Source organism: Aotus nancymaae, unplaced genomic scaffold (assembly GCF_030222135.1).
Source record: "Aotus nancymaae isolate 86718 unplaced genomic scaffold, 86718_ANA_hifiasm-v0.15.2.pri h1tg000076l, whole genome shotgun sequence".
Taxonomy (NCBI): Eukaryota; Metazoa; Chordata; class Mammalia; order Primates; family Aotidae; genus Aotus; species Aotus nancymaae.
In genome coordinates, this window is record NW_026988491.1 from 23987762 (window position 1) to 24213340 (window position 225579).

General features: G+C 53.6%; 6 protein-coding genes and 2 pseudogenes across 9 annotated transcripts; 4 read left to right on the top strand and 4 right to left on the bottom strand.

The window, feature by feature from the left end:
* Nucleotides 1-31629: 31629 nt before the first annotated feature.
* On the top strand, nt 31630-34809 carry PIM3 (Pim-3 proto-oncogene, serine/threonine kinase). Its single transcript, XM_021668705.2, has 6 exons — nt 31630-31729; nt 31822-31931; nt 32024-32074; nt 32159-32528; nt 33437-33613; nt 33689-34809. Exons 1-6 carry the CDS (start codon nt 31645-31647, stop codon nt 33874-33876), a joined length of 981 nt encoding a protein of 326 aa, XP_021524380.1. The 5' UTR covers nt 31630-31644; the 3' UTR covers nt 33877-34809.
* A 31968-nt stretch (nt 34810-66777) lies between these two features.
* Nucleotides 66778-86305, bottom strand: IL17REL (interleukin 17 receptor E like). The gene is made up of 11 exons (XM_064368249.1): nt 86121-86305; nt 81986-82013; nt 72292-72431; nt 71896-71967; nt 71756-71810; nt 70951-71123; nt 70839-70883; nt 70537-70594; nt 70164-70327; nt 69850-69930; nt 66778-69518 (listed from the first exon to the last, which is right to left on the bottom strand). The coding sequence occupies exons 1-11, from the start codon at nt 86220-86222 to the stop codon at nt 69324-69326; spliced, it is 1113 nt and encodes a 370-aa protein (XP_064224319.1). The 5' UTR covers nt 86223-86305; the 3' UTR covers nt 66778-69323.
* On the top strand, nt 75575-75826 carry LOC135271351 (U4 spliceosomal RNA; annotated as a pseudogene).
* Nucleotides 86306-92023: 5718 nt separating the features above from the next.
* TTLL8 (tubulin tyrosine ligase like 8) lies at nt 92024-122242 on the bottom strand. Its single transcript, XM_064367848.1, has 14 exons — nt 122116-122242; nt 120339-120440; nt 118101-118192; nt 116961-117099; nt 116117-116190; nt 113452-113580; nt 112448-112562; nt 111583-111708; nt 108534-108720; nt 103238-103386; nt 99066-99306; nt 96994-97417; nt 95723-96218; nt 92024-92238 (listed from the first exon to the last, which is right to left on the bottom strand). Exons 2-14 carry the CDS (start codon nt 120400-120402, stop codon nt 92231-92233), a joined length of 2244 nt encoding a protein of 747 aa, XP_064223918.1. The 5' UTR covers nt 120403-120440; nt 122116-122242; the 3' UTR covers nt 92024-92230.
* Nucleotides 122243-123387: 1145 nt separating this feature from the next.
* Nucleotides 123388-148816, bottom strand: MLC1 (modulator of VRAC current 1). Of its 4 annotated transcripts, none has more exons than XM_012434365.3 (12): nt 148665-148816; nt 147743-147978; nt 146158-146247; nt 143459-143512; nt 143051-143152; nt 141693-141794; nt 141068-141139; nt 137280-137396; nt 134002-134058; nt 132755-132877; nt 127479-127643; nt 123388-125383 (listed from the first exon to the last, which is right to left on the bottom strand). In XM_012434365.3, exons 2-12 carry the CDS (start codon nt 147917-147919, stop codon nt 125306-125308), a joined length of 1137 nt encoding a protein of 378 aa, XP_012289788.1. In that variant the 5' UTR covers nt 147920-147978; nt 148665-148816; the 3' UTR covers nt 123388-125305. The 4 variants fall into 4 exon arrangements, with proteins under 4 accessions (XP_012289788.1, XP_012289786.1, XP_064223919.1 ...); XM_012434363.3 differs by lacking the exon at nt 148665-148816 and adding an exon at nt 148338-148427; XM_064367849.1 differs by lacking the exon at nt 148665-148816 and adding an exon at nt 148216-148348 and having other exon boundaries at nt 123388-125380.
* A 4369-nt stretch (nt 148817-153185) lies between these two features.
* Nucleotides 153186-153573, top strand: LOC105704858 (small ribosomal subunit protein eS12-like; annotated as a pseudogene).
* Nucleotides 153574-153961: 388 nt separating this feature from the next.
* MOV10L1 (Mov10 like RNA helicase 1) lies at nt 153962-223085 on the top strand. Its single transcript, XM_012434405.3, has 27 exons — nt 153962-154058; nt 155812-155996; nt 163766-163925; nt 170644-170756; nt 171162-171349; nt 174520-174660; nt 174936-175177; nt 175713-175845; nt 177243-177437; nt 180314-180428; nt 187145-187322; nt 187631-187701; nt 189777-189868; nt 195295-195353; nt 195813-195913; nt 202646-202748; nt 203606-203784; nt 204624-204770; nt 208125-208246; nt 211320-211419; nt 212359-212523; nt 214776-214949; nt 219431-219580; nt 220702-220809; nt 221371-221508; nt 222342-222433; nt 222746-223085. The coding sequence occupies exons 1-27, from the start codon at nt 153962-153964 to the stop codon at nt 222825-222827; spliced, it is 3630 nt and encodes a 1209-aa protein (XP_012289828.3). The 3' UTR covers nt 222828-223085.
* Nucleotides 184283-184863, bottom strand: LOC105704889 (protein BEX5). The gene has a single exon (XM_012434406.3). It carries the CDS (start codon nt 184636-184638, stop codon nt 184303-184305), a length of 336 nt encoding a protein of 111 aa, XP_012289829.1. The 5' UTR covers nt 184639-184863; the 3' UTR covers nt 184283-184302.
* Nucleotides 223086-225579: the final 2494 nt, after the last annotated feature.

Sequence of the window (225579 nt, forward strand, 5' to 3'; positions counted from 1 at the left end):
CCTCTGGGAGCTCAGAAAGTGGGGCAGAGCATGGTGGTGAGGCCAAGGGGATGGCCCTGGAAAGAAGTAGGGGGACACCAGCTGAGTCCCTGGCGGGGCTGAGCACCTGAGTCTCCAGTGGGAGGGTGGAACTCCCAAGGGTGGGTGGGAACTAGGCGACCCCAGCAGGAAGCCCCAACAGACAGGCCCTGTCCCTGGGGGGTGCCTTGGGGAGGTGGTGAGCCTGGGTGAGGAGGAGAGGGCGCAGCCAGTGAGGAGGACACCCCAGGGGAGAGGAGGAGCCCAACAGGGCCACTTTGTGCTCTCCCACAAGGGCGGACAGAGTCGGTACAGGCGCCTCCCACATCGGGCATGTCCCTGCGCGGCTCAGCCCTGTGGAGCAGCCATCTCAGGTAGGACTTGGCAGGGTCTGGGACCCCCGTCCCCCCCTCCAGCAGGAACCCCTAGGTGCCTAGTCCTCCCAGCTGCAAGGATGCCCCTCCCTGGGGCGTAGAGGGCGGGCCCACGGTTCTGCACGTTGGGATCAGGACCCCAGTCTGAGCCTTCGCCCTGACGCTGAACGGCAGCGATCCCCCGGGCGCGCAGCAAGGGCGACCCCAGCCTCCACTTTGTCGCCAGCGAACACGAGGGAGTCCCTAGCTGGGGATCAGGGCCAGGCCAGGCGGGGTACCCGTGGGACATGGAGGGCGGGGGCTGGCGGGGGCGGTTGGGCGGGAATGAGGGACGATCCCGCGGGCAGGGACGGGACGAGGGCGCAGGCAGAGTCCTTGGGACCGCGGAGCCGGGGTCCACCCGCCTGGGTGCTCGAGGGGCGCCGGCGGGGGTGGGGCTGGGACCAGACAGCCGCCTCCTGGAGGAACCCTGGCCTGCCTCTCCCCATGCGGCGCCGCCAGCTCCCGCCCGACTCAGCGGACCCCGCCTCGGACGGCGTCTCCTGCCTGGGCCCAGCAGGTGGCCGGATGGCGGGGCCGCGCGAGCTCCCGCCCCTCGGGGCCTCTGGGCCTGGGCCGGGGACCCGGGCGCGCGCGGCCGGCAGGTGGCGCTGTGGGACCGCCCTGCCCGACCCGGCTCCCGGGACACGGCCGGGCCCCTGCCCGCTGCACCTGCCCCGTCACACCTGGGCGCTGCCGGGGCCTCTTTCTAAGGGAACTTGGAAGAGGGAGGTTGGGGTGAACTGTGGACCTCTGCTGTCCTTCTGGGCCCCTGCTGTCCTTCTGGGCCCAGGCAGAGACTCTGCCATAGCCCTGGGGGAGCCCCACTCTCTGGTCTGCAGGGCTGTGAGGGCCCCCACCTTGGTTCCCAGACTCCAGCAGCTTGGTTTGGGGATACAGCGCATACGCGGGTTCTGGAGGTGGCTTCCATTCCCACAGGGCACATCAGGCTAGAAGCTTCTAGAAATGCCCCCTGATCAAGCCCACCCCTGCCCTGGCTTTGCTGTAAACCCGCCCCTTGGTCGAATGCAACAGACCCTGGACGGGACCCTGCAGGATGAGACGTTCTGCGAGCTAGCGGTTCTCAACAGGCAGCCATCGTGTCCCCTGGGGGACATGGGACCACCTCTGGAGGCGCTGTGCGTTGTCATGACTTGGTGAGGAGGGCTCTGCCAGGGCACAGGACACCCTGCCACAGAGGACGGCCCCCACCAGAGGACGAGCCAGCTCCCGCTGTCACCAAGGTGGACAGATGCTCCTGGCAGCCCCGGACAGCGGCCTGGACCTCAACCGAGTGTGTTAGACAGGGAGGCGGCTGTGGTGTGAACGTGGGTCTGCTCTGGGAACACGAATCATGGGGTGGGGTCCACGCAGGCCGGGACCCCCTGTGCCTGCTGTGTCCTGCTGTCCTGGATGTACCTCATCCCCCTGAAGATGGCAGTTGCCTGCTTAGCCTCACGATGGGGCTGGTCTGAGAGCCAAATCCCAGCAGGCAGGTTGGAGACACAGCCACTGGGCATCCATGGCCAGGCCATGCATCTCCGCAGGTACCCAGAACCATGCCAGGAGTCCTCTATGCAGGCACATGACACCCACTGCGGTTGGCATGGCCCTCTCTGAACCTGTGTGTGTGGAGGGTCTTCCATGGGCACTTGACCTTAACCCCCCCTTTACCGCCCGCACCTGCAGTCCGTGGGGTCAGGTCGTATGGAGCAGCCAGGACGCTGGAGCTGGGCTTGGGCACACGGTGGAGCTGTTCCTGCTGTGCCCGTTCACAGCCATCCTTTCATGTCCCCCAGGATTGGGTGGGAGCAGAGTCCCCAGATGTGGAACATGCTGTTCCAGCTCCCAGAAGCCTTCCTGGTGCTGTGTGTCCTTGCGGGGGCTGCAAGGGGCAGTCGCTCATCCGTCCTGTGCTTTGGAGGGGATTCTCTCACTCAGGAGGGTCCAGTGTGCTCACCACGTCTTGCTCATTGGTCTCATTAGCACAGGGCCATCGGTAGAGGGGGCCAGTGTGACAGTCTGGGGACATTCAGCTGGTGTGGGTCTCTGGATTATTGTGAGAGAGCAGGAGGTTACCACAGCCCTGGGCAGGAACTGGGTATGTTTCCTGTTTGCATTCCAAGGGAGTGTGTCGGATCTTCCTTCCAGACAGGGGATGGAGGAGAATGCTTGCCCAGCAGTGGCCTCGCCGCACACCTGGGGCTGGGCAGCCCTCTCTAGCAAAGGCACCATATCTACCTGGGTTCTTTGCAACAGTCCACTCTCCTCCGGGACCCACCCACTTGCCTTTGGCAATGGTCAGATTGGTGGATTCAGAGGCGATCCTTGGCATGCTACTGTAATCCCAGCACTTTGGGAGGCCAAGGTAGGTGGGTCACCTGAGGTCAGTTCAAGACCAGGAAGATGGCAAAACCCGTCTCTACTAAAATATGATTAGCCAGGCTTGGTGGCAGGTGCCTGTAATCCCAGCTACTCAGGAGGCTGAGGCAGGAGAATCGCTCACTGGGACCTGAGAGGCACAGGCTGCAGTGAGCCGAGATTCCTCCACTGAGCTCCAGACTGGGCAACAGAGTGAGACTCCATCTCACAAGAAAAGGAGTTCCTTGCACCCTTTAGGTCTTTAGATGTGTCCCTAATGTCCCCCAGTTTTGATTTACTGTTTTGGGTGGGGACGGCTGCAGAGATTTGCACTGGACTTACCCACTATGATGGCCAAGGAAACGGTGTCTACCATCAGGAATGCCTGCTCTGTCTGTCCTGCGACAGGGGAAATGACCCCTGGGCGAATGCAGACTCCAGGCTGGTGGATCAGACCTCGCCAGAATTCCACTGCTTACCTGGCTCCTTCCTGTCAGCCCCTCGCCCTCATGGGAGCCATGAGGATGCTTCAGGCTTTCAAATGCCAGCATCGCCCAAACCGTGTCCAGCATTTCTCAAGATGTGTGCATATTTCCCCTGCTCCGTGTCCAGTTACCGAGGTCAGTGGCAGAATCATCATGGTGTGGATTTGCCGTGGTGCTGCACATGTTCCTCTTGTGGACTCGGCCTTCACTTTAGTGAGTGTTCTTTGGGTCCGGAACCCAGTCAGTGCTAGAAACTGGGCGGAGCCATGACTTATTTATTTATGTATTTATTTTTGAGACAGAGTCTCTCTGTGTCACCCAGGCTAAAGTGCAGTGGTGAAATCTTGTCTCATTGCAACCACTGCCCCTCGGGTTCAAGCGATTCTCCTGCCTCAGCCTCCGGAGTAGCTGGGATTACAGGCACATGCCACCACACCTGGCTAATTTTCTGTGTTTTTGGTAGAGATGGGGTTTCACCGTATTAGCCAGGATGGTCTCAATCTCCTGATCCGCCTGACTTGTCCTCCCAAAGTGCTGAGATTACAGACTCGAGCCACCGCACCCAGCTAATTTTTGTATTTTTAGTAAAAATGGGGTTCACTATGTTGAGCAGGCTGGTCTTGAACTCCTGACCTCATAGTGATTCACCTGCCTCACCTCGCAATGTGCTGAGATTACAGGCTCGAGCCTCTGAGCCCGGCCATGACTTTTTATTGGAGCAAGTGCCCTTGGCCTCCCCATCACGCAGCCCTGATTTCTTCTGCTCCTACAAGCTGAGCAGCCTCCGTGGGCTGCCTGTCCCTCTCCCAGGAACTCGGTGTTCTATCAGCTACCTCCACACCCCATGCAGTTCTGGCCCTTGGCCCCACTCCAGCCTGTAACTCATTAGAGAGCTGCCTCCACTGTTGGACAAGTGCTGCTGCCTGCCATCACCCCCGTCCCTGTCAGCCAGTCCAGTGCTGTGACCGTCCTCTGATGTCTGTTCCAAAGGACCGCCAGCGTCCGTGGTGTCACAGGACTTTTGGTCCCCGTCTGCCGTGGTTGTTCCGACATTCACCCCTCCTCACGGTGTCCTCGCTCCAGGAGCCTCTGGGCGGTGAAGCAGCACAGCACACGACGCCGTCTCCCGGGGTCCTAGTCCTCAGAAAAGGACCCACGGCCCTCGAGCTCTCCACCGTCCACCCCACGCCGTTTATCCAGCCTGCCACGGCTGTGGGACCCGGGCTCCTTCAGGCTGTGGCCCCTGTCAGCCAGTGACCCAGCACGTCCCCATCAGGATACACTGCAACTTATCCCAGGAGGGTCTCAGCAGGTCCTGGGGAGCCGGGGGCAGAGGCCGGCCCCTCTCACAGAGGAGGCACAGTTTGGAGAGGTCCTGTTGTGCCCGTGTCTTCCCAGCAGACGTGGGAGCTGGCCTCTCTGACCACCGCATCTGCGCATGTCTTCCTGGACTCTCCGTGCAGCCTTCCACTTTTCCGGAGCTTCATGGGTGGAACCAGCAGCCCCCCAGGACACCATTCTCAAGGTTGTGACCCCCAGACTCACCCACCCCAAGAGTGCGGCCCTCCCCCTTGCCGTCTGCTACCAGTGGCAGCCATGATGGTGGCACCCACTGGACAGAGTGAGTGCCTGGCCTGCACACCTCCCTGGCGCTGCCTGTCTGTGGCTGGCTCTGGAGCGGCAGACGGTGCCTCAGCCATGTCCTGGGCTGGCCCTGGAGCTGTGTGAGCCGAAGCACCCTGAGCCTTCTCCCTCATGCTAAGCTGGGGGAAGGGGGCTGGGCCTTTGGCCCCCACAGGGCTACTCACTGGGAAGGGCGTGAGCTTGGGCGGGGGCCCTCCTCAGCCTGCCCCCACTGCTCCCTCGGCACCCATCCCTGCTGCTCCCTCAGCCCCCCGATCCTCAGAGCCTGGGCCCTGTCCCTTTTCAGGTTCCCAGGCCCCCGAAGGCCTGGGGTCGGAACCCTCCCTGCCATCTGGGACAGGTGGTCGTCAGTGAGGCAAGCTGGGTGGGGGGGCCCTGCCGTCCTCCCCATATGCCCAAGGCCAGCACCTGGATGTGGACTGAGCCTGTGCCAGGTGAGCCCCAGGGGTTGGGAGCAGAAGGGCCCGGGTCCTGTGGGGAAGTCGGGGATGGTGTCAGGGCCCAGAAAGGCTTACTGTGGTGTGGCGGGTAGGGGGCCACACACTCCCCTCCCCCAGCGCCCCGCCCCAGTTCCCTGGGGCTGGGGTCTTCCCAAACCCCAAGCTGGCTGCTCTGCACCCATGAGGGGCAAGGGGCCGGGCCTGAGGGGGCCGCAGGGCACCCCCCTCTACAGAGACACCCTCCACCCACTCCTGGTGGGATCTTCTGCAGACACTTTTCCTAACCGGGGAGCAGGGTCCGCTGTCCCCCAAGCCTGGCCTCCGGGACGACCCCCCCACCCCACCCCCGAGCCGGGAAGGGGTACCTGGCCCCTCAGCCCTCCAACAGCAGCCCAGGGCCAGCGTCCTGCGCCCACCCACCCGCCTGCCACCACCGGGGTCTCCGGGCCACAGGGCGGCCACCACTCGAGGGTTGCCCGCGGGCCTCAGCGTCGCAGGTCGGGACGGCTGGTGGCCGGTGGTCCCGGCCAACGGGGGGTGGGGGGCGGCGCCCCCTCCAGCCTCTGCCCGGCGCCGCGTCCTCCTCCGCCCGCTGCAGAGGAAGGGGCCGCTCCGCCGCCCCAGCCCGAACCCCGCCCAGTGCAGATCGGGTTCGGAGGAACCCGGCGGGCGGCGGGACACGGGGCGGTGAGGCTCCGCGGGCGGGAAGCGCGGGGCGCGGCCTTGCCGGGAACGGGGCGGCGCCGGAAGCGTCGGCCGGGCTTTCCCCGGCGGGATGGGGCGGGGAGGAGATGGGGTGCGATGGGGAGGTGGTGGGGGTGCGGTGAAGAGCGAGGCTGGGGCCCAGGCGGGCGGGGGGACTGGAACTGGGGGACGAGGGTCCGGGAAGGACCAGGCGTTGGGGGCAGAGGGGAGGGTGGGGGCACGGGAGGAGCAGCGGTGGGGGCGAGGTGTGGGAAGTGGGGGGAGTGGGGCCTGGGGAGAGCAGGGTCGGGGGTGAGGGCCTGGGGTGAGCAGGGGTGGGGGTTGTGGGGCCTGGGATGAGCATGGGTGGGGGGTGGGGTCCTGGGGTGAGCAGGGGCGGGGGGTGGGGGCCTGGGGTGAGCAGGGGCGGAGGGGTGCGGCCTGGGGTGAGCAGGGAGGTAGGGGGGTGCGGCCTGGGGTGAGCAGGGAGGTAGGGGGGTGAGGCCTGGGGTGAGCAGGGGTGGGGGGTGGGGGGGGTGAGGCCTGGGGTGAGCAGGGGTGGGGGCCTGCAATCCGTGCCCAGCCCCCGGGACCCACCCGCGCTCCTCCCTGCCACTTGGGCCCCCGCGCTCCTGGGCGCTGGGAACCCCCCCACGGGAGCAGTGACGATGCGCGGGACGAAGGCCATGGGGACACAGCCCGGGCTCTCTTTGGGGCGTGGGCCGGAGCGCGGTTGACCGTGACCTTCTTGGAAAGCCCTTGGCGGCAGGTGACTCGGCTTCGTCACGGCGGGCGCCGGGGGCGGGGGACTCCCCGGAGGAAAGGGCCCCCGCGGGAGGAGGCGCTGAATGAGACGCACGAGGCCACCGCCGCCGCCGCCGCACGTCCGCGGGGTGGAAGCCAGACCTGCGCACGCGCTCCCCCAGCCCCGCAGGCCCGCAGTGGGCCCTGGCCACAGCCCGCCCGCCCACAGGGCGCCTGGTGGGGCCTCCGGAGCTTTCCTGTTTTCTCTGCAGCCTGGCGGGGCGTACGGAGAGATGGGGGGCGTGCCCCTTGATGCCGGGGAAGTGGGTGACGCGGGACTGGGTGCAGCCAAGGCCTGGAGGGTGCTCCCCTCTCCCCTACCCGGGCCTTGCTTTGCCTTTGCCCTTCCTGGGGTGAGATCTGGTCTTAGGAACTGAGCACCACTTTTTTTTTTTTTTTTTTTTTTTTTTTTTCCGAAAATGATCAGAGGGAATGAGCCTCAGCCAGGACAGGGGACTATGAGGCTGCCTGTCACCAGGCCCACCCACCAGCCTGGACTCAAACAGAGACCTCCCCCTGCACCTGCACCCCTGCACCCGCACCCCTCCACCCGCACCCCTCCAGTGGCTCCAAGGGTCATCTGCCTTGGCCTCAGTTCACTTGTTTACTTCGGGGACACCTGGTTATGCCACCAGCAGCAGGTTGGGGGGTCTGCAGGGCCGGCCTCTCAAATCCGCTTCGGGCTAGAGGTCCCCTTGTGGTCCCCACAACACTTCCTTACCCCTTTCCCCACACTGGGATCTGAGAACCAGGTAAGGGGGTCCTGGTCTCAGCATACCCCTCTATCCAGGGTGCCCTGCCTTGGCCAGTTCATGCACCCCACCATCCGGTCCTCCTCAGGTAGGTGCGGCTGCAGAGCAGCCTCCAGGGAGAGCGGGGTGGGGGCTCCAGCCTGGTGCACCCCAGCCTGCTGTCCCAGGTGAGTGCAGACCCCTGGCTCAGCTGCTGACCAGATAACAGTGGCCCTTGTTCCGCAGCCTGGGTGGGGGCTGGGGTACCAGCCCGGGGTGTCTCCAGCACAGAATGGCACCCACCCCCACCCCACCCGCAGGCAGCGGCCAGCAGGAGGCATTGTCCGTCCCCTCAACCCTGTCTATTAATAGCTCCTCCGGGCTAGGAGCGGCTGTAAATAGCCCTAGCCCCTCACACAGCCCCATTCAGGCGCCTGCTGCAGGGAGAGCACAGCAGCCACACTTGCTCTCTCTCAGAGCCGGGCACGCGGGAACTGTGCCACTCCAGCCCCCTCCACCCCATCTGCACTGCACAGACCCGGGTTGTCCCTGCAGCCCTCACAGGGCCTCCTGTGGCGGGGCAGGGGAGGGCCCTGAGCAGCTCTGGAGGCTTTTTCCTGGCCCACTCCTGCCACTGCCCAGGGTCCTGCTCCGCAGCTTCTAGCTACCTCCACGGTCCCACCCTGGGGCTTCTGGAAGTCAGACACAGTTGCCCATACTGAGCCTTACTTTTGTGAAGGAGGCAGCACCTTGAGCCCCTGGCTGAGCCCCCAGCTGAGCTCTCGAGCCTTCCCAGACAGCCTGGGGGGAGGTCCACCTGAAGGGAGGCCCAGCCCTGCAGAGACCCCAGTCTGGCCTCTGCCCTAGCCACTGCCGCCTCGCCATGAGGCTCACAGGGTCCCGCCAGCCTGAGGCTGGTCCAGCCTCCCACCTGCCCTGTGGGACAGATGCCACTGAATTCCTCCTTGCCCTGGAGGCCTCGTTGCCATCAACAAGGCTGTGACCCCCACCGTGGCTCCACTCCCAGGGTGGTAGAATGGGCACCTGGTCCAGGAGAGCCTGGGCCCGTCCACACTGCCCAGGCCCCGTGGCTGGCAGTGTCAGGAGACAGGCTGGGGGGCATGGGGGCTACTGTTATTGTGTCCAGAGGAGAAAAAGAAAACAATCCTGTTTACGGAAAAGGAATGTCCGTCCACTGCTGCCGCCAGTGGCCTTCCTGGGGGGACAGAGGCCCTTTGTTGGGAAAACAGGAAGCGAGGATTTCCAGGACCCGCCAGGCCGCCCGCCGGCCACCCGCCCTGCTTCCGCCAATTCTCGGTAGCCTGCGCTGGCCACCAGCTGCGGGTCTGTCCATCCACGTTTCTGTCTGTCCGTCTGACCGTGGGGTCCAGATGTACAGCCTCAGCACATCCTGCTCTGTGGTGTCCCCGTCACAGTCACAGAGGGACAAACACCCACAGGGCACCCTTGCAGGGCCCAGGGGCTGAAACCCAAAGAGTGAGGATCTGTGCCCCACACAGGAGGGGCAGTGCCAGATGTGAAGGAGGTGGATGGGGCAGGGGCCACTGGGCAGGAACCAGGGAGGTAGGAACAGCCAGAGGGGAGCTGTGCCAGCCCCTCCCCTCCTCGCTCGGGAGCCAGATACGGTTATGGGATTGGAGTCACTGTGTCCCTGCTACCCAGACCCACATCCAGTCCACGGCCCAGGCGATGCTTGGGAGTAGCTGCCCACCTGCATAACAAAAGATTGTGCGCCACACAGTGCAGCTGGCACGCCTGGTCCCATCCGGTTTCTCATGCCCTGTCGATCGGTCACCGCCTCTCCACTAGTGCTCTCTCTCTCTCTCTCTGTCTCTTAACACAGAGAATCACTTGGTCACCCAGACTGGAGTGCAATGGTGTGATCTTGGCTCACTGCAACCTCCGCCTCCTGGGTTCAAGCAGTTCTCCTGCCTCAGCCTCCTGAGTAGCTGGGACTACAGGCGTGCGCCACCACGCCAGGTGGCTGATTTTGCATTTTTAGCAGAGATGGGTTTCCTCCATGTTGGTCAGGCTGGTCTGGAACTTCCAACCTCAGGTGATCCGCCTGCCTCAGCCTCCCAGAGTGCCGGGATGACAGGCTTGAGCCGCCGCACCTGGCCTAGTCTCTCTTTTGCTAATTAAATGTCTGCTTTAACCAAACTCTTCCTGTGTCCTCGTCCTTGATCTCCTTAGCTGTGAGACCAGGAACCTTGGGTGCCACCCCAGAAACGAGGCCACTTCAGTAGGTCTGTCTTCGGACCAGGAGACGCCTGCCCTGGTGGAGGTGAGGGAGGCCCAGTGGATCTAGAATGCCAGGTGGGGAGGGCGGGGGACAGGTGCGAGGGGACAGCCGGAGCAAGACCCTGGTGGGGCGTGCTTCAGTTCAGAGGCCCAGACAGCACAAGCAGAGGAAGGAGAGGGCGCTGGGAGGAGCCGTGGCGGGGCCAATCCAGGGCCTGTGGGCCCAGAGAGGGCTCGGTTAACTCCCATTGGGTGGGACTGCACCACGAGGCTGTGGCTGAGGCCTGGGGGGTCTCTGCTGCTGAGCACAGGTGGGGTCTGGGAGCAGCAGGCTGTGAAGGTCCCGGCCTGTTAGGTGGGTGAGCAGTGGCCCGGCTGGATTCCAGGTCTGTTTGAATGTGGTGTTGGTGGGACTTGCGGAGGCTGGGGTGAATGGTGAGCTGCAGACATGGCTGGGGGCCAGGGCCTCAGTTCAACACCACGAACTGCCTTTGCACAGAGCGGCTCCCAGGAAATCACCCTCTTTGTGTGGCAGGCACAAAGGTCAGGGTGAGGGGGCAGGCGGACTGGGAGATGGAGGCAGGGGAGGGCCGGGCCCTATGCTCAGAGGGGGACCCTTCCCCGGCATCTGCTGCTGCCACATGCCCTAGAACCACAAATGTGTCTGGGTCCCACATCCGTGTGCAGGCCCCACATCCATGCCTAGGTCCCATGTCCAGGTCCTGGCCCTGTGTCTCTGGTCCAGGCCTGACATCCTGGTCCCTGTGTCCAACCCTGTGTCACTCAGTACAGTGAATGACTGGGTGAGGGAGTGACTGGCTGAGGGAGTGAGTAAGTGAATGACTGAGTGAGTGAGTGAATGACTGAGTGAGTGAATGACTGAATGAGTGAGTGAGTGAGTGAGTGAGTGACTGAGTGACTGAGTGACTGAGTGAATAACTGAGTGATTGGGTGAGTGAATGAGTGAGTGAGTAAGCAAATGAGTGAGTCAATGACTGAGTGAGGGAGTGAGTGAATGAGTGAGGGAGGGATTGAATGACTGAGTGAGTGAATGACTGAGTGACTGAGTGAATGACTGAGTGAGTGATTGGGTGAGTGAATGAGTGAGTGAATGACTGAATGAGGAAGTGAGTGACTGAGTGAGTGAGGAAGTGAGGGAGGGAGGGAGGGTGTGAACTGGCCTCCCAGCCCCCCAGCTGCTCTCTGCTGACCCCAGATCTGAAGGTGCCCAGCTCCCGTCAAGCCCTCCCAGGCCAGCGTGGCCACCTGTGGGAAGGAGGAGTGGTCTGAACGCTCATGCTGTGACTTCTGAAGCCACAGGCAGCGCCAGGGTGTCTGGGGAGGCGCAGCCACCGGGGCTCCTGCTCATGAGGACACAAAGCCGCGCTGTTCCCTGCGCAGGGGCTGGGCCTGGCTGGAGGTGAGCAGGGGCCAGGCGGGCTGGGGCCCGGGAGAAGGAGGGCCGGCCTTGCAGACACAGCACCGTGGTGGGCGCCAGAGCCTCCAGACCTGGGTTGGCCTCATCCATGTCCAGGCAGCTGATGCAGACCCCCATCCGTCTCAGGTGGGGTGGGTGGCCCTGGGTGGGGGAGTTCCTGCTCCGCACCCAGCTGCAGGCGGAGGAGAGGCCCAGGGAGACTGGAACACCAGTCCCTCATGGAATGACCTTGGTGGCTCTGAATGCTTTGCCTGAAAATCACTCTTTCCTAAAAATCACTCTAAGGAACTTGCTCCCCAAGCCTCCAAACCCAGAGCAGAGCCCCTGAAGCTGTTTGAGGGGCTGGTGAGTGGGCGGAGCCATGGGGTAAAGTCCTTCTCCTCTGAACAGCCCCTGCAGGAGGCCCTGGGTCTGCCTGGCCGCTGGTTACTGAGGAGTACCCAGCTCTCCAGGCCTCTGCAGGTGCCCCCAGTGCCCACAACAGCCCCCCAGGGTGGGCCTGGCCATTGCTCCAGTTCTACCCACGCCAGCTCTGGGTGCCACAAGCCCATCATAGCTGTGAGTGGAACTCGGGGCCCTGAAGGCCCCCCATGCCCAGGCCTTTTGGGAAGGACCCACCCACCAGGTATGAGGGGAAGGCAGGGTTTCCTCCATGGATAAAGTTCCCCACCTTTGAGGTCATCGGAGGTCATGCCACCCAGAAGGGAGAAGGTGAACACAGGTTGTAGGGCTTCCTGGAGGAGGGGACCCCTGGGGAGCAACACCCCAGCCAGCCGGATGCATGGGGGTGGCATGTGTGCACATGTGTGTGAGTGCTGCACCCATTTAGCACCAGAGGAGGGAGGCCCAAACTCACAGCCTTGCCGAGCCAGACACCCAAGCTAGACGCTCCTAGCCGTGGCCCGCCACAGAAGCAGCAGCCCCCAAGCCAGACACCCTTAGCCCTGTAGCCCTGGCCCCCAACAGGGACAGCAGCCTCCAGTGGGTGGGCCCCCTGCAGTTTGAGGATTCAGGCCTGACTGGTAGGATGGACATTTCCACTTCAAGACTCACCAGGATTCCCCACCTGCAGTCACCCAGGCCACGGCTGGCCACCAGCCACCCTGCTGGAACTGCGTGTCCTGAGTGTGGGCCCCAGCCTATCCTCAGTTGCACTCCCGCCCCCCACTGTCCCTCTGGGAAGCCCCTGGTCTAACATCCCGTCCAGCCCAGTACTTGCCAAGCATAGGCCCAGGCCTGGTCACCCTCAGCAGGGCCACCTTACTCTAGCCATGAAGGTGGCTGTGACACAGGATGGCCGGGCCTCAGCCACCCAGAGCTGCCTCCCCCAACCCTGTCCTGGCCTGGAAGACTGGCTCTCACCCTGCTGGGCCTGGGGACCAGGCCTGTGGGCAGAAGGGTCCCTCCAATGCCCAAGGCAGGCCTGGGGTTGTCCAGGCTTCCCAGGTCCCACTTCCTCCTGGACCTGGCCTTGGCCCAAGCACCTGTTCTCTCCACGTGGGCACCTGGGCCGCCGAAATCCCTGCTGGTGGACGAGGTATGGGCGGCCGGGCTGTCAGCACACCAGGTGGCAGCCTCTCCTCCAACCTCAGGCTGCAACATCAGGCACCCAGAGCCCCAGCAGCCTGCTGCAGCCACAGTGGCAACAGGCCGTGCGTCTCGGGGTGCACCTGTGCCAGCACAGAGCTCCTGACCCCATGCTGCTCTGGGGGGTTGGGACCTGAGAAAAAGTGTCACTGCTCACCGGGTCCCCCAGGAAACTCCATGCCCCTTTTCGGGCCAGATAAGCTGTGAGAAGCTGCCTTTCATTGTGTAAAACTGTTTTATGCCGAATTGAAGATGCACACGTGACCTTCCAGATGACGCCACAGCCTGAGGGAGCCCCTTGATCTTAGCCTTGCAGGAGACCATGGGGCAGAGGGAAACTGCTAAACCTGACCTGGATTCCAGACCCACTGGAAAGTCATAAATGTGTGTGTTTTAAGCCACTAAAACTTTGGGTCATTCGTGTGACAGCAACAGATCAACACGACGTTGAGGGTGGAGCTAGCTGGGCTTGCTGGCTGACTCTGGGGTGTTGGAGGACCGGAGCGTTGACCTGAGCCCCTGGCAGGTGCAGCTGGTGGCACTGGGACAGGGACAATGATGGCTGCAAGTCAAGAACTCCGCGTTGGGGCTGGGCGCGGTGGCTCACGCCTGTAATCCCCGCACTTTGGGAGGCCGAGGCAGGTGGATCACGAGGTCAGGAGGTGGAGACCATCCTGGCCAACATGGTGAAACCCCGTCTCTACTAAAATACAAAAATTAGCCAGGTGTGGTGGTGCACACCTATAGTCCCAGCTACTCTGGAGGCTGAGGCAGGAGAATTACTTGAACCCGGGAGGCAGAGGTTACAGTGAGCCAAGATTGCGCCACTGCACTCCAGCCTGGGCAACAGAGTGAGACTCCATCTCAAAAAAAACCAGAAGAACTCTGCTTTGGCTGTGTTACCTTGAGCCACTGTCTGGTCTCCAGTGGGGCGTGATACCAGGCAGGGAAGGTGCTGGACACCCTCAGACCCGACGGAACGCTGAGGGGGCGTCCTCAGGAGGACAGACGGAGGAGCATGGCTGCACACCCTCAAACCTGAACCAGCCACATTTGTTAGTGAGGACAAGAGGAAAATCCCTCTGAGGAGATGCGGAAGGAGCTGAGTGAGGAGTCCAGAGCCTAAGATCCTGGACGCCGTGAGGGAGGTGGGCTGGGGAGAAGGGGCCTGGGAGCTGCGGATGGCTGCAGCCCTGTGTGCCTGTGAGAGGGTAGGGACGGAGGGAGGTGAAGGCCCAGGGAGTCTTGTTAGGAGGAGAGACGATGCTACAGGTGTGTTTGTCAGACACCGTGGAGGGGAAACTGAGGCTGGAGCAGGGGCCTGTGAGGGGCCCACTGAGGGGGTGGGGGCAGACAGGGAGGGAACAGGGTGATGGTGACGAGGATGGAGCAGGAGGAGCCCGCAGCTGGGCCAGGGTGGGGCAGGTTCAGTGGTGGCCGTGGAATCTGAGCTGGGTGAGAAGAGCAGGAAGGAGGTGTCCGGCAAAGAAGCTGGGGAGATGTACATCGAAACCACAGTGAGATACCACCTCACCCCCACCAGGATGGCTAGCATCCACAGCCAGAAAGCAGCAAGTGTTGGCAAGGATGTGGAGAAATGGGAACACTCACGCGTTGCTGCTGGAAATGCAAACAGTACAGCTACTGTGGGGACAGTTTCCCAAAACGCTCAACACGGAGTCCCCCATCTTAGTCCATTTTGTGCTACTGTAACAGAATACCTAAGACTGGGTAACTTTTAATGAACAGAAATGTATTGGCTCATGGTTCTCGAGGCGAGGACGTCCACGTTCAAGGGGCTGGCATCTGGTAAGGGCCTTCTTGCTGCATCCCCCATGGCAGAAAGTGGAAGAGCAAGAGAGGGAGGGGAGGGAGGGCAGGCAAGTGAGAGTGTGCATGTGCAAGGGGAGGCCAAACTTGTCTTTTATGATTATTGTTTTGAGATGGAGCCTCCCTCCGTCACTCAGGTTGGAATGCAGTGGTGCGATCTTGGCTCACCGCAACCTCTGCCTCCTGGGTTCAGCTGATTCGCCTGCCTCAGCCTCCTGAGTGGCTGGGATTACAGGCACCTGCCATCATGCCTGGCTAATTTTTTTTTGTATTTTTGTAGAGATGGAGTCTCATTAAGTTGGCCAGGCTGGTCTGAACTCCCGACCTCAGGTGATCCGCCCTCCTCAGCCTCGCAAAGTGCTGGGATTACAGGCGTGAGCCACCATGCCCAGCCCTGAGCTTGTCTTTTTATAACAAACCCACTGCTGAGACAACACCATTCATCTGTTCAGGACCCCATGACCCAAACACCTTCCATCTGGCCCCACTTCCCAACACCATCGAATTCGGGATCAAGTTTCCAACACATGAACTTTGGGAGACACAGTCAAGCCATAGCCCTAGGTGATCCAGCAGGTCCACTTCTGGGTAAATACCGCGGAAGAGCCGAAATCAGGGCCTGGGAGAGATAGTTCTACACCTGTGTTCATGGCAGCAGTGTTCACAATGGCCAGGTTAAAGTCACCCTGGTGCCCTTCAACAGAGGAGTGGATAAGCAAAATGTGGAATATTACGCAGCCTTAAAGAGGAAGGGAGTTCTGACGTGGCTATAGCACGGACAAACCTTGAAGACATTCAGCTCAGTGGGACGAGCCCGACACGGAGGGGCAAATCCCGAGTGTGAGGTCCCGAGACTCACTGAATCCGTAGACACAGAGAGCAGAGTGGTGTCTGCCAGGGGCTGGGTGGCAGGGGTCAGTGTTTAATGGGAATGAAGCTTCTGTTTGGGGTCATGAAGAAGTTCTGGAAATAGAGAGTACTGACAGTCACACGACTTGTGAATGTGCTTAGTGCCACGGAATTGGACACTTAAAAATGACACAGCAGCAGCTTTTCTGTTACTTCTATTTTATCACAATGAAAATGAAAAGCAGTCGAGTTAGTTTGGTGCAGCATTTCCACTGTTCTGGTTAAAACAAAACACATGTGCCCATCTGAGCAACAGACAATGAGCTGTGTGATTTTACTGGGGCCACATGGGAGTCCCGCGGTCTGACGTCCGCGTTAAACCTCACCTTGCACAAAATGAAGATACATGGTGAAATCAGGGCCGGGCGCGGTGGCTCAGGCCTGTAATCCCAGCACTTTGGGAGGCCGAGGTGGGTGGATCACCTGAGGTCAGGAGTTCAAGACCAGCCTGGTCAACATGGTGAAACCCCATCTCTACTAAAAATACAATAATTAGCCAGGCTTGGTGGTGGGCACCTGTAATCCCAGCTATTGAGGATGCTGAGGCAGAAGAATCACTTGAATCTGGGAAGTGGAGATTGCAGTGAGCCGAGATGGTGCCACTGCACTCCAGCCTGGGCGACAGAGCAAGACTCCATCTCAAAAAAAAAAAAAAAAAAAAGACTGGATAAATGTGTGTTATCCAACGATTTTGGATAACAGAAAACACCATGACAAGTTGAGAAATGGATTACAGAACAAGAAACAAGCTTCATCCGTCGGTACCTATAATGTCACCTTTTCCTGTATTTTGAACAATGAGCCCTGAGTTCTCACCGTGTGCTGGGCTCTGCAAACCATGTGGCTGCTCCCAGCATCAGGAAGGACAGTGGGACTCAGGGAGGAAGCAGGGTGAGCCCAGACCTGGGCTGCCTGTCCCTGCCACCGACCAGGACAGTGTTCCAGCCTCCCTGTCTGCTCAGAATGACCCTCCCCACCTGCCCCACACCCCCGCAGTCCACAGGGGAGGGCAGAAATGGAGGGGACCGGCACATAGGGACCTGGGGGTGTTGGCTCTGAGGTCTCTGGGCCTAGGGTGCTGACCTTCCCTGAGCCCTGAGCTGGGTCAGGATGAGGTGCTTCCATCAGATCTGCAGCCGGCTGGGCGGCTGCCCCGTCTCACAGATGAAAACATATTCTGAGGCCCAAAGCGGGCCCAGGCCCTGACTTTGTGGCCCAGAACCAGGCTCTCCCGGTAACCAACAGTCTTCTTTACCCACATGCCGCTGTCCACCCAAGCCCCGCAGGCAGGGACCCCTGGTTTTGGGTGGCCCTGAGTTTGGGATTTGCAGCTGGCTGTGTGGCCCCTCAGAGCCGGCCCTGCACACCCACAGACACACACACCGGCACCAGTTTCCCAGGAATCCATTTGTCATGCAAATGCCCCTCCTGGGGCCCAGGTGCCTCCCCAGAGCTGTGTCTGTCCAGGGCGGGGCCCAGGCCCATAGGGTCCTAAAGTTCCCTGGCCACAGCTCTTGGCAGCTGTGGGTGCCTCTCGAAAGAGGGCCAGCTCCACGTGCAGGCTGGCCTGGATGACCCCTGCCTAGCGTGGGGGCTGCAGCCTCAAGGCCCAGTCTGGCCACCGCCAAGCCCACTAGGAGCCCAGTGTGGCTTCGTTCCCTCATGGCTTCTGGAGCAGCAGTGGAGTGGGGGGCAGGCCTCTTTCCCTCCTTGGCTACCTCCAGGGCAAGAGGGAGGGACTCTCAGCCCATGCCCACCGACAGACCCAGCCTCCCTTCCCGCTAAAGCCCCTCTGTGGCCCCCCAGCCCTTGGAGCTGAGCCTGTGAGAACCGTCTGCATGGGGTGGGCTCCAGAGGCAGGGCTTTGAGTCTGCTCCCTGCCCACCCAGAGCCCAGCTGGGGCAGACCCAGGCATCCAGGCCAGCAGGGTGAGCCTGTGCCCGGCTTGGACAGGACCCCTGTGCTGGGGGTGGCCAGGCTCTGAGATGCTGGCTGAAGGACAGAGGCTCCCTCCTGTCCTCTGGGGCCAGTGGACTGTGGTGCAGCCCCCATGCCTGCTGTCCTGTCCCCACACAGGCACACATGGGGGTCACGGGGGCAGGTGGTCCAGACACTTCTCAAGGTAAAGCTGATAACACCACCCCATCCCCCAGAACCACCCTGGCAAGGGGTACAGGAGCCCTCCGTGGCCACCTCACAGGACCAGGCACTCCACAAGGTGGTCCACTGAGCCACAGCAGCCCTGCTGATGGAAGCCCTCCCAGGGCACTGCTGCGGAGCTGCCCCAGGGCCTGGCTACCCAGAGCTTCCCCAACAGGCTGTGCTGTGCCTGGAGCCCCCCAGTGACCATCCTGTGCTCTGGTGGTTCTCGTGGTCCTCTGGAGGGTGGGCTCAGCGGCATCAGCTGCCAAAGAGGCTGACCAGGCCACGTGGCTCTTGACGGTACGTCCAAGATGTTGCCTGGTGTGGTGGGGGGCATTGCTGGCCAAGAACTTTCTTGCTACCATCTTTCTTGGTGTCTGTCTCCCCGGGTTCTCTAGCCCCTTTCGAGCCCCTATGCTGAGGGTACGCTGTCACCAGGTGGTGAGGTGTCTCAGGCACTCCTTCAGGGTGAGCAGTATGAGGGTACGCTGTCACCAGGTGGCGAGGTGTCTCAGGCACTCTTTCAGGGTGAGCAGTCAGCTCCTGCTGCTTCCAGGGAAGAGATGCAGAGAGGAGGGAGCAGCCACTGGTGCCTGAACCACAGCAAACTCCCAGGGCCTCGTGTGCCTCTCCCCAGTGCTCAGCTGCCCCCTAGCTCTCCTCCCTGCCCCTGACACACCCCCCACAGCCTGGTGGAGCATCCCACCACTCCAGGAAGAGGGGTCCTCTCCTCTCCACCCCTGCACAGGTCCCTGGGGGAGGGCCCATCCCTGTCCCAGCTGTCCCCTAGCCCTGGCCAGGGCTGTCCTCAGCACAGGTTGGGAAGGCGGGCTCCTGCCACCCTCTCAGGGCCACAGGCCTGGTGCAGGCCAGAGGGCTGAGTGGGGACCCCGGCAGGGCCCACCTGCAGCTCCCACTGGCGCTCCAGAGAGACTCCGCACCTAGGAAGGGGCCTCGGCAGGGACCAGAGCCAAGCCCTGCCTGCCTGGCTTCTGCCCCAATGCAGACGTCCTGAGAAAGCCCTGGGCTGAGGCCCATCCAGGGCTATGGCTGCGGGTGGGCAGGGGAGGGCAGATGCAGGATGGGTACACAGGTGGCTTGAGTGGGAGCCCGGAGTCCTGTAGGCTGAGCTGGGCCTGGGGCTGGGCTTGGCAGGAGAGGCATCTCCAGCAGGGCCAGGCAGAGTGAGCCGCTCTCCCCCACGGGATCCCTGGGTGAACCTGGTGGGGTGGCCAAGGGGGTGGCCAGGGCATGAGTGCCACACCCAGGCCACCACAGGGACGGCTCCACGTGGAGGACCACGGGCAGCAGAACCCTCGGGCGGGTGCCCTGGCCTTGCAGCCACCCTCCCGCTGGCCCCCAGCCACGGCGGCGTCCCAGGACACGGTGTGCAGCCGGGAACAGGGCGTGTATTTGCTCAGGGCGCCCAGGAGCTGCAGCCTGCAGGACAAGGGCCCATTGTGTACCCAGCTGCCCCGCCCAGGTCCTGTCCATGCCCCTCGAACCCTGTCCACATGGCCCCCCATACACAACACTATCTGCCAACCCTTCTATCCGACCCTCTTGGCCTGTGCCCCCACCTTGCCTCTCCACTATCACCCCTGTCTGCACCCCCCCAGCCCGTCGCCCCATATTTCCTTGGCCCCCCACCCTGACACCCTTCCACCCACCAGGACTCAGGTTCTTAGAGCAGAGGATGGGATTTCCGGCATTGGTGCCTGGGCTCCAGGCACCCGGCCTTGCTCACTGGACTCTGCACTTAGTGGTCAGATCAGCGCCCATGAGCAGAGTCCCCTTGGCCACTGGGGCACAGGCTTCCCAGGGGAGGGGCCCTGGGGAGAGTTGAGTCCTTGGCTGGAGAGGGGGTGGGCTGTCAGAAACCCTCCAGGTGGGTCCAGTATGCTGGGGGCAGTGCAGGCCCAGGGCTGGGGCCCTCTGCAGGTCAGAAGTGAGGCCTCAGCTGTGGCAGCACTGGCCGTGAGAGCCACACCTGCCCTCGGGCCCCAGCTGTCAGACTTTCCACTCTAGAGGGGCTCGGGGAGGCCCTGACACCAAGGCAGCTAGGCAGCCTGCACCCTCCTGGGGAAGCAGACCCTCCATCTGCCAGAGAAGCCTGGCACAGCCATGCAGGGCCTCACAACGCACACGCCCCTCCAGCCCCCAAGCAGCTCAGGGGGACTGGCATTGCCATCCACCACAAGGAAGCACAGCGGGGTTGGGGGATGTGCAGGATGGGGCGGGGAATAGCGGTGGTCGGGTGTGGGGCCTGGGCTGGACTGTGTTGTTGGGGCCGGGGGCTGGGGGGAGGAAGGCCATGGGCCAGGCTGTATTTGGGGGTGCTGAAGGGTGGGGCCTAGGCCAGGCTGTGTTGTGTGAGGTGTGGGGAGTGCAGGGCCTGCGCTGCGCTGTGCTGTGCGGGGCACCCTGGCTGATGAGGTAATTCTCTACCCAGTTAAGTGAGTAACAAGGATAACCTGGCCCAGCTGCCTGCTGGGAGCTGCCGGGAGTCCCGGGGGCCACCCTGCCAGGCCTGCTCCACAGCGACATGGAGGGTCTGCAGCGTGTTCTCCCAGGACACCAGGGCAGCGCAGGACTGGCACAGCTGGGGGGCCTCACTGCCAGAAGGGCCCCTGCGAGGCAGGGCAGAGGATGGCTGCCTTTCCACAGCCCATCCACCCACTCGGCGACGTTTGGGGGTCTCCACCGACCAGGCTCTGACCTCCTCCCGATCCCTGCCCCACCCCAGCTGTGACGTCCTCTCCTGCCAGTCTCACAGGGGCCTCAGGCCAGACAGCAGTGTTTGGCTCACAAATGAGGAACTGAGGCTGGAAGTTACTGGGACCGGGGCAGGGAGGCTGGGGAGGTAGCTGAGAAAGGGGGCAGGGGCTGGGAGCAGGGAGCAAGGAGGGCTGAGGATGGGGGCAGGGAGGCTGGGGGTGCTGAGGCTGGGGGCAGGGAGCTGGGGGGCTGAGGATGGGGGCAGGGAGGCTGGGGGGGCTGAGGATGGGGGCAGGGAGGCTGGGGGGCTGAGGACGGGGGCAGGGAGGCTGGGGGCTGAGGCCAGAGGCAGGGAGGTTGGGGGGCTGAGGACAGCCTCCTGGCAGGCCTGGCTGTGTGGGCCCCTCCTCGGGCCAAAGGCCGGCCAGGTAGAACCAGTCTGACTGGGTGCTGTGTGTGAGTCTGCATCTGTCTGCACACTCGTCACGTGTGCTGTGGACCTCGGCCAGGAGCAGCTGCGTCACGGCAGTGCCCTGCGGCAGGAGGTTGGGCGGGGCCCACCTGCCCGAGGCCCACCTGCCAGGCCAGTGGTGGGGGGCGGTGGGAGCAGGCACCAGCAGCCAAGCCTTCAGGGGAGGGCCAGCAGCCGGGGGAGCCAGCGGGGTCCCAGGCAGAGCCCCTCCACCTGTCTTCACGGCCAAGACGCAGAGAGGGGTGCCCGGGAACCAAGTGGAGTGGAGAGAGGCGGGGAGGTCACCAGGCCCCATCAAGAGACCAAATTTGGCCTGGGGCCTGGCCTTGGGTGGGTTAAGTCCCAATTCTATATTTCCCACCCTCTGGCTATGCCCACCCACCTCAGCCAAGGGCCAGTGTCCTCCAGAGTCCCAAAACCCCAGGGGGCAGGGCCACTGGAAGGGCCACCCGCTCCCGCACACCCCTGGCTGGCCCCTGCCCAGGTCTCACTGAAGGGATCCAGGTCCAGGGAGGCTGCTGAGTCACCTCTGCTGGGAGCTCAGGACCCAGGTGGGAGCTGGGTGGGATTTCAGGACTGCAGGTCCTCAATAGAGACCCAAGTGCCCCTGCCTGGCCCAGCCCACCTCCCTCCCACCCACATCCTTCCAAGACTCGGCTCTTCCCGGTGCCCGGGCCTGGCCGGTGGCCTCTTCTGCTGCAGCCTTCCCTCCCCACGAGAGATGCCCAACCACCCCTGTCCTGACGGTGCCAGATGCCAGGGACATACCAGGGACAGGCACTGGCGGGGCCTCGTAACTCCCACACGGCCTCCCAGCCCTGAACCTAACCTGATGTGGCTTTGAGCTCAAGGCCGCCCTCTGTGGCTCCTTTGCAGACGGTGGGGGTCTGGTCTGCCACCCTGCTTTGCCAAGCCTCAGTTTCCCCACCTGTAACTGAGGATCAAGAGGAGAGAGGAGGCCATGGGGGCTGGGGCGGGGCAGGTCCTGAGTGTGGGGTGTGGCCGTCTCCCTCCTGACCCCGCCCTCCAGCCCAGGCACTAACGGGACCTCTTCCCCAGGACTGAGCCAGCTCATGCCCCCTCCATTGTCTGCCCAGCCAGCCCTGACCCAGCTGAGGGCTTGGGGCCCTTGGAGGAGGCAACACCCAGGCTGAGGCCCTAGAGGTGGGCAGGGATAGGGAGGCGGGCAGGGACGGCCACGTGGGCAGGGATGGCCAGGTGGACACACACTGCGAGGTGGGTGGGGACTGCCTGTGTCAGGCCCTGGGAGAAAGGCACTTGGCAGAGAAGTTCCCAGTGTGGGAAGGGGCACAGAGTTGGGAGCATCATGCCTGGCCTCAGGGGCCTGCCGGCTGCTCAGCTCCCTCGGCTCACACCTTCCCCCAGGCCCTGTGGGGGTGGGCGGTGCCCCTGGAAGACCCCTTTGAAGCACACAACCGAGGCCCAGTGGTCTGCCTTCCCTCCACGGGTGGTTCTCAGGAGCCGTCGAAGGGCTTGAGCAGGGGTCCGACGTGTTCAGAACCAAGCTCCAGAGGCTGTGGCGCAAGGACAAGAAGCCGTGGCAGGGCTGGGGGCCAGGGGCTGGGGGAAGCCTGGGGGTGGCGGGTTGGCTCAGGGTCTGAGCTGCAGGATGGGGCCTCGAATGAGTTTGGTTCTCCTGCTGCTCCTGAGGAGTGAACTAAGCCCAAGGGTCTCAGCAGACCTGACGGGTTTACCTGGCAGGGATTCCAGGGCCTGGTGAAACCCCAAAATTGTGCGGTGTGTCCAGAAACCAGGAGTCAGCACTCCTCTCTCAGATGAGAGCATGGCAGAGACGAGGTTCCCTGAAAGCAGAGGCAGGTGGCAGGTGTGGGGGAGCCACACTCTCTGTACACAGCATCGGGGGTTGGAAGACTGCGGTGTCACGGGTGGGACCTCGGGCTCCCAGAGGAAGTCGGGTCTGGTCCCAGGGACCACCTGCTTTTGGGGAGGGGTCTCTCCACTGGGTACCAGCAGGGACAGAGAACTGGTCCTTCTCCCTGGACAGTCTGCGCCGTCACCGAGAGGGTGAGTGCCTGTTTCCAGGCGCCCTCACCCAGGGAGATGGGGACAGGGTGTCAGCAGCCCTGGCCAGCTTGGCTGGCCCAGGGGTGGCTCCACTGGCCCCTCATCGGTTCTCCCTTCTCCTCCCTCCTCGTGGTCCTGTCCAGGCCTGTCCTCGCTGATGGAGCCCTGGCTCTCTCTGGCTCTCTCAGTGGGGCAGGAACACAGGGTCCCTGTGGCCAGCTTTGTACTGGCTCCCACGGCCCTGGCCCCGCACAGAGCCCCGCTTGCCGCCACCCATTCCATAGCAGAGAGGCGGATTTCAGGCTGGGCCGGGGCCTCTGGCCTTTCCCCAGCGGGGAGGCCTCAGCTTCCGAGGCGGGGCGGGGGGGCAGGGTACAGCATCGGGTGCTCAGGGGAAGGGGTGAGGAGCAGGGGCAGGGCTGGGAGGTAGGAGGAAGCAGGCCCTGAAGCTGTGGAAGATCTGGCCTGGCCTGGCCTGGGATGGGGGCACCTGCAGGCCACCCCATCTGCTGTACCAGAGGCCCCACCGGCAATGCCAGGGTGTGACCACAAGCTCTGTTTCACAGATAGGAAGGTGGGCTCAGGGTGGAGGCCCCGCCGGCCACAGCGTCCGTTGAGGCGCCTCTGATCTCCAGACTGAGTCAGTGAACACAAAAGAAAGGCTGCCCGACTGAGGTGTAAGGGGTGCCTGGCCCAGAAGCTTGGCAACCGCAGCCCTCACTCCCACCATCTGGGGGCCCAGCCCGGCAGAGCTGACACAGAAGGGTGGGCTGTGGACTGAGCTGCTCCTCCGGGGCCCAAGCCGGGCCTGGCACCCACAGCCCTGAGAAGTGGGTTCTGCTGGGACCCCAACCACCCCCACACGTGATCAGGGCAGGGCAGCAGGGACAGGAGGGCACTCTGGGCCCCAGAAGGGGCCAGGGCACTGAATGGGGAATTTCTTGGAGGTAGAGGAGCCCAGCCAGAGAGTAAAACTGCAGAATTCTTTCCATTCTTTGCATTTCTCTGAGATGACTCAGTGGAGTGTGTTGCTTGGAGGACCCACGTGGTATGTGTGTGTGTGCACTCTCAATGTGTGTGCATCTGTGTGTGTGCATCTGTGTGGTGTGTGTGGTGTGTATGTGGTGTGTGTGCATGTGTGTGGTGTGTGATGCATATGTGGTGTGTGTATATGTGTGTGCACGTGTGTGGTGTGTGCATGCACATGTGTGGTATGTGTGTGCACATGTGTGTGGTGTGTGTGGTGTGTATGTGGTGTGTGTGCATGTGTGTGGTGTGTGATGCATATGTGGTGTGTGTATATGTGTGTGCACGTGTGTGGTGTGTGCGTGCACGTGTGGTATGTGCGTGCACATCTGTGTGGTGTGTGTGGTGTGTATGTGGTGTGTCCACATGTGTGGTGTGTGCGTGCACATGTGTGTGGTTGTGTGGTGTGTGTGCACGTGTGGTTGTGTGTGCTGTGTGTGCGTGGTTGTGTGTGTGGTGTGCATGGTTGTGTGTGCACATGTGTGAGGTTGTGTGTGCTGTGTGCGTGGTTGTGGTGTGTGTGGTTGTGGTGTGTGTGGTTGTGTGTGTGCACGTGTGTGCTGTGTGTGTGCACGTGTGGTTGTGTTGTGTGCGCATGTGTGTGGTTGTGGTGTGTGTGGTTATGTGTGGTGTGTGTGTGCACGTGTGTGTGGTTGTGTGGTGTGTGTGTGTGCAGCCCCGCCCCCAGAGCCCCATTCCCCCTTTCCTCCTGTGCATGTTCTTGTGTGTCCTTGAGGCCCCGAAGGTCAGCACTGGTGAACCCTCGAGGACCTGCATGGAGCCAGGGGGAGGCGAGGAGGACCTGGAAGAGGCCCAGATGCCGGCTGGGGAGAGCTCTATACGAGGCGTCCGTGAGGCCCTGCCCCAGCCCGATGAGATTCAGGTGCCCATCGCAGGGTGTGGGGATAGGCAGGTGACACTCCTGGGTCTCAGGCTCCCCATCAGGACCACAGAGACGTGTGGGAAACACCCTGAGGCCCTGTCCCTTGGCCGCCCCAGGCAGGGCTGCTCATGCTCTCCTCCTGAGGGCTGGGAGGCCGAAGCGCCCAGTGGGAGGAGGGGGCGGGGCACCATGGATCCGGCTCTAGAGCCAAGGGAAAGAGGTCGGGGAGCTGCAGCCCCAGAGAGGGGGCGGTGTGAACGTGCCCTTGAGGGTGCTGGCACGGCACAGCGTGTGTGGCTGGCTGCATGTGCACACCCCCACACTCACCTGGGAACAGGTGTGCACACAAGCGCTTGCTCCCTGGGCCCTGACCTAGATTGACCCACCGCTGGGACTGTGAGATGCCCTCCAGGCCAGGCTGAGTCCTCCTCAGCTCTCGGCCCTGGGCCACCCACAGCACTGCCGTCGGCTTGGGGACAGCCAAGAGCAGACGTGGTGTTCAGGGATGAGCCGGGCAGGCGCTGGGGCCTCCCATGTCAGAGGCCACTTGGCTTCTGGGCACCTGCCCTTCCCTCCCCCTTTCTCTCCTCAACCCCACTGTCACTTCCCAGGAATAGGGAAGTGGCCTGGAGGTTGGAAAACAACTTGGCCACTTCTCCCAAATGTCACGTTCTGCCCAGGACACGTCATGGCCCCAGGTCAGAGTGGGCTTCGGGGGCCCTGCGGACAGACGTGGGGACAGGGCAGGATCCCCGCCTGCCAGGCCTCAGCGGTCCCTCTGGACTTTCCCAGCGGAGACCCAGGGGAGGGCTGGCAGGCCGGGTCACCACTCAGGGTGGCCAGACCCCAGCCCCGGCCGCTGCAGGCCCTGGATGTTGACACGAACAAACCCGCGGGTGCCCCTTCCTGGGTCTGGGAGCTCCATCCTCTGCTCCTGCTGCACCCTGGGGTCAAAATGCCCGTGGGGCCTCTTAGTCCCCACCCAGGCTGGCCCTGAGGACACTCCTAGGAACAGACCCAGGTCCTTCCGCAGGAGCAGAATGTGGAAGGTCCCACAGCACCACACAGGCACAGCTTGGGGGCATCACTTCCTGGGGCCCATCCTGCTGACCCGTCCCCAGCCCTGGCCCAGTGTCACGTCCAGGCTGTGGCTGCCAGGATCCGGCCCCTGCACACAGCCAGGGGGCCACTCCCAGCAGCCTGGAGAGGAAGAGGCAGGCTTGCGAGGGTGCTGCCTGTGCTTTCTCCATGAGCAGAACCTTGGGCCATATAGCCCGTTTCTCAGAACCACTGACTGCCCCCACCAAACCCAGCTGTGGGTGACTCTCCTTCCCCCAGGCCCATTTCTCAGTCATTCAAAGAGGATACCACAAGGGCCTGGGGTGCCCACTTGAGCTGTGTGGCTGCTGCCTGGGGCTGCCAGGGAGGGGTAGATGGAGCCTGGCCTGATGCCATCACCTGTCCTGCCCTGCTTGGTCCAAGCCTGAGCTGTCTGTGGGCAGAGATCAAGCTCTGGCAGCAACATTCCAGTCTGAGTGCCCAGCCGGGCCCCTAGGCCCCCATGCTCCAGGATCCCTGCTCCTGTCAGAGAGGCAGCCGCCTTCCCAGGCATGGGGGCCTGGGGGCAGGTCAGGCCTGCCCCATCCAGGCCACTGAGGGAGGCAGCCCCTATCCAGCCGGTCTCCGTGTCTGCTCCACTAAGGAGGTGCTTTAGGCCAGGACGCTTCTGCAGCAGCATCTACATTTGTGCAAAACTCTCTGTGGAGTCCAAGCGACTGATGGCAGGCGGCCATGCCCACTGGGGGCTCAGGCCTGGGTGGCTTGTGGGATAGAAATGTTTGGTGCTGGCATCGGATGGGGGTACCTGGTGGGAACAGCAGCCCTTCAAACACAGGCCAGGCCTCGGCTGAGGGGTAAAACCGGGGTCCTCCAGGCAGGGACAGAGGCTGGAAGAGGCAGCTGCAGCAGCTGGGCCGGAGTTCACGCAGGCTGCCCACCCCCAGCTCCCACTGATTGGAAGCCCCACTCCACCCCAGGCCCAACCCTGGGATGCCTTTGGTGAAATGTTGCAAAATCCTGGCACAGCTCTGCTGGCTCCCATTCCCAGCAGGTGAGAGGCCAGAGGGAAAGGGCCTCTCCCAAGACAGGCATCGCCCACCCCCGGCCCCTGCTGTCTTGGCCACTGCAGCCTGTGTGAGCCGGAAGATGGGGTGTAGATGGGGTGCCATCCCAAGCTGGGTACAGCTGGGGCAGTCTGGTCTGCGGGGAGATGACGGACACAGAGCTCAGCCCGGGGCCCGGGGTGGCCGTGCAGGGGCGCTGGCTCTGGGTGGTAGCAGGTGCTGGTGGGGGCCAGGCCCATGAGCTGGGGATGGGGGCCTGTGCCCTGGTGGCCCAGGGGAGCCACAGAGGGTCCAAGGCAGGACCGTGAGGGGCTCACCGTGGGAAGAAGACCAGGGTGGCCAAGTGGGCTCAGACTGGGGCCTGGGTGAGGGTGGGAGTGGGGTGGTTGGACCAGCGTGAGGGAGGTTTAGGAATGGGATAGGCCTCGGAAAGGGCTTGGAGGTGGGTGAGGGGACGCCCCCTCCTCAGGCCTGGCAGGGCATCAGATACAGGCAGGACAAGGCTGGGCAACCCTGTGGGATAGGCAGGGGCAGCTGGAAACAGGCTGACTAAGGAGGCCTTTGTCATTGGCTTGGAGACTCGGGGTGGACAGGATCCCCGGGGAAGGAGGGAAGGGGGCCAGGAGGGGACCTTGGAAGCCGGGGCAGTGTGGACACAGCCTGGGAGTAGGAATGGGGATGCCTGTGGAGCACAGACCCCAAGCACACGCCCCTCTGCAATGCCCCAGCTCCTAGGGGGTGTCTATAAGTGTGTGATGGTGTGTGTGCATGTTTGTGAGTCGGTGTGTGAGCAGTGTCAGTGTGCATGTGTGTGGGAGACTTCAAGTGGCCCCGGTCACCCTCCATCCCACCTCCTCGTTCTCCTGACTCCAGGCAGGCAACCATGGCAAGAGCGTGACCCTCCTGCCAGCAGGCCGGGGAACCTGGGAGACTCTCCACGTTCACTGCAGAGCAGGGTCGGCTGTTTCCAGGTCAAGCAGTTGGCCTGGGCTGGCACAGGGGCTGGCTGGGCTGTGCAGAGCCTCTGGCAGGCTCTGCTCCACTCCCCCGTCCCTTCCTTGGGAAACACCTGCTCCGGGACAGGCAGAGGCCCCAGCCTGGGGCAAGTCTGCCCCTCTGAGCAGGATGGCCCAAGGGAGGGAGGCACCCATGCCATGCTGGCCTGAGCTTCAAGTGGGGCATGGGGCAGGAGGATGCAGGAAGGGGCTGGGCCCGACCCTCTGCAGTGGGTACCTAGGCTGAGTGCCCCCACACCCTGACCCTGCCCAACCCTCCTCCCGGCTCACTTCCTGTCTCAGGAGTGGCCCCAGCTCTGCCCTATGCGCTGGGCTTGCCTGTGGGGTCCACCGGATGGGCCATCCAGGAACCAGGAAAAAACAGGCAGAGGCTGGTGTCCTGTGCTGCTGGTGACTTGGCTGGGGGTGGGGTGCTGATGAGACCTGCGGGAAAGGGGTGGCCCCGGGCAGAGGGTGAGAGGCCCTGAGGCCTCTGAGATTTTTCTTGCCCTGTATTCAAAGATCGCGGATGCTCCATGGCTGATCTGACCCACATCTGTTTGCCAAGCTGAGGAACAGGCTGGGCTACGCCCAATGGCAGGGGAGGGCCAGGGGCAAGGTGGGCAGGTTATCTGGGGTTCCTGGGGACCCCAGCATGCCAGCCAATCAGATGTGGTGGTCTGGGCCAGACAGAGTCTAAAAGAGGCCCCAGCATCAAACAGTCCAGAGGAGAGTGAAGACCACAGACCCCCCCAGGGAACTCATCATCAGTGCAAGGGTCCTCGCTGCACACACACAGGAGCGTATAACAGCAAATCCACGACGGTGTCTGGAGAGATGCGGGTTGCAATGATGTCACACTTGAGGGAAAGGGCTGCCTTCTGCCCTGTCCTCCACTCTAAGGCCAGACTCCTGGACCCCAAGCAGGAGCCCTCCAGAGGCCTTCACAGAGGCCTGTGTGGCAGGAACCCCACCTGGGAGGCCTTCGGGGGCCTCCAGCGCCCCTGGAGTGATCAGGAGGATGGTCCTGGAGAGTGGGCACACCATGCTTTCTGAAGGAGCGAGTACTCCTAGCTCTTTGTTAAGGGAGACTTGAGGGGTTCAGAGCAAGATCCAGGACCTAGGGAGAGCCAGGGTGGGGTGCCCGCCTTTCAGAGCCTGGTCCTCGAAGGCCAGGATGACTCAAGAAAGACTGGCCTGGGGGTTCGGCTGGGCGCGGTGGCTCAAGCCTGTAATCCCAGCACTTTGGGAGGCCGAGGCGGGTGGATCACGAGGTCAAGAGATCGAGACCATCCTGGTCAACATGGTGAAACCCCGTCGCTACTAATACAAAAAATTAGCTGGGCATGGTGGCGCGTGCCTGTAATCCCAGCTACTCAGGAGGCTGAGGCAGGAGAATTGCCTGAACCCAGGAGGCGGAGGTTGCAGTGAGCCGAGATCGCGCCATTGCACTCCAGCCTGGGTAACAAGAGCGAAACTCCGTCTCAAAAAAAAAAAAAGGAAGACTGGTCTGGGGGTTCACATGCCAGGCTGAGGACCCCAGCCCCTCCAAGCTGACATGCATCCATCTGAGGTGGTCACCCCAGACCTGCCATGCTCTCCAGCATCCCCGACCACCTCCACCACGGGTCCAGCACAGAAGAGGGCAGCCCCACTGAATCCTCGCACAGGTCCCTGGGCGGGCCACGTGGGCAGGAGACCCTCCTCCCTTGCAGGTGCTGTATGGATGCAGCTGGAGGGGTAGGCTCGGGGTGTCATCCTACCTGGGATCTGATCACGGAGGAGCCCTGCGCTGGGTGGGCGGTGGGTCGGGGAAAGGCTAACCCGCCAGGCCCAGCCTCGCCCTCACAAGGCAGGTACTGCAGGAGAGAACCTGACAGAACTCCAGGAAACATGAGCTGGAGGGGCTGCAGGACAGACGGAGAATGTCAGGTTTGGCTTTGATCCTGAGGTGACAAGACCCAGGGGCAGGAAGAGATGAGCCGGGCAGGAGAGGAGCAGAGGCGTAGGCCCAGGCAGCGGGGGACAAAGAGAGCCCCAGAGGGGCTGGCAGGTGCCTAGACACCAGGTGGGCCTGGGCCTGTCCCTGGAGCCGCAGACTCAGAAGGGCTGAGCAGGGGAGTAGTGTGTGAGTGGTCAGTGCAGGGACAGCGATGGTGACCATATAGGAGTGAGATCAAACTTGGGGGAGGCTGGAGGCGCAGAGGGAAGCTCCAAGGCAGGTGTGTGTGCACGCTGACGGTCACACCAGACCGCCCAGGGATGTCTGTCAATATACGCAGACCGGCTGGGCCCTCAGGAGTCACTGGGAACACCTGGCAGTGCCAGGAGGACAAGACCCTGGGCCCTCTGGCCCCCCATCTCTCAACCCACTGGCTCTGGGGGTGGCAGGTGGCCACTCACGTCCTGGAGCCCTGAGCTAGTCTCAGGCCAGTGACCTTGGAACAATGCTGGCAATCTGTGGGTTTGCACCAAACCACACAGATGAGTCTGACTTCTGTACAGAGAGCAGAGAAGGGGCACGACAAGATAGTCCAGACCAGAGCAATGTGTACCCCAGCTGTTCAGGCCTTGAGTGCAGCCGAGGCAGCAATCAAGGTGGGATCCCTGCTGGAGGTGGAAAGCAGCTGCTAGAGAGCCTGGAGGGCAGCCAGGACCGTGTCAGACGGCAGGAGGGCTGCGGGGCCACTCCAGGCACCGGCCGGTAGGGCAGTGGTTACAGGGAGGGCCCTCGGGCTGCGGGCGTGAGGTCAGAGGAAGAAGTGTCTCCAGCCAGGTGCGCTCCTGGCCCCGCCGGGACTGCGAGGCTGGGGGCGCTGCGGCTGGGAGGGGTCCCAGAGGATCCGGCGCTACCACCCCGCGCCCGGCCAGGTGCGCAAGATGGTGCGCGGGGAGCTGGGGACGCAGATTCGCGTCGTGTGGCACCTCGAGGCCGAGGGACTAGCGTAGATCGCCTCGCAGACTTCCGCACCGCCGGGAACCCAGCTCCGGGCCGGCGGGTGACCTTCCTCCTCGTTGCTGGGGGCGGGGCCGGGGAGCGACCCGCCCAGCCCTCGCCCCGCCATTGGCTAGGGCGCCTGAGTCATTTAAAAACCCCGGTTTCCATTGGCTCTTGCGGCCCCTCCTCGCGTTTCCCGAGGAGCCACGGCCGCCTCCCGCGCGGGAGCTGCGCGTGCGCGGACTGTGAGCGCGAGCGCGGAAAGCGGGGCGACGCAGCACGCCGTGCGCCTCCGCAGCTGCGCTACGACAACAAGTCCCGGAGCGGCCCCGCGCCCGCACGCCCGGCCCTCGCCCGCCCAGGGACAGGCGCGCTGCTGCCCCGCCGTCGCCCCGCGAGCGCCCGGCAGCCGACGCCGCGCGGGCCCCAGGCGGAAGGGGGCGGGGTCCCGGCTCGCCCCGCCCCCGCGGAGGGATACGCGGCGCCGCGACCCAAAACCCCCGGGCGAGGCGGCCGGGAGGGTGAGTGGGTCGGCCTGCTGCGCGTTAACGCGGTCCCCGCGGGCCTTCCGGGCCCACTGCGCCTCGCGGACCGCCTCGGGCTCGGACGGCCGGTGTCCCCGGCGCGCCGCCCGCCAGGACCGGCCGCGGCTTCTGCGCCTGGGGCTCGGGGCTCCGGGGAGGCCGCCGCCAGCGATGCTGCTCTCCAAGTTCGGCTCCCTGGCGCACCTCTGCGGGCCCGGCGGCGTGGACCACCTCCCGGTGAAGATCCTGCAGCCAGGTACGCGCGGGGCTGGCGGGGCCGGGGCCGGGGCCGGGGCGGGGGCCGGGGGCACCCCGGGCCGCACCAACCCCACCCGCGCCTCCCCGCAGCCAAGGCGGACAAGGAGAGCTTCGAGAAGGCGTACCAGGTGGGCGCCGTGCTGGGCAGCGGCGGCTTCGGCACAGTCTACGCGGGCAGCCGCATCTCCGACGGGCTCCCGGTGAGTAGGGCCGCCGGGGTGGGTCCGGGGTTTTCGCGCGCCTCGCGCCTCGCGCCTCGCTCGGCCAGGCCTGACCCTCCGCGTCCCCGCAGGTGGCCGTGAAGCACGTGGTGAAGGAGCGGGTGACCGAGTGGGGCAGCCTGGTAAGTCGGGGCGCGGGTGGCGGCGGCGGTGGTGGCGGCGGCGAGCGGGCGCGGGGCTCGAGTGCTGACCGTCGTGTTCCCCAGGGCGGCGCGACCGTGCCCCTGGAGGTGGTGCTGCTGCGCAAGGTGGGCGCGGCGGGCGGCGCGCGCGGCGTCATCCGCCTGCTGGACTGGTTCGAGCGGCCCGACGGCTTCCTGCTGGTGCTGGAGCGGCCCGAGCCGGCGCAGGACCTCTTCGACTTCATCACGGAGCGCGGCGCCCTGGACGAGCCACTGGCGCGCCGCTTCTTCGCGCAGGTGCTGGCCGCCGTGCGCCACTGCCACAGCTGCGGGGTCGTGCACCGCGACATCAAGGACGAAAACCTGCTGGTGGACCTGCGCTCCGGCGAGCTCAAGCTCATCGACTTCGGCTCGGGCGCTCTGCTCAAGGATACCGTCTACACTGACTTCGACGGTGAGTGCGGGCGCGGTGCAGGTAACGTTCCGGGGGCCGCACCGGCGGGTTAACGCCTGCATGTAGGGGCGGCGCAAGGGGTAGGGGCTAGTGACTGTTGGGAGGCTGCGGGCGGCCGCGTGCTCTGGGTCTGCTCTCTGGGGGCAGTGACCCACGCGCTGTCCTGGGGAGGGCTGAGCGATGGATCAGGAGCCGGATCGTGCAGGGTGGGAGCGAGGGGCGCGCTCAAGATTGGGGGGTACGGGGCCTCCTGTCCCGGTGGGGGATGCGCCTGAGCTCCTTCGAGGCGGTAGCGGAGGAGTCCCTGCAGGACTCTCGCGTGACGCAGGGTGCAGCCGGCCGGGTTTGCGCCGGGAGCCTGGAGGCCCCCCCCCGACCCATCCTTCGGCGCTGTTGAAGTGTTGGAGTGGCGGGGCCTCCCCTGCGTGGGGAGGGAGCTGCGTGCGTGCGGAGCGTGGGGGCGCCGCGGCAGAAATCCCCGCATTGCGGAGCTCGGGGAAGCCGGGGCTCCCTGCCCGCCCCTCCCTCCCTCCCTCTCTCTCTCTCTCTCTCCCTCCCTCCCTCCCTCTCTCCCCGCCCCCCGCCCCCTTTCCCGCAGGCTGGCGCTGGGCTGTGCGGGACCCGCGCTGCTGCCCCCTGGTAGCCTCTTAGCATCTGTTTGTTGTGAAAGCCGAGCCTTTGCTCATGTGACCTGCTCCTCCCCTGTGGCCAGCGGAGCGGAAGGGCCGGCCCCTCCCCCAGCGCCCCGCCCCCCTCCCCCCTCTGGGGTTTTTCCAGGGTGATGACGAGCCGGATTTTGAGGTCTGGCTCTGCCTCCTGTGACTCAGGCCAAGGAGTTAACCAGCAGGGACCTCGCCGTCTGTTGCGCGCTGCCTTGGGTGGGAGTGCTAAGACCCGTGTCCCCTCAGGCACCCGCGTATACAGCCCCCCGGAGTGGATCCGCTACCACCGCTACCACGGGCGCTCGGCCACCGTGTGGTCCCTGGGCGTACTGCTCTATGACATGGTGTGCGGGGACATCCCCTTCGAGCAGGACGAGGAGATCCTCCGTGGCCGCCTGCTCTTCCGGAGGAGGGTCTCCCCAGGTGCGTTGGGGGCTGGAGGCGGGCGTGGGAGCCTCGCCCTGCCTGGGCCCTCCCTGACCCCTTTGCTCTTCGCAGAGTGCCAGCAGCTGATCCGGTGGTGCCTGTCCCTGCGGCCCTCAGAGCGGCCGACGCTGGACCAGATTGCAGCCCATCCCTGGATGCTGGGGGCAGACGGGGGCGCCCCCGAGAGCTGTGACCTGCGGCTCTGCACCCTCGACCCTGACGACGCGGCCAGCACCACGTCCAGCAGTGAGAGCTTGTGAGGAGCTGCACCTGACTGTGGGAGCTAGGGGACCAGACCCGGATCCCCCCAGACCCTGACTTTCTCCTGCCTGGGCTGTCTCCTCCTGCGGAAGCAGTGACCTCTGTCCCCTGGTGACCTTTGCTTTGAGTGCCTTTTGAACGCTGGTCCCGCGGGACTTGGTTTTCTCAAGCTCTGTCTGTCCAAAGACGTTCCGGTCGAGGTCCCGCCTGCCCTGGGTGGATACTTGAACCCCAGACGCCCCTCTGTGCTGCTGTGTCCGGAGGCAGCCTTCCCATCTGCCTGTCGCCCTGGAGCTCTCTCCAACGGCGCAGGGTCCCGAGCCCACCTCCCGCCTCAGTCCTGCGGTGTGCGTCGGGGTGCGTCCTGCATACACAATGCAAGTCCGGGCCTCCGCGCCCGCCACCCACGCGAGCCTTGCCCGCCACCCACGTCTGTTATTTATGGTGTGACCCCCTGGAGGCGCCCTCGGCCCACTGGGGCTATTTATTGTTTAATTTATTCGTTGAGGTTACTTCCTCTGAGCTGCCTGCCTCCCCCAGACCCCAGGGGACAGTGGGGAGTGTGGGGGAGGGGATGGCCATGGTCCGGGGATCCCAGGCCCTGATTCCTGTGCCTGGTGTCTGTCCTGGCCCCGCCTGTCAGAAGATGAACTTGTACAGTGGCTAATTTAAGGGGAGTGGGTGACCCCGACATTTCCAGGCACTGTACCTGGGGTGTGGGTTTTAAATTATTGACTTTGTACAGTCTGCTTGTTGGCTCTGAAGGCTGGGGTGGGGCCAGAGCCCGAGCGTTTAATTTATTCAGCACCTGTGTTTCTGTGAATGCGGTGTGTGTGGGCATCGCGGATGGGGGTTCTTTCAGTTCAAAAGTGAGATGTCTGGAGATCATATTTTTTTATACAGGTATTTCAATTAAAATTTTTTTGTACATAGTGGATAATCCTGGGTTCATTGGGCTGGGTAGCCCTGGGGAAGAGAGGGGTTCTGAGAAAGGGGCTTCTGGCTGCTGGGTGAATGCTGATGGGTTTCCTGTGAGGCCGGTAGTTTTGCCCACGGCGGGGGGAACGGGAGAGCCCCAGCTGGGTGCCAACTTCCCCAGTGCCAGAGGCTCCCATGTGTGGCTTGTGGCCTACCCCCCCACCCCATGCTGTACCCGGGGAGAGGAGCAGCTGGTTCCTGGGGTGCCTCTGGGAGGTGGAGGCAGGGAGCCAGGCCCTGAGGGCACAGCGGCCTCCACCAATCAGGAGGCTAACCCTGGGGTGGTCCCAGGAGGATCTGTGTAGCCCCTGCCCAGGGAGGCCTTGCGAGTGGAAATGGCTGCACTTGTACCCTGGCTTGGGCCACACAGAGATGTACAGAGGTTGGGGAGGGAGTCCATGCTGCCTCAGAGGGTGGCTAGGGGTTTTGAAGGATGAGGAAGGGTTTGCCAGGCACATGGGGTGGGAGTGTGTTCTGGGCAGTGCCAAGGATATGTGTGAGGACAGGAAGGTGGGGTCTGGTGGAGGGCGTGGGAGTGTTTGGTCAATGATAGGCCCTGGCCTGGCAGGTGTACCTGGAGAGAGGGGGGTATATGCCAGGTCTGGGTATCGCAGTGGACCTGGCCACAATGTTCCTAGTGGGTAGAGTAGGCCTGGGTGGAGGGTCCCAGTGAGGCTGCTCCCCCACCCCCACCCCCACCCCCACTCCTGCCCCAGGGGCCTTCTGCTCAGCTGCCCACCCTGCACTGGACTGTGGGGGGCCCATGTGTCCCCAAGCCTGGGTGCCCCACGCTGGCAGTGGACCTGCAGCTGGGACATCACCCAGTCTGCCAAGCATACCTACTTGGCTTTCTGGCTCCTGGAGCCCTGTCTGCCCCTCGCTTCCCATCTCCTCCCTTTCAAATAAGAGCCCCTGCTAAGGAGCCCCTAGCAGGGAACACTGCATTGGACAGAGCCCAAGGTCAGAGGCTGTGGCAGAGACAGGAAGTTGAAACAAAAATCTCCCTTCCTCTGGAGAGCAGGCAGAGGATGCGAGCTCCCAGCTCAGGCTCTGATCATTCAGGGCAGCAGTGGGTGTCTGTGGCTTTGGCCGTGGTGGTCCAGGAGCACTGGAGGGCACCTGCTCAGTTAGGCAGGTCCCTAGGGCCCTCATCCCACCCTACAGCTTCATCCCAGCAGGGGAGGTGAGGCGGTGCCGGGAAGGACAAACCACGGGTACCCACAGACCTGGCCGGGCCAGCATGCCCTGAGCCCCACCTGGCCCAGTAAGGCTCTTCCCATTACCCCACCACCCACCGCCAAAACGGGCACCTTGGGCAGCAGCAGTCCCGCCACACAGCTGGAACTCGGTGGGAAGCACACAGGAGGGGTTCCTGGAGCAGGTGCCTTGGGTTGACAGCATCTTCCCCAGCGACCAGCCTGCTGCCCCCACCCTGGTGACAGTGACCCCGATCATAACACTGGCCACTGTGCTCCTGGCTTGCCCATTTGCTGAGGGTTCTGGGCTCTGTGTGGACTCGCCCATTTATCCACCCCCCAAGACAGGGCAGAGGTGGAGGGGAGCAGCCAGGCTCCCCCACTTTCTCCATGCCCACCTCACTTGCAGTCCCCTGCCCCTTCTGGCCCCACGGTCAGGGGTCTGGGTACCCCGTGAGCACCCCTCCCTGAGCCCACCAGCCAGTGCCAGCCCAGCCTGGGCCCCTTGGGCATTGCCGTCTACCTGCTGCTGGGCCAGCTGCCGTGGACATTCCCCAGCCCCAAGCTCCATCCAGGCAAGGCTTCTCCATGCAGGTTGCCCTTGGGAAACTGAGGCCCAGAGAGGCAGGAACCTTGGGCAGATATCAGAATAGGACTCTGGTCCCTCCCTCTGCTGCACCCCACACACAACTGCTGAAGGCTGGCTGGGGACCCCTGTAAGGTGGCCAAGGCCTACAGGGCGGAAGCATCAGCCAGGGCCCTGGGAATGGGTGCAGGGTACTGGGCTGAGGCTCCCAGCAATACAGCTCTGGCCTTCTAGCACAGGGGATGGCATGCTTGGGGTGGCTTTTGGACACAGCCCTCCACCTCCCCATCCAGGAGGAGAGAGGGCCCAGCCAGCCTTGGGTCCTTCATGCTCTCGGCCACAGGTCGTCTGCCTGGCTGGGCACCACGGGCCAGGGCTGACAGGAGTGGGTGGAGGATGCCTGTGGGCCTTTTTGGCTCCTGGGACATCCCACAGTGAGCTTTCAGAAATGTCTCTGAGGGTGCCATCCTCGTCCAGAGACACATTCCGGTGCCGGGGGCACCAGGAATCAGCTCTCCCACGAGCCCCGCCCCACCACCGCTGCTTTGGCTCTGCTGGGCCACTTGACTTTGGATGCAGGATGAGGGGGAAGAATTCAGGGCCCCCCCACCCTTCCCTGTGCCCCTCCAGCCCCCCAGCTGTCTGGGCACCCCCACACCCTGCCCCTAGACACCCCCTGGAGCTCTGGCAGGATCCGGGTGACCGCAGGCCTGCTTCCTTCCCAGCCCCAACCTTAGACCCTGAGGTCCAGCCCCTCTGTGGGGGAAGAAGCCCAGCAGAATCCAGTGTTCCCTCGGGACCTCTGCGGGCTCCTAGGTGGGACCTGGCTGGGGGTGCTCAGTACAGACTGGGCCCCTCCCACCCTGCCTGGGTGGCCTCCAGCGCTGCAGCACCCCTTGGCCACTCGGGGTCAAGGGATGATGTGTATCCTCATACCTGCAAGGTGTACACCAGGTGACCAGTCTGGACCTGGTGCCTGCAGGATCTGGGCCAGCGTCCAGGTCAGAATCAGCCCACCACCCTGAGCCTCTCTCGAGGGGAAGACGGGGCACCCAAGCATGTCCACCCCAGGGTACCTTCCTCCTGGCTTGCACACCTGGGCCTGCTTGGCTGCTTATGACTTTGGGTGCGTGCCTGGCCTCTGAGCCTCAGTTTCCCCCGCCTGGGTCATTCAGAGCTGGGTCCACGTGACCCATCCCCAAGGGAGATCCTTGCTTGTTCATGGGGGAGCAAACCCCCACCCCACCCACATGTGAGGCACAGCACCCCTGGGAGAGGAGGAGGGCAGTGGCCAGGCTGGAGGGGCAGGCCCTGCCCCCACCCTGCCTGGCCAGGCCTCATTGCCAGGAACCCTGGGGGCAGAGGCTGGTCAGTTGTGAAATGAAGCCTGGGGTTTCGCCAGGGCTGCTGGGGAAGCAGTGGACCTGCAGGCCACGTGCGGGAGCGTCCAGCAGCACCATCGGGCTTCTCTGCAGAAAGAGCAGCCCATTGGGAAATTCCGGCACCGGAATCTGGCTTGGGCCCTGCACTCTCTCAGCCCCGGCAGGGGTCAGGGACAGACGGGGATCCAGGGAGCTCCTGCCTCCCCTGTACTCTGTGGGCAGACTCCAAGCCTGGCTGCCACCCTTCCCTAACGCCTGCCTGGGACCCTAGGCCCAGCCACACCTGGACACTGCCACACAGATCCCAGCGGCCTCTGTCTGGCCTTGCTGTCCTGGCTGCTTCCTCTGAAGGGCTCTGGGTGCCTCGGACCTGGTGTGGCTTAGCACCCCTTCCGTTTCCGTTTCCCTTGCTCTCCCCAACTCCCCGGGGCGTCACATCACACCAGCATCTCACGATGATGGGCTCAGGCCTGGGGGTCAAGCGGGTGAGTGGTCAGCCCTCCAGCCCTGCCTGTCCAGGCAGCCACCCCTGCCCAGGGAGCTGCCCAGCCTCTTCTCACAGGACTGCCCCACTCAGCTGTGTAGTTGGCTTCATACGATTTCCTCTTGTGCTGTTTTCACTACAGTGCAGGGGCTCCCAAGCCAGTTCAGGCCTGGGTGGCCAGCAGGGGGTGCGGGAAGGTTCACAGGGGCTGCAGGGATCACTTCCCTTTGCTGTACAGCTTTGGCACCAAAGCCATGCCAAGGTTTCGTTTCTGGAGCTGCTTCAGAAGAAAGAAACTTAACCAGGGCCTGACAGCTACAGTAGGTCTGTGTCCTAGCCTCTCTTTCTGTGCCCTGGCTCTGTGCCTCCTAGTCCACCCAGGAAGAATGGGTGAAGAAGAATGGCCTGTGGTGGGTGCCAGGCAGGCTGCGGGGGCACGGTCAGCCTTGGTGACTCCCCTGACCTGTTTACCGACCCGGCTACCCTCAGGGGCCTAGCTGTGAACAAACCCATCAGTTCCAAGGCTGCCGAGTGGGCCAGGACAGCATCTGCGTGACCTAGCATGCGTGGACAGCTGGAATGATGCACTCACCACAGTAGACAGTGGTCATGTGACACTGAGGGCTGCAGCCTGTTCGGGACTCCCCCTGGGGTGGACGTTGTCCAGAACTTGACAGAATGTTTCCAAAGGACACCTTTAGATATCAAATCAGCAAAGGACCAGAGCAGCAGAGAAGAATCAGACCAGGTGTGGGAAGAGGCCAGTGTGTGGACATGGGTGGAGTAGGAGGAGCCAGGCACAGTCTCCTGGGAGTTGGGGGCGAGGGGCAGAGGGTGGAGGAAGAGACCCAGGAAGCGTCAGCCTGGAGGAGGGCAGGTTGGCGTTTCGGGGGTCACGTCTCCTAGACAGTCCTTCCTAGGGCACCCTGTGTCCCTCTCCTCCAGCCCCAAAGCCATCCGCATGGCCCAAGGAGTCCCAGGGCACTGTGCCCAGATGTTGGACAGGATGGGTGGGGTGGGTGTTCACTCCCCCATGAACAAGCAAGGGGTCTCCCCTGGGGATGGGTCACCTAGACCCAGCTCTGAATGATCCAGGTGGGGCCTAGCACCCACCCGAAGTCATAAGTGGCCAAGCAGGCCCAGATCTGCAAGCCAGGAGCAGGCTGCCCTGGGGTGGGCGTGCTTGGGAGCCCGGTCTTCCCCTGGAAGGCTAGGGCATGGCTGGCTCTGACCTGGCCCCTGACCCTGCCGTCTGCCCTCCTACAGGGCCCTGGGCTGCTCTCTGCTGCTCCATCGACACGTGTGGGGGCCAGCTGAGGAGGTGGAGGCCTCCCAGGCCCAGCACCAGGTGCAGCCCCACACTGCTCTTCTGGCCTGAGACCCTGTGGCCAGTGCTAAGGCTGGCCCTGCTGGCTTCCTCCAGACTCTGGGGCTTGGCCTGTGTAGGGCAGGTGCCCCGATGTCCTGGAGCAGCCTTTGGGCAGCGTCCCTTCGGCTCCTCACCAGAACTGCTGGCCACTCCAGCAGGTTGGGGAGGGCATGGAGAAGGGACGAGCTGGTGCTCCCATTCTCACACCGGACCCAGTCCAGAGGTGGTCTGAGCATTCCCTGAGACCTTTGAACATCCTGTCATGGTCCGGGCTGTGGGACCACCCTGGACCGCACCTGGGAAGACGCTCCCGTCAGGCAGTCGGGCCTGCTCTGGTTTCCAGGTGCCCTGGGTCCTGGGGCCCAGTGACTGGCTCCACCCCTGGGCCCAGGCCAGGCAGAGCTGTTTGCTTGCAGCCCAGCACCAGGGATCCTGGGCCACTGGATGCTGCCACAGATACGATGTGGTCCTGAGAGCAGCAGAACCTTTTCTGGGCCTCTGTGTCTAGAAAGGACATGAGAAATGGACCCCATACCCCATGGAGGAGTGGGTCAGTGTGTAGAGGACCAGGGACCTGGAAACGCCAGGATTCTCAGGCCACATGCACAACCCGCTGGCCAGGTCCCCACAGAGGCAGCCCCATCCTACAGAGCACCCCAGAGGGGTCACCCCAAGACTCCCGATCCCCCACTTGCCCCTGTCTGGTTTCTGCTCACCAGATCCTCCCACTTTTCACTCAGGAGGGAACCAGACATTCCCAAGACTGGGGGCTCACCCCTGCCCGGGAAGCGTGACTAAGACCTACGCTGGAGGGTAATTCCACATGTGCAGAGGCATGGCGGGGGCTCTTCGGGGCCACCATTGCCCTCAGCCTTTGCGCAGGGTGGGCTCCCCAGTGGGGCCTGGGAGACAGCACAGGCAGCTCTGTGGAGATCTGGGGAGGGGACTGGGCAGTGGGAGCAGCAGGTGCAAAGGCCCTGAGGCCGGTGGGAGGGGTGGGTGCCAGGACCACAGTCTCATCCAACACCCGCCCTGGGCCCTGCTCCTGGTCTGCCCACGTCCAGGGTCCCTGTTCTGTGTGGGGTGAGCTGAGGGGAGGAGGTGGGGCCTCAGAGGCGCAAGGGCCCTGAGCAGAGCCCTGGGGCTGCAAGCCTCAGCTCCTGCCAGCCTCAGCTCCTGTCAGCTTCAGCTCCTGCTGCAAGGCAGGACTGGACAGGGGTCGGCAGGCAAGTATCCGGTGGCCCATGCCAGCTGTGGAGCAGGTTAGGGGCTGCTCTGGTGCCCACAGGACTGCCCATTCGCCAGCACGGGACCTGGCCCTGGAGGGTCCCAGAGTCCCAGCTCTACCCTGAAGCGGCCACCCAGTCTTCTCTCTAGAAAGGACCAGCAGGGTCCATAGGGCCACCTAGGAATGCAGGCAACTCTGTGGTGTGTGGGCGCCTGTGTGTCCACATCTGAGTGTACATGTGGAAAAGTGGTGGGTGTGTAGATCTACAAGCTCCAAGTGTGTGTGTGGCCGGGTTTTTGTGCCTGTGCATCTGTGTGTGTGCAGGTGTGATCTTGTGTGTGCACATCTGCCATGCATGTGTGTGATCCTGTGTGCACATGCGCATGTGTGTGCACGTGTGTGTGTGCCTGCATATGTCTGCACCCGGGCAGGACCTAGCCTGGGCAGAGCCTGGTGCCAACACTAGCAGCTCTCCCCTCCCCCGCCCCCATATGACGTGGCTGCTGCCACCGCGTGACTCACCCTCCCTTTACTCAAAGGGCACAGCAGCACGTGGGGGTGCCTCCTGTGACTCAGCACCTCCCGGAGGCGGGGAAGGGGGACGCTGATGACAGGAGAGGAGCCTGGAGCTGAGAGGAGATCGGAGAGTGAGCCGAGTGCAGGCACGAGGCCCTGCCCAGCTGGCTCTCCTGTCCAAGGATGCGGGGCGGGGGGCCCCCGTTGGGAGCATACGCATATCCCTCGTGTGTGACGCGGCCCGGACCATCTGGGGCCCCGGAAGGGGTTTCAGAACATTCCTGGGCCCTGTATCCAGGGCCCCATCTGCCCCCACAGTCAGGGGAGCCGCTGCAACGCAAACGGGGGAACGCGAGGCCGGGGTGGGTTCCCGGGCGCTGAGGACGCAGGAGGAGGCGAATCTGGGGGCCAGGTGGCGGCGCGGAGAGGGTGCGCGCGTGGGCAGCCGGAATGCGCTTCTGGGAGCGGCGCGCAGGCGGGGCTGGCCAGGTCTCCAAGGCGGGGGAGGATGGTGAGGACTGGGAGGTAAAAGGTCGGCCTGACCCAGGACGGGAGGAGGCTGGACTGGCCGGAAGGACCCCGCCCACGGACGCACCCGCGCCAGGCCCCTCCCTCCTGTGCTAGCGCCGAGGACGCGCTTGTCCCGAGCGTGCGTAGCCAAGGTCCGGGGTGAGACCGAGGACCTGGAGCTGTGCTCCGCTGACCTCCCTAGCCTCACACCCTGGCCCAGCCTCGGTACCTTCTGTCCCGTCCCCATCACACGTGGTCTCCAGCGCCAGGCACCTGACTCCCAGCCCCTGCTGCGGCCGCCATGCCCCGACGGCCAGATGAGCTGGGGGCTGACTGGGCCTGGCCCTGGGACAGGAAGAGGAGGGGGAACCTGGGGCAGGAGGAGGGGAGGGACCTGGGGCAGGAGGAGGGAGAGGATCCTGGGGCAGGAGGAGGGAGAGGATCCTGGGGCAGGAGGAGGGAGGGGATCCTGGGGCAGGAGGAGGGAGGGACCTGGGGCAGGAGGAGGGAGGGGGAACCTGGGGCAGGAGGAGGGAGGGGATCCTGGGGCAGGAGGAGGGAGGGGATCCTGGGGCAGGAGGAGGGAGGGGGAACCTGGGGCAGGAGGAGGGAGGGGGAACCTGGGGCAGTAGGAGAGAGGGGATCCTGGGGCAGGAGGAGGGGAGGGACCTGGGGCAGGAGGAGGGAGGGGATCCTGGGGCAGGAGGAGGGAGGGATCTGGGACAGGAGGAGGGAGGGACCTGGGGCAGGAGGAAGGAGGAGGACCTGCAGGAGGAGGGAGGGGGTCTTGGGGCAGGAGGAGGGAGGGGGACCTGGGGCAGGAGGAGGGAGGGGGAACCTGGGGCAGGAGGAGGGGAGGGACCTGGGGCAGGAGGAGGGAGGGGATCCTGGGGCAGGAGGAGGGAGGGACCTGGGGCAGGAGGAGGGAGGGGATCTTGGGGCAGGAGGAGGGAGGGGATCCTGGGGCAGGAGGAGGGAGGGACCTGGGGCAGGAGGAGGGAGGGGATCCTGGGGCAGGAGGAGGGAAGGATCTGGGGCAGGAGGAGGGAGGGACCTGGGGCAGGAGGAAGGAGGAGGACCTGGGGCAGGAGGAGGGAGGGGGACCTGGGGCGGGAGGAGGGAGGGGGAACCTGGGGCAGGAGGAGGGGAGGGACCTGGGGCAGGAGGAGGGAGGGACCTGGGGCAGGAGGAGGGAGGGACCTGGGGCAGGAGGAGGGAGGGGTGCCCTGAGGCAGGAGGAGGGAGGGTACAGGGCCACGGCCTCAGGCCTTTGCCAAGATTCCACCGCCCCGAGCACCTGCTGCTGCACCATCTCGAGAACTCAGGTGCAAGCACCGGCGGGGCCCCAGGCCCGCCCTCCACGAGAGTCCAGACCCGGGTGGGCTGCGGGGCAGGTGTGGGGCCGGCCAGTGTCTGGCTGTGGGGCGCCCGGCCGGGTTCTGCGCCTTGAGTCTCCATTCCCTCCCTGGATCCCTCCTGGGGAAAAAGGCGCCGGAGCCCGCCTGCTGTGGGGTCGGTAGGGTCTGCCTAGGTCGCAGAAGGCAGGCAGGTGCTCCCTGGCCGGTGGGTGGGGGATGGGTGCCTCCTTCATCCCGTCCACAGCTCAGGGTCTCCTGAGGACAAGGGGCGCTGCGTGGAGGAACCCTGGCCTGCGGGGAGGAGTCTGCCGCGGGGAGGAGTCTGCCGCAGGAATGGGCAGCAAGGCTGGGGGCGCCGTCGGGGCGTCCCGGCCACCTCGGCGCCACATCGGGTTTTGCGGGGGCTTCTCATGTGGGCCCTTAGGTGGGTGTCCCCACCCCATGAGCCTTCCCCACGCCTCAGGCCCCTAGAGCAGCCCTCACCCCGCCCGGTCCGGACGCCGGGGCCGTTCTCAGCGCGGGACCCGGTCCAATGCCCCGACCTCCTCTTCCAGACCCTCTTACTTGGGCTGTGCGACCACCCGAGGGCGCCCTCCTCTCCTAGCCCCGCCGGGACCCTCTTCCTAGCTTCGGGCTTCCCCAGACCCCGGCCCCCTGTCCCCAGCCTCCTGTGTCCCACAGGTCCCTCTGGCGCTGCGCCTGCACCCCCCAGACCCACCCTGTGTCCCCCGGGGAGATGCTGTGTCCCTTCCCACCCCCGCCTCCTCCCTGTTCCCACTGCGGGGGCAGGCAGGGCTGGGCCGCCTTGTCTGCACCTCAGGAAATGCCTTCTGGGCCTGGGGTCCCCACAGCTGGCCGGGTCCCACCCACAGCCCCTCCAACCCCGAAGGCCGGTCACCAACCTCCGGAAAGTCCCAGCAGGTGGGGTGTGGGTATGGGTGTGGGTGTGGGTGGTGTAACGTGGATGTGATGTTTATAGTGTGTGTGGTGTATATAGTGTGTATGTGGCATGTGGGGGTGTGTGGGGTATGTGTATTGTGTGTAGTGTTTGTGTAAGATGTGTGGTTGTGTGTGGTGTTTGTGTATGGTGTGTGGTGTGTGCATATCATGTGTGTTGTATATGGTGTGTATGTATCGTGGTGTTAGGTATAGAGTGCGTGTGATGTGTGGTTGTGTGTGGTGTATCGTGTGTCGTGTGCGTAGTGTGTATGTCATGTGTTGTGTGTGTCATGTGGCATGTGGTGTGTGTGGTGTTGTGTATGGTGTGTGTTATGTATGGCGTATGTGGTAAGGTGGGTATGGTGTGTTTGTAGCAAGTGGTGTTTGTGGCGTGTAGTGTTTGTGGTATGTATGTATTGTGTGGTGTGTGTGGTGTGTGTGATATGGTGGGTATGGTGTGTTTGTGGTATGTGATGTTTGGTGTGTTGTTTTGTGTGTGGTGTTTGGTGTGTATCATGTGTGTGTGGGTGTGTCATGTGTTTTATGGTATGTTGTATATGGTGTGTCATGTGTTTTGTGTGTGTTGTCATGTGGCGTGTATGGTGTGTAATGTGTTTGGTGTGTCGTGTGTGTATGGTATGTGTGTCGTATTTGGTGTGTGTTTGTGGTGTGTGTATCGTGTGGTGTGTTTTGTGTGTGTGGTGTCATGTGTTGTGATATGTTTATAGTGTGTCATGTGTTTTGTGTGTGATGTTTTGTGGTGTGTTGTATGGTATGTGTCATGTTTTGTGTTTGTGGTGTGTATGTATCGTGTTGTGTATGGTGTGTCATGTGTTTTGTGGTGTGTGTTGTGCGTCTATAGTATGTGTGTGTCATGTGTTTTGTGTGGTGTGTGTGGTGGGAGAGCCCAGCTGGGAGGCAGGGAGGGTTGGTGGAAGTTCCTTTGAGGAAAGGCTTCCTTCCCTAAGGAGGCCAGAGGGATCGGGAGCGGGGCAGGTGCAGGGTGGGCGTGGAGTGGCCATTCAGGGAGGCCATGAGGACAGGGCTGGTGCCGGGCTGGGGGACAGGGCTCTTCATCCCACTGGGGGCAGCTCCAGGACAGGCTCATTTCTTTCCACTGGTTAAGTTAAAAGAAAAAAAAATTTCTCGAAATGAATTGAGTCACTTTATACATTTCTCAGATATAAATGGAAATCTAATAAAATCTGTGAAAGGTATTTTTAAAACAGCTTTATTGAGGTGTGATTTACATACCATAAAATCCACCCACTTTCAGCAATTTCAGTGATCCACCCACGACTCAGTGATTTTAGTAAACTTGCTGAGCTTGTGGCCGCCCCGCCCTCCTGTTTTAGAGCATCTACCTCGCCTCGAAGTCCCCTCGCAGCGTGAGCAGCCAGTCACTTCCTCTCCCACCCCCGGCCAAACACTAACCTGCTGCCTGCCTTTTTAGAGTCGCCTTTTTCGGAAATTCCATATAAATAGAATCATACAGCTTGTGTCTTTGGTGTCTGGCGGCTTTCACGGCGTGTCGCCCTTCGAGGCTGGTCCAAGCGGTCACGTGCAGGGGCAGTTAGCTCCTCTGATACTCGTCCCTTGTGTGGCAAAGCCACATTCTGTCCAGCCATTCGCCAGCTGATGGGCATTTGAGCTGGCTCCACATTTCGGCAGTTATGAATAAAGCTGCTATGAACATTCAGGTAGAATTCTTTACTGTTGTTTTTGAGACAGGGTCTAGCTCTGTTGCCCAGGCTGGAGTCATGGCTCACTGCAGCCTCCACCTCCCGGGTTCAAGCGATCCTCAGGCATCAGCCACCTCCTGAGGAGCTGGGACCACAGGCAAGCGCGATCACACTGGGCTAATTGTTTTTTAGTAGAGACAAGGTCTCCCTGTGTTGTTCGGCCTAAGGTACAATTCCCTGCGTGGACATATGTTGTCATTTCTCTCAAGTGGATACATAGGAATGGAATTGCTAGGCCATGCGATAAATTTATATTTCACCTTTGAAGAAATTGGCTATACATTTCTTTGAGTTTCACTATGTCACCGAGGCTGGAGTGCAGTGGCGCGATCTCAACTCTGCAACCTCTGTCTCCTGGGTTAAAGCAATTCTCCTGCCTCAGCCTCCTGAGTAGCTGAAATGACAGCTGTCTGCCACAATCCCCAGCTTTTTTTTTTTTTTTTTTTGGAGACAGAGTCTCCCTCTGTCACCTGGGCTGGAGTCCAATGGCACTATCTTGGCTCACTGCAACCTCTGCCTCCCGGGTTCAAGCGATTCTCCTGCCTCAGTTTCCCTAGTAGCTGGGATTACAGGCGCGGGCCACGACGCCCAGCTAATTTTTGTATTTTTAGTAGACACAGGGTTTCATCATGTTTATTGGTCAGGCTGGTTTCAAACTCCTGACCTTAGGTGATCCGCCTGCCTCAGTGTCCCAAACTGTTGAGACTACAGGTGTGAGACACCACGCCCGGCCAAAACTTACCATTTAACCACTTTTATGTTGAGAAATGCTGAGTGATAAAATTTCTTGTTTGTTGAGAACGATGGCAGGGAAAACCTCGCCACAGCACCCCCCCGCCCCCCACCAAGTGGAAAACTGCTTGGGGCATTCTGAAGTAGCCAGACAGTAGATGTATATCATACACCGGTGAAGACAATTCTTTCAGCACGGAACACGTGACCAGCCCCGTGGCTCCCTCGTGGAGAATCCTTCTAGTTTCTGTTTGATCGGTGGTAAGCGGGCACCAGCTGCCTACCTGGTTTATCTTGGGTCTGTGAGAAAACACAGAACACCTGTTTGTTAATAAGAATCACCTCTTCAGAGACAATAACTACGCAGGTCAGTGTCTGCTGAAGGCCCTCAGTCCGGAACGCATCAGCCCCTGAGGCTCTTGGCTCGGTAAGGCTGTGGGCCCTGATGGTACCACTTTGCTGTTTTATCTAGGTGACTGCTTCTTAACGCCTTCAGCGCTGCCTGGGTGGGGGGTCTTTGTGGCCAAGCTGGTTCTTGGTACTTTTAAGTGTATGTTTGTCTTATATTTTCAGGTTGCAGGTGTTCTTTATAAATTCTAAATACAAGCCCTTGATTATATAGTTTGCAAATACTTTCTCCCAAGTTTCATTTTTTTTTTTCCAGTTTTTTATTGTATCTTTTGAAACAGTCTCATGCTGTCATCCAGGCTGGAGTACAGTGGCATGATCCTGGCTCACTGCAACCTCTGCCTTTTGGGTTCAAGTGATTGTCCTGCCTCAGTCTCCCGAGTAGCTGGGATAACACTACATGAGCCACAAAGCCCGGCTAATTTTTATATTTTTAGTAGAGACGAACACGGTTTTGCCATGTGGGCCGGGCTAGTCTCCAACTCCTAGCTTCAAGTGGTCCACCCACCTTGGCCTCCCAAAGTGCTGGGATCACAGGTGTGATTTTTTCACATTTCTATTTTTGTTTTTACAGAAACAGGGTCTCACTATGTTGCCCAGGCTGGTCTCAAATTCCTGGGCTCATGATACTCCTGCCTCGACCTCCTCAGGTATTGGGATTACAGGCCTGAGCCACTGCGTCCAGCTACTTTTTATTTTCTTAGGGATTTTGTTTGAATCACACCGTTTTCAATTTTGATCAAATCCATTTATCTCTTGTCCTTCATGACCCTGCCTCTGGTCTTGCATCTGAGAACACTTTACCTCATTCAAGGTCAGTCGCAAAGATTTCCCCTCACGTGTTCTTCTAACCATTTCGTGGCTTTAGCGCTTTCATTTAAGTCTATGGTTCATTTCAAGTTAATTTTTGTGTATGGAGTGAAGTAGGGGCCTGCCCTCACCTAGTTACATGTATATACCTGACTGCATTGCACCTTTGTGAAAAAGACAGTTCCTTCCCCAACTGAAAGCCTCGGTACCTTTGTCAATCATCCAATGACCGTAAACATTTTGGTTTATTTCTGGATGCCCCACCGATGTGTATCTTGATTCTCACACCAGCACACACTTTGTTACTGTAGTTTCATAGTAAGTTTTAGTGGAAAGTGCATCTTCCAAGTTTGTGCCCTTTCAAAATGGTTTTGGCTATTCTGGGTCCTTTGCATTTCCATATAAATTTTATGATCAGATTGATAATTTCTGAAAACAAAACAAAGCCTGTTCACATTTCAATAAGGATTGCATTCAACCTATAAAGCAGTTTGGAGAGTATTGCCATCTTAATATTGAGTCTTATAATCCACGAACATTGGTATCCATTCATTTAGATCTTCAATATGTCTTTGAATTGCTATATAGTTTTAAGCATACCAGTCTTGCACTATTTTCATTAAACTTATTCCTAGGTATTTTATTATTATTATTTTGAGACAGGGTCTCCCTCTGTCTCCCAGGCTGGAGTGCAATGGTGCAATCTCAGCTCACTGCAGCCTCAGCCTCCCATATTCAAGCGAGTCTCATGCCTCAGCCTCCCTAGTAGCTGGGATTATAGTCACATGCCACCAGGCCCTGCTAATTTTTGTATTTTTAGTAGAGAAAAGGTTATGCCATGTTGGCCAGGCTGGTCTTGAACGCCTGACTTCAGGTGATCACCCACCTTGGCCTCCCAAAGTGCCGGGATTACACGTGTGAGCCACCACGCCAACTTGTATTTTATTATTTTTATGCTGTTGTGAATAAAATGCCTAAAACTCCTGAGTTCACCCCAAATCTGAATGTGTGTAAATCTTCTAATTAGCATATTACATACTTGGAAACTTGATCTAACAGGCCGAACTCCACTGAGGTCTCAGGATGACCACTAGGTGGCGCTCAGGAACGCTGGTCCTGAACAGAACAGCCAAGGCTTTGAGAAGGAACAGATACCGGAACCATATCATGCAAGAGACTAAAGTAAGAATGACAGAAAAGGCCCAGAGAATCATAGCGCTTAATATTTCCACGATGGAAACGAAAATCACTTGGTATATGAAGAAAGCGACAATCTCAACTCATGAATGGAAAAACACCAGACACCCGTGATACTGCGGCTCACATGAAGTATCCGACGAGCACTTTAAAACAGCTGCGTAAAAATGCTCAATCCAGCAACTGCAAACAGTTTTGACACAAATACTAAAATAGAAGAACTCAGAAAAGAAATAGAAGATATAAAAAAGAACCAAAGCAAAATTTCACAACTGAAAAATGTGACTGAAGAAAAATCTCACTGGGTGGATTCAACAGCAGAATGAGGTAACAGGAGTCACTGCACTCAAAGGTATGTTCACAGAAATTAATCTGAGCAGGAGACAGAAAAAAGAATTTTTGAAAATGGCGACAGCAAGATTCCATCTCAAAAAAAAAAAAGAGAGAGAGAGACTCTAGGACCTGTGGGACAGTAACAGGGCTAATATTTGTGTCACTGGAGTCCTAGAAGGAGAGAGACTGTGAGGCTGAAAGGATATTCGAGGAAATAATCACTGAAGAATTGATCAAGTTTAGTAAGAGACCCAACAGATTCAAGAAGCAGAGAAAATTCCATCCAGGATAAACAAATCCGTACCAAGACACTTCAAAGATTAAATTGCTGAAAACTACAGGCAAAAAAATCTTAAGGCCGGGCACAGTGGCTCACCTTGTAATCCCAGCACTTTGGGAGGCTGAGATGGGCAGATCACTTGAGGCCAGGAGTTCAAGACCAGCTTGGCCAACATGGCAAAACCCCATCCCTACTAAAATTATAAAACTTTGGGAGGCCAAGGCAGGCAGATCACAAGGTCAAGAAATCGAGACCATCCTGGCCAACATGGTGAAACTCCATCTCTACTAAAAATACAAAAATTAGCTGGCCGTGGTGTCATGCCCCTGTAGTCCCAGCTACTCTGGAGGCTGAGGCAGAAAAATTGCTTGAACACGGGAGGTGGAGGTTGCAGCGAGCCGAGATTGTGCCACTGCAGTCCACGCTGGTGACAGAGCGAGACTCCGTCTCTCTCTCACACACACACACACACACACACATACACACACACATTAGCTGGGCACGGTGGTGGGTGCCTGCAGTCCCAGCTACTCGGGAGGCTGACGCACAAGAATTGCTTGAAACTGGGAGGCAGAGGCTGCAGTGAGATTGTACCACTGCACTCCAGTCTTGACAGGGTAGGACTCAAATTTTTTTTTTTTTTTTTTTTTTTTTTAGATGGAGTCTCACTCTGTCACCCAGGCTGGAGTGCAGTGGCACAATCTCGGCTCACTGCAACCTCCACCTTTCCAGATTCAAGCAATTCTCCTGCTGCAGCCTCCTGAGTAGCTGGGATTACAGGTGCACACCACCATGCCCAGCTAATTTTTGTATTTTTAGTAGAGATGGGGTTTCACCATGTTGGTCAGGCTGGTCTTGATCTCCTGACCTCATGATCTGCCCACAGCCTCCCAAAGTGCTGGGATTATAGACGTGAGCCACTGTGCCAGGCCTAAAAATAAAAATCTTAAAAGCAGCCAGAGAAAAACGACATATTATCTGCAGTTGTACGATCTATAAAAGAAAAAGGATTTGAATTAGTGGATTTCTCATCAGAACCCACAGAGGTTACAAAGAAGGCACAACATTTTTCAGATTTCGACATCCAGCAAATTTCCTCAGCCTGAAAAAAGACATCAACAATATCCTACAGCTAACCGCACGTACTTCGTGGGGAGGGCCTAGATGCCTTCCACCTGGTCCTAAGACCAGGGTCAAGGTAAGGATTTCTGCCCTCACCCTTTATCAACACCGTGCTGGAAGTTCTGGCTAGTGCAAAAGGTCGAGACCAGAAATGAAAGGCATACCAGCTGGAAACAAGAAACAAAAGTGTCCTGATTTGCAGACAAACATGATTATGTAGAAAATCCCAGGGACCATATTAAAAACAAGAACGAGGTGGGTGCAGTGGCTCATGCCTGTAATGCCAGCACTTTGGGGGGCTGAGGCAGGCAGATCACTTGAAGTCAGGAGGTCGAGACCAGCCTGGCCAACATGGAGAAATCCTGACTCTATTAAAAATACAAAAATTGCTGGGCGTGGTGGGGGGCGCTTGTAGTCCCAGCACTTTGGGAGGCTGAAGCAGGAGAATCACTTGAACCTGGGAGGTGGAGGTTGCAGTGAGCAGAGATTGCAGGACAGCACAGCACTCTGGCCTGGGCGACAGAATGAGTGAGACTCTGTTTCAAAACAAACAAGAACAAACAACCTCCTAGAACCAATGAATCAGTTTAGCCAGGTTGTGGGTTACAAAGTCATCATGTGAAAATCAGTCGTGGCCGGGCACGGCGGTTCACGCCTGTAATCCCAGCACTTTGGGAGGCTGAGGTGGATGGATCACCTGAGGTCAGGAGTTCAAGACCAGCCTGGCCAACATGGTGAAACTCCAACACTACTAAAAATACAAAATTAGCTAGGCATGGTGGCATGTGCCTATAATCCCAGCTAATTAGGAGGCTAAGACAGGAGAATTGCTTGAACTCCGGAGGTGGAGGTTGCACTGAGCCGACGTCACGCCACTGCACTCAGCCTGACTCACAGTGACAGAGCGAGACTCCATCTCAAAAAAAAAAAAAACCACCAAAATCAGCTGTATTCCCATATGCAAACAACAGACAATAAGAAGCCAAAAATATTAAGGTTATCATTTACAATAGCTCCAAAACATGTCTCGATGTAAATACAACACAACGTATGAAGTCTGTGCACAAGAAACTACAAAATGCTCTTGAAACTAATCAGAGAACCTAAATAATTGGAAAGGCTTACTGGGTTGGTGGATTTGAAGATTCAGCATAGTAAAGAGGTCCATTCTCCCCAAGTGATCTACAGATTTAACACAAAATCAGTCAAAGTTCCAGCAGGATTTTTTTTTTTTTTTTTTTGGTAGATGTAGACTGATTTTAAACTTTATGTGAAAGGGTAATGAATTACAATAACTAAAATTCAAAAACAAGAAAAAGGTTGTACGATTCAGACTATCTGATTTTCTTTGTTTCAGAGACGGAGTCTGGCTCTGTCGCCTGGGCTGGAGTGCAATGGCACAATCTCTGCTCACTGCAACCTCTGCCTCCCAGATTCAAGCGATTTTCCTGCCTCAGCCTCCCAGGTAGCTGGGATTACAGGCGCGTGCTACCACGCCCAGCTAATTTTTGTATTTTTAGTAGAGATGGGGTTTCACCACGTTGGCCAGGCTGATCTCAAACTGCTGACCTCAAGTGATCCGCCTGCCTCAGCCTCACAAAGTGCTGGGATTATAGGCCTGAGTCACAGCACCCAGCAACTATGTGATTTTTAACACTTACTATAGAGCCTGAGCAGTTGTGACCATTTGGAATTGGCAAAGTGATAGACGCATATATCTATCGAACTGAACGGATAGTCCAGAAACACCCACAGAAACTCAGCCATTTCATCTTTGCAAAGGGGTCATTCAGTGTAGAAAGGAGAGTTTTCTCAGCAAATGGCGCTAGAACAACTGGTCACTGGTTTTCAGGTGAACCCTTTTGGGTGTTCCTGGGAAGACCTAGGGGAGCTGGGGATGGGGTATTTCCAAAAGAGCAAGCCAGCACCTCCGTGCTCCAAGATGAAGGGAGCTGCCTGAGGCACTGCCCCATGGGAGCCCGACCCACTGGGCAAGCCTGCCCTCTTCCTCATTCACAGAGAAAAAGGCACAGGTCAGAGATGGGGAAGCTCTCCCCCATCATCCAGGAAGTGAGGGTCTCCCTGGGCCTGCGTCCACCTCCCTGGGGCAGGGGGGCAGCGCAGTGGAACCACCAGCTTCACAGGACCCAGACGCTGGCGGCTCAGATGGCCTGTGGTGTCCCTCATGGAGTGAAAGGAGGGTCTCTCCTTGAGTGCTGTGTCTGCGTGGTTGAGCTGCACGACGAACACGTGTCCTGGGAAACCGATGCTCGGGCAGAAGCTTGTCCTCAAAGACATCTCCCCAATAAAAGCTCAAGCGAAGGGGCTGGGAGATGGGAGGCCTTGAGGCCTCGCTCCCCGGTTCCTGCAGGTGGAGGGGGCCTCACGCCCCGGCCCGGCCCCGCCCTCCAGGGCCTGTGAGCCAAGCCCGAGCCTGGTCTCTGGACCCTCCTCCACGCCCCCCGCAGCTGCTCGCTCTCGCCTCCCGGGAACCGCGACCCCCTAGCCTCCCCTCGGGGCCTCGGGCGGAAACCAGACCCAGAAACCCGGGCGGGAGGTCGGGGCGGCATCTGCGCGGTCCTCCGGCCCCAGCCCAGCCTGCGCCGCCGCGGAGGTGCCGGGGCGGGTCGGAGCCACGAGGACTCCCCGCAGGATGCCCAGCGACGCAGGCTTCGCCGAGAGGCAGGTGGGCGCCCCGCTCCCCAACTCGCGGCCGCTTCGTCCCCACGTGGCTGGAGGTGGCGCCGGGCTCGGTCCCCCGCGGGCTCAGGGCCGGGATCTCCCGCCGCACGCCCCGAACGACCCCCGCAGCCCCTCCTCGCCCAGCTCCCACCCGCGCTGCCCCCGTGCTCGTCCCGCCGCCCGCGTCTGCACCCCGAGGTCTCCCACCGGGCCGCGTCCCTACAGAACCCCGGGGCCGAGACGCCCCCAACGGAGCGTTTCAGAAAAAAACCCCAGCCTCACTCTGGAAGGAACAAGCAACATCATCAAGCTCGGGTGGGAACACGATCCCGGGAGGTGGGGCTGGTCCGGCTGCGGGAGCCGCTTTCGCGCGTGGCGGGGGCGCTGCCGCCTGCCGGCCCAGCGGAGGCTCTGGTCCGCGCCCTGGGGAGCAACCCCCGCCCGCGGCCGCCCCCGCAGACCTGGAGGCCTCTGGGGTCCCGGGTCTCCGAGGCCCCGCATTCCTGTCCCTTCGCTGAAAACCCAGGAAGAATCTGTGCGCCCCGCGTCCCCACCCCGCGCCTGGCTCCTGCAAGCTTCTCCCCGCTCAGGGGCCATCTCCGTCCTCCCCAAGCTGCGCCCGCGACACAGTCCAGCCCCACCCGCGTCACAGTTCACCCCCACCCGCGACTCACTCCGGCCTCCCGCTCTCTCCAGCCCGCGGCGCCCTCCGGGTCCCGGTCCTCCTGCCCCGCGACCTGCCCCGGGCTGGGCTGCAGGCTCCTCCTGCCCTTGGGAGACCCCTGGGTGCCCACGCCGCGGCCGCCGCCCCCGCATTGCCCGCGACCTCAAGCGCGCTTCTCGGACCCAAGCGCCGCTCCAGGGGCGGACACCGAAGGCTGGGAGTCCTCCGGGCTCCTCCCTCCAGCTCCGGGCCCGCCGCGCCTCGCGCTCCCGGGTCCCGAGGCTCCTCCCGCCGCCCCCCACTTCCCTGGGGCAGGGCCGGCGTCTCTGCGGGGGTTTAGGGGCCTCTCGCCGCCTCCCGTCCGCGTCCCCCGCTCCCGCCTGCTGATGGGACCCCGCCCTGGGGCCTCGGCCCTGAACACTCCTCCTTCCGGGCTGCTGAGCACAAATACACGCCGAAAACGCAATCTTCCCTGGTGCTGAAACGGACAGACTCCCCGCTCTCCCTTCGCAGCGTTTCCTTTAGAAAACCCTCAATTCTGTCCCTTGAGATGCTTGTCAGCCCTTTTAAGCAGGCCTCATCCCGTTTCGCAGTACTGGATGTTTTCCGGGGTTCTCTGCAAAGAGGGAGACAGCGCCCCTCTCTCCCTGTCTTGGGATTTTTTATTAAAGGTCTGGGCCCGCAACTACCTGCTTGTCACAGATGTGAGAAGCTTTACAAACGGCCACCCCCGGGTTAATTTAGGATGAACCAGGAGGGACACGCGGTGCTGTTAAGCATACAGCATTGTGGTAAAACATACATCAACTTTAGTACTTTAACTGTTTTAAGTGTGCCATTCAGTGGCATTAAGTGCGTCCACCACAGTTAGCATGAGCCAGAACTTTAAAGTCACCCCAAACAGAAACTGGGCCCATAAAACAGTCCCTCCCCACTGTCCCGTCCCCTCAGCTCACAGTCGCCTCTAATTACAGCTCTATTAACTTGCCTATTCTAGACAGTTCATGCAAGTGGAATAACGCAATACATGGCCTTTGTGCCTGGCTTATTTTGCTTACTTTTTTTTGTTTTTGTTTTTCTGTTTTGAGACAGAGTCCCGCTCTGTCACAGGCTGCAGTGCAGTGGCGCAATCTCAGCTTCCGCCTCCCAGTTCAAACCATTCTTCTGCTTCAGCCTCCCGAGTAGCTGGGATTACAGGTGTGTTCCACCATGCCCCCCTAATTTTTTTGAATTTTTAATAGAGACAGAGTTTCACCATGTTGGCGGGCTGGTCTCGAACTCCTGACCTCCAGTGATCCACCCACCTCAGCCTCCCAAAGTGCAGGGATTACAGGCTTGAGCCACTGCGCCCCGCCTCACTTAACATTTTCAAGGTTTGTCTGTGTTGTAGCGTGGATCAGAGCTTGCTTTTTAAGGCTGATAACGTTCAACTGTTGATGGACGTGTGGGTGGTTTCCACCTTTTAGCTACTGGAAATAATGCTGCTGTGAAACGTGAGTGTACATCGTATCTTTCGATTCCTTGTTTTCGATTCTTTGAGGTGTAGACTTAGGAGTGGAGTTGCTGGGTCATGCGGTAATTCATATTTTTTACTTTTTGAAGACCCACCAAACTGTTTCCACAGTGACTGCACCATTTCACATTCCCGCTAGCATTATATGAGGGTTCTAGTTCCTCTATATCCTTTCTAACACATTAGTATTATTATTTTGAGACAGAGTCTTCCTCTGTCACCAGGTGCCAGGCTGGAGTGCAGTGGTGTGATCTCGGCTCACTGCAACCTCTGCCTCCCAGGTTCAAGCAATTCTCCTGCCTCAGCCTCCTGAGTAGCTGGGACTACAGGCATGCACCACCACATCCAGCTAATTTTTGTATTTTTTAGTAGAGACTGGATTTCACCATGTTGGCCAGGATGATCTCCATCTCTTGACCTCGTGATCTGCCAGCCTTGGCCTCCCAAATTATTATTATTATTTGAGAGGGAGTCTTGCTCTTGTTGCTCAGGCTGGAGTCCAGTGGCATGATCTTGGCTTACTACAACCTTCTCCCGGCTTCAAGTGATTCTCCTGCCACCTCACCCTCCCAAGTAGCTGGGAATACAGGCGCCCGCCACCACACTCAGCTAATTTTTGTATGTTTAGTAGAGATGGGGTTTCACCATGTTGGTCAGGCTGGTCTCGAACTCCTGACCTTAAGTGATCCGCCCACCTCGGCCTCCAAAAGTGCTGGGATAACAGGCGTGCGCCACCCCTCCCAGGCCCACATTATTACTTTAGTAATAGCCATCCTAATGGATGTGAAGTGGAATCTTGCTGTGGTTTTGATTTGGGGTCTCCTGATGACTAATGATGTCGAGAGTTCTCTCATGTGTTTCTTGCTATTTGCATATCTTCCCCAGAGAAATGTCTGTTCAAGTCCAGTTTTTAGTTGGGTTGTCTTTTTGTTGAGCTGTCGAAATTCTTTATATATTTCAAATACTAGATGCTTATCGGAGATCTGATCTGCAAATATTTTCTCCCACTCAGTGGGTTGACTTTTTAGTCATCTGATAGTGTTCTTTCATGAACAAAAGTTGTTAATTTTCATGAAATCCAATTTATTTTTTTTCTTGTTGCTTATGGTTTCAGTGTCATATTTAAGAAAACGTTGCTGACTGGGCATGGTGGCGCATGCCTGTCATCCCAGGACTTTGAGAGGCCGAGGTTGGTGGATCACCTGAGGTCAGGAGTTCAAGACCTGCCTGGCCAACATGGCGAAACCCCGTCTCTACTAAAAAAAATACAAAATTAATGCAGGCTTGATGTCATGTGCCTGTAGTCCCAGCTACTGGGGAGTTTGAGGCAGGAGAATCACTTGGACCTGGGAGGCGGAGACTGCCGTGAGCCGAGATCACACCACTGCACTCTAGCCTGAGCAACAGAGCTAAACTCTGCCGAAAGAGAGGAGATAGAGAGAGAATGTTGCCAATTTTCTCCTATCTTCCAAAAGTTTTGTAGTTTTAGCTCTTGAGTTTAATCTTTAATCCATTTGGAGTTACTTTTTGACTATGGTGTCAGGTCAGGGTCCAGGTTCATGTTTTGCATGTGGATAACATTTTCTCAGCACCGTCTGTTGAAGACACTGCTTTCCCCCATTGAATGGCTTTTTCCACTGTTGGAAATCAGTTGACCATTTGTGAGAGTTTAACTCTCAATTCCATTCCATTGTGCTACATGTCTGTCCTTATGCCAATACTATACAATTTTGATTACTGTAGCTTTGTAGTAAGTTTTGAAATCAGGAAGTATGAATCCAACTTGGCCGTTTTTTAAAATTACTTTGGCCATTCAGATCCCTTGAGATGCCATATGAATTTTAGGATAGGGCTTTCTATTTCTGCAAAAATCCCAAAAAACACCATTGGGATTTTGATATGGATTACACCAAGTCTGTAGCCCACTGTGGGCGGTATTGCCAATCCGTGAACACGGATATATTTCCGTTTATTTAGGTCTTATTTAATTTCCTTCAGCAATATACAGCTTTTTTTTTTTTTTTTTTTTTTTTTTTTTTTTTTTTTTTGAGATGGAGTTTCGCTCTCGTTGCCCAGGCTGGAGTGTAATGGCGCGATCTCGGCTCACCGCAACCTCCGCCTCCTGGGTTCAAGCAATTCTCCTGCCTCAGCCTCCTGAGTAGCTGGGACTACAGGCACGCGCCACCATGCCCAGCTAATTTTTGTATTTTTAGTAGAGACGGGGTTTCACCATGTTGACCAGGATGGTCTCAATCTCTTGACCTCGTGATCCACCCGCCTCGGCCTCCCAAAGTGCTGGGATTACAGGCAGGAGCCACCGTACCCAGCAGTATACAGCTTTTTTTTAGTGTACAAGGCTTCTTTTTGGTTAATTCTTGAGTATTTTACCTTTTTGATGCTATTGTAAATGGAATTGTTTTCTCAGTTTCCATTTGGGATTGTTCATTGGTAGTGTATACAGATGCAACTAGTTTTTGTGTGCCTTGCAACTTTGCCCAGTTTGTTTGCTCTAAAAGTGTTTTTCTTTATGGATTCTTTAAGATTTTCTGCATATAAGATCATATCACCTAAAAGCGATAATTTTAATTCTTCTTTTCTAACTTAAATGCGTTTTTGTTTGTTTAATTGCTCTGGCTAAAATGTTCAGTACTATGTTAGATAGAAGTGTTGAAAGTGCTTGTCTTGTTCCTGATCTTAGGGGGAAAGTTTTCAGCCCTTCAGCATTGAATATAACATTAGCTGTGGGCTTTTTGCATATATGGGCCTTATCATGTTGAGAAAGTTCCCTTCTATTCCTAGTTTAGTGAGCATTTATATCATCAAAGAGTGTTGGATTTTGTGAAATGCTTTTCTGCATCGTTGAGGAAATCATGTTTTTTTTTCTCTTCATTCTATAAATGTGTTGAATCACATTGATTTCTGCATGTTCAACCATCCTTGCATTACTGGAATAAATCCCACTGGTCATGCTGTATGACCCATTTAATACAGGGCTGAATTCACTTTGCGAGTATTTTGTTGAGAATTTTTGCATCTATGTTCATAGAGCTATTGGTCTGTAATTTTCTTTCTCACAGTGCCATTCTGGCTTCGATATCAGAGTAATGCTGGCCTCACAAAATGAGTTAGGAAGTGTTTTTTCCTCCTCAATTTTTTTGGAATACTTTGAGAATTCTACTTTAATTCTACTTTAAATGTTTGGCATAGTTCAGCAGTGAAGCTCTCAGGTCCCGAACTTTGCTTTGTTAGAAGGTTTTTGATTGTTGATTCAATCTGTTTGTTATAAGTCTATTTGGATTTTGTATTGCTTCCTAAGTCAGTTTTGGTAGTATGTATGCACTTAAGAATTCGATCATTTCATCTAGGCTATCCAATTTGTTGCTTATAGCATTCTCTTACAACCCTTTTTATTTCTGTAAAATCAGTAGTAATGTTTCCAGTTCATTTGTGATGTTAGTAATTTTAGTCTTTTTTTCCCCTTGTCAATCTGTCTAAGAGTTTGACAATTTTGTTGATATTTTCAATGTACTAATTTTGTTTTTGTTGAAATGCTCTATTTTTTATTCTCTGTATTATTATATGTCATTAGTCTCCACGCTATATATATACACATATATGTGTGTGTGTATATGTGTGTGTGTGTGTGTGTATGAGACAGGGTCTTGCTCTGGCATCCAGGCTGGAGTGCAATGGCATGATCATAGCTCACTACAACTTCAATCTTCTGAGCTCAAGCAATCCTTCTGCCTAGCCTCCTGAATAGCTGAATAACCAGGACTACAGGCACATGACGCCATGCCTGGCTAATTTTTTAGTTCTATTTTTCTATTTTTTTTTGTAGAAACAATATCTTGCTATGCTGCTCAGGCTGTTCTCAAGCTCCTGGCCTCAAGTGATCCCCCACCTCAGCCTCCCAAAGTGCTGGGATTACGGCAGGAGCCACCACGCTCAGCCCACACTGATCTTCATTATTCTCTTCTTCCTGGTAGATTTGAGTCATTTGAGTTCTCTCTTCTTTTAGTTTCTTAATGTGGCCTGTATCGAAAGATGTAAAGAGATATACTTCTTTTTGACATTTAAGAAAATCTCTATTAGATCGCTGGTTGACTGCAGAGGTAATAAAATAAACTTTAATGACTCCTCATAAAAAGGGTTACAGACTTTGTAAACATAGTTTGGAAAGGTCACTAAACATATTGCCGGGTGCAGTGGCTCACACCTGTCATCCCAGCACTTTGGGAGGCTGAGGCAGGCATATCACCTGAGGTCCAGAGTTTGAGAGCAGCCTGGCCAAAATGGTGAAACCCCGTCTCTACTAAAAAATACAAAAATATTAGCCTGGTGTGGTAGTGGGAGCCTGTAGTTCAGCCAGTCAGGAGGCTGAGGCAGGAGAAACGCAAATTGCTTGAACCCAGGAGGCGGAGGTTGCAGTGAGCTGAGATTGCACCACTGCACTCCAGCCTGGGTGACAGAGTGAGACTCTGTCTCAAAAAAAAAAAAAAAAAGATAATTGGCCAGGTGTGGTGGCTCACACCTATAATCCTAGCACTTTGGGAGGACAAGGAGGTGGATCACATGAGGTCAGGAGTTTGAAGCCAGCCTGACCAACATGATGAAATGCTGTCTCTACTAAAAATACAAAAATATTAGCTGGGTGTGGTGGGGGGAGCCTGTAATCCCAGCTACTTGGGAGGCTGAGGCAGGAGAATCGCTTGAACCCGGGAGGTGGAAGCTGCAGTGAGCTGAGGTCGGGCCACTGCACTCCAGCCTGGGTGACAGAGTGAGACTCCATCTCAAAGAATTAAAATAATAATTGTAGCCCCCAACAGCAATTTTTGAGGAAGGAGAAACTGATTTTCAGAGTAAACCACATTTATACAGCTTGGATATTTGTCCTCCAAATCTCATGAGGAAATTCATCCCCATGCTGGAGGCGGGGCCTGGTGGGAGGTGTTCAGTCGTGGGGGTGAACTCTGAATGGCTTGGCGCTGTCCTCGGGTAGAGTTCGTTCTCCCTCTGTTAGCTCCTCTGAGATCTGCTTGTTAAAAGACCCTGGCACCTCCCTCCTCGTTTTTGCATCTCACCATGTGATGTGCCAGCTCCCCTTCACCTTCCGCCATGAGTAAAAGCTGCCTGCGCCTCTTGCCAGAAGCAGATGCTGGGCCATGTTTCAGGTACAGCCTGCAGATCCAGGAGTGAAGCAATCCTGTCTACTGTGTATGTCGCCCAGCCTGAGGTGCTCCTTTGGAAACACAAGTGGACTAATGAACCAGGAGCAGCGGGAACAAACCCCTTGAACACCAAACTGAGGAAGGAAGTGGCTTTTTATTAGGCCAGGAGCTGCGGGGCACTACAGCCTCATCCACCCGAGCTCCCCGAGCTGCAGCTTCTCTCCCCCTTCATAGGCTTACAGCGCTAAAGGGGAAACTGAGGCAGAACTATGTCATCGTCCATTTGCTGGACGTCCGACCTTTCGATCTTTTGGCTTCATTGATTTGCTAATTCATATGCAGCGTGAGCAGGGACCAGCAGGGGAGGGGGCTTACAGAGCCAAGACAGAAGCAACAGGCTGTTGGCAGAGGTGTTTCCAGGAGGGAGCCTGACCCCTGGAGACGTGGGGGTGTGACCCAGTGCTGGGCTCCAGCGGGCAGAGATAGCATTTGTTTGCAGCTCTTTCAAGGTTAACAGATAGCAGAGATGCTGGGAACTAAAGAGGGAGTCATTTCCCAGCTCTTCGGTATCTTATTTTTTTCATTTTTTTTTTCCTTCTTCACCCTCCTTCCCATCTGGAAGGCGGGGAGGGAGGAGGTGAAATTGAAGGTGAGGGGGTCTCCCCTCTCACTAAGACACACATTATAATACTTGAAATGTCCAGTTCCAACACAAAATTACAAAGCATACAAAAAAACAGGAAAGTATGACCCATTCACAGGAAAAAAAGGTAATTTTATAGAAGCCATCTCTGAAGATATCCAGACATTGGAAGTACTAGACAAAAATGTTAAATCAGCTATCTTAAAAATATTCAATAAGCAGGCTGGGTGTGGTGGCTCATGCCTATAATCCTGGCACTTTGGGAGGCGGAGGAGGGCAGATCACCTGTGGTCAGGAGTTCAAGACCAGCCTGGCCAACATAGCGAAACCCTGTCTCTACTAAAAATACAAAAATTAGCCAGATGTGGTGGCGTGTGCCTGTAATTTCAGGTTCTCAGGAATCCAGGAGGAGCAGGTTGCAGTGACCTGAGACAGCACTACTGCCCTCCAGCCTGGGTGAGACTCCGTCTCAAAAAAAGAATACATATATTCAATAAGCTAAAGGGAAATATGGACACGGAGCTAAAGAAAAGGAGGAGAACAAGGTGTGAACCAAGAGGCAATGTCAATAAGATACATAAGTTATAAAAGGGAACCAAGTGGAAAATATGGAGCTGAAAAGCAAAGTAACAGAAATGAAGAATTCAGCTGGGCATGATGGCCCATGCCTGTAATGCCATCACTTTGGGACGCTGAGCCCAGGAGTTCGAGACCAGCCCGGGCAATATGGTGAGACCTTGTCTTTACAAAAAAAATTTTTTTTAATTAGCCAGGCATGGTGGTGCATGCCTATAGTCACAGCTGCTTGGGAAGCTGAAGTAGGAAGATTGCTTGAGCCCAGGAAGCCAAGGCGGTGGAGAGCCGCATTCATGCCACTGCACTGCAGCCTGGGCAACATAGCGAGACTTTCTCAAAAAAGAAAAGAAAAAAAGTGTTCACTAGAGGGGTTCAGTGCAAGATTTGTGCACATAAAGGATCAGGGAGCCTGAAGACAAGGCAATTGGAATTATCCACTCTGAAGACCAGAAATAAAAAAAATGCAGAAAAATTGAATAACCTGAGGGATCTGGGACACCATCAAGTATACCAACACACATCATGGGATTTCCAAAAGGAAAAGAGAAATAGAAAAGGGAAGAACATTACTTGAAGGAGTAATATCCCCAAACTCTCCAAATTTGATGAAATAAATGAATCTGCATATCCCAGAATCTCAACAAACCAAGCCAGAAAAATTCATAGATCCACAGTGAGAAACACTATTGTCAAACTGTCAGAAAAATAAGGACAAAGAAAGCAGCAAGACAGAAACAACTGGTCTCGTGCAAAGGAGCCCCAATAATGTTTTTAGCAGATTTCTCATCAGAAGGCTTGGAGACCAGAAGCCAGTGGTATAATATATTTAAAGTCCTGAAAGAAAGAAAAAAAAGCTGTCAACCAAGAATTCTAAGTCCAATAAAACTAGCCTTCAAAAATGAAGGAAAAACTAAAATGTAAGTGCTCAGGAGTTCATTACTCGCAGACCTGCGCTGCTAGAAATGCTAAAGGGCACCTGTCAGGTTGAAATGGAAGGGCCTGAAGCAGGAACGTGCAGCTGTGTGAGGAAAGAAAGCACTGGCAAAGGCAATGACACAGGAAAACATAAAATAAAGGGGTATGATAGTTTTGGTTTGTAACTCCTGCTTTTTCTGCATGATTTAAAAGACCAATTCATAAAACAATAATTATAAATCTATGTTAATGGACATACAATATACAAAGATTTATATGTGGACCCCAAATATCTGAGACAAGCCTCGGTCAATTCAGGAGGTTTATTTTGCCGAGGCTGAGGACGCATGCCCGTGGCACGGCCTCAGGGTCCTGACAACGTGTGCCCAAGGTGGTCGGGGCACAGCTTGGTTTTATACATTTTAGGGAGACATGAGACATCAGTCAGCGCATGTAAGATGGACATTGATTCTGCCTAGAAAGGTGGGCCAACTCAAAGCAGGGAGGGAGCTTCTGGGTCATAGATAGGTAAGAGACAAGCAGTTGCATTCTTTTGAGTTTCTGATTAGCCTTTCAAAAGGAAGCAATCAGATATGCACTTTGAGTTCTGTCTTTTGAACACAAAAAATCTTGTCCACAATTTCCACAAATTTGTCCACAAGGAGCTAAGGCCAAAACACTGGTCTCTTTTATGCACACCCACGTGCCAGGACACCCTGATGGCCTCAGCTTCTGCAGTTCTCCCCACCTGCCTGCCCTCCACAAGCTGCCTCTCGCTGCTCTTCTGTGAGGCAGTCAGGGATCCTGTTAGAGCCTGGCCACTCGAAGGCCCTGCCTCTGCAGTCCCTCTTCACACTTTACCTTGTCTGAGCCTTCCAGGGACCACCCTATTTTTGAAATTTTATATTTTATTTATTGAAACAGGGTCTCGCTCTGTCACCCAGGCTGGAATGCAGTGGTGCAATCATGGCTCCCTGCAGCCTCCATCTCCCAGGCTCAAACGATCCTCCTGCCTCAGCCTCCAAAAGTGCTGGGATTCCAGGTGTGCAACACTGTGCCTGGCCCCACCCTATTTTATTTTATTTTAATTTTTAGTTATTATTTTTGAGATGGAGTCTCATTCAGCCACCTAGGCTAGAGTGCGGTGGCGCGATCTTGGCTCACTGCAACCTCTGCCTTCTGGGTTCAAGCAGTTCTCCTGCCTCACCTTCCGAGTAGCTGGGATTACAGGTGTCCACCGCAATGCCCAGGTAACTTTTGTATTTTTCATAGAGATAGGGCTTCACCATGTTGGTCAGGCTGGTCTTGAACTCCTGACCTCAAGTGATCCACCTGCCTCGGCCTCCCAAAGTGCTGAGATTATAGGCGGAAGCCACCGAGCCGGGCCCCACCCTATTTTAGATTGCCCCTCCACACACTCCCAGTTGCCCTCCCAGCCTCATTCTTCACCCCACACTGGCACCGCAGCCCCCACACTTACTATGTCACCTGGCTGTGGTTGTGTCCCCCATGCAAAGGTCGGCTCCATGATCCCAGATTGCCTGGACCGTCCTGGTTTTAGCGCTGATGTCCTGCCCCAAGACACTCCTTAGTGCCAGGCAGCCCCAGACTTGGTCCCCAGCTACAAGCCTGGGGATCTTTGCCAGTGTTTGTTCCTGGCACTAGGTCAGTGCTCAGGGCCCAGGGCCCAGGGCCCACTCAGCTGTGTGTGATGACTGAATGAGGCCGGCGGGCATCTAAGGCTCACCCGCATTATGCTGTGGCCCAGACGTGAGCAGGACTGCGCACTGGTGCAGGTGCCCTTGCCCGCCCCTACTGCACCCCCCTTTCTGGGGTCCGAGATCCTCAGCACTTTTCTGCTGGCAGGTGTGGGGGCGGGTTTCTGGCGGGGGTGGTGGAGGGAGGGCAGCGTCCCTGGCCGAGGTGGTGGGTGTGCCGGGCTGTGGGCGCCCCCTGTCGGCTGCTGGAGCAGCTGATCCAGCTCAGCACTGGCCCTGAGCGCCACCGCCGCTTGCTGGCAGCACGTGTGTGTCCTCCAGCAGGTGCCTCCCCTGTCTGGGAGGAACGGTGGGACAGCTGAGATCTGAACACAGCCTCTCAAGAGTCCCAAAAGACTCAGTTTCCCCCATCTGTTGGAGGTCCAGGGCTACAGTGAAGGCTTGAGGGAGACCACACCTGGTCAGGCAGGAGCTCAGCCCCATGGCCCTGTGCTGGCAAATCCTCCCCAGCCCCACCTCCAGGCCAGCCAGGATTCCCAGAATAGCCCTGGGTCAGAGCAGGGGTCTTCATGCATCACAGGGAGCACCCCTGGCTGGTCCAGGAGTTGGGTGCAGGAATCTGGAGCAGGGGCTGCCCTGCTAGGACAGGTCACTTGTCTTCTGGCTAGGGGTGGACAGGGGTCTCTAGAGGAGACATGGAGAGTGCAGAGTGGCAGCCTGTGCTGCCCACCTCCCACCACCCAGTGCCCCTGACCTCCAGGTTAGGGAGGGCAGCTGGGTGAGTGGCAGCCCATGCTGCTCCCCCCACCCCACACCCCTGAAATCCAGGTTAGGGAGGGCAGCTGGGTGAGTGGCAGCCTGCATCCCCCAGTGCCCCTGACCTCCAGGTTAGGGAGGGCAGCTGGGGCACCCTCTCCGTGCCCCCCACTGGCCTCCCTGCCCCTGGTGTCCAAACCCAGGTTCTCAAGACCCTCACCTGGCCTGGCCTCTACATCCCCAGGGCATCCCCACTACTGCTCCTTTATGGGGACACTTGGATGGGAATGTCTGGTCACACCATGTGATGCTGACCTTAGCTGACCCCAAATCCACTCCTGGAGACCCTGCCCCTCTCCTAGCTGAGTCCCAAGGTGCTCCCTACCCCCCACATGCCCATGGGGGCAGGCACTGGGCCGGTGTTTACTGAGGGGAGGGGACTTACTGGCCCTCCAGTCCCTTCTCCAGTCTGTGGGGCATAGCAGCCTCCATTGCAGGAGGGAAAAGAAGGCCCAGTGACTGGTGGCTGGGTGGAAGAGGGCAGCCTGGACTGGACAGCAGTGGGAGTGTGTCTGTCCGGCCGGGCACATGGCCCTGCACAGCACTGACGTGAGACAATGTCCAGGCTCCAGAGGGCGGCTTAGCGGGGGAGCCCGGTGGCGACATGACCCACATGGGAGTTCTTCAAGGGCTGACCCCATGGCCCACTGCACAGACCACTGCTGGGGACCCCTGGCTGGGGCCTGGATGTGCCACTTGAAACGTCCGAGAATCGTACATCCCAGCAGAGGGCCCCCAGGCAGGCAGCCTCTGAGGCCACAGGAGGTGGCAGAATCTTGCTGCATAAGTGGGGCTGGGATCTGAGGAAGCTGAGACCTTCTGGAGGGGTCTGGGCAGGGCGGATGCTGCAGTGTTCAGCACTCAGAGGTGCACAGACAGGAGAGGTGACTCCGGCCAGTTGGGGGTGCTCTGGGCAAAAGCTGGGGTGATCCTTGACCTGTAGGGTTATTGGCCCCACAGGGTCTTGGGGTGTCCCTTATCCTGTGCTGAGGTGCAGGAGCCAAGAAAGGACAGGACACTGAAGGACTGGAAAAGAGCATCTGGACTCGGGGGCCACGCCACTTATGAGTGGAGGCAGGCGAGGCCCTGAATGTCCAGAAGCGTCTGTATGTATTAGGTACAAGCAGGGGGAAGGGTCGTGAGGTCATCTATAGGCTTAGCGATAGGGCATACATAATCACGTGACTCACAGGTAAGGGGCAGAGGTGGGCCGTGCGCAGTAGGGGTCCATGTACAGAAAAGGGGTCCACCCCCATTAGGTCAGCGAGACAAGGAGGTGGGCTGTGTGCAACAGGTGTCGTGCGCAACACTTCTTATCTGTGGGCTGGAGACTTCAAAGGATTTCTAATAGAAGGATACTGTAAGCCAATGCACTGGGAGCTGACAGACGTGTGCTCTTCTCTTAGGATATTTATGGGAGGATGATTTGGGCTAGCACAGAAGAGAGAAAAGACTGACAGGGTGTACAGCCGCCATGACTGGCCACACCAGAGGGGTTGTTCTCCCTCAGTCACTTCCAGGATCTCAGGGCTGAGGCCTACTTTCCACAGGAACTGGATGCAAGGTGCTACAACTCCTTTTTCAGGAGGAGAGGCTCCTGCTCCAAGCCTGCCATACAGCGTGTGCCCTTTCAGGCAGGGACACCACTGCCTGGGTCTTTGGCTCTCGTCCTGGTCTGGCTGTTTTCCCATGTACTGCTTCGGTTCTGTGACTGCTCTAGGCATTCCTCCTGCTATAAACTACTATATGGTTATATAGAAGGAATATATAAGTCAGCAGTAAGTGTGTCGGTACAGCTCCAACTACAATACCTATATGATTATATAGAAAGACTATATGGAACTAAGCATGCTAGATACAAGTACTAAGTATGATTGTATAAGATAGATACATGTAAGCAGTAAGTTATACTTCAGGCACTAATTCTGTAAACGAATATATGATTATATATAAAGGATTCTATAAAGGAAATAGCTGAGTAATAACACTATAAGATATTCTTGAGGCACTAATTGTGCCTGGGGTTTTCACAGCTCTCCTTCCTTGGTGCCCGTGTTGGGGGTTACCCACGCTGACCACCTTGGGCCTGGTCAGCTACAGGAAGGGTGGGTTGCATCCTGCACCCTGGAGCACTGGGGAGGCTCTGGGCAGCTGCCAGGCCTCCAGGACCTTGATTTCAGGGCTAGGGACCGTGGCCATGACCATGAGTTTTCTGAGAGGGAGCCTGGGGTCCAGCATGGCAGGGCCAGCACCTTGGCCATCTGGGGAAGGGGCAGCCCACCCAGGTCCTGCTGTTCCCATGGGACTCAGGAAAGGGCTGAAGGTCTTCTATGTGACCCGGAGCCCCTGTGAGCTGCAGCCCCAGGAAAGCCAGAAGGTGCCTGGGCCCCACGGTCAGGTGAGACCACCTGCACTCTGACGGGGCCTGGCTCAGCTGTCTGGGGCTGCGCCTTGGCCTCCTGCCTCCCAGCAGTGTGACGCTGGCACCTACTTGTTCATGAGAAGATTCCTGGCCTCAGGCTGTGGTCCCAGGGGGGCGGGTGCAGCTGGAGAGAGATGTGGGGCACCCCCCAGCCCTGCCCACACTGTGGGAGGCTGAGCCAATGTGGGGGAAGGGGAGGGGCTGTGGACATCAGCCTCCTGGCTGTAGGGACCCTCAGCAGACAAGTGAAGGAGGGACCCACCCTGACCCTGAGAGCAGCATGTGTGCCCCCAGGTCTGCCAAGATTCCCCCACTTGAGCCAGGCCCAGCCCTTCTGCTGCCTCAAGGGCTGGTCTCTGGGGCCGTGGACTTCCCAGCATAGCACGGGCACTGCACAGTGGCTGGTCCAGCCCCAGGGACACTTGACCAGCAAGGGGCCATCACCTCTTTGGTCTGTGATCTGCTGGAGGTGATCTTTGCTGGGGAGGGGGACCCAGGCTTGGCCAAAAAGTCCTGCTGGGAGAAGGGGGAGATAAAGGCGTGCGGGTCCTGCCGTGGCCCTGGGCACGTCCTGGGGGCAGCAGGCTGCAGGCTGCCCTGAAACAGCTGTGGCTTGGCTGAGCTGAGGGGACATTCCAGAGACCCCTGCCTGGCCCGCTGGTGCTCCCCGGAAAGGGTCTCCAGGGGCCCTGGGCGCCCAGCTGTCCTATCCACCCCCGCCCACCCCTCCCACCTCTGCAGCTCTTGCAGTTCACCCCACCTGAAGCTAGGGGAGCTCTTGAGCTCACAGGGAGGGAGGGCAGGTGGGAGTGCCAGCTCTGACCCTTCCTGGACTCCAAGGCAGAGCCTCGCTCCTGACCGCACCCAGGACACATGTGCTTAGTTCTGTCCAGTGGGCAGAGTCCTGTCCTGATGTGCCCTGGGTCCTGGGAGCCTGGGCCTCGGTGGCTGGTGGGCTGAGGGACATCCCAAGTCTCTCGCCATTAGAATCAGAGTTCTGATCAGGGGAGGTGGACCCCCAGGGAGGAGGAGGCCAGGCCAGTGATGGAGTGAGGCCAGGGAGGGCGTTCGGGAGGCCAGCGGTGTGTGGTAGAGGGAACTTCGAGGCTGGAGGGCAGCGGTGGGCGCAGGCCTTGGCTTGGTGCAGAAGCCTGACTCAGGGCCGCGTGGTCTCCCCATCTCCCCCACCCAGTCTCCTGTTCAGCGCACGCCATGCCCAGCCCGCCGAGGGAGGCCGGGAGTGCCTGAGTTCAGTCTTCGACCCCCTGCGGCCCCTGAAAGCTGGGCACCCCCTGGCGTGGAGGTTGCAGAGCTGCTGTGGGACGGAGAAGTGCACATCGGTCCTCCAGCCCTGCAGGCATAAGGCAGCTCTTCAACACGGCCTCCTACTTCCCCAAGGTATGGGGGATGGGAAATGGGGGTGTGTGTGAACTGAGGTCCTGCAGGCATAAGGCAGCTCAGTCAACTTGGCCTCCTGCTTCCCCGACCTATGGGGGATGGAACGTTGGCGGGCTGGGGGTGGGGGTTGGTAAACGGAGGTCCTGCAGGCATGAGGCAGCTCCCGTAAACACGACCTCCTGCTCCTGCTTCCCCGAGGTATGGGGGATGGGAAGTGGGGGGTGTGAACTGAGGTCCTGCAGTGCAGGAGATGGTTAGGGGCTGGGCACAGCAGCGACACCCACCTGGATGCAGATGCCTGGGGCACAGGCCTCCTCCCTGGGAAGGTCCAGGAAGGCAATGGCAGGGGCAGCTTCAAGGTCAGCCTGGGTGGGGAGGACAGGTCACAGGCAATGGGGGGAAGGGCAGACCAGGAGCCTGTCCTTATCCCATATCCTCTCAGCACCCACAAAGCAGTCCCCTCCACCCCTCCCTGCCAGGTAGGCTAGACCCCTAGTGGGCTCAGGGCCTAGGTAGGGCAGAGGCCCCCCAGGGAAGCAATGGGGTCCTGACACCCACCCCCACCTCCCCAGGATAGAGCCCCACCCACCCGGCTCACTGAGGCTGGAGGAAGTGGGCTGGCCTGGAGTGCGGGTCGGCAGGCTGGGAGCTGTGACCTCCTCCTGTGACACAGGTGCACCTGGAAGTAGGCGGGGCTGGACGAGAAGAAGGTGGCCCGGAGGTGGCCCTGCCTGGGTGAAGGCTGGATGGTCATCTTCCAGGCTGCGGGGGGTGAAGGGTGAGACCCCATCTGGCCCAGCACCCACCGCCTCCCTTCCTTCCCCGGTGGGCCCGGCACCCACCCACTGTACCTCCCCATCCCACTGGGCCCCACACTGGCCCTGAACCCTGTTGTCCCTCCTCCCCATCCAACACAGAGTGAAGGGTGTTCACACCACGTCCACACTGCACAGGCCCCAAGGAGAACTTACTTGGGAAGTGACGCTGTTTGAAAGGGCACCGCACCCAGGACCCCCAGCTGGTGGAGAACTGCAAAGCGGGATGAGGAGTGTGGGTGGGTGGAGAGTGTGCAGGGCAGAGACAGGCTGGGTCAACTTCAGGGTGCTCTGGGCCCAGTTCTCCTTCTTGGGCCCTTAGCTCACCCACTGTCAGACCAGGAGGGGGCTCTGAGGGACTGCCTAGAGGCTGGGCAAGGGCCCCTGCCCCACTCCCTGCCCTGATGCCCCCGGCCCATCCCCAAGCAGGGCACTGACAGGCTGAAGCAACCCCTCACCTTCAGGCAGAGCTGGGGCTGGGTGTCCACCAGCAGGTACTGCACCTGAGGAGGGCTCAGGTCAGGCTGTGGCATCCACACCCACCCCCATCCCTGCCGTGTGGGCACTCACTCTGCGATGCGCCAGCTGGCTGGAGTGCTGCAGCCTATGGCAGCTGTCCCCGGGCCCCGGGCACCAGCACAGGCTCACTTGGCCACTCACAGGGCAGGCAGGCTCCCAGCTCAGGGTCTGGCTCCCAGGGTGGTAGTGGACTGTGTCCCACAGCGTCTCCAGGGCCTGAGTGTCTGCAGGAACCCTCCCCCAAACACAGGTCAGTGGGGCCCTACTCTGGCTGCCAGTGGGCCCATGGGGTCTAGCACCCACTGCAGTGACCATGGGCCAGGGTCCAGAGCAGTCCTCCTATGGTCTGTGAGCTCTGACCCAACTCTGTGCACATGTGTGCATGGATGCGTATGCATGTGTATGTGTGTGCCTGTGCATGGATTTGCCTGCCTATGCAGTGTTTGGGTGTGCCTGTGCATGAGTGCATGTGTGTATGCATGGGTGCATGTCCATGGGAATGGGCGTGCATGTGCACATGTATGGGTGTGCATGTGTGTGTGTGTGTGTGTACAGCGTCACTGAGCAGAACCAAGAGCAGGGCAGCCCTCAGACAGCCCCTCTTGACAAACTTTGTTTTCCCAGGTGAGCTGGTCCACGTGTGCACACATGTACATTGCATGCTCGTGCACACACACACTTGTGCATATCCACATCTGTGCTCAGATTCCCTTAGTGACAGGCCCTTCCAAGCAGGCTCAGGGGTTTAGGCCGGGCCTGCCCCTTGTCTCATCCCCCCTACTTATGCCTCATGGTGGGGTCAGACTGGCCGCAGTCATTCCCACCCTTCCGCCCCTTGGTATCGCACGACACTTGCCGTTTTCAAAGGGGCAGATCTGGGTCCGCACGGCGTCAAGGGTCGCAGACCAGCCCTGCGGGAGGGACTGGGGTCAGGACAGCCCGCTCATCCCTTTGTTCCTCCACGCACCCCGAAGTCCAGGCCACACCTCCACCGACCTCCAGGCACAGGCATGGCAGCTCCTGGCTGTAGGGCAGAGAGACGGCCCGGGAGACGCTACTCGCATTCACCTGCAGCGCAGAAGGACTGCTGAGCTACTGCGCGGGCGGGCGGGGCTGTCCGGGATAGGCGGGGCCTGGGCCAAACGGGGCGGGGCATGGGAGGTGGGCGGGACCTGGGCCAAACGGGGCGGGGCGTGGGGTGGTGGGCGGGGCTCCGCGGGGAGGTGGGCGGGCGGTCCGGGGTAGGCGGGGCCTGGGCCAAACGGGACGGGACGGGACGGGAAGGGACGGGACGGGACGGGATGGGACGGGGCGGGGCGGGGTGGGGAGGTGGGCGGGGTACGACCGGGGTTCAGCGGGGCCAGGGCCTAGACATGCGTGGGGGGCGCGCACTAGCACGGGGGCGCCGGCGTCCTTGCAGGTGAACAGCTTGAGGCAGAGCCGCACGAAGTATTCGGGGCTTCCTGAGGCCCGGGGCACCTGCACCAGAATCGCCTTGCGCCTCCGGTCCACCCAGTAGCGGAGCTTCCCGGCTGCAGGAGGGCGGCAGGTCGGGGTCGTGCTCGGACCAGCGGTCACCGACGCGAGGCTCTGTCTGTCCCGAGAGCCCCGACGTGACGGCTCCTGCTTGGTTTGGGCGTTTGGGAGGCGCTCACTTGAGGACCCTTTAGGATTTCCCAAGTGGGCAGAAGACCCCACCTGAGACACACTCTGAAATGTCAGTGGTACTCCGGGGTGGGCCCAGGTCAGGGGAGCAGACTGCACGCCTGTCTGCATCAGAGCGGCGAAAGCTGCGGCCCCACCTGGCCAGCAAGGGGGCATGGGGCCTACCCCGCCTTGCTGGCAAGCTCTGCTCAGAGACGAACAGCAGAAAAGGCCAACACAGCTTTGCTGGGACACCTGGGCATGACTCCAAGGTTGCTGCAGCCCAGGCCTCCATCCCAGGGAGGTAGCTGCATCGTCACAGGCAGGACTTGCCCCCAGGGCCTTTGGCTTTGAGACCAAACACCATTGCCGGCAGTCTCACCAGACCTGGGCAAGGTGGAACTGGGGTATCATTTTGGGCACTGGGGGCTGAGCAATTTTGCTGCCTTTACTCAGCCAGGTTTGCAGGTAGGACTCAGAGCAGAACTTCACGTGAGCCACGGAGGCTGGCAACCCCGCCATTCCACAGGAGGACTGCCACCTCCTTTACAGAAGGCATGGCCACGGAGGCATGGGACCCACATGCTGTGGGTGAGACAGTGCAGCTGCTGCTCAGTGGAGTCCACACTGAACGCAGCACGCTGCTGAGGCAGGAGAGTAAGGAACGAGGGTAACCAGGGACTAAGGGAGAAGCAGAAGCGCAGCAGGTGCAGCCAGTCCCAGCCTCCCTCCTGTGATAATGAGACACTCCACTTCAGCCTCTGGTGGGTTGCAGGCCAGTTCTCCATAGGGTGTAACCCACTGGAGGGTTCTAACCACAAGCAACGGTTTCAAGACAGTGGACGTGAGGAAGTGAAACACGGTGAGTCCTGGGAGACGGGGAACATCCGGGGAGCTCTGCGAATGCCCCACTATCTCGGGGGTGTTCCCAGGCAGTGGTGGGGGTGGCGTCCCATGTGGAGCTTGGCACAGTCCCTGAGCTAAGGAGCTGGATGGAGCACCCTGGCAGCGGGGGCTTCCTGACTGAGTATGAGAGGGGAGAGGATAATGCAGAGAGAGAACTCTGGAGAATATCCACTTTGCGGATACTCGGTGTATTCATGAACACATGCGTGTGAGGGAACCACCAGAAGCAGAGAAAGAACCACCCAGAAAAATTTGAGGGAGTGGGCCAGGCGCAGTGACTCAGGCCTATAATCTCAGCACTTTCGGAGGCTGAGGCGGGAAGATCAACTGAGATCAGGAGTTCAAGACCAGCCTGGGCAACACGGTGAAATCCCGTCTCTACTAAAAATACAAAAATTAGCTGGCGTGGTGGTGGGTGCCTGTAATCCCAGCTACTCAGGAGGCTGAGGCAGGAGAATCACTTGAACCCAGGAGGCAGAGGCTGCAGTGAGCCGAGATCACACCACTGCACTCCAGCCTGGTGACAGGGTGTGACTCCATCTCAAAAAAAATTTAAAGAATTTGAAGGAGTGCATCTTGGACTCACACAGGCTTGGGACTAGCCCCTGTTCACAGCCAGACTAAGAACCTCATGACTCAAAGGGCACTGGGTACAGCACATGGAAGAGTCTGCCTCACTAGAAGGGGAGAATTAATCTTAGACTGAGCATTGCTCTGGTCCTTTCTAACAAATCGAAAAAGCAAGACCAATAAGACTAAGTTGTCTCCAAGAAACTTAACTGTATGCCAGGAAAAGGCTCAAGAATATTTGTGGGAATAAAGAAAATGTTGTTTTTTCTCCCAGCACACAACAGGGTAAAAGTCACAATGTCTGACATCCAGTAAAAAATTACAAGCCATGCAAAGAATCAGGGAAAAAACAACCCTAATTTGGAGAAAAATCAATTAAAACTAACACAAGTTTGTTTTTTTTGAGACAGGGTCTCACTTTTGTCACTCAGGCTAGAGTGTGCGATCTCAGCTCACTGCAACCTTTGCCTCCTAAGCTCAAGTCAGTCTCCCTCCACAGGTGTGCACCACCACACCCAGCTAATATTAGTATTTTTTGTAGAGACTAAGATATCACCATGTTGCCCAGGCTGCTCTGGAATGCCTGGGCTCAAGGGATCTACCACCTCGACCTCCCAAAGTGCTGGGATTGCAGGTATGAGCTATTGCATCTGGCCAAAGGCATCTACCCACCTCGACCTCCCAAAGTGCTGGGATTACAGGTGTGAGCTATTGCATCTGGCCAAAGGCATCTACCCACCTCGACCTCCCAAAGTGCTGGGATTACAGGTGTGAGCTATTGCATCTGGCCAAAGGCATCTACCCACCTCGACCTCCCAAAGTGCCGGGATTAGAGGTGTGAGCTATTGCATCTGGCCAAAACTAACACAATATTGATACACAGAATTAGTAGACAAGAGACCGGGCATGGTGGCTCATGCCTGTAATCCCAGTAGTTTAGAAGGCCAAAGCAGGCAGATCACTTGAGGTCAGGAGTTTGAGACCAGCCTGGCCAACATGGTGAAACCCCATTTTTACCGAAAATATAAAAATTAGCTGGGCATGGTAGTGCATGCCTGTAATCCCAGCTACTCAGGAGGCTGAGGCAGGAGAATTGCTTGAACCCAGGAGGCGGAGGTTGCAGTGAGCCGAAATCATGCCACTGCACTCCAGCCTGGGTGACAGAAGGAGACTCTGGCTCAAAAAAAAAAAAGTAGACAAGAACATTAATACAATTATTACTGTATTCCATACATTCAAAAGTTAATTATAGACATAGGATACATATTAAAAAAAAAACCCAAATCCAACTTCTAGAACTGAAAACCACAATGTCTGACTGAAAAATACATCAGATAGTATTAACAAGCAGATTAGACACTGCAGAAGTGGGGGTGGGGGGAGAGGGAGAGGTGCTGGGGTACACAGCAATAGAAGCTATCCAAAAAGAAGCAGGGAAATGATGGTCATGATGACAATGAGGAACAAAACATCAGTGGCCTGTGGGACAACCACAGGTGACCTCATATATGTATAATTGGAGTCCCTTAAGGAAAGGAAGAAAATTTAAAAACTCAGCTTTGCACAGTGGCAGTATTGTAGCCAGTGAGGTTTATCCAAGGCGCGATTATTGCTAATTGAAAACTTTTCCCTGCAGCAAATCACACTGCCACGTATGCACCTATGCAACAGCCTTGCATGTTTTTCACATGTACCCCAAAACCTAAAATGCAATTAAAAAAAAAAGAAAGAAAACTTTTCCCAATACCCCACCACGATGACTTGAAATATAGTTGGCATTGGCAATTTTTGACAGTCTCTATGGAGACTGAATAAAAAAAAAATTTAAACTCAAAAAAAAGATAGAAATTTTCCAAACTTGATGAAACTACGGAAGTCACAGATCCAAGAAAATCAATGAGTGCTAAATATAAGAAACACGAAGCAAATGACACCAAGGCATATTATAATCAATTTGCTTAAAAACCAGTGATAAAGAGAAAATTCTATACCATGTAAGAAACACCTTTCCAAATTAAGGGTAAAGGTTTCTTTTGCAGACGAAAACTGGAAGAATTTTCACCAGAAGACCCACATATCAAAGGATGTTAAAGAAAGTCCTTATTGCAGGAAGGAAAATAGTAACAGATGAAAAGGGCACCAAAGGAATAAAGATCTCATAAATAGTAACTGTGGTAATTATGTGAGATATTTTCGCTGGGCTCAATGGACGCCTGTAATTCCAGCACTTCAGGAGGCCGAGGTGGGCGGATCACGAGGTTGGGAGTTCGAGACCAGCCTAGCCAACAAGGTGAAACCCAGTCTCTACTAAAAATACAAAAAGTAGCTGGGCATGGTGGCAGGCACCTGTAATCCCAGCTACTGGGGAGGTGAGGCAGGAGAATCGCTTGAACCTGGAGGCGGAGGTTGCTGTGAGCCAAGATCAAGCCACTGCACTCCAGCCTGGGTGACAGAACGAGGCTGTAAATACAGTAAACAAAACAAAAACATGGAGTCGTTCCTTCAGCCACATATATGCGAATCTGTAAGAAAGGTGATACGGTAGACATGAATGGAACTGTTCGTAAAGGAAGCCCACAGGTGTTCCCATGGCAAAGCTGGAAGAGTTGACTGTGTTCCCCAGCGTGCTGCTGGCATTGTTGAAAATGGACAAGTTAAGGGCAAGATTCCTGCCAGGACAATCAATGTGCATACCGAGCATGTTAAGCACTCTAAGAGCCGAGACTGCTTCCTGAAACACATGAAGGAAAATGATGAGAAAAGGAAGCCAAAGAGAAAGGTTCCGGTTCAGCTGAAGCGCCAGCCCCAGCCTGCTCCACCCGGAGAAGCGCATTGTGTGAGAACCAGTGGGAAGGAGCCTGAGCTGCTGGAACCTGCTCCTTATGAATTCACGGCATAGTAGATGCTAAAAAAATGAGACCTCTGGACTACAAAGAAAGAAAAAGACAGCATATAAAAACCTCTTAGATGCTTCTAAAGCAGCATTTTGGGGAAAATTCGCAGCACTCGACTCCTAACCTAGAAAAGAAGAAAGATCTCAAATCAGTGACCTTAGCTTCCACCTAAGGAACTAGAGAAAGAAGAAATGACACCCAAAGTAAAAAGAAGAAAAATAAAATCAGAGTGGAAACCTAGGCAGTGGAAAGCAGAAAAGCAGTAAAGAAAATAATGAAACTAAATACTTAAGTAAGAAAGAATGCCGGTTCTACTGACGCTTCCAGAAAGCTGACGATGAAGGGATCCTTCAGAACTAACTCTCGGGCACCAAAAGCTGACACAGACATTACAAGAAGAGGAAACTGCAGGGCAATAAAGACTAAACAAAATGTTAGGAGGTGACTCCACGGGCAGAGGGAAAGATGATGGCTGCGGCAGTTTGTCCCACACCAAGGCTGGCTTAACATGAGAAAATCAACCACACTAACTCACCATGTCCACAATTTTTTTTTTTTTTTTTTTTTTTTTAAGACAGAGTTTTACTTGTCGCCCAGGCTGGAGTGCAATGGTGTGATGTTGGTGTATCGAGACCCCTCTGCCTCCCTGGTTCAAGAGATTCTCCTGCCTTAGCCTCCTGAGTAGCTGGGATTACAGGTTCGAGCCACTACACCTGGCTAGTTTTGTACTTTTAGTAGAGATGGGGTTTCACCATGTTGGCCAGGCTGGTCTGGAACTCCTAACCTCAGGTGATCTGCCCACCTTGGCCTCCCAAAGTGCTGGGATTACAGGCATGAGCCACCAGGCCCAGCTGATAAAATTTTTAAAAACCACTTATGATCATCTCAATAGTCACAGAAACATTTTTGACAAAATTCGTCATCCATTCTTGATTTAAAAAAAGAAATCTAAGCAAACAGGGAATGAAATTTCCGCCAATTGTTAACGATGATCAATGTGTGATGTAGGTGAAAAACCTATACCTAACATCACATTTCACAGTGAAAGAATAGATTATTTCCCCCACATCAAAAACAAAAGAATCCCTGCTCTTCTCAATTCCACTCAACACCGCAGTGGGGGACCCTACTCCACGCAATGAGGCAGGAAAAGAAATAGGCTTCCGCTTGGAAAGGAAGAAGTGAAGTGTGTTCCTTTGCCGATGACATGATTGTCTCTGTAGAAAACGTTAGCGTCTACAAAAAAGGCACTAAAACTAATAAGTTTAGCAAAATTGCAGGATACAAGATCAACATATAAAAAATCCGGGCCGGGCGCGGTGGCTCACGCCTGTAATCCTAGCGCTTTGGGAGGCTGAAGCAGGCAGATCACAAGGTCAAGAGATCAAGACTATCCTGGCCAACTCAGTGAAACCCCGTCTCCACTGAAAATACAAAAAAATTAGCTGGGTGTGGTGGCGCGCACCTGTAGTCCCAGCTACTCGGGAGGCTGAGGCAGGAGAATCGCTTCAACCCGGTGGGCAGAGGTTGCAGTGAGCTGAGATTGTGCCACTGCACTCCAGCCTGGCGACAGAGCAAGACTCTGCTTCCAAAAAAAAATTCGCTGTATTTCTTTTTTGTTGGTTGGTTTGTTTTGCTTTTGGTGTGTTTTTTTTTTTTTTCTTTTAGATGGAGTCTCGCTGTCGCCCAGGCTGGAGTGCAGTGGTGCGATCTCGGCTCACTGTAACCTCTACTTCCTAGGTTCAAGCGATTCTCTTGTCTCAGCCTCCAGAGTAGCTGGGATTACAGCACCTGCCACCATGCCCATCTAATTTTTTTTTATTTGTAGTGGAGATGGGGTTTCGCCATGTTGGCCAGCCTGGTCTTGAACTCCTGACCTCAAGTGATCCACCCACCTCAGCCTCCCAAACCCTATATTTCTATATACTAGCAAAGAATAACTACAGATTGAAAATTTAAAAATAAAATGAAGCCTGATGGTTTGGGGATAAGAAGCTGGGTCATGCTGGGGAGCGGGGAGCTGTGGCCCCAAGGCTGGTGTTTCCTTCCCTTGGAGAATCGTCCCCGGGGCTTGGTGTGCAGCAATCTTCAGAGAAATGACTGTGCCTTAGAATTCAGTGTCTGTGTTGTCATCCATATGTGTGAGGCCAAGAAGACGAAAACCTCTCCTTTAATCCCAGCACTTTGAGAGGCTGAGGCGGATGGATCACTAGAGGTCAAGGGTTTGAGACCAGCCTGGCCAACATGGAGAAACCCTGTCTCTACTAAAAATACAAAAATTAGCGGGGTATGGTGGCGCACACCTGTAGTCCCAGATACTCAGGAGACTGAGGTAGGAAAATCACTTGAACCCAGGAGGTGGAGGTTGCAGTGAACAGAGATCAAACCACTGCACTCCAGCCTGGGTGACAGAATAAGACTCCCTCTCAAAAAAAAAAAGACAAGCTCCTTTATGCAAGAAATGAGAAACCTGTATCTTTTGACCCTTTCTAGAGAAAAGACAAAGGTCTATTCCAGCTAACCAAGAAAGGAATCAAAACCAGAAAGTAAAAAAAAAAAAAAAAAAACTAGTGAAGCCACGGAGGAGAAGGACTCACGTTGAGCATGAAAAATGAGGACATATACAGAGTTAGTGAAAGGGGTGCAGAAGAAGCTGCTCATTGTAAAATAAAATAAGAGCGGGCTCTTGTCCCAGCTATGCTGACGAAATGAAGAGGAGGGTGTGTAGAGGGAAGGGCGGGTGAAGCAGAAACACACAAATGATGTATGACACTGAACAGAATTCATTGTTACTGCGTGGAAATAACTGTGAAACTAAAATTCATCATAAACACTTAGAAATAAATATGTTTTGCCTTACCCAAAATAAGGCACACAGATAACACCCACAGAGTCTTCCTGAAAGAGCGCCTAACAGATGTGCTCACTTCAGGAGGGAGAAGGGGGCTCAACAGGAACAAATGGATTACTAAAGCAGCCACAAGCACGGGGACTGGGAAAATGTGGTGCGGAATTGGGAATTCAAACTGGCGTTGACAGAGGAGGAGGCTGAGGACCGCTCTGTGTTTAAAAACACTTCTGGGGCTGGGCAGGGTGGCTCACACCTGTGATCCCAGCACTTTGGGAGGCCGAGGGTGGGTGGATCACCTGAGGTCAGGAGTTTGAGACCAGCCTGGCAAACATGGTAAAACCCCGTCTCTACTAAAAATACAAAGATTAACTGGGCGTGGAGGCAGGCGCCTGTAATCCCAGCTATTTGGGAGGCTGAGGCAGAAGAATCGCTTGAACCCAGGAGGCGGAGGTTGCAGTGAGCCAAAATCGTGGCACTGCACTCCAGCCTGGGCAACAAGAGTGAGACTCCATCTCAAAAAAAAAAAAGTAGAAAACTTCTAATTTTCATAGATGTAGAAATGTTTCATACAATTCAACACCTATTCATGATAAAATAATGTTTAGCAAATAGGAAAAGACACGTGTTTGTGTAGATCAGGCCATCTAGTGCAAACATCTAATAAACGAATACTAAACAGTAAACCTTCGGAACCATTACCATTAGTATCGGGGCTTGGACAGGAATTCCCTCATTCAGCACTGCCCTGGAGAGCTGAGTCAATTCCACAGAATCCACCCCTCTGCCCAGCGTACAGGTTTACAGGATGTCATTAGCTGCAGAATGCGTGATCATCTATTTAAAAAAACTTGAGACTAGATAGGAAATCTATTAGAAATACTAAAGAGGATTTTTTGTTTTGTTTTTAATTTTTTTTGAGGCAGAATCTCACTCCATCGCCCAGGCTGGAGTGCAGTGGCACAGTCTCGGCTCACTGCAACCTCTGCCTCCCAGGTTCAAGTGATTCTCTTGCCTCAGGCTCCCAAATAGCTGGGATTACAGGCACCCGCCACCACACCTGGCTAATTTTTTTCTTTTCTTTTTTTTTTTTTTTTTGTATTCTTAGTAGAGACAGGGTTTCACCATGTTGCCCAGGTTGGTCTCGAACTCCTGAGCTCAGGTGATGTGCCCACCTCAGCCTCCCAAAGTGCTGGGATTACAGGTGTGAGCCACCACACCTGGCCTTGCTTTGTATTTATTGTTGTTTGTTAATATGAACCGCTTTGTAAATTTGCGTGTCATCCTCGCACAGGGCCAGGCTGATCTAATCTCCTAAGCTTAGAGGTCTTTGAGGCGAAGAAACATTTAATTAAAGTTTACCCATCTCTTTATTTTTCTGTTAAATTCAAGTAAAAATACATAAAATACTTTAAATGACATAAGGTAATTTTATTTCTATAAAATAATTTTTATCTGTTTATTCTGCAAACATCTATATATTTGCATATACAAAAGTCTAGAACAGGCTGGGCGGGGTGGCTCATGCCCATAATCCCAGCACTTTGGGAGGCTGAGGCAGGGGGAACGCTTGAGCCTGGGAGTTTGAGAACCACCTGGGTTTGGATGACCAACCAGGCATAGGGAGACCTCGTCTCTCTTCTTATAAAAAGCAAAAATAATAAGCAAAAACTCCAAATCTCTAGAGCAATGTTTGCCAACGTGAATACTGTTTATGTCTACAGGAGGCTTTCTAGTGAGTGGTAACTTTCTTCCTTATACCGTCTGCATCACTCAGCGTCCTTTTGTAAATAATGCGCTTTTACAAAGACAACCAAGGTATTTGTGCAAAGCCCAGGAGGGATCACTTTCCAGAGGGAAAAGTTTTGCTGGACGACAGGGGGATTTCCACCTGCTGCTGGTGGGATGTCAGCTGGGCCGGGGTTTGGAACGCTTCGAGGTATTGTGAGTTAAATGGAGGCGCGGGACTCTATCTGCAGCTGACCCACTCTGGGCAGGAGCCAGGGCGACTTTGCCTGGGTGTGTCCAGGACCCCACACCCATCGGTGAGTGATGGCAGCTCGCCCTGCTCGGAAGGGGAACCCTGACTGCTGGGGACAGTGCAGGGCAGACCTGCCTCCCACGGTGGACAAAGCGGCCCTGTGGGCCTGGGTGGACCTGGGTCTACTGAGAGGGGCACGGGGTAGTTCAGGCCTTGAGCGTCCCCGGGCTGAGATGTACTCACGGTTCCTGTGGCTCCTGCAGGCGAAGCCCTGGAGACAGAACAGTGAGAGGGTGAGTGGCCGCAGGCACCCCCTCCCCAGCCCGTCCTGCTCCTGCCCTGGCCCTCACTCCCGGGGTCCTGGGCTGCCCTCAGTGTCAGGGGTCTAGCCCGGGGCTGCCACGCGGCGGTCACTCAGTAAACAATGTGGTCTGAACCCCTGTGGACCCTCAGGCCCCGGCTCCCCCACCCACTTTCGTGTTTGTTAAGTGGACACTGGCGGAGCACCCACCACGTGGCAGGCTTGCTTAGGTGCTGGGATTCGTGAACAGAGGAAAACAGTGAACCCTCCCTGCCTCTAGAGGAGCTCACATTCCAAGAAGGGGAGACAGAACGATCTGAAACCCGGGAAATCAGCAACTTACACTTTATGTAACTAACGAGAGAGGTGGGAAAACAACAGAGGGGTCTGGAGAGTCTGGGGGGTGCAGGCTAGAAATCTCAGAGGTGCTTGGGGGCTCATAGAGGTCAATTTCATGGGCCTGGAAGGAACTGAGGCTGAGCTGGTTGGGGGGGACCGTGCGGCTGGGTGAACAGGCTGTGGACAGTCCTGGTGAAAGCTGCAGTCCTGATTTATTATCACTCTCAGCCCAACGTGACCAAGGGCGCCCAAAGAGGAGCATGAGGAGGACTTGTGGCTCCCACGGGTTAGAAGGGTCTGTGGGACAGGCTGCGCCCCAGTGGCCTGTGAGGCAGGAGGCGCCCGGCACCCCTGCAACAATGGCATGGGAGCTGAGGTTGGAGAGCACAGGGTGGCACCGGCACCCTCACAGCAGGGCAGGACCCCGGAGTCCAGGCCCCCAGCACCCTCAGAGCAGGGCAGGACCCCGGAGTTCAGGCCCCCAGCACCCTCAGAGCAGGGCAGGACCCCGGAGTCCAGGCCCCCAGCACCCTCAAAGCAGGGCAGGACCCCGGAGTCCAGGCTCCCAGCACCCTCAAAGCAGGGTGGGACCCCGGAGTCCAGGCCACTGTGCTGGGGTGCTGGACTGTGCAGCCCCTGGTCAACACGGCACTCCATTCTTGAAAGGAGCTGACCCTCTATGGACTGGACGAGCCCAGACTGTTGGGGTGGGGGTGGGAGTGGGGGGAGCTCCAGATGGAGAGCTGGACTTCTGATCCTGGCCCAGGTGGGAACATGAAAAAGCAAAAGTCGGGCCCACTTCTGTTCCTTGAATTGTGAAGCCGTTATGGCCACTGGCTACATCTCCCGCCTCTAAATACTTTTTATTTTGGAATGCGTTTAGATGACCAGAGTTTACCCAGTTTCTCCAAATCTCAACAGCTTCTGGGGCATTTGCAAAACCTGGGGAGCCACACGTGGGTGGCAGTGACCCTCAGCCTTTGTGTGGAATGGTGGATCCTGGTGAAATATGTTTTCTGTTCCAGGGTGCAGCCCTGGACCCCCCCAAGATGGCCTCGGGGTCTTCATTCTCCCCACCGTCTCCACCCATTTGCAGACCACCCCGATAACTCCCCAGAGAGAGACCGCCATGTGGGACCCTCCTCCGCCTGCAATGGCCACGAAACTGGTTGCCTGAGGGTGGAGAGCAGGCTGGATGGGGCAGCCGGATGGAAGGCCAGCTTCGGCCCCTGGTGAGGAGCAGGGCCTCAAACGAGGGGCTGGAGGAGCTGAATGCAGGCAGCCAAGGGCCCTGCCAGGCAAAAGGGGCTGGGCTCGCCTGGGCAGCCTCTGGGGATTGATCCGAGCAGGCTCAGGAGCAGGGTGTGGCGGGGATGGGAGGTGGGCAGGTGGGGGCAGGGTGGGGCGGGGATGGGAGGTGGGCAGGTGGGGGCAGGGTGGGGCGGGGATGGGAGGTGGGCAGGTGGGGCAGGGTGGGGTGGGGATGGGAGGTGGGCAGGTGGGGGCAGCCTAGACCAGCTTGGGCACAGGAGGAGCCGCGGAGGCGGTGTGGGAGGCCAAGTGAGGCCCCTGTGTGGAACTATGGGGGGCAGTGGCAGGTCCCCACCCTCCCTCCCACCAGATGCCCTGAAGCCCCACTGGGCACCCGCTGTGGCATGGACTCCCTGTCTCCAAATCAGGGAGAGAAAGAACCCCTGCTGGGGGCTTGGAGGCCTGGGCGGGCTGGAGATGGGAAGGGGGTCAGCTCTTTCTCCTGACTTCCTGGACTCTGCGCCCAGTGCCGGTGCTGAAACCCACCCAGGGCTGGCCTCATGGCCCCGTGTGTCTGGGGCTGCAGGAGAGGCCGCTGTCTAGGGCGAAGGACGTCCGTGAGGTTCTGTCCGTCCCACCTGGGGCACAGGAAGCGGGACCTGGGTGCACTGTGGGGAATTGATGGGGAGCTGGGGCTGAGCCTGGGCTCTGGGCACGCTCTGGGGGATGTGGGGGGAGCTGAGGCTGAGACTGGGCTCTGGGCGCGCTGTGGGGGATGTGGGGGGAGCTAGGACTGAGCCTGGGCTCTGGGCGCGCTGTGGGCGCGCCTCCCGGCTACGGGGTTTTCCGCCGTGCTTCTCGGGGCTTCCCAGCTGCCAAGCGTCGGGGGTGTCTGTAGGGAACCCCCAGGGCGGCTTCTCGTGGTCCCCGCCCCCCCAGGTCCCCAGCATTGGGCCCAGCCTCCCGCCCCGACCCGAGCAGGTTCCCCCAGGCCGGCTTTAGCCCCGGCCGCCTCTCCCAGGCTTCCCACCGCGGACAGGGGCTCCCATGCCCCCTCGCATCCACCGCCTGGCCTAAGGCTGCCCCGGGCAACGCCCCTACACCCACCTCTGGATTCCCACTCCTCTCACCCCTCGACCCCTCCTGGTCAGCCCTCCCCACCCCATCTTCCATGAGAACCTCCCTCAGCCCCGCAAACCCCTCCTCTCCCCTCCCCTCCCCTGAAGCTCTTCCCCTCCTTCCTCACCTCTTCTGCCTGCTTCAGCCCCTGCCCCTGCCCCTGCCCCTGCCCCTTTCCTTGCAGTAGGGAGGGCTCAGTCCTGGTCCCCACCCACTCCCCAGGGTCACCCTGCCTGTAGCAGTGTGGGACAGCCCTATCACTCCCCTGGCACCGGGAGGCACACCCCGCAGCCGCCTCGGCAAGGTTCTCCAGCTCACGTTTCAAGGCTGCCTCCCCCAGGTCTCCCAACTCAGGAACCATTTCCTCCATCCACCGACAGGCAAAAGTCACCTCTGAGTCTCAACTCACTTCTCCTCCCTCCCCCCAGCCAGGACCCCCAGTCCTGTCCCTCCCTGTTTTCCATCTCCCCTTCGGGAGGGAATCCAGCTACCACCTCTCCCACCTGAATCGCCCGTCTCGCCGGCTCCCACTGGCCCCCATGCATCCCAGCCTGCCTGTGGCACCCACACCCACTGCTCCCTTCCCTCCCTGAGCCCGCTGCTGGACCCATCTCAGGCCCTGTGGAGCTGCTAGGTGTCCTGAAAGTGTCCCGTGAGGTGATCAGACCACCGCCCTAAAGGCACATCTTGCTGTCTGCTGTCCCCATGCCAGGAACAGTGCACCCAGCAGGTCCTCAGTGAGTTCCCCCTTCCCGGGACCCCCTCCGGGCTCTTTCCATGCCTGTGTCCCCACTATGCCTTGGCCAGCCATGGGCACCGGCGCCCCTTCCTGGGACAGCTGGCACACTTCTTACTGCAGGGGATGAAACGCCCTCTCTTGTAAGGCTGAGTCAGCCGGCTCTGCAGCGGGAGCACCCCCCACCCTACCCCCCAGGCACCTCCACTGCCAACATGTCACTCTTGGGACGTTCCCCGTTCCCCAAGTGTCTCCTTGGCAGGTGTCTACACAAGCCTGTGTGCCGCCACTGGCTCTGGATGGCTCAGAGCAGCCTAGGGGGGTGGGGTGAGGAGCCCGGGATGGGCTTGCGCATTGCCCTAGATTCTAATAGCCTCCTCGGAGGTCATAGATGGGTCGGAGGTGGGCTCACCCTGCCTTGAGCTTCCAGCAAACACTTCCCACAGCAGTTCAGCAGGGTCAGGCCAGGTCTCCCAGCCTCCTTTCACCAGCTCCGCCAGGGGCCCCCAGGCCCCTGCAACCCCTCACCTGTCCCTGTCCATGTGCTGAGAGCATCAGGCCACACCCACCTGAGGAGAAGCCAGGGCCTCATCTGCCACAGTGTAGGGGCCTAGGAGGAAGCAGGAGCTTACCTGAGAACAGGAGAGGCCACATTCCGCAATCCTGGGGATGGCCAGGCTCTGGAAGGTGCCCCAGGTCAGGCCAAGGAACACAAGTACTTGCCCAGCCAGCATCTGGCTGTGCAGTGACAGCTTCCACTGGAGACTGTGGACGTGAGTGGGGCAAGTTTGCAGGGTGCCCTGTGGCAGCAGCTCCTGGCCGACCCTGCAGCTCCAGCCCCAAAGACAAACAGAGGAGAGAAGGCGGCTCCTCACAGCAGGAGCAAGGGGACACGCCCCCTCCTGGCAAAACCGCTCCCTTTGCAGACAGCAGCCGGGAGACTTTCCACCGCCTGGGGCCGTGAGACTGTGGCCAGACACGTGTGGAGTTTCTAGGTTTCCAAAGGAAGCATGTGGAAACCTTGAGGTCTTTGGAGTCCCAAAACACCCTAATGAGGTTCCCCACGGGGCGGCCACTGGAGCAGAGAGAGCTCCAGGCCAGCGGGATCAAGGCATCGCCTGTGTGCACCCCCTTCAGGCGTGCATGAGGCCAGGACAGTAGACAAGGACTCTGGAAAGCCGGCTGGGCTGGCAAAGTGGGGGCAGAATCTGTCTTGGGCACTGGTACCCCAGAGCCCCTGGCTTCAGCCCTGGCCTCTAAGGGAGAGCCCTCTCCTGGGACCTGAGACTCCACCCCAAATCCTCAGTCCTCACCTCCCCGCTCGGTCCTCACTGTGAGGTCCCCTACTCCAGAGGGCAGCCCCCGAGGCTGGGAACTCTGGGGCTCGGCTTCTGCTCAGGCAGCTGTTCTGAGTCTTCTTCTTATCTGGAGCGTCCAATGCATAGGAAAGTTTTTGGGCAGAAGCTCACTGCTTGCCATTTGCCTCCAGCCAGGGCAGGGGGTTGGAGAGAAGCAGGGTGTGGTTCTGGGTGACCTGGCTCTTCTCTTCCTGGGACACAGACCCAGAGTCCCTGTGTCCAGCCCAATCTCTATGTCTCAGCAGCACAGAACCTCCTGCCTCTGTTCCTGGGAGGGCACTGCCCCACATGTGTGTGTGTGTGTTCGTGTGTGTGCGGCGGGGGATGGAGGGAGTGTAGAGCTGGGGTGTTCTGCCTGGAATACTCACAGGACCCCCAAGTGTGGAGAGCGGCACCACCTGGGCCTCACACTGTGGGCTCTGGGAGCGTCGGGAGGGAGCTTGGCAAGCAAGCTCTGGGGCTGGGTCCCAGGGGAGGGAAGGCGGCAGGGGCCTGCCATGGCTATGAACTTCTCCCTCCTTTCTGCCACCACCCACTGCCCACCTCCCTGCCTCCTGGGCCAGCACCTCGGCCCTGCCCCCACCTCCATGGGCTGGAACTTAGGCAGTCACTGCTGGGCAGAGTCCATGGGGCTGAGCACCCCCCACCCACAGTGTGCCTGTGGCCATGGTGCCTTGAGAGTACCCGGTGCTGGCCTCCATGCCACAGCGTGGTCAGCAGGCAAGTACGTTTGGGGGTGGCCCAGGACGGTCTCTGTCACCCACTGTCCCATGCCAGCTGGGCTGTAAGATCCTGTAGCTGGGCCTTGCCCATCAGCCTGGCATCCAGCCCTCCTTATACCGGGGGGCTGCTGAGCCATGGCAGGTGTCCCAGGTGACGTCCATGGGCACGGCCAGCAGGATCCTTGAGAAAGGACAAATGTCCCTCCCACCCCGGGCCCCTCACACCCGAACCTCTCTGTCTCCAGGCCTCACTGGGACAGGCCCCCACCATGATACCCAGTCGCCTGAAGGCATCCTCCCAGCACCATGACACAGGCAGGGGCTGCAGGCAGCCAGTAGCCAGTGACCTCGTGTGGGGACGGCCCATGGGGTGTGGCTGGTGCTGGTCCCAAGGCCCAGGAAGGATGATGAAGCCAGGCCCTTGCCCTGGCCCGGCCACCTTCTCCAACCTGAGGATGGGGGCTCTGGCGCTGGCTCTGAGGGCTGCGGGATTGGCCCCGCTCAGTATCCATGAAGAGCCAGGCCACCGGCTCACAGGCAGGCCCCAGCCACCTCCTGGACGAGGCCTGGGGTGGCAGGGGGAGTCTTTCCATGTCTGGGTCTCCAGGTCAGCATGGCCACACGGCCCACTGACCTCGACCTCCCGTGCGCCAAGAAGCCCAACTGCAAAGGGATCGCACGGTCCAACCCTGGGGTCTCCCTCCGCCCGCGCTGGGCACCAGATGGGAGGAAACGCGGGGCAGGAGAGCCTGGGCGGCGCCAAGACTTGGACAAACGCGGGACGAACGAACCAGGGTCCGCTGGGACCCCCGGGCTGGTGCTTTCCGAGGGTGGCTTGGAGGGGCCGGGGCGGACGCGGGGCACTCAGGAAAACCGGCGAGGACGCAGCTTTCCACGGACACGCTCCTGGCTCCGGGTCGTCGTCCTGGTCCCCGCACGGGTCCCGGGTCACGGGGTCCGCGGGCTGCAGCTCTACCCGCCCAGCGGCACGAAGGACGCGCCCTGCAGGACCGCGGCGCGGAACGGGCGGTGGGGCGGCTGTGGCCCGCGGCCCTCGGGGATCCCTCTGCAGCCCTGGGGATAGAGGGGGGCTGAGACCGCGGGCGTCGGCCCCGCATCCAGCCGAGCCTCCCTCCGCCCGACCGCCCACCCGACAGCGCCTTCCTCCACCTGCAGTCGCGCCCCGAGCCCCGCCCAACCACCCACCACGGCTGGTCCAGCCCCATGACGTCCTACACCCCCGGGACCTCTGGACAGCGTCCAAGACGCTGCGCCCACGCCCGGTGACCCTCAGGCCAGGCCACAGACCCCTGAATCCTCGCCCACGTCCTCTCCCGCCCCAGCCCACCCCCGACCGTTCCCCCGGCCTCATCCCCGCGCCCGTGGGTCCCTCAGTCCACACCCACCAACAGGCGACGCCCCCAGGCAGGCCCCTCAGGGGCATCTCCCCACCTGCCAGAGCAGCCCAGTGAAAGTCCATCCCCAGGTGGCTCCCAGCTCGCTCCTGCATGGAGCCCACCTGCTTCCCCCAGCTTTCAGAAAAACAAGACCTCTACTTAAACGCCGGCGGGGCAGGCGCGCTGGCTCACGCCTGTAATCCCAGCACTTTGGGAGGCTGAGGCAGGCGGATTACCAGGTCACAAGTTCGAGACCAGCCTGGCCAGCATGGTGAAACCCCATCTCTACTAAATATGCCAAAAAGTAGCCGGGTGTAGTGGTAGGTGCTTGTAGTCCCAGTTACTCAGGAGGCTGAGGCAGGAGAATCGCTTGAACTCCAGAGGCAGAGGTGTCAGTGAGCCGAGATCACACCATTGCACTCCAGCCTGGGCAATAAGAGCAAAACTACTCAAACAAATAAAAATGTGGGCAGGGGGTCAGGGGTGGGGCATCGTGCCTCTGGGGTGAAGGCTCTGTGGATGGGGAGGTCCCCTTCCTCACCCTGCCTAACACCTCTCCATCTGGCCCCTTACCCCAGAGGGGGAGTCCAGCTCTGCCTCTCTCAGTCCTCGAGGTGAGTCCTGCCTAGAAGGACCCAACCAGCCGGGGGATTCAGAGAAGAGCAGCCCCCACCCCAACTCCTCCTGCGTTGCTGTGCTTGGGCTCAGTTTCAGATACCTGGTGCTGAGCTGGGCCAGAACCAAGTGGGTGGTGGGCACAGGGCAATGCCTGCAGATGAAGGCCAGCAGGGGCAGCCCCCCAGAGTCCCAGGGCAGGTCAGCAGCTGTACAGGGCAGTAGGGAGGTGGGAGTGTCAAGGCTGAGGGTGTTCCTGTCCCAATGAGAGGCTGCAGCTGGTGCAGGCCATCTGGGCACACTGGCACCTTAGAGCCGGGCCTGGGCTGGGGTTCCTGGTGTAGCTAGAAGACCTGCTGCCCACAACCTGTGGTCAGACCTCACCAGGCCCCATGGGCTGTTCTGATGCCAGGAGCTGCTGGAAGGAGCAGGCCCCATGCCTGGCATCCCACGTGGTGCCCGTGGTCTGAGAGGCAGCTGCAGCCCGTGCCCTTTCCTGCGTGGGCTCAGAGGTAGCAGCCGTGATGGGCAAGAGCAGGTAGGTGCTGTCCACTGTGGGACCACTCCTCGAGGCCACCGCTGCATGGGAGCTGCTGCTTTTCAAGGACTTTCACACTGTTCCTTGGAGCGTCCCAGGACAGGTAAGGGCGGCAGGTGTGGCCACCATGCGTCTTTTTCACAGAGGGGCCCTCTCAACCCGAGATGCTGGGGCCTTGGCCTGGCTCTCACTGGCCTCCAGTCACTGGCCTTGCCCTGAGGCTGTCTCGGGTCTTTGGCCAGCCCTCCTCAGTGGTGAGCCTGTGCCAAGCCCCATCCCCCATGTACTGGGGCCAGGAGTCAACCTCAGGTTGCCCAGGCCAGGAAGGGTGAGGGGAAGCCCAGCCTGTACACTTGCTGCAGCTATACCTGGTGGGGGAGGGACAGTTTTCCCAGCCTCTGGGGCTAAAGGTCCCCAAGCAGCCACAGCCTAGCCCAGAAGTGCTGGCCACCCACTACCAACAGCAAACTCCGAGCCCCAGGCTGAGTCACTCTTCCTCAGGGGCTGGGTGGGGAGAGCCCCCAATGCCTATGCGAAGCAGCCCTTGGCTTCCAGGAACCTCAGGTGGAAGCTGAGCAGCACCTGGGAACTGGGTCTCCTGGAAGGGCTGGGCCAGCCTGGCACACGAGACAGGCCAGGGACTGCGTGGCACAAGCAGGGCGTGAGCGGCAGGAAGAACCAGGTGGGAGCAGCTCCCACTCCTCAGGGCTCTCATCCCAGAGGGGAGATGCAGGGAGGCTGGGCCAAGGACTGGGAGGTCAAATCTGCAAGGGTGCTTCGGCACAGTAGGCCAGGCAGTGCTGTTGGGCAGGGCTCTGTCCCCACACACCCAGGGCCTGCTGAGACCCACCAGGGTGCCCAGAAAGTGTGTGTCCAGTGAGTCAGGGCGGAGGCTGGGCCTGCCCTAAGCCAAGGAGAGGGGACTCGGTGTCTGTGGCCCTCTGCGTGTCTGTGCCTGATGAATGGAACATGCATGGGCTGGCTGAGCAGCTGGTGTGGGGCCTGGGCCCTGCTGAGGGAGGGGAGGTCCAGGGCCCAGGCCCCAACCCTCTACGGAGGCTGGGGCTGGAGTGAGTCACAGTGGGGTGCCAGCAGGCTCCAGGGAGCCCATAGGGTGCACTCAGTAATGGGGACTCTGGGACCCAGACCAGTCCTTCCAGGGAAAACCACCAGACAGGGGCATAGGTAGGAAACGCATCATAAAAATGGGCAAAAGCAGCAGCCAGATGGTAAGAGAAGACAGGGCAGGCCAGGGAAGGGAAGCCCGAGGAGAGGGTGCCCTGAAAGGTACCAGGCCCCAAAGTTCCTTCCTCTGACGCTTTGCCACCAGGGCCACCTGGAGCTCTGGGTCCCAAGGCCCTGGAGTGTGGGGACAGAAGACACCTCACACCCCCCACAAAATGGGAGCCCCAAACCACTGGGTGCAGGGTGAATCAAAAACAGCCGGGCGTGGTGCATGCCTGTGGTCCCAGCTACTCGGGAGGCTGAAGAGGGAGGATCGCTTGAGCCCGAGAGTTGGCGGCTGCAGTGGAGGCTGTCACTGCACCACTGCCCTCCAGCCTGGGCGACAGAGTGAGATCTTGTCTCAGAGAAAAGAAAAAAGATCAAATAATTTTATTAAAGAGAACTTCTAAAAATGAAAACTATGAGAAATTAAAACTTCAATGGGTTGGTAGCATCCTGAAATGAACGGGAAGACGGAGGAGACGTTTTTAGAATGCAGCATAGGCAGCCAAATAAATCAAAGAAGTGAGAGATTGGGAGATACAGGGAAAGTCAGAAGGCTTGGCAAGCGTTTAGTCTGCGTTCCAAAGGGAAGGGGACAGAATGGGGCGGAGGCAACATTTAAAGACATAATGTCTGAGAGATTCCCATAACTGAATAATGACCATGGCACATACCAAAGACATTCAAATTCCAGGTTGAATATTCAGATATCATATTAAAGCAGTCTTAAAAGCTGGCAGATAGAACAGACGGCTCCCTTGGAGTGATGGCAGGCTCTGCCGATTTTCCGAGAGCCATGATAAAGACAAGACAGTGGAAGGACGAACTCAATGTTTGGAGGGAGAGCGGCTGCAACCTGGGCTCCTGCCACAGAGCATGTGGCTGTCACGAACCTGTGTGAAAAAGAGATTTATAGACCGAAAGTTCATCTGAGCGTCCCACCTCTGGTGCCTCCCTAAAGAACCCTGTCTTGAGTGGAATGAAAGTGGTTCAGAATGAATGTGATTGGAAGCCTGAGACTCGGGAAGAGTGAAGGGCAAAGAGGAATGTATGTGGGTGAATCTAAAAACCCTGGCTGTGCAGGCAATGGTGATAATCACACCCAGTCGACTGTTAAAAACATTATTAAACACGCTGACAGCAATAGTGAAGTCAGAGGCAGCAGGGGACGTCCCATTGTCCAGGCTTCAGAGTTGATGTACTCTCAGGTGGGTGTAAGTGCGATTTCCTTCACTTTAGATTTTGGAAAGTTAAACGTGCAAGGAGTGATTTGTAGGCAGTCGCTAAAAGACTAGAAAGAGGGTACGTAACCTCTAAACCAGGAGAAGGAAAAAACAAAATGAGAGAAGGGGCGTCAATGAAAACTGTGACAAGAACAGAGAGAAAACAGGAACATAGAATGGACATGATCCACAAAAGCGGAATGAAATCAGACGGTGGGCACTGCGGTCCTCGGGCTTCAAGGCGGGATGCTCGCCCCCAGGCCCTCATGCATGTGTGCTCCCCTCCTGCCTGGATCAGGATTGGGGTGCGTGGCCAGTAGAATATGGCAGCAGCAGGGGTATGTGATGTCTTGGGTAAAGTCATAAAGAGACCTCACGACTCTAGTGGTCTCTCTTGAAGCACTCACTGGAGGAAGCCAGCTGCCATGTTGTGAGGACACTCAAGCAGCCCCGTGGAAGGTCCACGTGGGAGGGACTGATGGGGGGTGCACCATCAGGGAGGTGGGTCCCCAGCCCCAGGCAGACCTTCAGATGAGGCTGCCTCAGTTGACACCAGGACTGAGCCTCAGGGGCATTCCTGAAGCGGCGCCATGCCGATGATCCCTTCCCAGAGTCCCAAGCCACAGAAAACGTGGATGGTAAATGTGCTCTTTGTCAGCAGCTCTGCTTTGCAGTGATTTCTTATGCAGAATCAATCTCCACAGAATCCATGTACATGATTACATTAAATGTAAATGATAGGTGTGCTGACTAAAAGATTAAACATTGGCAGTCTGGAATGTTATGCAGAGAAACATGTAAAACATAAGCTTATATATAATGAAAGAAAAAATCTACCAGGAAAATCCTCACCAAAATAAAATTAGTAACAATCTGAAATCTCTAAAGCAAGAACTGGCCGAATTCCATGCACCCCCAAGATTCTTATCATCCTTTGCTTAGTAACTGATAAAGCAAGCAGACAAAAAAAAACAAAAAAACAAAAAAACAAAAAACCCTCAGGAAATGAAATATGTCAAAATCTGGCCCAATTCATGATACTGAATAATTTCAGAATTGCACATTATTTGCACTGAGAAACATTTATAAAAATTGACCACCTAAAGCAACTGACGACCAGTTTCTAAGATAACGGTCTCTAACCAAAATACAGTTAAGCTTACATGGAAAAGAAACAGCTAACTAGGCCAGGTGTGGTGGCTTACACACACCTGTAATCCCAACACGCTGGGAGGCCGAGGCAGGTGGATTGTTTGAGCTTAGGAGTTTGAGACCAGCCTGGGTTTTGCCTGGAACATGACAAAACCCCATCTCCACCAGAAAAAAAAAAAAAAAAAAAAAAAAGCCAGATGTGGTGGTGAATGCCTGGGTCTCAGCTACTGGAAATGCTGAGGCAGGAGGATGGTTCGAGCCTGAGAGATGCTGGCTGCACTGAGCCAAGACTGTGCCACTGAACTCCAGCTTGGGTGACAGAGCCAGATCCTGTCTCAAAAAAAAAAAAAAGTAAGTATAAAATCTGATGCTACTGCATTTCTAGGAAACTGATTTCTAAGTAACTGAGGGATTAAATAATTGTAATGAAAATTAGAAAATACTGAACTGAATAATAACAAAACTGCAACATTTCAAAAAATTTTAGATTCCATTAAAACAGAAAATAAAGGGTCTCTGGTAACACTGATCAAGGTGGGAGAGGGAGAGGAAGACACAGGTAATATTAGGAATAAAAATGAAGGCATCATCTAGTCCTGCAAAAACCAAAAAGATAACAAAGGACCCCAGCACGGTGGCTCACGCCTGTAATCCTAGCACTTTGGGAGGCTGAGGAGGGAGGATCACTTGAGGCCAAAAGTTTGAGACCAGCCTGGGCAACATAATGAGACCCGGTTCCTTAAAAATAAAAAATGAAAATGAAGGAATGCAAGGTTAATTTCACATTTAAATCAATGTCATTCACCACATTAACCGAATAAAGGAAAACTGCCCAGTGAACTTGGGGGATGGGGCAGGAGGGTCCTGCAGGAGAACCCTGGCAGCACGGCTGGCATGTGGGGGTAAGGGGCGGAGGAGACCTTTCCTCTCCACATGAGAATCTGGCACTGGGCTGTCTCCAGCTGCCTCCACAGATGACCTGGTAAAGGTAAACATCAACTCCTGTAGTCCGCAGCACTGCTTACGGCAAATCTGCCCTGTGGTAGTCAGGCTACGTGGGGTCTGGAGACTCATCTGTGCCTGGTGGGGCCGACGTCGCTGGCCTTCCTGAGTGACCCCCACACCGGCGCGTGTGCCCTGCGGGCCTGAGCCATGGGGCTGCTGCAGGAGGGACTTAGCCTCCTGTGGGACAGGCGGCATCTCGGTGAGTGGAATCCCAGCCCCTGAACCTCAGTGGGAATCGGGAGGCAGCAACACCTGCATGCTGTCCTAGAGACCCCTCGTAAAGACCCCATCACGCCCTCCTAAAGAGCCCATCACGCCCTCCTAGAGACCCTACCACGCCCTCGTAAAGACCCCATCACGCCCTCATAAAGACCCCATCACGCCCTCCTAAAGAGCCCATCACGCCCTCATAAAGACCCCCGAGCGGGAGGAACAGGTGAAGCTGCCTGTTGGCCAGCCGTGTCCCAGCCTCACATCCTTCTCAGCTACTCTGAGGCCAAGAGCAGCCAGCAACAGCCCCTTGATTCTGACGGTTTAGCCAAAGCTCAGAAAAGCCTGATAGGAGCCAGGCGTGGTGGCTCCACCTGTAACCTCAGCCCCTCAGAACCTTCAGGAAGCCAGACACAAAAGCTCAGCGGTCATTTTCGCCACCTCGCTCAGCCAGGGAGTTTGTGCTGTTCATGGCGCGGTTCAAAGCCCGAACTCAAATCCTCCTGACCTGCACCACACCCCAGAGGCATTGAGAAAGGCATCACCCTCCAGGTTCTACAGAGGGGACCCCACTGTCCACCTGGCCAGCACTCCCACTCCCCATGCGGGGCTGGGACAGGTGACACATGCCCCAAACCCCCTCCCAAGCTCACGCCCGCACCTCCGTCAGGGCACACCCAGGCCAGAGCATCAAAGCCTGCTCTGTGCCCTGTCCTGGAGGGCGCAGTGGCTGCTGGCGAGGGAGGGTTGGGGATGGAGCAGGCGGCCCCCACGGCCCCCACGTTACCTGGGGCTCCGGCCGGCGGACGCAGGGCGCCCTCCTCTGTCTTCAGGCCCTGCAGCACAGGCGCCAGGGGGTGCACATTAAACAGGTTTGGATCTGAGTATCTGGCAGGCTGGGCTTCGGGGTCACTGGTGTTGAGGTCCTGACTGTCCACGTGGCGGCAGAGGCAGGCAGGGAGCTCCGCCTTCCCGGCAGCCTTGGTACGGGTGGGCTGTGCAGCTCTGCTGCTCTCAGCTGGGCTTTTTAGGGGTGCCAGCAAGGCCAGGGGAAGCCCCTTCTCATCCTTCAGTCCCAGGTCTCGCTGGAGAGCCGGTCGTGTGGGTTCCTGGGTGGGGTCCGGCATGGCAAGGGGGCGCTGTGCCTTCAGTGGCTGTGCATCCCACAGCAAGGCTGAGGCCTTGAGGTTGCAGACAGGCAGCACCTGCCTCCTTGCCCTGCTCACGCCGATGCCCACCACGCAGAGGTCAGACCCGCTGAATGGGGGCAGCTCGACCACAGGCTGAGGGGAAGGCACAGGTTGGGGGTGCTGGGATGTGGCCAGGATGGTGGAATCCCTGCAGGAGGGGTCTGTGCAGGAGGGGTTGGTCGGGGCACAGACCCCCGCCCAACTCAGGAGTGAACACCTGGGGTCCCATGCAGACCCTCAGGAGGCTCCCAGGCTCTGTAGAGCCTGCGGGGAGCCAAGGCTTCCTGAGGCTTGAGGAGTGGCCTAGGGGGGCCCACACCCAAGGACTGGGCTGCCCTTTTCTCCAGTTTAGCCACAAAGACACCTCAAGAGAGAGGCATCGGCCACACTTCCCGATGGCTCCAGTACATCTCCAGGCACAGGCCTCACCCCCCAGGAAGGTCCCAAGGGGAGGAGGAGGCCCCCAAAAGACCTTCGGAAGGAGCAGCACGGTGGGCCTGGAGGCTGCCGGCATGGAGCCCCCACCTCCAACATCAGTCAAGGCCGGGTGGGGCCAGGAACGAGGGAGGAAAGCTGGACAGAGCTCTGAGCTGAGCGAGCAGGGCTGCCCCGCCCACCTGGATGCCTGTAGCAGCCCCTTCCTCAGTGCCAATGAGGCACCAAGTCCCACGGGAGGGCAGGGCAGGCCTGGATCATGGAGCGGGAGTCATGGAGCAGGATCAGCATCCTCCATGGACCTTCTGGGGCTGGCGGCCTGTGGCTCCACCCTCGCTGAGTAACCAGGTGGCAAAGCGTCCACACGGGGGGCTGCCACCAAACCCCCCAGAGGATGGCACCCACCACCCGGGCAGGGGTGGGCAAGGCTCACCTGCCTCCACAGGAGCTCAAAGTTGCCGGTGTCACAGCTGTGGTCCACGGCCACCTTGATGGTGTCCTCCTGCACCTTCGCGCACAGCTGGGCCGTGACGGGTGTGGACGGGTGCATGGTGGGGCTGGAGTTGATCTCGATCAGCCAGGGCCTGAAGTCCCTCCCGAGCACGAAGTCGGCCCCATAGAGCTCAAAGCTGTTCTTACGAGGCTCCACATGATCCTGCGCCACCTTCATGACGTGGGCGATGACCTTCTTCATGGACGGGTAGATGACGCTGCCCCACGTGGCGCCGCGGCCCCGGCGCTGCAGGTACTGCTGGAACCTGGTGCTGGTCCACATGTTGTGTGCTGGCAGCAGAGGGCTGCGGCCCGCGTCGTTCTTCAGGTGCTTCTGGACGGCGTTGTTGCACAAGTGGATGGCACTGTGTGGGGTGGGGGGGCGGGGGTCGAGGGGAAGGTGCTCAGCCTCCATCAGCCCAGGAAGGCGCCCAAGGCCGGTCCTCCCAGCCGTGCTGTGCCCACTCAGCTGGCTCTAGAGAACCTCGTCCCCAAGGACTCCCATGCCCTGCCAGAGGAGCCCAGGCCGGCTCGAGGGACTCTCCTGGCTCCCCAGCTGACACAGCCCAGGACAACCCTCAGTCCAGCGGGCAGACACTATGGAATGCACTTGGGGGCAGGGCAGAAGCCCACCAGCCCAGGGCCCCCAACTAGGCGCTGCTGACAACAGCCTCCCTGCACCTCAGTTTCCCCATCTGCATGTAGCCAGAGGGACGTTGGTGACACAGGGCGACAAACAGTCACCTACCTAAAATTGTCAGTAATTTAGTTATACTCTTGCCGTATTTCTAAACAGGATTTAAAACTACTAACATGGTTTAGGACATAGCACTACGCTGTGTGTACGTCAAAAGCATTTTCACTTCCATTGTAGGCCTGTTGGGTCAGGAATTTTCCACCTTGTTCGTGTGTGGGGGGATGAGACCACCCATGACTGTATGTAAGTTATATTTCCTCTGGGAAGTGGATGAAAAGAAAAAAGATACAGGCACGTAGAAGAGTGTTTTGGCAAAAATAGCTCATCAGGGTTCAGACCTACGTGCTAACATTTAACCCTTTTCTTTAATTTTTGTCAGTACATGTCTGACCTGATGTCAGGGACTCTCCCATCACTGGGATGCGTGTCTATGTCCCAGACAGAGAGGCCCCGAGATTGGCCAGGCACACGGCACACGGGTCTCGGCTGGAGGCCCGGGGACAGGGGCTGGAAGGGGCCCTGGCTTCCCACTGCGCAGGAGCTGCTTTTGTGCAGGTGAGTTCCTGGACACCCCCTCCAGGCCCACTTGACCAGAGGCAGCAGGCGGGTGAGAGTCAAGGCCCCAGGCTGGCTCCTCCCAGGTCCTCTTCGGGGTGTGACTTCCAGCACAGCCCCCAGCCTGGGCCAGAGTTGAACCCCCTGCTCTGTTAAGTGATGCTCGGGCCTCCCTGGGTTCTCACTCCCTTGTAAAGCAGCCCCCACTCCTGTGCAGCTGTCAGGTCCCCTAGCCCCTCACACCAAGCCAGGGTCACACAACAGTCAAAGGAAGACTTGGCGCAGACAGAGGCTGGCAGACATCGCCGTGTGGACAGCATGCTCCCGAGGACACCACGGGCTCTTGCCATCCTGCCCGTGAGGGGACTGGGTGAGGCAGGGGTCTCTCTACTCTGGGCTCATGGATGTCTGAGCCTCCACCAGGCACCCCACACATCACTTCCCCTGCACTGGTGTCCAGGTGCTGCCCACACCATTCCAATATCCGCGGGCACAGGCAAAATGGTGCCTTTTAAGATTTTCCAGAGAAGAGGCACAGAGCATGGGGTGTAGGGTGCTGTCTTTGAAGGCTGGTGGGCCTGAGCCTGTCCTGGGGGAGGTCATCAGCCTCCCAAGCCTCAGTTTCCCCACCTGTGCCTCTCACGGTGGCAGGTGGCAGTGAGGGGGCCCTGCTGGGGCCACTCCTCACTGCGGCCGCTCCAGGGGTGAGGGCAGCAGCCCATTTCCTGGCCCGAGGTGTCCAGCTCGTCCTCCGCACTGACCTGTCCAGCTTGTCCAGGGAGAAGCGCTGTGTTGAGAACCGCAGGTAACTCTCCTTGTAGAACCAGATGGTCAGGGGATTCCAGTCCGTGACGAGGAACCACTGCCTGATGTCAAACTTGGTGCCGTAGATGAGCATTGGTGTCTCGATGTACTTCTGGACCACCCACTTGTCCCTGGAAGGAGGGTGCTCTGGAGCCACCAGCTTGAGGATCTCCTCCACACGGTCCATGCACGCTATGTCTGCAAGAGGCCACTGCTCAGCCCAGTGTGCGCGGCCACTGTGCAGCTCCTGAGCCCAGGGGCAGGGCCGCAGCCTGACCCTGAGACCTGCACTAGCTTTGTCCAGGGCCAGCAGGCAGCACGGCTGGGGGAGCGGGGAAGGCCTAGAGCTCAGGGATGAGGCAGAAGCCAGTGCCAGTCTTCCCCAAGCTCTCCCCCAGCAGAACCAGCCCCCAGGACTCCGAGGGGACACAGATCACTTAAGGGGCAGGGACAGAGTCATTTTTAAAAGGGAGCCAGCAGGATGGGTGTGGTGGCGCACACCTGTAATCCCAGCACTCTGGAAGGCCAAGGTGGGTGGATCATTTGAGGTTGGGAGTTTGAGACCAGCCTGGCCAATGGGTAAAACCCCATCACTACTAAAAATACAAAAATTATTCTCCTGCCTCAGCCTCCCGAGTAGCTGGGATTACAGTGTCCACTACCTGATTTTGCCAAAACACGCCCAAAATTAGCTGGGCATGGTGGTGCACGTCTGCATTCCCAGCTACTCGGGAGGCTGACGCAGGAAAATTGCTTAAACCCAGGAGGTGGAGGTTGCAGTGAGCTAAGATTGCACCACTGCACTCCAGCCTTGGACTCCATCTCGGTAAGTAAATAAATAAAAGGGAGTCAGTACGCCCTAGGCCACACTGGGGTTTGGTGTGAACAGGGAGCAGGGCATTCTGAGGACTTGAGAGCAGCTGCCAGGCTGGGCGGTGGGGTGGGGGGGGGTCTCCTGAGGGCTGTGAGGGCGGCACTCGGGGTCTTGGAGTCCTGTGAGAGTAACACTAGGAAGGGCAGGGTGAGGCCACTGGTCCTCTTGTGCAGGTGGGTTCTCCAGTTTCCCACCTTCACCCCCAAGTTAGGCCACACAACTTGCGGAGCCAGCGGTATCTGTGCAGACGGCCGCAGCACTTCCTGCTGGCTGCTCTTTCTCTGCTGCAATAGCCTGAAGCCTCAAGGGAACTGGGGTCACAAGATGGGGGCTTTGATGGGAGGAGCATCCCTGCCGCCCTCCCACGCCAGCCCACGACAGACAACAGGCACGCATGAAAGGGGAGCTGCTTTTTGCAAGAGCCCCGGATATATCTGCTACTGCTCGTTACGTGGCACCATCGGGGCTATTCTGACTGATATGGAGTGCAGGGTGGCGCCATCTGCAGAGGCACAAAGCAGAACAAGACAGGCAAGATTTCCCTGCAAAAATACCAGCCTTTGCTGCTTCAGTTTTGGGAAGCTGAGACCTCGCCATCCTCAGATGAAGCTTGGGACACAGCCACAAACCAGTGACGTCACTCTGGGCCTGCACATGTGGGCCCAACGGGACCAGGAGAGGGCACAGCTAGTGACGGGGCAGCACAAGGTGCATTTGGTTTGGAGCAGGTGGGTTTGGGGTGTCCACTAAGCGTCCCTGGGGATGCAGGTGTCTACAGTGGGCGGAAAGTCTAGCCTGATGGACAGCGGCAGACAGGGAAGGTTTGTACACAGCCTGGGGAGAGCACCCCACACGTGGCCAGGCAGGGTGGGCACTCGTGGGAAGCCAGATGAAGGCCTGCAGGATGCCAGGGGAGTGCAGGCCACACACGCCCAGAAAAGGGCATGTGGCAGGACAAAAGAGGCTTTAGATTGAATGTAAGAAAATCACAACTTAATAAAGACTTTTTTTGAGACAGAGTTCCACTCTTGTTTCCCAAGCTAGACTGCAATGGCGCAATCTCGGCTCACGGCAACCCTCCACCTCCAGGGTTCAAGCGATTCTCTGGCCTCAGCCACCCACCACCATGCCCAGCTAATTTTGTATTTTTAGTAGAGACGGAGTTTCTCCATGTTGGTCAGGCTGGTCTCGAACTCCTGACCTCAGGTGATCCACCCTCCTCGGCCTCCCAAGTGCTGGGATTACAGGCGTGAGCCACTGCACCGGGCCAAGGCTTTTAAAAAATCACACAAAACAGCCTGGGCAACATAGCAAAACCACATCTCTACAAAAAAAATTAACCGGGTATGGTGGTACACACCTATCATCCCAGTTACTCAGGAGGCTGAGGTGAGAGGATCACTTGAGCCTGGCGAGGTTGAGGCTGCAGTGAGCTGTCATCGCACCACTGCACTCCAGCCTGGGCTACAGAGTAAGGCCCTGTCTCAAAAAAGTTTAAAAATTGCCAGGTGCAGTGGCTCACGCCTGTAATCCCAGCACTTTGGGAGGCTGAGGCGGGTGGATCACGAGGTCAAGAGATCGAGACCATACTGGTCAACATGGTGAAACCCCGTCTCTACTAAAAATACAAAAATTAGCTGGGCATGGTGGCAGATGCCTGTAATCCTAGCTACTCAGGAGGCTGAGGCAGGAGAATTTCCTGAACCCGGGAGGTGGAGGTTGCGGTGAGCCGAGATCGCGCCATTGCACTCCAGCCTGGGTAACAAGAGTGAAACTCCATCTCAAAAAAAAAAAAAAAAAAAGTTTAAAAATTAATAATAGTAAAAAATCACATAAAAATGAACCACTTGTGAATAAAAGAAAACTCTTCAAAATAACTCAAGGCAGACAAAACCAAGCTAAAAGTAACGTCTATTTAGATACGAAGGAAAATGAGAACATTATGTAACATAAACAAGATGATGCAGCTTAAGCCACATTCAGAGGAAATTTCATAGCCTTAAAGCTTTTATTATTGCATAAGAAATGAAAATAAATGAACTTAGCAACTAAGCTAGAGATAAGGGGGAAAAATCTCTCAGGAAAATTGAAAAATGCAACCAGATGTTGGTTCTTTGGAAACAGGAATAAGAATAGACCACCAGGAAGTCCTGTTTTTTTTTAATAGGACACACGGTACTCGCCAGTGGGAAGAGAAAAGAGAACATAGTCACAGCTACATTGAAGAAGATGTAGAAAACCACAAAGTGTAAAAGGTATTAAGTATCTACCTCCTAGAGTCTGGTAATTACAGGTGAGTTTTATAATAAATTCAAGGACTGGGAATTCCACTGTTAATTGGGATGAAAGTCCTTCATCCATTTTAGAGGCTAGCATACTCATGATACCAAGAGGGCAATCATGGCAATATTAAAACCAAAACCAAAGGCTGGGTGTAGGGGCTCACACCTGTCATCCCAGCACTTTGAGAGGCCGAGACAGGTGAATCACTTGAGGTCAGGAGTTCGAGACCAGACTGGCCAACATGGTGAACCTTCATGTCTACTAAAAATACAAAAAATTAGCTGGGTGTGGTGAGCGCCTGTAGTCCCAGCTACTCGGGAGGCTGAGGCAGGAGAATTGTTTGAACCTGAGAGGTGGAGGTTGCAGTGAGGCAAGATTGCGCCACTGCACTCCAGCCTGGGCAACAAAAGCAAAACTCCATCTTGAATTAAAAAAAAGAAAACTTGGGAGGCCGAGGCGGGTGGATCACGAGGTCAAGAGATTGAGACCATCCTGGTCAACAAGGTGAAACCCCGTCTTTACTAAAAATACAAAAATTAGCTGGGCATGGTGGTGCGCGCCTGTAGTCCCAGCTACTGGGGAGGCTGAGGTAGGAGAATTGCTTGAACTCAGGAGGTGGAGGTTGCGGTGAGCCAAGATCGCACCATTGCACTCCAGCCTGGGTAACGAGCGAAACTCCATCTCAAAAAAAAACCACAGAGCAGTTTGTGAATACAAAGGAGGGAATCCTAATTAGTCACCCAGAACCCAGCCTTGTGAATTCAACACAAGCTGTGAAGACGCTTCTTCGTCCAAGACTGCTCCAGTGCCAGTGAGACTGAGCCCCGTGCTGCCTCGGCATTCTGCCCCCACACTTCCTTCCCTGTGGTGCCGTGGGCCTGAGACTGTCCCTCGCTCATGGCAGCGGGCATCGAGTGCGGCCATCAGTAGCTGTGAATGCGGTCCAGGTGGCACCCACACCAGCAAACTCACCTCGGCCCCGGGACTTGGCCGCTGGCTTTATAATCCAGATGTTCCGCAGCCCATCGATGTCCGTCTGAGGGTTGACGGACGTGATTTTATTCAGCAGAGCCTGGCACTGCGGAAAGTAATTTCTTGAATTGGAGATGAAAGCGTCACCACTACAAAGCAAGATCCAGAAAGTGCATGAGACTCCGAGGCTGGGGCCCGCCTCGCCCACCAAGCAGGCTCACTCTGGGTTGGTCCGGGGCTGACCCGGCGGGAAAGGGCTGGGGGTTGTCCAGGACGTCTGCCAAAGGACAGACACCTGGAAACTCAACCCTGCGAGGCCACACCAGGCAAGGGCCTTGTGAAGGGCCATGTGGGGACCCCAGTGTGTGGGTCTGAACTGGCCATGGGCCCCAAGCATCACCCTGCTTGAGTGGAAATGGTGGGAAGCAGGTTGGGGGAGATGCAGCCATGCCCAGGTTCCACCTGTGGTTGGTGGTGCCTGGGCCCATCCCCTGGTAGGAAAGGGGCCAGCCCATGCAGGCCTCCTGTGTCCCTGCCAGCTGCCAGCACCACGTCCTGCGAACTCAACGTCAGTCTGACTCGAGACCCTGTTGGTGGCTTTGCAGCCATGGGCTAGGCTCCAGACGTCATAAATACAGAGAAAAAGGAGGGGGTAAGGAGAGCTATTTGATCGGGTTTAGAGCTCGAGTGTGCACTCCTGCTGCCCGGATGGTGGAGGGGAAGCCATGCGGTGCCAGCAGCCACCCCAGGGCCCGTTGGACCCGTCCTGCGTGGGCAGACTCAGGGCTGCAAAGAAGAAGGACCAGCGTGGAGCCCCCTGACATCCTGACAAGGCGGCTGGGGCACAGGAGCGGGGCCAGCAGGGCTCCAAGGACACCAGCCGTGACTCTCCTGGCCAGCCTGAGCTGGGGTGGGGCTCCATTCACACCTGCTGGGGCAGCTTGAAGGGAGAAGTGAGGCTGGGGTGTCCCTGACAACATGGGAAGGGCCCTGCACTGTGGAGCTGTGTGACAGGCCCCTCCCAGGAAGGACTGAAGGTAACCTCAGGTGGGCAGCACCTCTGGCTCTCACCAGCCGACACGCCTCCTCCCTGGTGAGCGACGTGCACTCCTGGCCCCAGGATGGGAACAGGACCCTCCACTGTGGTGAGGACGTGAAGCAAACCGGGTGCAGCCAGTCCCCCGACCCCGCGCCCCTGAAACAGCCCTGTCCCTGCTGCATGGGCCGGCCCAAAACGATCGAGTGTAAATAGGGCAGGTCACCGTGGATGTTCACCATGCTGGTCACAGCCAACGCCGCCCAGGGGACCAGCAAGCTTCAAGTGACCCGGGGCTGCAGTGACTTGCTCAGGAGGAAGACAAGCTGTGGTCATCCCATGGGAAGGAATCCCTCACAGCGTCCCCAGGACAGCCCAGCCCCCAGCCAGGGATGCCCTCACAACTGGGAGGCGGGATTTGAGCAGGACCACCCTCCCCACAGGTGCACGCACTGCTGTGTTGCCCCTGCTTTGCAGGGAGAAAGTTGAGAGCAGTGAGGGTTACAGCTGCTCACGAGTCCAGCAGAGCGCCATGCAGGAGCCGGCAACACCAAGGAACCATGAAATGTGTGTCCCAGACTCGACAGAGAACAAGCTGGGCCTCCAGATGCTGGCAGTGAGCAGGGCACAGCCACAGCTGAGTCCTGACCCTGGGCACACCTGCCTGGGATCCCCTGAGCCCAGTAGGTGAGGACTGACGGGCCTGAGGCACCAGGGGCTCCCAGAGAGAGCCTCTCCAGCAGCAGCTGGGAAGCTCCCGTGGACACCACACACCCTCGTGATGTGGTTTGGGATGAGTCGGCCACAGGAACACGCGGGGGTCCGATGCTGCCACCTGGTGGTCACCCCTGGGACTTCCTTTTAATTCGGGTCTAAGAAAATGCAGGTGCATCCTGCCATACTCAAAAAATTCAAGTCGCGGGCCGGGCGCGGTGGCTCACGCCTGTAATCCCAGCACTTTGGGAGGCCGAGGTGGGTGGATCACGAGGTCAAGAGATCGAGACCATCCTGGTCAACATAGTGAAACCCCACCTCTACTAAAAATACAAAAAATTAGCTGGGCATGGTGGCACGTGCCTGTGATCCCAGCTACTCAAGAGGCTGAGGCAGGAGAATTTCCTGAACCCGGGAGGCGGAGGTTGCGGTGAGCCGAGATCGCGCCATTGCACTCCAGCCTGGGTAACATGAGCGAAACTCCGTCTCAAAAAAAAAAAAAAAAAAATTCAAGTCGCACAATGTGTACATCCGTGTACGCGCGTGCACCTGCCCCCGGACCGAGACAGGAGCGCCTCCGCTCCTCAACAGGCAGCGGAGACCAGTGGCCATGCTGCCCATCACTGTGGACAGGGCTAGCCTGTTCTTGAACTTCCTATCAGTGAAACCACACACCTTGTGCTCCTTTGTGCCTGGCCTCTTTTTCTTTTTCTTTTTTCTTTTTTGAGACAAAGTCTCACTCTGTCTCCCAGGCGGGAGTGCAGTGGTGTGATCTTGTCTCACTACAACCTTCACCTCCCAGTTCAAGCAATTCTCCTGCCTCAGCCTTCCGGGTAGCTAGGATTACAAGTGCCCACCACCACACCTGGCTAATTTTTGTATTTTTAGTAGAGACAGTGTTTCACCATGTTGGTCAGGATGGTCTCAATCTCCTGACCTCATGATCCACCCACTCAGCCTCCCAAAGTGCTGGGATTACAGGTGTGAGCCACAGCGCCCAGCCTAGATCCTATCCCAATATCACATTTTAACTATCATAAATCTAGAGTAAGTCTTGAAATTTGGAGCACAAGTCCTATAATTTTTTCTTTATCAAGTCTGTTTTAGCTTTTCTTAAATTATTCATATTTCTATATAAATCAGTTCATTAGTTCCTCCTGCCCTACCCCACCCCTACAAAAAAAAAATACCTCTCAGGATTCTGGTGGGATTACACTGACTCTAACAATCAGTCTGAGAAAAGCATCTCTACACTATTGAGTCTTCTGATTTATTAACATGGTATACACATGCACACACACACGTTAGGTATTTACTGTCTCTTTAATTTTATAACTTTCAATTTAGGGTCTCGAATGTATTTTGTTAGATTTTTTTCTAGAGGTTTGCTATTTGATGTAAGTGTATTGTGTTTTTAGAATTTCATTTCACAATCGCTGCTAGAACATAGAAACATGATGGAATCTTGTATATTAAGTTTGTACCCAGTGACCTTGCTGATTTCACTTAATTTTAATACTTTATAATTTATTTAAATTATTTAAGTATTAAATTTTCTATACAATCATGTCATCTACAAATAAGAATTTTATTTTTTCCTTTCTCATCTTCATGCCTTACTTTTCCCCTGTACTATTAAACCAGTCGGACCATTAAAAGCTGAACAGAAGTCTGATGGTGAGCATCTGTCTCATTCTGATTTCACTTTCAATAATAACCACTAAGAAATATGTTAGCTGTTGGATTCTTAAACTTTCAAATGAAAAGATTTAGTTGTGTGGAAGTCAGTTACACCTATAATCCTAGCACTTTGGGAGGCAAAAGCAGGAGGATTGCTTGAGGCTAGGAGTTCGAGACAAGCCTGGGCAACATAGCAAGACCCTGTCTCTACACAAAAAATTAAAAAATTAGCCAGTGTGGTGGCATGTGCCTGGAGTCCCAGCTACTTGAGAAGCCGAGGTGGAAAGATTGCTTGAACCCAGGAGTTTGAGGTGGCAGTGAGCTATGATTGTGCCACTGTACTCCAGCCTAGGTGGACAGAGTGAGACCTCATCTCAAAAAAGAAAAGTGTTTTCGTTTCCTAGTTTGCTCTACAAATTTACAAGAACAGGTATTAAGTTTCACCAATTTTTGCATCTTTTGAGATGATCATATAGCTTTCCTTTTGACCTCACCAACTCCACATGTGCCGGTGTGGACAGACCTCACAGATTCCACGTGTGCCGGCATGGACAGACCTCACAGATCCCACGTGTGCCAGTGTGGATGGACCTCAAAGACCCCACGTGTGCCGGCGTGGACGGACCTCACAGAACCCACGTGTGCCAGCGTGGACAGACCTCACAGATCCCACATGTGCCGATGTGGACAGACCTCACAGATCCCACGTGTGCCGACGTGGACAGAGTGTATAGATCCCACGTGTGCCAGCGTGGACGGACTCACAGATCCCACGTGTGCCAGTGTGGACAGACTGTATAGATCCCATGTGTGCCAGCGTGGATGGACCTCACAGATCCCACATTTGCCAGTGTGGGCGGACCTCATAGATCCCATGTGTGCTGGTGTGGACAGACCTCGCCAACCTCACATGTGCCAGCGTGGACAGACCTCACAGATCCCACGTGTGCTGGCATGGACAGACTTCACAGATCCCACATGTACTGGTGTGGACAGACCTCACCAACCTCACGTGTGTGAGTGTGGATGTACCTCACAGATCCCACATGTGCGAGTGTCGACGGACCTCACTGACCCTACATGTGTCAGCGTGGACAGACCTCACAGACTTGCCCCTGCTGGCAGCTGCTCATGCTTCTGGGGTGCCAGGGCCACCTCTGCCCAGTTCCTCTCTCTGGTGGCTTCTGTCAAAGGAGTGCTGGACTCCTGGCTCCGGGAAGAACTTGGCCCTCAGCAGGAGGCAGGAAGGCCAGGGTCAGCCTTTGGACCCCTGGAGCAGCAAATGGTGATTAGGTTGGCAAGCTGAGAGCTCTGGGCCCAAGCGCGCCTCTGCCAGTCACTTGCCAATGGCCAAGAGTGAGGTAGGTGGCCCAGCTGTGAAACGGACAAACCCCACCTGCCTGTCTCAGACTGGGCAAGCTCAAATGACATCACACCCTTCTGGATTTTGAAGATGCACAAGACAATGTTACTCCCCAAAGGCACCCCAAGGTGGGTATCATCCTCTCAACAGTCACCAGGGGCCTGGTGGGACAGGCAACAGAGGGCCTAGGCACCCTGACACCCGTAAGGCACCCCAGCATCCAGACAAACACCCCAATACCCAACAAGCATCCCAGACTCCAGACAAGTGCCTCAATGCCCAACAAGCATCTCGACACCCAGACAGAAGCCCCAACATCCAGAAAGGCACCCCAATACCCAACAAGAATACCCCACAGGTAAGTTAATGCCCAGACAGGTGACCCAGTTCCCAGAGGCCGCACGGCCCCTGCAGCTCCTGCAATCCCCACTCGCCGGCTCTGGCGCATGCTGAGGGAGGCTATACTTCAGACTCTGTGAGCCAAGGGCCTGCGCAAGTCTTACTGAATGAGGGCGTAGTACTGCTGGGTCAGGTCCTCCCACTCAGCCTCGGTGAGGTCCTCCGTGGTGCCCTCTGCCATGTCAATGTCCTCATGCTCCAGCTTCCCCAGGTAGGTCTGGCACACCTTGCACGCAACATCCACAAGTTGCCCGGGAAGGCCCCTGAGCTTTGCCTCAGCATTTTCAGCATCTGAAACCCAAACACAGGCACATGGAGTGTGGACCCACAAGGAGGCAGCCCCGCCCACCTCGTGGAGTGATGCCTAAAGCCATGGACAAAGGCAGCTCGACTCCCTCTGTGCCCCAATACCCAACAAGTATCCCAGACACCCAGGCAGGCACCCCAAGACCCCACAAAGCTTCTCTGGGCAGCCACCCTGGATGCCACGCCTGCGTCTGTGCAGGTGACTTCCTCCCCCCTGAACAGCCCCATCCTCCCCAAGCAAACATGTGAACCCTGCCACCTGACTCTCAGTGCCCTGCAGTAGCAATTACTGAGAAGTTCAACTTCATTAAAATGAAAAGCTTCTGCTCTGTAAAGGACAGTGAGAAGACAAGCCATAGACCGGGAGGAAATATTTGCACACATCTAATAAAGGAATGTTATCTAGAGTATGCAGAGAACTCTTGAAAGTCACCAATAAGAAAATATTTTATTTTTTATTTGTATTTGTATTTTTTTGAGCTAGAGTATTGCACTCGTCTCCCAGGCTGGAGGCATGATCTTGGCTCACTGCAACCTCCACCTTCCAGGTTCAAGCAATTCTTGTGCCTCAGCCTCTCAAGTAGCTGGGATTACAAGTGCCCACCATCACACCTAGTTAATTTTGTATTTTTAGTGGAGACTGAGTTTCACCATGTTAGCCTAGCTGGTCTCAAACTCCTGACCTCAAGTGACCACCTGCCTTGGCCTCCCAAAGAGCCGGGATTACTTTGTGAACCACCACACCCAGCCAGAAAACATAATTTACAAATGTGACTCTGAACGGTCACCTCACCAAAAAATCTATACAGATGGAAAACAAGCATATGAACACATGCTCAACATCAAATGCTGCTGTGGAATCACAAATCACAACAATAACGAGGCACTACGACAGACCCAGGAGAATGTACAAACAGACCACCGACGACACCAAATGCTGGTGAGGATGTGGAGGACAGGAACTCCCCCTCATGGCTGGCGGAAATGCAAAACGGTGCAGCTACTTCGGAAGACAGTCTGGCAGTTTCTTACAAAACTAAACATACTCTTGCCACACCATCCAGTAAGTACACTCCTTGGTATTTGCCCAAAGGAGGTCAAAATTTATGGCCACACAAGACCTGCACACAGATGTTCATGGAAACATTATTCATGATTGTCAAAACCTGGAAGTGACCAAGATGTCTTTCAGCAGACGAACAGATAAATAAACAGTGGTGGATCCAGAGAATGGAATATTACTCAGCACTAAAAAGAAATGAGCTATCAGGTCATGAAAAGACTTGGAAGAATCTTAAATGCATATCACTAAGTCAAAGAAGCCCATCTGAAAAGGCTCCATGCTACATGGCTCTATCCAAATGGCATTCTAGAAAAGGCAAAACCATGGAGACAGTAAAAAGATCAGTGGTAGCCAGGAGCTTGGGGTGGGTGGGGGGATGAGGAGATAGCACGGAGAGTCTTGGGGCCGGGGATCTTCTCTGTCTGATACTGGAATGGTGGATACACGTCATCATACATTTGTCCAAACCTGCAGAATGTATAAAACCATTTGGGTTACCATGATGTGTCAATGTAAGTTCATCAACTGTGTTAAAATTATTAATTAGGCCGGGTGCAGTGGCTTAAGCCTGTAATCCCAGCACCGTGGGAAGCTAAGGTGGGTGGATCACTTGAGGTCAGGAGTTCGAGATCAGCCTGGCCAACAGGTGAAACCCCATCTCTACTAAAAATACAAAAAATTAGCTGGGCGTGGTGTCATGTGCCTGTAATCCCAGCTAGTCAGGAGGCTGAGGCAGGAGAATCACTTGAACCAGGGAGGTGGAGGAGGTTGCAGTGAGCCAAGATCACACCGTTTTGCACTCCACCTGGGTGACAGAGTGAGACTTCATCTTAAAAGAAAAACAGAATCATTAGTTAGGAGGCTATCGGACTGAGGTGGCCCAAGCGGCCTTGTGTCCAACGTAAGCAAGCCAAAACCTAACTCAGAATTGAAAGTGAAACCTGAGCACAGCCAGTCACAGGCAGCCAGCTGGGCAAAGTTCCCACTCGGCACAGATGAGGCCACTGCCCCAGTGTTCAGCAATCGGGATTTGTTTCCTCCGCTTCCACGTTTACCTAGAAGAGCTTTTCCCTCGGTGGAGCCCTGCAGCCGTCTGATTGGCACAGATCACCGTGCTCAAATACACACTGAAATACACCATGATCACAGTGCTCAAATACACACTGAAAGTCTAATGCACTCATGTTCATCTGCCAGCAGTCGCAGTGAACGCACCGCTCTGGAGGGGCATCGACAGTGGGGGAGGCGCGTGGCAGAAGGATGTGGCATGTGGCAAACCCTGTGCCTCTGCTCGGCGGTGCTGTGAACCTAAAACTGCTCTAGAAATCACATTTTATTACAGTCACAAGAAACATTTGGATTTTGACCAGAACCACGATGGCTGGCTCGCATCCCTGCAGCACCTGGGGCACCTCTCCCGGGGCTTCCTGCATTTTCTCCCACGGGGCCTTTCTGGGGAGACTCGGGCTGTGGCATCAGTGTGGCCATGGGCACGGCAGGCTCTTGACCACAGGCTGGAACCACGTCCATGGCACGGAACTGTGGTGGTGAGCATGGGACTCGGATGTCCCAGGGCTGTGTTAACTGCCAGGCGTTTAGCCCCACAGTTAGATCAGGAAACCCGTTTGCTGTGGGAATCGAGAGAGTCTGAGGCATGGCTGCATCTGGTCCCGGCTGCTCAGACCCTCAAGAGTGACCATGCCCAGGAGGCAGGAGGGCCCCCGTGGAGGCCCCTAGCTCTGGCAGCCCGGCACTGCCCGGCCCCTGCCCCATGCCCCACACACCTGTCCTGCTGCTCAGCTCGCTGCTCTCAGCCTCCTCCGTCTTGGCCCTGGGCTTGCTCCTGCCGCAGCTCTGGTGACTGACCACCCACTTGAGGATGCTAGATGCCATGGTACGCCGGAAGTCATCTGAAAGGACAGCACGGTCTCACCCTCCACCTGGGCCTGGACTGGGGACTGGAGTTGGGGCCAGGGCCTCGGAGGCTCCCGCACCCACCCCACTTCCTGGCTCACAGCTGGTCGAGGCCAGGCCTGCTCCCACAGCCCACTCTGCCTGCCCTTCTCCCCCCAGCACCTCTGTGACTGCAGCTGTCCAGCTGCACCCCTTGGCCTCCAACCATGAGCCAGCCTCACCCCAGCGGCTTGCGCACTGTCCCCAGGCCCAGAGGCAGTGCCATACCCTTTGTGACTGCCCGCCCTCCCTCCCCTGCACCCCCGGCCCCTGCACTGCCATGACCACAGCCTCTGTCCTCTGTCCTCAGACCTGGCCCCATCAGTCTGTCTCAGTGCCAGGAGGATCTTTCTAGAAGTCTCTCTGCTGACAGCACTGGGTCCTCTGCCGCGTCCCACGTATTGCTGTGTCTCAGAAGGCAGAGCATGCATCGCATGGGGCCTACAGGCCGGGTGCTGAGCAGCAAGGTAACCACATCCAGCTCGGCCAAGATGGGCAGCACCACTCTGAGCAGGCACAAGCCAGCAGGGCCTCCCTGCCCGCCCTGACCAACACCCGCTCCACAGCCGCAGTGCCCCTCCCCCTTCTGAGGTTGCCCACAGAAGTTTCCAGATGAGCCCTTGCCCGGGGACCAGAGGTGCTGAGCTGGGGTGCTGAGCTGGGGTGCTGGCTGGGCCCCGGGGCCACGTCACTTACCCAGGAACTCCTGCTGCTCGTTGTCGCTGCAGAGGCTGTAGCAGCGTGGGAAGAAGGAGTCGGGGTTCGCCGGGACGTACCACGGCAGGCTCCGCATGTTCACGCACAGCCCGATCTCCAGAGACAGCGGCGCGTTAGGCCCGAGGGGCAGCTCCGCTCCCCTTCGCTCGAAAGGCAGGACCCGCCGTCCACCTCAGACTCGCCGGACCGCCGGGCACCACAGGGCACCCCTGGGGCAGACCCCTCTCCCGTCCCCAGTCTCTCAGCCCCTCAGGGCCCCAGGCCAGGCTCTGCACACAGGGTCTTTGCAGGAGCCATGTTTCCACCAGCAGCACCAGCCCTGGCCTGGCCCGAGGAGGCCTTGGGGTGTAAGGTGCGGAAGGGTGCCTTGTCCTCCACCCCCGCCCCATACACTGTGCTGAGGCAGCCACACCTGGCCTGCTGAGGGGGCTCCTGTGCCAGGGAAGCCCCTCTGCCCTACCCCTCCCTCAGCAGGGTCCCCATACCCTGTGTCCTGGCCAGGCCCCAACCCTGGGCCTTGGTGGAAAGGTGTGGCAGCTGCCTTGTGCAGGGCCAGGGACAGGGGAGGTGGGAAAGTGCCCAGTGACGTACATTCCCAGTCAGGGACCCCTGCAGCGGAAGGCCACACCCCTGCCCCTGGGGACCCACAGCCCCTTCAGGGCCCAAAGCCCGGTGGCAGCTCCCACTCAGCCCCATCTTTGGCTTGGCCTCTGTGCCCTGAGGAGGGGGCTTCTGTGGCCCCAGATCCACCCAGAGACACAGAGCAAAGGGCCCAGGGGTGCTAGGGGTGGGGTGGACACTGAGTCATTCTGGCCATGGCGTCAGACCAGGAGTCCCAGGAGGCACCCAGGAGGTGAGTGGTGGCCGCCTATGGCCACCCATGGCCACTGACCAGCCGCCAAGGGTCCCTAGTGGCTGCAGAGGCCCCTCCCCTACCCTTGCCGGCTCCTGCCAGCCCCCCGCTACCCTCAGCAGCAGCTCACCTTGGTGGTGAAGGAGGCTGTCTTGGCATAGTGGTTCAGCCTCTGGTCACAGGTCAGGCTGTGATAGTCAATGGCGTCCCTCCTGATGGTCCAGAGGAGGTAGGGCATCTCGTTTTCTACCAACCTAGACTGGCAAGAAGAAAGTCTGTTGATAGCCAGCAGTCAAGGTTCACGCAGCCGGGATGTGACGGAGCAAGGCGAACATCAGAGGATAAATTGTGCGCAGCGTGAGGCTCCCAGCCGTGCTCCTTGAGGGCCTCCTGCACATGGGGCGTGGGGCGCAGCCAGGACCACACAGGGTTCCACTCAGGGGCCTGGTGCTCTGGGGAGCCACCCCTGACGTGGAAGCTGCAGGTGGGACCTGAGCCCTCCACATGGAGTCTCCATGGGGTGGGGACGAGCCACTGGCCAGGGTAGAATACACAACAGTTCATGACCAGGAGCTCACAGTCCCCAGGATGGAGGCCCCCAGGCCTGAACCACCCGCAGAGCCCCACCTGAGCCCCAGGCACCGGCCTCTGATCCTGCCCTGCTGAAAGAGGGGCTGGGCGCAGAGCTGGGGCCTGAGGCCGGGGGCGTCCTGTTGGTGCTTTTCTATTTACAACAATGGCCCATGTTGAGTCAAAATTCCAACCAGGCCGGGTGTGGTGGCGCAGGCCTGTAATCCCAGCACTTCGGGAGCCTGAGGCGGGCGGATCACGAGGTCAAGAAATTGAGACCATCCTGGCCAACATGGTGAAACCCTGTCTCTACTAAAAGTGCAAAAATTAGCTGGGCGTGGTGGTGTGCACCTGTAGTCCCAGCTACTCAGGAGGCTGAGACAGCAGAATCACTTGAGCCCAGGAAGCGGAGGTTGCAGTGAGCCGAGATTGCACCACTGCACTCCAGCCTGGGCAATAAAGAGAGACTCTGTCTCCAAAAAAAAAAAAAGAAAAGAATTGAAAAGAATTCCAACCATACAAAGAGATTCAAGAAAGGAAAACATTCCTCAAAATCCTCCCTCAGGAGATAATCTCTGACCTGACACCTTGGGGAGCACCCATCTGAGTCGGTCTCTGCAGACAAGTGCGTGTGGACACACAGACACGCACATTTACCTGCACGGGCAGAATCCCACACGCGACATTCCACAAGGCGGAAGGTTCCACGCGGTGCCCTGTGAGTGCAGGCCAGGCCTCCCTCCACCCTGCTCTGTGCAGACCCCAGGGAGGGAGCTGGGCCCCAGGCCCTCTGCACTTGATGGTGCGACCTCCTGTTCCTACCCTTGGAGTGGCATCTGTCGCTTTCCTTGTCATTTTCAGATAGAAGTCTCGTTTTTTAACATATGTTTTGAATTATCTTAGAAATATAAAAGTGTAAGGCTGGGCCTGGTGGCTCACACCTGTGATCCCAGAACTTTGGGAGGTCAAGGCTGGTGGATCACCTGAGGTCAGGAGTTCAAGACCAGCCTGGCCAACAGGTGAAACCCCGTCTCTACTAAAAATACAAGAATTAGCCAGGTGTGGTGGTGAGTGCCTGTAATCCCAGCTACTCGGGAGCCTGAGGCAGGAGAATCACTTGAACCCAGGAGGCGGAGGTTGCAGTGAGCTGAGATCGCGCCTCTGCACTCCTGCCTGGGTAACAAGAGCAAAACTCTGTCTCAAAAACAAAAAGAAAAATATAAAAGTGTAAATAATAGCATACTAACCTCTAACCACTAACCACTGTATCCTGGGGTGAGAAACAGCATCGTCAACAGAACCGAAGTCCCCCAGTCGCCCCTGTCGTGTCACTGACACCTGCACCTCTCTCCTCCACACCTAGTGAGCAGAACGTTCCCGTCCCCCCGAAATGCACGTGCCGCAGTCCTCACCCCCAGGCGATGGCAGAGGAGGCAGGGCTCTAGGGTTAGGTCGTGAGCATGAGGCCCTTATAAAGTGGCCTTGCCCCTGTGTGAGGACGCAGAAAGCAGTCAGCTGTCTGTGAAGCAGGGCGCCCTCACCAGTCCAGCCACGCTGCCCCTGACCCAGCCTCCAGCCTCCTGAGCAGTGAGGAATGTTCTTTCCCGGGAGCCGCTGGAGCACTGGTGGGGTCTGTGGGAACGGCACTGACTCCAGGTGGAAGCGTGAGCTCGCTGGCCTCAGGGAGGCACCCGATCAAGTCTGTGCCCATTTTTCCACTTGCCTTTTCATTACTGATTTGTGAGGTCTTTACATATCCTGGATACTTGATCTTTTAAACTGTAAGTACTACAAATGCCTCCTCCCACTCTGGTTTCTCTTTCACCCTCTTCATGGGGGAGGGTGGGGTGTCCCCAGGGAACCAGACTGGGCTGCAGAGGTGGGAGGGCACACTGCTGTGTTTGATGGAGACCCCAGCTCACTCGCTGGCCAGGCCTGGCCTGCAACACACACGCCGGGAGGGCCCTTGGCTTCCACGAGCACGTGGCAGGTCAGCCCAGTGTGGGTAGAGGGAGCTGGGCGCACCAGGTCTGCCCCCTGCACAGCGGCTCATCCAGCACTGAAGGGCTCGCCCCGCCCCAGGTCAAGGGGCCCTGCTGTGACTGGGGTTTTGCCCCCACCAGGCTGCCATCCCCCAGGACGTGGGCAAGTGGGCACAGAACAGGAAGATGGTGTGAGAAGCCGTGGAGAGGCCGAGGCCGATTTGGATGCAGCAGGGGACGCACCATCACATCGTGGATGCCCTCCATTCTCTCCAAAGCTGTTTCTCCATTTTCTTTCACTTCAGCACATTTATCATCTGCCAACAAGACACGGCGGGAGGCCTGAACATAGAGCCTCTGCCAGACTCCCCGCAGCACGCCATTATCACCGCCGCAGTCAGGACAGCAACTTCCCCTGGCGGAGCCGGTGCCTCTGTGGGTGCTGAGTCAGGCTCGGGACATCCCAGCTGCCCCCACACATCCAGTGAGCGTCCACAGGACAGCAATCCCACCAGGGCTGTGTGACAGGGCATGGGGTCCCAGGATTCCTGGAGGCCCAGATGTCCTGGGGTGTGGAACGGTGGAGACAGCCCAGGGTGGGTGTGGGTGTGATGGAGGCCATGGGGCCCCGGGCAGGGGCGGGTAGGAGGGGGACATTTGTTCTGGGTCTCACTGGGGCCAAGAGGACACAGATACAGTTGTGCAGAGGGTCAGTGAGGAGCAGTGAGTACCGTGGGGGCCTGAGGAGTGGACTTTGGGGAGCTGGGGCGGGCCGGAGGAGGGATGGCTGGGCGGGGCAGAGCAGGACAATGGAAACCACCCCGGCAGGAGGAGGCCCGGCCTGGGTGGGGGCCACAGGGACACTGAGAAGGGAGCAGTGCGAGGGGCTTGAAAGGGTTTGCCCTGCATGACCACCTGGCGCAGGAAGGCCAGGAGGACAATGGAGACCTGGAGTTGGAGAGATTCCATCATGCACACCAGGACCGGAGGGCAGGCAGCACGCTCAGGTTGGCATGGACCCTCCCCCCACCGTGCCCGTGGCAGACAGGCACGCCCTGCACTGAGACTCGCGCCTCCAATACCCTACCAGCGACCCCGGTGCCTCCATCCTCGACATCAGGAATGACCCTGGGCAAGAAGTGGAACTTCTTCTCCACCCAGCCCTTCCTCCGCAGAGCCGCACGCACCACTGGGTAGTGTCCATAGATAGAGAAAATCTTCTTCTCCTAAAATGGCAAGAGATATTTTTATTTCAATCGTCTTTGGAGAACAGGTGGATTTTGGTTACATGGATAAGCTCATTAGTGGTGATTTTTAAGATTTTGGGGCACCTGTCACCCAATATGTAATTTTTTCTTTTTCGAGAAGGAATCTAGGTCTGTTGCCCAGGCTGGAGTGCAGTGGTGTGATCTCGGCTCACTACAACCTCCACCTTCCAGGTTCAAGTAATTCTCCCTGCCTCAGCCTCCCAAGTATCCGAGTAGCTGGGATTACAGGTGCCTGCCACCATGCCTGGCTAATTTTTTTTTTTTTTTTTTTTTTTTTAGACAAGAGTCTCACACTGTCGCCGGGGCTGGAGTGCAATGGCGCGATCTCGGTGGATTGCAAACTCTGCCTCCCTGGTTCACGCAATTCTCCTGCCTCAGCCTCCTGAGTAGCTGGGATTCCAGGTACACACCACCACACCCGGCTAATTTTTTGTATTTTTAGTAGAGATGGGTTTTCACTATATTGGCCAGACTGGTCTCTAACTTCTGACCTCATGATCTGCCTGCCTCGGCCTCCCAAAGTGCTGGGATTACCTGAGGTCAGGAGTTCAAGACCAACCTGGCCAACAGTGAAACCTCCAATTCTATTAAAAAATAAAAAAAATTAGCTAGGTGTGGTAGCATGAACCTGTAGTCCCAGCTACTCACCTGTAGTCCCAGCTACTCAAGAGGCTGAGGCAGGAGAATTGCTTGAACCCAAGAGGCAGAAGTTGCGGTGAGCTGAGATTGTGCCACTGCACTCCAGCCTGGGCAACCGAGCAAGACTCTGTCTCAAAAATAAATAAATAAACAAACAGTAAATAAATAAATAAATGTAACTCCAGCCAAGTCCCACAGGGAGGAGGCTGCAGCTCTCAGGCACAGAGTGTCAGACGCCAGACAAACAGACTCCAAGTTCCAAAACAAACGTTCTTTTAAAAAAGTGTCCCCCTCCCCACTGAGTCCCAAGGAGCATTTACCTTGATTGCTTTTTCTGTTAACTGCCTTGCTATTTTGTATCTGTTTAATTTGGGGGAAGAAGCCAAATCTTGAGAAATTCCTTGTTTTAATTCTGCAAAAGAGAAAGAGGACATCAAGTCAAAGGAAAAGGCATCCCAGGCTGGTTCGGTGGCTCACGCCTGTAATCCCAGCACTGTGGGAGGCCGAGGCAGGTGGATCACATGAGGCCAGGAGTTCAAGACCAGCCCGGCCAACACGGCGAAACCCCATCTCTACTAAAAATACAAAAGTTAGCCATGTGTGGTGGTGCATGCCTGTAATCCCAGCTACTCGGGAGGCTGAGGCAGGAGAATCCCTCCTGCCAGCTCCTCCTGCCACTTTCTCCACCCCCTGGGCTCCAAAAACCCGTGTCTGTCCAGCCAACTGATTTAGACTAAAGCTCCGAAGCACCTCAGTGGGGACGGTGCGAGAACAACTGTACGTCCGTGTGGAGAGGGCAAACTGTACCTGCTGCCTGACAACATGCCCAAAAACTAATCTGCGCTGTGTGAAAGCTGAACACGCAGAGCCTCTAGGAGAAAACACGGAGAGTACCTTCATGACTGTGTGTCAGGAGAATGTTTCTCAGACTGTCCCTGAAAGCACTAACCATACACGTTAAAATTGGTGTGCTGGACTTCATCAACATTAAAATGTTCTGCTTTATTAAGAAAATGAAGAGGTAACGCACAGACTGGAGAACAAATTCAAAAGACATCTGCCCGCCAGGCACGGTGGCCGGCACCTGTAATCCCAGCACTTTGGGAGGCCAAGGCGGGCAGATCACAAGGTCAAGTTCAAGACCAGCCTGACCAACATGGTGAAACCCCATCTCCACTAAAAATACAAAAATTAGCTGGGCATGGTGGCATGTGCCTGTGATCCCAGCTACTCAGGAGGCTGAGGCAGGAGAATCACTTGAACCCAGGCAGCAGAGGTTGCAGTGAGCCAAGATCCCACCATTGCACTCCAGCCTGGGCACAGAGCGAGACTCCATCACACACACACAAAAAAAGACACACGTCTGGCCGGGCGCGGTGGCTCACGCCTGTAATCCCAGCACTTTGGGAGGCCGAGGCGGGTGGATCACGAGGTCAAGAGATCGAGACCATCCTGGTCAACATGGTGAAACCCCGTCTCTACTAAAAATGCAAAAAATTAGCTGGGCATGGTGGCGCGTGCCTGTAATCCCAGCTACTCAGGAGGCTGAGGCAGGAGAATTGCCTGAACCCAGGAGGCGGAGGTTGCGGTGAGCCGAGATCGCGCCATTGCACTCCAGCCTGGGTAACAAGAGCGAAACTCCGTCTCAAAAAAAAAAAAAAAAAAAAAGACACACGTCTAACGAGGCCAGACATGAAATGGCATATTCTGAGGCATGCCATCCATGAGTCAGCAAAATCCATCCACGGTCATTGAGACCAGAGCCGTGGGAGTTGGGTGTGGCCGGAGAATGGCCCAAGGAACCAACAGCGGCAGAAGCGTCCGAGGCACGCGAACCAGAGCGACTCCATCTTGAACAGTTGTGTAACAGGAGGCTGAGACCTCCGGGGCTGCTGCATTCCCAGGTGGTGAAGACATTCTACGTCACAGGATGAGAAGGGAGGTCGGCACAAGACACAGGTCATAAAAACCTTGCCGATAAAACAGGGTGCTGTAAAGGAGCCGGCCAAAACCCACCGAAACCAAGATGGTCACAAGAGTGACCTCTGGTCCTGCTCACCACTACACTCCCACCAGTGCCATGACAGTTTCGAGTGCCGTGGCTATGTCAGGAAGTTACCCTAGGTGGTCTAAAGAGGGGAAGCATGAATATTCCACCCCTCGCTTAGCATATCATCAAGAAATAACCATTAAATAGTTATGCTGTGTCTATGGAGTAGAAGAGGGCAAGGGCAGGCAGGAAGAGAAGGGAAAGTGCACAGCTCCCCATGACCCACCAGGAGAGCCCTTCACACCCACACATTTAATTTCCCAGCTTCCCAGGAAGCTGGCCAGTGGGATTGGGGCGCAGGAGGCAGGACTTAGCACCCCCAACGCCCCTGGGTTCCTCCGCCTGGACCATCCAAAAGAAGGCGCCTGGTTTTGCAGCTCAGTGATGTGGCCACCCCCGGACTCCCTGATTTCCTGGCAGCAGGCTGCAGCCAGAACTGCCTGTGAGCCTCGGAGCTGCCGCACGGCTCCGAGTGAGTGGCTGGCATGCAGGCACACGGAATACCCACTGTTTTCTTTGTTCCCATCTCCGTCTGAAGAAGCTGACCAGAACCCCTTCCTCTCTGGCTCCATGCTGGCCTCAGACAGCTCACCCTTCCCTCCTCCGGCCCCTAGAGGAGAGGGTGTGCTGGTTATGAGAAACGGGGAGGGTGTGGAGGCCCCAGGAGCGAGAGGGTTCTGAGGCCCGAGCTGAGGGTCAGGTCGGGGTTGGGGGTCAGGTGTTAGTTGGGAGATCAGGTCTGAGTTGGGGAGCAAGTCTGGGTTGGAGATCAGGTCTGGGTTGGGGTTAGGTCTGAGTTGGGGGGTCAGGTTTGGGTTGGTGGATAAGTCTGAGGCTGGAGGTCAGGTTGGGATTGGGGTCAGGTCTAGTTGGGGGTCTGAGTTGGAAGGTCAGGTCTGGGTTGTGGGGTCAGGTCTGAGTTGGGGGGTCAGGTCTGGGTTGAGGGTCAGGTCTGGTTTGGGGGTCTGGTCTGGGATGCGGTCAGGTCTGGGCTAGGGTCAGGTCTGGGTTAGGGGATCAGGTCTGGGATGGGGTCAACTCTGGGTTGGGGGTCAGTTCTGAGTTAGGAGGTCAGGTCTGGGGTTGGAGATCAGGCTTGGGGTTGGGGGTCATGTCTGGGGTTGGGGTCAGCTCTGGGTTGGGGTCAGGTCTGGGGTTGGGGTCAGCTCTGGGTTGGGGATCAGGTCTGGGGTTGGGGTCAGGTCTGGGGTTGGGGTCAGGTCTGGGTTGGGGGTCAGGTCTGGGTTGGGGTCAGGTCTGGGTTGGGGTCAGGTCTGGGTTGGGGTCAAGTCCGGGTTGGGGGTCAGTTCTGGGGTTGGGGGGTCAGGTCTGGGTTGGGGTCAGCTCTGGGGTTGTGGGTCAGGTCTGGATTAAGGACTTAAGTCTGGGGTTGGGAATAAAATCTATGTTGGGGGGTCAGGTCTGTGTTGGGGGTCAGGTCTGGCATTGGGGGTCACATCCAGGTTTGGGGTCAGGTCTGTGGTTGGAGGTTCAGATCCTGGCTGGGGGTCAGGTATGGGGTTGGGGATTGGGCCTGGGGTTGGGGATCAGGTCTGGGGTTGGGGTTCAGGTCTGTGTTGGGCATCAGGTCTGGGTGGGGAGTCAGGTCTGTGTTTGGGGTCAAGGTCTGAGGCTTGGGGGTCAGGTTTGAATTAGGGGTCAGGTCTGGGTTGGGGAGCAGGTCTGGGTTGAGTGGCAGGTCTGGGTTGTGGGGTCAGGTATGGGTTGGGGGGTCCGGTCTGGGTTGGGGGGGTCAGGTCTGGGTTGGGGTCAGGTCTGGGGTTGGGGGTCAGGACTGGGTTTGGGGTCACAACTGGTTTGGTGTCTGGTCTGGGTTGGGGGGTCATGTCTGGGTTGTGAGGCAAGTCTGGGTTAGGGGGTCATGTCTGGGCTGGGGGCATGAGGTCTCAATTAGGGATCAGGTCTAGGTTGAGGGGAAAGTTTGGGTTGGGGGGCAGGTCTGGGTTAATGAGGAGAGGTGGGTTCTGAAGGCAGAGGAGAGTGGACAGCTGTGGAGTTCCCAGAAGATGGGGGGAGGTGGGAAGAACACTTCTGGGCTTTCGAGGGAGGGCGGGGTGGGCAGAGCTGCGCACGTGTCTTTGGGTTCCTGGGATTCCTAGGAATTCTGGGGTCTAGAATTCGGAGGCCCAGGGCGGGGTTAGGCCTGCAGTTCGGGGGTGGGGGGCGGGTCTGCGGTTCCGAGGTGGAGGTGTCGTGCTCACCAGGCCTGGAGTTCGGGGGTGGGGAGCGGGTCTGCGGTTCCGAGGTGGGGGTGTCGTGCTCACCGGGGACTGGGTCAGTGGCTCCCAACGCGCCCCTGTCCGCATTGGCGCCGCCCAGCGTCCTGCGGTTACCCAGAGCAACGTGCTGGGGCGGCCACGCGCATTGTGCACCCCCGGGCGCTGGCGGCTGACTTGGGGCGTGGGGCTGCGCGGACGGCGGGGGACGCGGGGGACGCGGGGGGCGCGGGGGGCAGCGGCGCGTGGGGGCCTCGGACCCTGACGGGCAGCAGTCGGCGGCGTTGGGGCCGGGTCCAGGTTGGGGTCCGGGTCCAGGTCCCAGGCAGCTGTCGGAGCAGGCGTGGCTGCGGGGTCCAGGGCGCTGGACGGTGCGCGCCATGGTGCCCACGGGGGAGGGCCTGGGTGTAGCCCCAGGTCACACGCTGCGGCCCCGCTCCCCGCTATGGGGGTCACACTCAATCCCCCACCAGGTCACAAAGACCCTCGGTCACACCCTGCCCCTCCCTCTCAGGCCCCCAGCCTTGCCGGGCCTTCTCGCCCTTCCCCGAGGCTCTCACGCCACCCTCTCTCCCTGGGCCGGGCCCCCACGCGAGGCTGGAGGGGCGGGTGAGGATGCAGCGGGCGCTGGGCTTCTCCGGGGCCGCGTGCCGGGGGTCCTGGCGGTTGGGGGCGATGGGGTGACCGCAGCAGCGCCCCCCTCCCGTGGCGGAACCTGGGAGGCTTTGGTATCTGTAGAGCCACTCGTGGGGTCCCACACAGCTGCCTACCCCGGGGCGTTCTGAGCCCACCTAGATCCACACAGCCTGTGTCCTTGGCCCCCCAGATCAGATCACCACCCCATCAGCTTGGGTCTGATCTGGCACCTTGGAGTGGGGGTAGGGAAGACACACACCCCCATCAGGACCCTGACTCATGGGACCTTTCCAAAACCTAGATGTCATCTTCGTTGTTGATTTTATTTTTTGCCTAGACGAAGCTGAGGGAGCTGATTTATTTGGTTTTAAATCAACTTTATTTTGCATTTATCTTCCCAAGATACCCCAAAAGGGAGGTTCTGGCCAGACTCTGAAGGGGCTGGTGGGGGACTGAAGTGGGGGTGAGTAGCGCTTCCCCTGGCTGGGGTGGTTTCTTTCCAGCTGCCTCCCTCTTCCCCCAGGAAAGCCACTGGGCTCCCACCAGCCCTCCAGTACCAGCCTCTAGGGGTTACACAAATCAGCCTGTCTCCACCCGCCCCTCCTACTTGTCACTTCCGATGCCTTCAGACCTTGGGTGAGCCGACTCTGCCAAGACCCAACATTGAATAGCCACAGCCACGTCTACAAGTCAGCGTTTATTGCTCAAGCGTATTAAACAAAAATGTAGATTGAAAGAGACCATTCTTTTAAACCCATCTGTCCGCACTTGTTAAGCTCTCTAAGGTAAGAAAGCGCGAGCCAGTAAAAACTCCCCAGGTGCCTCATTCTGGCTCTGAAACTCTCTGGTCTGCCCCCAAGAAGACATCAGGCCGCCCCATGCTGTCCCTGAGGCTCCCACCCCATTCCCAAGAGAGGACCCCACCTGGCCCCTGGCCTCAGAGCTGACGGAGGCAGGGGTGTTCTGCAGACTGGGTGGGGTCTGCATCGGGTGCCCGTGACAGCGGCCTCTCCCACCGTGGTGCTTGTTTGGGGCGTGGCCAAGGTGTTTGCCGGGCCCCTGACTCTGTCCTTCCGGGCCCAAGACAGCAGAGAGGGCCTGGCTTGTCCCCTCTCCGAGCAGCTGGGGAGGCATCTGGCCTGAATTCCCCTCAATTGGTTGAAAATAATGATCCTACTTGTCATGAACACCATGAAGGAACCCTGGCAGCCAGAGTCACCTGTTCAGCAGTGAGAGCCCCAGGAGGGTCTACGGGCTGCCCCATCCAGCCGCATCTCCAGGCCTTCCCAGCAGCCCGTGGGGGACCAGTCAGTAAACCCTCGGCAGTAAAGAGGAAACGTTCACGTCTTCTTGACGCTGCTATCCTCTAGACCAGAAGGGAAGAAACCACCGTGATGTGCGACCTTGTGAAGGAAAACACCTGCTGGAAAGTAACTAGCAAATAGCAGCACTCCCAGCTTCACAGCTGCCCTCGGGGAGGAGGAAATGGCAGGGAAACGCACTCCTGGCCGTGGCATTACTCAAAGCGTTATTCTTGCACCCGACGGTCCCCGAAGCCTGGCAGGTTAGCAGTGACCACCTCGGCTGTACCCTAAGACCCCAGAACAGTAGAGATGGAGAAGACCACTGCCCTGGGCCTTATCAGTAAGGACGAAGACCAAGTACCTGCTAGGAGGTAGAGGGCCGGGCGAACCTGGGAGGGTTCCCGGGCTCCGGCCTGGTCTGTCCTGCATTTTGAGTAATGGGAGCAAACACAGGAGGGAGGGGCTCAGCTTCCCCCGTCACTGGGGCCAGGGAGACAATCTCCAACCTGTTTACAAAGCCTTAGACTCGTCCGCACCCCCAAGAACACTGCCTATCACAGCAGCAGCCACGTGACAGTCCAAGCTGGGCATGAATGCACCTGGGACAGGGCCAGCTAGTGTGGAGGCGGATCCCAGCATGACTGGGTCTAAGTAGGAAGAGAGGGCGGGCAAGCCGGTGTGGATTTCACCCGGGAGAGCGGAGGCAGCCTTTGTCACTTGCACCTGGGCTCTGGAGGAGGGGCTCCTGAGGCTCTCCAGCCAAGACAGCGGCGCCCAGCCTTGCTCTCACTGTCCAGGAAGCGCTGCTGGGCAGGCTGAGCCTGGGGCAGGTGCACCTCACAGGGAAGTGGGTAAGGTCCCACCGGGCTGACCGAGTGCCTGGGACAGACCAAGAGTGGAGGGACGAAGCTGGGTCAGAGTGGGCAGGAGACTCAGAGACCACGGTCGGAGAGTCCACTCCAGCCCAAGCTACAAGAGAGGCGGGCTGGGGTCTGCTCAGGGGGGCTCTCAGAGGCTGAACCAGGGCCCTTCCTCGGCCTGGGAAGCTGCAGCCACGCTCCTGCTATTAGGACATGGGAGCCATTTGGAACCGACTGATCTGAGGCACAGAATAGCCAATGTTGGCCTATTTTAAAATTAAACTACCCTAGGAATTGAAAACCCCACCTGCAGCCTGGTCTGCCCTCACACAAGGGAAAGGGAGGTGTTAGAAGCAGCAGCTCAGGGTGATTAGGGGCTCTGTATTTCTGTGCTCGGGGCCAGGCTGGGCGCCGCTGCCCAGTTTCCCGATCTGGCGGTCACTGGGCCATTTGCACCACGACGGCTCTCCAGGCCTTCTCCTTGTCAAACTCCTTCAGGGGACTCCTGGACACCTGCTACAAGACAGAGACAGGAGAGGCGTTACTTCACAAGGGCCACCTGTACCGCAGGAAGGCGGACACACCCCTCAGCCACAGCAGGGAGCAGCAGCCAGCATTTTCTTAACTTCAGAAGTTTTCTTTGAATACGAAGGAAGGGGTGGAAATAACCTCGAGGTCTCTAGGTAAAGAGATAAAGGCCTTTACTCCTTCTCTGCCCAGGAACCGCCTGCATCCCTGCATATGTGGTCTCTATGGAGGCTGGGGTAGCGCTGCCCTTCACTCGGACCCTTGCCCTGGCTCTGGGGGGCTGGGAGGCCACCCAAGGGTGGGCATGTGCCTGATGGCCGAGGAAGAAGACACTAGAGGCAGAGGTGACCAGATGCCTCCAGGCACAAGGACAGTGCCAGCCTCAGCCGCCCACCCTGAGCCCTGGCCGCCCACCCTGAGCCCCGGCTCCCCACCCTGAGCCCTGGCCGCCCACCCTGAGCCCCAGATACCCACCCTGAGCCCCGGCTCCCCACCCTGAGCCCCTGCCACCCACCCTGAGCCACAGATACCCACCATGAGCCCCGGCCACCCACCCTGAGCTCCTGCCACCCGCCCTGAGCTCCTGCCACCCACCCTGAGCCCCGGCCACCCACCTTGAGCCCCGGCCACCCACCCTGAGCCCCGGCCACCCACCCCTGAGCCCCTGCCACCCACCCTGAGCCACAGATACCCACCCTGAGCCCCAGCTGCCCACCCTGAGCCCCTGGGACCAGCAGTTCTGGGATCTGGGGGGAGCACCTCACGCGTCTGACTCTGGGCCTTGCTGGTTAGGAAAGAAACCCAGACGAGTCTCATTTCAGGCCCAGGGACTGCCATGCCAGCGGGGAGACTGACCACAGCCAGGAAAAATGGCAACAAAGCAGCTGCACCAAGGAGGTAGGTAAAGGGAACAGCAGTGTGGAGGGTGGAGGGTGGGAGCAAAGGGTCGGCTGAGAAATGAGCCAAGGGCGAGAGGGTGTCCGAGGGTGTCGTCCGGGACTTAGCGGGCATTGGAGGCTCTGCACCGAGGCTCTGAGGCCGGTGGTGTGCCGAGCACAGGAGGGCAGGGTGTGTGGGGCAAGAGCAGTGGCCGGTCCACCCAGGGTGGTCTGGAAGTAGGCCAGGACCCAGAGCCCAGTGAGTGGCCGCCCGGGTGCTTGGGCAGCAAGCTGACAGTCCTCGAGGTCACCGCACCTGAGGGTCTGTGGGCAGGTTTGCCCGGGAGAGCACCGCCAGGCCCCGTAGCTCAGGGAGAAGACACTGAGCCTCTGCCTTTCAGGTGTGGGGGCATCAGGACTTAGGGGTAGCGGGACAGTAGGCAGGGCCCAGGGGAACAGCATTCAGGTGGTGACAGCCAGAAGTTGTTGACACCCCAGCTTTATGGAGCCCCACATGCCAGGCTGGGTGGGCACTGCCTTCCCTGCAGAACCGGCACCCCCACCAGTGGCCAGGGAAGGAAGCTTCAGTGACCTGTGGGAGTCCCCACAACGTCCTCTCTGTGTCTCTAAGAGCAAATCTGAAAGCATTAGGTCCGGGACATTTCCCAGGGATGGGTCTGGGTTTACCTAGGCTTGGTGTTTGTCTTTTTAGAAGGCATTTTACGGCCCGGCGAGGTGGCTCACACCCGTAATCCCAGCGCTGTGGGAGGCCGAGGCTGGCAGACCACCTGAGGTCAGGAGTTCGAGACCAGCCTGACCAACATGGCAAAACCCTGTTTCTACTGAAAACACAAAAATTAGCCGGGCATGGCAGCACACGCCTGTAATCTCAGCTACTTGGGAGGCAGAGGTTGCAGTGAGCCAAAATCGTGCCACTGAACAGAGCGAGACTCCGTCTCAAAGAAAAAAGAGACATTTCTTCAGGGTTTTTCTGGGCTGTTTTTAAAAATACAAAGTGGCATGAGGAGTCTTCGAGGGTCATGCTGTGTGGCCCTCACCAGGATAGGTACCCCCTCACTCACTTGTGGGCCACTCACCTCCCCAAAGCCCCCCAACCGTGCAGGCCACTCACCTCTCCGGCTGGGCGCTCCTGTGGGTCACTCATCCCCACCCCCCACCGTGCGCCCCCACGACAGGCCACTCACCTCCCCAGCCAGGCGTTCCTGTGGGCAGGTCAGGGTGTCCCAGGACACGCCCTGCAGCCTTGTGCTGACCTTGAAGCGCACACACTGGATGGCCGTGCCCGTGTTGAGGCCGGCCTGCAGCAGGAGCACCAGCAGCAGCAGCAGCAGGAGCACGTCGTAGGAAGGCTGCAGGCAGGAGGAGGCGTGAGCAGGCAACCTGGCCACCCTCCAGCCCAGGAGACCAAAGTCGCCTTCACAAAGAGCCGAGCCAGAATTGGAGCCCCAGTAACTCAAACCATTGTTATTTCAACAACCAGATGATAATCATTCTAGCCCAATTAATAATCATCCAAGCCAATGACAGGAATGCAAGTGACCGAGCCACGGCCAGGCCCTGTGGACAGTGCTGGCTGCTGGTGGTCCAGTCGCTCCACCCCTCCTGCCCCAACACTGCAAGGCTCAGTCCCAGAGCCAGCAAGACTGTCTTCAGGAGGCAGAAGTGCTGTGGCTTCTGGTTCCAGATCAGCAGGACCCTGAGCAGAGGAGAGAGGGGGCAGCGGTCCCGGAGGGATGGGGACACAGGCCCCAACAGCTTCACCCCTGAGCCCCAGATGCTGAAAAGGAAGGGGCAGGAGGCAGCCAGGCAAGCTCAGTAGGGAAGAGGATGGAGGGAGTGGCCGAGGATGCAGCGGGCAGAGAGCGACCACAGAGCACCCAAAACCCTCTGTGACCCATGGATGGCTTTCCTGTGTTGACCCAGGAAACACAAATGCTAACACACAAAAGAGCCAAACTTCTATCTGGTATCACTGCTAGGAAAAATGACAAACAGAATGAACAGCTCTTCTCAAGTTAATATAAAACTTTTTTTTTGAGATGGAGTTTTGCTCTTGTTGCCCAGGCTGGAGTGCACTGGCATGATCTCTGCTCACTGCAACCTCCACCTCCCGGGTTCAAGCGAGTCTCCTGCCTCAGTCTCCCCAGTAGCTGGAATTACAGGTGTGCACCACCATGCCCAGCTAATTTTTGCATTTTTAGTGGAGATGGAGTTTCACCATGTTGGCCAGGCTGGTCTCGAACTCCTGACCTCAGGTGAGCCACCTGCTTCAGCCTCTCAAAGTGCTGGGATTACAGGCATGACCCACTGCTCCTGGCCTGGATTTTAAGTCATTATTAGAAAGTTTGGTACTTGTGTTTCCAACTGGAGTTTACCCTGGAGGATGGCGGAGGCATGGGCCCCATTTGGCCTTTGCTTTTCAGTTCTTGAGACACCATCTATTGCAAAGACCATGCTTTCCTCAGTCTCAAAAAAAAAAAAAAAAGTCAAGAGCCATTAAGGAAAATATCAATTTAACTATATAAAACTTTCACATAACAAAAATCATAACAAGCAGAATAAGAAACAGCTGCCAGGCTGAGACCACCGTCTGTGTCCTCAATCACAAATGGAGCTGGTCTCCCAGGCACCAGGGTTAGCGGAAAATGGGCAGAAGACATGAGCAGAGTCCACTGAGAAAGCAATGCAGATGCCCTCGTGCTTTCTAAGAGGCCCTCGTCGTCACCCACATGGAGACAGATGTGCTCCCACCTCTGTCACCAAACCTCAGCATCACACCCTCTGTGTGGGGCTGTAGAGAAGTGAGCACCCTCATGCCATTGGCAGGAGGGAAGGTGGATGGCCTCCATTGAGGAGTTCATTGGCATTTAACAACGTTATAGCTGCACCTACCCTCTGCCCGGCAGTCTCTCTCCTAGCTGGATATCCTAAAAATTCGCTGCACAGATTCAAAAGGAAGCTGCCTGCAGGTTGTTCACAGAGGAGTCATTTAAGTAGCAGACGGTGGGAAATAATTCAGTTTCCATCACTAGGGACTGGCTGGGTGACCGGGCTACCTACGTGCAAGAGCGATGAAGGAATTCGGAAGAGCTCTGATCTCCTTGGGTTTCAAGGAAATGCCAGGATAAATCATTAGGTTTAAAAAAACAAGCAAGGTGCTGGCCACAGTGACAGGAGCCTCTCATCCCTGCACTTTGGGAGACCAAGGTGGGCAGATCGCTTGAGCCCAGGAATTTAACACCAGCCTGGACGACAGAGGGAGACCCTGTCTCTGAAAAATACAATAAGAAAATAAATAATTACAAAGCAAGGTACATAGTTGGGCACAGTGACTCACACCTGTAATCCCAGCACTCTGGGAGGCCAAGGAAGGTGGATCACTTCAGGTCAGGAGTTCGAGACCGGCCTGGCCAACATAGTGAGACCCTGTCTCTACTAAAAATACAAAAATTAGCCGGGCATGGTGGCACACGCCTGTAATCCAAGCTGCTCCGGAGGCTGAGGCAGGAGAATTACTTGAACCCAGGAGGCAGAGGCTGCAGTGAGCCAAGATTATGCCACTGCACTCCAGCCTGGGTGACAGAGTGAAACTGTCTTTAAAAAAAAAAAAAAAAGCGAAGTACAGAATAGTGATTACAGCGTGCAAGCTGTTTTGTAAGAAAGGAAAGAAAATAATCGTATGGTTGCCTATGAAAGGAGCAGGCCGGTCAGGGAGGAGTCCGCGGCTTCTCTGAGCACAGCTTCTATATAGTTTGGCTTTTGGACCACATATTTTATATATTCAAAAAATACCATTTTAAAAAGAAAAAAAGCACCAAGCCCTAAAGCAGAATACAACCAGAGAACATTAAACATAACTGAGCATCAGATCCACAGGACAACCCCACACAAAAAGGGGCCTACTCCGCCGGCATGTGGCCACCCCCTCCTAGCAGAACGCACGCTGAAGGTGAAAGGGAGCCTTCGGGCCCGCCCAGGAGATGGCCCGGGGTGGTAATCTTGTCTTTTGTAATCATGAACAGTTACATGCATATTGTAAGATAAAATGAAGTAGCAGATATATTACATGTCACAGGAAACAAAATATTTAGAGTGTGTGTGGCTGGGGAAGCAAACATGAGAGTAGTCAAGAAAAAAACCCCAGGCCAGCAGGGGGGCCATGCCTGTAACCCCAGCACTGTGGGAGATCGAGGTGGGCAGGTCACAAGGTCAAGAGTCCGAGACCATCCTGACCAACATGGTGAAACCCTGTCTCTACTGAAAATACAAAAATTAGGCTGGGCGTGGTGGCGCACGCCTGTAATTCCAGCACTGTGGGAGGCCGAGGTGGGCAGATCACGAGGTCAGGAGTTGGAAACCAGCCTGGCCAACATGGCAACACCCCATCTCTACTAAAAATACAAAAAAAAATTAACCAGGTGTGGTGGCATGTGCCTGTAATCTCAGCTACTCAGGAGGCTGAGGCAAGAGAATCGCTTGAACCCAGGAGGCGGAGGTTTCAGTGAGCAGAGATTGTGCCACTGCATTCCAGCCTGGGAGACAGAGTGAGACTCCATCTCAAAAAAAAAGAGAAAAAGAAAGAAAAAAGCCTAAATGTTAAATTTGAATTGGAAATAACAATATAAATTCATGATCTTTGAAAATACATGTATTTCCCAGCTGTGTCCACTAAAGGGCTCTGAAGCAGCGGCACCGTGGAAGGATGGAGGACGTGGAGGCCCAGATCTTGACTCCACATGCCTTTCCCAGCCAAAGGGACCAGAGCCGTTCTGGGGCAGGCACAGGACGTGGCAGGCCTGTGCCATCTTCAGAGTCAGCCAGGTAACGTGGTGGCCATAACAGGAAGATGCCACGCTGGAAGGGGCGACCTCTGGCCATATCTGGGCCAACCTAAGCATCAAGAATGACAGTTGCAACACTCTAAAAATCACGAGAACCCCACGAGTCTTCTGGCTGCTCAGAGAAAAGCAGGGCTGCTCTCTCTGCAGTGATCCAGCCTGCATGCCCAGGAAGAGTGGGAGATCCCACACAATCTTCTCTTCACCCGCCATGTGAAACAATTCAGGCAAGGCCGTGCCATCCACACTAGACCACAGGGCACACAGGTGGTGAAAACAAGGGTCTGTGCAGTGCCAGGGCCTGAGGCCAAGGACCCCTTACGCCTGCGGAGGGACCTGAGCTCCCAGGGGCACTCACAGGGCGGGAACAGGGCCACAGGTAGGACCACCTGCCCGACAGTGAACCTGGACTGCAAAAAGTCAGTGTCACAGGGAGAGTGTACGTCACCTGGATGGAAGAGACGGAAGGGACACTGGAGCCAAGGCACGGTACCCGTGGCACCCTGCCCTGAAACCTCTGCACGGAAGCATCTTCTGAGGATGCGTCACTTTATGGAAACTGAATGTATACTGGATGTGAAGAGATACCCTGAAATCATTTCAGCCCACTTAGGTGTGACAGTGGCATTGTGGATGTGTAGGAGGCTGTTCTTTAGAAATGCTGAAGTTCTTAAGAGTGAAGGCACTTTGGGAGGCCGAGGCAGGCGAATCACGAGGTCAGGAGATCGAGACCATCCTGGCTAACATGGTGAAACCCCATCTCTACTAAAATTACAAAAAATTAGCCGGGTGTGGTGGGGTGCACCTGTAGTCCCAGCTACTCAGAAGGCTGAGGCAGGAGAATCACTTGAAATGGCAGGCAGAGTTTGCAGGTGGAGATTGCAGTGAGCCAAGATAGCGCCACTGCACTCCAGCCTGGACAACAGAGCAAGCCTCAGTCTCAAAAAAAAAAAAAAAAACGAAGGCTCCTCCGTCAAAGACTAACACTTTCAGATACTTCCAAAAACGGACACACAGTGACTACAACCCCCATAAGCACAGGCAGTGACTCCATCCATCCCCGAGGCAGTGATTCCATCCCCCATCAGCACACACATGTTGACCTGAGAAACCGCTTGAGTACAGGTCTTCTAACGATTTGGGTGGCAAGACCACTTATATTAGGGGAAAAAAAAACACCAGGTATCTAAGAAATACATCTAGCTACACATGCCTGAGCCTTGTAAGTCCTGCTGGAGATAAGTTCATACTGGGCCAGTTCAAAGTCGTGGGACTTTGAATTCTCCTTAAATTCACCCATGAACTCAATGCAGTTTTGATGCAAATCCAAAAAGTGTGTCTCATAAACTCAGGACAGATTCTAAAATGAGCTCAGGGGACATAGAGGGTCCCAGGTCCCTGTGAAGTAGGCGGTGCCCTCAGATCCAGGGCAGAATCGAGGCCCTGAGGCCCTGGGGCCAGGCTGGCGGCAGGAACGATGTCACCACTGCCCGGGAACAGCAGAGGAGGCCCCGCCTGGAGCTGCCCCTGAAGCGGTCGCTCCCAGAGTCCTTGGCAAAGCCAGCAAGGGCCAGGCCAGGGCACCGCATGTGTAGAGGGCTCTGAAATAAAATACGACTCACTTTTATGGCTGGCGGGTAATCTTTAAACATCTCCACGATTCTCATGACGCTAAACGACAGATATCCAGAGGCTGTGAACAGCAGCGGAGATGTGAGGCTGCTTATGGCAATCAGCACCTCCACCTGGAAAAGAAGCGCACAGGGGGCGTGGCCAGGACTCAGTGGGGCGTGGCCGGAGCCTGGGAGCCCAGGACAGGGGGGAGTGGATAGGGCTTGTGGGGCGTGGCCGGAGCGTGGGAGCCCAGGACAGGGGCGTGGCTAGGGCTCAGGGGGCGTGGCCGGGAACCTGGGAGTCCAGGACATTGGGCGTGGCCAGGGCTGAGGGGGGCGTGGCCGGGCACTTCCGGGCTTAGTTCCAAGCTGGTTCCCTGCGTGGCTCCCTCTGAAACCTCTGCCTTTTCTTCTTTCTTTTCTCTGCGCCGGAAGTGCCCAGGCGCAATGGCTTATACCTGTAATCCAACCACTTTGGGAGGCCAAGGCAGGTGGATCACCTGAGGTCAGGAGTTCAAGACCAGCCTAGCCAACATGGTGAAACTCCATCTCTACTAAAAATACAAAAACTAGCCAGGCGTGGTGGTGCATGCCTGTAGTCCCAGCTACTTGGGAGGCTGAGGCAAGAGAATCACTTGAACCTGGGAGGCAGAGGTTGCAATGAGCCAAGATCCCATCACTGCACTCCAGCCTGGGCATCAGAGCAAGACTCTGTCTCAAACAAAACCAAGAAACAAAAAACATTTACCTACAATTCTCCACTCTTGAAAAAATAGCCCTTCCGCGTGGGTCACCTCCTTCACTGCTCTAAAGTCTGTCCTTTTAACACATCCCAAACTTTTCCGTTCGACCCATCAAGTCTCAGAAATAGCCTTCACTCATGCCAAGTGCAGCAGTCACCTTGCAGAGCATTCAGGCCCCACGTTTTGGCAGCAGTAATTAACAATGGGCCAGCCTGAGGAGGCACAGATGACGCTCAGGCACCGGTCTCCCTCTGTGGCTTGGGCACAGAGACCGCTCCCAGTGTCTACACTGCCTTGCTCACGTCGGCCTGTCCCTGGGAACAGTCCCCACTGGGCTGGAGGTGGGCAGCCTATGCCCCTCACAGCCCCTGCCCTCCTCAGCCCACAGGTCCGGCAGCTGGGTCACTTTGGTCTCAGGCTGGAGCCTGGTTACATGGCCCCAAGGGAGGGCTGGGCCAGGCCCTGGCCCCTCTCAGTGGGTCTCTGGCACTCAGGGGTTAGGACTTCACCTACCAGACACTTGCTAGGACACTCTGCTGTCACATGACTGGCAATGGCACTTGGAAAGCACTAGAAGAAAAAGAAAACGGAAAGATTTTGGAGGAAATAGTCCAAGAAGTCAAATTCCAAACATGTGCTCTCCCACAAGTTACCCCTCCCTCCAGGTTGCCTGGCTGATGCAGAGCTCGGGGGGTCGGTCCCCAAGGGTACAGCTGGGGCAGGGACGGGTCCGCCGGGAAGCAGGGGTGGCCTCTCAGAGGCTTTGTGTGCTTTTTGTTCCTCAACCATTGGTTTAAAATTTTAAGCCTGTAGAAAAGCTGCAGGAGCAGTGCAGCGGGTGTCTGAGGCCCCAAAGTCGCCAGTCCTTGACACTCACATCTGTGCCCTCTCCAGCTCTCCCGGACTGCCTGACACCTGAACACCCGAGTGTGCTGGCTGAACTCGAGGCACACACCCAAAGCAGCACCACACCCAAGAGACTGCACACGGGTCTGATACCATCCATGCCCAGATTCTTCCGATTGTCCTCATCATGTTCTTTTACTTTTTGTTCTTTTTTTTTTTTTTTTTTTTTTTTTTAGATGGAGTCTTGCTCGTCATCCAGGCTGGTGTGCAGTGGCGCAATCTTGGCTCACTGCAACCTCTACCTCATAGGTTCAAGCCTCATGAGTAGCTGGGATTACAGGTGTCTGCCACCACTCCCAGCTAATTTTTGTATTTTCAGTAGAGACAGGGTTTCATTTTGTTGGCCAGGCTGGTCTCAAACTCCTGACCTCCGGTGATCCGCCCGCCTTGGCCTCCCAAAGTGCTGGGATTACAGGCTTGAGCCACCGTGCCCAGCCCACCATGCCCAGCCCTGACCATGTTCTTTCTAGAGCTATTTGTTTGTTCCTGGTCCAGGAATCAGTCAGCCATCGTGCTCAGAGTCCCCCTATGGGTCTCTGTTAATCCAGGAGTCCCTTAGCCTCTGTCACCTCCATTACCTGGACACTTCTGGGGAGTGCAGCCTGTCAGCTGCAATCAGACCTCCTGTGGGATAGGATTTCTTCACGATGAGCCCTGGGGAGCCACGGAGGAGACTCTGCAGTGCCCCAGGGTGTGGACTGCCCCTTCCTGGTTCCTCTGTTGAATGGGTACCTCTTCCTTTTTATAACCAAGAAATGCCCTTTTCCCACTTATTGTGAGGAGCCTGCTTTAGTTCCACACAATGTGGGCAGAGGGAAGGGTGGAGGGAGGACAGATCCTCTCCATGCTCTTCATCCCCCTGAAGGTGGGGGCTGCGTCAGCCAGGAGCTCCAGTGAGAGGCAGAGCAGGACAGAGACGGGCTCCAAGCAGCACCTGATGGGCATGGGGTGGCTCTCAGGGAAGATGGAGAGAGCAGAGTGGCCCCTGAAGCAGGATGGGTCCGCAGGATGGGAGGGGCCGTGTGGTGAGGGCTGACTGCAGGGACAGGGAAGGGCACAGGGTAAGTGCCTTCATTCTCAACTTTTCGGAGGCATTTGGTCTCTGTCCTCCCTCAGCTTCAGGATGTAACCCCTGAGTTTCAGAACCTGGGATTGGGTGTAATTCCTGCATCTCAGAGCCCAGGGTTTGGTGTGCACACCTGCAGGCATCATTCTCTCTGTAACAGACCTGCCTGGGTGGGCAATCACGCGAGTTCTCTGTCTTGGTAGCCAGTCCTGGTCCTGCCCCTTATGGGGATGTGGCTCCATCCCAGCTTGGCCCTGCCTGGGTCTCTTTCCCGCTCTGAGTCCTCTGTGGTTCACTAGGTCGGGCACTGGTGCCCTGGGGACATTGCTCTGAGCCCACTCGCCCCCACAGGGAGCTGAGTCACAGCTGCCGCCAATGGGATGTGTCCACCCCAGTCATACGGCTCCCAGGCAGGTATGGGCCTTCTCGGCAGCTTCAGGAAGAGCCCCCCTACTGCCCGGGAGGAGCCCGTAGCTGAAGCCGGGTGCTCACCATGTCCACTCATGTATATAAGAGAAAGGGGCAAAATGTAGAAACCCACTAGGCATGGGACAAACTAGGGGCTGGCCATCAACACCAGTGTGCAGGCCACTACTCAGCAAGTTGCCGAGGACTGCGCAGGGTCTGTGTCTGGAGGCAGGTGGGCGGTGGCTCTAGGGTGTGACATAGGCCAGAGGGGATCTGGGGTGTGGAGGGGTTGCTCTAGACTCACTGTTCTGAGGGAACACACCTGTAATCCCAGCACTTTGGGAGGCTGAAGCAGGCAGATCGCTTGAGGTCAGGAGTTCAAGACCAGCCTGATCAACAAGGCAAAACCCCATCTCTACTAAAAATACAAAAAAATTAGCTGGGCATGGTGGTCCATGCCTGTAATCCTAGTCACTTGGGAGTCTGAGGCAGGAGAATTGCTTGAACCTGGGGGACAGAGGTTATAGTGAGGTGAGATCACACCACTTCACTCCAGCCTGGGCAACAGAGTGAGATTCCATCTCAAAAAAAAATAAATACACAAAATAAAATAAATAAAACAGTGCCCGTGTATTGTACATGCGGCATGTGCCACGTGCCAAGTGACACATCTGCTACAGTAACATTTAATATAAAGCAATAATAGAAATATGCTGCATTGCATAAAACACATATTGTAATATAAATGCATTATATATTGGAAATTATGTAGAATAGGTTGGGCGTGGTGGCTCACGCCTGTAATCCCAGCTCTTTGGGAAGCCGAGGAGGGTGAATCACAAGGTTAAGAGTTCGAGACCAGCCTGGCCAACATGGTGAAACCCCGTCTCTACTAAAAATACAAAAAAAAAAAATTAGCCAGGCGTGGTGGTGTGCGCCTGTAGTCCCAGCTACTCAGGAGGCTGAGGCAGGAGAATTGCTTGAAGCCGGGAGGCGGAGGTTGCAGTGAGCCGAGATCACAACACTGCATTCAGGCCTGGGCAACAGAGCAAGACTCCATTTCAAAGAAAAGAAAAGAAAATTAAAACAATAATAAACATTTATGGCCCCTATTCACATGTTAAAAAAATTAGAATAATAAAAATAATTGGTATTTTTTCAGGAAAAATAATATAAAATAATCATACAAACTAATATAAAAGCAGTTAATACTTCAACTCATCTAATCCTTAACTCCTCATTTCTGAACGGGGGCCGGCGAGGACCCTCCTCGGTGCCTCCCTTTCTGAGTGCACCAAGACTGAGCTCAGGGCCCAGCCACGTGGGATCTGAGTGGGATCAGGGCCCAGCCACGTGGGATCTGAGTGGCATGGCCCAGAGCGGTGGCAGGCAGGCCAGAGGGGGTACTCACCGCCACTAGGATCCAAAAGAACGTCACCGAGAGGTGCGGGCCAGAGACCGAGTCGTCCACGTTCAGAGCAATGATACCCCCAAGGACAGCAGAGATGCCCGCAATCACCTCGACCACCTGGACGGGACAGGCAGCATCGGCTCACTGGGGCCGCCCAGAGGAAGTGGAGACACCCCCAGATCCCCAGAATGCAGCCTGCAGACACAGACCCCCAGGAGCAGGGTTCGGTGGCTGGCCCTGGATCTAACGGTGGAGGAGCCCACCTCCCCAGCCTCACCTGGCCCAGCCCACTTCTGCCCTCAGCTGCAGCTTTTCACGTCCCATCCTTCCTGGAGTAAAACAGTCAAAGGGGTGTTTACCCCACAGCTGCTTTTGTCTACAGAAACTGAGGGTATTGACCTGACAGTGGTGAGGGCAGAAAAACAAGACCCTCAGACCCCCTTCCCTGTCTCCACAGTGAGACACTGGACCACATGCAGGCTCAGGAAAACAGGGCTGGGCAGGAGCAGCTTCCCACAGGACACGCCACCAGTGCCATGTACCACGATGGAAATCACCACCTCTTTCCGTGGTAACCATTCACCCACCTGGATGTTACCACTCCTCTTCCAGAAATTTCTGCATAATCTGTCCCTTAATTAGCACATACTTACAAGTGGATATAAATAGGAGGCAGTGCTGTCTCTGAGCTGCTGCTCGGGGCACACGGCCCATAGGGAGCCCTGCCCATGGGGGTGCACTGCCCATAGGGAGCCTGGCCCATGGGGGAACCCTGCCCATGGGGGAGCCCTGCCCATGGAGGAGCCCTGCCTGTTGGGGATCCCCACCTGTGGGGAACCCCTGCCCTTGGGGAAGCCCTGCCCATCAGGGATCCCTGCCCATGGGGGCACACTGCCCGTGGGGGAACCCTGCTCTGCCAGGAGCAGCACCTCTGTTGCCACTGCAATACAAGCTGCCGTCTGTCACCACCAGCTCACCCCTGAATTCTTTCCTGGATGAAGCCAAGAACCCTCCTGGCCTAAGCCCTGGCTGTGGGCTCATCCGCCCTGCACCATCAGGGCTGCAACCATCACCGCCAGACTCAGGGAAGGCTGGGAAAGAAACAAATGCCCAAAAACCTGCTCCCATGAAAAATAGCTGTGAGACTCAGACACAGAGCTGTGACCGGCAGGAAAGCCAGGCACGAGGAGGCCTGGCCAGCAGGTGCGTGGGGTCCAGAGGGGACCTGGGAATGAGGAGACCTGGCCGGCAGGTGCGTGGGAGCCAGAGGAATGAGGAGGCCTGGCCAGCAGGTGCGTGGGAGCCAGAGGGGACCCGGGAATGAGGAGGCCTGGCTGGCAGGTGCGTGAGAACGAGAGGGGACCCGGGAATGAGGGGGCCTGGCTAGCAGGTGCATGGGGGCCAGAGGGGACCCAGAAATGAGGGGGCCCAGCCAGCAGGTGTGTGGGATCCAGAGGGGACATGGGAATGAGGAAGCCCGGACAGCAGGTGTGTGGGGGCCAGAGGGGACCTGGGAATGAGGGGGCTCGGCCAGCAGGTGCGTGGAGGCCAGAGGGATCTGGGAATGAGGAGGCCTGGCCAGCAGGTGTGTGGGGTCCAGAGGGGACATGGGAATGAGGAGGCCTGGCCGGCAGGTGCGTGGGGGCCAGAGGGGACCTGGGAATGAGGAGACCCGGCCGGCAGGTGCGTGGGGGCCAGAGGGGACCCGGGCAGCCCCTAAAAATACAGGCCTCACATCCGGAAGGCACAAAACTCCAGATGAACAAATAAAGCTGAATTCCTAGCCAGACATGGCGGCTCACGCCTGTAATCCCAACACTTTGGGAAGCTGAGGTGGATGGATCAAGAGCTCAGGAGTTTGAGACCAGCCTGGCAAACATGGTGAAACCCTGCCTCTACTAAACATACAAAAATTAGCCCAGTGTGGTGACACATGCCTGTAATCCCAGCTACTTGGGAGGCTGAGACAGGACAATCGCTTGAACTCGGGAGACAGAGGTTGCAGTGAGCCCAGATCATGCCACTGCACTCCAGCCTGGGCAACAGAGTGAGACTCCACCTCAAATAAATAAATAAATAAATAAATAAATAAATAAGCTGAATTTCCACCTGACAGAGACCATGGCCACCAAGCAGAAAACTCCGGAAACAGACCCCCCACAAAGGACGGCACCTCAGCCTCTGCAGACGGTGGAGAGACGTGCTGCGGATGTGCCGGAGAGAACTGTCAACCTGGACTTCTCTCCAGGCGAACTGTCACTTAGGAATGCAGAGACCCAGCCCAAACTGCAGAAGCCTATTGGAAACCAGCTTCTAAAGAATGAAGAAAAATGGGCCAGGCGCGGTGGCTCACGCCTGTAATCCTGGGAGGTGGAGGTTGCAGTGAGCCGAGATCACACCACTGCACTCCAGCCTGAGTGATGGAGCAAGACTTTATCTCAAAAAAAAAAAAAAAGCAGCATCAGAACAGAAATGGACCCCAAGGGAGGATGAAATGCTAAATAAGAGGAGGCAGAGGCGCTGGGAAACGAACACGGAGCGAGTCAAGCGCACAGGGGCCATCCCATTGTTGGAGGAAAAAAGCGAAATGTCGCTAAATCTCACAAGCGAGACAGTAAGACCAAGGTGGGAGCAAGTGGGACAGACACCGTGTGACGCGTCTATCAAGGAGCGTGTTACAATACAAAGGACAACTGCTGAAGAATACTGAAAAACTTCCCATTCATGGTGAAACCCCGTCTCTACTAATACAAAAAATTAGCTGGGCATGGTGGCGCGTGCCTGTAGTCCCAGCTACTCGGGAGGCTGAGGCAGGAGAATTGCCTGAACCCAGGAGGCGGAGGTTGCGGTGAGCCGAGATCACGCCATTGCACTCCAGCCTGGGTAACAAGAGCGAAACTCCGTCTCAGAAAAAAAAAAAAAAAAAAATTCCCATTCAAAATTTGAGGGAAAAGGAAGGACAGAGCCTCAAGCAATTCAAAAGAAGACAGGGAAGTGGGGGCAGGGGGAAGGCATAGGGAAAACAGAAAACTAAAGAGGTGGTGAAAATAAATACACATTTATCAGTAACAGTTCTCAAAGGAAATGGGCTACATTCGAAAGGCTAAGGAGAGAGAATGAGATGAGATAAAGAACAAAATACAGCTATGGGCTGTTTATGAGAACTGTACTAAAGTGTAAAGCAAGAAAAGTTGAAAGTAAGAAGGAGAAAGAGGCGGGGCCTGGCGGTTCACACCTGTAATCCCAGCACTTTGGAAGGTCTGGGTGGGTGGATCACTTGAGGTCAGGAGTTCAAGACCAGCCTGGCCAACGTGGTAAAACCCCGTCTGTACTAAAAATACAAAAACTAGCCAGGTGTGGTGGCGGGCACCTGTATTCCCAGCTACTTGAGAGACTGAGGCAGGGAATCGCTTGAACCCAGGAGGCGGAGGTGGCAGTGAGCCGAGATCGCGCTGCTGCACCCCAGCCCAGCTGACAGAGTGAGACTCCATCTCAAAAAAAAAAAAAAAAAAAAAAAAATTCCTCGGGGACAACAGTATGGACACACCTACAGCGATCACAAACTCCCCCCTAAAAATTACAGAACATCAGCACCTTTCACGATAAGGTACGTAGTTACTAACGATACTAAGAAAAGACCAGAGTCTCCGCAGATGAGGCTCATGTGGTTGTGCACGGTCTACGCAGCCAACTCAGCCATCTCGGAATAGAACCGTGATGTTTCATCTGGCCTCAGCCACTCCCGACAAAGTAAGAGAGAAGAGAAAGAAAACGGAAGTTTTTCTTACTGAATAAGATTTCAAGACCCGAGCAGGAAACGGCACTTCTTCCAAAATGTTGGCGCTGTCAGCCATGGAGACCTAGGAAGACAGAACTGTCACCCACAGCGCACAGGCATGGGGACTCGGCACGGCTGCTGGCATCCGGCAGCCAGGGCCCATGGGCCAGGTCAGCCTGTGGTGTAGACACGAGAGCACCTCGGAGTCGCCCATGCATCTTTGGGCTCTAGGAAACATTCACACATTGTCCTTGCGTATGGAAATGCGTTCACAGGTATTTGCACGATCCCCGTTGACAGGTATTTTTAGCAGATGTGGTGTCTCCTGGTGATACCCCTCAGGACAAGCACTTGACCGAGTCAGGTTTAGGGGGACGGGGAGGGGGAGGGGGCAGCATCCATCCTCACCTCCCTGTGGCCACTGGCCACCAACCCCTCACCCTGCTCCAGACCCCTTCCTGGCCCCGGTCTCTGAGACCCAGAAGAGCGAGGTCTCATGGGACCGCCTCAGAGCAGCTCAGATCAGCCCTCCGAGGGTGATGCTGAGACCCACTCCGCAGGTGAGGGCGCGACTGACACACCCGGGGACGACGACGCTGCATACCCTGCTCTTCAGGGTCAGAAGATGCACCCACCTTCTTCTTCTTGCAGTACTCCTCGCTGGACCGCGCAGAGATGATCACCGTGGCTGCCATGAGCAGCTCCAGGAGGAGCAGCAGGATGAGGTTGAAGTTGATCTGGCAAGGGGCACACGCTTCAGCACCAGGCCGCCTTTCTCATGTGACCGCGCCTCGGCGTGCACGGGGCCACCTCACAGGCAGGCTGCGCGGGGCTCTCAGCCGCCGCGGGCTGCACTTTCCCTGTCCAGGGCCGGCTGGGGGGCACTCTGGGCCACACGCTGTCTCTGTCTCACGTGGGTTTTTTGGGTCTTTTGGTTTTTAAAACCACTCTAGTTCAAAGGCTGTACATAAACAGGCCAGGGCTGGATTTGGCCTTGGGCTCTGGTCTACTGGCCGCAATCTAAACGTTCCTTGTTCCCACAAAAGCCTGCACAGGAATGTTTATAGCAGCTTCATGCATAATCGTCAAACACTGAAAACAGAGTGTTTTGTAGGGTAACGAAACTACCGTGGGCCCTGACTCTACTGGCAGTGACGTGAATTTACACGTGTGTTAACAGTCATAGAACCACATATTTTAAAAAGTCAATGTAGCTGTCTGACATTTTTTTTTTTTTGAGACGGAGTTTCGCTCTTGTTGCCCAGGCTGGAGTGCAATGCTGTGATATTGATTCACTGCAATCTCTGCCTCCCGGGTTCAAGCAATTCTCCTGCCTCGCCTCCCAAGTAGCTGGGATTACAGGCATGTACCACCACATCCAGCTAATTTTGTATTTTTAGTAGAGACGAGGTTTCTCCCTGTTGGTCAGGCTGATCTCAAAATCCTGACCTCAGGTGATCTGCCCACCTCGGCCTCCCAAAGTGCTGGGATTATAGGTGTGAGCCACTGCACCTAGCCGAGATTTTTCTCTTTTGGCATAGTAATTTAAATGACATTTTCTCTCTTTTTTAATTTTTTGTTTGCTTGTTTGTTTTTGAGACAGCGTCTTGCTCTGTCTTCCAGGCTGGAGTGCATTGGCGAGATCTTGGCTCCCAAAACCTCCTCCTCCAGCATTTTCCCATTTTTATGTAGAGATACATAAAGCAACGGTCTTACAATCTGCATCACAGATTGGATGAAATATGGTACTATGTTACCATCAATTTTTAAGGACCATTGCAAAAGACATTGTTTACCAGTAGAATCACAAGACTCAGTAAAGACGATTCTTTTCTTTAGGAGCATAAATAAAATTCTCAACATTTGTCAGACTCCATAGCTATGAATAACATTCACCACCGATTTCCAACTCAACAAGCAACATTTCCCGGCACCGTGGATTGGGGTGTGCAGCTGCGGGTGTCAGGCCAGCAGGAAGCTCGCGTGAACTCACGTTTATTGCGGATGGGTTCAGGACTAGTTTGCATCCAAACCAAATTAAACACGTAGTGGTCACGGCAAATGTGGAAACGAACAATATCTGAAAGTTGGGAATCTGAAAAACAAGGCAAGAGGGGTTTTCCTTCTTTGAATAAAGAAAGAAAGAAAAGCCACCGAAAACCACACTTCAGGCCGTTACTAACAATTGTAATGGTTAGGCCACAACGGTGGGGAACCCAGAGTGCTCAGCCCTGTCTCCTCTCCGTGCGGCAAAGGCTGGGCAGGGCAGGAGCTCCACCGTCCGGGGGGCAACCTGCACCGTCCGGCCGTGCGTCGCGCACACACAGGCACACGTGGGTACCCTGTCTGTCGGCCCCGCCGGCTTTCTTCCTGGCAGAGGCTGGATGCAGGCTGGACTCACCACATTGGCGTTCCTCCTGGAGACGGAGAAGCTCACAATTGCCGAGGGGATACACTGAAAAGAAAGTGGAACCCGGTGAGCCCGTGAAATACCCTCACACTTGCGCTTCCAGAAGGATTCGAATCATATTCGCAGAACCATGTGGCCAGTCCACGCAACACAGCAGGTTGATTTGACTAGAAGGCCCCCAGGTACTTCTTAGATTTCATTTTCGGTTGAGATGGGGTCTTACTCTGTTGCCCAGGCTGCTCTGGAACTTGGGGCTCAAGCAATCCATTCACCTTGGCTCCCAAAGCCCTGGGAGTAATCAAACTCAAGATTACAGGCGTGAGCCACTGCACCCAACCCCCAGGTACTTCCAAATAATTTATTCTGAAAGAAATGTTTATTTTTCTGATGTGCTAGAAGATATTTGTTAATGAAGGCTCTTCTAGCTGGAGAAGATTTGAAGTCCAGAACGTAACTCACGAAGGCCCAAAACCTGTTCTTTGCTGAAAATTACCCAAAAAGGAAAAAGTATCGGCCAGGAGCGGTGGCTCACACCTCTACTCACAACTACTCAGGAGGCCGAGCCGGAAGGATCTCTTGAGCCCAAGAGTTGGAGGCTGCAGTGAGCTGTGATTACACCCTGCACTCCAGCCTCAGTGATAGAGCGAGAGCTTTTCTCAAAAAAAAGAAAGAGGAGGCTGGTCTGAGGTGGATGGATCACGAGGTCAGGAGTCCAAGACCAGCCTGGCTAACATAGTGAAGCTGGGTGTGGTGGCGCATACCTGTAATCCCAGCTACTCAGGAGGCTGAAGCAGGAGAATCACTTGAACCTGGGAGGCGGAGGTTGCAGTGAGCCGAGACTGCACCATTGCACTCCAACCTGGATGACAGAGCGAGACTCTGTCTCGAAAGAAGGAAGGAAAAAAAGAAAGAAGAAAGAAAGAGAGAAAGAAAGTCCAGGCTTTTGTCAGCCCAGGCTGCACAGAGCCTGGGGTCCCTGCAGAGAGGCCTGTCCTGCAGCCTGGCTCTGTGCACACTCAGGTAGAAAGAAAGAGAAAAAGAGAGAAAGGGAGGGAGGGAGGGAAGGAAGGAAGGAGAAAGAAAGAGAGAGAGGAAAGAAAGAGAAAGAGAGAAAGAAAGGGGCGAAGGAAGGAGGAAGAATCTACGTGTGAAGGAAGCAGAAAGGAGTCCCAGAGCCCCTCAGCCACAGAGCCACACCAAGGCTAGGAGTCCAGGGCCAGGGAGGGAGGTGGGGAAGTCGGGGCAGGGAGGTGGGGATGTCAGGCCAGTGCAGGCCTGTGGGCCTTGCTCCCGAAGCCATGGGACCCTGGGCCCTGAGGGGACGCAGGCAGGGGCGTCTGAGGGGCTGGGCACAGGAGTGCTGGGTGAGGAGGCAGGAGAAGCCCCGTCGGGGCCTGAGTGAGGGGCAGAGCTGGGACCAGGACAGCCAGGCTCAGCTCGGCACCCACTCAGGTGCCACAAGGGCCCACGGTGGAGAAGAAAGGCCAGGGGCAGGGCCAGAGCTGGGCAGGGGCAGGCACTCGTCCTTGTCTGGCCACTGCTGAGACTGAAGGGGCACAGCCCACTGGGACAAGGGTGGTTCCCCCAGTGAGGACAAAGGCCACGGAGAAGCTTCCAGAGAGGGCAGCAGAGTGGGATGGGTCACCTGCTCCAAAGAGCTTTGTTCTAAGAGAGCAGAGACCCCGGACAGCAGGTGGCGGGGCATCCACTTTGTTTTTAAGACATTTGGGGGGCACTGCTGGGGACAGTCACCAACAGGGGCCTTACATGTACAGGAAGGGCAGGGGCCAGAGACGCAGCAGGGGTTGGGAAGCGAGAGGAGGGGGAGTGCTCCCTGCCGGCTGAAGCGGAGAGGACACAGGGTCAGTGGCTTGCGTGCCAGAGCCCAGGGGTCCGCCAGCACTGTGCTCTAGCCACTGGGACACCGGGGAGGCCATGGCTACGGGGCTTACAGAGGACCAGGGGTCAACAGTTGTCTCTCCTCTCCTGCTCAGAGGATCAGTGGGTTCCCCCACCGGCCTTGGCAGTGGATAATGTTCTAGAAACACAGCACAAAGCTTTGGGAGGGTGTGGGGCGCAGGTCTCAGTCCCCTGAAGGCAGATGCTGCCCGCTCTGGTAGGACACAGCCGTAGCCTCGGAATCAACACTTAATTCCCTGCACAGGCATCTGCAGAGCAAGGTTCAGACCTGCTCCATCAGTAATTCTCAAAGGTGATGAATCCTACATGAAACTAAAGGCATATGAGGAGTTTTTTGTTTGTCTTTTTTTTTTTTTTTTTGAGATAGAGTTTCACTCTTGTCCCCCAGGCTGGAGTGAGGTGGCGCCATCTCGGCTCACTGCAATCTCTGCCTCCCAAGTTGTAGCGATTCTCCTGCCTCAGCCTCCTGAGTAGCTGGGATTACAGGCACCCACCACCATGCCTGGCTAATTTTTGTATTTTTAGTAGAGACTGGGTTTCTCCATGTTGGGCAGGCCGGTCTTGAACTGCTGACCTCAAGTGATCCGCCTCCCCCCACCCCCCCCGGCCTCACAGAGTGCTGGGATTACAGGTGTGAGCCACCGTGCCGGGAGCATAGGAAGAGATTTTAATGAAAAACAGGTGACAGAAACCCACGCATCTCAAAGCAGAGAAACGAGCATGTGCCGGCGAGCTCAGGCACCGGCAGAGGCCTAGAGGAAGCTGCTTACGGAGCCTGCAGCACAGCGCAAGTAATCCATCTCGGCGGGGAACACGTTCCCCAGGTACAGCGAAAACCCCGAGGTCACGAGGAGGCAGCTCTGCAAGACAGCAACAGGAGCCCAGGTTACAACCACCCATCCTGGGCTGGACACTGACCCTTCAACTTCCGTTTCACTGTCTGTGTGCATTAGTGACTCACCCGCACCCCACAGCACCAACTGCACCTGCACCCAGGGCCCGTCCAACCTGGACTCCTCCCTGTAGGACAGGTGCAGTCACACCTCAGCCCAGGCAATGGACCAGCCTCCCCCAGCCATGTCGGAGCATGGACCCTCACACTGTTATTTGGAGGAGAGAAGGAGGGGGATATGCCAATGTTTAGAGCAAGGGACAGCACCTCTTCCCCCAAAATGTCCCCTCCCCAACATGTTGTGTGTGCGGAGTTTTCCGGATCCCACCCCCAGGTCCAGACGTGAGACTGGAAAACAGCTGCCCATCCCCCTCCCTCTGCAGAACCTAATTTCCAGATCTGGAAAATCATCCCTCCAGTCAGGGGCTCCAGGCCCGGGGGTCCCAAGCAAGGAAGGCCCTGCAGGAGGCAGGGATGGGGGCTCTCTCTGACATGCACAGCACCGTAGGGTGAGACTGAGGGGGAGTCAGTGTCAAAGGTCACTAGGACCTGAGGTCCTGGCAGAGGAAGCGCGGTCTGGGGCAGAGGGGACCTGGCTGGGGCAGGGGAAGGGCTGCCACCAAGTCTAGGGCACCGGGTTGAAGTGGGCAGAGCCGGAGATGACCGTCAGCATTCAGCAGCTGCCTCTGTCCCCAGCTCCAAGGGGTACGCCTGTCTTGGTGGGCATGTTCAGGGCGTGAGAGGTGGGCAGGACCACTGTGGGTGCTACAGGGGCAACCGGCGGAGGCTGGGGCGCAGGGAGGGGAGAGATCGAGGCCTGGATCTCATTCTCAGCCCAGGCTGCACGTAGCCTGGGGTCCCTGCAGAGAAACCTGTCCTGCGGCCTGGCTCTGCGCACACTCAGGCCAAAGTGGCTCCTCCAATCATCTCTGTGCCCACAGCTGTGCGGGTAATGACCAGGACCGCAGGGAACTCCCTCAGACATGTGGCACTGCCCGTCTGCCCCAGGCCTGCTCCCTCATCCACGACCTCCCTCCCAGCCGCCCTCCCCCCACAGCCCAGGAGGAAGTCCCTCAGGCTCTCTTGCTTAGGCCTGACCTGAGAACCTGAGGTGCCTCCTCCCACCTTTGCAGGTGACCCCTTAGAGGACCCTCGGCCCTCAGAGCTGAGGGTCATGGAAGCTCCCTGGGCCCATGCGTGGCCCAGGGACTGTCTGTGGCCTAGTGGGACTCAGCTGTAGCCTGGAGCAGCTCGGGGCTGGCACAACAGACACCCATAAATTAATAAAAATAACTCTGAAAACACAAGCAAAACAAGCTCATCAGCATCCAGGCGTTCTGCAGCAGCAGGGTGAGCCTGGGACCTGCTCTTTCTGTCCATCTGGGGCTCCAGGGCACTGCGGTCCATCACTGGAGGGACCAAGGGCTCGTGGCCCTCCAAGGTCTTGGCGTGGAGCTACTCACCCCCATCAACACGGAGAAGACCCACATCTTGTGGCTGAAGCAGGGGGGCAGTCTCTTCGACAGCTGCAGGTCGTTTGGCTTCGCATCCGGGGCGTAGCTGGTGGGGTCTTGCCGGCCCCGCTCCAGCGTGGGCATCCGGTCATAGGCCAGCTCCTCTCGGAATGGCTCCTGGGCCATGGCACTCAGGGACACCACCGCTGTGCTGAGTGTACAGCCACCTGTCACCAGTTCTTTATCTGGAATAAAATTATCACTGGTTTTGGCTACTCTGAAAAAGCTTCAATAAGTTGTTTCCAATAAATACTTTTTAACAGAAGAAATATTGTTCATACTGAAGTGCTATAAACTTGAAGAAGAAAATGAGCACTTGACTCTAAAAGTGAAAAATACCAGACCTGAATGGTCTGGGTTCAGGTTAAGATTCTAGGCTTTAAAAGCTTCATCGATCCATCTGGGCGCTCCAGGTACAATACCTGACAACTTCCATCGGCAGCTTCGTCCATGAACCCCTGACTCCAAGGACTCAGCACATTAAACTGCTCCAGGAGATTGCAAAATATGCCTCTACTTAACAGCTTAACGTCTGAGCACTTACCTCCCCCGCCACGGCTGCTGGGAGCACTGGTCTCTGGGCGAGGGATTACCAGCAAGAACTATTCACAGATGAAACAAAAGCTCAGCAAAGTTGCACTGCAGGCGGGGGAGGAGAGCTGCCTCCTGAATATCAACGACGGGAGGGATTGGGTGGATCCTGGATGCGGTCTGCCTCGGAGCTGTCAGAACCTAACTAAGAAAGGAAGGGCCTGCCTGTGCCACCCGCCACAGCCCTCGGGGATCTCAGAAGAAAGAAGTGTTCCGAAGAATAGACTCCCACCAAGTACACATTCCGAGCAGGCCCTGTTTCTCAAAAGTAACTACTTACTCAAAGGTCTTAGACAGCTTTTCAAGCAGCCTTTTTCTATCACCTTCACAAGGTCACAGAAGCATCCGCACACTCGGCAGGGCTGTGTGGCCCTTGGGCCACTCTGGATTTGGCCCTGCAGTTTGTGTGGGCAGCTCAGATGGCTGGTAGGCCTGGTCCTGCTGCCCCCTTTATCTCTGCTCACCAAGCAGAGAAAAAACATAGCAATGTGCGTCGCCCAGAGACACTGGCACCCTGACAGTTACAGCGACAGATTCTTTGTGCACATTGTAAAAAGGATCAAACCAAAGTTTCTGAAAAACCAGCTCCTTAAAGCATGAACCCACATTAAAACTTGAGCAAAGTCCTCAGGTTTCAGACCATGGGATGTTCTGTTGTCTCAGTTTCAATCAAGCAAGAAGTATGAGAAATAATTTTCACAAACTATAATCTATGAAGTCAAGAACTATTTTGAATGGATTGAGAAACCTCCCAAACTTCTTTACTATCTTTTAAAGTGATAAATGGGATTAGCGGGAATTGGTCCAATTGGATTGAACCCTCCTGTGTTTCTTTTTGTTTGAAAAAAATGTTAATCGGATTTCAACATTTTTTCTTTCAAAAGTTGTTCTCCATTAAGAAATACAAACAAGCTGCCCCGAACCAGAGGTTGCAGAGCAAACCCCTCAGCTTCCCAGATCATAAGTCGTCACTTGAGAAATGTTGCCACGTTTCTGCTGGCAACACTAGTTTCTAGAAGAGGCCCTGTTATTTCATACACTCTTCCAACAAATCCTTGCTCCTAAAATGCCCTTCCTCCCTCTGCCTGCTGATGTCCCATCATCCTTAAACATTCAACAGACATTTCCGGGGTGGACAGAGAAGTGGATGTCCTTCCTACAGGCTGTTTACATTCAATGGGGCACAGGAATGCACAGGAGAAAGAATTCCGTGTGTTACACGGCGATACGGTTCGCCTGTGTCCCCACCCAATCTCATTGTAATTCCCATAATCTCCACGTGTCGTGGGAGGGAACTGGTGGAAGGGAACTGAATCATGGGGGTGGTTACCCCCACACTGCTGTTTTCCTGATAGCGAGTTCTCACGAGATCTGATGGTCTTATAAGGGGCTTTTCCCCCTTTCACTTGGGACTTCTCCTTCCTGCCATCTTGTGAAGAAGGACGTTTGTTTCCCCTTCCATCATGACTGTAAGTTTCCTGATGCCTCCTCAGCCCTGTGGAACTGTGAGTCAATTAAACCTCTTTCCTTTATAAACACTTGACTCTAAAATTACACAGTCTTGGGTATGTCCTTATAGCAGCATGAGAACAGACTAATACATACAGTGACACGTGATTTCCTCTATGAGGGAAGAGAAGTCAGGGGAGAGAAATGAGGGGCTGTTGTTTGCAGGGGCCAGGGCAGGCCTCAGTGAGAAGGAGGCAGGGAGGGGAGGCTGACAGAGCTGGAGCAAAGGCCGCAGGTGGGGGAGGGCGGGCGAGGACCATGCAACGGGGTGCAGGTGGGACAGCAGGGTGCCAGCATCTGTGGGTGTGGAGACGAATCTACTTTGACTCTGAGATGGACCTGATGGAAGGGTCTGGGCAGAGCTGTGTCGGTCACTGGGTGGAGAACAGGCTGGGGAGTGGAAGGAGCAGGCGCTGCCTGACGTCGAGGTGGCAGTGGGAGGTGGTGAGGAGGGATTGGTTTCTGAACAGGGTTTGAAGAGTGGACACAATCTGCTGTCAGAGTGACGTTGCTGAGTTCTGTCTGAGCAGTGAGAACAGAGATGAGAAGACCAGGGTGGAGCATGTGTGGAACAAGGATCTGGAGTTCGTTTCTGGACATGATGAGGCTGAGATGTCTGGAGCATCTGCCGGAACAGCTGAGTCCAGAATCCTGGGAAGTGGCTCAAGCTGGGGAGTTGAGGGGCAGCCCTGCAGGTGCAACGCCTCCTGCAAGCTGCCCTGGCAGGAAGCCCATGAGCCACAAGCCCTACGCAGCTTGCTCTCATTTCCAAGGTCGTCTTCTCCCACCAACCAGTAAGTCTCTGGGACCCTGCTGCTCCCATGTGTGTTCCAGCACCCAGCCCAAGATGCAGGCTTAGCAGAGATTTGAAACGCTAGCAAGTGCACCACGCTCTCCCCTCTCGCAGGAAGGAACTATAGTTACACTCTGCATCCATAGACAGGTGAGACCCAGGCTGTCACCAAACTGACAGATCTGACCTAGTAAAATAAAGATATGTCAATCAACAATAAATCGGACCCTCCTCCAAACCAGCAACAGCAGAATACACATTGTTTCCAATGCCACATGGGACATTTATGAAAGGAGACCTCATGAAAGGGGAAAGCCTCAATCAGTATTAGACACTGAAGCCATCCAGGTGTTACTCTCTGACCGTGACCAAACTAAATTAGAAATCAATAACAGTAAATTATCTAGAAAATCCTCTAATATTTAGCAATTAAACAATATACCTTTACAAAAAAATCCCACAGGTCAAAGAAGAAATCACAAGGGAAATTAGAAACTGAATGAAAGTAAAAATACAAGTCAAATTTTATAGGATGCGCCTAATCCAAGCTTAAAGGGAAATCTAATCTGTGGTTGTTTTAAATATTTATATTTAAAGTAAAAGAAAGTTGCAAAATTAATCATCTAATTGTCTACCTTAAGAAGCTAGCCGGGCGCAGTGGCTCACGCCTGTAATCCCAGCACTTTGGGAGGCTGAGGCGGGTGGATCACGAGGTCAAGAGATCAAGACCATCCTGGTCAACACGGTGAAACCCCGTCTCTACTAAAAATACAAAAAATTAGCTGGGCATGGTGGCGCGTGCCTGTAATCCCAGCTACTCAGGAGGCTGAGGCAGGAGAATTGCCTGAACCCAGGAGGCGGAGGTTGCGGTGAGCCGAGATCGCGCCATTGCACTCCAGTCTGGGTAACAAGAGCGAAACTCCATCTCAGAAAAAAAAAAAAGAAGCTAAAAAAATATGCTGGTTATTCTAGTTAGAAGAGAAAAAAAAAGAAGCTAAAAAAAAAAAAGCACGAATTAAACCAAAAAGGTAGGGGGTAGAAATAATAAAGAACAGAGGCCGGACGCGGTGGCTCACGCCTATAATCCTAGCGCTGTGGGAGGCCGAGGCGGGCGGATCACCCGAGGTCGGGAGTTCGAGGCTAGCCTGGTCAACATGGCGAAACCCCGTCTCTACTAAAAATACAAAAAAGTTAGCCAGGCATAGTGGCGTGCACCTGTAATCCTAGCTACTCTGGAGGCTGAGGCAGGAGAATCGCTTGAATCTGGGAGGCAAAGGTTACAGTGAGCCAAGATGGCGCCACTGCACTCCAGCCTGGGCAACAGAGTGGGACTCTGTCTCAAAGGAAAAAAAAAAAAGAAGAAGAAAGAAAGAATAAAGAACAGAAATCATTGGAATAGTAAAGATACATACATACATATATATATATATATATATATTGTTTTTTCCCCCCAGGCTGGAGTGCAGTGGTGCAATCTCAGCTCACTGTAACCTCCGCCTCTCCAGTTCAAGTGATTCTCCTGCCTCAGGCTCCCGAGTAGCTGGAATTACAGGAGCATGCCACCACACTCAGCTAATTTTTGTATTTTTAGTAGAGATGGGATTTCGCCATGTTGGCCAAGCTGGTCTCAAACTCCTGACCTCAGGTGATCCGCCCACCTTGGCCTCGCAAAGGGTAAAGACATTTTTAAAATAGAGAAAAATCAATGAAATCAAGAGGTAATTTTTTTAAAAAGATCAATAAAATTGATAAATATAGACTGCTCAACGAAAATGAGAGCGATGAGATAAATTGCCTATGTCGAGAACAAACTATGGCTCATCATTATGGACCATACAGACATTAAAAGGATAATAAGGAAATATTCTGAACAACTTTATGTCAATAATCTCACATCCAATAATTGCACAAATTCCTTAAAAGACAGAAATTACCAAAGTTACTCAACATTACCTTGATAACTTGAATAGCCCTCTAGCTGATACAGAAGTGAATTTCTCATTAAAAACCTTCCCACAAAGAAAACGAAGCCCAGATAGGTTCCCTGGTGAATACTACCACAATTTCAGGGAATAAGTTACACCATCCTACTCCCAGGTCACTGCAGGCCCAGTTTAAACCAACCCCAAACCAGCCAGACACAGAAAATGGGAGGTCGGCCACAGAGCAATCTGCTTCACCAGCACCATCCCCAACCCTGCACAAAACCTTAGACGCTGAGTCGGGCAGTATATGAAAAGGAGAACGAATCGTGACCGAGTTTTCCCGGGAGAGCAAAGCAATGTAATTCCCTCTACAGGCTGAAATAAAAAACTACAGGATCATTTGAATAGATGCGGAAAAGCGTTGCAGAAAATTTCACACCCTCTCATGAAAACTCTTGAGAAAATAGGACAAGAGGGAACTTCCTTGACTTAGAACACCAACAACTCTTTCCCTGCCACCGTGTCCTGCGGAGGCGGAGACTTGGGTGCGTTCAAGACTGGGCTTCGCCCGTAAACCACCAACGTGGCGGAGGAAGGCAGTGCTGCTGGAGGTGTCGTGGACGTTAATGCTGCTTTACAAGAAGTGCTAAAGACCGCCCTCATCCATGATGGCCTAGCATGTGGGGTTCCCACAGCGGCCAAAGCCTTAGACAAGCGCCAAGCGCAACTGTGAAGAGCCTATGGATGTCAAGTTGGTGGAGGCCCTTTGTGCTGAACACCACATCAACCTAATTAAGGTGGATGACTGCAAGAAACTAGGGGACTGGGTAGGCCTCTGTGAAACTGACAGAGACGGGAAACCCCGTCAAGTGGTCGGTTGCGGTTGCGTAGTAGTTAAGGACTATGGCAAGGAGTCTCAGGCCAAGGATGTCATGGAAGTGTACTTCATATGCAAGAAATGAAGAAATAAATCTTTGGCTCACAAAAGAAAAAAAAGAACACCAACAAAAAACGACTCCTAACATCACTCTGGGCAGTGAAATACCATACACTTTTCCCTGAAGTGTGGGCAGCTAGAAGGTGGACCCGCGCAAAGCCCCGCCCACCACGTGAGCCTCCCCCCCGCCCCGCGAAGCCCCACCCGCCCAGCATGACATCATTCCCACCAGGCATCTCGCCTCGTCACGTGCTGCTAGGCGCCAACCGCTGACCTCTAACCGCTACTGGTCGCGCCGACCCGAAGGCGCATGCGCAGGCGCAGCGACCCCACCCCACCTCCATTGGTCGCGGGCGTCGGGAGCGGTGAGGGCGCGTGCGGGCGGCTGAAGCAGCCAAGGCTGGGCGCCGGTCATGCTGAGCCTCGCGGCCAAGCTGGTGGCCTTCTTCTGGAGGACGGCCGACGCCCCCAAAGAGGAAGCTGGGCGGCAGGAGCCCGAGCTCGCGGAAGGTGCCTCGCGGGAGGGGAGGGGCGGCCGGGTGGGAGGCGGGTCCTGGGCCCTCGCGTGTGGGCCACGAGGGAGCTGCCACCGGAGGTGTTTGAGTGCAGCGCGGGAGGCGGGAGACGCTGGGCGTGGCCTTTCCCGGACTCCGCTCGTTCCCCGCTCGCCTGGGGAGGCATCCGACCCCACCAGCACCCCACCACTCTGGGCTCTCGTCCTCTGTGAGGTCTCACGGATGTCACCAGCACCTCTTTGTGTTTTGATGCCAAGCAGCTGCCGAGGCGTGTCTCCATGTCTCTCTTCCCTGTCCGCAGCGTCACTGGCAGTTGTGTGCCTGGAAAGCCCCAAAAAGCCCCAAAAAACACTGCCCGGCCGACGTCCCTTGTCCGTTCAGAACACGCGGCGCCCACGCACGCCTTTTCTTTGCCTTGTTTTCGAGCCCATCTTTTTAAAGCCTGGGATTCGCCTGGATTCCTGCCCGGTTCCTTCCTCCTGAGGCTCCCCCCACCCAACATGGACCCTCACTCTGTCGCCCAGGCTTGAGTGCCGTGGCAGGACCTTGGCTCATTGCAACCTCCACCTCCCGGGTTCAAGCAAGTCTCAGGCTCCCAGGTAGCTGGGACTACAGGCGCCGAACACCATGCCTAGTTAATTTTTGTATTTTTGGTAGAGATGGGGTTTCACCATGTTGGTCAGGCTTGTCTCGAACTCCTGATCTCAGGTGATCACCCGCCTTGGCCTCCCAAAGTATAGGAATTACAGGCGTGAGCCACCAAGCCTGGCCTTTCCCGAGGTTCTGATGGCTTCTCCCGAAGTTTCCTTTTGTGGGAATGGAATCCACAGTAGTGGGTCCCTAGTTGCCTTCTGTGAGAGAAGCCAGGAGCAGGCTTCAGGAGAGGAGCTTCCTGCTGCAGGCAGCGTGTTAAGGGCCTCTGGATCCATAGGGGCTGATGCTGTGTTACCTGGAGCACTTGCTTTGCAGATCTGGGTCTCATATGTAGAACACTCACTCAGCGATAGCTGGAACTCCAGTTCATGGCAGCACTAAGATCCCGTGCCTGTAACTGTAACCGGCACCCCAGGTTCCAACCGTGGCTGGGAAGCTGCAGGGAAGGCGCCTTCAGGACTCAGGACTGTGGCTGCCGCAGTGGCCAGATGGCTGAGGGCATGCGCTGCTCCTGGGCAAGACTTGCCTGCCCAGCCCTGAACCTCTTCCAGCACCATGTTTATTGAGATTCTCCAGTCTTCTGAGGCTGCTGCTGATGGCGTTGAAAGAAGATAATCAATACTACTAGTAACTCAGATGCTGATATAAGTACAATTTACATAGCACTTACCCCATGTCAACCACACAGAGGTCCATACATGCACATGTGTTCTGCCACCTCCGGCAGCTCCCTTGGGTAGTGACAATTAGTCTCCATCTTACAGATGACAACAGGCCCAGAGTAGTTAAGGACCTAGTCTAGGGTTCACCAATGGCAGTAGAAGAGCTAGGAGTCAAACCCACTCAGTCCAGCTATGGAGTCTGGGCTGTCACTTGCACAGCCATTGCCTGTGCCCCTCAGAGGAAACTGGGCTGTCTGCCTCCAAACCCCACGTTCCAGACACAGCACTCTGATGGGACTCTCTGTGTCTCAAGTGCAGCCTGTTAGGCTCTAGTCCCTCGTGGAGGCTTGTGCACTCTTGCTCTGGTGGGGCTTCACTGTAGCATGCGCTTACTTTTATGGCCAAGATAACCTCTTTGTTTACCCATCTCAGGTGACACTAAGCTGAAAACTGTACGGGGTGTCGTGACAAGGTACTGCAGCGATTATGGCATGATTGATGATTTGATCTACTTCTCCAGTGATGCTGTGACTAGCAAAGTGCTTCTGAATGTTGGACAGGAAGTGATTGCAGTTGTGGAAGAAAATAAAGTGTCCAGTGGACTGAAAGCAATTAGGGTAAGGTTTGAGTTCATGTGGGAACAGTCTTTCTTCACCATGGGGCTTTGTGTTGTTTTCCTTGTGTTCAGTTGATCAGACATGACCTGGCCAAGGGAGAAAGAGTGGAATGTATCTTTGGAGGGGGTGCTTTTGTTCTTTATGATTTCTGTGTTAAAAAATAGACTGGGTACAGTGGCTCACACTTGTAATTCCAGCACTTTGGAAGGCTGAGACAGGCATATCACTTGAGCTCAGGAGTTGGAGACCAGCCTGGGAACCATGGTGAAACCTCATCTCTACAAGAAAAAACCCACAAAAATTACCCTGGTGTAGTGGCACGTGCCTGTAATCCCAACTACGTAGGAGGCTGAGGCGAGAGGATCTCTTGAGCCCAGAAGGTTGAAGCTGCAGTAAGTTATGATCACATGACCACACTCCAGCCTGGGTGACAGAGCAAAACCCTGTCTCAATAAATAAATAAGCTGCAGTCATTGTAAATCATTCAAACCACATAAAAATGTATACTTTAGAAAGTAAAGGTTGCCTGTGAATTTATGCTGTGGAGAACATAGCAGTTTATGTATCTATTATTCTCTTACTTTCTTGACAATTTAATGGTTATCACCAAAGTAACATCAGTAATATACTAAGTTATGCTCTTAGAAGCAGAATGAGACTGTGCTTAATTTGCACTTAAGCCTTAAGTACATTAACTTTTCATATTTTTTCTATGAATTATTTTTGTGTCTTGTCCACATTTTTGTTGAGGTCAGCTTTTTCTCTTGTTAAAGCTTATATATTAGGGAAATTAGAGCTTTTTAAGGAAAATTATTATATGAAAGTGTTAATGTTTTCCTCAGGATCATCTTTGACTGTATTTCATAGTTTCATTTTTTGTAGTTAAATGTGTCTCTTTTCCATGTAACTTTTGGATGCTGTAAGAAGCCTTAGGGAAGGCTTCTTATTCCTAATATTCACATTTTACTCTGAAAATTGTTTATTGACAATTAGAAATTTTTTTAAAAAAATTTTGAGACAGAGCCTTGCACTGTCACCTAGGCTGGAGTATAGTGGTGTGATTATAGCTCACCGCAGCCTCGAACTCCTGGGCTCAGGCTATCCTTCGACCTCAGCCTCCCGAGTAACTGGGACCACAGGTACACACCATCACACCTGATTAATTTTTCAAATTTTCTTTAGAAATGGTGTCTCACTGTGTTGCCTATGCTGATCTGAAACTCCTGGCCTCAAGTGATCTTCCACCTTGGCCTCCCAAAGTGTTGGGATTACAGGCATGAGCCACCATGCCTGGCCTGTTTATTGATATTTAACTATTTGACCTGCATGGAATTTATTTTGCTGCACAGACTGAGAGAAGGAACCAGATATTGCTTTCCTAACGGCTAGCCAGTCATCTGAGTTGCTCACTCTTTCCCTGCTGATTTGTGCTGATTTGGAAAATCCCTTAAACATGCATCAGAATCCCACCTGCATGTGATGTGGTCCTGATGCTTGTACAGGAGCCCCATGGCAGGGTTGCTGTGATAGGTGGTGAGCAGTTTTCACTTCCTTGCTCTTCTCAGCAGATGGTATTTTTCTGGCTCTTCACATGTTCTGGATGAATTTTGGAATCTTTTTGTTTCTCCTCCTTGCCCAGATTTGCTTTGGATGGCACTGAGTTTATGGATTTCATTTAGAATAATTGATATTTGGGTCATGTGGAGTCTTCTCCAACCACAGATTATGTCTGTCCATTTATTTAAGTCTTTCTTTTTATTCTTTTTATAGTTTAATAGCTTTATTTAGGTTCTGTAAATTTCTTAAGTTTATTTTCAGTGGTTTTTATATGTTCTGTTATCAACATCGTTTTCCATTGTGTTTTCAAATTAATCTTTTTTTCCTATGTGGGAAAGCTTTTGATTTTTAAATGTAATTTGGAACCTGACAAACTTACTGAGCTCTTAACTACTTTTTAAAAATGCTTGAGATGGCTGGGCATGGTAGCTCGTGCCTATAATCCCAGCACTTTGGGAGGCCAAGGCGGGTGGATCATCTGAGGTCAGGAGTTCGAGACCAGCCTGACCAACACGGTGAAACCCCGTCTCTACTAAAAGTATAAAATAATGATGGCACACACCTGTAGTCCCAGCTACTCAGGAGGCTGAGACAGGAGAATCACGTGAACCTGGGAGGTGGAGGCTGCAGTGGGCTGAGATCGCACCACTGCACTCCAGCCTGGGCAAGGGAGAGCAAGACTCCATCTAAAATAAAACGAAATGCTTGAGATGTACTTTATTATGCTATTATGGCTAGTACTATCTAATGCTTAATACCATCTTTCTCAAATTAAAAAATAATGCATACCCAATAAAATAATTCAAAGTCTAGAATTCCATCATTCATTGTGGTAGCCACCACCCATGTGCAGCTGTTTAAATTTATTAAAGCTAAATGCAACTTACAGCCAGGCATGGTGGCATAAACCTGTAGTCTCAGCTACTTGGGAGGCTGAGGCAGATGTTCGAGACCAGCCTGGGCACATAGAGACCCTGTCTTAAAAAAAAAAAACTTAAAATTATTTCCTAGGTGTCATTGACCACATTTCAAGTGCTAAGTAAAGCTAGTGACTACCAAATTGGGCAGCACACATAGAGAACATTTCTCTCAGCTCTGGCTTAGAGAGTGTGAAATGAAAAGTGGAAGAGCCTCCCTCCGTGTTCCCAGCGTGCACTTTGATGCTTCAGACCTGATGCTCTTCTGGGTTTGTTTTTACCTTATCTGGGAGGTACTTGAGTCACTTGAACAATATGCCTGTATCTTTTATTAATTCACCACTGTTACTATTTATGGACTTCATCGTGAGAGCTGTAGAACTGGCTCATTCACACTACCCTGTCTTTTCCTCTCTCAATTTTTTAATTATATTTTTTCCTCCAGAGAATTCCTTTTGAACTTGAAATTATACCATAACCCTCATGTTTTTATGTGTATTTACTCTGGATTCAGAATCTTACAAAGGGGATCTTGAACCCAGAACCTGTGAAGATGATGCTTACCTGGTTCTCTGAGCTGTGGTCATGTAGCTCACACACAGCCTTCCAAAGCAAGTTCTCGTACCAGATTCCCATTGATTTTAAGACACACCATTAATTTGATAATGAAAATCAAAAATGGAAACATAGGTTGTGAGACTCATTCTGATCTGAGAAATGTGACAATGTGGACAAACTGGCCCCTGGGTATCCAGCAAGTCCCAGTCCTGTTGGTGGTCAGCTGCCCTTTACTTGCTCCATCTTGTAAGGAATGCAGGACCTTTTTTGGTGTGGTAAAGAGTGTACATCTCTACTCACAATTCTTGTTTTTATAAATTAGTAATAGATTTTTCATGTACTTTTCAGTATCTTCATGATGATCCCACAGTTTTTATCCCTCTGAACTTTTAATATGGTGGAAAATATGAACAGTTTCTGTATTGTGAGCCATTCTCACTTGATGAGAATGATCCCCTTTGGTATGAACTTGAATGTACTTTTGGATTTATTTATATTTTATTCATTTGTTATTTTTATTTATTTTATTTATTTGAATTTATTTGTTTTTTATTTTCTTGTGGTAAAATATGAGAAGACAGCCACCACAGTCAGTCTTCAGAACTTTTTCGGCATCTCAGTAGACACTCTGTACCCGTTAAACAGTGCATCAGTGTTCTACTTTATGTCTCTATGGAGTTGCCTATTCTACCTCATATAAGTGGAATCATACGTGTGGCTATTTGACTTGTTTTCAAGATTTGCCCATATAGCATGTATCAAAAGTTAATTCTTTTTTTTATGGCTGAATAACATTCCATTGTGTGAATAAATCACATTTTATTTCTCCATTCATCTGTTGATGGACACGTGGGTTGTTTCTACCTTTTGGTTATGTGAATTGTGCTGCCATGAACAAGTGTCTGTCTGAGTCCCTGTTCGGTTCTGTTGGGGCTACGCCTAGGAAGAGAGTTGCAGGCCCATATGGTAAGTGTAGGTTTGACTTTGTGAGGAACCCAATGTTTTCCACAGCAGCTGCACCATTTTATGTTCCCACCAACAGTGCATGAGGCTTCCACTTTCTTTGTATCCTTGCCAACACTTGCTGTTTTCTTTATTTTTCTTTTGACAATAGCTATTTCTCACAGATGTGAGGTAGTATCTCACTGTGGTTTTGATTTGTATTTCCCTAATGATTTGGAGAGCATCTTTTCATGTGCTTATTGGCCATCTATTTATCTTCTTTGGAGAAATGTCTATTCAAATCGTTTGCCTGTTTTAAAATTGGGTTGTTTTCTTGTTGAGTTGTAGGAATTCTGTATATGTTCTGGATATTAATCTCTCATCAGATAGATGATTTGCAAATATTTTCTCTCATTCTATCGTCTTTTCACTTTCTTTGATGCACAGATGTTTTAAATTTTGATGGAAGTCTAATTTGTCTCTTTTATTGCCTGTACTCCTGATGTCACGCTTGAGATTGACTAATCCAAGATCATGAAGAGTTTTTTCTGCTAAGAGCTTTATAGTTTTTGCTTTTAAATTTAAGTCTTTGATTCATTAAAAAAATTTTTTTTGAGACAGGATCTCACTTTGTCAGCCAGGCTGGGGTACAGCAACACAATCACAGCTCACTGCAGCCCCCAACCTCCCAGGCTGAAGTGATCCTTCTACCTCAGCCACCTGAGCAGCTGGGACTACAGGTGTGTGCCACCACACCCAATTTTCGTATTTTTTGTAGAGATGGGGTCTCCCTATGTTGCCCAGGCTGGTCTCAAACTCCTGGGCTCAAGTGATCTGCCTACCTCAGCCTTCCAAAGTGCTGGGATTGTAGGTGTGAGCCACCATGCCTGGCTTCTTTAATCCATTTTGAGTTAATTTCTGTGTATGGTATAAGATGAGGGTCTAACTTCATTATTTTGCCCATGGTAATTTTCCCAGCACTTTTTTTTTTTTTAGGACCTCATAATTGCAGTTTATTGAATGGTCCTTGTCAAAAATCAATTGACTACATATGCAAGGGTTTATTTCTGGGCTCTCCTTATTATTCCATTCGTTTATATTTCTGTACTTACACTGGTGCCGCACTTGTTTGATGATTGTAGCCTTGTAGGAAGTTTTGAAATCAGGAGGTATGAGACCTTCAATTTTGTTACTCCTTTTCAAGACCGTTTTGGCTATTCATGGTCCCTTGAGATTCCATTAAAATTTTAGAATGGGTTTTTCTATTTATGTGAAAATAGACCCATAGGATTTATAGGGATTGTTGAATTTGTTGGGTTTTTGGTTTGTTTGTTTCTTTGAGACAGTCTTACTCTGTCACCCAGAATGGAGTGCAATGATGTGGTCTTGGCTCACTGCAATCTCTGCCTCCCAGGTTCAAGCAATTCTCATGCCTTGGCCTCCCAAGTAGCTGGGACTACAGGTGCTTGCCACCAAATCCAGCTACTTTTTTTTGTATTTTTAGTAGAGATGGGATTTCACCATGTAAGCCAGGCTGGTCTTGAACTCCTGACCTCAAGTGATCTACCTGTCTCAGCCTCCCAAAGTGCTGGAATTACAGGCATGAGCCACGACACCCAGCCTAAATTTGTATAATAGATCACTTTGGGTAATATTGTCATCTTAATAATTACGTCTTAAGATTGTCATCTTAATAATATTAAGTTTTCCAATTCATGAACATAGTTGTCTTGCCGTTTATTGAGGTATTTAATTCATTCATTAGTGTCATTGTACGAGTCTTCCATCTCGTTAGTTAGGTTGCTAAGTGTTCTATTCTTAGGAATTAACCTGTTGACCCAACAGTGCTGTTATAAATGATATTGTTTTCTCTTTTTTTGGAATCTTTTTTCTTGATTTCCTTTTTCGATTTTTCATCGCAAATGTATGGAAAAAAAACTGATTTTTGTGTATTGACTTTGTGTCCTATGCTGGATTCATTTATTAGCTCTGGCCATTTTTTTTTATTTATGTGTGTGGAATCTTTAGAGTTTTCCACAGATAAGATCCTTCCATCTGTGAGTAAAGGTAATTATATTACTAATCTGACAATTTGAAAGCCTTGAAGTAAGCATGGGCATCCTTGCCTGCTTCCCCACTTTAGGGGAAAGAAAGCTTTCGGCCTTTCACCATTGAATGTGGTGTTTGTTGTGGGTTCTTTATTTATGGCTTTTCTTGTGTTGAAGAGATTTCCTGCTCTTCCTTATAGGGTCCAGCCCTACAGGGTTCTGTGAGTCCCTTCCTGTTGGTGCGGAGACAAAAAACTGTAGAAATAAAAGACACAGACACAGAGATAGAAAAAAGAGTTTGGGCTTGCAGGTCCACTGCCAACCAAAGCAGAGAGACCTGCAGTGGCCCCGAGTGCCTGGACACTCTGACTTTTATTGAGTACAAAGCAGTGAGCAGGGAAGGTCGGGTGAGGTAATGGTGGTCGCTGATAGGTCAGGTAAATCATGTGTCTTGAAGATAGGGGGCCCAGAACTTTCAAGTAGCCGAGGCAAGGAGAAAAACTAATGCATAAGCACTCTTTGCATATTTGTCAGAAATGTCAAGGACACTAAGATTATGTTACTATTGTAATTATTATATTTTAAGAAAAAGAGAAAGCAGGTACAGAAGCGGGTCATGAGAGTGGACATGGAACGTGACCACTGAAGCCAGCATCACATAGAGACAGTTAAGCCCCCAGATGTCTGTGGGCCTTCCTGACAGCCGCCAGGCCTTGCCACAAGAACTTGGAGAAGCGGAGTTTTCTCCTAACTCCCCCAGGAAGGAGATGTCTCAGTCATTTTGGACGACTCCTCCCCTAGCTGGTTCAACAGTGGGCACTTCACAGCACTGGCACTGTTGCACAGCCAAGGCATGCTCCAGCAGCCCTTATGCGGGCGTGACAGGGCTTCGAGCATCTTGCCTCAGGGTCACTTTGTTCACAATGTCACTTCAGTTCCAAGCTTCATAACCCGATAGTCATTAGTAAAATTAAAGGTTATATTGAGTATATATCTTTATGATTCTAAGTAGCTATAAGATTATATATGATTATATAAAGGGATAACTATGTGCCTACATTTCTAATTCTTTCCTAAATCAATATTTATATGGGAACAGGCTGAGGCTTCAGACCCTTGCCCTGGCACTTGCAGGGTTTCCCTCCTACACTTCCTAGTTTATTGAGTGTTTGTATCATAAAAACGTGTTGATTTTATCAAATGCTTTTTGTACATCAGTTGAGATAATCGTGATTTTTTTTCCTTCATCCTATCAATGTGATATGTCGATTGATTTTCATATGTTGAAACACTTTTGCATTCTGGGATAAATGCTACATAGTAATGGTGTGTAATCCTTTTAACATGCTGCTACATTCGCTTTGATAACATTTTGTTCAGGATTTTTGCATCGGTGTTCATAAGGGATTGCTATAGACTCAACATTGGTGTCCCCAAAATTTGTGTGTTGAAATCCTTACCCCAGTGTGATGTTATTAGGAGGCTGTGGTGGGTGATTAGGTCACGAGGGCAGAGCCCTTATGAAACATACCCCAGAGAACCCCTTTGCCCTTTCTACCACGTGAGAATGCAGCAGGAAGACACCCTCTATGAACCAGGAAGAGGGCCCTCACCAGACCCGGAATCTGCCAGGGCATTGATCTTGGACTTCCAGCCCTAATGGACCCAGACAGGCATATCAGCCTGTAGTTTGCTTTTCTTATAGTCCTTGTATTATGGTTTAAAGAGCAGTTTGTTTGTTTTACAGGTAGAAGCTGTCTCTGATAAGTGGGAAGATGACAGCAGAAACCGTGACAGTCCCTCAGACTCCAGCCCCCGAGTGTTGATTGGCTGTGTGACTTCTGTGATGGAGGGCGCAGGCTATATCAGTCAGACCACGTACTTCTCTCTGGAGAGTGTGTGTGAAGGTATGTGAGAGGGGTCTGTGTTTTACATTTAAAATTAGGTTTTGTCTTTTAAAGAGTTGTTACTGGGCCAGGCACAGTGGCTCATGCCTATAATCCCAGCACTTTGTCAGGCCAAGACGGCAGGATCGCTTGAGCCCAGAGTTGGAGGCTGCAGTGAGCTATGATCCAGCTGCTACACTCCAGCCTGGATGACAGAACACAACCCTGTCTCTAGATTTGCGATGGCTACACACATCATTGAAAGGATCAGCTTTGGGCATGCTTTGTTTGTTGAGAGGGTTTGGGGATTAGAGTAGCTTCCCCAGGTGCAGGTTTCACACAGAGGCATCTGGATATTGAGTGAACTTTGGGAGAGGGGACCAGGTCACTGGTTTTTTTGTTATGTTTTGTTTTTTGAGATGGAGTCTCACTCTGTCACCCAGTCTGGAGTGCAGTGGCATGATCTCAGCTCACTGCAACCTCTGCCTCCTGGGTTCTTCTGCCTCCTGAGTAGTTGGGATTACAGGCGTGCATCACCTAGCTAATTTTTTGTGTTTTTAGTAAAGACAAGTTTCACCATGTTGACCAGGCTGGCCTTGAACTCTTGACCTCAGGTGATCTACCCACCTTGGCCTCCCAAAGTGCTGGGATTACAGACGTTAGCCACTGCACCAAGCCAGGTCACTGTTTAAATTTGTGCTCTCATGTGTTTTGTGTTCATTTGTTAAGTGCAGTCAATAATTTCTGAGTAGTTGTTGCTTTCATATAATTCTAATGATATGATCTAAGTTAGTGTTACAGGCATACTGAGGTACTATTTAAAATGCTTTAGATGTTTTAAACTAGGGCTCAGGGATAATTTTGTACCTTTCCAAAAGTATATATCCATTTTTTATTGCATTTGTTTTTGGCTGATCTGAGGTTTTGTTTTTATACCTAAAGAAAGAATGTGTGGATGCCATTGACTAAGCTAAATTTGGTTACTGTGCTCTTGCTGCCTATGGTGGTGAATACAGAGCCGGACTCCGTATTCAGATGTGTTTCTTCCTCTCAAGGAGAGATAGACCTGAGCACACGTTGTGATAGGGCAGGAATTGGAAAAGCTGCCTGGGGAGGTGCCTGCTGAGCTGAAGTCCACCCGCACAGCCCACAGCACTGCCTGTCAGAAGATGAATAGAAGCTTTCTGCTTTAAACTTGGGGGCAGGAGGTCTAGGGGGTAGCTCTGCCCACCAGGAAGCTGCTGAATCACTCTTTGACCTTGGTTTTTCGTTTTTCTGTTTTGAGATAGAGTTTTGCTCTTGTCACCCAGACTGGAGTGTGGTAGCCTGATCTTAGGCCTCCCAGGTTCTCTGTCTCCCAGGTTCAAGCAGTTCTCCTCCTCAGCTTCCCGAGTAACTGGAATTACAGGTGTGCACCAGCATGCCCAGCTAATTTTTGTATGTTTAATAGAGACAGGGTATCACCATGTTGGCCAGGCTGGTCTGGAACTCTTGACCTCAGGTAATCCACCCACCTCAGCCTCACAGAGTGCTGGGATTACAGGCATGAGCCACTACACCTGACCTTGACCTTGGTTGTTAATCCTGGGATCCCCCAGGATGAAACTGATAGGTGTCTACTGGGATTTTAGAATCTCTGTGCAGCCAGAGAAATGCTCAGTTCTGGGGAAAGGCGCCTATAATTGTTAAGGCCATTCAATCCTGCCAACAAGAAGCCCCTCTCAGGGGCCTCACCAGGAAATGGCTCAAGAGGAAGAAGACCAGAAATGTTTGATGTTCCTGATGTTAATGGGGCAGAGAAGAGAAGGTTTCCCCTGAGGAATAAAGATGGGCAGGAATCCGGAACCTAGGCCAAGGGATTTCCCAGTACAGGAAACCTCAAGTGAGGCAAAGTCAGGTCCTCCTGAGGCTGAGAGAGTCACGTTCAGACCATGTCAGAATTGCTGTGAACGCAATCACAAAACCTAAGGACCACAGCAAAATAAGTTTTTTGAAAGAGAAAATACAATGTGCAAAAAGGATGCTACAGAGAATCTAATATAGCGGTCAGCAAACTTCTGTTGAGGGCCAGGTGGTGCGGCTGTGGGCCATGCAAGTCCCCTTCAAAGCCCCTCCCCCGGATGGTGCCCACATAGTCGAAAGCAGACATAGCTGTACCCGAGCAAGAGGTGTTGCTGCGTCCCCGTAAAACTTTGTTTATAAATTCCGACCTAAAGGTGACAAAAGGAAGAATGATGCTACATTTTTCATTTACTTTGGGAGAGTCAGAAAATGCTGTTTCCTTCTTGACATTAATTCAACAAATATTAGAGCGCTTACTCTGCCAGACACTGCTTCAAAGAATTCGCATTTTGATGAGAGAGAGAACAGACAATAAGCAAGTAAACAAAGAAAAAGCATCTTCTGCTCTAGAGCAGCCATCCAAGGTTGTGTGGGAGGACTGGGGTGGGTGGTTTGGAGTTCCTTCCTGAGTGTAGCCTTAAGACTGGGGCAAGCTGAGTGGGTCACAGGTGTGGTGGAAGAGTCCAGGTGATGCCAACTGGCCTGGGTCAGGTTCTGTCCTAAACACAACCCTCTGAGGTTACCTAGGTGAGGTCTGATACACAAGGACAGCAGAGGAGAACATACGCTTATAGCATGGGAGGAAGCAAATGTGGATAGCATGCTGGGACATGTGGCTGGTGGAGGAAACCATGCTTGTGCATGTTTGAACAGCATCGTCACCCCAGCCCTGGCCTGCGAAGGTTTATAGACAACACATGTGAGATGGGAATTCTTAACATCAGTGGTGGGACTCAGGTCGTTTTGTACACGAATGTCTGGTAAACCCTCTGCCATTTGGGTGAAGGCAGCTAAAATGGAATTGGGCACTCAGCTAAAGCTCAGTTTCTTACCCTCAGCACTCCGACATCTGGGCCAAAACACACTCTGTGATGGGGCTTGTCCTGGGCACGGGAGGCTGTTTAGCAGCATCTTGCCCTGGCCGTGTTATGACAATCTAGAGTGTGTCCAGATGCCACCAAATGGCCCCTGAGGACAGGTGGGGTCTGAGCTGTGAGTGTGTGTTGGCTCCATCCCAGCCCTCTTCACTCCTGGCTGAGCACTGGGTAGTCCTGTGATGAGATCGAGATTTCTCAGGTTCTTACTGTAGTCTGTGTGGCTGCAGCACCCAACGTCGTTACACATCAGGGGATTTTGTTGTTTTCAAATTGTACTAGTTTGTGCATCTACTTAGAGTGGCAGTCCCCAAACTTTTTGGCACCAGGGACCAGTTTTGTGAAAGACAATTTTTCCATGGACCAGGGAGGGAGGATAGTTTCGGGTTGATGCAAGCGCATTACATTTGCTACGCACTTTATTTCTATTGTTATTACATTGCAACATGTAATGAATAATTGTACAACTCACCATAACACAGCATCAGTGGGAGCCCTGAGCCTGTTTTCCTGGAACTAGACAGTCCCATCTGCGGGTGATGGGAGACAGTGACAGATCATCAGACATTAGATCATCATAAGGAGCCACCTAGATCCCTTGCATGGGCAGTTCACAGTAGGGTTCCAGCTCCTGTGAGAAGCTAAAGCCCCTGCTGATCTGACAGGGGGCAGCACTCACACTGTCTTGTAAGCAGTGAGAAGCAGCTGCAAATACGAATGAAACTTTGCTTGTTACCCCCCACTAACTTCCTGTTGTGCAGCCTGGTTTCTAACAGGCCGCAGACCGGTGCCTTCTGTCTGTTCTCCCCAAGCCTGCCCTGTGTCACAGGCCTTGTTGTTGGTACTTGTGGAAAGCACTAGCAGAAATTGGCAGGGGGCAAGGAAGTGAGTTTGGGAGGGGCACTCCCTGCCTGGTGCCCATTGGAGGTCTCTGTCCTTCCCATGAGGCCACGGCCCCTCACAGCCGGAGCTACAGCCAGAATGACCATGTGGTTTTGCCTCTAAACTGGTACACATTTGAGAAGGAAAGGAGATGTTAGAAATCTTTCTCTTATTATTTCATATAATTGCCTGGCGTCTTCTTCAAAGTTGAATTTTATGGTTGATGAATTTGAAATTGAAATTGTAAACACCTTTGATTGACTCTTTCCTCTAGGCTTTTTTTTAAAAAAAAAAAAAAACAGGGTCTTCCTGTGTCACCCAAACTGGAATGCAGTGGCTCAGTCATAGCTCACTGCAGCCTCAAACATGTGGGCTCAAGCAGTCCTCCCACCTCAGCTTCCCTAGTAGCTGGGACTACATGCATGCACCTCCATGCCCAGCTAATTTTTGTGTTTCTTGTACAGACAGGGTTTCACCACGTTGGCCCAGGCTGTTCTCAAGCTATAGTGTTTTTAATTGAGGAAATATTAGTAAGCTCAAAGCAAAATCTATGAAATGTAAGACATTGACAATTCAGTATGTTTTTTTCTATTGAAATATATTACTATTCCAGCCCAGATGTTTTCACAGATACTATCTTTTTGCATCGATTCGGAGCCGATAAGTATTCAAACATTTTTATAAACCGACATTATCAAGTAAGTTTGTCTCTGTCATTCTTTTCATGTGTAGGCCTTCTCAGTGTCTCAGGGCCATTCATGCCATTACAGAGTATCAGCTTGTCCAATTTTAAAAAGAGCTTCATTGAAAGATTCTCCTGAGGGTTTGAAATATTCTCAAGTCCAGTCTTAGAATTTCAGCATTAATCTGTGGATTCCATATGAGCTCCTGAGATCTGATTGGTTCATTTTCTCCATTGCTTTTGTATCTTCCTGTTCATCAGCTTTATTTTCAATAACTACAACTTGTAAAAGGCATCAAAAGCTGAAGATTTTGGGTTCTACGTGTATTAAATAATTAAAGATTTTCAGCTGATTTGAACAAAGTATAGCCAAAATTTAGATACCTCACTTAAAAAGAAAGTAAAAGGATCATCATCACAGGACCTTTTGGTTTACAGAATGCTTCCTCAGGTTCAAGCACTTGTAAAGTCCAGGTGGTGGGAGCAGCAAAGAGAAAATGAGGGCTGCCAGCCCCCGATGGTCCGCATGTGTCTCATTGTTATGAGCTTCATCACAGGAGTTCTGCATGTATACATGCCACAGAAGTTCAGGTACATGAATGTGCTTGTCTTCCAGCTGGCTGCATCCCCAGGCATGTCTGAAGGATCATATGTGCGCCACAGTCATCCAAGTGCGTTTCTGCTGCCCTGGCTCCCTAATGTGCAGGGTCTCATTTGTGCTGTGGTACTTTATTCTGTTAACATCCTCTTATCACTGTAGAAATACATATTTTTACCTCCAGTGTTGAATTTCTAAACTTAATTTACAGTAACAGTCACCATAATGTCATATTTCTCCTTCAGTAGAATGGTCTTCTGAAATTTTTACTTTTGTTTGCTTGTTTTTGTTTTTTAGAGACAGGGTGTTGCTCTGTTGCCCAGACTGAAGTGCAGTGGCACAATCATAGCTCACTGCAGCCTGGAATTCCTGGGCTCAAGTGATCGTGCCTCAGCCTCCTGGGTAGCTGGGACTGCAGGTCCATGTCACCATACCCAACTAATTTTTTTTTTTTACAGATGGGATCTCACTGTGTTGCCCAGGCTGGTCTCAAACTCCTGGGCTCAAGTGATCTTCTTGCCTCAGCCTCCCAACATGTTAGAAATCTTTACTATGATGCCATGATTCTGTTGGGGAAAAAAAATTACTTGAATTTGTTTAACCTTTTTTTTCTTTAAAGTAACCTTACAATGTATAGAACTAGTACATTAATAGCTATTGCTTCACTTTTCATTTACATCCAGGGAAATTTAGAATAAAAATTGGCAAATTTATGTTAAACAATTGTGGAATAAATGAAGACGTGGTTTACAAAATGCTGTATAAATGTTTCTCCATAGTTGCATGTATTAAATTGTGGTTTTAGGACATGGTCTTCTTAAAATACCCCCTGACCTTGAAGTCCATGCCCTAGAGTATTATAGTGTCTTCTGTTTTCACATGGACAGTGGTTTCACCCTGGCTCACGTGTTGAATATAGATGTCAGCTGATATTTGGGCTGTTACATGTTCATTACCAGCTTTCTGGAGAAACAAAGTCAGTGTTTCTCCAGTGTTTCTCAGCATAGAGCTGCCAGAGTGCATATTGCAAAATAACAAAAATATTTTAACTAGCTGTACAATGGCAGACCTGTGCAGACCAGCTCTCTATTCTATCAGCACCGCTCAGCCACTTCACGTCACTGACCCTGCAGTTGTCCACCGGCCGCAGGAGGCCCAGCAGTGTCTTGTGTTTGGCAGGCCATGGCTTGGGCCTCCCCACAGCTCTCTGGCTCGCTGAGGGGCTAGCTAGAGCATCGAGTGCTTCCCTCACACTGGAGCGCAGGTGCTTCTCTGTCCCCGAGCACCCTGTGTGTGTCCCCAACAGGGAGGTGCCACAAACACTGCAGGATGGGGGACAGGGCATGCCACCTGCCCTCAGATATGCCACATGGGGCGGGACTGCCACGAGCTTGCACACTGCACCTTCTAGAGCCTGGAGGTGTGAGTTAGAGGCACCAACTCAGCCCATTTTATTGCAGTGGTTAATAATAATACTTCAGGGTTTTTTATTGCAAAATTTGTTTCTAACAGTAGTAGAAGGTGCCTTTTTCACGTTCAGATGTATCCTCAGATACGATATAAATGATTTCAGTGCATCACAATCTCAGAATAACTTGTGCACTTTCATAATACCACGGCTTTTTCCCCGGGTGGTTTTAGGTTTCGAGCCCTGCAAGGGGGACTGGGTGGAGGCTGAGTACTGGATCCGGCCCGGCACGTGGAGCAGCGAAGCCACCTCAGTGAAGCCGCTGAGGTACAAGCGCGTGGACAAGGTAGTGTGCCGACAAGTGGCTCCTCTCTCTGCTTCTGCCATTCCTGCCATCAGGGGTAATTGGCACAGCCCAGAGTTCTCCTGCATGTGTTGGGAGCCCAGAAACATAAAGCTTAGTCATGGCCAAAGAGGAATGTGTCTTCCTATTGATGATGCTGTATTTCCTTAAGGAAACAGAGTGTGCTTACATACTTAAATCCTAAGGCATGCAGCTTACTGACAGCACTGAAATGTTCTAAGGAGAAAGGTGTGTTGGGGAATCGTGGGACGAGTGGTATGGGATGTAGAACTTGAGCTTCCTGGTGCAGCTGCTGGGCTTTGGGCTGACTTTGGCGTGCGTTGGAGCTGCGCCCTGGCACGTTTGTGCAGCACCTGCTTCTAGTGACGTTCAGCTCTCTGCTCCCAGGTCTGCATCTCCAGCGTCTGCGGAAGGAACGGGGTGATAAAGGATAGCATCTTCTTCACCTTGGACTCTTTGAAACTGCCAGACGGGTACATACCCCAGAGAGGCGATGTGGTCAATGCAGTGGTGGTGGAGAGCAGCCAGTCATGCTACGTCTGGAGGGCACTTTGTTTGACTCCAGTGAAGAGGCGGTAAGAAAACACTTTTCTGGCCTGGCACGGTAGCTCATGCCTGTAATCCCAGCCCTTTGGGAGGTGGAAGCAGGTGGATCACCTGAGGTCAGTAGTTCAAGACCAGCCTGGCCAACATGATGAATCCTCATCTCTACTAAAAATACAAAAATAAGCTGGGCATGGTGGTACATGCCTGTAATCCCAGCTACTTGGGATGCTGAGGCAGGAGAATCGCTTGAACCCAGGAGGTAGAGGTTGCACTGAGCCGAGATTGTGCCCCTGCACTCCAGCCTGGGCAACAGAGCAAGACTCTGTCTCAAAAAAAAAGACTGTCTTTTGGGGGCTTCCAGCCATCTCCATGTTGACTGAAGGTGGAGTTAAGGGTCCCTCTTTATCCTTCATCTTACATTGGTGATTGCCATTTTTGGTGGATTTTCTCTTTTGTTCTTTCACATTTTGGCATTTAAAAAATGTATTGGACATAGTTGGTTCTTAAAATTATCTATTTTCCTGCATCTGTGTTCTGTGTGCCAGACATGACGAGGCTTCCCTGAGCTCCCTGTTTGCAGGCAGCCCCAGCTCTGACTTGATCCCTCTTTGCCTGCCTTTCCTCCTGTAAACCGAAAGGTATCTGAGACAGGTCTCAATCAAGTTAGAAGTTCATTTTGCCAAGGTTAAGGACATGTCTGGAATAAAAGACCACAAATCCATAGGAACAATCTGTGGTTCATGCCTTCTTCCAAAGATGATTTTGAGGGCTTCGGTATTTAAAAGGGAAAAGTGGACTGGAGGTAAAGAGGGTGTGGTCACAAGACTGAGTTCACATTTGCAAGAAGAAAGGAAAAGGAGCAGGGAGGGAGAGTGGGTTATGTAAATCAGCGCTTTGACATAAGATGAGGTAAGTGGAGTAGCTACCTGTGGAGATGTTGAACCTGGTCTCTGTAGCTCTTGGCTTAGGGACAGCTTAGGGAGGAAGGAAAGGCAGCTTCTTGCACGACTCAGCTTCCAGCTGAGCTTTTTCCTTTTGATGTGGTGAGTCGAGTCCCAAGTCTTTATTTTATTTTCACACTCCTCACTCACCACCAATGAGCTTCTGAGACATCTCCTCCATCTTTCCGCTTATTTTTTATCCTGGTAGAATGTAGGTTCTGTCTGGGGAAGGCATCTGCTTTCCCGCCCCTTATCTAGTGCCTGACTGGGCTTCTGGGTGCAAGCAGACAGCCCTGTGTGAACTGAGCCCCAAGAGTGTGCGCAGCGGTGTGCCCTGCTAAGGGAGCCACCGGAGGGTGGACTCAGGGCTGTGGGGGGTGTTGTGGGACAGAATCTGGTGGGCTCTGCCTCCTAGGCACATCGCCCCACAGCCCACTGGCAGATGGTTGTTTGGCCACTCAGAGCCCAGTTTCCCCTCCCCGCTGGACCCTGCTTTCCTTTGGGAGGGTGCCTAAGGCCCATCTCGTGGATCATGGATGTTGCATGCACTGCCCTCACTCTCTCTCGGCACAGAGGCCCAGGATGCACAGGAACTCTGCTTTCAGCCCAGTTGGGGGAGCCTGGTGGTGCCAGGAAATAAGACAGGGCAGGGTTCCTTGATCTGCACCTCCTCCCTGTGTCCCAGTCGGACTCCTCAGGCTTTCTGTCCGTTCTCTGACCTCATCCCCAGGTAGAAGCTGTGGCGTCTCATTCTTGCCTGAGGACTGGGAAGCATGGACCTGCAGTGTGGCCTGGGCCTGGCTCTGGGATTCACTAGTGCCGCTAAGGAAACACTACAGCATGAAACCTGTGCTTTCCTCACTCTTTTCCTTAGGCTAGAAATACTTGAAAAAGACCTATTTCTGCCCCAACAGCATTTCCCCACTGAGGCCTCCTGACCATAGAGTAGAAGCTGTTGGGATGGGCGAGCCAGGAAAGCCCGGGTGCCTGTTCCTCAGCTCGTGGCCACATGTGGGGTGGCTCCTCTGTACTCTAGAAGCAGACAGTGTGCCAAACAAGCTCCTGCTCTCCTCAGTCCCACGGCCTTCCCATGCCAAGAGCTCCACAGCTTCTCCTGTGGGGGCTGAGCCACGGGCCTGGCAGTCGCATCTGATGACTCCTTCCTGCAAAATCCCCACCCTGTCCATCAGCAATGCTGTGGACTCTGCCCCTGCACCTGCCTTGTGACACCTGGACACACAGAGAAGGGAGAGCCGGACAGGCTACTGCCAGGAGGGGCTGCTCTGTAGCTGGGAACCTCACTGAGTTTGTAGCAGGGGCCAGAATTTTGGACAGCCATTCTAGAGACCCCATTTTCTTAATGGCACCACAGTTTGGGAAGTGGTGTAAGGCAGGTTTACCTTCTGGAAAGAGCTTGTGGACAGACAGGGAGGAGAATCCAGCCTGCAGTGTCAGTAGAAGAAAGGGAAATAAATGGGTTCATTTTCAGGGAAAGGTAAAATCTCACCTTCTCATTTCTAAAGAGAAAAACTGGCCAGGCATGGTGACTCACACCTGTAATCCCAGCACTTTGGGAGGCCAAGGTGGGTGGATCATGAGGTCAAGAGATTGAGACCATCCTGGCCAATGTGGTGAAACCCCATCTCTACTAAAACTACAAAAAATTAGCTGGGCCTGGTGGCACGAGCCTGTGGTCCCAGCTATTTGGGAGGCTGAGGCGGAAGAATCACTTGAACCCAGGAGGCAGAGGTTGCAGTGAGCCGAGATTGCGCCACTGCACTCCAGCCTGGCGACAGAGCAATACTCCATCTCAAAAAAAAAAAAGAGGAAAACTTTTCATTTCATTGTCTTCAAACACGTCAAAGCAACAAAACTCTTTCCAAAGCAAGTTTAGTGAATTCCTAATAGGCAAGGCCTCCCTCCCTCCCCTGTAGCCTGGGAGGTGGCTGGAGAGAAGAGGAGTGCAAATGCCGCCCTAACTCTGTGCTCTGAGCGGGAGGTGGGGGAGCGCTGGGGAGCACGTTCAGGATACGGATCTCAGGCTCATCACCTGTGGCTGTTCCCTGGGCTGCTCCCTTTTCTCTAGACTTTATGGAGTGTACAGTTTTCTTCCCTACAGTTTGCCATCCTTCTTAGAAACCCTAAGTCCTGTGGAAGCCCTGCCTGCCCCCACCAGCAGTCTGTCCTCAGGAGCAGTGGCAGGTGAAGATGGGACAGTGCTGCTGCAGAGGGACATCTCTCTGGGGCTCTTTTTTCAGAGACTTCACCCCCATTGATGAGGCTGCTCAGTTCTATGGAACCATTTTATTGAAGAACAAAGGTGGTATAAAAGTTACACAGATGACACATTTTGGAACCCTAAAGGAAGGAAGAAGTAAAACCATGGTGATCTGGATAGAGTAAGTTTGCTGCTGAAACATTTTATGTAAAGCTACATTAATGGCTTTTAAACTGTGATTTAATAATTTCTGTAAAAACAACTTTACTTTGGATGTTTATTTTTCCCTTTATGAATATCTTTTCAAAATTTTCTACCCCAAAATATACTTTTTACTTATATTTATAAGGGTATTTGCAGTCACCATTTCCTAGACTGAGTTCTGTGTTTTATGATAACCAAATATTTTGGTTTTAGAAATCCTGGCTGTGTTCATGGTTAATTTTCTTTTTCTAGGAATAAAGGAGACATTCCTCAAAACTTAGTCAGCTGTAAACTGGCTGGCTGGGACAAATCTAAACAATTCAGATTTCAAATGCTGGATAAAGACCAGACGTGCTCCATGGTATCTTTGGTTTCTGTTCCTGAGAAGGAAAATTCATCAGATGAAAATATTAATTCATTAACTAGCCACACAAAAAAGAACACCCCTCAGATATCAGAGAGTAGTTTGGCGAACAACAGAGAAATCTCTTCAGGTAGTGGACATTTCGGCTGTCACTGCATGAGGTCAGGCGGGCTGAGGGCTGTGGGGTTGTGAGCTCTGGAGGGGGCTGTGGGGCTGTGAGCTCTGGACGGAGCGTCAGCAGCCGGGGACAGAACACCCAGCAGCTGTGGTGCTTTGTGTGCTGAGCTCTTGGGCTTTGGGCCCTTCTCCTCTTGCTGATGAGGTTAGGGAGAGGGACAGAAAGCAGCTTGACAGATACCAAGAGGTGCTTTAGATGGCAGCTGGCTTCTGAGTGCTTCTAAGCAGGGGAAGATTGCCAGGCACTCCAGGCTACCCAAGGCAGGCCTTCTCTCCCAGCACTGGGATCGTCCACAGTCACAGCCCTCTCCTACTCCAGCTGCTTTCTCTGTTTCTGTTTTTCCAGCCACCATCTGAGGCTTTGTGCCGTGTTTTTGTGTGCATCTGTCTTTGTGAGTGTATGAGTATTCATTTCCACTAAGCATGCCAGCACTGTTAAAAATAATTTACCTTTTGGTCTAATTTTGTATTAAAATTTTATTTCCCAGGTGATTGTTCCTATAAAGGAGAAAATGGAGAAAAAGACAACATTCTATCAAGGAAGCAGATGACAGAGCCTGAGCCTGGGGGGCTTGTCCCTCCAGGGGGAAAAACCTGCATTGTGGTCATATGTGATGCAAAGTAAGGGCCTGGAGGTCTGGAGAGAGCCACCTTTTTAAGTTTCTCTGATACATGTAGGTTGGGTGTTATAAAAGGTAACTCCTTTGAGGTGGGCAGATCACCTGAGGCCAGGAGTTCGAAACCAGCCTGGCCAACATGGTAAAACTCCACCTCTACTAAAAATACAAAAATTACTTGGGCCTCTGTAATCCTAGCTACTCAGGAGGCTGAGGCAGTAGAATTGCTGGAACCCAGGAGACAGAGGTTGCAGTGAGCCAAGATTGCACAACTGCACTCTAGCCTGAAACTGAGCAAGACTCTGTCTCAAAAAAAAGAAAAAAAAAGGTACTCCTGACTGTTTTGATGTTACAGAATTATTGGTCTAGAATCTGGATACCGAGTGTGACCCACTTAGGGCAATGGATTCTGTAACTTCGCACCACTCATGAGGGTCCTTACCAGACAGCCTGACTCCCACTTTCACAAAGAAAACAGGGCGTCTCTGACGATCTCTGAGACCTGAGCTCCGTGTGCTTCTGAGTCCTTCTGTTCTGAAGTGTCACATCAGCTCCTCTTCACTACCTTGCCCATGTTCCCCATAGCCGAGCTCTGGGACCTCAGTCCATCTCCATCCTGTCACCTGGGCATTTGGCCAAGGCATGGATAGCACAGTGTGCTGAGGGAGGGGCAGGGATAGCCGCTTCCTAGCTGGGATGCCAGGATACCACCCTCGAGCCCCCTGCTCTCCCTGGTGTGCTTGACTGCATCAGCTAACCAGATAGGCCCTGTCCTCCAGCTTCCTGTGTCCCCGCATCCCTGCCTGAGCTGCCTGAGAGTGCGTGGTCACCTTCCAGTTGGGTGTTTAATTCTAAATCTTTTTAAAAACTTAAATCTGGTTAAATCACAGCTTATCAACATCAAGCTGTGGGTGGCAAGTGCACAGTGAGCTGTGTGAGGTGCAGCCAGCTTCAGTGCTTTTTTTTTTTGACATTATGACAACATAGAAATTTTTTTTTTTTTTTTTTTTTGAGACGGAGTTTCACTCTTATTACCCAGGCTGGAGTGCAATGCCTGGCTAATTTTTGTGTTTTTTGCAGAGACAGGTTCATCCTATGTTCCCCAGGCTGGTCTCAAACTCTTGAGTTCAAGCGATCTGCCCGCCTGAGCCTCCCAAAGTGCTGGGATTACAGGCCTGAACAACTGCACTCAGCCCATAGATGCTTAATTTTATCTTGAGAGAATTTTAATTAAATAGCTTATTTTAGAAGATCTCCTTTTTCTCTGTAAAAATAATTATTGAAGACTAAAGATGACTGTTTGTTAGGGCTGTCACTTTTCTTGTATGTACAAAGGAAAATTGTGTTGACTCTGCCTGTCTTATTTATGACTAAAACTAAATTTCATTTTGTTTTTTCAAGAAATCCTGGCCGCTGCAAGGAGCTCCTTTTGCTTTGTTTTTCCAATTTCCTAATTGGGCGATACCTCGAAGTCAGTGTTATCAGTGGGGAGGAGTCACTAATTGCTGTCCGTGAACCATTTTCTTGGAAAAAGCCTGAAAGTTCCCAAGCATTAACATCTGCAAAAACTACAATTGTTGTGACCACACAGAAAAGGTACCATAAGTGAAAGGAGTGTGTCTGGTCTGGCAGCTTTGTCTGTGAAGGAAAGCAGATATGCGCTGGCAGGCAGTGGGCACCACCTGGCTGGGGAGGTGACAGGGGGTGAAGCCGGGGTTCGAGCCTCTTTCCATGATTATATCTGCGGGATGGGGGCACATTTCCATGGAGCTCTAAAGGTCAAGGTCTGTGTCTGCAGCTGCCCAACAGCAGCGTGAAGCCCAAGGAATGTGGCCTTCACTCCCCCAGACCCCACTCTGCCCTGGCAGTTCTCAAGGCAGCTCTCAGAGCAGGCTGGCCTCACCCAGCTTCCGCTACCTCTCTCGTCCTGACGAGGCCTTGGTGTGCAGTGCACGGCATCCCCATGTCACTCGTACTGGGGGCATCAGGATTGTGGGGTCACCCGAAGCCTGTTTGAAGATATGGTACCACTTAAGAATGAAGTTACAAGGGGCAGGGCATGGTGGCTGATGCCTATAATCACAGCACTTTGGGAGGCCGAGGCAGACGGATCACCTGAGGTCAGAAGTTCGAGACCAGCCTGACCAACGTGGTGAAACCACATCTCTACTAGAAATTTAAAAATTAGCTGGGCGTGGCGGCGTGTGCCTATAATCCCTGCTACTCGGGAGGCTGAGACAGGAGAATCTCTTGAACACAGGGAGCAGAGGTTGCAGTGAGCCAAGATTGTGCCACTGCACTCCAGCCTGGGCGACAGAGTGAGACTCCTTCTCGAAAAAAAAAAAAGAATGAAGCTAGGAGAAGCAGTGTGTGATCTGTTACTTGTGGCTGGGGAACATGTGGACCACCCAGATTTTAACTGGAGTAGAGTCTCAGGAAAGCGCTTCACGTTCACGTGTTCTCTTCTGTAGTTGTAAAACCAAAAAGCCCTGAATAGCCAGCTTTAAAGTATAATGACTTTGTCCCTCGTAGTCAGCTGTAATAACTGATGGGTTTGAGCTCTGCTACTACCCCAGAGCGCCCTGAGGGTGAGATGGGTCACTTTTCCAATGTTGGAAAATTCTGAATTTCTTTTCTTTTTTTTTTTGTCTACCCCTCACCTGGAGGAAAATTCTGAATTTCAAATCACATGTTGCCCCAGTGACAGTTCAAGATGAGGGATTATGGACTTATTACTAAGTTGCAGACTAAAGGAAAAACCTGTTAGCAGAGAAGAATATCATGTGGTTGTTTACCTTTGAAGGTTAGACCATTGTTTGAATCACAGCACCACCACCAAGAAGCTGTGTGACCTTGGGCAAGTTTCTTAGCCTCTCTGAGCTTTATTCTCATTTGTAAAATGATAGTCCCTGTCTCATGTGGTTTGAAGATTGAATGAGGTCAGGCAGGTAAAATGTGTAGTTTCCTGGCACAGAGCAGTTGCTCAGTAAGGGAATAAGCAGTTGTGGTCCCTGGGCACATTATTATTGAGAAGGAGGGGCTCACTGTCTGATGCACTAGAGGACATTGCTATGACGCTGGGTTTCTGAGAAAAGAAGAGCTTTGTATTGAAAAACCAACCCCCAAGGAGACAGGAGTCAAGCTCAAATGCATCTCTCTGTGCTGGCTTTAAGGCAGTTTTATCAGAAAATGTTTAGCAGGTGGACTCTGGGATTAGCAGGTGATTGGTGGAAGGAAAATTGAGGTCTGGAAAGGTCTTGGGTGTGCGCAGTTACCTCTTCATGCTACCTCACGAGTCACATGTGCCAGTTCAGAGGTAATTAGCATGAAGCACACGGTGGGAAATCAGGCTGAGACATCAGCAAGTTCTGCACAAACTCCAGTTGTCCATCTTGGTTCCAGCTAATCTCAGCCAGTCCTTTGATGTCGTAAGCAGAGGGAGCCTCAGTATTGGAGTTGTTTCTTCTTTTATCACCCATCCTGCAGGCTCAAGAATTTCTGTTGCTCATTGGTTCCTTTAACTCTTTGGGGCACAGTTTCTTTATTTCCATTGATTGATTGATTGAGATGGAGTCTCACTTTGTCACCCAGGCTGGAGTGCAGTGCATGATCTCAGCTGACTGCAACCTCCACCTCCTGGGTTCCAACAATTCTCCGTCTCAGCCTCCTGAGTAGCTGGGACTGCAGGTGCCTGCCACCATGCCCAGCTAATTTTTCTAATTTTAGTAGAGATGGGGTTTCACCATGTTGGCCAGGCTGGTCTCAAACCAGCCTGATGACGGTGAGTGCAATAAGGAGAGTGGTGTGCGCTTCTCAGGTGAGACTGCACTGAGACAGAGAGCTAGGAGGGAGTGAGGGAGAAAGGCCCAACATCCCTGTTCACTGGATTCAGGTTCATCGACCTCACTCTGACTTTCTGCTTCCCTGTTCTCTCCTGGTTTCTCCTCCCCCGTCTGTCCCTTTCCCGTCGTTCCTGTTGCTGCGTTGGGCTTGCCTCCAGAGCAGCGATGTTCTTCATTCTGAACAAACTGAATTTCCCCAGAGAAACCACAGGCTGGGAAACAAAACAAAAACAAATTGAAGGCAGGAGCCAGACAGAGCAGCCTTCTCCTCATGCGTGTTTTGCAGGGATGGGCCCAGATGGGGTCCTGATGACAAATGCAGTAGGAAGAGCTCAGCTCATAGCAGGCTAAAAACAGCTGTTTTCAAACTCCTGGTTCCAGGAGACTCTGGGGGGTCCAGCCCTGTTTTCCTGCACTTGCCTGTTTACAAATAGTAGAGCACCTTGTGAGAACTGTGTGAGGAAAGGATCCCAGAGCTAAAACGACAGCTTCTAACCACTGCCTTAGACCAGCTGTTCATACATCAGTTCTTTTCAGTGAGGGGATGAACTTTGGTCTTCCTAAAGTAGGAAAGGTTGTCTGGATAAGAATGTGATGCCTGGTTTTAACTTGTGAACTTAATTTTTTAAGGAACACAAGACGACAACTTCCAAGTTTTCTTCCACAATATCCAATCCCAGATAGACTTAGAAAATGTGTGGAACAAAAAATTGACATCCTGACTTTCCAGCCGTTACTTGCAGAGGTAGGAAGTATCTGATGGCATGTGGGGTGTTTGCATCTTTTAACACTCTTGTTTTTTGACAAAGCCAGGAGGTTCCTTCTCAGGTTCAGACCTTCATCTGGCTTGTTTTCTTCACAAGTAGCTGGGATAATGAGGGTCACTGCCTAGCCCTGAAGGATGAATGATGAGGGATGAGGCACTTTAGTACTCACACCGCCGGACCTGCTGTGTGCCAGGAGGTGGCGTCCTGCAGCCTCACTGGGTCACACACGGGGCCTTTGTGGTCTGGAGCAGAAGAACTGAGGGATACCTCTGCCATCAGCCCAGCCTCTCTCGCTAGACTAGGCAGCCTTTGTTACGAGCAAGAAGCGTTCCAGCCTCTTAACATCACCCTGACAGAACCAGCAGGCCAAGGGTGCAGGGGAGGAGAACCCAGGTCCCCACCTGCATGGGAGACAGAGGAGCATATTCTGAGTGGGGTAGCTGGAGAAGAAAAGTCCAGAAAGGAAGAAAAGTCTGAAATATGGCAGTTTGAGGGGAGAACATTGCCCTTTCTCCAGGAGGGCTTTTTCTGTAGGGGTTTAAGGTGTTCTGAGAGTCCCCAGCTAAAATTGGAGTTCTAGTGCAGAGCAGCTGGCAGCCCTGTCCTAAGGAGAATGAAGGAAGCGGGACCTGGGTGTTCACCATGCACCTTTCAGGGGATCCTTGTTTTACCAGGAAAACGGGCTGATGCCTAATTACCTCACCCATGACCAGGGGTTCCTTGCACAGAAAACTTATTTATACTAGCAGACGTCCCAGTGGCTCCTGTCTGACCTGTGTCCAGGTTATGCCTGCCTGACGTCTGCCACTGGGAACCCAATCTTGTGTTCCCCAACACCAAGGAAAACTCAATCTGGGCAGCCCTGGGTTCTTGGGATGGAAGGTGCAGATTCAGTCCACTGCCATGATAGAAACAAGTTCAAACACATATTGCTTACAGATCCTGGGCGGGGAGGATGCCATGAGTTAGGAGGGCAGTCCTCTCTCCCCCAGTCACTTTGAGTTTGCAGGCAAATGCCTGAATGATTCATTGAAAGGAAGTGACAGAAAAAGCTGGACCTGGGTCTGCTGGGCTGGGGAGGTGCTCCTCAGTTCCTTCCTAGGGCCACCGATTTGATGTTTGATGCTATAGCTTGTAGTAAGTTTTGAAATCAGGAAGTGTGAGTTCTCCAGCTTTGTTCTTTGGCAAAATTTGTTTTGCTTTTCGGGATCTTTCATATGAATTTTAGGATGCATTTTTCTATTTCTGCAAAATACGTCATTGGAATTTTTTTTCCCAGAGATGAGGTCTCACTACATTGCCCAGGCTGGTCTCAAATTCCTGGCTTCAAGTATTCCTCCCACCTCAGTCTCCCAAAGTGCTGGGATTACAGGCATGAGCCACCATGCCCAACCTGTCACTGGAATTTTGATGGGAATTGCATTGAATCTGTAGATTGCGTTGGTTAATGTGGACATTTTAACTATTAAATCCTCCAGGCTATGAACATGGAATGTGTTAACATTTATTTAGTTCTTTAATTTCTTACAGCAGTGTTTTGTCATTTTCTCTATAAAAGTTTCTCACTTCTTTGGTTAAATTAATTCTCAAGTTGCTGCTGTTGTAAATGCAGTTGCTCTCATAGTTTCCTTTTCCTGAAACATGTTGTTTAGGAATGAAGATAAATTCTGTCCTTTGATTTTGTACCCTGCTACTTTGCTGAATTTATTTATTCTAATAGTTTTTTGTGGACTCTTTAGAGTTTTGTGCATATAAAATTATCCATCTACAAACAGATAATTTTACTTTTTCCTTTCCAATTTAGATGCGTTCCATTTCTTTTTCTTGCCTGATTGCTCTGGCTAGAACTTCTAGTACCATGCAGAATAGCAGTGGTGAAGCAGGCATCCTGCCCTTGTTCCTGATCTCATGGGGAAAGCATCCAATCTTTCACCTTTGAGTATGAGTATGATGTTAACTGTGGGTTTTTCATGTATTACTTTGATCATGTTGAGGTGCTGGTTTTCTTCCTTTCCTTCTTTCCTTCTTCCTTCCTTCCTTTCTTCGTTCTTTTCTTTCTTTTTTTTTTCCTTTCCTTTTTGTTTTTCTCTCTCTCTTTTTTTTTTTTTCAATTTTTTTGAGACAGGCTCTCCTTCTGTCACCCAGGCTGGAGTGCAGTGGTGTGATCGCAGCTCACAGCCATGACTGCAGGGGCACACCGCCATGCCCAGCTAACTTTTGTATATCTTATAGAGACGGGGTCTTGCGATCCTCCTGCCTTGGCCTCCCAAAATGTTGGACTTACAGTCAAGTACAGGTGTGAGCTACGGCACCCAACCTGGTTTTCTTCTCTTCCTAGTTCATTAAGTGTTATCATGAAAGGGTGTTAATTTTGTCAGATGTTAGCCAAGTGTGGTGGCACACACCTGTAATTCCAGGTACCTGGGAGGCTGAGGCACAAGAATCGCTTGAGCCCAAGAGGCAGAGGCTGCAGTGAGCCAAGATTGCATGATTGTACTCCAGCCTTGAGGACAGAAGGAAACTCAGTCTCAAAAAAAACTTTTTTTTCAGATGCTTTTTCTTTATTGAGATGATCATGTGAAGTTTCCCTTCTTTCTGTTAATGTGTGTTGTAACAGTAATTGCTTTTAAAATGTTGAACTCTCCCTGCATCCCAGGAATAAATTCCATTTGATCATAGTGTATAATCCTTTTATATATGTGTTTTTGAGACAGGGTCTTGCTGTGTTGCCCAGGCTGGAGTGCCGTGGCTCAGTTACAGTTCACTGCTCAAGCTCCTGGGCTCAAGTGATCCTTCCACCTCAGCCTCCCAAGTAGCTGGGACTACAGGAATGAGCCACCACACCCAGCTAATCTTTTTTACATGCTGCTGAATTTTGTAAGCCAATATCATGCTGAGGATTTTTACATCAGTGTTGTTATTGGTCTGTAGTTTTCCTGTAGTGTCTCTGTCTGGTTTTGGCATCAGGGTAATGCCAGCCTTATAGGAATAAGTCAGAGAGTGCTCCCTCCTCTTTCATCTTTTTGAAAAGTTGGGAAGGATTGGTATTAGTTATTCAAGTGTTTGATAGAATTTAGTTACGGAGCCATCAGGTCCTGGGGTTTTCCTTTTCAGAATATTGATTACTGCTTTAACCTCCTTAATAGTAATCGGTCTGTTCAGATTTTCTGTTTCTTCATGGCTTAGTCTTTGTAGATTGTGTGTTTCTAGGAATTTGTCCATTTCATCTGGGTATTGGTATAGAGTTGCTCATTCTCTCTTATAATCCTTTTTATTTCTGTAGAATCTATGGTAATGTCCCGACTTTCCTATCTTATTTTAGTAATTTGTGTCGTCTCTTTTTTTCTAGTTAATCTATTAAACGTCTGTCAATTTTGTTGATCTTTTTAGAGAACCAACTTTTGGTTTTCCTGATTTTCTCTTGTTTTTCAGTTCTCCATTTTGTTCATCTCTCCTCTAATCTTTATTTCCTTCTGCTGTATTTGAGTTTAGTTTGTTCTCCTTTGTCAGTGCTCATAGTCATCAATTCCCTCTCAGCACTGCCCGTGCTGCTCCTGTAAGTCTTGCTGTTTTGTGCTTTTGTTTTCATTCATCTCTTAAGTATTTTCTAGTTTTTCTTTTTTTTTTTTTTTTGACTTTTAAATTGCTTTATTAACTTTACAGTGTACAATAAACATCTTTCCATGAAAGTTGATGAAAATCCTCTTCTGACAGAAAAACTTACAGACTAGGTCTAAACACACTCTCTAATCAGGAAATGGCAGAAGAATGCCAAAAGGTTCACATTAAAGGTACACCAGGAAAAAATGCGAATTTGGAAAGCAGGGATTTTATGATTATTAATCTCAAGATTCAAGGCATAAGGCAAAACTCATCATGATGATCATGCTGAGGGGGGTCTCCTATAAGAATGCGCAGACTGTACCTCAACTGAAGTTCCCTAATTTTCCTCCTTAGCTCTCTCATCTCCTCCATGAACCGTTCCATATCATCTGCATCTCCATCTATCATATCAATGTTATCGACAAGCCTATTGGGCACATCCTCTCCAAAATCCTGGGCACGTGGAGCCTGAACCCCTCTAATATTTCCTTCAGGCTCCTGGTCTTCACCACCTCCTAAAGTGGGAGCTTCATTCTGCACTGGGGCCTTCTCCACAACTTTGTTTTCCTTGGGGACATTTTCCATGTTGAGTTGTTTTTTTTTTTTTCCTGTTTTTTCTTCCTGCAGGAATGAGGCAGTCTTTCTCTCTTAGTCTTGAAATCTGCTGCACGAACAAACGTACTAAAGACCTGCTAGGGCTCCTCTGGAGTCGGCTTCTACCACTTTCCTCTTTTCCTGGGCAGCTGGTTCGCCTGCCTTCAGAGCAACAGCGAGCAGTCCTTCTGCCACCGACGACTACCAGACCACAACTAGCAGTATTTTCTAGTTTTTCTTACGGTTTCTTCTTTTGCTTTAATTCCTGTCTTTGCTCTTTTGTACATAATGTTTTTTCTTAGCTGCTTCTAAGATTCTCTCTTCAATCACTGGTGTTAATAGATGTGGTTTACGGTGTATAGTGGTTCACATTCTTTTCTTCTTGTTCTTGTGCTTGGGGATCATTGGGATTCTTAGATATGTGGGCCTGAGTTTTCTTCAGATTTGAAAATTTTCAGCCACCGTGTGTTCAGGCGCACTTTCTGCCCTCCCACTTTCCAATTCCGGGCAGGCTGCTGCAGTTTTCCCCGCCCTGGCTCAGTCATGCACGGCTCTCCTTCCTCCAGTCCTTTCTGTGTTGAATTTTGAGTCATTTGTATTGCTCTATTTTTTTCTTTGCAATGTGTCATCTATCCAGTATGTTTTTAATCAGACATTGTAGTTGTCATTGCTACAAGTCCCACGTGGGCATGCCTCCCCTGTCCCTGCTCCATGAGCCCCCAGGTCTATGCCTCCCCTGTCCCTACTTCACCCACCGCCCCCCCGGTCGATGCTTCCCCTTTTCCTGCTCCACACTGCCCCCCAGTCTCTGCTTCCCCTATTTCTGCTCCACACATCCTCCCAGTCTCTGCCTGCCCTATTTCTGTTCCATGCACCCAGCCTATGCCTCTTCTGTCCCTGCTCCTCATGCCCAGTCTCTCCTCTGCTGTCTGGCTGTCCGTCCTGCAGTCTTAACAGCTGTTCCCATGTCCTTGCTACTAACTAACTGTGTTTGCATTATTCCTGGTTGTGTTTGTATCAATAGATTTTTCTCCTCATTGTGAGTTGTAGTTTTCTGCTTCTTGCCATGCCTGGTAATCTTGTTTGGATGCCAAATATTCTGAATTTTACTGTGTTTTGTGTTGGATATTTTTCTTTTTTGAAAGAAATTTTCGAGCTCTTTTCTGGGATACAGTTGAGTTACTTAGAAACGGCTGGATATTTGTAAGCCTGGCATTTCAGTTTTGTTAGGTGGGAGCAGAGTGACTTTTTATTTAGTGTTATGCTTTTTGAAGACTCTACCCAGTGCTCCCCTTATCACAAGCCTTCCTGCTCCAGCCGGTGGGGCCCACAGCACCCTTGTCTGTTTGAGTGTTAGGAATCATTCCTGATTTGGTGGTTTGCCGTAGGTGACTGTTTTCCCAGCAGACGCTGGATCATCACGCCTAGGGGAGGGGGTGCTACTAGTATGTGGTGGGTATAGGCAGTGGTGCTATTGACACCTGTGATACACGGGACGGCCACTGCCACAGAATGACCCAGCCACAAGGGTCCATTGTGCCGAGGCCCTGGTCTGGCCCCACGATGGGTCTTGCAGGATGGTGCCTTATGCATTGATCAGTGCTAAGCTGATGGTCCTGGGTGGGTCTCCTGACCCTCTCCAGACCATTCTGTGCTACTTGCTCTTCTCAGCACTCAGCCCTATAGATCCCAGCTCCTCTCCTCGTCTCAGAGACCCCTCGGCTCCCCTGGGTCCTCTGTGCTGGGGCCTAGGAGCTCTGTTCAGGTGCAGATGGGGCAGTCATGGGGCCTACCATGGATTATTTCACCAGTCTTGGGATCACAGTCTTGTGCTGCGTGATGTTCATTGTTTAAACACCATCATTTTGTATTTTATCTCTGTCTCTTTAAGTTTTTTTTTTTCAAGTAGAAGGGTAAATCTGGTCCTTGTTTGTCCATCTTGGCCAGACCTGGAAGTTTGTCCTTTTTTTACAAATGTCTTTGGAAGCCAACCTCTGCCTTTCCAGAATAAACTTGGAAGACCTGAAAAAGAGTGGGAGGGTGGATAGTGGTGAGCAGTGCAGGGAGGGACACCACTAGCTGGAGCCCCACGGCTTCGTGCTGAAGGCCCGGGAACATGGCAAAGGCCAGGGAGTGTGCTGGAGCCCCACGGCCTCGTGCTGAAGGCCCGGGAACGTGGCTAAGGCCAGGGAGCGTGCTGGAGCCCCACGGCCTCGTGCTGAAGGCCCGGGAACATGGCAAAGGCCAGGAAGCATGCTGGAGCCCCACGGCCTCATGCTGAAGGCTGGGGAACATGGCAAAGGCCAGGGAGCGTGCTGGAGTCCCACGGTACTGAGGCAATGGCAGACTCTGGCAAGGATCGCCCCACCTGGGAGGCCATCTGCTGAACTGGAGCCCTTGGGACTTTCCAGCTCCAGAGCTGCTGCTTTCCAGATGTGGGTGTGTTCCACATGCTACTGCGTTCTCACTGATTTTATAACGTTTGGGTGTTTTCCAGCTTCTGAACATGTCAAATTTCAAGGAGAAGCTTTCGACTTTGCTGTGGCTTGAGGAGATTCATGCAGAAATGGAACTGAAAGAGTACAACATGAGCGGGGTCATCTTGAAAAGGAATGGGGATCTGCTGGTTCTAGAGGTCCCAGGATTGGCCGAAGGCAGGCCTTCTCTCTATGCAGGTGTGTTTGTTACTTGCATGCTTCCCTTGGTAGACTAGCAGACAAACAGCACTTAAGATGAGAGAAAATACTCTTTAACTGGCAATATGACAGTCATGTTATTGCATTTTCTTTCTTATGGGTTAGAATTTCACTAAAAATCAGCAGCCTGTGTACCTCAAGCATGTTTCTTTGTTGTATTTCATTATTTCTAAGCAGTTGACCTCAGTAATGTTTTATTGAACCTCGTCATGCTGGATTTTATAGGACAGCACAGAAATTTGTGATTTTGTATTAGCTTTAAACATGGTAATATTTTTTTTAACCAGGTGATAAACTGATTTTAAAAACTCAAGAGTACAATGGACATGCCGTCGAATACGTCAGCTATGTGATTGAGGTAAGAGGATGCTCTCTTCATACATTAATGTCGGACTGCCCCGTCTGACTTGTTGGAAAGGCAGCATCCTACCCCCGGCTCTTGGGGAGGTGCTTCCATGTGCGTTGGCTATTTTGGAAAATGTGAAGATACAGTGAATCTTTAAATTTTTGATGCATAAAGGAAACAATACTATAATTTTCAACCATGTAAAACACATTTATCTTTTAAGTGATATGTAAGTCATGATGTTTGCATTCAGTTATGTATGGGCATTCTGAGTATATTCTGGAAGGGCTTACAGAGTGGAAGCCTTAAAAGGAAAAACGTATCTAAAAGTTTGCAGCTCTGACGTTCATGCGAAGGTAATTATTTGGCTTTGAGTAGCTCCTGGTGCTCCAGATATATCTGCATGGGGTGGGCTGTGACTCTTGAGCTGGATTTTACTGAGCATATACTGAGCACAGCACTGGGAATGATGCCGGGATCTGCATGAGAAGGGAGGTGCTTCGTCTGTGCATCTGAGAAGATGAAACCACATATGACTCAGTGTGGAAAACCTGAAGGGAGAATGTCAAAGTCTTTACTGTCAGAGGGAAGAACGGCTGAGAGAACGAGAAGAGGCAGCCTCTGACCTTTGCCGCCATAGTTACTCCATGCTACATATTCATGCAGGGTCCACACTATGGCTGACTTCATAGAATGGGATATTTCCCAGAAGGCAAAATCATGGCAGGATCTCAGATCTTGTAATGACCTAGTCCATCACCTGTGGACTGAGATGTGAGACCCCAGTGACATGACCTCACCAGCTCTCCATTACCCACTTTTGCTGTTGACCAGATTGACATGAGGAGCCCAAGATGGCCATGTGACCATCTTAGCCTCCAAATAGTAGACCAGCTGTGCCAGGAATGGAAGCCCTGCATACCAAAACCTCCAAGGAAGCAGAGCCAGAGACCTCAGGAGTGAGACACCTGCCTGCCTCCACTTCTGTTCCTGAGCCACATGGCCTGGCCTCCATGCCATCGCTCAAACCCTTGCATCTGAAATGACCTTCCATATCCTTTTTACCTCCAAAAATTATTTTTGCCTTTTCAGGCTATCTTGGATGCCACCTCCTCCTCTTCTCAGGTAGACTAACAAATGTCTCCTGTGTAGAGTGATGACTTAGTCTGTATTCCTCAACCTCAGGGGAAATGATCCTACAGCCTTGTACCACTGTTGCTTCCCCTTCCTTACAGAGCTGGAAGCAAGCCCAGGGCATAGCTTCCCGACTTTCTGCTGGTGTCAGCCCTGACCCTCAGGAAACCTGCCCTGCCAGGGTGTTCCCCGAGTCACCTGGAGAAGAGCTTGAACTCCTTTTCAGCTCAGGGATTTCCTTCTTATTTTACTACCCATACTGTCTAGGAAAGAATATGCAGGATCTCACTTCAGCTGGAGGGCTTTACTACTAAAAGAAGAAGACTTGTAATGACATTATTATTATTTTTTTTTTTTTTTGAGACTGAGTCTCACTGTCACCCAGCCTGGAGTGCAGTGGTACAATCTTGGCTCACTGCAGCCTCCATCTCCCAGGTTCAAGAGATTCTCCAGTCTCAGCCTACCAAGTAGCTGGGATTACAAGTGCCCACCACCACTCCCGACTCCTTTTTGTATTTTTAGTAGAGACAGGGTTTTGCCCTGTTGGCCAGGCTGGTCTCAAACTCCTGACCTCCAGTGATCTGCCCATCTTGGCCTCCCAAAGTGCTGGGATTACAGGCATGAGCCACCGCACCCAGCAGACCTCCTTATCAATGCTTTCTTACAGTAGGTAATGCTTTGCTACACTTGTGGAGTCTGACCTCCCATGCATTCTGTATTCTCAGAGTCTTAGGAGAGCCCAGTGAATAGAAGTTCAGTAAGTATGAGTGGATAGTCAACCATTTCCTCTTGTTTGTATTATTCAATGGCATAATGATTTAATCCTTTTCAACTAATTTTGCAGATACCAAATTTTAGCTCAAAGCTATAGAATGAATTTTTGATGGTGTGTTGCTGGATATAGATATCAGATTATTCCAAGAAATCGGGTGTATTGTTTGTTTCCTTTTTAGATTCATGAAGAAGATGTAACCCTTAAGATTAATCCAGAATTTGAACAAGCCTATAACTTTGAACCTATGGATGTGGAATTTACGTATAATAGGTAATGCTTTTAGTGAGTCTTCTTTCAAATGCCTTTTTTTTTTTTTGAGATGGAGTCTCTGTTGCCCATGCTGGAGTGCAGTGGTGTGATCTTGGCTCACTACAACCTCTGCCTTCTGGGTTCAAGTGATTCTCCTGCCTCAGCCTCCTGAGTATCTGAGACTACAGGCACCTGTCACCACACCCAGGTCATTTTTTTGTTTTTAGTAGAGACGGGGTTTCACCATATTGGCCAGGCTGGTCTTGAACTCATGACCTTGTGATCTGCCTGCCTGGGCCTCCCAAAGTACTGAGATTACAGGCATAAGCCACCGTGCCTGGCCATCTTTTTTTTTTTCTTCTTTAAATAGAGATGGGCTCTCAGGCTGGTCATGAACTCATAGGCTCAAGCGATCCTCCTGCCTTGGCCTCCTGAGGTTTTGGGAGTATAGGTGTGAGGCACCATGTCCGGTTAATTTGTCTCTTTGTTCTTTGATTGGACAGTCTTCTCTTGAGCATGTCCACTGACATCTAAGTAGTGATGCAGGAGTGCCCACCATGCCTGTGGCTGACATGTGTAGGCCTCATGGATGGAAGTGGGCTCCTACAGCATTTTGCATGCCCTGTGTTTATAGCTTCATTGTCAGCTATATTTTGAGATATAAAGGTGCATACGTTTGCATGTTTGTTCTTTCCCAGCTCTGGTCCGTGCTTCACTGCCACTGTCAGCTACCAGCTCCTTGCCTTTTTTCGTTTTCTTGTCAGATGAGGGGTGCTGTGACCTGTCATCCAGCTGGCTTTTTCTTCCTCCACAAAACCATTAACTAGATATGCACAAAAAATGTATTCTTCAGTTTTAATTCTCTTGAAACTTGCTATATTTGGTTCCTAGGAGTTGCAGTTTTTCACTGAACATTGTGTTCCTGAGATGTCTCCGTGTTGCTGTCTGTAACCGCTGTTCATTATAGTTGTGTAAATACCCACTCTTCCTTCATTGTTTCCTGTTATGATGGTTCATTCGTTGCTGTTCCTAGAGCCGCTGTGTGTGTAGGGGTCAGATTGCTGGGTTTGGGGTGTGTTTCTGTTTCCAGCTTTACAAGTGGTTGCATCAGTGACTTCCACTATCAGTGTGTATGATGACCTGTTGATGGATGTCCTTTTTGTATCTGATTTTGTTAGACTTCCTAATTGGTGCCAGTCTGGTAGGTGTGTAATCCATCTCATGATGGTCTTGATTTACTTTTCTCTGGTTTATTTACAAGGCTGAGAATCTTCTTGTTTGTGGGCCATAAAATGTTCGTCTTCTGTGTAATGCTCGCTCCTGTCATTTGCCCTCTTTTTTATTGAGTAATTTATCTGATTTTTATTGTTGTAGGAGTCCTTTCTGTATTCTTTATGACAAATTATTCTTAGATACGTTATCTTCTCCGGGTTTGTTCCTTGTCTTTCAGCTTTTTAAAAACTATCTTTTGAGGCTGGGCGCGGTGGCTCACGCCTATAATTCCAACACTTTGGGAAGCCAAGGCGGGCGGGTCTGTTGAGGTCAGGAGTTTGAGACCAGCCTGGCCAACATGGGGCAACCCTGTCTCTACTAAAAATACAAAACTTAGCTGGGCATGATGGCATATGCCTGTAGTCCCAGCTACTCGGGAGGCTGAGGCAGGAGAACCACTTGAACCCGGGAGGCAGAGGTTGCAGTGAACCAAGATCGCCCACTGCACTCCAGCCTGAGACAGAGCAAGAGTCTGTCTTAAAAATATATATATATTTTTTAACATATCTAAATATATATGTCTTTTGATTAATAGAAGGTACTAGTTTTAACATAGTCAAATTTATCAATTTTTTTAAATATTCGTGCTTTTTTATTTATTTCTGAGAAATCGGCAGTGTTTGGGCTACAGCCAGATTGGAATGTGTTGAGAATGAATGAATGGACTATCGGGGAATGGATAAACGTTGTTGATTTCTTTTTAAGGCATTTGGCCTTGAAAGCAGGGAGGGCAGGATGGAGAAAGAGAGAGAGAAGTTGATGGCCAAAGAGATACAGGAGGCCCAGGGTGGGGGTGATTTTTGTTTGCTGTGCAAGATGAGAGACCCCAGCATGTGAGTGGCATGAGAAGGCCCAGGAATGGGGAGAGAAGGGCTGCTGCTGTGTTGGGTGATGTGTGAGGGTTGACTGGGGCCATAGGGAGCAGCAGCACTGGTAGAAGGTGCACAGCCTCCATCATGGCAGCCAGAGAGACTGCAGCTGATGTGCAGGCCTGGACTCCAGTGATCTGCTTTAACTCCAGAACAGAGGTGATTCTTGTGCGTGAAGGGGTATCTCCTTGTGGATTTAATTTGTATTCTGATGACTAATGGTGCTGAACATCTTTTTATGTGCTTTTCTGCCATTTGTACAAAATCTTTGTTGAAGTCTTTCCTCAAGTCTTTGGGCCCATTTTAAAAAGTGGTTTTCTCATGATGGAGTTTGCAGAGATATTTGTGTAGTTTCAGGACAATACTTTATCAGATATGTGTTTGTGCAAATATTTTCTCAGACTATAACTTGTATTTTCATTGTTTTTATAGTGCCTTTTGAAAAGCAGAAATTGTTAATTTTGATGAAGTCCAGTTTATCAACGTTTTCTTTCACAGATCTTTTAGTGATGCATCTCAGAAATCTTTGACTAATTTGGATCTCAAAGATTTTATCCTGTTTTCTTTTAGAAACTTGGCAGCTTTAACCTGTACATTTCGAATTATGATCTATCTCATTAAGCTTTGCAAATGATGTGGGGTATGAATGGAAGTTGGGGGGTGGAATGGACATCCAGCTATCCAAGCATTATTTGATGAAAAACTGCCCTTTCTCCAATGAATTACTATTGTACCTTTGTAAAAAAAAAAAAAAAAAAAAAAAAAAAATCAGTTGACCAAATATTTGTTGATCTGTTTCTTAAGTCTCTATTCTGTTCCATTGATACACTTGTCTGTCTTGACACGAACAGTACAGGGTCTTATTGTCTGTCTTAGTCCATCAGGCTGCAATAGCACAGTACCATAGACAGGATGGCTTAAAAACAACAGAAATATATTTCTCATGCTCTGGAGGTTGAGAAGTCCAAGGTCAAGGCACCAGCAGGTTCAGTGTCCTAGTGAGGCTGCTTCCTGGTTGGTAGGCAGCTGTCTTTTCCCTGTGTCCTCACACAGCATAAGGGATGAGAGAGCTCTCTGTGCTCCCTTGTATAAGGGCACTAATTCCATTTATGAGGCCCCACCCTTATGACCTAATCACTTGCCAAAGGCCTCAATTCCTCATCCCCAATAACATCATGTTGGGGATGAAGTTCCACCACATGAAGCTGGGGGGAACACAAACATAGTGTATGATATGTGTGCCTTTATGATAAGTCTCAAAATCAGGTAGTGTCAAGCCTTTAGCTTTGTTTCTTTTCAAAGTTGTCTGGCTATTCTAGATCTTCTTTATTCTTATATGGATTTTAGATATGTCAGTTTCTACAAAACACCTGTTGGGATTTTGATTGGGATTACATTGAATCTATAGGTCGGTTTAAAGGAGAATTGAAATCTTAATAATAATGAGTCTTGGAAATGGTATGTCTCTCCATTTATTTGCATCTTTTTTCATTTCTTTTAGCAATATTTTATACTTTTCATCATATAGGTCTTGCATATTTTTTGTCAGATTTATCCCTATTTAAAATTTTTAAATGCTATTATAAACAGTAATTTGAAGTTAAATTTCCAATTGCTTGTTTCTAGTATTTATAAAAAGCAATTGATTTTTGTATGTTTATCTTGTATTCTGCAAGTCTCCTAAACTCAGTATCTCTAGAAGCTTTTCATAGAATCTGTAGGATTTTCTACAGAAACAATTATACATTCAAAGAAAGATAGTTTTAGGTCGGACACAATGGTTCATGCCTGTAATCCCAGCACTTTGGAAGGCTGAGGCAGGTGGATCACCTGAGGTCAGAGTTTGAGGCCAGTCTGGCCAACATGGGGAAACCCCGTCTCTACTAAAAATATAAAAAATCAGCTGGGCGTGGTGGCAGGCGCCTGTAATCCCAGCTACTCAGGAGGCTGAGGCACAAGAATCACTTGAACCTAGGAGGTGGAGGTTGCAGTGAGCCGAGACCATGCCACTGTGTTCCAGCTTGGGCAACAGAGCTAGACTCCATCTTAAAAAAAAAAAAAAAAAGAGTGGATCACCTGAGGTCAGGAGTTCGAGACCAGCCTGATCAACATGGTGAAACCCTGTCTCTAATGAATGAAACCTGGCTAAAAAATTAGCCAGGCATAGTGGCGGGCGCCTGTAATCCCAGCTACTTGGGAGTCTGAGGCAGGATTAACCACTTGAACCTGGGAGGCAAAGGTTGCAGTGAGCCAAGATTGCACCATTGCACTCTGGCCTGGGCAACAGAGTGAGACCCCATCAAAAAAAAAAACAAAAACCAGTTTTACTTCTTCCTCTTATTTGGGTGCCCTGTATTTGTTTTTCCTTGCCTTCCTACACTGGTTAGAACTTCTGTGCCAGTGTGGAATAGAAGTGGTGAGAAGTGATGCACTGGCTTCATTCCTGGTATTAGGGGCAGGGCATTCAGTCCTAAACAGGTTAGTATAGTGTGGGCTGTAGGTTCCATAGTGGCCCTCCATCAGGTTGAGGAGATAGACTCTTATTTTACTGAGTTTTTAACCAAGAATGGATATGGGGCCAGGTGTGGTGGCTCACACCTGTAATCCCAGCACTTTGAGAGACTGAGGTGGGAGGATCACATGGGCCCAGGAATTCGAGGCTTCAGTGAGCTGTGATTGTACCACTGCACTCCAGCCTGGGCAACAAAGCAAGACCTTGTCTCTTTAAAAAAGAAAAAAAGAGAGAAAGAGAGAGGGGGTAGGGGGGAGAAAAAGAAAGAAGGAGAATGAGTGTGGGATTTTATCACATGCTTTTTTTGGCATTATTGGTATTCTCTAGTAGTTTTTAAAAAAATATTTTTAAAGAGTCTAACTCTGTCACCTAGGCTGGAGTGCAGTGGCACCATCTCAGCTCACTGCAACCTCTGCCTCCAGGGTTCAAGTGATTCTCCTGCCTCAGCCTCCTGAGTAGCTGGGGTTACAGGCTTACACCACCACCACACCTGGCTAATTTTTGTATTTTTAGTAGAGACAGGGTTTCCCCATGTTGTCCGAGCTGGTCTCAAACTTCTGACCTGCAGGTGATCCACCCACCATGGCCTCCCGAAGTGTTGGGAATACAAGCGTGAGCCACTGTGCCCGGCCTCTCTAGTGTTTTTCTATTCTCTATTTCATTGATTGTTGGATTGTTGCTGTGATTTTTTTTATATTGACTTAAAGATTATATAATCAGATTTTTATTACTTTATGCCAGCCTTAATAGTTCTGAATGTAAGGTTAGTTATTTTGTTATTTTCCTTCTGGCAGGACCACAAGCAGACGGTGTCACTTTGCACTTGAACAAGTCATCCACTTAGGTGTAAAAGGTATTATTTTTATAGAATGATAGTGTTACATTTTCACAGAGTATTTTTATTGGCTTCATGTAAAATTTTGTGTAAAATTGTCTCTTCAGTCATAATAAACTTTGTTATCATGTTTTTAATTTTCTATCAAGAAGTTTTAGTGTTTTATTACTATTTCCACTTAGTGAACAATTAATAATAGCATGTTTAAGTAACTGAAAATAAATTCACCTTGCTTGCTTTTCCCCTCATAAATGTAATTCATTTTTGTTCTTACAGATGGGCCAGTACATGACTTTGTTGCAAAGAGTATGTAGTAATAATAATGCTGTATGTAATTTAGAAACGGTGTAACAGGAAGGTCAAGAAAGGAAGGGAATAGAATATTAATTACTTTAGAGTCAGCCATAAACAGCCTCTATTAGTATTTTTTAAGCTTGTTAGTTATACCTATGCTCTTACCCTTTTTTGTTTTAAAAGTGTTATTTCCGGAAGAAATTATTTTACAGTCTCCCCAAGTGACAGGAAATTGGAACCATGCACAAGACACCAAAAGCAATGGGCAGTCCACCAGCAAAAAGGTAGTGCTCAGCGGCGTTACTGTCTATGCAGGTGATGGGAATTCCCTTCTTGGCCTGTTAGCGCTCAGTTGACTGGACTATTAGAGCAGTGTGCTTTGCAAATAACTCAAAATTGCAGTTAAAATAAAGCAAACTAAAATATTCACAAAATAGATTTAGTGTAACGTTTGTATGCAAGGGATAAGATGTAGGGCTAAGATGGCTACAATATATTAAATGGAAAAAGCAAAGTACAGGTGTTTATATGATCTTAGAGTTTTATTTTATGTATGTATTTATTTGTTTGTTTGTTTGTTTGTTTGTTTTGAGATGGAGTTTCGCTCTGTCACCTGGGCTGGAGTGCAGTAGTGCGATCTTAGCTCACTGCAGTCTCCGCCTCCTGGCTTCAAGCGATTCTCCAGCCTCAGCCTCCTGAGTAGCTGGGATTATAGGCGCGTGCCACCACACCTAGCTAATTTTTGTATTTTTAGTGAGGTGGGGTTTCACCATGTTGATCAGGCTGGTCTTGAAATCCTGACCTCATGATCCACCCATCTCGGCCTCCCAAAATGCTGGAATTACAGGTATGAGCCACCATGCCTGGCCTTAATAGTTTTATTTTTTAATTATATGGTTTATGTGTATACTCAGGTACATTTATGTGATTGTACATGCATAGAAAATGTCTGGAAGGATACACAGCCCGCAAATTAACATTTGCAAACGTTGTGAATGTTCCAAAGATATTTTATAAAAACTTCTACAGTCCAGTCACTCTATAAATAGTAATGTAGTGCCTGTTGCATACCAGGTATTGTCCTAGGCTCTCAGTATATTTTTGTGAATACAATAGAAGTAGTTTTATTTATCTTTGTGTTTCTAGTAACAAGAAAATCATCCATGCCATGGTGGAGCTTCCAGCTTACTCTGTGCTATTCAAATTTGGTTTTATGAGCATGTTTTCAATGTATAACATGAAGTTTTAAGTTATATCTAATATTCGAAAACACTTACCATTTTATAGTTCCTCCCACAAAATGCAGACATGATAGTTTTAGAATTCCTGCACAGACATGGAAAATGCAATGAATGAAGCAGCAGAGGTTGTCCTTGAAAGTCATCCGCGGTGTGTTTCATAGTTGATCTCTTTTTTGCTCTGCGAATAGGAAGGGGTCTTCCATGGACTGTGCTTTTCTTCTTACATCATCATCTTATTACTGGTTCTTCTACTGCCTGATTCTTAGAGAGGGTCTGTGATGCTGATGGCATATGAGGTGGGGGAGATGTTATTATTTAGTTGGACACATTCCTAACTGACTGAATCTGAAGATTTTAAAATTCAGAACATTATCTTCTTATGGATTAACTAGATTGGAAATAAACTCAAGAATATTTCGTATGTCAACCAAGATGGAATTTGCGGGACCAGATTTGCCTTTCTTCCTGAAACAGTAAAATATCAGACAAACTATATGGAACAACAATGTCAGACAATGACATCACCTATCATAGGACAGGGATTTCTGAGAGAGGAGACAAATGAGATGACCTCATGATTTTCCCAACTCACAGCCTTCCAAGAGTGTCTAGTCCAGAAAGCACCAAGACGGAGCCCAGGCAGAGCCTGGTGGCCTATCTTAGTAAAGAGATAGCATTTGGAAGGGTAGAGAGGACAAGACAGGGATAAAGCTGATAGTAGAGTGCTGGAGAGAGGGCAGCGGACAGAGAGCACTTGGGGACCTACATTTGGGGTTCCTCCTTGAGTTTTCAGCTGAGTATTAATCAGTGCATGATGTGAGTAAAATATCCAGGCCTAGAAAAGAACCAGCTAGAAAGAGCAGCAAGAACAATCCTTAAAGTTGACACAGTGCCAAAAATAGCTGTGCCCACAGCCAGAGAAGGTAAACCTCATAATTCACAGGTAGAGTGCTTGGGGAGGGTGTTGTTTTAGGAGTTTTCTAGCCCTTGACTGAAGGCTGCTTCAGCCCAGACTGACAAAATATGATATCCTCAAAAGAAGCAAGCTGTTCCCAGATAATTTAATTGCATCCCAGAACAAAGTTTAAGAATATTTATAGGAATATAAAAGTATCCAGCACCCAGCAAGTCACTGTCTGACATCTGATTTAAAGATGAAAGAAAGTGAAAAACATAAAAGGAAAAAATTTAGTCAATTGGAACCAAACCCCCAAAATAACGTATTAGATTAGCAGGCAAGGACATTAAAACAGTTATAAATATGTACCATGTGTCCAAGAAAGTAGAAGACATGAGCATGTGAAGTGGAGACACGAAAGATATATAAAAGACAATTTTATTTTCTAGGAATGAAAAATTCATTGCCCAAGATGAAAAATAGATTGGGCAGAATTATCAGCAGACTAGATAATGCAGAAGAAAAGATTAGTGAACTTCAAGACAGAGCAATAGAAACTACCTAAAATGGAACAGAGGCAGAGGCTGCAGTGAGCCAAGATCGCACCACTGCACTCCAGCATGGGCAATAGAGCAAGACTCTGTCTCAGAAAAAAATTAGCTGGGTGTGGTGACATGCACCTCTAGACCCAGCTACTCAAGAGGCTTGAACTGGGAGGTGGAGATTGCAGTGAGCCAAGATCATGCCACTGCACTCCAGCCTGGGTGACAGAGCAAGACTCTGTCTCAAAAATGTATATATATGAGACACATGTATATGAGACCAAGAGGGTTCATCTCAGGAATGGCTTAATATTCCAAAAATCAATTTGTAATATGCCATATTAACAAACTGAAAAGCAAAAACCATGTAAATCATGGCAGTAGACTCAGAAAAAGTACCTGACAAAATCCAGCATCTATTCCTGATCAAAATTCAACAAACTAGAAATAAAAGGAAATTTCCTTTACTTAAAAAAAAACCTACTTAGTGATAACTAAATGCTTTTTGCTTGTAAGATCAGGATGAGGGCAGTTTACTCAACATTTTTGCCCAGCATTGTGCGTTGTAGACGGGCAATGATGCAGGAAGAAAAGGCATCCACATCCCATAGAAAGTCCAATGGAGGCCTGGCGTGATGGCTTATGCCGGTAATCCCAGCACCTTGGGAGGCTGAGGTGGGAAAATCACTTGAGAACAGCCTGGGCAACATACAAGACCCTGTCTCTCTTTTTTAAAAATTTAAAAATTAGCTGGGCATGGTGGCACACACCTGTAGTCCCAGCTACTCAGGAGGATCATTTGAGCCTGGGAGGTTGAGGTTGAGGCTGCACTGCAGTGAGCTGTGATTGTACCGCTGCACTCCAGCCTGGGTGATAAAGTGAAACCCTGTCTCAAAAAAAAAAAAAAAAAGAAGAAAATCTGACGGAATCTAAAATGAAGCTGTTAGAACTAATAAGTGATTTTGGAAGATACAAGATCAGTATAGAAAAATAACTTTATTTCTATATATTTCCAGTAAAGCACCTAAATGCTTTAAACATTAGGGATAAATCTGACAAAAGGTAGGCAACAAAAGATATAAACACTGGCCAGGCATGGTGGCTCACAAGCGTAATCCTAGCACTTTGGGAGGCCAAGGCAGGTGAATCACAAGGTCAAGAGTTCGAGACCAGCCTGACCAACATGATGAAACCCTGTCTCTACTAAAAACACAAAAATTAGCTGGGCACGTGCCTGTAATCCCAGCTACTCGGGAGGCTGAGGCGAGAGAATCACTTGAACCCAGGAGGCAGAGGTTGCAGTGAGGCGAGATCGTGCCACTGCACTCCAGCCTGGCGACAGAGCGAGGCTCTTGTCTCATTAAAAAAAAAAAAAAATCATAAATAAATGGAGAGAGATGCTATTTGTATCTCTTGGGTCGGAAGACTTCATTATTATCAAGTTGCATATTTTACCTAAATTGATCTATAAATGCAGGACACGTGCGAAAAGATGAACCTGGATCCATACCTCACAGTATAGACAGAAACTAACTTATTGTGTGGTTCCTAGCCATAAATGTAAAGCCTAAAACTCTACATCTAGAAAACAAGATAGAAGAAAATCTTCACATCCTTTGTTTGGATAAGGATTTTTTTTTATGTTACACTAAGAGCATGACTTACAAAGAAATTGATAAATTGGACTTAAGTGAAATTAAATATTTTGCTATTGAAAAGACACTGTTAGACAGTCGGGCACAATGGCACCTACCTTTAGTCCCAGTGACCCAGGAGACTGAAGCTGGAGGATCTCTTGAGCCCAGGGGTTCAAGGCTAGCCTGAGCAACATAGAAAAACTGTCTCAAAAAAAAAAAAAAAAAAGACACTGGTAAGACAATGAAAAGTGACAGGCTAGAGAGAATATTTGCAAATCACACATCTGATTGAGAACTTGTATTCAGAAAACATACTACTCTACAAACTAAGAACTCAGTTTTTTAAAATGGATCAAAGACTTGAACAGACACTTAGAGAATACATACCATGGTAATAAACACATGAAAAGATGTTCAGCCTCGTTAGTTGTTAGGGAGCACAAACCACAACGAGTACCACTGAACACCTGCTCGAAGGGCCAGAGACTGAGCTGGATCATCTGCACGTGGGGCAGCTGGCATGCACCCTGCGGTGGCAATGGAGAGTAGCACACCGCTGTGGAAAAGGTGTTCTTAAAAAGCGGGATGTGCACCTGCCATACAACCCAGCCGTTCTCCAGGCGTGTGCCCCAGAGAGATGAAGACATACAGCCACACAAGGACTCATACACAAAGTTCACAGCAGCTCTTGTTAATCGCCAAAAACTGGAAACAGCCCAGCATCTGTGAGCAGGTGAATGGATAAGCAGATCGCGTTATGTTCACACAGTGGGACATTACTCGCCAATACAAGGTGTAAACTGTTGACATGCGACACCGCAGATGGATCTCCAATGAATTACACTGTGTGGTTGCATTTAAATGAAGTTCCAGAGCATGTGAGCCAGCCCGTGTGACTGGAGGGAGCTGCTCCAGAGGGGACCAGGGAGACTCTGGGGACTGACAAGTCTGTTTGTCATCTCAGTTGTGCTGATGGTTATATGGGTATGTGCACATGTCAGACTTGTCAAGTCACACACTGTGTGTGCTCATTGTATGCCAGTTACACTCTGCAAAACAATCGTTGTGGGAGGAGGATATATTGGCATAAGCTTCTAGACCATGGCTGTCCAATCTTTTGGCTTCCCTGGGCCACATTGGAAGAATTGTCTTGGGCCACACATAAAATCCACTAACACTAATGATAGCTGATGAGTTAAAAAAAAAAATCACAAAAAAAATCTCATAATGTTTTAAAAAGTTTACTAATTTGTCTTGGACTGCATTCAGAGCCGTCCTGGGCCACATGCAGTCCATGTGCCGCTGGTTGGACAAGCTTGTTTTAGACTAAAACTTGCCAATGTGTGTAAATGTTTTAATGTGAAACTTTTTTTTCCCCCTGTTCCCCTGACTGCAGTGCAGTGATGCTGTCATGGTTCACTGCAACCTTGACCTCCTGGACTCGAGCAGTCTTCCACCTCAGCCTCCTGAAGCGCTCAGATTGTAGGTGTGAGCCACTACACCTGGCCACAGAAGTTTTGATTTTACAGATTCCAGAATTTATCCTATAAAAGTAATGAAGTTATTTAACAAAGATAGATGTGCAAAGCTGTGAATTACGGATTGTACTGAAAAAATTGAAAATCCCATTGGTTCAGGACAAATGCCACTTATGTTAAACACACACAAAACCAATTCTTGTGCAGGATCTTTTTTTTTTAGATAGAGTTTTGCTCTGTCCCAAGGCTGGAGTGCAGTGGCACAGTCTTGGCTCACTGCAACCTCTGCCTCCTGTGTTCAAACGATTCTCCTGCCTCAGCCTCCTGAGTAGCTGAGACTACAGGCCAGTGCCACCACACCCAGCTAATTTTTGTATTTTTAGTAGAGACAGGGTTTCACTATGTTGGCCAGGCTGGTCTCGATATCTTGACCTTGTGATTCTCCCACCTCGGCCTCTGAAAGTTCTGGGATTACCGGCGTGAACCACCATACCTGGCCTTTTTTTTTGAGATGGGGTCTCTCTCACCCAGGCTGGAGTACAGTGGCACAATCTCCAATCACTGCAGTCTCCGCCTCCTGGGGTCAAGTGATCCTCTCACCTCAGCCTCCCGAGTAGCTGGGACCACAGGTGCGTGCTACCATGCCTGACTAATTTTTTTGTATTATTGCTAGAAACAGGGTTTCACCATGTTACCCAGGCTAGTTTTGAACCCCTGGCTCAAGTGATCCGCACACCTCGGCCTCCCACTGTGCTGGGATGACAGGTGTGACAGCAGTGAGGTCGTGAGAGCAGTGCCCAGGAGAGCAGCGAGGTCGTGCTGAGGCTGTCCCCGGGAGATCTAGAGCCCTGGGCTGTACCCTTGACCATTCCCTGCAGGTTCCCCACTGTCCAGCCTGGAAAGCAGGTAGGATGTACCAAGGGAAGACGGTATTAGTAAAGTAAAATTTAGTCCAGTGCTCTGGTTTCATCATCACAAATTTTAGTTTATATTTATTTCTAAAAGCAATTTCAAAAAAAAAACGCTTAACTTTTTTAGCAGCTTTGTATCTGATAGTTTGCTTTTTCTTTATTTTTCAGAGTCTGACCTGTGATCCATCCAAAGAGCTGTTAGATAAATATATAAGCAGAACACTAGATGTTTATGTTTGCTCTTTCAGCCAAGCCAGTGTAAACACTGAGCTGTTTTTTAAAACCATTTTTCTGCATGATAATTTCTAGGATAGGAAAACCAGGAAAGACCAAGCTAAACATGGAACAAAGGAGAGGCGTGCTGGTGACCAGGACCTGCCGGCACCCTTTGCTACAGACAGAAGTGATTTGGGTATGTGTTGGTGAGGGGCCAGGAGAAGAGCAACTCGGAGACTCATGCTTGGAAAACAGGGACTTTGAGGAGCGGGCTCTCATGGGAAGGAAGAACAGTCGGGAGACGTGTGGCCTGTGACAGGCGGCTGCTGTCTCCACCTTGACTGAAGACTTGGTGTTTTAGGTTAGATACTTTAAGAAGACTTTTAGTTTCTGGATTGTTTTTTCCAGATGCTCTTTTCAGAGATGGACTTTTTTTAATCCAGTTTCTAATATTTGAGGGTGATCTCTAAAGCAGCAGAATCAGTTGACAGCCTGCTGTTTTCCTCTCAGAAGCTGTGTTAGTTCTCCTGACTCCTTAACAAACCACAGACAGGTTGAGCACAGAGCTCACACCTGTCATCCCAACACTTTTGGGAAGCTGAGGTGGGCAGAGCACATAAGCTCAGGAGTTCACGACCAACCGGAGCAACATGGCGAAACCCTGTCTCTGTTAAAAAATACAAAAATTAGCCAGGTGTGGTGGCAGTTGCCTGTGGTCCCAGCTACCTGGGAGGTTGACACGGGAAGATTGCTTGAGCTCAGGAGGCAGAGGTTGCAGTGAGCTCAGATCACGCCACAGTAGTAACTCCAACCTGGGTGACAGAACCAGACCCTGTCTCAATAAAAAAAAAAAAAAAAAAACACACAGACACATTATTAAAGGGAATGCCCTGTGCGTGTCTTACCCGCAGTCAGACTGAAGAGCTGATCCCTGTCTGTGGCTCTGATTTGGCCTTTGCACAACTGTGCTGACGCCTGACCTAAGTGAAGACATGTCCACAGCTGTTGTGAGCTATTTGAAACTCACTGAAACTTTCTCCACTTTGAATACAGTAGACGAAATTCAGACCCCTGAAGCAAGAAAGATGGAGTTTTTCAATCCAGTGCTAAATGAAAATCAGAAGTTGGCAGTTAGAAGGATTCTGAGTGGTGACTGCCGTCCCCTCCCGTACATTCTCTTTGGACCGCCTGGGACTGGAAAGACCATGACAATAATAGAGGCTGTTTTACAGGTAAGGACAGCAGCGCTACGGGGGTTGTGGCTCTGTGCTGCTGTTCACACATGTCATCTGTGTCTTCAGGAAGTGTGAGTCTAGATTGTAGAATCTGAAAGTTGTAAAGAGCTTGAGAAATACCAGTTATTTCATAATATTAAGTCTTATTTATGTGGATATATAGGGATTTAAAAACTTATTTCATAGGTTTAGAAGGAAACTCATCTTTAGCCTGGTAAACTATTCTACCAAATCATGAAATTTTGCTGCAGAAAAGAAGTTACCCTTATAGTAGCTACAGCCACCATTCTGCAGAAGTTTTAGATCTCTTCATTGGTAATGGAAGTTGTTTATGAAAATATTGTATACAGATGCTTCTTGACTTTTGATGGGGTTACGACCAAATAAATGCATCGTAAATTGGATTCATCAAGGTATGACTCATTGTAAGTTGAGAAGCAGGGTGACTGGGGGTGGCTTTCACACCATCATAAAGTCAAACCATCATCAGTTGAAGACCATCTACATTTACTGTGATTCAGGATTCAAATTGGCAAACAGGTTGAGTGCAGAATTGTATTGCACGCCAGATGTGTGCAGGTTAATCTGACTCTGTTTGCCCTAGAAGGTGGTTTAGAATCTTAGAGAGTGCAGATAACTTTCCCACCTAACCCAGGTCTTGGCAGCAGTGTGATGAGGCAGAGCCGTGCCTGGGTCTCAGTGGGTTGGGGGCTGGCATCTGAGCCCACGCGGCTGAGTCCCTGCACGCAGATGTGCGTGCTGAGGTTAGACTCCTGGTTTCCACATTGCAGTATGGATGTTCCTGAGCCTTGGTCTCTTGTGTGTCTTTGATGAAGGTACACTTTGCCTTGCCGGACAGTCGGATTTTGGTCTGTGCGCCCTCCAACAGCGCCGCTGACCTCGTGTGTCTGCGCCTGCACGAGAGCAGGGTGCTGCGGCCAGCCGCCATGGTCCGGGTGAACGCCACCTGCAGGTTTGAGGAGGTAAGCCCTCAGTGCAAGCAGGCAGGGGCACCAGAACCCCTCCCTGGAACATAGGAAATGCCAAGTGGGCAGGGGAGGGCAGGGGTAGGGGGGTGGGCAGAGAGTTGCCACAGAAAGCTGTGTTTGAGAAATGGCTCTGCCCTGGGTCCTCCCTTACCACTAAATGGTAGAGTTTGATTCCTGAATATTTCATCACGTTCTCACTCTGTGTGAGTTACCAGACCTATCGTGGGCATTCGTGGTGTTGTTAAATTATCACATTCCTCTTTTATTTAATCCCCAAATGTATTGTTTCTTTTTAAAAGAGTTTCCTTGGTTTGGCTTTAAATGTCCCTTTAAGGAAATTTTAAGTTGCTGGTTTGCTTATAGAGTGAAGCATTGCTTTTATTTTTTACTCACTTATATTTCTGAGATGGAGTTTTTGCTCTTGTCGCCCACGCTGGAGTGCGGTGGTGTGATCTCAGCTCACTACAACCTCCACCTCCTGGGTTCAAGCAGTTCTGCCTCAGCCTCCCAAGTAGCTGGGATTACAGGTTTGTGCCACCACATCCAGCTAATTTTGTATTTTTAGTAGAGACAGGGTTTCACCATGTTGGTCAGGCTGGTCTCGAACTCCTGACCAAAAGTGATACACCAGCCTCCGCCTCCCAAAGTGCTGGGATTACAGGCCTCAGCCACTGTGCCCGGCCTGAAGTATTACTTTTAAAAAAGACATTGAGAGAGAGATCCAAGATGGCTGATCACTAGCAGCTCGGGCTCATAGCTCCCAGTGAAAGCGCAGAGAACGAGAGGACGCCACGCTTTCAGACGAATATTTGTTGCTCACGGACCAAGAGATTCCCAGCGGAGGAGCCCCACGGGTTGCCAGGGCGACTCTTGTGGCCGGCGCGGCTGTTTTGCTGGTGCCTTAGCGCGGCAGTTCTTGGTACAGAGTCCGGAGATTCCCGGGCAGAAAAGCACCATCAATCTTAACACTGCTGTTTTGGCCGGTGCAGTGGATTGCTCAGATTTCGGCGCTGGGAATCAACAAGTGATGTCCGCTCAGAGATCTAGTTAGAAAGTCGGTAATTACAAAGACGACAGAGGGATAAATACATAATTAAGGGAAGAAACCAGCCTAAAAAGGCAGAGAATACTCAGAATCAGAATGCCTCTCCCTCTACAGGGGCTCGCAATTCCTCATCAGTAACAGAACAAGGCTTAATGGAGAATGAGTGTGTTCCAATAACAGAAGCAGGTTTCAAAAGGTGGGTGATAAGAAACTTCTGTGAATTAAAAGAACTTGTTCTAACCCAATGCAGAGAAACTAAGAACCTTGAAAAAAAGTTTGACGAAATGTTAACGAGAATGGACAATTTATAGAGGAATATAAGTGAATTGATGGAGCTGAAAAACACAACACGAGAACTTCGCGAAGTATGCACAAGTTTAAACAGTCGAATTGATCAAGCAGAAGAAAGGATATCAGAAGTCGAGGACCAGCTCAGTGAAATGAAACGAGAAGACAAGATTGGAGAAAAAAGGATAAAAAGGAATGAGCAAAGTCTCCAGGAAATATGGGACTATGTGAAAAGACCTAATTTACGTTTGATAGGTTTACCTGAATGTGACAAAGAGAATGAATCCAAGTTGGAAAATACTCTTCAGGATATCATTCAGGAAAACTTTCCCAACCTAGTAAGGCAGGGTAATATTCAACTCCAGGTAATACAGAGAACACCACAAAGATATTCTTCAAGAAGACCAACCCCAAGACACATAATCGCCAGATTTATTAGGGTTGAAATGAAGGAGAAAACACTAAGGGCAGCCAGAGAGAAAGGTCAGGTTACCCACAAAGGGAAACCTATCAGACTTACAGCAGATCTCTCAGCAGAAACCCTACAAGCCAGAAAAGAGTGGGGACCAGTATTTAACATCCTTAAAGAAAAGAACTTTCAACCCAGAATTTCATATCCAGCCAAACTAAGCTTTATAAGTGAAGGAAAAATTAAATCTTTTGCAAACAAACAAGTACTTAGAGACTTCACCACCACCAGACCTGCTTTACAAGAGCTTCTGAAAGAAGTGCTATACATATAAAGGAACAACCAATATCAGCCTTTCCAAAAATATATCAAAAAGCAAAGAGCATTAACACAACGAAAAATTTACACTAACTAATGGGCAAAACAGCCAGCTAGCATCAAATGCCAGTATTAAACTTATATGTATTCTAATTGGATAAAAAGCCAAAACCCATCAGTATGCTGCATCCAGACCCATCTCACATGCAACGATACACAAAGACTCAAAACAAAGAGAAGGAGGAAGATTTACCAACCAAACAGAGAGTAAAAATAAACAAAAAGCAGGAGATGCACTTCTCATCTCTGATAAAGTAGACTTTAAAGCCACAAAGATCAAAAGAGGCAAAGAAGGACATTACATAATGGCAAAAGGATCAATGTAACAAGAAGAGCTAACGATTCTATAGATCAATGAGACAGAAAATTAACAAGGACATCCAGGACTTGAACTCAGACCTGGAACAAGTAAACTTAATAAACATTTATAGAACTCTCCACTTCAAATACACAAAACATACATTACCACCTCACACCTATTCCAAAAGTGACTACATAATTGGAAGTAAATCACTCCTCAGTAATCGCATAGCATTTCATAGGTTTAAATGAAATATTGGTTGGCTGCTTGTTTGTTATTTTCTTCCCTTATTCCTTCCTTTCTACATCATTAAGTATAATTATTGGTATAAAAGAGGTTTTCAATACCCATTACTAAACTGCATTCTAGCCTGGGCAAGAAAGCAATACTCCCATTCTCTCTCTCTCTCTCTCTTCCTTTTCTTCATCTTCTTCATTCTTTTTTTTCTTTCTTTCTTTCTAAAAATAAAAATAAAAAAGACATTGAAAATAGCTGGGCGTGGTGGTGCACACCTGTAATCCCAGCTACTCAAGAGGCTGAAGCAGGAGAATCCCTTGAACCCAGGCGACAGAGGTTTCAGTGAGCCGAGATCGTGCCACTGCACTCCAGCCTAGGTGACAGAGCAAGACTCCATCTCAAAAAAACAAAAACAAAACTGAATAGAAAATGTACAAAGTTGTTTTGAGGACGGATCTGCGGGATTATGTGTTATATTTGTGGCTCTGGAGTTTCTAAAGCATAGACTGAATTGATAAGTATGAAATATTTTGAGAAAAAAAATCTTGAATTTTGTTTAGACGTAACTAAGAAGTGGCAGCAGGACGAGGTTCCCTCTCGGAATTATTTTAGGCCTGGTGATTCCATCCAAGTTGTAGAAGTGCTTAGTAATTGGAAAAGTAAACTAACTCCACCCCTCCTTGCCCCCAGATAGTTATTGATGCCATCAAACCGTATTGCAGAGATGGAGAGGACATCTGGAAAGCCTCGCGCTTTCGGATAATCATCACCACGTGCAGCAGCTCAGGGCTGTTTTACCAAATAGGAGTGAGGTGAGCCCTGGGCATGGAGTGCGCATGGGGTCTCCCAGGACGGAGGTTGGTGTCCTCTCCTAGCTTCCATCTGAGGGGCGGATGACCCAGGGACTCAGTGCTCAGGGAGGGAGGCAGGGCTGTGGGTGAGAGAGGCTGTTGGGGGAGGGCTGTGCTTGAATGGAGCTGGGGAGGCTGAGACCCCAAGGACTCTTAGGAGCCAGCAGTGGATGGGCAGGCAGATGGACCAGCATGTGTAGAGGCCCTGCAGTTGGAGAGTGCTGAGGTCTCCCCAAAGGGAACTGCGGAGCCAGGGCCTTGTGAGCAGAAGCGGCCGGAAAGGAATAGTAAAGGGGAGACCTGGAGCCTGGGCCTGGTGGGCCGTGGAGGGGCCTTTGAACTGACCTCTGGTGAGGTGGGAAGCCAGTGAAGAGCTTCTGAACAGGAGAGAGTCACTTGGAGTGGGTATGGGGAGGCAGGCTGCTTAGGAAACAGCTCAGCTCTGTAAGGTCAGATCTTGAGGGACCATTTGTGCCCCTGGCTCTGGGGGCTTTGCAGAGGAGACAGGCAGAGGAGACGCAGCAGCATAGGGTGCCAGCTGTCATAGGTGGGCCCCCTGGGGGCTGGGAGGAAGGGCTTTGAGCCTAGGGAGACTGAGCGAGGACCGAGGCAGAGACCCCAGTGCAGAGAGGTGGGGTCTGGGAGGCAGCAAGCAGCTTCCTCGCAGTGAGCAGAGCCAGGCAGTGTAGGGGGCACAGGCTGAGGGTGAGAGGAAGAAGCCAGGGCCTCTGAGGAAAGCCCATCCCTGACGGCCCAGAAATGGGTCACCCTGGGCAGTGTCGAGGGTCACAGTGGTCGTGTGGGCGACCACAGGCGGTGGGCCTCACCTGGGCCCACGCATGTCCCCACCTGGATGTGCTGTGGGCTCTGGGGGTCTGTCAGCTCCACATGGAACAGAGGCACAGCCGACCACACCTGTCACAACGTGTTACGAGTGGTCTCGTCGCTGCATTTTACTCACATACGTGATGTCTTTTCATGATGAGATTAGTAAAATATGAATGATGAGACACTTTACTTTTTTGTTGGTTCAAATCTTCAAAATCCACCATGTCTTTTACACTTAGAGCATGTCAGATTTCAGACCAGCCACCATGCAGTGCCCAAGAGCTGTGTGTGGCTACTGGGTTGCACAGCACAGGTCTGAACAAGAGAGGGATTGTTTTTGTTCATGTGTGTTGATGAGTCAAAGGTCCAGAGCTGAAGAGCCAGGCCTCACTGGGGTGCAGAGGGCTCTGTGGGGTGAGGTGGGGCAAGCACAGCATGGACCCTGCACCCTGGAGCTGATGTTCGGGTAGTGGGAGGAGGTGACCGGCCAGGGCAGGCTGCTGTTTCAGAAACACTCTGTGCAGGAGTGGGATAGGTGTTGCAGCCCAGCTGCAGAGGCCCCAGGGTCAGCTGGCTGACAGTGGCTAGAGCAGCGGGTCGGGTCTCTTCAAAGGGCAAAGCAGCAGCAGTGTCATCTGGCAAAAGTGACTGCAGTTAATACAGAATTGAAACCTAAATGCTTACATTCTAGGAAAGATATATAATGTTAATTTTTTTCAACAGAAATGGGGAGATGAGATGGGGAAATGGCAGTGTGCAGATTTCCGCATCTTTCACTGGGAGGGGTGCACAGGGTCACTTGTGAAATCCACGTCTTGAGATTTACACATTCAGACCTGAAGTTAAAGGTGTCAGCTGACCGTGAGTGGATGGAGGACGTGTTGGGCCCAGCACTGCTGTGAGCAGGAGCCTGCCCCCAGCACAGGTCTGACCATGGGGTCTCACCCCGCAGTGGGACACCAGAGGCTGAGAGGTGATGGATTTGCCTGACGTCCCAGGCCGGAGACAGGAGAACCTGTGCTCAGCAGTGAGAAGGCCCAAAGTGTGTCCTCTTGATTGTTGGCATGGCCCAGAACTCTCCCTGTCTCATAATCTGCTTCCTCGGGCTTCGGGACCTGTTTCTGCCCCAACAGTATTTCCCCACTGAGGCCTCCTGACCATAGAGTAGAAGCTGCTGGGATGGGTGAGCCAGGAAAGTCCGGGTGCCTGTTCCTCAGCTCGTGGCCACATGTGGGGTGGCTCCTCTGTACTCTAGAAGCAGACAGTGTGCCAAGCAAGCTCCTGCTCTCCTCAGTCCCACGGCCTTCCCATGCCAAGAGCTCCACAGCTTCTCCTGTGGGGGCTGAGCCACGGGCCTGGCAGTCGCATCTGATGACTCCTTCCTGCAAAATCCCCACCCTGTCCATCAGCAATGCTGTGGACTCTCTGCCCCTGCACCTGCCTTGTGACACCTGAACACACAGAGAAGGGAGAGCCGGACAGGCTACTGCCAGGAGGGGCTGCTCTGTAGCTGGGAACCTCACTGAGTTTGTAGCAGGGGCCAGAATTTTGGACAGCCATTCTAGAGACCCCATTTTCTTAATGGCACCTCAGATTGGGTAGTGGCTCCCGGGGCCTCAGCCCGTTGGCATGGGAGGCTGGGCAGTGCCCAGCTAAGTATGGCTCACAAGGATGAGTCAAGAGGAGATGAGCCATCTGTGGCCACCTGCCTGGCCAGGCCTGCTCCCATTGCTTTACAGCAGCCAGCTCAGCTGCTCTCGCCTCACCCGCCTCCTGAGGGACACATGGGAGGTGGAGACTCAGAGAGGGAAGTCAGGACTCAAACCTGGGCATTTTGATTAATTACGGGAGTGAGACGCAGGTGGAGAGCAGGCCAGGAGCCTGCGGCGCTTCCTATGAGCTGCCCCAAGGAGGTGCTTGTGTGTTGCGCCCCACCCCCCATCCCCCACCCCTTCTTCCCTCCACGTCTCTGGAAACAGACTCTGCGTGCAGAGCACCAGGCGCTGATGTGGCTTAACCGACTCTCTTGACACCTGTGGCCTTCCTCCCTCTGGCCAGGTGATACCCAGACCCCCAGCTCCACCACACACCCTGGGCAGCCCTGCTGTGCCCCTGTGGTGCTGACCTTGGCTTTGCCAGTGTGTCAGAGGCATCAGTTGCTAAAACAGTTTGGCAGAAATTACCATTTAGAACATCTTTGCTCTAGAGTTGGGCACTTCACTCATGTGTTTGTGGACGAAGCCGGGCAGGCGAGTGAGCCAGAATGCCTCGTTCCTCTGGGGCTGATGTCAGACGTCAGCGGCCAGGTAAGGCCCCACTGCCGTGGGTGCTGCTTCCTCCTCATCCTGTTCTCCTGTGGGGGTAGGGGCTGCAGTCCTGCCAGGAACCATCATGGCAGGGACCCCAAGGTGCTAGGGCCGTGGGTCTCTATTATACTTTGTTCCTTTTGGACTATGAGTGAGTATTTTGACTCATTCACTTGTAAAATGGAGGTTAAGAGCCATTCTGGGTATTGGGGATGCAGTGTTGAAGTCAGGAATGTGGCCCCTGCTCTGGGTGAGCCAGCTGCCCAGTGCCTGGAGGGGCAGACAGAGCCGGTGCTCCCGCATCTGACCCACCCACCTGTCGGGTTGCCCTGGCCTCCAGCTCTGTGCATCCTCGTTCTCTGCTCCCGCCTGCCTCCTCCCTGGGTGCCCCTGACAGTGGCATAGGCATCACCTGGAACTCCTCTGGTTCCCTTGCTGTGCACTGCATCGAGGCGAGCTCATCCAGCACCCAGCACTGGATGTTTCAGGCTTCTCCTTGGTGCCTATCCTAGACGCACATCCCAGTCACCAGGCGCTGTGGGTCAGAGCGTGAAGGTGGGACCTGGTCCGGGCAGAGCAGTGGCATCAGGTGGCCTCACCAGGTCAGGGCAACCATGGGCAAGGGGCAGGCAGGATGGCAGCCATAAGAGAACCCTCCAGAAGATAGACAGCATCCTTGGGGCTCCTACCATTTTGAGAGATTTGCAGGAAAGAAAGCCAGGCTGCAGGAGCTGAGCAGATGGCAGGACTTCGGGGAGAAGCCAGGAGAGATGGCTCCAAGCCTTGTCAGTGTCCCCTGGTCTCCCAGCCCCTCTCCTCATCCCCTGCAGCCAGAGCGAGCATGGGGCCATCCTGCGCGCAGCCCCACTCCCACCTGAGCCTGTAGGAGTCGCAGCGGCACCCTCCGTGCGTGAGCTGAGATGGGCCCTGTGTGTGCAGATCGTGCTGTCGGGAGACCCCATGCAGCTTGGCCCAGTCATTAAGTCCAGACTTGCCATGGCCTATGGGCTGAACGTGTCCTTGTTGGAACGGCTGATGTCTCGACCTGCGTACCAGAGGGACGAAAATGCTTTTGGTGCTTGCGGCTCACATAACCCCCTGCTGGTGAGTCTAGCGCGTTCCAGTCCACAGGGGCTCAGGGGGCAGTCGAGCAGCTCACCCCTCTGTCCACCTGAGTCACCTCCATCCGTAGGTAGAATACAGGGGAGCACCCACCACAGCATCTCCCCCATCAACAGGAAGTGCAGCCTAGTGCTGATGGCTGAGACTCTGGGGTCAGATACAGTAAAATAAGTTAAAATCTGTGTTACTCTGTTAACAGAAGAAAAACGGGAAGTAACTTTTGTAACTTGAAAAGCCTGCCCTAGAGTGACTGCAGGCAGTCTTCCTCCGTGGTCTTCAACCCCGAGGCTCCATTAAAGTGCAGGTTCTGGGCTCTCGGCCAACCTTGTACTAAATTCTGAGGGACTGCCTTTGGAATTGTATCTTTGGGAGCCCCCAGCACGCTGAGCTTGGGCCTCCAGGGCCCGTCATTAAGCAATGAACCTGCTAGCCCCTGTAGCCCACAGAAGAGCAGTCTCCATCTGATTCCCATTGCCAGTATTAACACCAATAGAAAATGAGGGGAAGTGACCATGGGCAGACTTTGAGGGAAAAGGACTGGAACCCATTCCTGGTTGTCAAGGGTAGGGGCAGGTAGGGGTCTTCAGGCCAAGGAAGGTCTCATGATGGACCACCCTTAAGACAGGCACCGGCTGTGCCAGGAGCCCATGAAACTGCCCCCAGGGAGAGAAGGCCGGACATGGGCAGCTGCTGGGCCCACAGGGCACCTGAGAGCTCTGCTGCCCCCAGGAGGTGCGCCTGGTCCTCAGTGCTGCTGCGCCCCTCCGCCCACTGGCTGCTTTTCTGGAGGTGTGGGTGCAGGTGACGTGCCGCAGCAGGGGAGACCAGCACGCTGCCATCACCACTGTCCCCTCCACACAGCCTTCAGGGCAGTGCATGCAGCACACGGCCACAGGTACAGACAGACCCTGCTGCACAGGGGGTGATGGCTTTGTCCTGTGCAGGGCCTGGGCAGTGTCCTACACCCTCCAACTGGAGCAGCTGCCACAGTAACCCCAGGAGGCGGCATGCTTCCTTTCTCTTCCCCAGCACCTGCCTGTGTCCAGCTAAGGGAGAGGCATCATGACGCTAGGTCACATATGTAGTTTTGAGTAGCACTTTGGAGGCTAGACACGTTCTAGTTAGGTTTGACAGAGTCAGGAGGCCAGTAATGGCGTTCTCGCGCCAGTGTTAACTGAAAGCACCAGTCCTTTACCTGGTGAGTAACAGACAACGCCATGGGAACCCAGGTTTTTACCAGCATGGGCTTTGTTACTCATCCCAAGGAGGGAGAGCCCTGGGTGTGTTCTCCTCGAGGGATAGTGAGAGGAGGGCAGAGGGCGTGGCATCGCATGCAGAGGAGGGCTCCCTGCAGCACAGACACAGCAAGTCCTCGCACCAGCACATGGGTCACATGTGCTGATGCTGACGCTCCTCCAGAGTCGAGATGTGAGCGTGGCCGTGGGCAACGTTCACTCAGTTCATCTGTGAGCTGCTGGGGTCTGTCAGGAACTAGTTTCAGCCAGTGAGGAGACTGCATTCTACACAGGGCTTAGACAAAACAGGCTGTAAGATGGGAAGCCGAAAGACTGAGCACTGATCTGACTGGCTGAACTCCTGTAATCCCTGGAGACCCTCCCTGCCTGCTTACACCAGGCCCGGGGAAGAACACCCACCCCAAATGAGCTTCCGACTAGGTTGGAGGCAGACAGTAAAGGTGTCCCATGTGCTGGTGACATCACAGTCATGCTCAGCTGTATCATGAAGTCACAGCCAGGCCAGCCCAGTCACAGTCACATCATGCCCCTAGAGTCACAGCATCTGCCATCCTGGCCCAGGGGCCCAGGAGCCCTTCCTTCCCTGTGGCCGAGCAGAGACAGAGCTGCATGGGGCAGAAAGACGCTGGTTCCAGAGTGAAGCTCTCAGGAGGCATCCACCTGCCCTCCACCCAGCCGCCGGGTCCCGGATGGCAGGAGCCCTTTAAGAGACCCCTCAGCCGCATCCAGACCCAGGAGACAAACAAAGGGCGGCTGTCTCACCCTTTTCTTCTTGACGTTCACATTTTCTATTCAGATGAACCCTTGGCTTGACCGTTATCCAAGGGGTTGGTCTGGGGGCAGGCGAGACACAGGCGCAGGGGCAGAGCTGGGCTTGGAAGTCAGGTGAGCCTCACGTTTGCCGTGCAGAGCCTCTTCCTGTGACAGAAACTGCCGGGTGCCACCTTCCCCTTGTGACCCATCACCCTCTCCTCACAGGTCACAAAGCTGGTGAAGAACTACCGGTCCCACAAGGCCCTGCTGACGCTGCCCTCACGGCTGTTCTACCACAGGGAGCTGGAGGTCTGTGCGGACCCCACAGTGGTGAACTCTTTGCTGGGCTGGGAGAAGTTACCTAAGAAAGGCTTCCCTCTCATCTTCCATGGTGTGCGGGTGAGTTGTGTCTTGAACCCGTAGGTGACTGTGTTGGGTAAGGACAGTGTGGCAGGAAGTCCTTCCTCCCAGGTGAGCCTCTGTCACCCACCTGTGGCGGGGCAGATGCTCTGCTGGTCTCCAGACAGTGGAAAGATTTTTCCTGCCAGATGAGTTATGCCTGGCACCAATGGGGCATTGCGGGCACCACGCTCAGGTGGTCGCAGACAAGCCCTGGGCTCCAAGAGAAGTGAAGCTGCCCGGTGAGCTCTGGGGGGCCTGGGGAAGCTTGTGGGGTCGTGAGGCTGGAGACACCACAGGACCGCAGGAAGCTTCCAGAGGCTGCTGCCACCTCCCTCCTGGTGCTTCCGTCAAGGGTTGGCGCTGTCAGAAAGACCCAGACAGGGAACACAGCAGCCACGAGCCTGAGCCCTGTGCCCAGGCCTGAGGAGTGACAGGCCACCACCCCCTCTTGGAGGCCTCATGGAGGGACAGAGTTAGATGCTGAGTGGCCAAGCAAAATTACAAGCATTCACTAAAATCACAGTTTGTATTAGGAATTTGGTTGTTAGAACCGGAAATCAAGTTTTGCATTAACCCCCTGCCCCAAAAGAAGGGGCACTCAAGATATCTGCAGTGAGGGCTGTGCCCAGACCGCACAGGGAGCCCTGGTGCCAGTGTCCCTTCCATACCTCGGCCTCCCCGGAGGACAGGGGTCCAGATTACACCAGCCACTGTCTCAGGGCCTCTGCATTCCATGCTCCACCCAGCGGTGGCCCTCAGTTGCTCTTCATAAGTTCCTGGGGGAGAAAATCTGTCTGATCTGTCCAGAGCATGTGGGGTAGGGTTATGTGTATGGCGGCTGTGGGGCACTCGCGTCTAGGGTGAAACAGTCCTCAGGGGATTCTGCAGTGAGCCGGGCGCCTTGAGACATGGTTCACTCTCAGGCAGGTTTCACCGCAGCAGTGGTCTCCCCTGCCATCTGTCCTGCTAGCTCTGCCCATTCTCAGAAGCTTCCCTGGGTATCAGGAAAACCACATTAGTGGCCAGGCACAGGGGCTCACTCCTGTAATCCCAGCACTTTGGGAGGCCAAGGCAGGAGAATTGCTTGAGCCTAGGAGTTCAAGACCAGCCTGGACAACATAGTGAAACTCTCATCTCTTAAAAAAATTTTTTTTTTAATTAGCCAAGCATGGTGGCATGTGCCTTTGGTCCCAGCTACTTGGGAGGCTGAGGCAGGAGGATTGCTTGAGCCCAGGAGATTGAGGCTGCAGTGAGTTGTAATTGCACCACTGTACCCCAGCCCGGGCAACAGAGTGAAACCCTGACTCTAAAAAATACATAAATATGGCCAAGGATCTGATGCATAATGTGTGTGTGTGTGTGTATGTGTGTGTGTGTATGTATGTGTGTCTGTATATATATATGTGTGTATATATATTGTGTGTGTGTGTGTATAAGTAAATGCATGGAGGCTGTGACCTAGGGTCTGTCCACTAGGTACGCCATGGCAGAGAAGAGTAGTGAAGTCTGTGCTCCTTATCAGATTATCCTTGGGTTTCTAATCGTTCTCGTCTTATGAATTTTAACTGCCATGTTTCACCCATGCAGTTTATCATGGCTTTATCTTCTTCCTCATTATGTAATATTCTTCCATACTGTTGTGTGTTTTAGTCTTAAATTCCACCTCATAATATATAACATTGCCACTTTTTTCTTTTTTTTTTTTTTTTGAGATGGAAGCTCACTTGTCACCCAGGCTGGAATGCAATGGCACGATCTCAGCTCACTGCATCCTCCGCCTCCCCAGTTCAAGCAATTCTCCTGCCTCAATCTCCTAAGTAGCTGGAATTACAGGCATGAACCACCATGCCCGGCTAATTTTTGTATTTTCAGTAGAGACGGAATTTCACCATGTTGGGCAGGCTGGTCTCAAACTCCTACCTCAAGTGATCCACCTGCCTCAATTTCCCAAAGTGCTGGGATTACAGGCGTGAGCCACCACGCCCAGCCTGCCACTTTTTTCTTTTTACCTGATATGTCTTTGCCCTCTGTTTTCCTTTTTTTATTGCTGTATTTTTTAGGAGCAGCTAGGTTTTTATATTTGATCCATTTTGAGAGTCAGTTTGCTTTTAGTGACATAAATCAGCCCAGTCTATAGTGATTTCACATGATTTCTTCTTTACCTTTCTTATTTTATTTTGCTTTCCTTATTTTTTCTAGTTGATTGGTTGCTATTCATTTAATTTTTTTCTCAATTTAGAAGTTTCTGCTGTAAGTTTCCATCCCATTGATTTTTTTTTTTAGTTTCTTCAGTTATTTATAGTAAATGAATAAGTTACATGGCTTAACAACAACAAAAACATTAGTAAATTCTTACTGTTGTATCTGGTGGTCACTTTTTTGGGTTTTTTGTTTTTATTTTTTGTTTTTGAGACAGGGTTTTGCTCTGTCACCCAGGCTGGAGTACATGGGCACAATATTGGCTCACTGCAACCTCCGCCTCCCAGGTTCAAGCAATTCTCAGGCCCTAGCCTCCCGAGTAGCTGGGAATACAGGCACCTGCCACCACATCTGGTTAATTTTTGTATTTTCAGTAGAGACAGTTTCACCACATTGGTCTGGCCTCCTGATCTCAAGTGATCCACCCGCCTTGGCCTCCCAAAGTGCTAGGATTACAGGCGTGAGCCACCCCACCCAACCTGGTGGTCACTTGTTAAAATTGTAGGGCTGGACTTGGTGGCTCACACCTATACCTCTGCACTTGGGGAAGCCAAAGCAGGCAGATTGCTTGAGCCCAGGAGTTCAAGACCAGCCTGGGCAACATAGCAAGACCCTATCTCTACAAAAAATACAAAAATTATTTGGGCATGATGGGTGCACACCTGTAGTTCCAGATACTCAGGAGTCTGAGGAGGGATCACCTGAGCCTGGGGAGGTTGAGGTTGCAGTGAACTGTGATCATGCCCTGGCACTCCAGGCGACAGAGTGAAACCCTGTCTCATTTATTCATTCATAAACAAATAAATGTACACATAATAGAAAATTTGTCATGTTAATAACCTTTTTTTTTCTTTTTGAGATAGAGTCTCACTCTGTCAGCCAGGCTGGAGTGCAGTGGCATGATCTTGACTCATTGCAACTTCCACCTCCCAGGTTCAAGCAGTTCTTCTGCCTCAGCCTCCTGGGCAGCTAGGACTACAGGGGTGCCCCACCACGCCTGGCTAAATTTGTATTTTTAGTAGAGATGGCGTTTTGCCATATTAGCCAGGCTGGTCTTGAACTCTTGACCTCAAGTTATCTGCCCACCTTGGCCTCCCAGAGTGCTGAGATTACAGGGCATGAGCCACCACACTCGGCCGGTTAATTCTAAGTGTTTTGAGAAATCATCACCCTGTTTTCCATAGTAACTGCCATTTCATACTCCCACCAGCAGTGCCACGGGGATCCAGTCTCCCTACATCCTCACCTCCACTTATTTTCTGGATGGTGGTTGTTTTTCTACGGTAGCCATCTTAGTGGGTGTGAGTTGTATCACACTGTAGTTTTGATTTGCATTTCCCCAATAATTTGTGACATTAAGCAGCTTTTCATGTACCTGTTGGCCATTTGTATGTCTCCTTTGGAGAATTCAGGTCCTTTGCCCTTATTAACTGGGTCAATTTTGTCAGTGAGTTTAAGACTTCCTTATAATTTTGGATATTAACTTCATGTATACTATTTGCAAAGGTTTTCTCCCTCTCCACAGATGACCTTTTCAGTTTGGTGATCGCGTCCTTTGATGCCCAGATATTTTCCATTTGGATGTCGTCCAGTTTATCCCTTTTTAGTTATTGCCAGTGGCTTTGATATCATATCCAGGAAATCATTGCCAAACCCAATGTAATGGGGCTATTCCCGTTTTCCTCCAAGAATTTTGTGGATTCGGGTCTTAGATTTAGCCCTTTGATCCACTTTGAGTTTACATTTTGAGCTGGTGTAAGGCGAGGGTCCATCCTTATCCCTACGCATGTGGATCTCCAGTTGTCTCAGCACCATTACTTGAAAAACTGTCCTGGCACCTCATCAGAAGTCGACGGGCCACATATGCAAGGGCTTATGTCCAGGTTCTCCGTTCTGCCGCTTGATCTATGTGTCTGTCTTTTATGTCAGTCTCATTAATCTTTTCTAAGGAAGAGTCAGATAAGAAATAGCTATATCAGAGGTCTAATATCAAAAAAGAAAGAAAGAAATGCCAGCCAGCCTTCCACTCCAGGGCTCAGTCCTTAGTGATGGATTCATGTGACCCATCCTCCTCCATAGCGTTTAACACAGCTGGGAGCCATTTCATCATCATTTAACATATGGCATCTGCTCTGCTCACATGTAAGCTCTGCGTGAGAGTAGGGATTTGTTCCTGACATATTCAGTGTGTATTCCCAGCACTGACTTCAGCTCCTGGATTGCAGCCCTCTGGTGAACATTCATGGAGTAAGGGAGGTTTTCTCTCTTCATCAATTCAGGGCAGTGAGGCACGGGAGGGAAGAAGCCCGTCATGGTTCAACCCGGCTGAGGCCGTCCAGGTCCTGCGCTACTGCTGCCTCCTGGCCCGAAGCACCTCCAGTCAGGTGTCTGCCAGCGACATTGGCGTCATCACACCCTACCGGAAGCAGGTACGCCCTGCCCAGGCACGCCTGGCGTTGTGAGGTCCCTGCAGTCCAGCTCCCTGGCTCCTGCAGTTCCACAAAGGCAGAAACAAGCACCTTGTGAGCAGCAGTGGGTTTTTAAAGAAGCAGGAATGCACTTGAGTGATGTTCAGCATGAGAGATCAGCAAACTGCCGTCCACGGGTCCGTTCCAGGCAGCTGCCAGCTTTTCTGCGGTCAGAGCCTAGAACAGTTTTTACATTTTGAAATGGTTACATTTACATGTCCCTTGATATTTGGCCCTTTGGGAAAACATTTGCCGACCCCCAGCTCTAACCCAGTGTTTCTCGGGGGGGCACTTTGGGTATTTTTGAATAGACCACTCCTCATTTCGTATGATTCTGTGGTGTGATTGTAGGAGAGTTAGTGTCCCCGGCCCCCAGGGGCTGGTCCCAGGAAGCATCTCCACACAGTCACAGTGGGCTTGGTGGGGACGTGGGTGCCTCCCATGCCAAACACAAGGTTTCAGTCGTGAAGCACGTATCCCTGTGGTGCTTACACCATCAAGCAGATCTTGGAAAGAACCCCCAAAATGCAGAAGAGAAGGTGGGTCCCCTAGGTCATCACAGTAACAGATCACCTGCACCGTGAGTGCCAGCTGCAGAGCCCTTCATAGATGGCACGTTTCCTGTGTGCTGACTCTGGGACCTCAAGAGATGAATACTTAGTTCTCCCAGAGGAACAGAGACTACGAAGGCTTTTGGAGACATCACGTGGCCCATGTCCTGCTGTCTTAGCCCCAGCTTGCAGCGTTGTGGGTTCAGGTGCCATCCTGCTGAGACACACACCTCAGCTCTAAGCAGCAGACACGCCTCTCATTTCTCCAGAAGGGTTTCCTCCATGGTTGGTGTGAGCTTTGGGGAGGAGGATTTTCCACATGAAATTCGGCTTTCCTAATAAGCATTGATCCCTTTCCCTAGTTTTACTAAAACTGGAATTTGTCTTCTAATCAACTCCGATTGGAAGCAATGCAATAAAGAATTGAAAAGCAATATTGCACATCAGCCAATGTTTGGTTTACACCGTGATGTGTGAAGAAATGGATTTGTACAGTGTGTTCTTTAGTCTTTCTTTTAATCTGTTCTAAAGGTGGAGAAAATCAGAATTCTTTTGCGTAACGTTGATCTGATGGATGTAAAGGTGGGATCCGTGGAGGAGTTTCAAGGACAAGAGTATCTGGTCATCATCATTTCGACTGTAGGTATCCCTGTTCTCCAAGGGGATGGCCAGTCAGGCGCTTGGCACCCTTGGGGTTCTAGGGGCTTCAGATCTAAAGGGGTAGAGGCCGATTCCCAGCACAGAGCAGCAGCTGCAGGCGGAGACTCCCTAGGCCCAGGAGCCATCCTAAGCAGTGACTGTGGGAGGGTCTTTTAAAACAATACTCAAAGATTAAGACACAGGAAAGAGAAGGGATCGAGAAAGGCATGGTGAATGCCTTGGAGAAGGAGGGACACGAAGTTAGAAGAAAAGACAGCTGAGGAGCAGAGAGTGGGAGGGCAGGCACCCACAGGAGAGCCCGAAAGACCCTGCCATCCTGAGACAGCCATGAGCGTGCAGGACTCCCTGTCTGCAGACCCAGTGCCAATAAGGCCGGCCTCTGGTCCGCTTTCTCCCCCTCCTCCTCCTATTTCTTCTTGAACCAAAACTGAGGTCATTCAGCTATTTAACATTTCTAAGTGTTTTCATGTATCAAGAGTTTCTCTTCATGCCCCCCAAAAACTTAAAATACTATTTTTATTCATCTCTGTGTGCTTTTAGGTACGGTCAAATGAAGATAGATTTGAAGATGATCGATACTTTTTGGGTTTCTTGTCCAACTCAAAAAGATTTAATGTTGCAATCACCAGACCCAAAGCTTTGCTGATTGTGCTGGGAAACCCCCATGTTCTCGTTCGAGTGAGTTTTCAGGCACTGGGTGGGCTGTGATCACTTAAGGAGGGAGGGTCTGGGTCACTCGGGATGAGACACCCGGCACGAGGACATGGGGCCTTCACTTGCCCTCACACCAGGAGACATGGGACCTTCACTTGCCCTCACACCAGGACACGTGGGCCTTCACTTGCCCTCACACCAGGAGACATGGGACCTTCACTTGCCCTCACACCAGGACATGGGCCTTCACTTGCCCTCACACCAGGAGACATGGGACCTTTACTTGCCCTCACACCAGGACATGGGCCTTCACTTGCTCTCAGACCAGGACATGGGGCCTTCACTTGCCCTCACACCAGGAGACATGGGACCTTCACTTGCCCTCACACCAGGACATGGGCCTTCACTTGCCCTCACACCAGGACATGGGCCTTCACTTGCTCTCAGACCAGGACATGGGGCCTTCACTTGCCCTCACACCAGGATACATGAGACCTTCACTTGCCCTCACACCAGGAGACGTGGGCCTTCACTTGCCCTCACACCAGGAGACGTGGGACCTTCACTTGCCCTCACACCAGGACATGGGCCTTCACTTGCCCTCACACCAGGAGACATGGGACCTTCACTTGCCCTCACACCAGGACATGGGCCTTCACTTGCCCTCACACCAGGAGACATGGGACCTTCACTTGCCCTCACACCAGGAGACGTGGGCCTTCACTTGCCCTCACACCAGGAGACGTGGGCCTTCACTTGCCCTCACACCAGGAGACGTGGGCCTTCACTTGCCCTCACACCAGGAGACGTGGGACCTTCCCTTCCCCTCACACCAGGTTACTTGTTATTTCCAACAGGACCCCTGTTTTGGTGCTTTGCTGGAATACAGTATTACTAATGGTGTTTACATGGGATGTGATTTACCTCCTGAACTGCAGTCTCTGCAAAAGTGAGCACTTCTGTCTTCCTCAAGGACAGACTGGTTCTAGGACACACTCTTGGCTGTCCTCCCCTCCTCCCCTCACCCCCACCCACATACCCCCCCACTGCAGCCCTAGTCCCCCACTGGCACCTTCCTCAGCTCACCCTGGGCTGCAGCACCCATTATTTTCCTGGACATTTAGGGTCATGTCACCTTTCCCCACATAGGCCAACAGGGCAAAGTAAGTCCCTTGTAAAACCCACCTTGGGAAAAGAGTGCAGCCTCCAGACCAATGAGGGAGCCTGACTCCCTGGCCATCTGCTTCTCCTCTGTCTGCAGCTGTGGTGAGGGTGTGGCAGACCCCTCCGGCCCAGTGGTGCCAGGATCTCCAGGACCAGAGAAGCATCACGAGCTCAGCTGATATGCAGTGGCTGACAGCAGGGAGGCCACGCACTTGCCTGTGGACTCCTGGGCCCAGCCTGGCCATGTCGCCATTTCAGTCTGCTCTGTGGCTCCTGTGGCCTGCTCTTGTCTCACAGCCAGGCAGGGCTGTGTGTGGGTGTGTGGCTGCCAGGTCGGTCCCAGCTGCTCCTGCCCTGACTTTGGCACTTGCCAGCCTGTTTCTGCCACCAGGCAGTCACTGCCTCCCACCCTAAAATAAATCCTCACGTGACCCCCAGCATCCTTTCCACCTTGAGATATGTGCCCGTGTCAATGATGACCAGGATTTCATGTGGCCTCTGACCCCTGCTGACAGTTTTTGGGGATGGCTTGCTGTCCTCTTTTCCTGAACCAGCTGTGTGCCAGGCTCCAGGCAAGGCTGCCAGCTCCATGCAGCAGAGAGCTGGGGCCACGGAGCAGGCATGCAGGGCCCACCGGGTCCGAGGCTTTACATGGGGCCAGGGTCGGGGGTGGCACTCAGGCCTGCCCTAAGGGCACTGTGTTTGGGGGTCCTTAGAACACATCTCTGGGCCAGAAATAAAACATGTAGAGACTGGAGATGCATCTCAGGCCAGGCGGAGCAGAGCAGTGGCAGGAAGAACACTTGGGGTGAGTCCCGCACTGTCCTCAACCTGCTGCAGGGGCTCAGGGAAGCAGCCCGGGCAGAACACAGGAGCCCCTGGGCTCGGAGATACTGCCCATACATACACCCAGGGCCCCAGAGGAGGATGACGCCACTTTACAGGAGTCTTAGCTGGCCTGTGCCCACCATCCCCACAGCGAGACACAGACCTGCAGCCACCTGAAACAGTGCAGGCCTGGCCCACCTCAAAGTTTGGGAGCCTCATCCTCCATCCTCCGCCCTCTCCCCGTCCCCTCCCCCAGAATTTGCTCCCAGGAAACAAAGGCTCAATGTCTCCACTTAGGTGTAGCGTCTGCCTCCCAAGCAGAAACCACTGTCTCCTGAAGGTCTCAAGACACCAGGGATCATCTCTATTTACTAAGCTTGTGGGTGACACTAAGATCTGTGGTCACAGCTCGAGGAAGTACTTGATGGAGGAAGCGCTTTCCAGGCAGGTGGTTCACGTAAGGACCCAGGACTGCAGGCATGCATCACCTCCTCCTGTGGCTTTGCATGAGCTGTGTTTAGGAATTGAAGGGCTGCTCCAGGCAGAACTGGGATTGCTGTGCTGAGGGGTGCATGGAGGCCCAGGCAGCGTCCCCAGGCACAGAGGCCGCTGCACCCAGTGCTCCTGCAGCCAGCGTTTGCTGGCTCCCTCTGCAGAGCACAAGTCCTGAGCCAAGCACCTCTCCATGCTGTCAATCCCAAATTGAAAGGATGCCACCCAGGGAGGCTGTGGACTTTTCTGACCCAGGTGAGCAGATGAGGGGAGTAGTGGGGTCAGCCCTGACACACAGAGGCTGCCTCCTGGGCCTCAGTGACCTGGATGTCCTGCATTGTGGGGAGAGAAGCAAGAAGCAAGTGTGGGGACCACGCCTGAGGGGAGTGCGCTTGAGCAGAGATGCCCGCTCGGAGCCGGCATTGAGTCTGGGCAGGTGTTCTCGGCTGTGGGACACCTCAGCAGTGATCTGGTGTGTCCAGGGTGGCAGGAGACCAGGCAGGGTCATTCTGTAAAGGACTCGGGGCACCTGTGTGCTGGTGCAGGAGTGGCCATGGGGTCTGTCAGATGACAGGGAGGGAGGGGGTGAAAGGGGTGGGTGAGGAGGCTGCCCTGGAGGGGCTGAGGCTACAGGGAAGGCAGCACTGCCCAGCCAGCCACGCATCCCTGCCCACCTAGGAAGCAAAGGCAGGTGGATCCTGCAGGCAGGTGTCATCTGCACAGGATTTTGTGCTTTTTTTGAAACAGGGTCCTGCTCTGTTGCTCAGGCTGGAGTACAGTGGCATAATCATGACTCACTGCAGCCTCAACCTCCCAGGCTCAGGTGATCCTCCCACTTCAGCCTCCCAAGTAGGTGACACTTACAGGTGTGCACCACCACACTTAATTTTCTGTAGAGACAGGGTTTCACCAAGTTACCCAGGCTGGTCTCAAATGCCTGGGCTTCAGTGATCCACCCACCTCAGCCTCCCAAGTAGCTGAGATCACAGGCGTGTGCCACCACACCTGGCTAATGTGATTATTATTACTTGTAGAGACAGGGTCTCGCTGTGTTGACCAGGCTGGTGCACAGAGGTTTTAAACTTTGGTGCTTGGAGTCCCCAAAATGACACCCTAAGGCAGTGTCTCTTCCCTTATTTTTTTTACTTATCTTAAGATTTTTCTTCATCATATTTTAAACCTGTTTATGATGTAATTCACAGCATATTATAAATATTGCCATTTTAAAGCAAAACAGTTTAAACAGCCTTTTCAGTGTATCCAGTGGAACAAAAACGCCATTACAATTTGATACCATCCTCCACCTAGAGAACACCAACAAGCTGTTCTTCCACAGCTAGAATTTATTTCTTCTTTTCCTCAAACTCCTATTTCTGTTCCACTTCCCCCACATATTTGTATCCTAATGCAAAATGTGTTATGTTGAAAGGTGTGGGCATCACAGATATTTTCCGTTCCTCTCCTGGGCACAGAATGGAATTTCAGTCCACTTTCCTCACACCACAGGTGTGTCAAGCCGGTGGCGTCACTGATGGGAAGGCTCTGAAGGTAGAGTGCAGCTCACCCCTACTCCCCACTGGGCCCCTGGGGCCGGGCTTGCCATGTGCCAGG

Coding starts and splice junctions, on each gene's coding strand:
- PIM3 (XM_021668705.2), top strand. CDS start 31,645: ATGCTGCTCTCCAAGTTCGGCTCCCTGGCGCACCTCTGCGGGCCCGGC. Junction 31,730..31,821: donor GGTGAAGATCCTGCAGCCAG/GTACGCGCGGGG, acceptor GCCTCCCCGCAG/CCAAGGCGGACAAGGAGAGC. Junction 33,614..33,688: donor CCGGAGGAGGGTCTCCCCAG/GTGCGTTGGGGG, acceptor TGCTCTTCGCAG/AGTGCCAGCAGCTGATCCGG.
- IL17REL (XM_064368249.1), bottom strand. CDS start 86,222: ATGCTGGCTGGGCAAGTACTTGTGTTCCTTGGCCTGACCTGGGGCACC. Junction 82,014..86,120: donor GTGGCCTCTCCTGTTCTCAG/GTAAGCTCCTGC, acceptor TTCTGTCTCCAG/GGCTTCGCCTGCAGGAGCCA. Junction 71,811..71,895: donor TGCCATGCCTGTGCCTGGAG/GTCGGTGGAGGT, acceptor TCCCTCCCGCAG/GGCTGGTCTGCGACCCTTGA.
- TTLL8 (XM_064367848.1), bottom strand. CDS start 120,402: ATGGAGCCAGAGAGGAAGGGGTTCTGGTCAGCTTCTTCAGACGGAGAT. Junction 117,100..118,100: donor TAACAGAAAAAGCAATCAAG/GTAAATGCTCCT, acceptor TTGCCATTTTAG/GAGAAGAAGATTTTCTCTAT. Junction 103,387..108,533: donor CAGTACTACGCCCTCATTCA/GTAAGACTTGCG, acceptor CTTGCTTTGTAG/TGGTGACGCTTTCATCTCCA.
- MLC1 (XM_012434365.3), bottom strand. CDS start 147,919: ATGGCCCAGGAGCCATTCCGAGAGGAGCTGGCCTATGACCGGATGCCC. Junction 143,513..146,157: donor TGCGCTGTGCTGCAGGCTCC/GTAAGCAGCTTC, acceptor CTTTCTTTTCAG/TGTATCCCCTCGGCAATTGT. Junction 132,878..134,001: donor AGTGTCCTAGCAAGTGTCTG/GTAGGTGAAGTC, acceptor CTTCTTTTCCAG/GTGGAGGTGCTGATTGCCAT.
- MOV10L1 (XM_012434405.3), top strand. CDS start 153,962: ATGCTGAGCCTCGCGGCCAAGCTGGTGGCCTTCTTCTGGAGGACGGCC. Junction 174,661..174,935: donor ACCATGGTGATCTGGATAGA/GTAAGTTTGCTG, acceptor TTCTTTTTCTAG/GAATAAAGGAGACATTCCTC. Junction 222,434..222,745: donor GAACTGCAGTCTCTGCAAAA/GTGAGCACTTCT, acceptor CTCTGTCTGCAG/CTGTGGTGAGGGTGTGGCAG.
- LOC105704889 (XM_012434406.3), bottom strand. CDS start 184,638: ATGGAAAATGTCCCCAAGGAAAACAAAGTTGTGGAGAAGGCCCCAGTG.